Source organism: Dendrobates tinctorius, unplaced genomic scaffold, assembly GCF_039654945.1.
Source record: "Dendrobates tinctorius isolate UK_male_01 unplaced genomic scaffold, ASM3965494v1 ptg000183l, whole genome shotgun sequence".
NCBI classification, from domain to species: domain Eukaryota; kingdom Metazoa; phylum Chordata; class Amphibia; order Anura; family Dendrobatidae; genus Dendrobates; species Dendrobates tinctorius.
This window is the reverse complement of record NW_027361850.1, coordinates 7,864,253-8,152,610: the sequence shown is the minus strand read 5'-3', so window position 1 is coordinate 8,152,610 and position 288,358 is coordinate 7,864,253. Positions and strand designations below refer to the sequence as shown.

At 45.5% G+C, this 288,358-nt stretch overlaps 2 protein-coding genes and 1 long non-coding RNA gene across 3 annotated transcripts; 1 reads left to right on the top strand and 2 right to left on the bottom strand.

The window, feature by feature from the left end:
- Positions 1 to 23,489: 23,489 nt before the first annotated feature.
- On the bottom strand, positions 23,490 to 42,796 carry LOC141055013 (uncharacterized). The gene is made up of 4 exons (XR_012221458.1): positions 42,101 to 42,796; positions 30,626 to 30,772; positions 25,265 to 25,315; positions 23,490 to 24,669 (listed from the first exon to the last, which is right to left on the bottom strand). It is a non-coding gene; the product is annotated as an uncharacterized lncRNA (long non-coding RNA).
- Positions 42,797 to 97,647: 54,851 nt separating this feature from the next.
- On the top strand, positions 97,648 to 184,254 carry SYNC (syncoilin, intermediate filament protein). Its single transcript, XM_073552005.1, has 4 exons — positions 97,648 to 97,897; positions 98,952 to 99,720; positions 126,979 to 127,103; positions 183,352 to 184,254. Exons 1-4 carry the CDS (start codon positions 97,854 to 97,856, stop codon positions 183,401 to 183,403), a joined length of 990 nt encoding a protein of 329 aa, XP_073408106.1. The 5' UTR covers positions 97,648 to 97,853; the 3' UTR covers positions 183,404 to 184,254.
- RBBP4 (RB binding protein 4, chromatin remodeling factor) lies at positions 183,684 to 251,715 on the bottom strand. The gene is made up of 12 exons (XM_073552004.1): positions 251,443 to 251,715; positions 251,201 to 251,348; positions 250,187 to 250,332; positions 244,476 to 244,649; positions 227,218 to 227,333; positions 226,855 to 227,015; positions 223,852 to 223,978; positions 206,838 to 206,915; positions 190,229 to 190,305; positions 189,419 to 189,476; positions 189,216 to 189,326; positions 183,684 to 184,345 (listed from the first exon to the last, which is right to left on the bottom strand). The coding sequence occupies exons 1-12, from the start codon at positions 251,456 to 251,458 to the stop codon at positions 184,280 to 184,282; spliced, it is 1,278 nt and encodes a 425-aa protein (XP_073408105.1). The 5' UTR covers positions 251,459 to 251,715; the 3' UTR covers positions 183,684 to 184,279.
- Positions 251,716 to 288,358: the final 36,643 nt, after the last annotated feature.

Below are 288,358 nucleotides of genomic sequence, written 5' to 3'. Positions count from 1 at the left end.
CAGGGTGACGCCAGCCGGTGTCATATTGCTTCGGTCTGACGTGTGGTGTGTCAGCAAGGTGATTCACGTTGGTTACCTGGCGAGGGGCAAAGTAGACATTAGCAGATTTGTTTTGCTCCACATTTTCCTGGAGCTGAGCCTCATGATGACTCTCACTCGTTTCACTGGATGTGTCATGCTCTTGGTTTTAGTTTGGATCAGGAAGTTTATTAACATACTGAGATGTGAGTTGTGGTGAATCCTGCAGTGGCAACTTCAGACTTGACGCACTGCTACGACTATGCACTTCAGGGTTGTGTGCAGCTTCTAGTACTTCTGCCTCGGCCAGTGCTGCAGCCACCTCTTTTTTCACTGCTAGGCTCTCTAAGGCGGCATCCACACTCGCCTTCTCATTATCTATGCGTGCTTTCTCTAACTTAAGTTGCATCTCTTCTCCAGCATACCTTGCTCGCATTTTGGTGGCTTCAGCATTTGCACGGGCAATGGCGACCGTGCTGCTAATAGATACAGTCTTTGAGGAGACAGATGTAGCAGATTTTGTCCTATGTGATTTGTGGGACATGGTGTCTTAGAGGAATGCTTGGCTATGCAGAGATTGCTGTAGCTGTATTAGTCTCTGTGTAGCCGGTGACTTGAATCTCACTAGATGGATTTCTGCAGATTACTAGTTCCTGCAAGCTGAATGAAGGGCTGTCTTCTCCCTGAATTGCACTAGCTGGATGGCACTGTGTAACTGGCCTCTGCAGGATGGAAGACTCTTCTATCTCTGAGTTCCCACTAGCTGAGGAGCCACTGTTCACTGCGGTCCTGCAAGATGGAAGGCTCTTCTCTCTGTATTCCCACTAGCTGGAGAGCCGCCGTTTCACTGTCCTGTCTTCAGCTAAATGAACGGAATTCATATAGCTTAACAAGCAGCTAAACCGCTATACCGGGGTCCAATAAGGGAGACTGTAGTTGAATCTGTGGTTTATTGAACGTAGGTATATACTGTAAATGGTGAAACTACAGTGTCATCCACTCAATGCCGACTTTTAATCCCCATTGACTTGCATTGGGGTCGGGTTTTGGACGAAACTCTGACTTTTTATGCCCTAGTCGGACCAGTTTCATCTGAAACAAATTTTGTTTCATGAAACCCGATCCGACCAAAGTCGCTCAACTCTAGCGGTAAGGGGTATGCATCTTTGTGAGTAATTTTGTTAAGCTGTCTGTAATCTACACACATGTGCATTGTACCATCTCTCTTTTTGACTAACACCAGGGGAGCTGCCCAAGGACTGTAGCTATCCTGATTACCCCTGCTTGTTTCATTTCTCTTAGCATACCTTTTGCACACTGATAACGAGCTGGAGGTACAGGATGATACCTCTCTTTGATAGGTGGGTGATCTCCTGTGGGGATGTAATGTTGAAACCCTTTTACCTGCCCAAAATCCAAGGGATGCTTACTGAAAACCCTCTCGTATTCTTGTACCACCTGCTGCACTCCATTTTTCTGATGTACAAGACTGGAGTCGGTGCCAACATGTATCTTTTGGAACCATTCCTCCGTCTGAACAGAAGAGCCATTGCCACCTGTCGCTTCTGACGGATCCAAGGGTCCTACAGCCTGAATATCGTTGTTGTTGACTGTGAATAGTTTGGCTACGGTTGCATAACGAGGCAAGCAAGCCTCCTCCTCTCGACAGTTCAGAACATGTACCGGGACCCTGCCCCTTTTAACATCAACATTTCCCCTGGCCGTCAGCACAGTAGGTCTGCTATCTGAGTAGACTGGTTCAAGGAGAGCTTAGTAGTCCCGTCCTCTGATGCCTATGGCTGCTCTGCACAAGATGAGAGTCTCACTCCTAGGGGGAAGCATAATGGAGTAGGGATCACTCACCCTTACGCTACCAATCTCTCCACCAGTTACCACCACCTGCTGTTGCTGCACAAGGGCCTTGATTTCTTTGTTGAGGGCATGCTGTTCTTTGTAAGGGGCCAACTCGGCTATGTCTTTCAAAATGGTGATGACCTAACTTAAACAATTTTCAATCACATTTGTGCCCAATGTTATGATAGGTTGACACTCTGCTCTGTCCACCTCTACCACCACAAGACCTTGAGTTTGAGCTACACTTTCCCCATTTTAATGACAACCTCCTTGTACCCCACCTGTGTCAGAGGTTGACCATTACTTGCTATTAATGACAAGCCACCATCAGGAAGTTGGGTGAAATCAGCATCAGTCCAATATCTCTGGTACAATTTGTGAGGCATTGTAGTTACCTGTGATCCAGTGGCCACGAGGGCGGTGAAGGGGATACCATCCACTACCACTGGTATAAGTGGACGTCCTCCAACATACCTGTTTCTTCAGTTAGCTGGACCAGATTGTCTTACTCCTGGGGGGTGGTCCTTGCCCCCAGAGGTCACCCATTTAAAGGACATTCCCTTTTAATATGATCAACCTTATTGCACCGTCTGCAGATGGGTCTCCCAGAAGAGTCAAATCGCTCTGTTGTTCTCCCGCCGGTGCGAGTCATTCGTCGCTGATATTGTGGCATCCTCCTTGGCCGTTTCCATGGGAGATCATCCGGGCTTGAGGCTAATTGGATCCTCTCTGTGGGGGAACAAGTCTGAAGAGTCTGAACAGTTTTACATAGAGCAGCCATTTTTTTAGTCAGTACCTGTACTTGCAGTCCTAAATCTGCAGTAGAATCATCAGCTGGAATCTGCACATGCTGTACTGCAGGCACCAGGGGTGAGGATACTGCCCCCTGGTGGTATGTAACTGCTGGATGTTTAACTGGCTCAGTGCAAACATAGGTAGATTCTCTTAAGATACGGATGCATCTGTCCTTAAACTGAATAAAGTCCATGTTAGGGTTCTGCAATGACATCATGCACAGTTGTGCCTTACTGGAATCAGACAAAAGACCCTCAATGAACTGCTCTTTCAGCATTTTGTTCTCATCTCTTACACTGTCTGGATCAATTTGTTTAATGGCCCGCAGTGCCTCCGGCAGGTTTAAAGCATAGTCTCTAACAGTGTCCTGTGGTTTCTGTCTGCAGCTGAAAAATTGCATCTTTATTTCTGAAGAAGTACGGGTGTCAAAAGTATCCCTTAATTAGGCAAAAATGTCTTTTACAGTCTTTTTATCAGTCGCTGGCAAGATTTAACTTCTCTCTGAGCAGCGCCACTGAGCTGACTTGTAAGTATACTGACTTTCTGCTCCTCTGACATAGGGCAAATTTCAAACATGCTGCACAGCTTCCCTTTGAAGTCACTTAAGGTGTGCGATTTGCCAGTGTACTGTGGCAGTCATGTCACACCCGGTATATAAGGCATGGTGAGAGGCAATATGGGAGCTGCAGCTGCTGCACCCTGAGTGTCGCTGGGATTAGACATCTCCCCCCCTAGTTGACCCTTGCAGGGGTGCGACTCACCGCTTCACTTGCTGCAGGTCATTGCTCCTGTAGGAATTTAGGCACGCACTGTACTCTGTTCGAATCCTGTTCATGACGCCAAAATGATGCGCCCCAGAGGCCGTGTGATACTCGGTACCGGGCCGGTCATCTTAAAGGGATGTGTCACAGTGGCAGTGACCCAGTCCATGGCCCCAGGCGGTCATGTAAAAGGGGAGTATTGATTAGGGATAAAGTTTATGTAGTGATTCGTGACGCCAGTTTTAGTGTTTCGACAGTAGTATAGCCGGCACTGCAGATGATCCCTGGGGGAGTAGATGGTGATGGCAGTGCAGATGTTTAACACTCTCCAACCAGTGCTGACCCCCAGAGATTGTGATGGAAGTAAAAGGCACGGAGTAATCAGGCAGGAGACAAGGAAAGTCACTTTATCATTTACTGTAGTTCGGGTGCAGTTCAGAGGAGATATTACAACTCTCACCAGGTTACAGTCTGCTCTGCAGAATGGGAGTTATCCTTCACTCTGCTGTGACTCGGTGTAAGCTTCCTGCTATTCTAATCCCTTCTGGGACCAAGGCTTCCCGGAGTCTAGAACTTTCAGTATAGCCCTTACTCACTGTTTATTCCTCCGCTGGCATCTTGCAGCTTGGATCCTGTGTGAAGCTCCAGTTCTTTCTTGCACAATCCCTCACTGATCCTAGTTTGCTGCAGTCTTCCTGGGGAAATTACTCCACTGTTGGTTGTATAAACTCACACAGTCTCTCAGCTTACCACCCTGCTTTGAAAGCATGGATGGCCTAGGGGCTGATTCCCTGATGCTTATTAGCTTTGCTCCTGGAGGGAGCGCTGTTATGAACAGGTCACCGAGGAGGATGGCAGGAATAGGCTAGGCCACCAGGAAAGCAGAAAGGTTGGTAACATAGTGGATTGTGGACCCCTAATCCTAACAACACAACTAGCAGTAGCCGTGGAGCGTACCTACGATGCCCTTGACGCCTCGGCACAGCCGGAGAGCTAACTAAGCCTAAAGCAAGAAAGGTGAAGCCTAAACTGCCCCGGAGTAGACCCCAAAGGAATAGATAGCCCCCAAACATAAATTGTTGGTGAGACAAGATGAGACACAAACGCAGGCAGAAGATAGACTGAGCAAATGATGAGGCCCGAACTGACTAGATAGGATAGGAAAGGAAAGACACTGTCTGCAATCACGAAACAACCCTAAAAAATCCAACACATCTGATGTACAAAAAACCACTGAGGTCTCACGACCTCGCACACACTATATCAGCACTCTGGTATGAACTGGCAGCAAAGCAAAAGAGACTAATATAACAGGGGACTGAACAAACTGACAGAAGCTGTAACATATGGAGCAGGATCCAGCACAGCCCCCAGCAGGGAGCACGCTGAACCCGCAAAGCAGAAAAAGGCAAAACCAGATCAGAAGCAAAGGATTAGCAAATGAACAACTTAGCTGAAAAATGCAGGATCAGGCAGCAGACAGCAGACCTCAAGTTGCACAGGAAGAACAAATCACCAGCAACAATTGAGGGAAGTCTGCTCACTTAAATACTCCCAATCAGTAACCCCAGATCTCCAATCATCATCAGGTGGCAGACCTCTGTCAATCCGGCCAGCTCCACTACCCACAGTAACCACCAGAGGGAGCCCAGACTCAGAAGTAAGAGAATTCACAACAGAGCGCATGTCATGGATTCCAGGAGCGTTCTTCATCTTTCCTCCTTCACTGAAAACAACAACTCTCAACTCCTCCCCCTCCCAGTTAGGGTATGTCTGCAAAGCTCTAATCTTCAGACAAGTAAGGGAGTGAGGTAAATTGTGTGTGTTGTGGTCTCTAGCAGAGAAAGCATAACTCTCATTGCTTGCAAAACACATGCAACACAGTACATATTTAACCCTTTTGTGGCGGTAAAGACGCAGGGCGCCACATATCTGTAGTGTGTGTAATACTTGTGCAGCATGCATGTGCTGGGTATATGATGTGTACCTGCTGAGCATATCTTATACAGCACGTGTGTACTAAGAACATGTATGATGTGTGTGCCTGTGTGACTATATCAGGTGTGTGTAATGAGTATGTGCTGTCCAGCGTGTGTGCTGTGTACTTGTATATAATGTATGTAAGTTTCTATATCTATACATTATGCAGTATTGTAAATTGTATGTAATGTAGTGGTGCAGTATATGGAGATGTTCGGGTATAGAGGCACATAGGCCTCAATTCAAAGTGATTTCAGCCACAAATCTGGCTTAAAAAGCTTTGATAAGTCGAAAAATTTTAAGACGCAGCAGGATTCAATAAAAGGCATAATGAATCCAGCGCCTCTCACTCCAGCACATGTCATCAAGCTCTGAATGAACAGCACCAGTATTGGGTTTTGATGAATCAGGGCCATACTGTAGTAGCTGCTGTCTGGCCTGAATTCCTATGTTTCCCCCAGTACAATAATATCACTTATAGTCACCTCCAGTGCTGGTGCCATTCCACTGGTGTTGGCACCGGATCTCTCAGGTATCATGTGACATTGTTATGCGATCCCTGCAGACAATCAGTGCTGGCTTTGATCTCCTCTACTACGGACACAATTGACATCTAGAGGAAGTGAAAGGGCAGCTACAGCTCTAACTTCATCTGGATGTCTGATTGTGTGCTGGAGAGGAGAGCACAGCCAGCGCTGATTGTCTGCAGGGATTACGTGACAATGTCACATGATGCCTGGGAGATCCAGTGCCGACACCGCTAGGACGACGCAGCATTGGAGGTGACTATAAGTGATATTATATATTATTGTACGGGGGGAAACATAGGGATCCAGAAGGGTTGTCTGAGTAGAGGACATCACCTTTAAAGGGAATGTGCCATGTCAAAAAATGCTATTAATCTGAAAATACAGTATGGGTTTATTCTAAAGGTAAAAAGCATTGTAAGGCTGTGTACCCACGTAGCGATTTTTAAGCGTTTTTGCCGCGATTTTCGGCGCGAAAACGCTGCAAAAACGTTTAAAAATCGTGTACAGAACGGCCCCATGCATTCCTATGGCATTCCGCACATGCTGTGCTAATGCTGCGCTTTTTTCCGAGGCGGAATCGCATCGCGGAAAAAATCGCAGCATGCTCATTCTTTTGTGCGGAATCGCAAAGAATTGCCGCGATTCCGCACCCATAGGAATGCATGAGAATCACTTACTTCCCGCATGTGGCTATGCCCACCATGCGGGAAGTTAAGCGTCTCATGTGCGGTTGGTACCCACGGTGTGGAGGAGAGGAGACTGTCCTCCAGGCCCTGGGTACCATACCCCTGTAAAAAAAAGAATACAAAATAAAAAATCGGGGTATATTTGCCTTCCGGCGTCACGCGCTGCATTCCCGGCCTCAGCGTTCTCAGTAATGCCTTGCGGCAAGGTCCTGTGATGACGTAGTCTCGCGTGACTCTAGCAGTCTCGCGAGATCGCTATAGCAACGCGAGACCAACGTTATCACAGGTCTCGCAAGGCATTACTGGGAACGCTGTGGCCCGGGAATGCAGCGCGTGACGCCAGAAGGTAAATATACACCGATTTTTAATTTTTTTTTAGCATTTTAACATTCTATCTTTTACTATTGATGCTGCATAGGCGGCCTCAATAGTAAAAACCTGGTCACACTTGTCAAACACTATGTTTGACGAGTGTGACCAACCTGTCAATCACTTTCCAAGCGATGCTTCAAATCGCTTGGAAAGTGCTTGAATATCGCACACGAAAATCGCGGCAAAATCGCAGTGAAATCACGTGGAAAAAAACGCGCGATTTCTGGGAAGGAGTCCGGTTTTTAGTGTCCGGAATAAAACGCTACATGGGCACATAGCGTAAAGGTGTCCTGCCACCTGCAGGGTATTAACTAATTAATTATTTCCATTCCCATTAATTTTCAGCCTTAGGCTATGTGCACACGCTGCGGATTGGTCTGCGGATTTGTATCTGCGGAACTGCAGCTAAAATGACCTGCGGTTTTACCTGCAGATTGGCCTGCGGTTTTCCCCTGCGGTTTATCACCTCTACAATGGAGGAGATGGTAAACCGCAGCAGAATCCGCAGAAAAGAAGTGACGTAATTTCTTTCTGCGGATTCAAAACCGCAGCTTTTCCGCAGTTAAAAATCCGCAGCATGTGCGCAGCAGATTGTAAATCACATAGACTTACATGCTACTGGACACTGTGTCTGCAGAACTGCTGCAGATCCGCAGCTGCCAAAACCGCAGTGGATCCGCAGCAAAAACTGCAGCGTGTGAACATAGCCTTAGGCCTCTTTCACACCTCAGGTTTTTTTCACTCTTGTCAAAGGGTGAAAAAAACGGATCCTGCACAGATTGCGAAAAACTGATGCGATGGATCCGTTATTTTGACCGATCCGTCGCAGCAGCTGTAGATGGGGGTAAACTTTGTACCTTGTGTATCTAGAGAGAGAGAGAGATAGAGACCCCAGAAAGGAAAAGGCAGCTGTAGGGGTTAAATTAAAGGAATAGAGATGTTTCCGGGCATGCTCAGTTGTAAAAACTGAATCTGTTGCCGGATTCCGTCTTTTGACGGATAGTGACGGATCCTGTGCCCATAGGCTTCCATTATAGCCAACGACGGATAGCGCTGGATTCGTCGCTGTCCGACTTTTCAGACGTACACAAAAAACGTTCCTATGTCCGTTGTCTCCATCCGACAAAGAATTTCCGATGGATGAAACGTGTGGCCATCCGTCGCAATCCGTCGCTAAAACGACGGATTGTGACTGATGGCAAAAAACTGATGTGTGAAAGAGGCCTTAGAGGCGCGCCTTCAGTCACCGCTCAATACATAGTGAGTGGCAGCTATAACCGTGCATTATCACTGACTGACAGTCCGCTCTGTACTGATGCACTGCTGAGCTGCTTGTCAGTCAGTTCCAGGGGCTATGTATTGATTGGGGTCTATGTATTGAGTGGTGACTGAAGCTGCACCGGCTGCTCCTGTATAACTGAAAACTGGAGTCCTCTGGGACGAATAAAGTTCAAATTAACCCCATATCTGTAGGATTAATAGCATTTTGGGATGTGACTGTTTCACTTTAAAGTGGTTGTGCTCCCAATGTGTCAACTAAAATACAAGCATACTTACTTCAGGACTAGCGCAGATGTCATAACATTGTTTATGTTACAAGAGCAGACCGTTATCATCAAACCATAATACGAAGGCTGCAGATCATCAGTGTCATCTCATAGGCTGCAGCACTTATGTCATACAAACAATATCATGAGATTGCTGGGGGAACACATGGCTCAGAGCGGAGAAGTCATCAGTCCAGCTGGTAAGAATGCATTTTTTATTTTATTGCGCAGACGAGGAGCATTCAAAAGGGGTTGTCTTCTAGTGATCAATCCCTTTAATATGGATACAAAATGTTTTGTCTGATCAGTGCTGTATTTTTAGTATAGTCTGCAGTGTGATAATAGTCTGCTGGCCGTCTGTTTTGAACTGTTGTGTATTCACGCTATGGCCACTGCAGGTTTACATGTTTCACGTTGATTGGTGTAACATGTAAAGAAAAAGTTAGCACAACCTGTCACTGTTCTACAATTTGGGTGAGGACATTCATTGTATGTGGGCTGGGGAATTATTTTTGTGCTAGGGTTGCTTTTTGGTCCCAGTCCGGCCCTGTGCAGTTTTGCTGCTAAGGGTGGCCCAACCAGTTATTAGGTTTAGAGGGCAATCATTTTTTCACACAGGGCTCTGTGGGTGTAGGTTTCTTTTTCAATCTCAAGTTATAATACACAAGGGCCTTATTGTATTATCATGAAAATATACCCTTAAAACAATACTTAATTGATTAAAAAACCAAAAATGGCTATACACCAAAAAACATGACAAAACAAAAAAGTGTTCAACCAAAAACCATAAAGGGAGCAACTAGGAATCCCTGATATATAACCTGAGCTTCCACCTGCCTGGCCGCGGAGGTTGGCACCCTAGGGGGGAACGTTGTGGCGCCCCCGCTCAACGATGGCTATCCCTAGGGGCCCTGATATACCCTACAGCCACTAGGGAGACCCTCTACCCGATAGCTAAAGGGACCCCTAGTATTAAACAAAGATAATCCTGCTCTATAGAGGATCCTATATCCCTTAAAAGTTAAAAACAATAGAGCACAATTGGCATGAGGTGGCACACATGGGTAACAAGATATTGTGATAGACCCCTCAGATAACTTCAGTCACGATATATCGTGCATAGATGCAGAAGGGTTCATAAATTGACTGGACAAATTAATATCACTTGGCGATGCACCAGCCTTTATATACAAACATCACTTGTTTCAGATAGCAGCCCCAGTAACCAAAAGCCCATATCACTGGAAGCATTTCTCACTGGTACCACAATGATAACGTCCTACTGGTACCGAATTGCTATCACACATAGCTTAATTTACAGCCAAATATGCCAACACAGATAATAAATAAGCACAGAATTGCAATAGCGATACTCATCTGTGTCACCCACCACCTGCCATGAGATAGTTAACGCCTCAACGCGTTTCGCCTGCTTAGGCTCATCAGGAGGCCTGATGTCATGATATCATGTGTCCCAAATAAGGTGCAGTAGCCAAATGATGCTCGACTAACCTCCCTTTTTAAAACCACCGCCATCTTCGCTCTGTACCGCCCACTCACAGTGCTGTGACGTAGCGTCCTCCCACAAACTCAGGGCGCATGTCCCAACCGGAACATCACTGATATACAACCAATCAGGGACTCTCAGTTCGAGCGGCTCACTGCACTCACCAATATCCTATTGAGGCCATCTCTGGCTTCCGGGTTCCTCATGCAGTGCGCATTCATGTCCCCTATTGCGCATGCTCCGGGTGCTGATGTCATGTCCGGTGGATAAGCGCATTGGACAGCCACTACCAGCCTCACAGCGCAAGGTCAAGCTTCCCAATTAGTGGGTGTATCGCTTGTCTGTGTCTATACCGCGCATGCTCCGGACTATAATACTATGTCCGATGCATCGCTTGCCTGCGTCTCTATATCCCCCGCATTCCTAACTCCGATATACCGTCTGGTTGAATGTTGCAGTGCGCAACCGCACTAGATTCTCTCACCCAGGTTAACAAGTAGGCAAGCGGCGAGATGCATCGCTCTATGTAAATAGACACATGAGGGGAGGGGAAAGGTATAGTAATTACCATCTGCAGGGATCATATACAATGTAAGAATCCATATCTCCTGACCCCACTATACCTCAAAAATAACCCAACTTCGAAGGGATTATTTTATATCTAATAGGGGGTATACATATGATGGCACATGGTAAAGGGAAAGTGATGTACACAATATTCCATAGTAATCAATGGGAATCCCCAGAAAAAGGGAAACAAAAGCAAAAGCTGAGAAGGCCAATTAACTCAAAGAGGTCATAGAATCATAGAATCATAGAATCGTAGAGTTGGAAGGGACCTCCTGGGCCATCTGGTCCAACCCCCTGCTCAAAGCAGGATTCGCTAAATCATCCCAGTCAGATGTCTGTCCAGCCTCTGTTTGAAGACTTCCATTGAAGGAGAACTCACCACTTCTTGTGGCAGCCTGTTCCACTCATTGATCACTCTAACTGTCAAAAAGTTTTTTCTAATATCTAATCTGTGTCTCCTCCCATTCAGTTTCATCCCATTGCTTCTAGTCTTTCCTTGTGCAAATGAGAATAAAGTTGATCCTTCTACAATGTGACAGCCCTTTAGATATTTGTAGACAGCTATTAAGTCTCCTCTCAGTCTTCTCTTTTGCAAACTAAACATTCCCAAATCCTGCAACCTTTCCTCATAAGACAGGGTTTGCAGACCGGTCACCATTCTGGTCGCTCTTTTCTGAACTTGCTCCAGTTTGTTGATGTCTTTTTTAAAATGTGGTGCCCAAAACTGGACACAATATTCCAGATGAGGTCTGACCAAAGATGAGTAGAGGGAAATAATGACTTCACGTGATCTAGACTGTATGCTTCTGTTAATACATCCTAGAATTGCATTTGCCTTTTTTGCTGCTGCATCACACTGTTGACTCATATTCAGTCTGTGATCTATTAGTATACCCAAGTCTTTTTCACATGTGCTGTCACTTAGCCCTATTCCTCCCATTCTATATATGGTCACTCTATATCATTCAATTGTGGCTTATATGAAACAGGCAAACGAAAGCTGCTCATTTAGACCCTTAGGTTCCAGGGACTCCATCCTAAAGATCCACTCACACTCTCTTTTAAGAATCATCTTATCTACATTCCCTCCCCTTGGGTTCACATTGACCACTTCAATGATAGCAAATTTAATATCTCCAGGGTTTCCATTATGACACGACCACATATGTTTTGCAAGGGGGTCTCCCTTTGATTTCTAATATCGCCCTTGTGTTCCCCCACTCTCCTTCTAAATTCCTTTTTGGTCTATCTCTAGGGCACGAACATGTAGCCATGTATACAACCCCTGTGGTCTTGCAGTTCGAAAAGTCTCGTTGGAAAAAAGACTTCCCCGTTCTTGAACTGCAAAAGTATTTCCAGGGAATCATAAATTTACACAAACTGCAATCCCCACATTTGAAGAAACCACAGGGTCTCCTGTCCAACCATGTACCACTTACCCCCGGTCTCTTATAAAGGCTATGTACCAACATGTCCTTGATGAATTTCCCTTTTCTGAAAGTGATATTGGGACGCTCACCCACCAGATCTTTTAGGTCTGGATCTAATCTAAGAATGTCCCAATGTTTGGACAGGACCTTCCTGACCTCCTGGTGTCTGGCATCAAATGTCCCGATAATCCTTATCTGTTCCATCGGACTCTCGACTACACGTTTTTGCAACAATTGCTGTCTATTTGCTTTACTGGCAAAAGCATATGCTGTGTCAAGAATATGTCTTGGATAGCCCTTTTCCCTGAAGCGGCCATACATGTCCCCAGCTTGTTTCTGGAAAAGATCATTCCTAGAGCAATTCCTCCTCAGTCTGAGGAATTGTCCCTTAGGGATCCCTCTTTTAAGAGGGACTGGGTGGTGGCTCTGCCAGTGCAAAAGACTATTTTTACTGGTCGGCTTACGGTAGATACTCGTGGACACGCTTCCCAACATCTCTTATTTAATCGTGATGTCCAAGAACGGCATTTCTGCTTTATGAATCTCTGAGGTAAACCTGAGACCCACATCATTTTGGTTCAATTTCCTTACAAATTCTGCAAACTGATCCTTCAACCCTGTCCATATCACAAAGACATCATCTATGAATCTATACCACATAGATATCAGATTAAGCCACCATTTTTCTTCACCCCCGAAAACGATGGTCTCCTCCCACCAGCCCAGGAACAAATTTGCATACGACGGGGCACAGGGACTCCCCATCGCAGTGCCCCTGAGCTGATGGTAGAACCTGCCATCGAAGGTGAGTGCATTGTGGGTAAGTGTGAACCGCAGAAGAGATGTCAGGAAGCTGTTGTGCGCTCTACATGCTATAGAACTTTGGCTTAGAAAATGTTCCACACCCCTGATACCTGCCTCATGTGGTATGTTGCTATAGAGAGCTTCTATATCAATAGAAGCCAGCCAGGTATTCTCTTCAAGATGTACACCCTCAAGTCTCAGCAACAGATCTGATGTATCCCTCAGGTACGATGGGATGGAAACAACGAAAGGATGAAGGATCTGATCTATATAAAGACCACAGTTTTGTGTTAGGGAATCAACCCCCGATACAATCGGCCGTCCTTTTAGCGGGTCCAAGCCCTTATGTACCTTTGGTAGTGCATAAAATGTTGCTGCCAATGGAAACTTTGGGAGGAGAATCTCAAATTCAGTCTTCGAGATCAAATTATCTGCCAGAGCCACATCAAGGAGTGATCGGAGTTCCTCCTTATAGGCAGTCATGGGGTTACACGTCAGTACCTCATAGGTGGAATTATCATGTAATATAGCATTACACATGATGCGATACTCGGTATGATTCATAATTACCAAGTTACCTCCTTTATCGGAGGATTTCACCACCAACTGGTCATTTTTCTTAAGGGCCTCCAGGGCTAGTCGCTCACTCGCCATTAAGTTATCACCATTTTCCCACTCAGGTTTTGTTATCTTTTTAAGATCCATCTCCACCAACAAGGCAAAGATATCAATATTTCCCATATCACCCTGTGGTGGCATCCTCTCACTTTTGTTTTTCAAAGTGGTGAAAGGGCCCTTGCCAGTGTTAGGGATTCTATCATTCTCCCTAAGGAGACCAAGGAGCGCTTTATAGCCCTCAATGTCTTCCTCGCTGAGGCCCTGTTGTCGACATGCCTCACCACTATTGTGTCTGAAAAACTTAGGTTTCTTTTTCCTTTAACCCCTTACAGACTGCCGATGCACCTTTCAATGGCAACAGTTAAAGCTATAGCGCCCCCTAGCGTCAGAAAATCTCCAGGGTCTCGGCTACCGGGGGTAGCCAAAACGCTGGAGAACATGATGAGGGACGGTTTTTATGGTCCCATGTGTAGTGCGCCCCCCATGATCTGAAACTTTTCCTATTGGTTCCTTTTGATCACTGTAATAAACCCCATCACATTGATCAAAATAAAAAAATAGTAAATCAAATCTACCTTTGTCACCCCATTAGTTAGATTACAATAATAAAATAACATTTTTTTAAATTTGTTCCATTCTTTGCAGTTAGGGTTAGGGTTGGAGTTGGGGTTAGGGCTGTGGTTAGGGTTGGGGTTGTGTTATGGTTAGGTGTGGAGTTAGGGTTGGGGTTAGGGTTTATGTTTGGGTTAGGGTTGTGTTGGGGTTAGGATTGTGTTGAGGTTAGGGTTGAGCTTAGGGATGTCTTAGGGTTGGGGTGTTGGGGTTGTGTTAGGGTTAGGGGTTAAGGTTGAGGTTAGGGTTGGGTTAAGGATGGGGTTAAGAGTTTGTTGGGGTTAGGCAACCCTAACCTTAGGGCTGTGGTTAGGGCTTTGTTAGGGTTGGAGTTAAAATTGTTTTTTTTTTCAAAAGTAGAAAAAAAATGATGACGATATGATGGCTAATGTGGAGTACAAGTGCTCTCTACTTGAGTTTGCATCAGGTGCTTGGATATGCACAGAGTATCGAATATCACCTTTTTTGGGGTGTCTAACAGCCACAAAACATGCAGGGCAGAGACTTGAGCATGTCACTCGAGAACCCACGATATTTGGTGCATATCGGAGCACCCGATGCAAACTGCAGTAGCGAGCACTTGTGCTCAACACTAATGACGGCATATTCAATATAACGACCCAATGTTATCAAATTCTGTGACGTACCTGTGAGTTCAAAATGCTTACTATACCCCTGTTTTGTGCCAAAAATAACTGAATATGTCTATTTTGTTTTGTACTGGTTTATGAAGCATGCTTTTAATAAACTAGTTGAAGATTTAAACTAAAAGCATTCCTCTGACTACCTCGTTAAGCAGCTGAGTATGCCGATCTACCACAGTTGGTGCTTGGAATGCAGGCAAAAATCCCACAATGACACAGGTGATTGCCCTCATCAAATTGTATGTCCTGGGTCAAGGCAGCGGTAAAGGAGCAAGCAAAGTCTGAAGAAAAAAATGGAGGAACTGATCAAGCACCTGGTCCAAGTCCAGTAATAGCTCCAGCAACAGGAGGTGCTTACTCAGCAGATGGCGCTCCTAGACGAGGCGATCCATGGTAGGGCAACCACCCCAACCCCAAATCCAGGTGAAGACACACACATCCGGGAGGTGGTAAGACATTTCATGCAAAAGATGACAGACTGAATATGAGTCAACAGTGTGATGCAGCAGCAAAAAAGGCAAATGCAATTCTAGGATGTATTAACAGAAGCATACAGTCTAGATCACATAAAGTCATTATTGCCCTCTAGTCCTCTTTGGTCAGACCTCATCTGGAATACTGTGTCCAGTTTTGGGCGCCACATTTTAAAAAAGACATCAACAAACTGGAGCAAGTTCAGAAAAGAGCGACCAGAATGGTGACCGGTCTGCAAACCTTGTTTTATGAGGAAAGGTTGCATGATTTGGGAATGTTTAGCTTGCAAAAGAGAAGACTGAGAGGAGACTTAATAGCTGTCTACAAATATCTCAAGGGCTGTCACATTGTAGAAGGATCATCTTTATTCTCATTTGCACAAGGAAAGACTAGAAGCAATGGGATGAAACTGAATGGGAGCAGACACAGATTAGATATTAGAAAAAACTTTTTGACAGAGTGATCAAAGAGTGGAACAGGCTGCATGAGAAGTGGTGAGTTCTCCTTCAATGGAAGTCTTCAAACAGAGGCTGGACAGACATCTGTCTGGGATGATTTAGCGAATTCTGCTTTGAGCAGGGGGTTGGACCAGATGGCCCAGGAGGTCCCTTCCAACTCTACGATTCTATGATTCTTTGACCTTGGGGGACTATGTAAAGGTATTTTTTTACTGTTTTTTAAAGGGTCGCAGAGCGAGAGAAGCTGCCGCCAGAGCAACTAGCTCTGTGTAAACAGCTGGTCTTAGTTGCTCCGAACTTCACGAAGGAGTTTATGATCCAGACAGATGCTTCAGAAGTCAGGTTGGGAGTCGTTTTGTTACAAGAAATAAATGGAGAGGAATATCTAATCTTATAGCAAAGTTGGAAACTCTCATCCTGAGTAAAAAATTATGTCATTTGTTGATAAAGAATACTTTGCCATCAAATGGACGATTGACACTTTTAAGTACTACATGCTGGGCCAAAAGTTCAGGTTAGTGTCAGACCATGCGCCCCTGAGATGGATGAAGGAAAAGAAAGTGAAGAATGCCCAGGTGACTAGGTGGTTTCTGGCACTCCGCAACTTCAGCTTCCATGTATTGCATAGGCCAGGGAAACAACCAGCTAATGCAGATGCTCTGTCAAGGCTTCCATGTCTAGTGACTGAAGGAGCCAAATCCCCCCTGGCTTTGGGTAGAGGGGGATATGTAATAGGGTCACTGGCAATATACTGGGGGATAGATATGTTTCACTGAGGTTATTAGCTTCAATGATATGAACCTGGAAGTTTGCTCGAGCATGTTATGTTCTGAGAATGGATAATCAACCATGACATTGCCAGATACAGGCATTATTATTTTCCATTGGGCAGGGAGCATTTATGCTGGATGAGTCAATTCAGACTGAGCAGAAATGATGGCCGCTAATGATGTTCGAGACGTCAAGGAAAGCGTTATGCCACTGTTGTCAACATATGAACCTTTTGGTGGTGCTTGTGTTACAGTGGGGGCAGGTATATTTTATTAATACAGAAGTGTCCTACATTTTGTGAATGGTAGAGGGACAAGTCCCTACTACTTGAATATCACCATTAATCCAGTTATTGTTCCTCTGCTGGAACAGACCTAATTTCATTTTCATGGACCACAATGCTCAAGCTCATTGAAGTAACATTTTTAAGGAATGGCTTCTGGAGACTGGGGTACCTCAAAATGAGTGACCTGCACTTTCTCCAGACCTGAACCTCACAGAAAACCTAGGGGATCAGCTGAGTCTCTGTTTAGCGGTTCCTAACTCTATACCCCAGAACCACAATCACCTGAGGGCTCCAGTTCAAGAAGAGCCTATGTCATGCCTCAGCAGACAATAATGCAACTTGTGAATGTGGCACCCCTGAGGGTTCAGTCGCCACAGAGGTACTGCATCTCCTCCTGAGGTGTAGTATCCCACTCCCCAGGTAAGATGGTAACACCTGACCAGACTCCAGCACCTACATCCAGCACAGACACCATAGAACAGCAGAGAACCCTTTATGGCAGCTGCTTTGGTTCATGAAGGGTGCTGTGTGGTGGATGGAGCTTAGAAACACTAGAGGGGAAAGGTGACAAGAAGTTAGGTCAGTTCCCCGCAGGGGGGAAGTGGAGAAGGGCCTCTCTGCAATCAGAATCCCCATATAGGGGGAGGAAGACAGTTCCCCTCTGGGGGAAGGAGGGAAAGGACGTGTTGCAGCAGCCTCCTGTGAGCTGGAGCTGCTGGCAAGGAAAGAGAAAGAAAGAAGGAGCAGTTGTTCAGAAGGAAGATAGATAAGAACGGAACGTGAGGAGGAGAGAGACTGGGGTCTAGAGCTAGTGTAGAGCCCTTTCCTAAGTTTAATGCACCAAGGCCGGGCGCCGGTATCCAAGGCTGTGTGTGATACTAATGATCCTACAGCAGAAACCGGAGGAATAGAAATTGTGACCACTTTATTCCCACCCAAGACTCGAAGACGCAGCAGCAACGTGTGTGAGCCTGGACATGATTGTATGGAGTCCCCGAAGCAGGCTACAGCTGCCTGTCATACTAGTGGAGTTATAAGTAACATCAAGAAGGAGGAACTTGAGTGTAATTCAGAACTACAAGTACTTCAGGTTAGCGCTAGAAAGGAGACGTTCAGAAAAGGCACACGAAGGGAAGTGCTGGAAGGGTGTATTCTATCTGCCTGGGAGTTGGCTGAGCCCCTGATCTGGAGACCGCGGCACTGAAGCGAGCACCTGTCTGTGCCAGAAAAGTGATTAAAGTATCGGAGCTGCATTCAGCTGTGTCATTGCCTTCTTCCTGCGCCAACCTACTCAGCGCTGCTACATCTCTGTGCCTAACACTAGATTATCTACCTCAACATCCACTACTACTGCACTGGGACTACAGCTCTGCCTGTTGAGAGCTACTACATCTTTGCTGCACCATACCATCTGTCCCAGAGGATTTGCACTGCAGCGCTGGTCACCTCTGACCAGATACCACAGGTGGCGTCACGAATTATCTACCTATAAACTTTATTCAGCTTCATTCCACCTATTTTACATGGACACCCAGGGCCACGGACCGGGTCACCGCCACCGCGACCCTTCCCCTTTAAGACACCGGCCCAGTACCGAGTAATCCCTCAGCCCTGGGGGTGATCAATGAACAGCATGAGATGTCGTTGTCAAGCTGTAATTGATTCTCAAGTCCACATGACAAGTTATTTAGACATTGAATTTTTTGAGGGGTATACCCACCACTGTTATTGGCTTTTGTTTCAATAAATTATTTGAGATGAGGAAATCACCATTGCATGCTTCTACTTAAATGCCCTACTTTCATGATGAAATATCACTGTAGAGTGAACTTTTTACATATTCCATAAATTTCACCTGAAAGTCAAATGTCCCTAAACTTTTGTGAGTAGTGTGCATTTGTGTCTGTATATGTCCCCTCTATCTCAACATCTGATCCGACACTGATGGGGAACAGAGAGACACACCCTGGACTACAAATGATGTACATTACACTGATGTATATCCGCTGTGAACTTCCTGGAGGGGCTGCACGAGTAGGGGTCCCCCTTTGTGGATGTGGACTCTGGGCATTTGCCCACTGTTCCCTCCCCATAATGCCAGCCCTGTTGAACAATAAGCTTTGGAATCAGTATGCAAATAAAACAAGTGTTTGGGACGTAACAAATTATTTACAATCCACCGCTTCCTCAGCTCTATTCCCTGACCATCGCTGGCTTATTCTGCTTAACTGACTGCTTCCTTGCTGTATTACATCAAATAAAAGAGATCCAAATTGTGCACATGCTCAGATGGCTATTCTATGCACTACTGCATGCTGCTTTTCCCTACCGTGGCCGTGGGCACTGGCTTCAGCACACTTCTGTGCATACGTACCCTCTCCTTAAGCCAGGTGCCCATGATCTGGAACTATAATAATAATAAATTTTATTTCTATAGCGCCGACATATTCCGCAGCACTTTACATTTCGGAGGGGATTTGTACAGACAATAGACATTACAGCATAACAATAATCACATAGATTATAACAAATACCAAGAGGAATGAGGGCCCTGCTCGCAAGCTTACAATCTATGAGGAAAAAAAAAAGGGAGACACGAAAGGTGGGTGGTAACAGTTGCCCTGATTGTATGGACCAGCCATAATGTTAAGTGTGTGTCCGTACAGACACAGAGGGCTAATGGATGCATAAAGCATGTGGGAACATGATGCAGGGAACCTGGTTATGGTAAAACTTTTGGCTGTGCCACATAGGGATAGATTAGGTTAATATGTTGAGGCGATAGGCCAGTCTGAATAAATGCGTCTTCAGGGCACGCTTAAAATTTTGGGGATTGGGGACTAATCGTATTGACCTGGGAAGTGCATTCCAAAGAATTGGCGCAGCACGTGTAAAGTTCTGATTATTGAGAATGCTAACCTCAGGTCATCAGCAGAACGGAGGGCGCGGGTAGGGTGGTATACTGAAACAAGGGAGGAGATGTAGGGTGGTGCTGAGCCATGGAGGGCTTTGTGGGTGAGGGTAATAAGTTTATACTGAATTCTGGAGTGGATGGGTAGCCAGTGTAATGACTGGCACAAGGTAGAGGCATCGGTGTAATGATTGGTGAGGAATATGATCCTGGCTGCAGCATTCAAGACAGATTGGAGAGGAGAGAGTTTGGTAAGAGGGAGACCGATTAGAAGAGAGTTACAATAGTTAAGACGAGAATGAATAAGAGAAACAGTAAGAGTTTTTGCAGACTCAAAAGTAAGAAAAGGTCGAATTCTAGAAATGTTTTTGAGGTGCAGATGACAAGAGCGAGCCAGTGATCGAATGTGGGGGGCAAAGGAAAGCTCGGAATCAAGTATGACCCCTAGACAGCGGGCATGTTGCTGGGGAGTAATAGCTGAGCCACACACAGAAATGGCAATGTCGGGTATAGGTACATTAGTAGAGGGAGGAAACACAAGGAGTTCAGTCTTTGACAGGTTTAGTTTCAGATATAGTGAGGACATGATGTTAGACACAGCGTTTAGACAATCGCCGGTGTTTTCTAGAAAGGCTGGCGTGATGTCAGGAGAAGAAGCATATAATTGGGTGTCATCAGCATAGAGATGGTACTGGAAACCAAATCTACTGATTGTTTGACCAATAGGGGCAGTGTGCAAGGAGAAGAGGAGGGGGCCTAGGACTGATCCTTGAGGAACCCCAGCAGTAAGGGGAAGGTGAGAGGAGGAGGAACCGGCAAAAGATACAGTAAAGGAGCGGTCAGAGAGATAGGAAGAGAACCAGTAGAGAACGGTGTCCTTGAGGCCAATGGAACGGAGCATAGTGAGGAGGTGCTGATGATCCACAGTGTCAAATGCTGCAGAGAGATCCAAGAGAATTAGCATGGAGTAATGACCATTAAATTTAGCTGTTAGTAGATCATTAGAGACTTTAGTGAGGGCAGTTTCAGTAGAGTGTAAGGAGCGGAAGCCAGATTGGAGAGGGTCGAGAAGAGAGTTATCAGAGAGATAGCGGATAAGACGGGAGTGGACCAGGCGATCCAGGAGTTTAGAGATGAAGGGAAGATTAGAGACAGGTCTATAGTTAGCGGCACAGTTTTGGTCGAGGGATGGTTTTTTAAGTAGTGGATGTATGATGGCATGCTTAAATGAGGAGGGAAAGATACCAGAAGAGAGAGAGAGGTTAAATATTTTAGTTAGGTGAGTGGTGACAGCAGGGGAAAGGAACTGGAGCAGATGTGACGGAAATGGGTCACTGATGCAAGTGGTTGGGCGAGAAGATGCAAGGAGCCTGCTTACTTCTTCTTCTGTGACTGGTTCAAAATCAGAGAGTGAGCTATATGCAGTGGGGGAGGGAGGACAGTGCATGGTATGAGGTGATGGGGAGATAATTTCCTGTTGGATCTGGTCAATTTTTTCTTTGAAGTAATTGGCCAGCTCGTCAGCTCGGAGCTCCGTGGTTGGGGTCTGTACTCTTGGGTTGAGTAGAGAATGAAAAGTGTCAAAGAGACGTTTCGGATTATTGGACAGTGAGGTGATGAGGGTGTTGAAATACGTTTGTTTGGAGAGGTGAAGGGCTGTGTTGTATGTTCGAAGCATAAACTTATAATGGATGAAATCTTCGTGTAGATTGGATTTTCTCCACAGACGTTCAGCGCACCTGGAGCACCGCTGCGGGAAACGTGTTTGCAGGGTGTGCCAGGGTTGTCGCCGTCTGTGTTGTGGTGTTCTATTTATAGGAGGTGCAAATTCATCCAGGGCACTTTGAAGTGTTTCATTGTAATGCGCTAGCAGCGCTTTGGACATAACGTATGTTCGCTGCGTCCAAAGCGCTGCCTTCAATTGAATGCAAGTAAATCTGCTGCAGTTCCTGATCATGGGCACATACCCTTACAGTGCACCCAGAAGAGACACCTGAGAGGATGCACAAACAGCACCGTGTGCGGGACAGAACTAGGCGTCTGCATTCTCCAAGTGTTGATACAGGTATCAGAATATTTATCCTCACCATTTCTCCCCAGAAAAAAAAATAATTAACTGCAGTAGTAGGAGGCAGTATGCCATGCAGTCCTGTGTCATCCACTAACAGCATTGGCCCCACGTTTCTGTCCTTAAATACACTGCTCAAAAAAATAAAGGGAACACTGAAATACCACATCCTAGATATCTCTGAATGAAATATTCCAGTTGCAAATTTTTATTCATTGCATAGTGGAATGTGTTCAGAACAATAAAACATAACTCCTAGACAGTCTGGTGCAATGTGACGTTGGTGGATGGAGCAAGACATGATGTCCCAGATGTGCTCAATCGGATTCAGGTCTGGGGAACGGGTGGGCCAGTCCATAGCTTCAATGCCTTCATCTTGCAGGAACTGCTGACACACTCCAGCCACATGAGGTCTGGCATTGTCCTGCATTAGGAGTAACCCAGGGCCAACCGCACCAGCATATGTTCTCACAAGGGGTCTGAGGATCTCATCTCGGTACCTAATGGCAGTCAGGCTACCTCTGGCGAGCACATGGAGGGCTATGTGGCCCTCCAAAGAAATGCCACCCCACACCATTACTGACCCACTGCCAAACCGGTCATTTTGAAGGATGTTACAGGCAGCAGATCGCTCTCCACGGCGTCTCCAGACACTGTCACGTCTGTCACATGTGCTCAGTGAGAACCTGCTTTCATCTGTGAAGAGCACAGGGCACCAGTGGCGAATTTGCCAATCCTGATGTTCTGTGGCAAATGCCAAGCGTCCTGCACGGTGTTGGGCTGTGAGCACAACCCCCATCTGTGGACGTCGGGCACTCAGACCATCCTCATGGAGTCAGTTTCTAACCATTTGTGCAGACACATTCACATTTGTGGCCTGCTGGAGGTCAATTTGCAGGGCTCTGGCAGTGCTCCTCCTGTTCCTCCTTGCACAAAGGTGGAGGTAGCAGTCCTGCTGCTGGGTTGTTGCCCTCCTATGGCCCCCTCCATGTCTCCTAGTGTACTGGCCTGTCTCTTGGTAGCGCCTCCAGCCTCTGGACTCTACGCTGACAGACACAGCAAACCTTCTTGCCACAGCTTGCATTGATGTGCCATCCTGGATGAGCTGCACTACCTGAGCCACTTGTGTGGGTTGTAGAGTCCATCTCATGCTACCACGAGTGTGAAAGCACAACCAACATTCAAAAGTGAGTAAAACATCAGCCAGAAAGCATTGTTACTAAGATGTGGTCTTTGTTTCCCACCAGCAGAATCACTCCTTTATTGAGTGTGTCTTGATAATTGCCAATAATTTCCATCTGTTGTCTATTCCATTTGCACAACAGCATGTGAAATTGATTGTCAATCAGTGTTGCTTCCTAAGTGGACAGTATGATTTCACAAAAGTTTGATTTACTTGGAGTTATATTCTGTTAAATGTTCCCCTTATCTTTTTGAGCAGTGTATATCTGTATACTGTACATGAGATCAGGATTAAATATTCTGTGGCAATGCCCTGATCATAGTACTGCCGAAAAATATGTGCAAATCCTGACAGATATAAGTATAGTTAGCCCCTTTCTTTTTGTGTTTGTATAGAGACCCAATATATATATATATATATATATATATATATATACCGTATATATATATACAGTATATATACAGTATATATATAACAAAAAGCAGCACAAAGTTTGAAAAGGATGCAAAAGCCTTCCAGGCATGTACCAAATCTTGTCAATAATTCCAAGAAAAATTAAAGGCAGCACACTGAAAATAAGAGAAAAATATGTGCAATTTATTGGCCCATGTGCAACATTTCGGTCCCAAGTGTGGACCTTTCTCAAGCAATTTCAAAAGTACAAGTGCATGGTATTTTATAACAGACAAATCATTTAAACAATTCAGTGCTAATCAGTTGAATTATACATCATAATTTAAAAAAAAAAACATATATGCCAGCATATTGTGATCATATGTTACATATATAAAGTGCATCAATGTGCGAACAATCAAAAGCATATATATATACAACAGTATAGGTATAATAATCATAACTGGTAAACAGTGACACCTGTGTATAATTCATTTAAAAGTTTGACTCTCCCCATTCACATTTTAAAAAATGCGCCGATACATGGCGTCCAAACAAAGTTATTGCGCTTGTCAGGAACTTCTCTATACAGGACATAGACTAATACTTCTGCTCATGCGCGGACACCTATTGATATCTCCGCCGACATCTTTGAGTTTGTTTGTGCATTTGCGCACGCGTCGATTGTAAAACGACTTCCGCTCATGCGCGAATGACAATTAACACCTCCGGCGTCATCCTTAAGGCTATTTGTGCAACTGCGCACGCACCAAATAGTGAAAATATTGTCGTGCTTGCGTGGACAGCTATTGAAACCTCCGGCACCATCTTTAGATTTACATGTGCGATCACGCACGCGCCGGTATACATAACAAACTGAGTTCAAAGCGAATTAATCGCACATATTCATTATAGCTTTGCAGTGCTATATTTGCCATAGCAAAAACGGGCATAACTATCAAAAGCGCCCATAAAAATTCTATACTGATAGCAAAGCTAAGTGCATAATAAATGAACTTATAGTTCATAACTGAGGATATCAGACAAAGGGAAACCCAACAGTGTCGGTGGCACCCCCCCATTAGCTGGGAAAAGTCCCCCATGACACCAAAGGGCAGAGGGAGAGCTGCCACATGAGCTGGCACAACTCTCGACCTCCACCCAATTGGGTAATACACCCAAATATTACCCCATACATTAGAACTATGCACATATATAGTTTAATATATAGAACTCACAAAATATTCAATAGCAAAACAATAAGGAAAAAGAAAATTAAACAAACATAGATAAAAACAGTTCATGCAGACAAAAAATTATTTTATTTATATTACATAACAATATACATGGGAGGAGTCATACATCCAAAATGAAAAAAGGAAGGGCCTTCAGTGGACCTGTAATACAAAAACAAAAATAATTAAAATTATTATAATAATAATTGTCCATAATTTACAACATGAAGTTTTAAAGAGAATCCCTTCAGAACCACAAACGGCAAACCAAAACCTATAATGTAATATTAAGCTTGTGATCCACATTGAGACCAAAAGGTCTCAATGTCTTAAGTCTTCTAATCCACTTTAGCTCCTTAATTTTGAACAATCTCACTCTATCACCACCCCTCCTTAATGCGGGGACAAAATGTTCTATAATTCTAAATTTTAAATCTTTCTCGGTGTGTTTGCACTCAACAAAATGCTTTGACACAGGTAAATCAACCCTACCTTTCCTAATGGTATATCTATGTTGGTTCATTCTTGTTTTAAGATCACAAGTAGTCTCTACTATATAAAGGAGGTTACATGGACATTGCAAAAGATCTATCACAAACTCAGAGGAGCAGGTGAGGTAATAATTAATCTTCAAAGTTTCTTTGGTAGTTGGATGCTGAAAGGAACTACCCTTTAGCATATATGCACAATTTACACAGCTTAAACAAGGAAAGCAACCTGTTCTAGATCTAAAAGTCAGGGAACTCTGTATACTCACTCTCTGAGGGCCTATGGCAGAGTGTACCAACTTGTCCCTTAAGTTTGTCGCCTGTTTATAAGAAATAAGAGGAGATTTCAAATCATCAATCTCAGGTAAACACTTGCCCAGCATCGACCAATGTCTTTTCACTATTGCTACAATTTCCTTACTCTCTTCGTAAAAGGAGGATACAAAGGGTATCCTTCTCAAAATTTTATTAACCGCAGCACCCTTATCTAAAAGAATATTGCTATCAAGCCCTCTTACTTTGTTCTTCCACTTACTCAACAATTTTTTAGGATATTTCCTTTGTTCATAATTTTTAACCATGTCATCCAATGATGCATCAAGTCTGGTATCATTACTTACAATACGTCTAACTCGTAAGAGTTGATTATATGGTAAGGATTCTAACATTCTTCTGGGATGATGGCTATCAAAACAAAGACGACTTTTTATCAGTTGGTTTCGCAAAAAAGCTCGGATATTAAATTATTGTCAACATTCTTGATAAGGACATCAAGGAATTGTATTTCACTATCGGAATACACCAAAGTGAATTTAATTTCCTCACTCAGATTATTAAGAAAGGCATGAAAATCCTCCAACTCACTAATGGAACCTGTCCAGAGGAGGAGGACATCATCTATGTATCTCCACTATCTAACTACATGTACAAAGTGGTTGGACACATAGGTGAAGTCCTCCTCCAATCATAGTCAAATTAGCATAGGCTGGTGCCATATTTGCACCCATTGCAGTACCACTTAACTGTGCATAAAATTCTTCCCAAACAAAAAGTAATTATTCCTTAATACTAAGGCCCCCCATCACACATAGCGACACACCAGCGATCCCGACAATGATATGACCTTGTCAGGATCGCTGGTGTGTTGCTACATGATCGCTGGTGACATAACAAGAGAAACTGGAGTGCACGGTGATAACAAGAAGGATACTTTTTTTATATAAAAATATAAATGTTTATTAATCATACAAAATATATAAATGAATATACCAAGTAGAATAGTGCACCAAGGAGCATATAAGCAAAGCACAAGGGCCACCCCTCTGGCAAAACAACCCTATTATAAGCAAATACTCAGGTCAAGTGACCAAAGAAAACATATATATATAGAGGAGGCAAGTCAGGAGGTTCCTGACATGGACCACAATACCGCCGCAATATATCCCAAATGGCCAGATTGAGTAAATAGTGGTGCCGCTTACCAGGATCTGAGAGGCCAGAAAGGGAGCCCCAGGTGCCTAATGTCCACCCCCGACGCGCGTTTCGCTGGCTCTGAAGCCTGCTTCCTCAAGGGGATAGTAGGTAGTGAGGAATAGGACCTTAAAATAGCTCATGTGATGGGTCACGTGATGCAAAAGAACCAATGACGGTGATTTGTAACGGCGCATGCGCGGTGTGCGCGCGAGGCCCTCCTCACAGCCCGGGCGTCATGCCAACCAATGCACAAACAGGACAAGAACTGTCCCGCTGCGCATGGGGGCATAAAGACGCCCTGCAGCTAGAGGACACAGGCGCCCACCACCGCGGATGCGCGCAATCACCCAGGCTCAGTAGAGTCTGCCGCCAAGATTATAGTAGTACATATGGGTGAACCCAAAAATACATACTGCAAATAAGGGCATGTAGTCCGCCCCGCTAATAATGTTAGAAAAAACACCCAAGAAATACAATGAGGAAATGGGAAAAGCAAAACAGAAAAAACAATAAAGGAGAATTATGAATGAGTGCACCAGCAACAATACCATATAAACAATAAAGAGGTGATGCAAAATGGTATAAAGCTCAACAACAATTTTTTTATATCAAAATCGAAAACAGGGTGCGGAGAAGGTGAGGAAGGAATCATCACAATATATCCATCAATTTGAGTCTTTTTGCCCCTTCTTTCTTCTCTCTTTTCACAAAAATTCCACAGCCGTTTCAGATTTTGAGAATTGTAAATGTATCACGAGTTTAAAGATAAGGAATCCTATAATCACACAAAAAGTTCAAAAAATACATTAAAAACAATAAATAAAAACAAGAATAAAACAAAGGACATAAGGCAATGATAGAACCAACAGACAGCAAAAATAAGCCATTTATACAGGAACTAGGACTTAAAGAAAAGGTGCAAAGCTAAGATGTTCATTTAGGCCCTTGGGGGCCATGGTGTCCAACATAACAATCCAACGAGTCTCCATCTGGGCCAAAATCTTTTTATAATTACCCCCTCTAATCCCCAGATGGAGAATATCAATGCCACGTATTTTAAGAGACCCCGCATCACAATTGTGGTGGGTTTTAAAGTGGCGCGGGATTGTTTTAAGTTCCGAGGGGTCCATAACTGCTTTTGCAGCGCCAATATCACGGACATGTTCACGCACCCGTATACGCAGTTCCCTTGTTGTCAAGCCAATGTATATCCTGGGGCAGCCACAAGTGGCATAATAAACCACATTGGTGCTGCCACAGGAAACACGATGGCGAATATCAAAGGTGCGTAAGCCATCCGAGGCGGTAAAATTTGTACTCCGTTGGACATTGGCGCATGCGAGGCAGTGGCCACACGGAAAAAAGCCCGGAATTGGGCCACGAGAGCTAAAAGCCCTACGAGCTGCCGGAACGTAATGGCTCTTGACCAATAGATCACCCAAATTTTTTGAGCGTCGAGACGTCATAGCGGGAAGGTCACCCAGAATGGACTCAAGGATTGTTTTTAATGTATTTTTTGAACTTTTTGTGTGATTATAGGATTCCTTATCTTTAAACTCGTGATACATTTACAATTCTCAAAATCTGAAACGGCTGTGGAATTTTTGTGAAAAGAGAGAAGAAAGAAGGGGCAAAAAGACTCAAATTGATGGATATATTGTGATGATTCCTTCCTCACCTTCTCCGCACCCTGTTTTCGATTTTGATATAAAAAAATTGTTGTTGAGCTTTATACCATTTTGCATCACCTCTTTATTGTTTATATGGTATTGTTGCTGGTGCACTCATTCATAATTCTCCTTTATTGTTTTTTCTGTTTTGCTTTTCCCATTTCCTCATTGTATTTCTTGGGTGTTTTTTCTAACATTATTAGCGGGGCGGACTACATGCCCTTATTTGCAGTATGTATTTTTGGGTTCACCCATATGTACTACTATAATCTTGGCGGCAGACTCTACTGAGCCTGGGTGATTGCGCGCATCCGCGGTGGTGGGCGCCTGTGTCCTCTAGCTGCAGGGCGTCTTTATGCCCCCATGCGCAGCGGGACAGTTCTTGTCCTGTTTGTGCATTGGTTGGCATGACGCCCGGGCTGTGAGGAGGGCCTCGCGCGCACACCGCGCATGCGCCGTTACAAATCACCGTCATTGGTTCTTTTGCATCACGTGACCCATCACATGAGCTATTTTAAGGTCCTATTCCTCACTACCTACTATCCCCTTGAGGAAGCAGGCTTCAGAGCCAGCGAAACGCGCGTCGGGGGTGGACATTAGGCACCTGGGGCTCCCTTTCTGGCCTCTCAGATCCTGGTAAGCGGCACCACTATTTACTCAATCTGGCCATTTGGGATATATTGCGGCGGTATTGTGGTCCATGTCAGGAACCTCCTGACTTGCCTCCTCTATATATATATGTTTTCTTTGGTCACTTGACCTGAGTATTTGCTTATAATAGGGTTGTTTTGCCAGAGGGGTGGCCCTTGTGCTTTGCTTATATGCTCCTTGGTGCACTATTCTACTTGGTATATTCATTTATATATTTTGTATGATTAATAAACATTTATATTTTTATATAAAAAAAGTATCCTTCTTGTTATCACCGTGCACTCCAGTTTCTCTTGTTATGACATAATTCTTTGGAGTTGGTGTAATTGGTTGCTGGGAGGCTCACCAGGTGGTGATGTCATCCCGTGCATTTCTATGCACACTGATTTTGTTTCTAATGATCGCTGGTGAGCTGCCAAACAGGCAGATCTCACCAGCGATGAGGACCAGCGACGACGTGGGTAACAAGCAAGGGCGTCTCTTAGTTACCCGCTGTGTACCTTAGATATCAGCGCGCTGGTGCAGGGAGCTGGTAACCAAGGTAAACAGCGGGTAACTAAGCACCGCGCGGTGCTTAGAAACCCACTGTTTACCTTGGTTACCAGCTCCCTGCACCAGCACGCTGGTATCTAAGGTACACAGCGGGTTTCTAAGTACCGCGCGGCGCTTAGAAACCCGCAGATTACCTTGGATACCAGCTCCAGCTTGCTGATCGCTGGTCTCCCGCCTGCCACACGCAGCGATGCGTGCTGGGCAGCGGTAGACCAACGATCAAAAAAATATCCAGGGCTTTCCAGAACGATCAGCGATACCCGGCGGGGGAGCCGGTCGCTGATACCTTGTGACTCAGCAGCGATCTCGCTAGCGATCTCGCTGTGTGTGACAGGGACTTAACTCTAAGAGATCAAGGATAAACTTAATAGCCGGCGAATCATAAGTGGTAGTTAGAAGTCTCTTATGTACAGAGGCTAATCCTACCTCATGGTAAATAGAGGCGTAAAGTGATACAACATCAAAGGATGCTAGAATAACCTTACCCACCATTGTAGTATCTCTCAATTTACATAGTAAGTAAGTAGTGTCAAGAATAAAAGATATAGCTTCTTTAGTCAATGGACTTAATACTCTATCTAAAAAAAACCATTATGACTAAAACTAGATCCACTCCCTGACACTATCGGTCGGCCAGGGGATCAACCGATGTTTTGTGTATTTTTAGCAACACATACAGCACAGAAGTGATTGGACTCTCAACCAATAAGTGCTTATATAGACTTTCGTCTTTAATTTTATCGATAATAGCAAATTTGAGGTTTCCTTAAATCCTGTTATACACTTTAACATCAGATAGTTGTCTTCTTATTTCTGGTATATATTTATCTGTGTCCATGACGACAACGTCACCACCCTTGTCAGCCGACTTGATGGTGATGTCGTCGTCGTCACGGGCCAGAGATTGTAACGCAGACCACTCCTCACTTGAAATATTGGAATATTTAAAATGATCTCAGCTAGTAGAACCTTTAATCAACTCAATATCTTTATTCACCGCAGATATATATATGCCTCAATGGCAGGTACATTGTCTGCAGGAACAAAATCACTTTTGTTCCTCAGACCAAAATCATTTAATTTAAAGACATTACCAGGGTTCATAAGTTTAGAGCAATACTTACTTCTCTTTGAATGCCAATACTTCAGTTTAATCTGTCTGAAGAACTTAAAAAGTTCAGTTTCAAGATTGAACCAATCAACATGACAATTTGGACTATACGAGAGACCTTTAGATAATACATTAACTTCATTAATAGAAAGCATTCTAGAGGAAAGGTTTACCAACAATCTACTCCTTCTTCCTGACTGTCGTTAGTCTCGAGGGATTGACCCGTGTTTTCTGTTTCTTTTCTTTTTTATCCGCGCTGATGCTTCCTCCCTCATCTTCTAATCTTTCTGTGGGATCCTCCATCACAGTGGATTGAGGGTCTAGAAAAATGGTTAGATCATGAATAAACAGGAAAAGCATAATCCAGAATTCCTTGATTAATATAGCCACCTATGATTTTAACCATTCTTCTCTCTTTTTTTTATCCTACTGTCTCTTTGCCAATTATAAATATTTCCCAACCGGTAATCCTCTGAATCTCTAATCCACTTACGCCTTTTCATCTCTTCAAGCTCCTCTTTAATTTTGTTCAATCTCATGGTTAGTGTCTCTTTAAATTTACCAAAAGCATCAAGGCCCAATGAATGTTTAAGTTTATTTTCAGAATCCAAAACAGTCACATTAAGTGTTGCAATCTCAGCGTCTAAAAACTCCATATTCAATAGAAGAATGTCCATACCATACTTATTAGATAGCGCAAAAAAAATTTCACAAAAGACATCGTCACTGGCGAAAAGATTTGGACGAATATTGGATCTTAACCCTCTTGGAATCTTCCTATTTTTGTAGTATTCTCTGAGTGTAGTTAAATGTAACTGAAGAGTGACAATACGATTGGTTTCAAAACCATACTTGCATTTAAGGTCCATAGGTGAAGGAACATTCAGGAAATTGGCATCTCCCACTATGGTTCCAAGGATCTTCTCCTCATCCTCCATGGTGTAACTAAAAGCATCGGGCAAACCAGTACTGCCACAAGATTTGGCCATATTGTAGTAAAAAATTGCACGCTTAATCCGGTATTCAATAAAAATAGAAAACAAAAAGCAGCACAAAGTTTGAAAAGGATGCAAAAGCCTTCCAAGCATGTACCAAACCTTGTCAATAATTCCAAGGAAAATTGAAGGCAGCACACCAAAAATAAGAGAAAAATATGTGCAATTTATTGGCCCATGTGCAACGTTTCGGTCCCAAGTGTGGACCTTTCTCAAGCAATTTCAAAAGTGCAAGTGCATGGTATTTTATAACAGACAAATCATTTAAACAATTCAGTGCTAATCAATTGAATTATACATCATAATCATTTTTACAAACATGTATGCCAGCATATTGTGATCATATATTACATATATAAAGTGCATCAATGTGCGAACAATCAAAAGCATATATACTATACTGTATATACAACAGTATAGGTATAATAATCATAATTGGTAATCAGTGACACCTGTGTATAATTCATTTAAATGTATGACTCACCCCATTCACATTTTAAAAAATGCGCCGATACATGGTGTCCAAACAAAGTTAATGCGCATGTCAGGAACTGCTCTATACAGGGCATAGACTAATACTTCCGCTCATGCGGGGACAACTATTGATACCTCCACCGCCATCTTTGAGGTTGCATGTGCATTTGCGCACGCACGATTGTAAAAAGACTTCCGCTCATGCGCGGATTACAATTAATACCTCCGGCGTCATCCTTTAGTGTGTGTATATACTGATATATATATATATATATATATATATATATATATATAAAATTTGGTTTGCTGTTATACAGGAACAGCAAATACAAAACGCCACAACCAAGTAGCGGGAATTGTATACAGGAACATCTGCGCAGCATATGGGCTAAGTCCCCCTAAGTCCAGGTGGGAGAACCCAGAGAAAGTGGTGGAGAATGGAAGGGCAAAACTCCTGTTGTGGCGCCCCCAGGAGTATGGTCGCCACAGTGGCATTACCTTCCTCCTAGGGAGTGTGATGTCATGCTTGGAAGCAATAAAGGGTCTCTCTATCAGTTAAACACAACACACAGCACAGTTCCCACTCCAGGCCAGCAGAGGGAGCTCTGAACCAAAACTGGGGGAGGAGCTGCTCTCTGGGGGCCAGGAAGGGGAAATTAGTTAGTTCGTGTGAGGAGGAAAAACGTGTGTGGACGTGAAGAGACGAGCTGGAGGATTAAGCAGAGTTCAGGCTCACTTCTAGCTGTAGCGCATGGTCTGGAGTCCGGTCTCCAAGGTTATACGGATACTGATGTTCCTGCAGCAGAAACCGGAGGAATAGGAAGCAGTAAATGCTCTGTTCCCACATAAGACTCAGAGGCACAACAGCAACGTGTGAGCCAGAAGAAGGAGGCTACAGCTGTCTGCCATACGAGGGAGTTCTAAAAGAGAACAAGCAAGTGGAACTTCAGTGTAACACAGTACTGCAAGTACCTCAGAAAGCGCTAGAAAGGAGACTACACAACCCATCTGCATAGAGAGATTCCTAAGTTGCTTCCAAGCTGGCCAGCCTCTGTTCCATCTGTAATCTGGACCATGGACTGCACTTACAAAGCAGGTAACGGAAACTGCACCCTATTTTGTCATTGCTTTCTTCCTGCAAACCCTCCAGCACTGCTACATCTCTGTGCCAGACACTACATTCTCTTCCTCAACACCTATTACCACTGCCCTGGGACCACAGCTCCACCTGTGGGGAGCTATTACATCTTGCTGCCTTATACCATCGGTCCCAGAGGATCTGCCTGCAGCGTCGGCTTAACCCCTTCATTGCCGATCACCACAGGTGGCGTCACGTATCATCCACTTATAAACTTTAATCAGCCACGCTCAACCCCTTTTACATGGACGCCCAGGGCCACGGACCGGGTCACCGCTACTGTGACACTTCCCTCTGAGATACCGGCCCATAGGGCCAGACTGGGACTAGAATTCAGCCCTGGCAAGTTGAAGTGGCCTGTTCCCACTAGTCACATGGTGACTATATAATATCTTTGTACACTTGTAGGTTACAAGAAGTGAGAGGAGATTAACACAACTACTGTATATAACATGTAGTCACAGCTGTGCCCAGGATTTCAGCTCAGTCTTATTTATTGCTTTTAGGTACAGTACTCCTCCCAAAGCTCTGTCCCCTTTTGTACGCACGGTGACAGAATTCCTGGCAGAACTGCTATCCATTGGGCAACCAGACCCCCTGGTCATAGCTGCCCCTATCATACCTCCCAACTTTTGAAGAAGGGAAAGAGGGACAAAGACTGTGGTGCGCGCAGCGCACCGCTGCAAATTTTAGGCCACGCCTGGCCACACCCATTTCGCAACTAGTCACACCCATGTCCACGCCTAATCGTACCCATTTAGCATGGATGATCACACTGACTGGCACTAAGGAAGAGAGAAAACAGAGAGAGAAAAAAGAAAAAAGAGAGAGAAAGAAAGGAGAGCGAGAGAGAAAGAAAGAACAGAAAGAGAAAGAAGAAAGAACAGAGAGAGAAAGAAAGAGGGGAAAGAAAAAACAGAGAGAGACAGAGAAAGAACAGAGAGAGAAAGAAAGAAGTAAAGAAAAGAAAGAACAGAGAGAAAGAAAGAGAGGAAAGAAAAAGAAAGAAAGAGGGGAAAGAAAGAACAGAGAGAGAGAGAAAAAAAAGATTAGAGAGAGAAAGAAGGAACAGAGAGAGAGAAAGAAAATGAGGGAAATACAGAACAGAGAATGAGAAAGAAAGAACAGAGAAAGAAAGAAAAAGAGAGAAAGAAATAAAGAAAGATTCTATAAAGATACTATAGCAGCCCGGCTCCCATTGTAGTGCCCACCTGAGCCTCCCGATGTAGGACATATCATGATCCACTCACATGGCCGGCATCCCTGATTCCAAGGCGATCCTGCTGTGTGCGCTGTCGGAGGAGGACACGGTGATGGATCTGAAGCATTCCTGGTTCCATCACAATCTCCTTAAGAAATTCTCATTTCCGGTCAGCTTCCAGCACATCACTTCAGGTGGAACGTCATGTGAGTGTTTTAAAATGCTCCTCGGGGCTCCGCCATGTACTCCTGTGTCCGTGGGAAAAGTCCGCTTTGTTTGCTTCGTACACACTTGGCTCCGCTCCGTACATCTCGTACACACACGGCTCCACTCCGTACACACACGGCTCCGCTCCGTATACCCTATATACACGCGGCTCCGCTCCGTACACCAAGTACACACACGGCTCCGCTCCGTACACCTCGTACATGCGCGGCCTGCTCTGTACACCTTGTACTCATGCGGCTCCGCTCCGTACACCTCGTACTCACGCGGCTCTGCTCCGTACACCTTGTACACGCGCAGCTCCGCTCCGTACACCTCGTTCACACGACTCCGCTCCGTACACCTCGTACACACGACTCCGCTCCGTACACCTCGTACACGCGGCTCTGTTCCGTACATCTCATGCACACACGGCTCCTCTCCATACACCTCGTGCACACACGGCTCCGCTCCGTACACCTCATACATACACGGCTCTGCTCCGTACACCTCGTACACACATGGCTCCGCTCTGTACGCCTCGTACACACACGGCTCCACTCCGTACACCTCATACACACACAGCTCTGCTACATTTACCCTGTAAACCCCTCCTGACCCCACACATGTGGCGCCCCTGAGGCTCAGTCGCCACAGAGGTACTGCACCTTCTCCTAAGGTGTGGTGCCCCACCATCCAGGTAAGTTGGAGGCTCCTGACCACGCTCCAACACTCGCACCCCACACAATAGAGTAGTTCAGCAAAACCACATTGCGGCTCCTTGCTTAGAGAGAGGCAGAGCACCTTTGGTGGTTTCCTGCTTGGAACACTAGATGTGCTGGGAGGTGGGTGGAGTTTAGAATACATATAAAAGAGCGGGACGGTTCCAGGATTGAGGTTCAGTTGAGTTCAGAGGTTGAGTAGGAGAGAGGAAGCCACTCGGGAGGAGTGGGGATCCCTGGAAGAGGGATGGACGAAGGAGTGCTGCAGCTGCCTCAGTGATCTGAACCAGCTGGCACGGGAAAGGAAATAAGGAGAAGGACATTGAACCGAAGCCTGAGCTTCCATAGAAGGGAAAAGACAAGTATGGAACGTAGGAGTAAAAGGGAACACAGAGGACGTGGGTTAGAGGAAGAACCCTGCCTAGAAGTTCTAAGCGCAAGGCCGGGGCCTGGTCCCCGAGGTTGTATGGACACTAATGGTTCTGCAGCAGACACCGGTGGAGTAGTGGGCTGTAAATGCACTACTCCCATCTAAGACTTGAGGGCACAACAGCAACACGGATAGAGAGCCGGGACTTAGGAGTAGAGAGTCCCCGAAGCAGGCTACAGCTATCTGCCATGCAAGTAGAGTTCTTGGGAACATCTGTCAGGAGGAACTCCTGTGTAATATAGTACTAGGAGATCTTCACACTTAAAGGCGCTATAGAGGAGACATTCAGGAAAGGCACATAAGTTGGCGGAGTGTGGAAGGGAGCATTCCATATTGCCTGGAGGTTGACCGAGTCCCTGACCCGGAGGACACGGCACAGAAGCGGGCACTACATACTGTGAGTAAAGCTTTGGAACTACATTCCTTCCTGCGTCCATCCGCCTGGCACTGCTACATCCCCTGCGCCAAACACTACACCATCTACGTGTCTCTGCATCTACACTGCCCTGGGACAACAGCCCTGCCTGTGGAGGGCGATAACATCATTGCTGCACCACACCATCTGTCCCGGAGGAGCTGTCTGCAGCGTCGGCTTAACACCTCCCTTGCCGAACACCACAGGTCGTGTCACGAACTATTCATCTAACTACATTCCACCATTCAACAACTTCCCCTATTACTTGGGGGCCCAGGGCCACGGTCCGGGTCACCGCCGCTGTGACACATCCCACTGATACCAGCCCGGTACCAAGTAACCCACGGCCCTGGGAGGGCGACCCACATACTTACCTCATCCAGCACCATGACAACAGCACAGCAGAGTCTTGCAGACACCAAGAGGCAAGGCTGAGCGCACAGGACCTGTGATGAGGTCACAGGAGGGGCGGATCCAGGGGTGACATGATCAGGGGTCTGGACAAAGGCTCCTGATCATGTGACCCCCTGACTCCTCCCTCCTGTGACCTCATCACAGGTCCTGTGAACAGAGAAGAGAGCAGGCAAGCGACGCTGTGAGTGGCTGCGGGGGGAGGTCTCATGCTACGGCGAGGATGTGGTGTGTGGGAGGGGGCGTGGCAGCTTATCTCCCTGTAGTGCTGGAGTGTTGGAAACTATAACCACCGTGCCCGCAGAGGGCCGGCGGCAGGAACAACAGCCAGGCCAGTGGCCGCATCAGCTGGCAAGCGGCCAGATGATCGGGCGCTGCGCCCGCTGCCCACATGACAGCGGCCCAGTGGGAAAATGCCCTGTTGGTTATATTACCAATCCGGGCCTTCCAGCCCGGTACCGAGTACCCCAGTGCCCTGGCGGGCAATCCACTGTGGGACTACTTCAAGATCCAGACGGATAAGCTGGTGTTGGCTAACCAACCAGACATTGTGATAGTAGACAAGGACCAGAAGACAGCAATGATAAGGTGGACGTGCCAAGTGACAGCAACATCAGAAAGAAGGAATATGAGAAGCTGGAGAAATTCCAGGTCCTCAAAGGAGAACTGGAGAAGATGTGGAAGGTGCAGGCAAAAGTGATTCCAGTGGTGATACTGTAAAATTGCAGGTACGCGGGATGCAGTGACAGACAGGAGGCAGAGCAAGGGTTAACAAATGTAACAGTTTTAATTTAACAGGGGGTTAACGCCTCGCAGGGAGAAAAATGGTAAAATGAGGGTTAAACAGTTCAATGGCAAGCAATAGGCAAAGTTAATGAGCAATAAAGAAGTTCTTTAACCCCTTCCTGACATGAGACGTACTATCCCGTCCATGGGACCCGGGCCCCTATGCCCATGGACGGGATAGTACGTCTACCGCGATCAGCGGCGCCCACGTGGTGAGAGCCGCTGATCGCGGCCGGGTGTCAGCTGATTATCACAGCTGACACCCGGCACAATGTGTCAGGGGCGGTCACGGACCGCCCCCGACACGTTAACCCCTTGCACACCGCGATCAAGCACGATCGCGGTGTACCGGGAGTTAAAGGGAAGCATCGGCAGGGAGGGGGCTCCCTCCATGCTTCCCTGAGCCCCCCACGGCAGCGCAATGTGCAGCGCTGCTGCGGGGGGCTCCTTTCCTCCAGGCCACCGAATCCAAGATGGCGACGGGGGCCTTCGGGGGCCTGCAGGAAGCTGGCTTCCTCAGTGCCTGCAAAGCGCAGGCAAGAGGAAGTCTTCTTCAATGCCTGTGACAGATTGCTGATCTGTCACAGTGATCTGTGATGTGACAGATCAGCGATCTGTCACAGAACAGTGATGTCCCACCTGGGACTATGTAATAAAGTAAAAAAAAAATAAAAAAAAAGTGTAAAAATAATTTTAAAAAAATCGCCAAATAAATTAGTAAAAAAAAATAAAAATATTCCCCAATAAATTCATTTTTTGAAAATAAAAAAACCCAAAACAATAAAAGTACACATATTAGGTATCGCCGCATCCGTAACGACCCGCCCTATAAAACTGTCCCATTAGTTAACCCCTTTAGCGAACCCCTTAAAAAATAAAAATAAAAAACGAAGCAAAACATAATGATTTATTATCACACCGCCAAACAAAAAGTGTAATAACGCGCGATCAAAAAGACGCATATAAATATCCATGGTACCGCTGAAAACGTCATCTTGTCCCGCAAAAAACGAGCCACCACACAGCATCATCAGCGAAAAAATAAAAAAGTTATAGCTCGCAGAATAAAGTGATGCAAAAATAATTATTTTTTATATAAAATAGTTTTCATTGCATAAAACCGACAAAACATAAAAAAACGACCTAAATGAGGTATCGCTGTAACCGTACTGACCCAAAGAATAAAACTGCTTTATCAATTTTACCGCACGCGGAACGGTGTAAACGCACCCCCCCAAAAGAAATTCATGAAACGCTGGTTTTTGTTCATTCTGCGTCCCAAAAATCGGAATAAAAAGCGATCAAAAAATGTCACGTGCCCGAAAATGGTACCAATAAAAATGTCAACTCGTCCCGCAAAAAATAAGACCTCACATGACTCGGTGGGTCAAAATACGGAAAAATTATAGCTCTCAATATGTGGTGATGCAAAAACTATTTTTACAATAAAAAGCGTCTTTCAGCGTGCGACAGCTGCCAAATATAAAAACCGCCATAAATAGTAAATCAAACCCCCCGTTATCACCCCCTTAGTTAGGGAAAAATAATAAAATTAAAAAAATGTATTTATTTCCATTAGGGTTAGGGTTAGGGCTAGGGTTAGGGCTAGGGTTAGGGTTAGGGCTAGGGTTAGGGTTAGGGCTAGGGTTAGGGCTAGGGTTAGGGCTTGGGTTAGGGCTAGGGTTAGGGCTGAGATTAGGGTTAGGGGTGTGTTGGGGTTCGGGTTGGAGTTAGAATTGGGGGGTTTCCACTGTTTGGGCACATCAGGGGCTCTCCAAATGCAACATTGCGTCTGATCTCAATTCCAGCCAATTCTGAGTTGAAAAAGTCATATGGTGCTCCTTCCCTTCCAAGCTCTGCCATGCGCCCAAACAGTGTTTTACCCCCACATGTAGGGTATCAGCCTACTCAGGACAAATTGCAAAACAATTTTTGGGGTCCAATTTCTCCTGTTACCCTCAGTAAAATAAAAAATTGGGGGCAAAAATATCATTTTTGTGGAAAAAAATGATTTTTTTATTTTCACGTCCGAGCGTTATAAACTTCTGTGAAGCACTTGGGGGTTCAAAGTGCTCACCACACATCTAGATAAGTTCCGTGGGGGGTCTAGTGTCCAAAATGGGGTCACTTGTGGGGAGTTTCAATAGTTTAGGTACATCAGGGGCTCTCCAAACGCACATGACACCCGCAGACCATTCCATCAAAGTCTGCATTCCAAAATGGCACTGCTTCCCTTCCGAGCCCCGACGTGTGTCCATACAGTAGTTTTCTCCCACATATGGGGTGTCAGCGTACTCATGACAAATTGGACAACAACTTTTGGGGTCCAATTTCTCCTGTTACCCTTGGGAAAATGAAAAAATTGGGGACTAATTGATCATGTTTGTGGAAAAAATATGATTTTTTTATTTTCATGCCCTGGCATTATGAACTTCTGTGAAGCCCTTGGGGGTTCAAAGTGCTCACCTCACATCTAGATAAGTTCCTTAGGGGGTCTAGTTTTCAAAATGGGGTCATTTGTGGGGGGTTTCCACTGTTTAGGTACATTAGGGGCTCTCCAAAGGCAACATGACACCCGCAGACCATTCCATCAATGTCTGCATTCCAAAACGTCACTACTTCCCTTCCGAGCCCCGACGTGTGCCCATACAGTAGTTTTCTCCCACATATGGGGTATTAGCATACTCAGGACAAATTGGACAACAACTTTTGGGGTCTAATTTCTCCTGTTAGGCTGGTTTCACATTAGCGCATTTTCAGCGCGCGCACGGCCGGGGGTAGCTCCGCCCCCGATCCGGCTCTCTGCCCGGCGTGCCCGCCCCTTCCTTGTAGCGCCACCTCCTAGCGGACAGCGGCGCCTGCGATCGGCGCACCCTATCTTTAGCATAGGGTGCGCCGATCGTGCGCAGGCCGATCGGCGCACCCTATGCTAAAGATAGGGTGCGCCGATCGCAGGCGCCGCTGTCCGCTAGGAGGCGGCGCTACAAGGAAGGGGCGGGCACGCCGGGCAGAGAGCCGGATCGGGGGCGGAGCTACCCCCGGCCGTGCGCGCGCTGAAAATGCGCTAATGTGAAACCAGCCTTACCCTTGGGAAAATAAAAAAAATGGTGACTAAAAGATCATGTTTGTGGAAAAAATACGAATTTTTTATTTTCACGCCCGGGCGTTATAAACTTCTGTGAAGCACTGGGGGGTTCAAAGTGCTCACCACACATCTAGATAAGTTCCTTGGGGGGTCTAGTTTACAAAATGGTGTCATTTGTGGGGGGTTTCCACTGTTTTGGTACATCAGGGGTTTTCCAATCGCGACATGGTGTCCGATCTCAATTCCAGCCAAAAATGTCAAATGGCGCTGCTTCCCTTCCGAGCTCTGCCATGCGCCCAAATAGTGGTTTACCCCCACATGTGGGGTATCAGCGTACTCAGGACAAATTGCACAATAACTTTTAGGGTGCTGTTACCCTTGGAAAAATAAGAATTGAGGGTGAAAAGATCATTTTTGTGGAAAAAATATGATTTTTTAATTGTACGGCTTTATGTTATAAACTTCTGTGAAGCCCTTGGGGGTTCAAAGTTCTCACCACACATCTAGATAAGTTCCTTAGGGGGTCTAGTTTCCAAAATGGTGTCATTTGTGGGGGGTTTCCACTGTTTAGGTACATCAGGGGTTTTCCAATCACGACATGGTGTCCGATTTCAATTCCAGCCAAAAACGTCAAATGGCGCTGCTTCCCTTCCGAGCTCTGCCATGCGCCCAAATAGTGGTTTACCCCTACATGTGGGGTATCAGCGTACTCAGGACAAATTGCACAATAACTTTTAGGGTGCTGTTACCCTTGGAAAAATAAGAATTGAGGGTGAAAAGATCATTTTTGTGGAAAAAATATGATTTTTTAATTGTACCGCTGTACGTTATAAACTTCTGTAAAGCCCTTGTGGGTTCAAAGTTCTCACCACATATCTAGATAAGTTCCTTGGGGGGTCTAGTTTCCAAAATGGGGTCACTTGTAGTGGGTTTCCACTGTTTAGGTACATCAGGGACTCTCCAAACGTGACATGGCGTCCGATCTGAATTCCAGCCAATTTTGCATTGAAAAAGTCAAACGGCGCTCCTTCCATTCTGAGCTCTGCCATGCGCCAAAACAGTCGTTCCCCCCACAAATCAGGTATCAGCGTACTCAGGACAAATTGCACAATAACTTTTGCAGTCCAATTTCTCCTGTTACCCTTGGTAAAATAAAAAAAATTGAACCTGAATTATTTTTTTTGTGAAAAAAAGTTAGATGTTCATTTTTTTTTAAATATTCAAAAAAATTCCTGTGACGCACCTAAAGGGTTAATAAACTTCTTGAATGTGGTTTTGAGCACCTTAAGGGGTGCAGTTTTTAGAATGGTGTCACTTTTGGGTATTTTCTATCCTATAGACCCCTCAAAGTGGCTTCAAATGTGATGTGGTCCTAAAAATAAAATGGTGTTGTAAAAATGAGAAATCGCTGGTCAACTTTTAACCCTTATAACTAAAATTGTGCTGATGTAAAGTAAACATGTGGGAAATGTTAGTTATCAAGTTTTTTGTGTGCCGTATCTCTGTGATTTAAGGGCATAAAAATTCAAAGTTGGAAAATTGCGAAATTTTTAACATTTTTGCCAAATTTCCGTTTTTTTCACAAATAAACGCAAGTTATTTGAATGAAATTTTACCACTAACATGAAGTACAATGTGTCACGAGAAAACAATGTCAGAATCACCGGGATCCATGGAAGCGTTCCAGAGTTATGACCTCATAAAGGTACAGTGGTCAGAATTGTAAAAATTGGCCCGGTCATGAACGTGCAAACCACCCTTGGGGGTGAAGGGGTTAAATCACTTACGTGTCAGAGACTTCCTAGTCCACAAATGAAGCTTTGAAGGCAGTGGCGCCAACCACGGATGGCACAGTGCTGTTCCAGTGGGGTCCTGCAAACAATGGTCTGTCTTCTGGCGGCACCTTCCGCTGAGCCCCTAGTCCATAAGTTGGTGAGGCCAAAGCAAACAGGTCGCAGCACTGACAGAGTTCAATGTGGATTGGCAAGTGTCAAATGGCAAGGTAGGCCGCAAATGTCTGTCCAGTACTCAGCTTTCTCTATGTGGCAAGTGCGCTGTACTCACAGTCATGGAGTGCACGTGTCGCTCTCTGAGCATCTGCCGTCACCTGAATAGCTACTCTGCACAGCTCTGCTCAGTTTGCAATGCTCTGCGTGTCCACCGATATCAGTAAATCACTCACGCAGTAAGTCAACTCACAAAGCTGTCCCAGATCTGTGCTCTGCGGCCGTGAGCTTTTCCCAACCAACTCTCGCTCGGCGTACTCTGACCAACACGGGTGCTGCTGCGCGTCTATCAGTCTTGGAGACCACACCTTAGGATCCTGCACCCGGCCCCCGCTCCTCTGCATGAGCACCGCACTCTGCACAGCCGGGCACACAGTGCTCTGCACACACACTGTCTCACCGGAGCACCCGCTGAAGTTCTGCTGGAGCACAGCATCGCACTGCCTCTCTCGCTGCGGAGCCCGCCACACACCTGCCTCCGCTCTCACTGACGGTGGGGAACTGACTCTTTCTTTGCATGCTTTCTCCTCACTGCCTGGCTTAGCCACACCCCCTGTTCCTGGGTAATGGGGCCTGTCCTGTCCCCTATTCTTTCCCCTGGGCAACATGAGATGCAGCCTCAGCAGTTCCGGACCCAGCATGATGCAGGCGCCTGCAGCCCGGTCTTCCTCCTTACAATAGGAGCACTTGGAGCAGTGACCCCTAAGTTAGAAGAATGGCTACAACAGATCCCAGGAGCAACATGTGAGCTCTCAGTCCAGAAAAGCGCAATGCTCGGAACAACTAAGATCCTGTGCAGAACCCTTAAACTCCCAGGCCTCTGGTAGAGGACCCAAGAATAAGAAAGGACAGCAAAGACCATCCCCAGTGGGGGTATGAGAAGCAAGTTTTTTTATTTTTTAATATTATGTTATTCATGACCTATCCTGGTAGGATAGGCTAACAATGTCAGTTCCAGACACTCCATCTAAGCAGCTGCAAGATGATTAATATGAATAAAAATATAAAACAGGTCCTCTGGCAATGTCAAGAAGGCATGGCTTGGGTGGATTGGATATTAAATGGTCTAGTACTGCGATTTTATCTTATTTCAGCCAGTCTATGCATCTATATAATAAAAAAATGAGTAGGCTGCCTCTATATATAGTACATCAAACACTGCTCATGTTGGGGGCCCTCGTTTGCACACCATGGGATTCACCTTTTCCCCTGTGGGCCAGTCCAAGCCTGTATATTTTGCTATTATTAAGTGATGGTTTCATACAAGCAAATCATTTTTCATATAAGTTATTAAGAGGTCCTTTACTGTTATAATACTCTTAGGGTGAGTCTTCACGGTCCAGATTTTCGGCGCTTTGGACGGAGAGAAAACCCCGCTCCGCCCAAAGCGCCGCACCCTTCTGTACGCACGGTGATTCTGGGTGTGCTCATTGAACACATCCGGAATTGCCGAATTATATACATAGAGTAGGCTATTTACCTTGCGGAGACTGTGCGTCTCCGCAAGGTAAACAGACATGCTGTGGTCTAACAAGCCATCCCGTTCCGCTAACAGCCATCCGAGTCCGAGGACTGTGTGAAGGTCACTGGATCCGACTCCTTGCCAACTACCCGGATCCAGGACCCGTCTCATTACGGACTCTGCTGTAACTACTGTTATCCCTTTTGGTCCCGCTGGGACAACTGCCACGTGTTCGGGGTCTAACTGGAGGTAGCACCTGTGTCCTCCGGGTATTCCATTCTGGCCCTGTCTGAGGGGCTTTATTACGGGTACCTGGGGCTCACTAGTCATGTCCCCTTCGGAGCCCCCCAGACCGTGGTCCCGAGGTTCCACTTTAAAAATAAAAACGAATGTGAACTTCACCATCTCTGCCTCCGCTTCCATTTGTTACAATAATCCTGGTCTATAAAAATGGCATAAACTTTAACACATCTAATATATAAAGCTCAAAGTGTGTATGTATGTGTGTGTGTGTGTATGTGTGTGTGTATGTCCGGGATAGGCATCCGCACTGTCGCAGCTACAGCCACAAAATTTGGCACAGTCACACGTCTGGACTCCGAGAGCATCCTAAGCTATGTTGTGAGGCGAAATTTTAACCCCGCGCGTTCCAATTCACCAAACAATTTTGCCCCTATCTACATACTGGGGGAAAAAGTGTGTGCGTGTCAAGCCCCACCCCTCATTGTGATGTCATAATGCACCTATTTGCATACTGGGGAAGCAGTGTGTGCGCATCAAGCCCCGCCCCTCATTATGATGTCACAACGGTTGCCATGGCGACGCTGATGTCATCATAGGTCGCAAGCCCCGCCACCGCTCATTATGATGTCATAATGGTTGACTATGGGATGGAGGATGTGTGATGGGTATATGGGCACTGGACTATGGGATGGAGGATATGTATGACGGGTATATGGGCACGGGACTATGGGATGGCGGATATGTATATGGCACGGGACTATGGGATGGAGGATGTGTGATGGGTATATGGGCACTTGACTATGGGATGGAGGATATGTTTGACGGGTATATGGGCACGGGACTATGGGATAGCGGATATGTATATGGGCACAGGACTATGGGATGGAGGATGTGTGATGGGTATATGGGCATTGGACTATGGGATGGAGGATATATATGACGGGTATATGGGCACGGGACTGAGATGGCGGATATATATGATGGGTATATGGGCACTCAACTATGGGATGGAGGATATGTATGATGGGTATATGGGCATGGGACTATGAGATGAAGGATGTGTGATGGGTATATGGGCACTCGACTATGGGATGGCGAATATGTATGATGGGTATATGGGCATGGGACTATGGGATGAAGAATATGTATGATGGGTATATGGGCATGGGACTATGGGATGGAGAATATGTATGATGGGTATATGGGCATGGGACTATGGGATGGAGGATGTGTGATGGGTATATGGGCACTGGACTATGGGATGGAGGATATGTATGATGGGTATATGGGCACGGGCCTATGGGATGGCGGATATGTATGATGGGTGTATGGGCATGGGACTATGGGATGGAGGATGTGTGATGGGTATATGGGCATGGGACTATGGGATGGAGGATAATTATAATTTGCTACAACTAACCACAGTTAGTTACTATGCCCGGGCAGCACCGGGCTCTTCAGCTAGTCTAATATATAAAGCTCAAAGTGTGTATGTATATGTGTATGTATGTGTGTGTGTGTGTGTATGTCCGGGATAGGCATCCGCACCGTCGCAGCTACAGCCACAAAATTTGGCACAGTCACACGTCTGGACCCCGAGAGCGTCCTAAGCTATGTTGTGAGGTGAAATTTTAACCCCGCGTGTTCCAATTCACCAAACAATTTTGCCCCTATCTACATACTGGGGGAAAAAGTGTGTGTGTGTCAAGCCCCGCCCCTCATTGTGATGTCATAATGCCCCTATTTGCATACTGGGGAAGCAGTGTGTGCGTATCAAGCCCCGCCCCTCATTATGATGTCACTACGGTTGCCATGGCGACGCTGATGTCATCATAGGTCGCAAGCCCCGCCGCCACTCATTATGATGTCATAATGGTTGACTATGGGATGGAGGATGTGTGATGGGTATATGGGCACTGGACTATGGGATGGAGGATATGTTTGACGGGTATATGGGCACGGGACTATGGGATGGCGGATATGTATATGGGCACAGGACTATGGGATGGAGGATGTGTGATGGGTATATGGGCATTGGACTATGGGATGGAGGATATGTATGACGGGTATATGGGCACGGGACTGAGATGGCGGATATGTATGATCTGTATATGGGCATGGGACTATGGGATGGAGGATATGTATGATGGGTATATGGGCATGGGACTATGGGATGGAGGATGTGTGATGGGTATATGGGCACTGGACTATGGGATGGAGGATATGCATGATGGGTATATGGGCACGGGCCTATGGGATGGCGGATATGTATGATGGGTATATGGGCACTCGACTATGGGATGGCGAATATGTATGATGGGTATATGGGCATGGGACTATGGGATGGAGGATGTATGATGGGTATATGGGCACTGGACTATGGGATGGCGAATATGTATGATGGGTATATGGGCATGAGACTATGGGATGGAGAATATGTATGATGGGTATATGGGCACGGGACTATGGGATGGAGGATGTGTATGATGGGTATATGGGCATGGGACTATGGGATGGAGGATGTGTGATGGGTATATGGGCATGGGACTATGGGATGGAGGATGTATGATGGGTATATGGGCACTGGACTATGGGATGGCGAATATGTATGATGGGTATATGGGCATGGGACTATGGGATGGAGAATATGTATGATGGGTATATGGGCACGGCACTATGGGATGGAGGATGTGTATGATGGGTATATGGGCATGGGACTATGGGATGGAGGATGTGTGATGGGTATATGGGCATGGGAATATGGGATGGAGGATAATTATAATTTGCTACAACTAACCACAGTTAGTTACTATGCCCGGGCAGCGCCGGGCTCTTCAGCTAGTTCTTAATAAAGAGCCACTAGCTTTGGAGACAGTTTACATTTTCTTTCTTAGAATAAGTGATTTAATTATTTATTTATTGTTCAGATTTCATGGGCTGGTAATAAGTAATTCTATTCATAATGTTCTGTGTAAACTGAGGGTCCTGTTCCAATTTTTGTTTTGCCCATTCTACAAATTCAGTGCGACAATCTGGTATCAGTCGAACATTCCTTAGGCGGATATTAGCAACTCAAAAATGGCACCCTTAAAAAATCCAGCTGCTGCAGCATCTCATCGAGGATGACCCAGATCGGCGTGCTGAAATTGCAGAATGGGCAAAACAAAAATTGGAACAGGACCCTCAGTTTACATAGAACATTATGTTTAGTGATGAAGTGTTGAGCATTCCGATACCGCAAGTATCGGGTATCGGCCGATACTTGCTGTATCGGAATTCCGATACCGACTTCCGATATTTTTTCAATATCGGAATTCGGCATCGGAATCGGAAGTTCAGTTGATTGACGGCCTGACGTCATCATGATGCGCGGTGTGTGCGCATCATGATGCGCCGTCATTTTGGGCCTTCCGGGGGTCTCTGCCGGCCTGCCGGGGGGCTGTGCCGGCCTGCCGGGGGGCTGTGTGGACTGCCCGGGGTCTGTACCGGCCTGCCGGGGGGCTGTGCCGGCCTGCCGGTGGTCTGTGCACCCTGTGGGGGTCTGTACCGGCCTGCCGGGGGGCTGTGCCGGCCTGCCGGGGGGCTGTGCTGATGTCCGGGGGTCTGTGCAAGCATCGTCCGATGGGACTACAAGTCCCATCGGGCGATGCCTGCTACCATGACAGTGATTGACACATTAGCCAATGATGGGACAGTAGTAGTCCCATCATCCGGCTAATGTGTTAAATGTTAAAAAAAAAAAAAAAAATACTACATACATACTACATGCATGCTACATACATACTACATGCTACATACATACTACATATATACTACATACATACTACATACATGCTACATACATACTACATATATACTACATACATACTACATACATACTGCATACCACATACATACCACATACATACTACATACATACTACATACATACTACATGCTACATACATACTACATGCTACATACATACTACATATATACTACATGCATGCTACATACATACTACATATATACTACATATATACTACATGCATGCTACATACATACTACATGCTACATACATACTACATACATGCTACATACATACTACATATATACTACATGCATGCTACATACATACTACATACCACATACATACCACATACATACTACATACATACTACATACATACTACATGCTACATACATACTACATGCTACATACATACTACATATATACTACATGCATGCTACATACATACTACATATATACTACATGCATGCTACATACATACTACATGCTACATGCATGCTACATACATACTACATACATACTACATGCTACATACATACCACATATATACTACATACATACAATACATTCATACAATACATACATAGACATACAGTACATATAACATAGAGTAACATACTTACCAATACTTGTCACATTGTTCCCCGAAGCCATTGTCGTCTACGGAATAAATATTAACATAACAAACCACAAAAATACTCACCCACGATCCGAAGCAGTCCACGAGTGTGTCCCACGACGATCTTGGGTAGAGAACTGCAGCATCAGATGATGCTGCCGTTCTCTACGGGCTGCAGGAATCCAATGACGGAAGGTAGGTATCCTTCCGCACTGTATTCCTCCGCCACTTAAAAAAAAAAAAGTCCCTAGTCTCACTTTATGCCATTGCTGCGTGGGAAATTCCCACACAGCAATGGCATAAAGTGAGACTAGGGACTTTTTTTTTTTAAGTGGCGGAGGAATACAGTGCGGAAGGATACCTACCTTCCGTCATTAGATTCCTGCAGCCCGTAGAGAACGGCAGCATCATCTGATGCTGCAGTTCTCTACCCAAGATCGTCGTGGGACACACTCGTGGACTGCTTCGGATCGTGGGTGAGTATTTTTGTGGTTTGTTATGTTAATATTTATTCCGTAGACGACAATGGCTTCGGGGAACAATGTGACAAGTATTGGTAAGTATGTTACTCTATGTTATATGTACTGTATGTCTATGTATGTATTGTATGAATGTATTGTATGTATGTAGTATATATGTGGTATGTATGTAGCATGTAGTATGTATGTAGTATGTATGTAGCATGCATGTAGCATGTAGTATGTATGTAGCATGCATGTAGTATATATGTAGTATGTATGTAGCATGCATGTAGTATATATGTAGTATGTATGTAGCATGTAGTATGTATGTAGCATGTAGTATGTATGTAGTATGTATGTAGTATGTATGTGGTATGTATGTGGTATGTAGTATGTATGTAGCATGCATGTAGTATATATGTAGTATGTATGTAGCATGTAGTATGTATGTAGCATGTAGTATGTATGTAGTATGTATGTGGTATGTATGTGGTATGTAGTATGTATGTAGCATGCATGTAGTATATATGTAGTATGTATGTAGCATGCAGTATATATGTAGTATGTATGTAGTATATATGTGGTATGTATGTAGCATGTAGTATGTATGTAGCATGCATGTAGTATATATGTAGTATGTATGTGGTATGTATGTAGCATGTAGTATGTATGTAGCATGCATGTAGTATATATGTAGTATGTATGTAGCATGTAGTATGTATGTAGCATGCAGTATATATGTAGTATGTATGTAGTATATATGTGGTATGTATGTAGCATGTAGTATGTATGTAGCATGCATGTAGTATATATGTAGTATGTATGTGGTATGTATGTAGCATGTAGTATGTATGTAGCATGCATGTAGTATATATGTAGTATGTATGTAGCATGTAGTATGTATGTAGCATGCAGTATGTATGTAGCATGCATGTAGTATATATGTAGTATGTATGTAGCATGTATGTAGTATGTAGTATGAATGTAGCATGTATGTAGTATGCATGTTGTATGTATGTAGCATGTAATTTTTTTTTTTATTTTTTTTTTTTTACATTTAACACATTAGCCGGATGATGGGACTACTACTGTCCCATCATTGGCTAATGTGTCAATCACTGTCATGGTAGCAGGCATCGCCCGATGGGACTTGTAGTCCCATCGGACGATGCCTGCACAGACCCCCGGAGCCTGCACAGCCCACCGGCAGGCCGGCACAGCCCCCCGGCAGGCCGGCACAGCCCCCCGGAGCCTGCACAGACCACCGGCAGGCCGGCACAGCCCCCCGGCAGGCCGGCACAGCCCCCCGGAGCCTGCACAGACCACCGGCAGGCCGGCACAGCCCCCCGGCAGGCCGGCACAGCCCCCCGGAGCCTGCACAGACCACCGGCAGGCCGGCACAGACCACCGGAGCCTGCACAGACCACCGGCAGGCCGGCACAGCCCCCCGGCAGGCCGGCACAGACCACCGGAGCCTGCACAGACCCCCTGGCAGGCCGGCACAGCCCCCCGAAAGGCCCGTACAGACCCCAGAGAGGCTGTACAAGGGCAGGAAAGGGTTTTTCTTATTCCGATACCGGAAGTCCCATAGACTTGAATGGGACTTCCGGTATCGGAATCGGCGATACCGATACTTTTTTTAAAGATCGGCCGATACCATCCGATACGATACTTTGAAGTATCGGACGGTATCGCTCAACTCTAGTGATGACGCAAACTTTTTTGTGTGGGCCATTTATATACACCTAAATAACATGGGAATGGTGATAGCTTTCTTTTGTAGGGTGTCTTGTATTAAAATCTGCTGCAATGACCCGGGTACTGCGTTCACCAGACATCAACACAATTTCTATCCGCTCCTCGTGTTAACCTCTGCAACATGTCAATGGCTGTAAACAAAGAGAAACTTGTAAATAACTCATGAAAGAACAAAGTTAAACCAATCACACCACTGTTTTTCTTGTGAAATTCTCAATAAGTTTGATGTGTCACATGACCCTCTTCCCATTGGAAAGTGGCAAGAGCGGGCAAGAGATTTTATATGGGAGGTGAAGGAAAGATTGGTGTCAAACATAACACCCAGACAGTGAGCCTGCTGCCGGGTTGTTATTGCCACCCACAGAGAGGGAGATCAGTAGACAGTGGAAGCAGAAGAAGTTCAGTTTTAGAAAGGTTGAGTTTCAGATGGAGAGCAGATATGATGTTGGAGACTGCAGAAAGTCACTGATGTTCTGTAGTACAGTAGGTATGACGGCAGGGGATGACGTGTATATTTCCGTGTCATCCACATAAAGATGGTACAGAAAGCCAAATCTGATCTGCTGATGGTCCGTCTGATTGGGGTCGTGTAGAGATAGAAGGGAGGAGGGCCAAGGAGTGAACCCTGAGGTACTCCAATAGAGAGAGGAAGAGAAGAAAATGTGGAGCCAGTGAACGATACACTGAAGGAGTATACACTGTGGCCCATGGGCATCTGTCTCCCACCTCACTCCTTGCAAATCAGGCAAGTAGTCTGGCCCCATGTAATGCAGCAGTCACTTTTGCACCAGGCTGATAGGGCGCGCTGCACTAGACTGTTATGGTGCGCTGCACCAGGCTGTTTGGGCACTCTACTCTAGGATGTTAGGGCATTCTACACCAGGCTGTTAGGGCACACTTCACCAGGCTGTTATGGCACACTGCTTCAGGCTGTTATGGCATGCTGCAAAAGGCTGCTATGGCACTCTACGCTAGGTTGTAAGGGCACTCTTCACCAGGCTGTTAGGCCACGCTGCACCAGTCTATAATGGCACTCTACACCAGACTGCTAGGCTGGTGCAGCGTGCCCTGTTATGGCACCCTACACCAGGCTGTTAGGGCACTCTACCCCAGGCTGTTATGGCACGCTGCACCAAGCTGACACTATAATGGTGGCGCAACATGTGATCTGGCGTTTATATAGGCCAGGTCACCTGTTGCATCAGCCAATCACATCAATTGCAATACTTAGCATGGCTATGATGGCTCTTGAAGTGCCCACAGCCAAAAAGGTTGCTGATTGTGGCTGCGCTGCAGCCTTTCAACAAACTTTATTTGGAACCCGAACAGTAAAATAGACTTCTGGAAAAAAGTCAGCTTTAAGAGTTCGCTAGTGTCCAGGACGAATCCCGAACTTCTTTACAATTCGGGTTTGCTCATCCCTAGTACTAGTTCAGCTCTGTCCCCAGATGACTTTTCCCAGCACTGCTACAGGTGATTGACAGGTCACTTGCTATGGGTGAGACCTGTAAATCACATGAAGCTGTCTGAGGTTTGGACAGCGTGAAAGGTTCCTTTTAAGAGGATATTTCTCTTTTGACATTGTATATGTTTAATTGTATTAGAAATAGGTGATGCCTAAATCGAATGTTGTCTACAGTGGCAATGTATTATATATTATCAAATGTCTTCATTTTTTGGTTTGACTAAATAGGAAAAGTTCTAAAGTGGAGAGGTTTCTCATAGGTAAAAGTTCAGTTTAGAAAGAGCACTAGTTCACAATATTATTTTACTCTGGCATGAAACTGATATATCCGCATGGCATAAAAAGTAACCCTTTTTTATGCATTTTTATGCCATAAATGGAAGTGAGTGTAACCCTCTGCCAGCTCATCTCTCAATTAAACAAAGCTCTGCCTTTTGTAAGTTAATTGCATTCCTAAGACACTGAGTCAAAAGTGTTAAACACAACTTGGACAGGTTTATGTGTAAATATAGTGGAATTAAAAGAACTAAAAATAAAATTGAACAGTTTCAATCTGCAAAAGTAGAAGAGCAATATCTTTTTTAAACAAGTTTACCCAAACAATGTTTTTAAAATCCAGCGCTTGCCTGCCTGTAGAAATCTTCACTAATTCCTAGGTTCTTTCATCAGCCTTCAGCTGACTGAAGTCATATAAAGTTTCATTCTGGCTCATATTGTGGAGTCGGTATAACTTATCTTTCCCTCCAAATAAACCTGACAGTCAGGGCTGGATTTAAGAGGTGGGTGGCCCGGGGCCCATTTTGGAGGGATGCCCATTTTTTAAAGGTGTTGCAATGTATAATGCAAAAACACAAAATGAAACGAACACAAGTGTATTTACAAAAATCATTTACGCAGAGTAATTCAGGTAAAATCTTTCATTTTTTACAATCCAGTCACTTTCCTACCCTCTCCTAGTGTATCCTCACCCATCCCTGTAGACTGTGAGCCCTCGCGGGCAGGGTACTCTCTCCTTCTGTACTTGTGTGTGCCTTGTCTTACTCATGTTTATTGTACTTGTCTATATTTCTGCTTTTCATATGTAAAGCGTCATGGAATAAATGGCGCTATATAAATGTATAATAATAATAATTTTCGTGCTGCAAAATCACTAATGATGTCACTAAAGTCCAATTCACACAGTATATCTGACTCGATGCTCATGATAGCCAAATTTACAAGTTGTTCCTGCTTCATGGATGTCCTTAATCGGTTTTCAACTAATTTTAGTTTTGAGAAGGAACGCTCACCATTGCGGTTTGTTACCATCAAAATTAGATATATCCTTAGAGCTATCTCAATATTTGGGAAAGTGTCCTGCACACCCTTTTCCATGATAAGCTTGTACATGAAAAGTTCAGTGCTGATATCTTTTGTCTCCTCGTCTGTGAATAAATTGGCAAATGTTACAAACTGACACAGTTCATCGATAAATGTAATGTCCAAGTCTTCTGAATAAGACCTGACGAGTTGCTCTGCTGTGGCCTTAAGCTCGTCTGAAGACAGTTCTTTCAGATGGCTAAACAAGCTAAATTTGCTTGATATATCTTTATATGCTTGAAGACGTTGGTCAAAAGAAGTGATAAACTGATCAATGATAAGCAAGAAAGTTTCTGTTCTGTATTTTTCAGAAGGGCTGAGTTGTACTTCTTCCGTATGGCCATAATCCAATGGATTGAGACACACGTTTCGGCGCCTGTGTCGAGTTATTGTCTGAACATGCACAGATGAACCAGACAGGTCTTCGCCTTGCCTCTCATAAATTTTGAAGTCACACCTTGATGCGACATAGTTTTTCAAGCTGGACAGTGACGCCACAGCAGTGTTTAGATCGAGTTTTGCGTGTTGTAGATTTTTACTAGTAGTATCTGTTCTTTGCAGGATATCATTCCAGAAGGTGGTGTTAATACCAATTTCAAACTGATTCATTTGTCTTAACAGTCCTTCTGCTTCACACCGTACACAGCTTTTGTCTTCAAAGTCATCAGCAATCTGTTTAAGTACATCTTTAATCTGCTGATAGTCATGCTTAAGGGCCTTAGTAGCGTCAGCTCTACAGGAGCAATGCGTTGCTGTGACACGTTTGAGAGTCAATGCTGTTGCTAAGTCAATATTTTTCAAATCCTCAGTCAGGAGCTGATGCATTTTTAGCAACCAGATTTAAAGAGTGTGTCATACAAGGAATCCAGGATTCAAGATTGTTCTTCTATCTCACTTTGGCTTGCAGGTCGTTGTATTTGCCACTCATTGCAGATGCATTGTCATAACTTTGACCGCGGCAATTTTCCAGGTCTAGGTCATGTCTCTTCAAAAATTCCAACAAGGCATTGAACATGTCTTGAGCGCCATGGCCTTTGCTTGCCATGAATGTTACAAATCGTTCCACAGGGCCATCTATCTCCATATACCTCAATAAAAGGGTTAGTTGGTCAACGTGAGCTGCATCGGGTGTGGAGTCCAAAGAGATAGAGTAGTATTTTGGTTTGTTAACTTGAGAAATAATTTCTCTGAGGACTTGTTCGCCCATTACATTGATAATTTCTTCCATAAATGTAGATCACAGGTAGTTTGTATGACCCTTGCCGTGATTGGCTTGAGTTTTGATATACTGTGCAAGAAAGTCGTTTTACTGGGCGATGAGTTCAAGAATGCCCAGAAAGTTTCAATTTCTAGGTGATCCAACCAATTCGTTATCTCCTCTAAATGATAAGCCATGCTCGGCAATAAACTGAATAACATTTACTACTTGTTTCAATACTGACCTCCAATAATGCCCCTGAGCCTCGACCTGTTGTGTTAGCAACGTATCAATTTGCCCAATCGCTTTTAACCTCATATTGAAAGCAATTGTAGAGATCAGATGTTCCGCTGACTACTCATGACTTTTTATACATTCTTGTGAATGTTTCCAATCACAGAATCCATTAGACGAAAGCTGAGAAGATTCAGATGCTGTAATAAAGCACATCAGTCTACACGTGAAGTAGTAAATGCATCCTTTAGAGGGAGAGAAGCATAACCAATTCCTTGTTGTGACTTCTCCATTATGATTTTGACGACGGAAAAGCCCAAGTGTGCTCATTCTTGGAATATTGTGGTCCTTGCTAGGTTGCTGAACCGAGTGTGCAATGAACAAACTTTCATCACAGTGCTGGATTGTTGATAAACCCCTTTTCAGCCAGTAATCTCGCATCTGTTCCGAAATAATGGATGGCCAAAGTCCAATGTCATCACCCCCTGGTGGGCCCTCAACTTCACCTTCTTCATAAGATGTGCCACTATCAGTCTCCTTTTCTTTGTGTTCTTCAGTTGTACACATTACTACTTCAGCCTTTTCTTTGCCAGGATCAGCAACCATTTCCACTGAAGCATTGTCGGGTTGATCAGATTCTACATGGTCATTACTCCTTTCCGACACTTGCCTTGAATGAACATTGAAGAACTTGTCCAATTTTCTTGTCTTCGCTATCTCTTCTGTTGATTTCATTGTTGCTTCTTTTGCCTTACTTCTTGTAGAAGCCCCAGACTCCCAAATTCTTGTGCGATGTCTGTGCCTATCTCCTTCATGATTGTCCATGATGGTACTCTAAAAGTAACAAAATGACCTTGTCAACCTTTGAAGTCCTGAAAGGGAATTAAAGATTAAAATATGTAAATATGTATGTATGTATATTGTAGAAATTTGGGCTGTCTATATCAAAGACTGCTGCTGGGCTCTATATGTCAGAGGCTTCTGCTGGGCTGTATATGTATGAGAGGCTTCTGCTGGGCTGTATATGTATGAGAGGCTTCTGCTGGGCTGTATATGTATGAAAGGCTTTTGCTGGGCTGTATATGTATGAGAGGCTTCTGCTGGGCTGTATATATATGAGGGGCTGCTGCTGGGCTGTATATATATATATATGGGGCTGCTGCTTTCGGCTTAGGAAACTAACGGGATGATCTTCCACGTTAACCTCCTGAGACAGCACGGCCCCGAGCCCTATCTCAGAGGCATCTGTCTGCACAACGAACTCTTTTTTGAAATTTGGAGTGATCAGGACTGGTGTACCACACAGTACCAATTTTAACTTTGTAAAGGCCTCCTCTAACTGATCATTCCAGTGGATAATCACAGATTTCCTTCCTTTTAAGCAGTTTGTTAAAGGTGCGGACAGGGTTGCAAAGTTGGGAATGAACCGCCTGTAATATCCCACCAAACCTAAAAAGGCTTTTACATGTTTGGTTGTGAGGGGACGGGGCCAGTTCTGAATTGCCTCCACTTTGTTTACTTGAGGCTTGAGAACTCCTCTCCCAATGACGTAACCCAAGTACCGAGCTTCCTCCAACCCTATGGAACACTTCTTTGGGTTGGCAGTTAGCCCTGCTTGTCGCAGAGAGTCTATCACTGCCTGTACTTTTGCTAAGTGACTTTCCCAGTCGGTGCTGTACACAATAATATCGTCTAGATAGGCTGAGGCATAGTGGCGATGGGAACGGAGAACAATATCCATTAATCGCTGGAACGTTGCTGGGGCGCCATGCAACCCAATGGGTAACACCTTACACTGGAACAGCCCCTCGGGTGTTACAAAAGCCGTTTTTTCCTTTGCTGCCTCTGTTAGGAGTACCTGCCAATAACCTTTTGTGAGGTCCAGAGTTGTAATATACCGTGCCTGCCCAAATCGCTCTATCAACTCGTTAACCCGAGGTATAGGGTAGGCGTCAAACTTTGAAATATCATTACGTTTTCTAAAATCATTACAGAATCTTAGAGACCCATCAGGCTTGGGTATTAGGACTATTGCGCTGGCCCACTCACTTTGGGACTCTTCTATGACCCCTAACTGTAGCATAGTTTTTACCTCTTCCGAGATGGCTTGTCGCCGGGCCTCAGGCACCCGATATGGCTTTAGTCGGACCGCCATCAGATTATGGGGCTTCTTACTTCCCCAGATAAGTCCTGAGCGGCCTTCCTGGGCTCCGCTCGCCAAACCAGGGGTGGAGACTTAGGGAACCTTCCTGTTACCTTCCGGGGAGTCCCTCCCTGTAGCTCTTTGGTAGCCCCATACCTTTCTATGAGGTCTATCATCTGCATGACATTAGTAGTGGATGCCTGTCCAACCCATGTCTGGAGGGAGGGGGGCAAAACCCCAACAAAACTTATCAGTCACTATGCAGTCCAGCATGGCCATGGTGGACAACACCTCAGGCTGCAACCACTTTCGTAAAAGGTGCATCAGGTTGTAATACTGGGACCAAGCCGGCTTGGAGGGGGTAAACTCCCACTGGTGTACCCGCTGGGCCCAAACTAACACATTTACCCCAAGACGTGCCAGTATCTCACCCTTGACGACCGTGTAGTCCACCCTTTGCTCCGTGGGTAGGTCCTGATACGCTTTCAAAGGTCCTGGGGCCAGAAACGGAGCGATGATTTCTGCCCACTGGTCCTGGGGTAGCTTCTCTCAGCGACTCCTTTGAACATTTCCAGGTACGCCTCTACATCGTCCGACTTCTCCTTTTTGGGAACCGCTGTACAAACCGCTTTCCAGACATCATGGATTCCCCAGTTAGTTCCTTTTGTCTGCGCTGTCGAGATATGCTGTATCAACAGCTGATTGGTTTCCTGCTGCTGCTGCATAGCCTGCTGCTGCGTAGCCTGCTGTCACATGGCCTCCTGCTGCTGCTGCCGCATGACCTCCTGCTGCTGCATAGCCTGCTGCTGCTGTGTAGCCTGCTGCTGCATAGCCTGCTGCTGCTGTCGCATGGCCTCTATGAGCGTTTTTACCGTGGCCTCGATTTCTGGAAATTTCCCCGCCTGGGTCTGTGCCACTCGTTTCACCCAGTAATAGTCTAATTCACCGCACACTCAGAGGGATTTATGCAAATAAGTGCTTATTTTATTATATACAAAACATGTGGGAGCCAAACAAGAATATATAGCACGAAGTAGAAGCGATATAATTAACACGACGTTTCGGCTCAGTCCGAGCCTTTATCACTTTTATCGCTGAATTGAAAGTCGGATCTTTGAATAAAGAGGAATAGAACTCCCAAGAGAATAGCCCAAGAAAGATGGCTGTTGTTAGGGTGCTATACAGCGGCGCTCCCACGCCTAGCTGCAATGGCGTCATGTTTTGTATATAATAAAATAAGCACTTATTTGCATAAATCCCTCTGAGTGTGCGGTGAATTAGACTATTATTGGTAATAGGACCTACTGGTCCGTTACACCTGCACCTCGCCATTGGACTTGAGTGCACGCTAACCTCCTGGTTATACTCGTTTCACCCAGGACATAGGCTGGGGTACAAATCAAAAATAAGAAAAACAGCCTGTCCTCACTGCGTTTGCTCGCATTCTCCACCAATTGTAGGGATTCGCTCTGGTAGGTAATGGCAGGGCTGCAGTAACGAGGCAATACACAGGCTTAAAGTCCAATTTCAGTGGTTTAATGTCACGTTGCAAACAGAAGATTAACAGAAAGTACGGAAAAACATAAATATACCCCAGCTTGGAGAACCACTGGTCCCAGACTTACCCCTTGCACGGGATGGGCTTAACTAAGCGGCTGCCAGGTCCGCGGCATCCGCCAGGTGCCATTCCCAGGGTTGTTGAGAGTCTTGCTGCTATAGTCCTGCAGCTCGGGGATCCTGTATACAAGTTCAGGCTAAGTCCAGCCAAGTTCCTGTATCTTCCAGACACACTCACCATGTGCCAAACACCAACTTCCATTACATAGCCCATAACCCCTCCTACAAGTGAGGTAAACATCACATGGGCTGATCACGTGACCATGAAATCATCGCAGGTCCTGTCTTTAGGGAAAAACCTGGCTGTTATGAGTTCATTTTCTGCTCCACCAGTTGAGAGTTCTCCTTCCGTTCTCCCTCTGGTGGTGACAGGAGGTAGTGAGGTTGCTTTAATTGGTAGTGATCTGCCACCTGGTGAGGATTATAACGATTGGATCTCTGGAGTATCAGACTGGATATAAGACAGCCGACGCCCTATCCTGGTGCTGGTGATTCAGTCTGCTTCTCAGGTCTTGGACTCAGCTCTGTTCCAGTCTTCTCAAGTTAAGTTTGTTTTTGCTAATGTTCACGCTTGCTCTTGTTGGTCAATTCAGTTTTTTGTGTGGTCAGCCAGCCCGGCTGGGCTGTGCTGAACTTCCACTCTTATTTATTTATATTTGCCAATTTGCCTTTTTTTCCCTTATTAGATTGGCCTCTTTTTGTTCTGTCTCAGAATATTTCAGAGTGCTGATATAGTGGGAGAAGTCTAGTGACTTCAGGGTTAATTTTGCTATCAGTTGTGTTGGACATTATTTTTGGTAGGGTTTTTGGCAGATTGCAGACAGTGGCTTTAATTTCCTGTCCTTTCTAGTTAGTTTGGCCTCGTCGTTTGCTCAGCCTATTTTCCTGCCTTTGTTTGTGTTTTTATCTTGTTTCACCGTCAATACATGTGGGGGGCTGTCTTTCCTTTGGGGTCTGCTCTGGGGCAGTTAGTTTTCCTCTTTTCCTGCTTTAGGCTTATTTAGCTCTCCGGTTGTGACGAGGCATCTAGGACCACCGTAGGAACGCCCCACGACTGCTGCTAGCTGCGTGTTAGGATCAGGGGTCTGCAGTCTGCATAGTTACCAACCTCTTTGGTTTTCTGAGACTTAGCTTGTTTTGTTTTTTATTTCCTCCTCGGTGACCCATTCATAACAGAATCACCAGCCATACCGCAGATTGTAGGGTACTCAAAAGCAGGAGGAAGTTGTTTAAAAAAAAAAAAAAAGGGAAAAGAAAGTGTCAGAATTTTTATTTATTTATTTTTTCCTCTTTTTTTTTCTGGGGCTGTAAGAGGATTTTTTTTTTCCTAATGGAGATTAAGCAATTGTCTGATCGTGTGGAGCAACTAGCTGCTGAAGTACAGGGAATTTCTACCTACCTCATTCAGTCACATGCTGCTGAACCTAAGATCCCTACTCCTGATGTGTTTTTGGGGATCGGTCTAAATTTCTGAGTTTTAAGAATAATTGTAAATTATTTCTTGCCTTGAAGCCTAACTCATCGGGGAGATCTGTGCAGCAGGTTAAAATTGTCATCTCCTTGCTGCGCGGCGATCCCCAGGATTGGGCTTTTTCTCTGACACCTGAAAATCCTATTCTGACTAATGTGGATGCATTTTTTCAGGCCTTGGGGTTGTTGTATGATGAACCTAATGCCGTTGATAAACCTGAGAGAACCCTGTTGGCATTAAACCAGGGTCAGGATCCTGCAGAGTTATACTGTCAAAAATTCTGAAAGTGGGCGGTCCTTACTACATGGAATGATAGTGCATTGGCAGCTCTCTTTCGGAAGGGTTTATCAGAGACCGTAAAAGATGTTATGGTGGGATTTCCTGTTCCCTCTGGTCTGGATGATTCCATGTCATTAGCCATTCAAGTTGATCGGTGTTTACGTGAACGTAAAACTACACGGGAGGCGCTGCCACCTTTTGAACAAATGTCAGAACCTATGCAATGTGATGGGGTTTTGTCTAGGGCGCAACGTCGGGAGTTTAGAAGGCGTAATAAGTTGTGTTTTTTCTGTGGAGACGCCTCTCATACTATTTCTGTCTGCCCTAAACGAGAGAAACGTTTTGCACACACATTTGCTGTGGGCAGTGTACAACCTAAGTTCCTTTTGGCAATTACTCTGATCTGCTCCTTGTCCACGTTTTCCACTAAGGCTTTTGTGGATTCAGGAGCAGCTCTGAATGTGATGGATTTGGACTTTGCTAAACATTGTGGTTTGTCCATGACACCTCTGCAGACGCCTATTCATTTGAGGGGTATTGATGCTACTCCTTTGGTGGAGAATAAACCTCAGTTTTGGACCCAGGTGATAATGCGAGTTGCCCCAGACCACCAAGAAAATTGTAAATTTTTGGTGCTGCATAATTTGCATGATACTATTGTTCTGGGTTTCCCCTGGTTGCAAACTCATAACCCAGTTTTGGATTGGAGATCTGTGTCTGTGGTGAGTTGGGGTTGTCAGTGTGTTCTTAGGGACGCTCCTGTTTTCTCCACCTCTCATCAGTCTCATGATATTCCTGATTATATGGCTGATTTCTCTGATGTATTTAGTGAGAGTAAGTCTGCATCTTTGCCCCCTCATAGGAGTTATGACTGTGCAATTGAGTTGATGCCTGGGTGTAAATTTCCCAAGGGTCGGCTTTTCAACTTATCTGTACCTGAACATGATGCTATGCGACCCTATATCAAGGAGTCGTTGGAGAAGAGTCATATTAGACCATCCTCATCACCTTTAGGTGCTGGATTTTTTTTTGTGGCCAAGAAAGATGGTTCATTAAGACCGTGTATTGATTATTGTTCCCTTAACAAGATGACGGTTAAATATCAGTACCCGTTACCTCTGATGTCTGATTTATTCTCCAGAGTTAAGAGTGTCTGCTGGTTTACTAAGCTTGACCTCAGTACCTGGTGATGCCTTTTGGGCTCTCTAATGCCCCTTCTGTCTTCCAGTCCTTTATGAATGATATTTTCCGAGACTTTGTGGATAAGTTTTTGATCATCTATCTGGATGATATTTTGATCTTTTCTAGTGATTGGGATTCCCATGTGGAACATGTCCGGACTGTGTTCCGGATTTTGAGGGAGAATTCCCTGTTTGTTAAGGGATCGAAATGTCTCTTTGGTGTACAGAGGATTTCATTTTTGGGATTTATCTTATCTCCATCGACTATTGAAATGGACCCGGCCAAGGTACAGGCCATTTATGATTGGGTTCAGCCTACTTCTTTGAAGGCTCTTCAGAAGTTTTTGGGTTTTGCTAATTTCTATCGTAAATTTATAGGTAATTTTTGTAGTATTGTCAAACCACTGACTGATCTGACCAAGAAGGGAGCTGATGTGCTGAATTGGTCTCCTGAGGCTGTCTCAGCATTTCAGGAGCTTAAGCGGAGATTTACTTCAGCTCCTGTTTTACGGTAACCTGATGTCTCACTTCCATTTCAAGTGGAGGTAGACGCTTCTGAGATTGGTGCAGGAGCTGTTTTGTCCCAAAAAGACCCTGTGACTTCTAAGATGAATCCCTGTGCCTTCTTTTCTCGAAAGTTCTCCCCATCTGAACGCAACTATGATGTGGGGAATCGGGAATTGTTGGCCATGAAATGGGCATTTGAGGAGTGGAGACATTGGTTGGAGGGAGCTAGACATCAATTTGTAGTCCTCACCGATCACAAGAATCTGACTTATCTGGAGTCGGCCAAATGCTTGAATCCTAGACAGGCTAGATGGGCTTGTTTTTCACGCATTTTAATTTTGTGGTCTCTTTTCTTCCGGGCACTAAGAATGTTAAGGCAGACGCCCTTTCTAGGAGTTTCTTTGCTGATTCTCTTAATGTGACCGAGCCGACTACTATCCTACGTGAGGGGGTAGTTCTTTCTGCCATTTCGCCCGATTTGAGACGCGCCCTGGAGGAATTTCAGGAGGATAAACCTGAACGTTGCCCTATGGGAAGATTGTATGTTCCTGACCAGTGGAGAAAGAGAGTGATGTCTGAAGTCCTTTGCTCCGCATTCAGGGCCGGCCCGAACGTATAGGCGAACAAGGCGGCCGCCTAGGGCGCCAGAGAAAAAATAGAAAAAATTATAAAAAATCTTTTCAAAAGGCAAAAAGTTTTAGGGATGGAAAGAAAAGTGTACATATTTAAGGGCAAATATGATGCAAGAGAGGTTGGTTGGGTTGGCAACAATTTCGTTAGAATCTGAAGTTGCTAAACAAATTAATCTCGGTGACTTAGTGTCATCCTTTTAAAAAAAAAAGGCAAGGAAACAAAAATTTTAATTACCTATGGTCGTTTTTGTTTTGTGTTATTGATTACTTTGTATATATTTGTCCTATACAACTTCTCAGAAGATTAAAGAGTTAGGAGAGAGTTAATTAATCTTTGTTGTTGTGGTTTATTTTGCTCCTAAATTTATATCCCAATTTTTAATCTACTGCCAAGAATAGTAGGGGCGCAACAAAATAGTTTCGCCTAGGGCGCCGTAATCTCTCGGGCCGGCTGTTGTGAGTTCATTTTCCCCTTCGTCACTGAGGTCTGGTGAACTCCCTATTCTGGTAAAGGAAGGTAATGAGCCTGATTATCAGGCACCTGAGTCTAATGATGATGACTGGCTGAGTGGAGTCACGGACTGGATATAAGGCTGCCGACGCCCTTCTGCCCTGCGGGTGATTTCTCTGTGGACTTCTAGGAAACCAGTCTGATTCCTGCTCCTCTAAAGCTAAGTTTTCTGCTTTGCCTTTTAGCATTTGTGTTTTGTTTTTGTTTGCCTTGCTTTTCTGGATTCTGCCATTCCCTGCTGGGGTGAGCTGATTCTTCTTTTGCCTGTTGCTCTGTCTTCAGAATATTCCTGAGTACTGACATAGTCTTTTTGAAGCCTAGTGTCTTCAGGGCCTTTTTCACTGTCAGTCTGTTGGCTCTTATTTTCATAGGGTTTTTCACGGATTGCAGACAGCAGCCTTCCTGTCCTTTCCTATCTAGTTAGCTTGGGCCCCGTCTTTGCTCAGTCTATCTTTCTGTCTGTGTTGTGTTCTTTCTTCTTGCTTCACCGTCATTATATGTGGGGGGCTGCCTTTTGCTTTGGGGTCTGCTCTGGGGCAGTTTAGATTTCCTTTTCTGTCTTTAGGCTATTTAATTCTCCGGCTGTGATCAAGGGGTCTAGGGCATCGTAGGAACCCCCCACGGCTACTGCTAGTTGTGTTGATAGGTTCAGGGGTCTGCAATCCGATAGCTGCCAACCTCTCTGGTTTTCTGGACTTAGCTAGCATTTCTGTTTTTGCCTCCTACGGTGACTCAATCATAACAGCCGGCCCTGTCCGCATTGGCTGGTCATCCAGGTATTTTTGGTACCAGAGATTTGGTGAGTTGGTCGTTTTGGTGGCCTGCCTTATCTCGTGATGTCAGGAATTTTGTACAGTCCTGTGGGACTTGTTCTCGGTCTAAACCCTGTTCTCGTTCTAGTGGGTTGCTGATGCCCCTGCCGGTACCCAAGAGGCCATGGACCCATATCTCAATGGATTTTATTTCTGATCTTCCTGTCTCTAATAGAAAATTGGAGTCGGATCCTCCACAGGACTATTACAAGGAACTAAACAATTTGGTTACTTGTCTGCCTGACCAGTCCATAAGAGCTGGCGATGACCTGATACCAGAGACTCCAAGAATAGGGACATTCTACATGCTTCCCAAAATCCACAAATCTGGAAATCCAGGAAGACCAATTATTTCATGTGTGGGCACCCTCACTGAGCAGGTATCTGGATGGGTAGAGGGAATTCTTAAACCACTGGTGAAGGATACATCCAGCTACATTCAGGACACAACTGACCTATTGAATAAACTAGCAGCAATAGGTCCTCTACCAGAAGGAACCATCCTGGCCACCATGGATGTGGAATCTTTGTACTCTAATATCCCACACCAAGATGGTTTAAATGCCTGCAAATTCTTCATGGAAAACACAGGGACTGATGCTGATGCTGTGGTGAAACTTATAAAATTCATCCTCACCCACAATTACTTTGAATTTGACAACAGGATCTATCTACAGGAGACTGGCACAGCTATGGGAAGTAAAATGGCTCCACAGTATGCAAATCTTTTCATGGCAAAGCTTGAAAGCGACTTTTTGTCCTCATGCCCCATCAGGCTCCTGACCTACTACCGCTTCATTGATGATATTTTAATCATCTGGACGGAGTCTGAGCAACAGCTAAAGACGTTCCATGAACAGTTTAATCAATTTCATCCCACCATCAATTTAACACTCAACTACTCCAGTACTGAGATTAATTTTTTGGACACCATCATTAAGCTAAAAAACAATGAAATAGAGACATCCCTGTATCAGAAGCCAATCGACCGTCCAACATACCTTAAATGGGACAGTTTCCATCCAAAACATATAAAGAACTCTATTATCTATAGCCAAGCCATCAGATACAATCGTATATGTTCCAACCCCATGGATAGAGACAAACACCTTGGTCGCCTCAAAAAGACCTTTTTGAATCAGGGTTACCATCCAAGAACAATTGAAAACCAAATTACAAGAGCCACCAGATTGTCAAGGAATCACCTGCTAAATTACAAAGCTAAAGAAGAAAATAACCGAGTGCCTCTAGTAGTCACCTACAACCCAAATCTGGAGGTGCTAAGGGGAGCTGCACGGAAATTACAACCTTTACTACAAAAAGATGCCCGATTGAAATCCATTTTTCCAGACCCCCCACTGCTGTGTTTTAGGCAGCCCCCAAATTTAAGAAGCATCATTGTCAGAAGCTCCCTGTCCTCTCCAACAGCTGCAGGAACCTTTCTTTGCAACCAGAAAAAATGTAAAACCTGTCCATTTATAATGACCACGGACAAGATAAAGATCCCCAACTCACATCAGGACTACAAGATCGCAGGTACTTTCAGCTGCATTACATCTAATGTGGTGTACTTAATTATTTGTACTAAATGTCCAACTCGGGGTCTGTATGTGGGGGAGACAGGGCAAAAGCTTAGAACAAGGATGAATGCTCATCATCACACAATAAGAGAAAAAAGAATGGATCTACCTGTGGCAAAACATTTCTGTATCCCTGATCACAGCAGCGTGGATATGAAATTACTGGTATTGAAAGGTAACTTCAATTCTCAGAGAGAGAGACGAGTTTGGGAGTACAAATTTATGACGAACTTTGACACTCTCAGTGCTGGAATGAATGTGTCGCATGGATTTATGTCTTTTTACATCAATTAAGGAATTTCCTTTTAAAACCGTGTGGGGGCATCACAACACAGAACTAGACCCCAATCAGAGGACCATAAAATATCCGGACTCCTTATCTATGAACTGGTCCAATGTTTATATTTATGTTTCTCCCTCTCCCATATTGATAGTTCTGCTTCACGTCACTTGTCTTATCTATTGCATTTTTTCTAGGCTGTATTGTGCATAAATATGTGACTTCAGATTTTGTATTAGTCTAGCCTGATGAAGAGACCTGAGTAGTCTCGAAAGCTTGCAATGTGTTACCATCTTTTCAGTTAGCCATTAAAAGGTATCAACTACTGAGGACTCTCAATCCTGAATATTTTTCTATCTACTGGCTAACACGGTAGAAAGATATACATCTTTCCTGTATCAAAATGGAGGATACCAGAATGTACCGCATCTTTATGGAACTAAAACCACTTCTGAAGAAACGTGCACAAATGGACAGCGACATTTTTTTCTTATCTAAATGCAAAAAGGAGAATCTAATTCCCAAAGGACTCTGGATTACAAACCCAATTCTTCATACCTACAATACCCATTATGCACAAAACCTTTGTCACAGGACTTCTGAGAGACTAAGGAACCACCTTTTACATGTCTGCTACAGCATAAGGAGTAAAGTCCAGGGGCAATTTGAAACTCTGAGGAAAACACTTACAGAAAGCACAGAGCAAAAATTACAACAATACTACAACAAACTACGGACCTTTCTGGTTCATAACAAGGAAAAGAAACTGCACAGACTGCGTCTCAATTTAGGACTCTATACAAACAGATACAAAACAAATCCAAAACCTGACAACTTGGACAACCACTCCACTCCAGACACAAAAGCATCTAACTGTGTCATCAATCTCTCAGATTATAAACCCAACAAAGTGGAACTGGCCGTGCTTTCTAGAGGACTCTCATTTTGTCCCACTAAGGCCCTAGATAAAACTGAACTCTGCAGTGATATGGAACAGTATTTCAGGAGACTGCGCCTGAGGGAATATTTCAATGATACAGAAGATTCAGAAAACACTCAGACCGAAGGAAAAGGGATCGTAACAACTAGGAAAAGGTCAGACTGGACACCTCCACCTGGACGCAACCCTCATTTGGATAAATATATAGACTCCTTCAGACATTTGATAAAATCCACAATCATAGACACTAACAGGAGACAAGCATCCAACATCAGTGCCCAGGAGAGAAAGGCCATACAGTCTTTAAAAACCAACAAAGAAATCATCATTAAACCTGCTGACAAGGGAGGTGCAATAGTCATGATGAATACGTCAGACTACATGAAGGAAGCAAACAGGCAACTTATGGACACACGCTACTATAGAAAATTGGAGTCGGATCCTACACAGGACTATTACAAGGAACTAAACAAGTTGGTTTCTTGTCTGCCTGACCAGTCCATAAGAGCTGGCGATGACCTGATACCAGAGACTCCAAGAATAGGGACATTCTACATGCTTCCCAAAATCCACAAATCTGGAAATCCAGGAAGACCAATTATTTCATGTGTGGGCACCCTCACTGAGCAGGTATCTGGATGGGTAGAGGGTATTCTTAAACCACTGGTGAAGGATACATCCAGCTACATTTAGGACACAACTGACCTATTGAATAAACTAGCAGCAATAGGTCCTCTACCAGAAGGAACCATCCTGGCCACCATGGATGTGGAATCTTTGTACTCTAATATCCCACACCAAGATGGTTTAAATGCCTGCAAATTCTTCATGGAAAGCACAGGGACTGATGCTGATGCTGTGGTGAAACTTATAAAATTCATCCTCACCCACAATTACTTTGAATTTGACAACAGGATCTATCTACAGGAGACTGGCACAGCTATGGGAAGTAAAATGGCTCCACAGTATGCAAATCTTTTCATGGCAAAGCTTGAAAGCGACTTTTTGTCCTCATGCCCCATCAGGCTCCTGGACTACTACCGCTTCATTGATGATATTTTAATCATCTGGACGGAGTCTGAGCAACAGCTAAAGACGTTCCATGAACAGTTTAATCAATTTCATCCCACCATCAATTTAACACTCAACTACTCCAGTACTGAGATTAATTTTTTGGACACCATCATTAAGCTAAAAAACAATGAAATAGAGACATCCCTGTATCAGAAGCCAATCGACCGTCCAACATACCTTAAATGGGACAGTTTCCATCCAAAACACATAAAGAACTCTATTATCTATAGCCAAGCCATCAGATACAATCGTATATGTTCCAACCCCATGGATAGAGACAAACACCTTGGTCGCCTCAAAAAGACCTTTTTGAATCAGGGTTACCATCCAAGAACAATTGAAAACCAAATTACAAGAGCCACCAGATTGTCAAGGAATCACCTGCTAAATTACAAAGCTAAAGAAGAAAATAACCGAGTGCCTCTAGTAGTCACCTACAACCCAAATCTGGAGGTGCTAAGGGGAGCTGCACGGAAATTACAACCTTTACTACAAAAAGATGCCCGATTGAAATCCATTTTTCCAGACCCCCCACTGCTGTGTTTTAGGCAGCCCCCAAATTTAAGAAGCATCATTGTCAGAAGCTCCCTGTCCTCTCCAACAGCTGCAGGAACCTTTCCTTGCAACCAGAAAAAAATGTAAAACCTGTCCATTTATAATGACCACGGACAAGATAAAGATCCCCAACTCACATCAGGACTACAAGATCGCAGGTACTTTCAGCTGCATTACATCTAATGTGGTGTACTTAATTATTTGTACTAAATGTCCAACTGGGGGTCTGTATGTTGGGGAGACAGGGCAAAAGCTTAGAACAAGGATGAATGCTCATCGTCACACAATAAGAGAAAAAAGAATGGATCTACCTGTGGCAAAACATTTCTGTATCCCTGATCACAGCAGCGTGGATATGATATTACTGGTATTGAAAGGTAACTTCAATTCTCAGAGAGAGAGACGAGTTTGGGAGTACAAATTTATGACGAACTTTGACACTCTCAGTGCTGGAATGAATGTGTCGCATGGATTTATGTCTTTTTACATCAATTAAGGAATTTCCTTTTAAAACCGTGTGGGGGCATCACAACACAGAACTAGACCCCAATCAGAGGACCATAAAATATCCGGACTCCTTATCTATGAACTGGTCCAATGTTTATATTTATGTTTTTCCCTCTCCCATATTGATAGTTCGGCTTCACATCACTTGTCTTACCTATTGCATTTTTTCTAGGCTGTATTGTGCATAAATATGTGACTTCAGATTTTGTATTAGTCTAGCCTGATGAAGAGACCTGAGTAGTCTCGAAAGCTTGCAATGTGTTACCATCTTTTCAGTTAGCCATTAAAAGGTATCAACTACTGAGGACTCAATCCTGAATATTTTTCTATCTACTGGCTAACACGGTACAAAGATATACATCTTTCCTGTGTCTCTCAGAGAATGACTGTTATCTGGGTAATTTGTGATAGATTTTCGAAGATGGTCCATCTTGTACCACCACCAAAGTTGCCATCTTCCGCTGAGTTGGTACCCTTGTTTTTACTACAGGTGGTTCGGTTACACGGGATTCCTGAGAACATTGTGTCCGATAGAGGGGTCCAGTTTGTTTCCAGATTTTGGAAAGCCTTTTGTTCCAATCTGGAAATTCAGTTATCCTTCTCCTCCGCGTTTCATCCCCAGACCAATGGGCAGACTGAGAGAACAAACCAGACCCTGGAGTCTTATTTAAGATGTTTTATATCTGCTGATCAAAATGATTGGGTCTCATTTTTGCCCTTGGCCGAATTTGCGCTGAACAATAGAGCTAGTTCTGCCACTTTGATGTCACCCTTTTTCTGTAATTTTGGGTTTCATCCTCGATTCTCTTCAGGGCAAGTGGAATCTTCGTCCTGCCCAGGTGTGGACACTGTGGTTGTGAGAATGCAGCAGATATGGGACCAAGTGGTGGATAAATTGTCACTCTCTCAGGAAAAGGCCCAGCGTTTTTCCAACCGGCATAGGACCATTGGTCCCCGGTTTAAAGTAGGTGATATGGTTTGGTTGTCGTCTAGGAATATTCCTATGAAGGTTGCATCTCCAAAATTTAAGCCAAGATTTATTGGACCTTATAGGATTTTGGAGATTCTTAATCCTGTTTCTTTTCGATTGGCTCTTCCAGTTACGTTCAAAATCCATAACGTATTTCACAAATCACTGTTGAAGAGGTTTGTTGAGCCAGTAGTTCCTGTGGTGGCACCTCCTGACCCTGTATTGGTTAAAGGCAATATGGAATATGAGGTAGAGAAAATATTGGATTCTCGTTTGGTTAGACGGAGACTCCAGTATTTGGTCAAATGGAAGGGTTATGGCCAGGAGGATAATTCTTGGGTCTCTGCCTCTGATATTCATGCCAATAAATTGGTTCGTGCTTTTCACCGGGCCCATCCTGATCGGCCTGGTGGCATGGATGAGGGTTTGGTGACCCCTCCTCAAGGGGGGGTACTGTTATGAGCTCATTTTCTGCTCCACCAGTTGAGAGTTCTCCTTCTGTTCTCCCTCTGGTGGTGACAGGAGGTAGTGAGGTTGCTTTAATTGGTAGTGATCTGCCACCTGGTGAGGAAGATAACGATTGGATCTCTGGAGTATCAGACTGAATATAAGACAGCCGACGCCCTATCCTGGTGCTGGTGATTCAGTCTGCTTCTCAGGTCTTGGACTCAGCTCTGTTCCAGTCTTCTCATGTTGTTTGTTTTTGCTAATGTTCACACTTGCTCTTGTTGGTCAATTCAGTTCTTTGTGTGGTCAGCCAGCCCGGCTGGGCTGTGCTGAACTTCCACTCTTATTTATCTGTATTTGCCAATTTGCCTTTTTTTGTCCCTTATTAGATTTGCCTCTTTTTGTTCTGTCTCAGAATATTTCAGAGTGCTGATATAGTGGGAGAAGTCTAGTGACTTCAGGGTTAATTTTGCTATCCATTGTGTTGGACATTATTTTTAGTAGGGTTTTTGGCAGATTGCAGACAGTGGCTTTCCTTTCCTGTCCTTTCTAGTTAGTTTGGCCCCATCGTTTGCTCAGCCTATTTTCCTGCCTTTGTTTGTGTTTTCATCTTGTTTCACCGTCAATACATGTGGGGGGCTGTCTTTCCTTTGGGGTCTGCTCTGGGGCAGTTAGTTTTCCTCTTTTCCTGCTTTAGGCTTATTTAGCTCTCCGGTTGTGATGAGGCGTCTAGGACCACTGTAGGAGCGCTCCACGACTGCTGCTAGTTGTGTGTTAGGATCAGGGGTCTGCATTCTGCATAGTTACCAACCTCTTTGGTTTTCTGAGACTTAGCTTGTTTTGTTTTTTATTTCCTCCTCGGAGACCCATTCATAACACCCGGCCAAACATTAATCTGCTGGGAGAAATGTATCTCCCATCCAGTAAAACACCCTTTACTGTACCACAATACACAGCACTATACTGTAAACAGGTCCACACTATATACATACAGTATACACAGACACACTGTAAAGCAGGGTATAGTGTGGCCCTGTATATACAGTATGTTACTGTGTAGGACAGGAGCTGCAAGAAAGATACACAGACAGACACACACACAGACAGACAGCGATCATACTCACCCACCGCGACACTGTGAAGACTGAACCACTTCACTCTGTATCTTCAGTGACTGAAGATCCAGAGTGAAGTCCTGCCGTGCTCCGCAGTGGAGAATACTCTTCTCGTGCGGACATCGTGGCTCCGCCTCCTTCCTCAAAGGTAGCTGAACTGGACAAACTCTCATCCGATCTAATCAGAGGGAGCGATATAGCGGAATAGTAGCGCGGCCTCCTAGAAGCTTCTGTTGGGATCGGAGAAGGCTGACACATGCCATAAGCTAAGCATTAGGTACAGGTACTAAGGAAGTCTGGCTAGCCAGGTCAGTGGATGCTGACGCAGGAGCCATGACTCTGCCGCTCTGCACCAGCCACTGAGATGTAGGACCGTAGCCAGGTACCTACACTTTCAATAGTTTCTCTTTTGTTAAATGTTCCTTATCATTAGAAACGGTTCACAGCAAAGAGAGACGTGTATTTTACATGTTTTGAGATACTTATCCCTATATTGGTGGGAGGCCCCTTGCTTGGTGGGTGGTCCAGGGTCCAGGTCACTTGGGACCCCCCCTAAATCCAGGCCTGCTGACAGTGTAAAACAAACAAAGCACAGAATGAAAAATGTGCAAAAATACCTTGCAGTAAGACATATAATAGTAGTCAGCAAGTGCTGATAAAAAGATGACAACAAATACATTGCATTTAGTCAATATGTTTTTTTGCAAAAAAATGTATGCTAAGCTGCTCCACCACGTCAAGGTAACCCTATTGAACCAGTCCCTATCTAATATATTTAAAACCTGAACATGTGAACAGTGTCTAAATGAGCAGGATTAAGACAGGCGCTTACCTGTATGGGCTCGTGGCGTGAGACAGCTCCTTTTGTGCATGTCACACAAGAGAGGGGTGGGGTCTCTCAAATCATGCATAAGCACGAAAAAAACTGGATTAAAAACATACTTTTTTTTGCAAAAAAATGTATCTACTAAATACCCTGTATTTGTTGTCATCTTTTTATCAGCACTTGCTGACTACTTTTATATGTCTTACTACAAGGTATTTTTGCACATTTTTCATTCTGTGCTTTGTTTGTGTTTCAATCAGTGGGTGGTGTGAACATTGTCCTACAGACTTGTTCACATTTGTGCATTTCACATGTGTTTTTAATCCAGTTTTTTTCGTGCTTATGCATGATTTGAGAGGTCCCACCCCTCTCTTGTGTGACATGCACAAAAGGAGCTGTCTCACGCCACGAGCCCATACAGGTAAGCGCCTGTCTTAATCCTGCTCATTTAGACACTGTTCACATGTTCAGGTTTTAAATATATTAGATAGGGACTGGTTCAATAGGGTTACCTTGACGTGGTGGAGCAGCTTAGCATACATTTTTTTGCAAAAAACGTATCGACTAAATACCCTGTATTTGTTGTCATCTTTTTATCAGCACTTGCTGACTACTATTATATGTCTTACTGCAAGGTATTTTTGCACAATTTTCATTCTGTGCTTTGTTTGTGTTTCAATCAGTGGGTGGTGTGAACATTGTCCTACAGACTTGTTCACATTTGTGCATTACACATGTGTTTTTAATCCTGCTGACAGTGTAGTAAACATATTTTTATAGGTTGAGATGTCTAACTAATAAAAGCAATACTTTTAATGCTCATTCAGATGAGCATGTTTAGGATAAGTGTGCGCAGTGGATCAAATATGGACAGTACTTTTACCAATGGTACAAATGTGCTGGTCCAAATTGGTGTTTTTTTAATGACCATTCAGACAACAGCCATCTCAGTCAGCTCTCCAATACACAAGAGTGTTTTTTCAGCCGAGTGTAGGCTGCCCATGAACATGTCTGGCTGCAGTTATCTCCAGAAGAAAAATTAAATCAGCAGTCTGAAATCAGACATGCCCAATCGATATCTCCCCCCAACCAGGGCCGGACTGGGACTAAAATTCAGCCCTGGCATTTGAAGTTACACAGGCCCACTAGTCACATGGTGACTATATAATATTTTTTACACTTGTAGGTTACAAGAAGTGAGAGGAGATTAACACGACTATATAACATGTAGTCAGAGCTGTGCCCAGTATTTCAGCTCAGTCCTATTTATTGATTTTAGGTACAGTACTCCTCCCAAAGCTCTGTCCCCTTTTGTATGCACGGTGACAGAATTCCTGGCAGAACTGCTATCCATTGGGCAACCAGACCCCCTGGTCACAGCCACCCCTATCATACCTCCCAACTTTTGAAGAAGGGAAAGAGGGACAAAGACTGCGGCGCGCACAGTGCGCCACTGCAAATTTTAGGCCACGCCCCGGCCACACCCATTTCACAACTAGTCACACCCATGTCCTCGCCCAACCGCACCCATTTAGCACTGCTGATCACACTGACTGGTACTGAGGGCACAGTGGCTGGCATTATGGGCACACTGACTGGCACTAAGGAAGAGAGAAAACAGAGAGAGAGAGAAAAAAGAAAACAGAGAGAGAAAGAAAGGAGAGCGAGAGAGAAAGAAAGAACAGAGAGAGAAAGAAGAAAGAACAAAGAGAGAAAGAAAGAGGGAAAGAAAGAACAGAGAGAGATAGAGAGAGAAAGAAAGAAGTAAAGAAAAGAAAGAAAGAACAGAGAGAAAGAAAGAGAGGAAAGAAAAAGAAAGAGGGGAAAGAAAGAACAGAGAGAGAGAAAGAAAAAAGAAAGATTAGAGAGAGAAAGAAAGAACAGAGAGAGAGAAAGAAAATGAGGGAAAGACAGAACAGAGAATGAGAAAGACCAGAGAAAGAAAGAAACAGAGAAAGAAATAAAGAAATATTCTATAAAGATACTATAGCAGCCCGGCTCCCATTTTAGTGCCCACCTGAGCCTCCCAATGCAGGACATATCATGATCCGCTCACATGGCCGGCATCCCCGATTCCAAGGCGATCCTGCTGTCTGCGCTGTCGGAGGAGGACATGGTGATGGATCTGAAGCATTCCTAGTTCCGTCACAATCTCCTCATGAAATTATCTAATTTCCGGTCAGCATCCAGCACATCACTTCAGGTGGAACGTCATGTGCAAGTTTTAAAATGCTCCTCAGGGCCCCGCCGTGTACTGTGTCCGTGGGAAAAGCCCGCTTTCTATGCTTCGTACACACTTGGCTCCGCTCTATTCATCCCATACACATGTGGCTCCACTCCGTACACACACGGCTCCGGTCCGTACACCTCGTACACGCGCGGCTCCGCTCCGTACACCTCGTACATGCGCGGCTCCGCTCCGTACACCTCGTACATGTGCGGCTCCTCTCCGTACACCTCGTACACACGCGGCTCCGATCCGTACACCTTGTACACGCGGCAATGCTCTGAACAACTCATACACACGGCTCCTCTCCATACACCCCGCATACACACGGCTCCGCACACCTCGTACACACGCGGCTCCGCTCCGTACACCCCGTACACATCTCCGCTATGTACACCTCGTACACACACGGCTCTGCTCCGTACACCTCGTACACACGCGGCTCCACTCCGTACACCTCGTTCACACATGCGGCTCCACTTCGTACACCTCGTACACATCCGGTTCCACTCCGTACACCTCGTACACACACGGCTCCTCTCCATACACCTCGTACACACAGAGCTCTGCTACATCTATCCTGTAAACCCCTCCTGACCCCACACGTACTTGCCTCATCCAGCACCATGACAACCAGCACAGCCAAGTCCTGCAGACACCAAGAGGCAGGGCTGTGCGCACAGGACCTGTGATGAGGTCACAGGAGGGGCGGAGTCAGGGTCACATGATCAGGGATCTGGACAAAGGCTCCTGATCATGTGACCCCTGACTCCTCCCCTCCTGTGACCTCATCAAAGGTCCTGTGTACAGAGAAGAGAGCAGGCAAGCGACGCTGTGAGTGGCTGCGGGGGGGTGGTCTCATGCTAGGGCATGGATGGAGTGCGTGGGGGAGGCATGGATGGAGTGCGTGGGGGGGCGAGGATGGAGTGCGTGGGGGGGGAGGTCTCATGCTAGGGCGAGAATGGAGTGCCAGTGGCCGCATCAGCTGGCCAGCGGCCAGATGATTGGGCGCTGCCGCCCGCGTCCCACATGACAGCGGCCCAGTGGGAAAATGCCCAGTTGGGTATATTACCAATCTGGGCCTGCCCCCAACAATCAGTTGAATTGCGCCCCCACACACAATGAAGTGTTGGCTGATATCAAGACAAAGGAAAAGCAATATGGAAATACTGCAGGTGCACACACCTATAGATAAAAATATATATTTTATTGACATAATAAAGTTCCAAGATTAAAAACAAGTAAAACCATAATCTTCCCATCAGCATAAGTTACTGTAGACCTATAAACAAATATGAAAGTTTAGGCACTTGAATAATGAAAATACAACAACATCAAATATATATATATAAATGATTACAGCCACGTTTGAATTTATATAGATATACAGAATAATACAAAAATGTTAGCGCCCCAAACAAGAGCCGAAGAGAGAAAGATATCAATAAAATAACCATAGTAAATATCATGTAACCAGACAAAAATACAGAGGCCAAGGCAGTGGGCAAGGTGAAACTGTGCTTGCTGTGGGAGCACAGCAAACACAGACATCATGTCAACCTAGCTTTCTGTCCCACTTTGTAGAGGGGCACAGAACACCACTCTTGAAGCTAGACCAGTGTGAAAAGGTTGTTGTATGAATAGTAAATAATGCTTCCAGTCATTTTGCCAGCACCACCCTGTCTTCAAGCACAGTCCTGTCTCATAGCCATGATTCTGGTTGACATAATCCTCACCCTGATTTTCCTTCCTCCCACCATGCCGAGTACTCGGAGACAAATGGTCCCACATTTGGACACTCCGAAGAGCTTTACATTTCTATTTATAAATTCTGCCCTCTCGCTCTACCCGGCGGGACATGAGGAGATCGCGTGTAGCGATGCCCAAATATTTGAGCAGCCATGCTCACAAAAAAGCGATGTTCAGAAAATGCAATTAGTTGAGACTCCACCTTCTAATTAAGGGAACATTTTTGGAAACCAAAGAGCCGGTGGGTTCTATTAGTATATGATCCAGGGCCATGCTGTGGACTGTCAGGTGGTTGTCACATAGGAGTTCTCACACTGCATACAGGATTTCACAGCTGGGACAGGAGATTTTGTAGCGTAAGTAGAAGAAGAAGAAGATCCTGGTCTCCTTCATATCAGGCTGAGCAGATGCGAAACGCTCCACTATATTCGCCAGCATGGTTGATGTAATAACAGTCCTTGATGCTGCTACATTAACCCCTTAGCGACAGAGCCAGTATGCAGCTTAATGACCAGGCCAATTTTTACAATTCTGACCACTGTCCCTTTATGAGGTTATAACTCTGGAACGCTTTAATTGATCCCGCTGATTCTAAGATTGTTTTTTCGTGACATATTGTACTTCATGTTAGTGGTAAAATTTCTTCGATAAGTCTTGTGTTTATTTATGAAAAAAATGGAAATATGGCGAAAATTTTGAAAATTTTGCAATTTTAAAACTTTAAATTTGTATGCCCTCAAATCAGAGAGATGTGTCAGACAAATTTCTTAATAAATAACATTTCCCACATGTCTACTTTACATCAGCACAATTTTGGGAGCAAAATTTTTTTTTGTTAGGAAGTTATAAGGGTTAAAAGTTGACCAGCGATTTCTCATTTTTACAACAAAATTTACAAAACCATTTTTTTTAGGGACCACATCATATTTAAAGTCATTTTGAGGGGTGTACATGACAGAAAATACCCAAAAGTGGCACCATTCTAAACACTAGACCCCTCAAGGTGCTCAAAACCACATTCAAGAAGTTTATTAACCCTTTAAGTGCTTCACAGGAACTAAAGCAATGTGGAAGGAAAAAATTAACATTTAACTTTTTTTTGCAAAAAATTTACTTCAGAACCAATTTTATTTATTTTCACAAGTGTTAAAAGAGAAAATCAACCACAAAATTTGTTGTACAATTTCTCCTGAATATGCTGATACCCTATATGTGGGGGTAAACCACTTTTTCAGCACACGGCAGAGCTCGCAAGGGATGGAGCGCCGTTTGACTTTTTCAACGCAGAATTGGCTGGAATTGAGATCGGATGCCATGTTGCGTTTGGAGAGCCCTTAATGTGCCTAAACAGTTGAAACCTCCAACAAGTGACCCCATTTTGGAAACTAGACCCATTAAGGAACTTATCTAGATGTGTGGTGAGCACTTTGAACCCCCAAGGGCTTCACAGAAGTTTATAACGTAGAGCCGTGAAAATAAGAAATCTATTTTTTTCCACAAAAATGATCTTTTTGCCCCCAAATTTTTATTTTTTACAAGGGTAACAGGAGAAATCATACCCGCAAAGTTGTTATGCGATTTGTCCTGAGTACGCCGATACCCCATATGTGGGGGGGAACCACTGTTTGGGCGCATGGGAGAGCTCGGAAGGGAAGGAGTGCCATTTTGGAATGCAGACTTTGATGGAATGGTCTGCGGGCATCATGTTGTGCTTGCAGAGCCCCTGATGGGCCTAAACAGTGGAAACCCCCCCACAAGTGATCCCATTTTGGAAACTAGACCCATTAAGGAACTTATCTAGATGTGTGGTGAGCACTTTGAACCTTAAAGTGCTTCACAGAAGTTTATAACGTAGAGCCGTGAAAATAAAAAATCCATTTTTTTCCACAAAAATGATCTTTTCGCCCCCAAATTTTTATTTTTACAAGGGTAACAGGAGAAATCATACCCGCACAGTTGTTATGAGATTTGTCCTGAGTACGCCGATACCCCATATGTGGGGAGGAACCACTGTTTGGGCGCATGGGAGAGCTCGGAAGGGAAGGAGTGCCATTTTGGAATGCAGACTTTGATGGAATGGTCTGCGGGCATCATGTTGCGCTTGCAGAGCCCCTGATGGGCCTAAACAGTGGAAACCCCCCACAAGTGATCCAATTTTGGAAACTAGACCCATTAAGGAACTTATCTAGATGTGTGGTGAGCACTTTGAACCTTCAAGTGCTTCACAGAAGTTTATAACGTAGAGCCGTGAAAATAAAAAATCCGTTTTTTTTCCACAAAAATGATCTTTTCGCCCCCAAATTTTTATTTTTACAAGGGTAACAGGAGAAATCATACCCGCACAGTTGTTATGCGATTTGTCCTGAGTACGCTGATACCCCATATGTGGGGGGGAAACACTGTTTGGGCGCATGGGAGAGCTCGGAAGGGAAGGAGTGCCATTTTGGAATGCAGACTTTGATGGAATGGTCTGCGGGCATCATGTTGCGCTTGCAGAGCCCCTGATGGGCCTAAACAGTGGAAACCCCCCACAAGTGACCCCATTTTGGAAATTAGACCCCCTAAGGAACTTATCTAGATATGTGGTGAGCACTTTGAACCCCCAAGCGCTTCACAAAAGTTTATAAACGCAGAGCCGTGAAAATAAAAAGTCTTTTTTTATTTCCACAAAAGTGATTTTTTTAGACCCCAATTTTTAGACCCCCAAAGTTGGCAAATAGTGGAAACCCCTCAATTCTTGCTCCAACCCTAACCCCAACACACCCCTAACCCTAATCCCAACCCTAACCCTAATCCCAACCCTAATCCCTAATCCTAATTCTAACCCTAATTCTAGTTCGCCCTAACCCTAATTCTAACCCTACTCGTGACCCAAGCCCTAACCCTAGCCCAGCCCTAGCCCTAGCACAACCCTAACCCTAGCCTAACCCTAGCCCTAACCCTAGCCCAACCCTAGCCCAACCCTAACCCTAGCCCAACCCTAACCCTAACCCTACCCCTAGCCCAACCCTAACCCTAGCCCTAACCCTAGCCCTAGCCCTAGCCCTAACCCTAGCCCTAACCCTAGCCCTAATCCTAACCCTAACCCTAATGGAAAACTGAAAAAAAAAATATTTTCTTTATTTCATTATATTGGCCTATATAAGGGAGTGATACACGGGGGGGTTATGTACTATTTTTTTTATTTTGATCACTATGATCGTTTATCATAGTGGTCAAAATAATGAATGGAATCTGCCAGCCGGAGCCGGCAGATTCCCGGCGGGCGCACTGCGCATGCGCCCGCCATTTTCAAGATGGCGGCGCCCATCGGAGGACGCCGGCGGGACGTGGGACCACCGGGAGGGGACGGAGGGCCACGGAGAGGTACCGGGGGGGATCGGGGACCCTATTTCTCTCTCCTCTGATGTGCGATCACATCAGAGGAGAGAGAAATTAAATGTAAAATCGCGGCTTTTTTTTTTTTTGCGGTCGCCGTTATAGGGTTAAAAAACGACCGATTCATGTTCTCTGGGGTCTCGGCTACCCCTGGCAGCCGAGACCCCGGAGAAAATCCAGCACTGGGGGGCGCTATTCACTTAAATCACAGCGCCGTGAATTAACGGCGCTGTGGTTTTAGTACCCTTAATTACCGCCGTTAAAAGGCGTATCGGCGGTCGTTAAGGGGTTAAACTAATAAAACTAATAGATTTTTTCAGGGCTAATTCAAATAGATTCTATTCTCTAATAATATGCTCTTAACTGCAATTCATCTTGGATGAGCTGTTGCAGTAGGGATAGCATATTACAGGCATTTAGTCAGGGATTATTGCCTTCTAAATTATAATCCTTGCTGATCCAACCTAAAAAAAATATCAAGGTAACATCTATTCTATTCCTTTTTAATACCTCTGTTAGCTGCCTTTAGTGTATGGATAGGTGCTAGGTATCATCTGCTGAAAATGAGTGTTAGTTCTGGTCACATACATCACTTCCACAATCCATAACTTGATTGCTTTTTTTCCCATACACTCACAGATTTGTGTTTTTTTATGGTGATCTTTACTCAGAATTTCATCAAATAGGCGGTGTTCCATGCCTTCCTCCAGAGTTTGCTGCTGCCACGTATAAGAAAAATGTTTTCAGGGTTGGTTCAAATTCCTTCTATATTCTGTAATAATACCTCTCTTATATGAAATTTGTCTACGGTGAGCTGTTGCAGTAGGGATAGTGTATTACAGGCATTTAGTAAGGAATTATTGCGTTGTTATTATTATTATACATTTATATAGCGCCATTTATTCCATGGCGCTTTACATGTGAAAAGAGGAAATATAGAGAAGTACAATAAGCATGTGCAAGACAAGGGACACACAAGTACAGAAGGAGAGAGGACCCTGCCACCAAGGGCTCACAGTCTATAGGGATAGGTGAGAATACACTAGGAGAGGGTAGAGCTGGTTGTGCGGTGGTTTAGTAGACTGAAGATCATTGCAGGCTGTAGGCTTGTCGGAACAGGTGGGTCTTCAGGTTCGTCTTGAAGGTTTCTTGTTATAAATTATAATCCTTGCTGCTGCAACCTAAAAAAAATTCAAGGTAATATCTATTCTTCTTATTAATACTGCTGTTAGCTGCATTTAGTGTAGGGATAGGTGCTAGGTATCATTTGCTGGAAATGAGTGTTCATTCTGGTCACATACATCTATTACACAGTCTATAACTTGATTGCTTTTTTCCATACACTCACAGATTCATGTTTTTTATGATCTGTACTCAGAAATTCATCAAAGTAGGCAAAATTAATTTATTTAAAGTGTCCATTCACAGTTTCACTGTAGCAGCTGTATGTAAGAGGTAGTAGTGGGAGACTTTACGCAAATGGAGATGGAATTACCACTTCTGAACTCTCAAGTGCTTTGTTTCCATCCATTTGTGGGTGCTTTTTGAAGTATGTTTGAGTTCATTGTCCTGCTGAAAGACCCATGACCTAGGATGCAAACCCAGCTTTCTGAGACTACTGGACACTATATTGTGACCCTAAATCCTTTTGGAAATCTTCACATTTCATGATGCCTTGTACAAAGTCAAGGAAAATGGTGTCAGAGGCTGCAAAGCAACCCCAAAATATCTTTGAACCGCCACCATATTTGACTGTAACTAATGTGTTCTTTTATTTGTAGGCCTATTTTCAGTAAACAGTAGAATGATGTGCTTTACTAAAAAGCTCTAGCTCTAGTTTGATTTCATTTGTCCACAAGACACCTGCTGGCCCGCTAAAAATAGTGGGGGCCGCCTGCTGGCCTTCTATAAATTGTGAGGGCTGATTGTTGGCCCTCTACCAATAGAATAAGGGCTACCTGCTGGCCCTCTAACAATAATGAGGGTCGACTTCTGGCCCTCTACAGATAGGGAGTCCCTCCTTCATAAATTAAACAGGATTTCCTAGTGAATTTTTTTTTATTACATGTGAACATAGCTCAAGGTGTGGATTAGCATTTTTTTCACTTATTTATTTTGCTTTTTATATAATTCATTATCCTGGAAAGAATAACATTTTTTCCATTAAAATCCTTTTTAGCTTCAGTTTTGTATGTTTTATTGTCAGTCCGTAAAAGTGGCGTAATACTCTGACAACATTGTTCAAAGCAGCAACCTGGGATTCAGAGATGCTTTCAGGTGTCTTCCCCTGCTGTTCTCATGCCAAGTCCACACTGTTTCAATTGATTTCAGGAATTTTTAAACCCCTCCAGATCTTCGGGGAGGGGCCGCCAGAAAAATGCCCAAGTTCCCATTGATTTCTATTGTACTCGTCACTTGGGTCGAGCATTACGAGTTGCTTGACTCGAGTAACGAGCATTCGAGCATTTTAGTGCTCACTCATCACTAGTAAGTATCTACTGTATGTATAAAAGTTTTGATCCGATTTTAATGACTAAATTAAAGAGAAAGAACCGACTTGTTGTTGCTGGAACTCTTATTAATGTTTCTGGAATTAATCAAATCATTACGGTTTTTATTGTGCACAAAGTTTCTAGCTCTATCTCTATATCTTTAGCACATGTGAATATATTCTTAAAAGAATTGTCCCACTTAGGGCTCTCTCACACTACCATATAAATCGAACGAGTGCTATCCGATTTTTTTATCTGATAGCACTCGGACATGTTATTCAATGAAGACAGTGCTGATGACCAATTTTTATCCCTTACAGAATCTGCCTGCGAAAAAATCACTGCATGCTTCAATTTCACTCTGAAGTCAGATGAGACTCACCCATTCAAGGCTAATTGTGCTACAAAATAATTTGGATTTTTACGGATATATTGCAGTACTGTAACATAAGAAACTGTAAATGATAAATAGCTGCTGATGTAAAACAACGGACTGATGACAAGTGAGAAAGAAGTCATTCCAATTTCTGGATGAAAATAGGATTGATTTTTTTATACTGACAAACACTTTCTAGAATAAACCCCTTTAACCCTCAGTGATCAGATGTTATTGCTTGGAGAAGTTCCGTACAGCCACTCATTTCCAGTGTTCAGTACAGTATTGAAAGATGCATTACCATTCTAACATATGCTTGCCTGTGTTTTTTCAGTGGGTTAATTCTAAAACAAACATAAGGGCATGAGTTTTCCAAATGGGGTAGAAGTGGTTTTTTTTCTTTTTTTCTTCTTTTTTACTGAGCTCCGAATACTGTGTAGGTATTAAAGTAAAGTATATAATGCTCACTACCTACAGCTACCATAAAAAGTAAGAGTATATGAAAAAAAAAACAACAAATCTAGACATGTATACATATAAAACAAGCTCTCTTCGGTTAAATCTGTGAGATCTTTTGCTTTTGGGTATCTGGTTATCTGCATGCATGACAGACTCTGTTGTAATCAGACCCTAAGTGAGGATTATGGAATATGACCTTTGGAAAGGGATAAAGAAACAGCTGACACAAAAATGCACTCCAAAACCACATAGAAATGATAGCCGCACGATAATCATGTTAAATGCTCTGCACAACACATAAATGCCTACATTCATATGGACAGGGATGGTTATTACATTGAATAAAAATGTGTTGGAAAATTATATCCTGGTCCTCTACTGATAGGCAAAAATAATTACTACATTTTTATATTTTTGCTCCTTTTATTGCCAGCAAATCAGTGGGGTCTAGGTTCTGAGACCCCAACCTGTTACTTAAATATATTCAGTAAAATAATACTGTCAATAAACCATAGCACCTATAACGCCGGGGTCAGACTTGCAAGTGTGATGCGAGAAACTTGCTTGAAACTCTCACATCCATACCCGGCACTGCCGCCAACACTCAGACCGGAGTGTTTAGCTGGTTAAGGGTATTACAAAAATGTTGTTATGGTACTGCTACACTTATAGTGTATTACCACTCATATGGAATGGTATTGCTACACCTACTGGTGTGTTACCTTAGAAGTTAAATCTATAATGTGTATATATGTTCTGCTATTTCTTTATGTATACTGTCTTGTATCTTGTTGCTGGTATGTACATAGGTTGTGCACTGTGGTTTATAGGGAGAGCGTAGTACCTTCATTTGGCCACAAGATGGGGGGCATCTTGTACACACTGTTCCCATTATAGTGTAGAAAGTAAGTAAATGGTTAAGCACATAGGAGGGGCTGCCGGTAGTTAAGGTGAGGTGAGAAGGAAGTTTAATCAGACAGGGCCAGGGTGCCTGAAGTGTCCACATGGGCTATAGGCAGGACGGCTCGGCAGCCACGCAACATTAAGCAGTGACAGCCCACATTATCCTCGGCCAGTGCAGTAGAAGGAAGATGTGGAGACTCATAGCCTGGGTGGACACCTTTAGGGCGGGAGTCAGTTGGAGTGAGGAACAGAAGAAAGTTGAAGCTTCGCAGGGAATGGTACAGACGGGCCAGATGCTTTTGCAGAGGCAACTAAACCGGGTAGCGGATGATTTCAAGTCTGGTGTGAAAAAAGGCAGAAGGAATTGTCATCATGGCAAGGTTAGGCCAGGAAGAATGTGTGAAGTCATAAGTAAAGAAAACGTTCAAGTTACTCTGGACTGCGTCTCCATTACTGGGGTTTGCCTTGGAGAAGGGTCATCGCCGCTTGGGAAGTGCCCAGGGGGACCCGAACCTGAAAACGCAGGTATGCTGAGCAGTGGATTACAGTTTTTTCTGAGGAAAGGTCGGGACACAGATGCTTCAGTGTCTCTGGCCACGACTATAGTCCTGGCCTCCCATTACATTTGGCGTAGTCGGCAGGATGCGACTACATCGCAGTGCGGAGAACCCGCAGAAAGAAGAGTTGATGATGATGATGATGTGTGTGTGACTGCTGTGCCCCTGGAAAGTGACCGGGAAAAGGAGCAAGTGGTCGCTGGATCTGGAGAAGAAATACTGGATTTGCCTACTAAAGATTTTGTGACAACACCGGACTTGACGACTGAGTTGAACTTAGTTTATTTGATGTGAAAGTCTGACACCATTACTGTGACCAAGATGGCTGCTGTAGAATTGGTTGGCCCAGACCAAGCTAAGCCTTTATCTGCCCCCAGGCCACTGCTTCAATGCCGTGGTGGCCAAGGATTCCTGCGGCTGCAGAGTTGTCCTCAGCCCAGAACCGGGCACAGGATTCAGCTACATTTACAGCAGCACAGAATACACACTGCTAAATTGCTCGAACTTGTCTGCCCAGAAAAATGTTGCGCACATTGCACCATGCTGAACTGTTTGTAACGGGACTGTTCCGTGTCCCAGCGGGCAATGAAGTCCTGAAGCACCCCAAGATGGAGGGTGTTACTCAAATTTTCAGTGGTTTACAGCAACACAACAGGGCAACATACATCAATAATAGTTACATATCTTGAAAAGGCTGCCCAAGCCCTATTTCAGGATACTATTAGTGTAGTACATAAAAATGACCTGACAGATTCCCTTTAAGGCCTTTACTGGCTAGCCAACAGTTGAGTACTTCATGCATGCGATGAAGCATTGTCCTACATACAAATTAAGGTTTTCCTGAAAGATGCAGATGTTTTGCTGCACCACTGCATGAAAAAAGCGTCTTCTGAATACTGGTGTTAGGTTTGGGAGTTGATTTTGAGTTAATCGTCAACCCAAAAAGGTCTGCGTACTGCACCTCTATCTTGCTGCGATCTGAGTCGCAGTGGAGGTCTGTGCCCTTTACTTATTCAGCTATGGGCCCATCTATCAGTTTCATATAGTAGTGTAGCTTCCAGGGAGGGCAGAGGGGGCGGTTTCCCCAGGCCCTGCGCTCAGAGGGGCCTACCTGGAGAATACCACTACCTTAATTATATCGGAGTGCGCTCAATGGACCATAGATCACTTTAAGTCTGTGGTCCATAGAGCATCAGGGAGATGCACAGGACATAGGTGTCGGTGTACTCAAAGGATGTCAAAGTCCTGGTGCGGTGATGTCATTGAACTGTTTCAGGATTCTGGCACACTGTGCATGCACCGGTGCAATGACATCAATGCTGATGAACTCTTCACGATCCTGGATTAGGTGTGAATATGATAGTTTTTATAATGATCAAAACTTATTGTGTGACTATAGGGGCATCAGCATCATAAAGTATTGGGGCCTCTCATACAGTGGGGAAGTGAGTCTTCATAAATTGTAGAAGCTACTGTTGACATCATATGGCATGCGGGCCCCTTGTACAGTGGGGTCATCATACATTGTAGGTAGAGATGAGCGACTTTGCCTTTTTTAGGGTCGAGTCAGGTTTCATGAAACCCGACTTTCTCAAAAGTCGAGTCGAACGAAATCGGCCGACTATAGGGAAAAGTCGGGAAAAGTTGTGAAACACGAAACCCAATGCAAGTCAATGGGGAGAAAAGTCGGCAGTGAGTGGAGGACTGTAAAGACACCAGGCATGAATTTTAACCCTAGAGGCGGCGAAATCTCTCTCTCTCTCTTCTCTCTCTCTCTCTCTCTCTTCCTCTCCCTCTTTCTCTCCCACTACCACTCCAGCTACGCTTCTCTCATCGGCTGAAAAAAGTCACGTGCAAGCATTCGCTGAAACCCGACTTTGACGCTTGGGTCGCCGACCGCATGGCCAAATTCACACTGTGGTCGGGTTTCGTTTCATGAAACCCGACTTTGGCAAAAGTCGGCGACTTCTGAATCTGACCGACCTGTTTCGCTCAACTCTAATTGTAGGGGCTACTCTGGGGGCATCTGAAAGTATAAGGGCCCATCATACAGTTTGGAGGGGGGTCCTCATACACGCTCCACGCTCAAGGGCTCCAGTCCTCGGGAAGCTGTTGTTTCTGTCAGCCGCCGACTCTGTGCTGAAGAACTCTACGGATGCTGGTGAGTGGGGTGCTCTGCGATTTCTTCCCACTGTCTGGCGGGCTGGGTTCTTTCGGCTTTTGTCTGTCGCCATCTCTTTTCCATGTGGCCTAGGCCGCCGCAGCTGTACTTGTAGTTTTCTTCTGGGTCCCACCCGTCACCATGTGGGACCTCCTCCAGTTGCTCCTCCCCTCTGTTGTTGGTTAGTGGCAGGGGGCGAGGCCTTCTCCTCTTCATCCGCACCCACCAGGGGCGGACCAGGGCATACTGACAGGCAGGTTTTGGCTCCAAGAGATGACAGCAACGCTCACAAAGGACACAGTTTTCGTTGTTTGCTCCTTCACCATCTCCCGCCATCTTCATAGCTGCCATCTTAGCCAGCACAAAGTTATATTCTTTCAGGTTTTTAGGCAAGTCTAATTTGTTAGTCACGTTGTGTGTGTACGAGGTATACAAAGCAGAACCATGTGTGTATGAGTTGTGCGGAGCCGTGCGTGTACGAGGTGTATGGTGGGAAGCATTCATACCTCCCATCCCGGATTCAGCAGGACAGTCCCAATTTTGAGAGCCTGCCCCGCTGTCCTGGCCGGGAGCTTACTTTTCTTGCGGACACAGGAGTACACGGCGGAGCCCCGAGGAGCACTTTAAAACTCGCACGTGACGTTCTACCGGAAGTGACTGCTGGAAGCTGACCGGAAATGAGGTAGTTTCGGGAGGAGATTGTGACGGAACCATGGAGGCACTTCATGGAATGCTTTAGATCCATCACTGTGTCCTCCTCTGACAGCACGGACAGTGGGATCGCCTTGGAATCTGGGATGCTGTCCATGTGAGGGGATCATGATATGTCCTGCACCGGGAGGCTCAGGTGGGCACTACAATGGGAGCCGGTCTACTATAGAATCTTTATAGAATCTTTCTTTCTTTCTCTCTCTCTGTTCTCTCTTTCTCTCTCTCTGTTCTCTCTTTCTCTCTCTCTCTGTTCTCTCTCTCTCTGTTCTCTCTCTCTCTGTTCTCTCTCTCTCTGTTCTCTCTCTCTCTGTTCTCTCTTTTCCCTCTCTCTGTTCTCTCTTTTCCCTCTCTCTGTTCTCTCTTTTCCCTCTTTTTCTTTTTTCCCCTTTCTCTCTCTGTTCTCTTTCTCTCTCTGTTCTCTTTCTTCTTTCTCTTTCTTTCTTTCTCTCTCTCTCCCTGTTCTTTCTTTCTCTCTATTCTTTATTTCCCCTCTTTCTTTCTCTGTCTGTTCTTTATTTCCTCTCTTTCTATCTCTGTTGTTTCTATCTTCCCCTCTTTCTCTCTCTCTGTTCTTCCTCTCTTTCTCTCTGTTCTTTCTTTCTCCTCTTTCTTTCTCTCTCTGATCTTTATTTATTTCTCTATCTGTTCTTTGTTTTTTCTCTCTCTCTGTTCTTTCTTTTCCTCAGTAGCAGCCACTGTGGCCATAGTACCAGCCACTGTGCCCTCAGTACCAGTCAGTGTGATCAGCAGTGCTAAATGGGCACGGTTGGGGCATGGATATGGGTGTGACTAGTTGTGAAATGGGTGCGATTCAGGGGCGTGGTCTAAGATTTGCCACAGTGCGCTGCGCGTGCCTCACCCTTTGTCCCTCTTTCCCTTCTTCAAAAGTTGGGAGGTATGGTTAAAGCCGCCAGCTAACCGGAGGCTGGCAGCTGACATCAGCGCGCATTTCGCTGGCGGATGACATCACTGTCATTCACCGGCGAGTGCGTGCTTGAAAAGCCTGGTGGCCGAGAGCATCACCGCAGGAGCGTGGCCAGGTAAGGAGAAAGTTTGTTTTTTTTAATTAAAAGCGACAAACCGCAATGTGTTTCACCGGCAGGATGGAGACACATGGACCATGTGTCTCCATCCTGTCCGGGGCAGAATGGAGCACGGGGCAAAATGGAGCCATGCGGAAGAATGGAGCATGGGGCAGAATGGAGACACGGGGCAGGATTGGCGATGCATGAAGCAGGATTCGAGACAGATGGGGCATGATTGGAGACAGATGGGCATGATTTGAGACACATGGGGCATGATTGGAGTCACAGGGGGCATGATTAAAGATGCAGGGGGCAGGATCACGGAGCACGATGGAGACAGATGGGGCAGGATGGAGACAGATGGGACAGGATCATGGGGCAGGATGGAGACAGATGGGCCAGGATCATGGAGCAGGATTTAGACAGATGGGGCAGGATGGAGACAGATGGGGCAGGATCATGGAGCAGGATTGGAGACAGATGGGGCAGGATGGAGACAGATGGGGCAGGATCATGGGACAGGATGGATACGATGGAGACAGATGGGGCAGGATCATGGGACAGATGAGGCAGGATGGGACATCACATGAATCACAGAATGAATAATGATGGGAGAACATATGGCTGGAGCCAGGAATTTGAGACACTGGGGTCAAGATGGGGGATATTATTACCGTAGGGGCTAATTAAGGGATTATCTATGTAGCAAGGTGGATATTAAAACTTAACCTTTATTAGGTAAAATAGTAAAAAGACAAATTAGTCAAACAACAAAAACCAAGGGGCACCACAGTGAAGGAAGTGCCCTATAACCGATGAGCAGAAAAGGTGGGGTTGTTAAAAAGGTACTACTGGCCTCTCAGATCCTCAATATTAATCTGACCTGATGGCAAAATGACTGTAATTGCCCATAGGATGAATAGTATATACATAATCTCATTTATATGGTACAAATAAGTGATGCTTATAAGAAAAGCATGTTATACCATCACCATTTTTGCTCCACTCATCTTCACTCTCCTTCGCTATCCCCAAACCCCTGCACCCTTGAACCAAATAACTAACTATCTCCCCATCTCTCTTATCCCCACCTCGCTTCATCTACAGACATACTCCTTAACCTCAGAGCTCTTCTACTAAAATACAATACAAGACGATCACTCTCCTTCACCCACCTTCTTTCCCTTTCTCTGCTTCTTCTCACAGCTGGTAACATATCCCCCAATCCTGGCCCCCCCCCTCATACATTCCAATAATCCTCACCCCTATCTTTCTCACGTTAAGAGAAACTACCGCAATTCCTCACACTTAATACCTGTGCCACTGACCCCCACCCCCCCGCACCCTCTTTCTGGAGCACTTTGGAATGCTCGCTCCGTCTGCAACAAGCTCCATGTGATCCACGACATCTTTACCTCCCGCAACCTCTCCTTCCTGGCCCTCACTGAGACCTGGATGACACCCCCTGACACGGCCTCCCCGGCCGCACTGAGTTATGGCAGCCTCCACTTTACCCACACTCCTCGCCCTGGCAACAGACATGGTGGAGGAGTGGGTTTCCTCCTTTCTAAAAACTGCTCCTTCAACCCTATCCACCCCCCACCCTCCCTTATCCTCCCTTCTTTTGAGGTTTACTCTGTCCGTATTTACTCTCCCTCTAATCTACAAATGGCTGTCATATACCGACGACTGGGCTCAGCCACTGCCTTCATTGACCAATTCTCCACCTGGCTCCTCCACTTTCTCTCTGCTGACATCCCCACCATCATCATGGGGGGCTTCAACATCCCCATTGACACCCACCAGCCAGCAGCCTCCAAACTCATGTCACTTATCTCATCCATTGGACTTACTCAGTGGTCCTCCACAGCCACCCACACAGATGGACATACATTAGACCTCATCTTCACCCGCCTCTGTTCCCTATATAATCTCACAACCTCTCCCTTCCCCATATCTGACCACGATCTACTCACCTTCTCATCCTTGTCCTTCTCACCTGCCCCCATGTCCAGCCACATCCTCGCAGAAACCTCGCACACCTAGACACTCAGACTCTCAGACTCTCTTTTACCTCTGTCCTCCATATCTTCACTCCACAGCACAGACAGTGCCACCGCTTTCTACAACGCCACCCTCAGCCATAGACTCAGTCGCCCATCTCATGCATGACAAGTCCGACAAATCAATAGGCAACCCTGGTACAACAATCTCACCAAAAAACTTCGACAAGCATCCAGGGTCGCGGAAGAAAACACGCCTGCCCGACGACTTCACTACTTTCAAACAAGCTACACTTGCCTTCAAATCAGCCCTCACCTCTGCTAAACAGACCTGTTTCACAAACCTTGTATCTTCATTATCCCACAACCCAAAACAACTGTTCAGCACATTTAACTCTCTCCTCTGCCCACCACTGCCACCTCCTACTCCCCTCATCTCTGCTGAGGACTTTGCCACCTACTTCTAAAACAAGATCGACCAAACAAGGCAAACCCTTACAGTTCCACCACCCCAACCACTCCACATACCAGACCTCTGCCCTTCCCTAATAACCTCCCTCTCCAACACCACTGAAGGAGAGCTTACTCATCTCCTTTCCAAATCACACCTCACCACCTGTGCACTTGACCCCATCCCTTCCCACCTGCTCCCCAACCTCACTAACATGATCATTCCAGCCCTAACCCATCTCTTCAACCTATCCTTATCTTCTGGTACCTTCCCCTCTGCTTTCAAACATGCCACCATAACACCCATCCTCCAAAAAATCAAACCTTGACCCAAATGCTATGCCCAGCTACTGCCCCATATCACTGCTCCCGTTTGCTTCCAAACTCCTTGAACAGCATGTCCATGCTCAACTTTCCTCCCACCTCTCATCTAACTCCCTCCTTGACATCCTCCAATCTGGCTTCCGCCCCCACCACTCCACTGAAACTGCCCTGACCAAAATTACTAATGACTTACTCACAGCCAAAGCTAACAGACAGTTCTCCATCCTCCTCCTTTTCGACCTGTCCTCTGCCTTTGACACAGTTGACCACTGCCTACTGCTACAGATTCTTTCTTGCCTTGGCATCAAAGACCTTGCCCTGTCCTGGATTTCCTCATACCTTTATGACCGCACATTCAGCGTTTCCCACTCCCACACTACCTCCTCATCCCGCCCTCTCTCTGTTTGAGTCCCCCAAGGCTCTGTCTTGGGGTCCCTACTTTTATCCATCTATACTCTTGGCCTGGGACAACTCAAAGTCCCATGGCTTCCAGTACCACCTGTATGCGGACGACACTCGGATCTACCTCTCTGCTGTCCAGAATCCCGGAATGTCTATCAGCCATATCCTCCTTTTTCACCTCCCGCTTCCTAAAACTCAATGTAGACAAAACTGAACTCATTATCTTTCCTCCATCTCATGTATCTACCTATCCGATCCTTCTATTATGGTAAATGGCATCACGCTTTCTCCCGCATCTGAAATCCACTGCCTCGGAGTAACTCTCGACTCGTCCCTGTCCTTCAAACCACACGTCCAACCTCTTGCCACCTCCTGTCGCCTTCAACTCAAAAATATTTCCAGAATCCATTCCTTCCTCATCCCTCAATCTACTAAAACTCTTGTACATGCCCTCATCATCTCCCGCCTTGACTACTGCAACACTCTCCTCTGTGGCCTCCCTGCTAACTCTCTTGCACCACTCCAGTCTGTCCTCAACTCTGCTGCCCGACTAATCCACCACTCTCCTCGCTTCTCCCCGGTCTCTCCCCTCTGCAAATCCCTCCACTGGCTCCCAATTCACCAACAAATCCAGTTCAAACTACTAACACTGACCTACAAAGTCATCCACAACCTTTCCCCTCTCTATATCTCTGAACTAATCTCCCAATATCTTCCCTCACATAATCTTCGATCCTCCCAAGACCTCCTACTCTCCTCCACACTAATTCGTTCCTCACACAACCGCCTCCAAGATTTCTCCCGAATATCCCCTATCCTCTGGAATTTCATGCCTCAACACGTCCGATTATCCACCACCCTCGGATCCTTCAAACGGAACCTGAAAACCCATCTTTTCAGGAAAGCTTACAGCCTGCAATAACCATTCTGCCGCCTCATCACTACCTGAGCTACCGCCTCATCACCACCAGAGCTGCTGCACCCCCAACCTTCTGTCTCTTCCCCACTATCCCGCAGAATGTAAGTCCGCAAGGACAGGGTCCTCTCCCCTCTGTACCAATCTGTCATTGTAAATTTGTTTACTGTTAACTAGAGTTGAGCGAAACAGGTCGGTCAGATTCAAAAATCGCCGACTTTCGCCAAAGTCGGGTTTCATGAAACGAAACACAACCACAGTGTGAATTTGGCCATGCGGTCGGCGACCCAAGCGTCAAAGTTGGGTTTCGCCGAATGCTTGCATGTGACTTTTTTCAGCCAATGAGAGAAGCGGAGCGGGAGCGTAGCTTGAGTGGGAGTGGGAGTGGGAGAGAGGAGAGGGAGAGGGAGAAGAGAGAGAAGAGAGAGAGAGATTTCGCCGCCTCTAGGGTTAAAATTCATGCCAGGTGTGTTTACAATCCTCCACTCACTGCCGACTTTTCTCCCCATTGACTTGCATTCGGTTTCGTGTTCCACGACTTTTCCCTATAGTCGGCCGATTTCGTTCGACTCAACTTTTGAGAAAGTCGGGTTTCATGAAACCTGACTCGACCCTAAAAGAGGCAAAGTCGCTCATCTCTACTGCTAACGATGTCTATAACTTTGTATGTAACCCCTTCTCATGTACAGCACCATGGAATTAATGGAGCTATATAAATTAATAATAATTAAAATAATAATTATACCCATACATGTTATTATGACTTACTTGGGCAAGTGGATGACATATCTTATGGGCAACTATAGTCATTTTGCTATTAGGTAAGATTAATGTAAAATACTTACCAAATACTGAACGTGTGAATGTGGCTTTAGGCTCGTTTCACACATCCTGATATCTACGGAAAAACCGGTACTGGAGATATCCTTGTGTGTAATACGTGTGGCAACTGTGTGCTGCCCGTGTGCCGCATCAGTTCCACACGGACATCCCCTGGGGAAGAAGCGCTACAGCAAGCACTGTTCCCCGCCCAGGGGCGAACCTATAATAAAAATAAAGCAAGTTGATCACTTCGTCTCAGGCGGCATTGAGTCCCTTAAGACAAGTGTAAAGATCGATGTTTCAAATATATTCCTATTTAAAAGTGTATGTATTTTACATGTGCTTCAGGTTAGGCTAGTAAAGAGTAAACCAGATTTATTTGTACTGATTTTACTATGGGTGGGCACCATTTTGCAGTTCGCCTCAGGCAGCAGAGAGACTAGGTTCACCCCTGCCCACATGTGGTCAAAAACTGCTTTTTAGACACAGTGGAAAGCTCAGAAGGGAAGGAGCGCAATATTAGAGTGCATATTTTCTTGGAATGATTTGTGAGTGTCTTTTCACATTGGCAGAGCCTCTGATGTGTAAGGACAGTAGCATAACATAAATTAAATCCTTTCTATAAACTACACCTTTTAATTAAATCATCTAGGTGTGCAGTGATTATATCAACACCACCTGTGTTTGGCAAAATGTTATACCATTGAGAGCTGAAGAAAAAATAAATAAATTTTTACCACTATAATGTTTTAGCCTCAGATTTTAAATTTTCACATGTATAAATAGGTAAAAATGAATACAGAAATTGTTACACAATTTCTCGTGAATGAAGCAATATCCCGTACGTGGATTTGGGAGCTCAGATTTTGCTGGATTTCTATTGGTGGGAGCCACGTCACTTTTCCAGAGCCTTTGTGCTACCAGTAATGTGGACACTTCCTATATTTCTGTTAACAGATGATGAACATCAGTGGGGACTTGTTTTGTGGGACGAGTAGGCGTGTTTATTGGTGGCCTTTTGGGGTACAGAACATTTTGGATCACATTTATCCTGTTTTCTACGCTGAACAACTTACATTGGGATTTTCATCTAATTGAGTAAAATACATGATTCAGTTTAATCCTCCGAGGGATCCATTCACTAATTCGGCAGCAGAGTTACTGGCTTTTCAGATTTGCACAAAACTGTGGCGAACTATGCTTTTATGCACGCATAAAAAGACGGACACCACTGGATCATAGGTCAGGCGGCGTTCAAAGTGCCTCCATCTGCCTCATTATATGGCATCTCCAATAGGGGGGTTCGGTCTGAATCATGTATTTCAGAGATTTACACTGAAACCCTGATGTAAGCGCTCATTGCAGAGCGCATGATAAATCTGTGCCGAGCCTTACTGTGATCGACAAACAAATCAACAGCAGGTCAAGAATTGTTATTTATTTTTTACGCCGTTCCTCGTGCAGTATGAGTGATTAGATATTCTGCAGGCCAGTGTGATTGCAGCAATACCAGATTTCTACACTGTAGTTGTTTTATGTTTGGCTGCTGTCACACACTAAAAGACTTTTTTTTAATTCAAAATAAAGTTTTTGCATAGCCATACGGTATTTTGAGAACTATAATTTTTCCATATTTCTGCCGACAGAGTGATGTGAGGGCTTGATTTTTTGAGGATGAGTTGACGTTTTTATTGATACCATTTTACCATTTTTATTGATTTAATAATAATAAATAATAATAATCTTTATTTTTATATAGCGATAACAAATTCCGCAGCGCTTTACAGTTTTGCACACATTAGCATCGCTGTCCCTGAAGGCTCACAATCTAAATTTCCTATCAGTATGTCTTTGGAATGTGGGAGGAAACCGGAGGGCCCGGAGGAAACCCACGCAAACACGGGGAGAACATACAAACTCCTTGCAGATGTTGTCTGTAATTTGGATTTGTTTTTTGAGGATTTTTTTATACCATTCACCAGTTGGTAAAAGTGATGACAACTTTATACTTCGGGTCAGTATGATTACAGTTATACCACATTAACATTTTTTATGTTCTTTTCAATTCTACCCAAAAAAAAACAATTTTATAGAAAAAAAATATTATCTTTGCATTGCTGTGTTCTGTGAGATGTAGCTTTTTTATTTTTCCACTGTTGGAGCTGTATGGCAGCTTGTTTTTTTGCGGGACTACATGATGTTTTGAGCTATACCATTTTTATTTACACTGGTCTACAGCATGATGAAAAAACACATTTTTTGCCAGATTTTTCGCATGGGCTTCCTCAGGGGGAAGTAGGGTGTCATACGAAGGTCGATATGGGTAATTATCAATCCTGAGCCAGCCATGATACTTATGGCCTCTTAAAAGCATAGTAACCTATTATACTGTGGTCTATCTCTCATGAACTTGATTCTTCCGGTCGTACACTCCTCAGTACAGTGATGATTTCCAGACTTACTTTACCTGAGTCCTCTCAAAATCCACCTGTCTCTTATGGAATACTATTCTATCTATTGGGAGTAAGACAATTTTATTGAATGTTTATATATATTTAATGTAAAAATAAAATATTTTCATGTATGGAGCACTATGTGGGGCGATTATACTGTGTTTAGCGCTTTGTTCGACCTTTACACTATGTGGGGCCATTATACTATCTGGGCACAATATACTGTATGAAACATTATGTGGGGCCATTATACTGTATGGAGCACTATTTGGGGACATTTTATTGTATGGAGGACTATATGGGGTCATTATACTGTATGGAGCACTATGTGGGGCTATTATATTGTATTTAGCACTTTGTGGGACCTTTATACTATGTGGGGCCATTATACTATCTGGGCACAATATACTGTATGAAGCATTATGTGGGGCCATTACAATGTATGGATCATTATGTGGGGTCAGTATACTGTGTGGAGCACTATGTGGGGCCATTATACTCTATGGAGCACTTTTTGTGGCCATTATACTGTATGGAGCAATATGTGGGGCCATTATACTGTTTGGAGCAATACGTGGGGCCATTATACTATCTGGGTTCATTATACTGTATGAAGCATTATGTGGGGCCATTGTACTGTTTGGAGCACTATTTGGGGACATTTTATTGTATGGAGGACTATATGGGGTCATTATACTGTTTTGAGTAGTAAGTGGGGCCATTATACTATATGGCGGGCTCTGTGGGGATTACAGTTGGAGACTCATACTGTGATTGGGTCACCATTCTTTGTTGATGGGATTAAGGGAGGGGGTACAGTAAGATCATCAATCCCAGCATACGGAGGAATTCATTGTGGGGGTATCATACTATGCTTGGGGGCACTTTTGTTTGCATCATACTTTACTCTCTGTATTATTCAATATTTTTTATCCTTTGTTATTACATATTTAAATAAGGCCATTGAACCATATGCTCTTCACTGCTCTTGCATAGCATATTATATAATTCCAATATTTTATTCTAAGATCTATTAATTAAAGTGTACTTTGTTCATGAGACAGCCCCTTTAAGTTTGTTTCTATATGAAAAGGTTCATCGCTATATTTAATGATAAGGAAAGACTTCCTCATTTGTAGCCATTTTTTCTAATAAATATCACGTTCAAGATTTTCATTATGGCTCTCTGTGTATTTAAGTTTGGCATCACTGATTATAGAGTGAAGGAGGATCTGGAGGCAGGGCCCCTCACTCCCCTCTCCTGTCTACATAACACCTTATTAATAACAACTTCCATCTCCAATCTCAGTAACGTAACACTGAATACAGATTTTACCTGTGAAATGAAAATATTGAGAATGAATGAACAGTCCGAGCAGAGAAAAGAACAGATCTCTGATAAGATATGTTACAAAGTTTCTTATTTTCATGTATACTATTGATTTATGAAATAAAAATTAAAACGACGGTTATTCTTTCATCCTAGGAGTCACAAATTTAGGTTTTTTTTGGTCTCGCAGGTTATGTCACTTGAGTGCTGAAGAATATCAGACTCTCTGAATGATCAGGCGGCAGATGAAAAGATTTTATTGTTTGGATGACATACTACTTATGCGTCCTACTATGAGATTTAATACCAAGGATTAGCATAAATGATTGTACGGCCCCAACTGACATTTAACTAATCCTTAAAATAGCTTGAAATTTTCTTCCAATTCCATCCTTTTCTTAGCAAAAAAAAAATGTAAAAGGGTGCTGCGTCTGGTAGTTCCCCAGGCATCTCACTGGGCCTGACCGCGCAGACAGGGTGAGCTCACAGATATATATTGGATTAGCCAATCCTTGCATCTTGCATTTCTGGAACTCTGCAAATTAACCCCTGGCAAACGAAAAGATAGCTCTGCCAGGAAAAGAGCTGCAGTGTCATCTCAGGCGTGCCCAGCTAGACTCTAAGGCCCAAGTTGTGTGTGAAGCATGTGGAAGATAAAGTGACAGCTTACAAGTCTCACCCTGCCTATGAAGGGGGAAACATTACCCGCAGGCTGTGGAGCACCGTTTATTAATAACAGACAAGTCAGTTTGTGCAGATGAGATGTCCAGTCCAGAGGAGGAAGGAGAAAGCTCCCAAGAAGGGAGGTAAGATTCTACATAGAATGCCTCTACAGCAACAATGACCATACTCTTCCTACATCCAGAAGAGTAACAGGCGGAACAATACTTTTTACATTTGGGTGAAAGTAGAAATACTAAGAAATGAGAGATTCATAAGCTAACACTGTAGGGTGAGGAGGGATTGCTTCCTAGGAATAGATAATGATATATAATGCATAAGACGACATCATTGTGGCTGAGGAGGGTGGCGGTCTTCGATTGAGTAGCTGCATTAATAGCTCACGTTATGGCCCATAGATGAAGCAGCACATGTAAGTCATCACGGAAGGCAATTCAATTTATGGTGTGACAATTTAACTGTTTATGATTATCATGAATATATATAGAAAAAAATATTTTCTATAAAGAAATTAAAATGAGTAATTGCAACTAACCCCTGTACCATTTACTCCTCGTCATTCTCAAAATGATCTTGAAAGGTGAGATGCTTTAAAAGGTCCTTTCACAAGAGAACCGGTGGCCACTGGTGATTTTCTTCCATCTGTGGGATTAAGAAGTCATAAATAGATTTATGGATCAAAGAGGGTGTTGGGGTTGCCTTAAAGAGAACATGTCATGGTGAAAATAGTATCTGATCTGTAGGCAGGATTAGCTGATTAGACTGATATACATTTTTGGAGGAAAAATTTCAGGAAAACTTGCATTCTTTTTCATTGAATCGCTGTTGTTTGTATGCATGAGAGTCCACGGGGTGGTCTGTGCTAGAAGCCTCAACAATTTATTTTGTCATGCACTACCTTTGTTTCCCTCTATCTTTTTTTACCCTACTCTCCATATAGACTTATTGGCACAGATTGTCATTTGATTCATCACTGAAGACAGATTCGTAGACAAATGTAAACAGTTTTTGAGAGTAAAGGATTAATGCACGGATAGAAGTGACTGATAAGTGGAGAAAGAAGCAGATTTCTCTAATCAGATACTGTACACATTTTTTGATCTTCTATTGTACTGTTGATTTGTGGGGGGAAAAAATGTAACATGTAGTTACTATTTTAGTTATTTCCTATCTCTCCAGGATATGTGCAGAGTCCAGTCCCTCTTTACCAGGCACTCCAGAACTTTTAACCCTAGAGGACATAGGTGTAAGGTTCCAGTGCTGTATTGCAGCTGTGGAAGACTTGGAAAGGGAGCGAGATGAGCTCATATGCGAGCTGGCCTTACTACAGGAACCCTCTTTGGAAGCAGTACAACAGGCACATGAAGAAGTAGTGCAGGCATATGGACAAAAGGCACAAGCAGAACTGGAGAGGGACTCTTTGAGGGAAGAGATACATGGAATACGCCGCAGATTGTTCAGAGTGACTAAAGAATGTGTAGCGTACCAATACGAACTTCAAAATCAGCGTGAGGAATTAGCTCAGAAAACAGCAGAGCGAGAGGAACTAGAGACTGTTGCATCCCGGTTAACAGAAGAGCTTTGCCAACTGAGGAATACCTTTACTGAACAGAGACAGGGTGAAGAACAACGACTTAGAGCTCCACGTAAACGAATATCACGCGAACTGCAGGAAAGACGACGGCTCTCTGCAGAGCTTAAAAGCCTAACTGAGGAACAGCACAGTACCCTGCAAGACCATTATGAATCCAAACTCCTTCAACTTTTAGAGCGTGCTGAAAAAGGGGCGCACGCCTTAAGACAGACTCAGGAAGTGTTGCTAAGGCTCAGAGAAAAGATTAGGCCCCTCCAAGGAGAAGCCTGCAAACTACAGGTTCAGAAGAGCAGCCTACAAGAGCAAATTCATCTCATGAAGAAGAAGAGGGGAGAGGAAGTCCTGCTGTACAGGGTATGGATTGAATTATGCTAAAGCTTATAAAAATTTTGTTTCTAAAAACAGATGCTAATATGACTGATAAATACACAGTATGTATATATGTATGTGACATACATATATATTAGAATTGCTGATATGTGAGAAAGAAAATTGATTACTTGGGTGGATGTTTTTCAAAAATACAGTAATTTAATTAAGAACAGTACAACTTCTCCCTGGCCTTTATTGGTCATAACAGATTGTATTCATTTACACTGTACTATACAAAATGCAAACTGATGGAAATGTGTATCTAATCTCTGCTAATATATACACTGTGTTCCAAATTATTATGCAAAAAATATTTCCTCATATTTTCTCTAAATTACCTATATGAATTGCAGTCATTGTTATTTTCCAGTCATCTAATATTCTAGTATAATTGCAATGTTTTTGAACGAACTGCCTATGAAAACAGTATATTTTTAAAAATAAGAAACACTCAAAATGCATGTTCCAAATTATTATGCACAGCAGAGTTTAACCTTTTTATTTTGAACCAAAAAATGGTCAATTGTGAAATTATAAGCATTATCAGCTTATTACAAAATGAAATCAAACAGTTTTCAAGTCAAAACTTTATTCTAGGTGATGTTACATTTGCACATAGGACGCCTTGTTCGAAAGAAGCTTCTGAACTCTCTCGTCCATTGAATTTGTCAGTTTTTGGGTGGTTTGTGCTTCAATTGTTTTGCATGTGGACAGAATACCCTCCCAGAGCTGTTGCTTAGATGTGAACTGCCTCCCGCCTTCATAGACACTCCTTTTGATGATGCTCCAGAGGTTCTCAATGGGGTTGAGGTCAGGGGAAGATGGTGGCCACACCATAAGTTTGTCCTCTTTTATGCCCATAGCAGCCAGAGATGCAGATGTGTTATTTGCAGCATGAGACGGTGCATTATCATGCATGAAAATGATCTTGCTGCGGAAAGCACGGTTCTTCCTCTTGAACCATGGCAGGAAGTGCTGTTTTAGAAACTCCACATAGATTATGGAGTTCATCTTTACCCCTTCAGGGATCCTAAAGGGGTCGACAATCTCTCTCCCCATGATTCCAGCCCAAAACATTATTCCACCTCCTCCTTGTTGGTGCCTTAGCCGTGTTTTCATGGGGTGTCCATCAACCAGATATCCTCCACTCCATCCATCTGGACCATCGAGCGTTGCATGGCACTCATCGGTGAACAACACAGTTTGGAAGTCAGTCTTCATGTATCGTTTGGCTCACTGGAGCCGTTTCTGCTTGTGTGCAGTGGACAGAGGTGGTCGACAGGATGGCTTACGCACTGCTGCATACCTCTGAAGGACCCTGCATCTTATTGTTCGGGGGACGTTGGAGGCACCAGCAGCTTCAAAAACTTGTCTGCTGCTATGACAAGGCATTTTTGCAGCTGCTCTTTTAACCTGACGCAATTGCCTGTTGGAAAGAGTCCTCAACTTTTTCTTATCAGCACGCACACATGTGTGCTGGGAATCAGCTACATACTTCTTGATTGTGCGATGATCACGATGAAGTGTCTTGGCAATGTTTATTGTAGTCATGCCTTGACCTAAATACTACACAATTTGTTGCTTTTCAGCAGCCGACACATCCTTTTTCTTTCCCATTTTGGCAAAAAATGTAGGCTGCTTAATAATGTGGAACAGCCTTCTTAAGTAGTCGTGCCTTTATTTTGACACACCTGCCAAACTAATTTGCACAGGTATCTGCAATTGCTTTCAGTGATATAAAGAGCCCTGACACACATCACCATCAATGAGTTTAAATGACAAACAAAAAAATTATAACCTTATCACTCCTAAACTCTTTTTGCATAATAATTTGGAACACAATTTATATATAAAAAAAACTATTAAACAAGCAGTTTTATATGTATTTAAAGGGAATCCGTCATCAGGATTTCACTCCCAAACTACTTATATGTGCATGTAGCATTTTCAAAAACAAGTCGAGCACTACCTTTAGGCTGGAGTCACACTAGCGTGAAAAACGGACGAGTGCAATGCGATAAAGAATTAACTAGTTTACAACGGGAACTGGTGCTAATGTGACCGGCCCCGCTGTAAACCACTGCCGAATGAATTAATTCATCTCTGCGCAGCCTCCCCGGCTGACCGGAGATGTACTAATAAGCGTGGGAAGGAAAGTTTCTGAACTTTTTCCCCACGCTCATCAGTTCACCTCAGGTTAGCCAGTGACTCCGTACAGCCTCACTGACTACCACTGATGTCCATTTTGCAAGCCAGCGAGAAAATCTCGTCATACGGATGCTTAGATGCGAGAAAATCGCATCCTCGCATTCCAATCGGATGATATACGGATCACTGTTCATGAAACATTTCTGCGATTCTGGTCCGTTAAAAACTGACTGATTGTTTATAGCTTGTGTGTGACTCCAGCCTTATGTGGACAGTTTGGTCCTCCATTCCTTATAAATCAGTGTTTGAACTGGTATTCAAATGAGTGTGCCACATCATCCAGCTTCTATGGTGTGTGACTTCAGGCAAAGCAGCCATCTGATAAGCAGGAGAAGATAGTGCTGAATGGGGAATAGAGCTGGAGTGACAGAGGCTTCAGATCTACAGCCTCAATTGTATATCAATGCAAACGCTGATTTCTCAGTAATGCACGAAGGAATGGCCATGTCAAGTTATTACTGGATTTGGCTTTAAAAGATTTATTTTTGGTCAGTTTATCAACAGTTTTTACAGTTATTTAAACATCATAAACTACTACTAGAAAACCAGTACCCAAATGGGTGAAATTAAGGGAACATCAACTAATTGTTTCTGCTCTCGATTGATGGCTCACTTGAATGATAGACAGAATAGAGGGAAACTGTTGCGGATGATTTATTGCAGAACGCCAACAGCACTTTAGCTTAGGGGACTGCATTCAGAGCACTTGCAGGAATGGTGTGCTAGAATTGAACTAAATTTTCTCATTAATGCTGCTGCTAAAACAATGCAGTAAGGTATATTTCAAATGAACCTGGAAGAATATTCAGAATTGAGAGTCCTCAGTGGTTGATACCTTTTAATGGCTAACTGAAAAGAACGTAACAAATTGCAAGCTTTCGAGACTACTCTGTTCTCTTGATCAAGCATATAGACTGATACAAACTCTGAAGAACCACATACCGTATTTATACACAACACAGCACAGCACATAAAGAAATAATGCAATACATAAGACAAGTGACATGACATGAAGGAGAAATATCATTATGGGAGAGTGATAAGAAGTTGTGGCCATAAATATTAGAGCAGTTCATAGATAAGGAGTGTGATACAATAAGGCTACTTTCACACATCAGGTTTTCGCCGTCAGGCGCGTTCCGGCGTCGTGCCGGAGCGCTGGATCCGGCAAATGTTTTGTAAAACCGGATGTGACGGATCCGTCTTGCGCATGACAGCCAAAACCGGATCCGTCTCATCCGGTTTTCGATCCGTTTTTCGACGGATGACGCCGGATCCGGTTTTTAAAACCGCCCCTTGTGGCCTTCCGAACGGGATTGGCTACTGAAAAACTATATATACCGTGTTCCTATGGCCCTTCTTTGACAGGTTGTAGAGGAGAAAGTGCAGGTTGGAGAGAAGAGCAAGTGACTGGCGAAGATGGATGTTGTGATTGGAAATATTTTGAAGAATTTGGCGGATTTTACAGCGGAGGCGAATCGTTTGAGGGTGATTGTTCTGGAGAAGGAGAGAGCGAGACAGCAGCGCATCAGGCATCAGCGACGCCGTTTGTGGATCCACCCCATCACAGCCAAGAGAATGATGCGTGGGGTCTATTCTACACTCTGCATGGACCTTAGACGAAACCCGGAGACATTTTTTGGATATGTACGGATGAAAATGGAGAATTTTGATTACTTGGTGGAGCGCATTGCACACCTCATAAGAAAATCGGACACCTATTGCCACTTCTCTGTTTCACCCGCAGAGCGTCTGATGGGGACTTTAAGGTAAGCCACATTTATTGGATATGCTCGCAACAGAGCACACTTTCACTGGAATCTTGTTGGTGGTAGTTTGTATCTCCAAGTGTTATAGCTGAGTTTTGGTATGTAATGCTGTTATTTTAAACTAATTGATTGTTTTTTAATTCCCCACAGATTTCTTGCAACTGGAGAATCCCTTTCGTCACTGCATTTCCAGTACAGACTCGGGATTTCCACCATATCTGGAATAGTGAAGCACACATGCCGTGCACTGTGGGACTCCTTAGCTGAAGAGTTTTTACCAGAGCCCACAACAGAGAGGTGGATTGAAATTTCTGAAAAGTTTCAACAGATATGTCAGTTTCCCAACTGCTTGGGCGCTGTGGACGGGAAACATCCGCATTGTAAAGCCAGCCGGATCGGGATCGGAATATTTCAATTACAAGAAATATTTTACAATTGCCCTCATGGCCATCGCTGACGCGGAATACAAATTTATTGCTGTTGATATTGGGGCCTATGGTCGCTCAAATGACTCTCAAGTTTTCAAACTGTCTGCCATGGGGCGTAAACTGTATGGAAACACCTTCCAGTTCCCATCCCCTAGACCGCTGCCGCAAACATCTGGTCCACCTATGCCATTTGTCTGTGTAGGGGATGAAGCCTTCCAGCTGTCAGAACACCTTTTGAAACCGTACGGTAGCAGAGGATTGTCAAGAACAAAACGCATTTTTAATTACCGCCTCACAAGAGCAAGAAGAATGGTTGAATGTACCTTTGGTATTCTGACAGCCAAATGGCGGGTCCTATTGACTGCGATCAACCTCAAGACAGAAACTTTGGACGAGGTGATCAAAGCTTGCGTGGTACTCCACAATTTTGTTATCTGCAAGGAACCCATTTCCATTGAGGACACCTCTGAAGAAACCACCTTGGAAGATTACCAGGACATTACCACTAGAAGTTCTGTGACGGTTTCAGTAATGAGGGACAATTTTGCACTATACTTTATGTCACCTCAAGGCAGAGTACACTGGCAGGATGACAGAGTGTGAAAGATTTGTGCCCTTAATCAAACTTGTGTACCTTCTGTACCAACAGTATATACCTTTGCCAACCAAAGTTGGCTATATTGTCATGGTCTTACTATTTTTACCTTTAGGCCACAGGTGTGTACCTGGTTGTGTTTTATGCAAAGTATTTCACCTTTTAACAAAAGTTGTGTACATTGTTAGGAAATCACCAACAATAAACACAACTTTTTAGGTGAAATACTTTGCTTCAAACACAACCAGGAATACAACTGTGGCAAAAAGCTAAAATTTACCCACAGTTATATACCTGGTTTTGAATACCTTTTTACCTTTTAAATACCCTGTATTTAACCTTTTTTTTAACATATTTCGCCGCAGAAAGAAATGACAGACAACCAGTGTAGACAATAATTTAACTTTTATTTAAAATTTTTTTTTTTAGTAAACTGTTTTTAAAAGTTAAAAAAAACTTTTTTAATAAAGGTTTGAAACCATAAAACTGGTCATTTTTATTAAAATACACACATTATAAATTTGTGTAGTGTGGGGTGAAAATACTGCTGGAGGGGCTGCGGGACACTTCGACACTGGGAGTGTGGAGAGAGGACTGGGATCGTGGTGGGGAAGGAACAGTTAGAGGTGAAGGTGTGGAAAAAGCTAGAGAATGGGTGGACATGTGGGAGGCAGAAGAGGTGGTGGGTGGTGGAGTGGAGGGTTGGGCAGGGACTGTAGGAGCAGATGATGTGGATGGAAAGTTGTATGGGGAAGGAGTTTGGTACGTCGAAGGAGTTTGGTACGGGGCAGGTTGCTGGAAGTGGGGAGATGTCTGGTACTGGGGAGGTTGCTGGTATGTAATAGGAGGGGGAGGATGGAAAGTGGCCGGAGGGGGTGCAGGTGGAGGAACTACTGGGGTGGGAGGAGGAGGTTGGGAGGTAACGTGCTGGAGAGCACCGTGGCACGAATGCATTACATGCATCTGCTGGCTAGGAGAGAGCGTTTCCATGCGCTCCACAACAGACCTGAAAAAGGTGTGGTTTGGCGAAGATCTTGCTTCTGAATGCATGGTTTGCAGAAGTGTCTTCACCTCCAGAATGCTGGAGTTGATCTGCTGAAAGCCTGCAGAGATTTGCTCTGACAAGACTTTGAGACAGTTCTGGAAAGATGCATTCAGATGCAAGAACTCTTGTGCATAAGTCTTTTCCTGACCCCTCTGCCGCTGCCGCCCAGTACCCGCAGGTGTACTAGAGGTGGCAGGGGCAGAAGGGTGGGGTAAAGGGAAAGCGATCTCCTCACCAGCAGCTTCATGTAATGTAGGCGGCCACGATGCTCCTGTGCTGGTGGATGGGACAGATAGGTCGAATGTGTGGGAAGGCTGGGAAGGTGCAGATGTACCGGGGCAGTCGAAGTGTCCCTCGGTGCCGGTCTCCTCAGGGATCGCCTCAGAAGGGTCCAATCGTGCAGGCTCCCGAGTGCTGCTCACCGTGCTGTGGAATAAAGAGAAAAAAAAACAATTGAAATAGTGACATGGCATGGCCCTGGCTGAAAAAAATTTTTTACATCTAAACATTTTTTTTTTTACATGTGGTGTGTAATATTTACCTTCTAGTGACCATTGTATCCCGGAGGAACGACAGGGCTCGTGCGTACTTGTACTTGCTCCTGCGTCCTCCAGATCCACTCGGGGCCCGCATTTCTTTATTGAACTCCTTCTTGAAACGATCCCTCACAGACCGCCACCGCTTCACAATACTGACTCCTGAAACAAGAAAGGACAAAGTGGTTAGTATACAACATCAGTGTTTCCCAAACTCCAGTCCTCATGGTCCCCAGGGGTCATGTTTTCAGGATTTCCATAGTAAATAGAAATCCTGAACACATGATCCGTGGGGACCACGAGGACTGGAGTTCGGGAAACACTGGTTTACATCAAGCAACCGGTACTGTATATACTTACGCTCTTTAATCTGGGCCCGAGCATTGAGGTCCTCCCAGCGGTCCACAAGGAGCGAACAGATTTCCTCCCAGAGCCGTCGGGTAACAATCAGGTCAGCATGGCGGCGGTCAGCCATATTCCATAGCAGCTCCCATTCTCTGACGAGATCGATGAGGTGGTCCACATCTATTCCTCCATCCTCACCGTCAGAGTCGGGAGCACGCTGTGAAGGCTGTTAAAGTAAAAGAGAAAAATAGCAAAATTAGTCACCACACTTTAAGACATGAAATAAAAAGTGTACCAAAATTTAACTTAAATATTATACTTACACGCTGGTGACCGCCGCGTTGCTGTCGCCGACGACCCTGGGAGGCACTGCGAGGACCTCTTGGCCGAGCACCAGATTGGGAAGACTAGAGAAGAAAAGAAAAAAATTTATGTGTTCGGATGTTGGCATATTTGTTTGCTGTGTGATGTCTGCGGTACATTGTTTTCTATGTGTTGTGTGTAGTGTGATGTTGTGTTTCTGCGTTTGATGAAAAAATCTTACCAATTGTGAGCCCACTCCTGGTGTCTGTCCACCCCTTCCTTCTTCTTCTGGGAGCTCCTCTTCAGCTTGTGATTCCGGTTTTGAAATAAAAGGCAATGTCAAGGTTAGATTTCAGAAAGGCAGATTTTAAGGGATTCAGAAAGAGAATTGGAGGGATCCAATGGCTGGATATCCTTAAAGACAAAAATGTCCAGGAAGGATGGGAAATCTTGAAAAATGAAATTCTCAAAGCACAGTTGTTAACAATTCCGAAAAGAGGGAAGAATAGGAAGCATTTAAGGAAACCAGGATGGATGAACACAGAACTTAAGCACATGCTAAAAAGGAAGAAAAAAATGTTTATAAAATGGAAAGAGGGAGGCATATCTAAAGAAGAATATAATGCTGTCTGCAGAACCTGCAGGGCACAAATCAGATTATCTAAAGCTGAAAATGAATTGAGGCTTGCAAGAGATGTCAAAAGCAATAAGAAAGGATTTGGGGGCTATGTCAAAAGTAAAAGAAAAGTCAAAGATGCTATAGGATTTTTACAGGATGAAAATGATGAAATGGTAAGACAGGATGTTGAGAAGGCTGAACTTTTAAATTCCTATTTTGCATCTGTTTTCTCTCAGAAAGGAAATGTAACATCAACTGTTATTCACTGTCCTATTAAGGGAATAGAAGAATCCAGGATATCTATAAACAGAAAGATAGTGAGGAAACACTTAGCTAACCTAAATGAATTCAAGTCTCCAGGTCCAGATGAATTACACCCCAGAGTACTGAAGGAGATAGCAGAAGAAATTTTTGAACCCCTCTCCATAATCTTTGAAAATTCTGGGAGAACAGGAGAAGTGCCAGAAGACTGGAGAAGAGCAAATGTTGTTCCTATCTTCAAAAAGGGGAAGAAGGTGGACCCAGGCAACTATAGGCCGGTGAGTCTGACTTCTATACCAGGAAAGATCTTTGAACAAATTATTAAACAACATGTATGTCAATACCTGGATAAGAATGAAGTGATTAAACAGAGTCAGCATGGGTTTGTAACTAATAAGTCATGTCAGACTAACTTAATTTCCTTCTATGACTGTATCACTGATTGGGTGGATCAAGGAAATTCTGTAGATATAGTATATCTTGACTTCAGCAAAGCATTTGACAAAGTCTCTCATACAATCCTTATTGAAAAAATGACTAAGTATGGAATGGACAAGGCAACTGTTAGGTGGATTCATAACTGGCTTAGTGATCGGACCCAAAGAGTGGTCGTAAATGGCTGCATATCCAGTTGGAAGAATGTCTCAAGTGGGGTACCACAGGGCTCTGTCCTGGGCCCTGTATTGTTCAACATCTTTATCAACGATTTAGATGAAGGAATTGAGGGTAAACTGATTAAATTTGCTGATGACACAAAGCTAGGAGGGTTAGCTAATACTAGAGAAGAGAGAGAGAGGATTCAAAAAGATTTAAATAAACTGGAGAAGTGGGCAGCAACTAACAGAATGGTTTTTAACAGGGAGAAATGCAAAGTACTACATCTGGGCAATAAAAATGAAAAAAGCATATATAGAATGGGAGGAATAGGGCTAAGTGACAGCACATGTGAAAAAGACTTGGGTATACTAATAGATCACAGACTGAATATGAGTCAACAGTGTGATGCAGCAGCAAAAAAGGCAAATGCAATTCTAGGATGTATTAACAGAAGCATACAGTCTAGATCACGTGAAGTCATTATTTCACTCTACTCCTCTTTGGTCAGACCTCATCTGGAATATTGTGTCCAGTTTTGGGCACCACATTTTAAAAAAGACATCAACAAACTGGAGCAAGTTCAGAAAAGAGCGATCAGAATGGTGACCGGTCTGCAAACCCTGTCTTATGAGGAAAGGTTGCAGGATTTGGGAATGTTTAGTTTGCAAAAGAGAAGACTGAGAGGAGACTTAATAGCTGTCTTCAAATATCTAAAGGGCTGTCACATTGTAGAAGGATCAACTTTATTCTCATTTGCACAAGGAAAGACTAGAAGCAATGGGATGAAACTGAATGGGAGGAGACACAGATTAGATATTAGAAAAAACTTTTTGACAGTTAGAGTGATCAATGAGTGGAACAGGCTGCCACGAGAAGTGGTGAGTTCTCCTTCAATGGAAGTCTTCAATCAGAGGCTGGACAGACATCTGACTGGGATGATTTAGCGAATCCTGCTTTGAGCAGGGGGTTGGACCAGATGGCCCAGGAGGTCCCTTCCAACTCTACGATTCTATAATTCTATGATTCTATGAATAGACATATATTACAGAGATGATGGATTTTGGAAATAAAAACTTACCATCAAACGCTGACGATGCGAGGGAGGGCTCCCAGAAGAAGATGTGGTGTCCTCTTGCTGGCCAGACTCCATGGCTGTGGGTATTGCTGCTGCTGTTGCTGCTGCCAGTGATGCCATTTCTGCTGCTGCTGCTGCTGCATCTCTTGGGCGGCTGTTGAATAAAGAGAAACAAAGGGTCAATGAATATCTTGATATTCCATGGCCCTAGTTTTAAGGAATGGGGGATTTGATAATTACCGTCTCTCATCTGCTGGTGGACTCCCCTCCCGTTGTTCAGCATGTTCCCTTTGCTGCTCTATTTGGGGTGGTGGTGGTGCTGATGGTGCTGCAGTGGTCTCCTGCCTTCTCCTGCGCCTGGTTCCTGTCTTGGGTGGCATGTTGGGTGTGGCTGAGGGTCCCACTGTCATGCTTTTATATATGTGTGCTGTGGGCAGAGCTACTGAGCATGCTCAGACCCAAAAAACCGGATCCGGCGCATTGCGGCGCTCATAGACTTTCATTGTGTGAAAAAGCCGGAAGCGCCGGATCCGGTGGGTCCGGCTTTTTCGCCGGAGACAAAAAACGTTAAAGTTGCCATTTTTTCCAGACGCCGGATTGCGACACATTGCCAGATCCGGCGAAAACCGGACGAAACGCATGGCCATCCGGCGCAAATGCAAGTCAATGGGGGGGGGAAACCGGATCCGGCATTGCATTTCACCGGATCCGGTTTTTGTCAAAAGAGCCGGATCGCGCCTGACGGCGAAAACCTGATGTGTGAAAGAGGCCTAAGAGAAAAACAATAAGAGAAACACACACAATAAAAAAAGAATGGAACTACCTGTGGCCAAACCCTTTTGTATGCCGGATCACAGCATCATAGATATGAAATTACTTGCTTTGAAAGGTAATTTCAAATCTCAGAGAGACTATATCAATTACAGGCCTCTCTTATCTTTTTAAGTGTGAGAACTTCCACAATTGGTGGCTGACTAAATACTTTTTTTCCTCACTGTATACTCTTTGCCACTCATGTTTTTAATCTGAACAATAGACTTGTACTGCCTGTAATAATTTTCAGGATCCCTATGATAAGAATACTAAAGCGGCACTGATCTAGTGGTCTCTAATGTGGTTCTAAAAGGATGGTGTCACGCCCATCAGTTTCATGACTGCTGCAATCAATGAATGGCTTCAGTGGCCTCATGCTATATGTAAGGTGCCAGAGGGCGGTAGCCGTGGTCGAGCTGCTGCTCCATAACGTTCTGGCAATGTACAGGAAAATCGTGTCCCAGTGTGCTGTCTCATGTAATGTGCATTACACTAACTTGTAGGCCACAGGTTTCCGCTGTCTTCCATTCTCCATATTCAGGAACAGCTGCACACAACGCAGATTAGTTGCAACACATAAAAGTTTACTGGACAGTTCAAATACATCAGATTGAATCACGCAGTATTGGGCACAGCACCCTCTGTTTCTTATTTCAGTAATACAGTATATTTCCTGCTTTACTTTTCGTTCTTCCTGAACTATCCCTACATCTACTGATCCTGTCAGCCCCAGGCATTTCCCATTCAGTTCCACAATATATCCGAGATCTGTTACCTTTCCCTCATGCGGTTCCATATCCATCTACTCTGTATTGAAGGGGCTAAGGTACTCTCCATAGCACTTGTTCCAAGCCGTAGGCTCGAGTTGTTGCAGGAATGTCCGCAGGGAGACTTGTTAGGCTTTATACCGCCCAGAACACTTTGTACTCACTTCTGCTATCAGTCCATTGCACCTTGAATTTCACCTTGTCACTTAGCAAACTAACTCTCCTCTAGACACAAGAAGCACTCTCCTTTTTAATGCACCTATCCCCTCCCACTTTGGTCTAGACCAAACAGTTAACTATATCTGTCCCTGCATCCTGTTGCTGGGCAGATCTCCCTTACAATCACCATGCATCTTTTAACAGTATGCACTAAGGATAATACAGGTACAATGCTTATCACACTATCTTATGTCCTAAATATTAATCTATATCTTACCCTATGCAGTCCTATACTGTACACTCCCAACACTTTCTATCTTTATTCTAAGCACTAAACTATGTGTAATACTATGCTTACCTTATACTGGTGCTGTAGTGCACCTTATTTACACTAGGCATTACCTTTACAGTACCTATAAAGCAGCACCATTACATAAAACACCATGCATTATTATACATTACTAAAATCGCATTACATAGTTCCCTCTTCACATATCACAATACATGTGCAAAACACATGACACTAATCACTTTGTTTTCTTCGGGGGGCAGGAACATGACAGTCACTGTCCACACCCTTACATATACATGCTAGCTTAACCGCCCAGGTCACCGATTGGCTGCAGGAGTCACTTGAATGATGAATGTGACATAGTGGAACAGCAGCACTGGAACAGTGGTATTTTGAATAGATGTTTTTTAATTATTATTGTAATATACCATCCTGACTTTGCACCAATTTTGAAATATCCCAGACAGCCCCTTAAAGGTGTGTGCCCCCAACTGTACATCATTTTATTAATTACTATTTATGTAGTGCTTCTGCTATTTGATGTTCACAGCTAATCTATATATATATAATCGTCTTATTCTGTCTGTCTGTCTGTAACCGAAATCCTGCGTCGCTGACTGGTCGCGGCCCCCAGGCCGCGACCAATCAGCGACAGGTGCAGCTGTTTGTAAGGGTAAGCTGCGCCTGCAGCCGATTGGTCGCGGCCTGGCGGCTGCGACCAATCAGTGGCAGGTGCAGTCGGGCGCAGCGCTCAATCGGGCGCAGCGCTTAATCTGTAAAAAATAGAATTAAAATAAAAGTTATTCTCACCTTCTGACGGCCTCCAATCTCCTTTCCACGCTCCCGGCATCGCGGTCCCAGGAATGCTTAGCGCAAAGGACCGGAGATGACGTCACTCTCGCGAGAGCGCAACATCATCAGCGGTCTAAGGCGCAAAGCATTACTGGGACCGCGAGGCCGGGTGCGTGGAAATATGTAAAAAATAGGATTAAAATAAAAAATAGTTATATACTCACCTTCTGACGGCCCCCGATCTCCACTCCATGCGCCCGGCGCCTTCCGGTACCAGTAATGCTTTGTGCGAAGGGCCGGAGATGACGTCACTCTTGCGAGAGCGCGACGTCGTCAGCGGTGTTTCGCGCAAAGCATTACTGGGACCGGAAGATGCCGGGAGCGTGGAGCGGAGATTGGGGGCCGTTGGAAGGGGAGCATATAACTATTTTTTATTTTAACAGAGACTCTAGAATACCCGATGCATACCAGGAAAGGGGGGTGACGGGGCCATGCATAACAGGAAAGGGGGGTGAGGGTAACCATGCATACCAGGAAAGGGGGGTGAGGGGGACCATGCATACCCTCACATGTAAAATGCCATGGATTAAATGGCGCTATAATAATAAATAATAATAATACCAGGAAAGGGGGGTGAGGGGGACCATGCATACCAGGAAAGGGGGGTGAGGGGGACCACGCATACCAGGAAAGGGGGGTGAGGGGGACCACGCATACCAGGAAAGGGGGGTGAGGGGGACCACGCATACCAGGAAAGGGGGGTGAGGGGGACCACGCATACCAGGAAAGGGGGGTGAGGGGGACCACGCATACCAGGAAAGGGGGGTGAGGGGGACCACGCATACCAGGAAAGGGGGGTGAGGGGACCATGCATATCAGGATTGGGGGGTGAGGGGACCATGCATACCAGGATAGGGGGGTGAGGGGACCATGCATGCCAGGAAAGGGGGTGAGATGGACCATGCATACCAGGAAAGGGGGGTGAGGGTGACCATGGATACCAGGAAAGGGGGGTGAGGGTAACCATACATATCAGGATTGGGGGGTGAGGGGACCCTGCATACCAGGATTGGGGGGTGAGGGAACCCTGCATACCAGGATAGGGGGTGAGGGAACCACGCATACCAGGAAAGGGGGGAGAGGGGGACCACGCATACCAGGAAAGGGAGGTGAGGGTGACCATACATACCAGCAAAGGGGGGGAGGGGGACCATGCATACCAGGAAAGGGGGGTGAGGGTGGCTATGCATACCAGCAAAGGGGGGTGAGGGGACCATGCATACCAGGAAAGGGGGGTGAGGGGTACCATACATACCAGCAAAGGGGGGTGACGGGACCATGCATACCAGGAAAGGGGGGTGACGGGACCATGCATACCAGGAAAGTGGGGTGAGGGTGAACATACATACCAGCAAAGGGGGAGGGGGACCATGCATACCAGGAAAGGGGGGTGAGGGGACCATGCATACCAGGAAAGGGGGGGTGACGGGACCATGCATACCAGGAAAGGGAGGTGAGGGTGACCATGCATACCAGCAAAAGGGGGAGGGGGACCGTGCATACCAGGAAAGGGGGGTGAGGGGACCATGCATGCCAGGAAAGGGGGGTGAGGGTAACCATGCATACCAGAAAAGGGGGTGAGGGGGACCATGCATACCCTCACATGTAAAACGCCATGGATTAAATGGCGCTATAATAATAAATAATAATAATAATAATACCAGGAAAGGGGGGTGAGGGGGACCATGCATACCAGGAAAGGGGGGTGAGGGGGACCACGCATACCAGGAAAGGGGGGTGAGGGGACCATGCATATCAGGATTGGGGGGTGAGGGGACCATGCATACCGGGAAAGGGGGTGAGATGGACCATGCATACCAGGAAAGGGGAGTGAGGGTGACCATGGATACCAGGAAAAGGGGGTGAGGGTAACCCTACATATCAGGATTGGGGGGTGAGGGGACCCTGCATACCAGGATTGGGGGGTGAGGGGACCCTGCATACCAGGATAGGGGGTGAGGGGACCACGCATACCAGGAAAGGGGGGTGAGGGGGACCACGCATACCAGGAAAGGGAGGTGAGGGTGACCATACATACCAGCAAAGGGGGGAAGGGGGACCATGCATACCAGGAAAGGGGGGTGAGGGGACCATGTATACCAGGAAAGGGGGGTGAGGGGGACCATGCATACCAGGAAAGGGGGGTGAGGGTGGCTATGCATACCAGCAAAGGGGGGTGAGGGGACCATGCATACCAGGAAAGGGGGGTGAGGGGTACCATACATACCAGCAAAGGGGGGTGACGGGACCATGCATACCAGGAAAGGGGGGTGACGGGACCATGCATACCAGGAAAGGGGGGTGAGGGGACCATGCTTACCAGGAAAGGGGGGTGAGGGGACCATGCATACCAGGATTGGGGGGTGAGAGGACCATGCCTACCAGGATTGGGGGGTGAGAGGACCATGCAATCCAGGATTGGAGGGTGAGGGGGACCATACATATCAGGATTGGGGGTGACGGGACCATGCATACCAGGAAAGTGGGGTGAGGATGAACATACATACCAGCAAAGGGGGGGGCGACCATACATACCAGCAAAGGGGGGTGACGGGACCATGCATACCAGGAAAGGGAGGTGAGGGTGACCATGCATACCAGCAAAAGGGGGAGGGGGACCATGCATACCAGGAAAGGGGGGTGAGGGGACCATGCATGCCAGGAAAGGGGGGTGAGGGGGACCATGCATACCAGGAAAGGGGGGTGAGGCGACCATGCATACCAGCAAAGGGGGTGACGGGACCATGCATAACATGAAAGGGGGGTGAGGGTAACCATACATATCAGGATTGGGGGGTGAGGGTACCATGCATACCAGGAAAGGGGGTGAGATGGACCATGCATATCAGGAAAGGGGGGTGAGGGTGACCATGGATACCAGGAAAGGGGGGTGAGGGTAACCATGCATACCAGGAAAGGGAAATGAGGGTGACCATACATACCAGCAAAGGGGGGTGACGGGACCATGCATACCAGGAAAGGGGGGTGACGGGACCATGCATACCAGGAAAGGGTGGTGAGGTGGACCATGCATACCAGGAAAGGGGGTGAGGGGACCATGCTTACCAGGAAAGAGGGGTGAGGGACCCTGCATACCAGGATAGGTGGTGATGGGACCATGCATACCAGGAAAGGGGGTGAGAGGGACCATGCGTACCAGCAAAGGGGGGTTAGGGGACCATGCATACCAGGAAAGGGGGGTGAGGGGTACCATACATACCAGCAAAGGGGAGGGTGAGGGGGACCATGCATACCAGGAAAGGGGGGTGAAGGTGACCATGCATACCAGGAAAGGGAAATGAGGGTGACCATACATACCAGCAAAGGGGGGTGACGGGACCATGCATACCAGGAAAGGGGGGTGACGGGACCATGCATACCAGGAAAGGGTGGTGAGGTGGACCATGCATACCAGGAAAGGGGGTGAGGGGACCATGCTTACCAGGAAAGAGGGGTGAGAGGACCATGCATACTAGGATTGGGGGGTGACAGGACCATTCAATCCAGGACTGGAGGGTGAGGGGTACCATGCATATCAGGATTGGGGGGTGCATTATTGCATTATTATTAAATCTTCATAAATAAACTACATACATATTCTAGAATACCCGATGCGTTAGAATCGGACCACCATATAGTATTATACAAAGGTACATGCATGCCAAATTATAGAGGTATTTTTCACTAGACAAATTGTTCCCAGTAGAGTTATATGGAATGCAATTGGGTATGGAACCACAAGTAGTTCTGTGACCAAGTGCTAGAGAGTGGTAGACACTATTGCCTGTAGACACTATTGCCTGACACTATTGCCTGTACGCTCTCCTAGCAATATTCATTTACACATGGGTATCTTATTACTTCTCTATACAACTCGGAAGATGCCTAGAGAATGGCTCAACAGCGCAATAAATATGAATATAATCATAATCCCCCATAAGAATATATTATAATATTGCAGTACCCATATATACCCAATGCAAAGGTGCCAAGTCCACCATATATTAAAGTGGTCTGTTAGCATAGATATACTGTAGATACAGTTGCTTCTCACAAAATTAGAATATCATCAACAAGTTAATTTATTTCAGTTCTTCAATACGGAAAGTGAAACTCATATATTATATAGAGTCATTACAAACAGAGTGATCTATTTCAAGTGTTTATTTCTGTTAATGTTGATGATTATGGCTTCCAGCCAATGAAAACTCAAAAGTCATTATCTCAGTAAATTAGAATACTTTATAACGCCAGCTTGAAATATGATTTTAAAATCTGAAATGTTGGCCTACTGAAATTTATGTTCAGTAATTGCACTCAATACTTGGTCGGGACTCCTTTTGCATCAATAAGGCTAAGTGCAGACGTACTTTTTTGCCCTGCGGATTTTTCTGCACAGAATTGAAGAAATCCGCAGGTCAAATGACCTGCATTTTTCCTGCGGATTTCTTCCTTTTTTTCTTGCAGTTTTTGTGCGGTTTTCCCCTGCGGATTTCCCCCTGCGGATTTGGAGAATGGAGCATGGAAAACCGCACAAAAGAAGTGAAATGCTGCATATTTTGAACCACAAGAAAAACGCGCGGAAAAATCCGCAGCGTCTGCACAGCGGGTTTTTATTCCTATTGACTAAGGCCTCTTTCACACATCAGGTTTTCGCCGTCAGGCGCGATCCGGCGCTTTTGACAAAAACCGGATCCGGCGAAATGCAATGCCGGTTCCGGTTTCCCCCCCATTGACTTGCATTAGAGCCGGATCGAGCCGGATGGCCATGCGTTTCATCCGGTTTTCGCCGGATCCGGCAATGTGTCGCGATCCGGCGTCTGGAAAAAATGGCTACTGTAACGTTTTTTGTCTCCGGCGAAAAAGCCGGACACGCCGGATCCGGCGTGTCCGGCTTTTTCACACAATGAAAGCCTATGAGCGCCGCAATGCGCCTGATCTGGCGACAGCCGGATACGGTGGCCGGATCCGGTTTTTTTGGTCTGAGCATGCTCAGTAGCTCTGCCCACAAGACATATATAAAAGCAAGACAGTGGGACCCTCAGCCACACCCAACATGCCACCCAAGCCAAGAACCAGGAGCAGGAGAAGGCAGGAGACATCTGCAGCAGCACCATCAGCACCACCACCACGCCAAATGGAGCAGCAAATGGAACATGCTGAGGAGGGGAGTCCAGCAGCAGATGAGAGACGGTAATTATCAAATCCCCCATTCCTCCAAACTAGGGCCATGGAATATCAAGATATTCATTGGCCCTTTGTTTCTCTTTATTCAACAGCCGCCCAAGAGATGCAGCAGCAGCAGCAGCAGAAATGGCATCACTGGCAGCAGCAACAGCAGCAGCAATACCCACAGCCATGGAGTCTGGCCATCAACAGGACAGCACATCTTCTTCTGGGAGCCCTCCCTCGCATCGTCAGCGTTTGACGGTAAGTTTTTATTTCCAAAATCCATCATCTCTGTAATATATGTCTATTCATTGCCTTTTATTTCAAAACAGGAATCACAAGATGAAGAGGAGCTCCCAGAAGAAGAAGGAAGGGGTGGACAGACACCTGGAGTGGGCTCACAATTGGTAAGATTTTGGCATCAAACGCAGAAACACAACATCACACTACACACAACACATAGAAAACAATGTTCTGCAGACCACACACAGCAAACAAATGCCTACATCCAAAGACATAACATTTTTTGTTTTCTTCTCTAGTCTTCCCAATCTGGTGCTCGGCCAAGAGGTCCTCGCAGTGCCTCCCAGGGTCGTCGGCGACAGCAACGCGGCGGTCACCAGCGTGTAAGTATAAATATTTTTGCTTTGTTTTTTTGCACTTTTTATTTCATTTCTTTTGTGGAGGCTAATTATGTTATTTTTGTCTTTTTCTTTAACAGCCTTCACAGCGTGCTCCCGACTCTGACGGTGAGGATGGAGGAATCGATGTGGACCACCTCATCGATCTCGTCAGAGAAAGGGAGCCGCTCTGGAATATGGCTGACCGCCGCCACGCTGACCTTATCGTTACCCGACGACTCTGGGAGGAAATCTGTTCGCTCCTTGTGGACCGCTGGGAGGATCTCGATGCTCGGGCCCAGATTAAAGAGCGTAAGTATATACAGTACCGGTTGCTTGATTTAAACCAGTGTTTCCCGAACTCCAGTCCTCGTGGTCCCCACGGATCATGTGTTCAGGATTTCTATTTACTTTGGAAATCCTGAAAACATGACCCCTGGGGACCATGAGGACTGGAGTTTGGGAAACACTGATGTTGTATACTAACCATTTTGTCCTTTCTCGTTTCAGGGGAGAGAATTGTGAAGCGGTGGCGGTCTGTGAGGGATCGTTTCAAGAAGGAGTTCAATAAAGAGATGCGGGCCCCGAGTGGATCTGGAGGACGCAGGAGCAAGTACAAGTACGCACGAGCCCTGTTGTTCCTCCGGGATACAATGGTCACCAGAAGGTAAATATTACACACCACATGTGACAAAAAAATGTTTAGATGTAACTTTTTTTTTTTCAGCCAGGGCCATACCATGTCACTATTTTAATTGTTTTTTTTTCTCTTTATTCCACAGCACGGTGAGCAGCACTCGGGAGCCTGCACGATTGGACCCTTCTGAGGCGATCCCTGAGGAGACCGGCACCGAGGGACACTTCGACCGCCCCGATACATCTGCACCTTCCCAGCCTTCCCACACATTCGACCCATCTGTCCCATCCACCAGCACAGGAGCATCGTGGCCGCCTACATTACATGAAGCTGCTGGTGAGATCGCTTTCCCTTTAACCCACCCTTCTGCCCCTGCCACCTCTAGTACACCTGAGGGTACTGGGCGGCAGCGGCAGAGGGGTCAGGAAAAGACTTATGCGCCAGAGTTCTTGCATCTGAATGCATCTTTCCAGAACTGTCTAAAAGTCTTGTCAGAGCAAATCTCCGCAGGCTTTCAGCAGATCAACTCCAGCATTCTGGAGGTGAAGACACTTCTGCAAACCATGCATTCAGAAGCAAGATCTTCGCCAAACCACACCTTTTTCAGGTCTGTTGTGGAGCGCATGGAAACGCTATCTCCTACCCAGCAGATGCATGTAATGCATTCATGCCACGGTGCTCTCCAGCACGTTACCTCCCAACCTCCTCCTCCCACCACAGTAGTTCCTCCACCTGCACCCCCTCCAGCCACTTTCCATCCTCCCCCTCCTATTACATCTGCACCCCCTCCAGCCACTTTCCATCCTCCCCCTCCTATTACATACCATCCACCTCCCCAGTACCAGCAACCTCCCCAGTACCAGCAACCTCCCCAGTACCAGACATCTCCCCACTTCCAGCAACCTGCCCCGTACCAAACTCCTTCCCCGTACCAAACTCCTTCCCCATACAACTTGCCATCAACATCATCTGCTCCTACAGTCCCTGCCCAACCCTCCACTCCACCGCCCACCACCTCTTCTGCCTCCCACATGTCCACCCATTCTGTAGCTTTTTCCACACCATCACCTCTAACTGTTCCTTCCCCACCACGATCCCAATCCTCTCTCCACACTCCCAGTGTCGAAGTGTCCCGCAGCCCCTCCAGCAGTATTTCCACCCCACACTACACAGATTTATGATGTGTTTTGTAATAAAAATGCCCAGTTGGTTTCAACCCTTTATTAAAAAAGTTTTTTTAACTTTAAAAACAGTTTACAAAAAAAAAATATTTTAAATAAAAGTTAAATTATTGTTTACACTGGTTGTCTGTCATTTCTTTCTGCGGCAAAATATGTTTAAAAAAAAAGGTTAAATACAGGGTATTTAAAAGGTAAAAAGGTATTCAAAACCAGGTATATAACTGTGGGTAAATTTTAGCTTTTTGCCACAGTTGTGTTCCTGGTTGTGTTTGAAGCAAAGTATTTCACCTAAAAAGTTGTGTTTATTGTTGGTGATTTCCTAACAATGTACACAACTTTTGTTAAAAGGTGAAATACTTTGCATAAAACACAACCAGGTACACACCTGTGGCCTAAAGCTAAAAATAGAGACCATGACAAGATAGCCAACTTTGGTTGGCAAAGGTATATACTGTTGGTACAGAAGGTACACAAGTTTGGTTAAGGGCACAAATCTTTCACACTCTGTCATCCTGCCAGTGTACTCTGCCTTGAGGTGACATAAAGTATAGTGCAAAATTGTCCCTCATTACTGAAACCGTCACAGAACTTCTAGTGGTAATGTCCTGGTAATCTTCCAAGGTGGTTTCTTCAGAGGTGTCCTCAATGGAAATGGGTTCCTTGCAGATAACAAAATTGTGGAGTACCACGCAAGCTTTGATCACCTCGTCCACAGTTTCTGTCTTGAGGTTGATCGCAGTCAATAGGACCCGCCATTTGGCTGTCAGAATACCAAAGATACATTCAACCATTCTTCTTGCTCTTGTGAGGCGGTAATTAAAAATGCGTTTTGTTCTTGTCAATCCTCTGCTAGAGTACGGTTTCAAAAGGTGTTCTGACAGCTGGAAGGCTTCATCCCCTACACAGACAAATTGCATAGGTGGACCAGATGTTTGCGGCAGCGGTCTAGGTGGTGGGAACTGGAAGGTGTTTCCATACAGTTTACGCCCCATGGCAGACAGTTTGAAAACTTGAGAGTCATTGGAGCGGCCATAGGCCCCAATATCAACAGCAATAAATTTGTATTCCGCGTCAGCGATGGCCATGAGGACAATTGAAAAATATTTCTTGTAATTGAAATATTCCGATCCCGATCCGGCTGGCTTTACAATGCGGATATGTTTCCCATCCACAGCGCCCAAGCAGTTGGGAAACTGACATATCTGTTGAAACTTTTCTGAAATTTCAATCCACCTCTCTGTTGTGGGCTCTGGTAAAAACTCTTCAGCTAAGGAGTCCCACAGTGCACGGCATGTGTGCTTCACTATTCCAGATATGGTGGAAATCCCGAGTCTGTACTGGAAATGCAGTGACGAAAGGGATTCTCCAGTTGCAAGAAATCTGTGGGGAATTAAAAAACAATCAATTAGTTTTAAATCACAGCATTACATACCAAAACTCAGCTATAACACTTGGAGATACAAACTACCACCAACAAGATTGGAGTGAAAGTGTGCTCTGATGCGAGCACATCCAATAAATGTGGCTTACCTTAAAGTCACCATCAGACGCTCTGCGGGTGAAACAGAGAAGCGGCAATAGGTGTCCGCTTTTCTTATGAGGTGTGCAATGCGCTCCACCAAGTAATCAAAATTCTCCATTTTCATCCGAACATATCCAAAAAATTTATCCGGGTTTCGTCGAAGGTCCATGCAGAGTGTAGAATAGACCCCACGCGTCATTCTCTTGGCTGTGATGGGGTGGATCCACAAACGTCGTCTACGATGCCTGATGCGCTGCTGTCTCGCTCTCTCCTTCTCCAGAACAATCACCCTCAAACGATTCGCCTCCGCTGTAAAATCCGCCAAATTCTTCAAAATATTTCCAATCACAACATCCATCTTCACCAGTAACTTGCTCTTCTCTCCAACCTGCACTTTCTCCTCTACAATCTGTCAAAGAAGGGCTGTAGGAACACGCTATATATAGTTTTCCAGTAGCCAATCCCGTTCGGAAGGCCACAAGGGGTGTTTTTAAAAACCGGATCCGGCGTAATCCGTCGAAAAACGGATAGAAAAACGGATGAACCGGATGAGACGGATCCGGTTTTGTCTGTCAAGAACAAGATGGATCCGGCAGAAAACCGGATCCGTCACATCCGGTTTTACAAAACATTTGCCGGATCCGGCGTTCCGGCACGACGCCGGATCGCGCCTGACGCCGAAAACCTGATGTGTGAAAGTAGCCTTACATGCTACTGTACATCACAATGCGGATATGCAGCATTTCTGCGCGGTAAAATCCGCTGCAGATCCGCTGGATATCTGCATCGTGTGCACATGGCCTGACTGCAGCAATGTGGAGTGGCATGGAGGCGATCAGCCTGTGGCACTGCTGAGGTGTTCTGGAAGCCCAGGTTGCTTTGATAGCAGTGTTCAGCTCATCTGCTTTGTTGGGTCTGGTGTCTTTCATCTTCCTCTTGACAATACCCCATAGATTCTCTATGGAGTTAAGGTCAGGTGAGTTTGCTGGCCAATCAAGCACAGTGATACTGTTGTTTTATACCAGGTATTGGTACTGTTGGCAGTGTGGTGCCAAGTCCTGCTGGTGAATGAAATTTCCATCTCCAAAAAACTAGCCGGCTGCGCTGACTTTGGTCTTGATAAAACACAGTGGACTTACAACAGCAGATGACATGGCTCCCCAAACCATCACTGATTGTGGAAACTTCACACTAGACCTCAAGCAGCTTGGATTGTGTGCCTCTCCACTCTTCCTCCAGACTGTGGGACCTTGATTTCCAAATGAAATTCAATATTTATTTTCATCTGAAAACAACACCTTGGACCACTGAGCAACAGTCCAGTTCTTTTTCTCCTTGGCCCAGGTAAGATACTTCTGGCGTCGTCTATTGGTCATGATTGGCTTAACACAAGGAATGCGACACTTGTAGCCCATGACCTGGATACATCTGTGTGTTGTGACTCTTGAAGCAATGACTCCAGCAGCAGTCCACTCCTTGTGAATCTCCCCCAAATTTTTGAATGGCCTTTTCTTAACAATCCTTTCAAGGCTGCGGTTATCCCGGTTGCTTGTGCACCTTTTTCCACCACGCTTTTTCCGTCCACTCAACTTTCCATTAATATGCTTGGATAAAGCACTCTGTGAACAGCCAGCTTCTTTAGCAATGACCTTTTGTGGCTTACCCTCTTCGTGGAGTGTGTCAATGGCTTCTGGATATCTGTCAAGTCTGGAGTCTTCCACATGATTGTGGAGCCTACTGAAACAGACTTAAGGTACTGTCACACTTAGCGATGTACCTGCGATATGACGCGGTCAGGATCGCTGGTACATCGCTAAGTGGTTGCTAGTGAGCTGCCACACAGGCAGATCTCACCAGCGACATCGCAGGGGTCGGGGGTCGCTACTTACCTGTCACACTAGGCGATCCTGACGTCCTCCCGCCCACATCCATGCGTCGCTCGTCTCCACAGCAGGAAGCCCAGCAGGAAGCTGACGACGAAAAACAGTCCAGTACGTTCTCACACGATCAGCGATAAGCAGCGGGGGAGCGGTCGGAGGTAAGTATCCAGGGGTGGATTAAGTGTAGCCAGGGCCCGGGGCAGTTCAGACTCTGTGGGCCCCCCTCGTCACGTGACGGGGGTCACGAATCGTAGAGCCACACTCTACATAGAGAATAATGGGGCCTCCAGCACCGACCTCCACCCGCAGAGCCACACTCTACATAGAGAATAATGGGGCCTCCAGCACCGACCTCCACCCGCAGAGCCGCACTCCACATAGAGAATAATGGGTCCTCCGGCACCTACCTCCACCTGCAGAGCCCCACTCCACATAGAGAATAATGGAGCCTCCAGCACCGACCTCCACCCGCAGAGCCCCACTCCACATAGAGAATAATGGAGCCTCCAGCACCGACCTCCACCCGCAGAGCCGCACTCCACATAGAGAATAATGGAGCCTCCGGCACCGACCTCCACCCACAGAGCCGCACTCCACATAGAGAATAATGGAGCCTCCAGCACCGACCTCCACCCGCAGAGCCACACTCCACATAGAGAATAATGGAGCCTCCGGCACCGACCTCCACCCGCAGAGCCGCACTCCACATAGAGAATAATGGAGCCTCCGGCACCGACCTCCACCCGCAGAGCCGCACCCCACATAGAGAATAATGGAGCCTCCAGCACCGACCTCCACCCGCAGAGCCCCACTCCACATAGAGAATAATGGAGCCTCCAGCACCGACCTCCACCCGCAGAGCCGCACCCCACATAGAGAATAATGGAGCCTCCAGCACCGACCTCCACCCGCAGAGCCGCACTCCACATAGAGAATAATGGAGCCTCCAGCACCGACCTCAACCCGCAGAGCCGCACTCCACACAGAGAATAATGGAGCCTCCAGCACCAACCTCCACCTGCAGAGCCGCACTCCACATAGAGAATAATGGAGCCTCCAGCACCGACCTCCACCCGCAGAGCCGCACTCCACATAGAGAATAATGGAGCCTCCAGCACTGACCTCCACCCGCAGAGCCGCACTCCACATAGAGAATAATGGAGCCTCCAGCACCGACCTCCACCCGCAGAGCCGCACTCCACATAGAGAATAATGGAGCCTCCAGCACCGACCTCCACCCGCAGAGCCCCACTCCACATAGAGAATAATGGAGCCTCCAGCACCGACCTCCACCCGCAGAGCCGCACTCCACATAGAGAATAATGGAGCCTCCAGCACCGACCTCCACCCGCAGAGCCGCACTCCACATACATGGCTGCTCTCAGTGCTCAGTGCTGTGTGCACAGGATCTGTGATGAGGTCACAGGAGGGGAGGAGACAGGGGTCACATGATCGGGGGCCCTGACACCTTACCTCCTGTGATCTCATCACAAGCCTTTGCACGCTACCAGCAGCATCAGCGTTCAGGCTATTTGTAGATGCTGCTGGTAGCAGAGCACATAATGCCGCCCCCACGGTCACTCACTTTTAGGTGGGGAGAAGATGGAGTGCCATTGCAGCAGCCAGCAGGAATGTGGTGGGGGCCCCCTTAGAAGCTCTTGTGGTGGGGGCCCCGGGGCTGAAGCCCCGCCTGCCCTGCCTATAATCCGGCCCTGCGCAGTGGCGGATTATAATGGGGCAATTTACTGGCCTGGGCTGTGGGCCCCTTAACCCCACTGGGCCCGGGGCAACTGCCCAAATTGACCTCATTATAATCCGCCACTGTAAGTATCAGACATAGCGATATCGCTAGCAATATCGCTATAACGTCACAAAAAACAGTGACGTTATAGCGATATTGCTAGTGATATCGCTTAGTGTGACAGGCCCTTAAGGGAACTTTTTGAATGCTTAGAAAACCTTTGCAGGTTACTGAGATAATGGCTTTTGGGTTTTCTTTAGCTGTAAGCCATAATCATCAACATTAACATAAATAAACACTTGATATAGATCACTCTGTTTGTAATGACTCTTTATATATGAGTTTTACTTTTTGTATTAAAGAACTGAAATAAATTAACTTTTTGATGATATTCTAATTTTGTGAGAAGCACCTGTATGTATTGTAGTGGCAGACACCACTTGATAAATACCATGGTAAAAAAAAGTTGTATATTGTTTCTAATACTAATAGTACTGAGTGCAGTAAAGAAAAGTGTTATCATTGTCTTTTCTTTCACTTAAAAAAAAAAAAGCAGTCAGAGGAATGTAAATGTATGCCACATGTTTAAATATTTGTTATGTTAATCAGTCAGGTAAAAAAGGAAAAACACATTCCTGATTTCAGCATTTTACGCTTGTAATTGGCAAATATTACATGATCATATAAAAAAGCATTGGAAAAGGTATTAAACTGTCTGCTGGCAACAAATTAAATTTTCGGACTGGAAGTGTAAAATAGGAAGTGTGGTTTTCCTGTACCCTATGTATCCATATGATTCCACAAATCACTTCTACTTAAAGGAATTGTCCGCTTGAGGCTCAAGTCTGCAGTCTCTCTACGCGATTGCAGACTTGTGAACACACAGTCAGGATTCTCCTCTGCTGGTGTCGGGAGTGGGCGGGCGTGTGATCTCAACTATGCAACTTGCATACATGCAGTCACGTACCAAATAGATGTGCATGGTCTCGCTCAATACAAGTGAATGAGCGAGGCTGAACATATGACTGCCTGCTTGCAGTGTCAACACCGGAGAATCCTGATAGCGTGCACTGTGCGCACTGTGAGGATTCACAAGTGTGCAGTATCAGAGTGACTGCAGACTTGAAACCCAAGTCTGGACAACCCCTTTATTTCCGATACCTTATAGATATATCATATGTTTATCTGGAATACAGACGTACTGTACATACTTCCTACAATAAGGCAGAAATTAGGAATGTAGCATCGAAGATATTATCATTCGAGCTAAACTAAGGTAATTTATGCCTTTCCTTTTATTAAACTCACGTGAGCATTTCGTAAACTGGATAACGTCAAACATGACCTATGATAGGTTTAAATTTCTCTCCAACATAATAACTATTTCTATCTTGGATAAGAGGAATAACCTATTTATAGGAGAGTGTTACTCATGGGCAGAGATCTGAAACACTTCCTTTCACACGCTTTCACTCTGCCGTCTCACATTTGCTTTTGGCAGGCAAACCTGGGGTTCAGCTTAAATGACAGAGGAAAACCCAATAATTGACTCCTTGCACTGCTTATTTAATTAGGTGCCACCACATACCTGAAAATGGACTTCATGCCAAGTATATTTATAGGAGAGTGGGGAAAATAGACTAGACTAGTAAAACTATCTTAAACAGCCACCCAGATCTGTATTTTCATATATTAAATGCCATGTTGCCACTCATTAGGAGACTTAACAATGGATTTATGCGATTGCTACAAACTCACGATGTGGGTGATTTGGAAAAAGCAATGGCTAGATCTAATGTCTAAAAATTCTCTCATTCTACATCCAGGAACGGCTGCAAGAACAAGAAGACAGGAGGAGGGAGATTACGATTTCAGTCCAGCTGCAGCAGCATCAGAATAAAGAGATGGATGAATTACGGAAAAGTTTAGCCCAGGAGCTTGCAGTCTACAAGTATGTTACATCAAGAAATAGTTTTCCAGGGTGGTACTGACATTAGTTGTATTTTTTTAGGGAAAACTTGTATGGTTAAAATATTTCATGCACATGGTGTTTGTACAATTTGAAGAAGAGGAGCTCCCAACCTGTGGCTAGGGAGCCACAGGTGCCTAGAATGTGTTGCTTGCGGCTATCTGCCAGCTTAGCGAATTAGCATTAGGTCTAGCGAAAAGCTATGAAGAGCAGGTTTCCGGATAACTTTTACAAGTAGCCCCACACAGAGGAGCAACTTTGGTTTCTCATATACTGGCCTAGGGGAGGTAGATAAATTAGGTACAAAAATCTGGAAACAGGATGATACTGCCAGTTGGAGATGGTGCTTGAAGCTGGATGTGATAATGTGGTGGGAGCACTTGAAGCGTGAATACTGAATCGAGGCAAGGTGGGAACTACCCAAGTATCCAAGTGTGATTACTGTGGGAGAGCTTTGGCTGTCATTATACCGGTAATGGGGGCTTTAGGTGTCACTACTTTGAGGTGGTGTGTGAGAAAGGTCTGGATGTGGCTCGCGATCCTGTTTCAGAGCTAAATGTATCTCTCCAAGGAAGGAAAGGATTGGGATCAGTGCTTTAAAGAATAAAGGAAAGGAAAATGGCCAGCACATGAGCAAATAATTGTACATGTGGAGACACTAATTTACAAAAAATCCATCAACCATGAAGTACCTTTGGGTCGCCCTCCCTGGGCTGTGGGGTACTCGGTACCGGGCCCGATGAGCCTCAATGGGAGATGTCACGGCAGCTGGGACCCGGCCCGTGGCCCTGGATGCCCATTGTAAAAGGGGAAATGTTCAGTGTGCTTATGATGATTAGAATGAATGAGTCGTGACGCTACCTGTGGTGTTCGGCAATGAAGATGTTAAGCCGACACTGCAGACAGATCCTCTGGGACAGATGGTGTGGTGCAGCAATGATGTTATAGCCCTCCACAGGCAGGGCTGCAGTCCCAGGGCAGAGTAGGTGAAGTGACACTTAGCTGGTGTAGTGTCGGGCGCAGGGGATGTAGCAGTGCCGGGTAAGTTGACGCAGGAATAAGTGGAGGACACCAGGGCATGTAGTTCCAAAGCTTTACTCACAGTCTGTTGTGGCACAAGAGCCCGCATCTGTGCCATGTCCTCCGGGTCAGGAGCTCAGCCAACTTCCAGGCAAGATGAAGTACTCCTTTCCAACACTCCGCCAACATACAGTGGGGCAAAAAAGTATTTAGTCAGTCAGCAATAGTGCAAGTTCCACCACTTAAAAAGATGAGAGGCTTCTGTAATTTACATCATAGGTAGACCTCAACTATGGGAGACAAACTGAGAAAAAAAAATCCAGAAAATCACATTGTCTGTTTTTTTTTCATTTTATTTGCATATTATGGTGGAAAATAAGTATTTGGTCAGAAACAAGCAATCAAGATTTCTGGCTCTCACAGACCTGTAACTTCTTCTTTAAGAGTCTCCTCTTTCCTCCACTCATTACCTGTAGTAATGGCACCTGTTTAAACTTGTTATCAGTATAAAAAGACACCTGTGCACACCCTCAAACAGTCTGACTCCAAATTCCACTATGGTGAAGACCAAAGAGCTGTCAAAGGACACCAGAAACAAAATTGTAGCCCTGCACCAGGCTGGGAAGACTGAATCTGCAATAGCCAACCAGCTTGGAGTGAAGAAATCAACTGTGGGAGCAATAATTAGAAAATGGAAGACATACAAGACCACTGATAATCTCCCTCGATCTGGTGCTCCACGCAAAATCCCACCCCGTAGGGTCAGAATGATCACAAGAACGGTGAGCAAAAATCCCAGAACCACGCGGGGGGACCTAGTGAATGAACTGCAGAGAGCTGGGACCAATGTAACAAGGCCTACCATAAGTAACACACTATGCCTCCATGGACTCAGATCCTGCAGTGCCAGACGTGTCCCACTGCTTAAGCCTGTACATGTCCGGGCCCGTCTGAAGTTTGCTAGAGAGCATTTGGATGATCCAGAGGAGTTTTGGGAGAATGTCCTATGGTCTGATGAAACCAAACTGGAACTGTTTGGTAGAAACACAACTTGTCCTGTTTGGAGGAAAAAGAATACTGAGTTGCATCCATCAAACACCATACCTACTGTAAAGCATGGTGGTGGAAACATCATGCTTTGGGGCTGTTTCTCTGCAAAGGGGCCAGGACGACTGATCCGGGTACATGAAAGAATGAATGGGGCCATGTATCGTGAGATTTTGAGTGCAAACCTCCTTCCATCAGCAAGGGCATTGAATATGAAACGTGGCTGGGTCTTTCAACATGACAATGATCCAAAGCACACCGCCAGGGCAACGAAGGAGTGGCTTCGTAAGAAGCATTTCAAGGTCCTGGAGTGGCCTAGCCAGTCTCCAGATCTCAACCCTATAGAAAACCTTTGGAGGGAGTTGAAAGTCCGTGTTGCCAAGCGAAAAGCCAAAAACATCACTGCTCTAGAGGAGATCTGCATGGAGGAATGGGCCAACATACCAACAACAGTGTGTGGCAACCTTGTGAAGACTTACAGAAAACGTTTGACCTCTGTCATTGCCAACAAAGGATATATCACAAAGTATTGAGATGAAATTTTGTTTCTGACCAAATACTTATTTTCCACCATAATATGCAAATAAAATGAAAAAAAAAGCAGTAGTTGAGGTCTACCTATGATGTAAATTACAGACGCCTCTCATCTTTTTAAGTGGTGGAACTTGCACTATTGCTGACTGACTAAATACTTTTTTGCCCCACTGTATGTGCCTTTTCTGAACGTCTCCCTCTTAGCACCTTTAGTGAAGTACTCACAGTACTGAGTTACACTGGAGTTCCTCCTGTCAGATGTTCCTATGAACTCTACTTGTACGACAGACAGCTGTAGCCTACTTCGGGGACTCCTTGCTACCAAGTCCCGGCTCACTATCGTGGCTGTTGTGCCCCCAAGTCTTGTGTGGGAATAAAGTGGTGACAACTTCTATTCCTCCGGTGTCTGTCACAGGACCATTAGTATCCAAACAGCCTCGGGGACCGGACCCCGGCCTTGCGCTTAGAACTTGGGAAGAGTTCTCCTCTAACCCTAATCCTTAGTTCTCTTCTCACGTCCCGTTCTAATCCTTTCCTTCTTATGGAGAGTCAGGCTTTCTATCCAAGTTCCTTTCCTGTGCCAGCGGACCCAGATCACTGAGGTCGGCTGCAGCACTCCCTTCATCCATCCCTGTTATGATTGAGTCACCGTAGGAGGCAAAAACAGAAACGCAAGCTAAGTCCAGAAAACCAGAGAGGTTGGCAGCTATCGGATTGCAGACCCCTGAACCTATCAACACAACTAGCAGTAGCCGTGGGGGGTTCCTACAATGCCCTAGACCCCTCGATCACAGCCCGAGGACTAGATAGCCTAAAGACAGAAAGGGAAATCTAAACTGCCCCAGAGCAGACCCCAAAGCAAAAGGCAGCCCCCACATATAATGACGGTGAAGCAAGAAGAAAGAACACAACACAGAAAGAAAGATAGACTGAGCAAAGACGGGGCCCAAGATAACTAGATAGGAAAGGACAGGAAGGCTGCTGTCTGCAATCCCTGGAAAAGCCTATGAAAATAAGAGCCAACAGACTGACAGTGAAAAAGGCCCTGAAGACACTAGCCTTCAAAAAGACTATGTCAGTACTCTGGAATATTCTGAAGATAGAGCAACAGGCAAAAGGAGATTCAGCTCACCCCAGCAGGGAATGGCAGAATCCAAAAAAGCAAGGCAAACAAAAAACAAAACACAAATGCAAAAAGGCAAAGCAGAAAACTTAGCTTTAGAGGAGCAGGAATCAGACTGGTGTCCTAGAAGTCCACAGAGAAAAAACCCGCAGGGCAGAAGGGCGTCGGCAGCCTTATATCCAGTCAGCGACTCCACTCAGCCAGTCATCATCATTAGGCTCAGGTGCCTGATAATCAGGCTCATTACCTTCCTTTACCAGAAAAGGGAGTTCACCAGACCTCAGTGACGAAGGGGAAAATGAACTCACAACAGTACCTCCCCCTTGAGGAGGGGTCACCGAACCCTCAACCACGCCACCAGGGCGATCAGGGTGAGCCCAATGAAAGGCATGCACCAATCTTTTGGCATGAATATCAGAGGCAGAGACCCAGGAATTATCCTCCTGACAATAACCCTTCCACTTAACCAAATACTGGAGTCTCCGTCTAGCCAGACGGGAATCCAGTATTTTCCCTACCTCATATTCCATGTTGCCTTCAACCAATACAGGGTCCGGAGGTGCCACCCCAGGAACAACTGGTTCAACAAACCTCTTCAACAAGGACTTATGGAACACATTATGGATTTTAAATGTGACAGGAAGAGCCAAACGAAAAGAGACCGGATTAATAATCTCCAAAATCTTCTAAGGTCCAATAAATCTAGGCTTAAACTTAGGAGAAGCCACCTTCATAGCAATATTTTTTGATGATAACCACACCATATCACCAATCTTAAACTGGGGACCAATGGTCCTATGTCGATTGGAAAACCGCTGGGCCTTTTCCTGGGAGAGAGATAACTTATCCACCACTTGGTCCCAGATCTGGTGCATTCTCTCCACCACAGTGTCAACACCTGGACAGGCAGAAGGCTCCACCTGTCCTGAAGAAAATAGAGGATGAAACCCCAAGTTACAAAAAAAAGGTGACATCAAAGTGGCAGAACTAGCTCTATTATTTAAAGCAAATTCGGCCAAGGGCAAAAATGAAACCCAATCATCCTGATCAGCGGAAATAAAACATCTCAAATACGACTCCAAGGTCTGGTTTGTTCTCTCTGTCTGCCCATTGTCCTGAGGGTGAAAAGCAGAGGAGAAGGACAACTGAATTCCCAGCTTGGAACAGAAAGTCCTCCAAAATCTAGACACAAACTGAACTCCTCTGTCAGATACAATGTTCTCAGGAATCCTGTGCAAGCGAACCACCTGTTGCAAAAACAGGGGCACCAACTCAGAGGAAGACGGCAACTTAGGGAGTGGTACAAGATGAACCATCTTAGAGAACCTATCACAAATCACCCAAATAACAGTCATTCTTTGAGAGACCAGCATATCAGAGATGAAATCCATTGAAATATGGGTCCATGGCCTCCTGGGGACCGGCAAAGGCATCAACAACCCACTAGAGTGAGAACAAGATTTAGACCGGGAGCAAGTCCCACAGGACTGCACAAAATTCCTGACATCATGAGACAAGGTGGGCCACCAAAAAGAGCGACTCACCAGATCTCTAGTACCAAAAATACCTGGATGACCAGCCAATGCAGAGCAATGAACTTCAGACATCACTCTCTTCTTCCACTGGTCAGGAATATACAACTTCCCACTGGGACAACGCTCAGGTTTGTCCTCCTGGAACTCTTGCAGAGCAAGTCTCAAATCGGGCGAGATGGCAGAAAGAACTACCCCTTCGCCTAAGATGGTAGCAGGCTTGGTCACCACAGGAGAATCAGCAAAGAAGCTACTAGAGAGAGCGTCTGCCTTGACATTCTTAGTTCCAGGAAGAAAAGAGACCACAAAATCAAAACGTGTAAAAAACAAGGCCCACCTAGCCTGTCTAGGGTTCAAGCATTTAGCCGACTCTAGATAAATCAAATTCTTGTGGTCAGTGAGGACCACAACTTGATGTTTAGCTCCCTCCAACCAATGTCTCCACTCCTCAAATACCCATTTCATGGCCAACAGTTCCCGATTCCCCACATCATAGTTACGTTTAGATGGAGAGAACTTTCGGGAAAAGAAAGCACAGGGATTCATTTTAGATGTTACAGGATCCTTTTGGGACAAAACAGCTCCTGCACCAATCTCAGAAGCATCCACCTCTACCTGGAACGGGAGTGAGACATCAGGTTGTCTCAAAACCGGGGCGAGGTAAATCTTCGCTTCAGCTCCTGAAAGAAAGCAACAGCCTCCGGAGACCAATTCAACACATCAGCACCCTTCTTAGTCAGATCAGTCAATGGCTTGGCAATACTAGAAAATTTTGCTATAAATTTCCGATAAAAATTAGCAAAACCCAAGAACTTCTGGAGGGCCTTCAAAGAAGTGGGCTGAACCCAATCATAAATGGCCTGTACCTTGGCCGGATCCATTTCAATAGTTGACGGAGACAAAATAAATCCCAAAAATGAAATTCTCTGTACTCCAAAAAGGCATTTCGATCCTTTGACATACAGGGAATTCTCCCTCAAGATCCGGAACACAGTCCGAATATGTTCCACATGAGAATCCCAATCCTTGGAGAAGATCAAAATATCATCCAGATAGATAATCAAAAATTTATCCACAAAGTCTCGGAAAATATCGTTCATGAAGCACTGGAAGACAGAAGGGGCATTAGTGAGCCCAAAAGGCATCACCAGGTACTCAAAATGTCCCTCCGGAGTATTAAACGCCGTCTTCCATTCATCCCCCTGCTTAATGCGGATAAGATTATATGCCCCCCTGAGGCCAAGCTTGGTAAACCAGCAAGCACCTCTAACTCTAGAGAATAGATCCGAAATCAGGGGTAACGGATACTGATATTTAACAGTAATTTTGTTGAGGGCACGATAATCAATACAAGGCCTTAAAGAACCATCCTTTTTGGCCACAAAAAAAAAACCGGCCCCTAAGGGTGAAGCGGATGGTCTAATATGAACCTTCTCCAACGCCTCCTTAATATAGGACCGCATAGCCTCGTGCTCAGGTACAGATAAATTGAAGAGGCGACCCTTGGGAAATTTACACCCCGGGCTCAGTTCAATTGCACAGTCATAACTCCTATGAGGAGGCAAGGACGCAGACTCATTCTCACTAAATACATCTTAAAAGTCCGCCAAATAGTCAGGAACATCATGCGACTGAGGAGAGGTGGAAAAAACTGGAGCCTCACTAAAGGCACACCGACAACCCCAACTCACCGCAGACACAGATTTCCAATCCAAAACTGGATTATGAATTTGCAACCAGGGAAACCCCAGAACAACGGCATCATGCAGACCATGCAACACCAAAAATCTGCAATTTTCTTGATGGTCTGGGGCAACCCGCATGACCACCTGGGTCCAAAACTGAGGTTTATTTTTCGCCAAAGGAGTAGCATCAATCCCCCTCAAAGGGATAGGCGTCTGCAGAGGTGTCATCAGAAATCCACAACGTTTAGCAAAATCCAAGTCCATTAGGTTTAGCGCTGCTCCCGTATCCACAAAAGCCTTGGCGGAAAATGTGGACAGGGAGCAGATCAGAGTAATTGCCAGAAGAAACTTAGGTTGAACACCACCAACAGAAAACGTGTGTGCAAAGCGTTTCTCTCATTTAGGACAAACAGAAATAATATGCGAGGCATCTCCACAGAAAAAGCACAGCTTATTACGCCTTCTGAACTCCTGACGTTGCGCCTTAGACAAAACTCTATCACATTGCATAGGTTCAGACGTCTGTTCAACCGGCGGCAACACCTCTCGTGCAATCCTGCGTTCACGTAAACACCGATCAACCTGAATGGCTAATGACATAGAATCGTCCAGACCAGAGGGAACAGGAAATCCCACCATAGTATCTTTTACCGCTTCTGACAAACCCTTCTGAAAGAGAGCAGCCAAGGCATTATCATTCCAGGTAGTAAGGACCGCCCAACTCTGCAGAATCTCGACCCTGGTTCAATGCCAACAGGGTCTTTTCAGCCTGATCAACAGCATTAGGTTCGTCATACAACAACCCCAAGGCTTGAAAGAATGCGTTCACATTAGTAAGAATAGGATCATCTGGTTTCAAAGAAAACGCCCAATCCTGGGGATCGCCACGCAGCAAAGAGATGACAATTTTAACCTGCTGCGCGGAGTTCCCTGACGAGTTAGGCTTCAAGGCAAAAAATAATTTACAATTATTTTTGAAACTCAAAAATTTAGATCGATCTCCAAAAAATACATCAGGCATAGGGATCTTTGGTTCAACAGCATGTGAACGAGCAAGGTAGGCGGAAATTCCCCGCACTTCCGCAGTGAGCTGCTCCACACGATCAGACAATTGTTTTATCTCCATTGAGAGAAAAAAAAAAAAAATTCCCCCTACGGCCTCAGAGATATAGAGGAAAGAATATACACACTTTTTTTTTTTTTTTTTTTAAACACAATTCTTTCCTGCTATTGAGTACCCTAGGATCTGCGGTATGGCGGGTGATTCTGTTATGATTGAGTCACCGTAGGAGGCAAAAACAGAAATGCAAGCTAAGTCCAGAAAACCAGAGAGGTTGGCAGCTATCGGATTACAGACCCCTGAACCTATCAACCCAACTAGCAGTAGCCGTGGGAGGTTCCTACGATGCCCTAGACCCCTCGATCACAGCCGGAGGACTAGATAGCCTAAAGACAGAAAGGGAAATCTAAACTGCCCCAGAGCAGACCCCAAAGCAAAAGGCAGCCCCCCACATATGACGGTGAAGCAAGAAGAAAGAACACAACACAGACAGAAAGATAGACTGAGCAAAGACGAGGCCCAAGATAACTAGATAGGAAAGGACAGGAAGGCTGCTGTCTGCAATCCCTGGAAAACCCTATGAAAATAAGAGCCAACAGACTGACAGTGAAAAAGGCCCTGAAGACGCTAGCCTTCAAAAAGACTACGTCAGTACTCTGGAATATTCTGAAGACAGAGCAACAGGCAAAAGGAGATTCAGCTCACCCCAGCAGGGAATGGCAGAATCCAAAAAAGCAAGGCAAACAAAAAACAAAACACAAATGCAAAAAGGCAAAGCAGAAAATTTAGCTTTAGAGGAGCAGGAATCAGACTAGTGTCCTAGAAGTCCACAGAGAAAAAACCTGCAGGGCAGAAGGGCGTCGGCAGCCTTATATCCAGTCAGTGACTCCACTTAGCCAGTCATCATCATTAGGCTCAGGTGCCTGATAATCAGGCTCATTACCTTCCTTTACCAGAATAGGGAGTTCACCAGACCTCAGTGACGAAGGGGAAAATGAACTCACAACACATCCCACTCCGGGGATCTCCTCTCACAGACTGACCTTGTCAGACTCCTGTGACAAACTGACTGAATCCTAAACTCTTCCCGCTCTTTTGATGCAAAACTAAACTCCACCCGCCTCCCAGCATGCTTCGTGTTCCAAGCAGGGAGCCACCAAAGGGTGCTTTGCTACACTACTATGTTGTGTGGGATGCAGGTGTTGGAGCGTGGTCGGGCGTCTCCACCTTACCTGGATGGTGGGGCACCACACTTCAGGAGGAGGTGCAGTACCTCTGTGGCGACTGAACCCTCAGGGGCGCCACACCTTCACTGAACCAGTAGCACATATGGGTGCAGGAGAGATACAGTTAATGGTCAATATTCACAAATAAAATATAAATCCATTTAGCAAAAGAAGCTACTGTACATTGATAGTACATAGGGTGCAGTCAGGTAGCCAATGTGCTACTGGTTCTGTCAAGGCATTTCATGGTAAGTCGCTGTGTGCCCGGGCCGGAACCAAGGGGACTGTCACCAAGGTTCCTAGGGTTACGGTTTCCACGGGACATAATTAAGGGATGGAACACAGAGTTCGAGAAAGGTTGGGGGTGAAGCCAGTATAAAAGGGGCTGAGGACGCCAGCAGAGGTCATTCGACGGAGCAGGAGAGAAGGAGCAAGGAAGCTAGAGGGCGCCATAGAGCCAGAGCGAGAGCCAGAGCCATAGCAAGAAGAGGAGAGCAGCTGGAGAGACTGAAAGGAGACTCACGGCAGACAGAAGGGAGACGGCACCGAGCCGTCCAGCAGAGAGACACCGACCGTTCGACCACGCTCCTAGCGGCCGCCACCGCTCCACTCAAGCCCACAGTTGCGGCCTGTCTGCTGCCACTCCATTCCAGCCTGCGGTTGCAGCCGCCGCTGCCCGACTCCAGCCCGCGGCTGCGGCTGCCACCGCTCCACTCTAGCCCACGGCTGCGGCCTGTCCGCCGCCACCGCTCCACTCCAGCCCACGGCTGTGGCCTGTCCGCCGCCACCGCTCCACTCCAGCCCACGGCTGCAGCCTGTCTGCTGCCGCCACTGCCCGACTCCAGCCTGTCCGCTGCCGCCACTCCACTCCAGCCCGCAGCTGCTGCCTGTCCGCTGCCGCCCACGGCTGCCACCACCTGACTCCAGCCTGTGGCTGCGGCCTGTCTGCTGCCGGCCGCGGCCACCACCGCCCGACTCCAGCCCGTGGCTAGGGCCTGTCCACTGCCGCCTGCGGCCTGTTCGCCACCACCCGTCCCCAGCTTGTGGCTGCGGCCTACACCTTCCGGACCCCGGGCAATGCCGTCCCACCTCCGCCTGGAGGTGCAATGCAGAGGAACTCTTCAGGGACCTGCTGTGCCCCCACTTCGCCTGGGCGTAGGAACGCCCGAAGTCTCCGCCAGATCCTCGTCGGCTGGGCCTAGCGGCTGAAATGCCGGAGCATCACCGACCACCACTCTGCCGAACGCCAGAGAGGATAAGTGACACGTTGTAGTTAATACCCAGGACCCGTAGTCAGCCATATTGCGGCCCTATAGTGACCCGTTTTTACACATAGCAATATCGCTAAGGCGTCACCGATTTTGTGACACAGCAGCGATATTGCTAGCGATATCGCTACATGTGATACTTACCTCTGACCAGCTCCATCGCTGGCTATCGATGATTGCACAAGATCGTCCACGTCCATTTCTCGTCGGCCGCTTCCTGCTGGGCTTCCTGCTGGGGCCGACGAACGACGTGTGGACACGGGCGGGAGGACGTCATCATCGGCGCGTCTGAAAGGTAAGTAACGACCGCTGCTGCGTCACTGCTTTGCTGTGAGATCTGCCTGTTTGGCAGCTCACTAGCGACCATTTATCGATGCACCAGCGATCCTGACCAGGTCGTATCGTGGTCGGGATCGCTGGTGCATCGCTAAATGTAAAGGGGGCTTAAGTCGTGTTCGTGTTAACAGTGTACTCTTGTTTTGATCCCTGCGAGGATAACTATTGTTAGCTTGTTTGGCTGCTCGGGATAGCCCCTATATGCATATACTTTTATATAGCCGTATGCAATTCCTGGAGGACATTCATATACTCTGTGATCGTCTCCCCCTCTACCTGCATACGACTAAACAAACGGGTTCTTAACTCTCCCACATTAGTGGGGTCCCCATGGGTCTGTTCTACTATCTGCAACACTTTTTCAAAAGAGTTGCGGTGCCCCGGCGGTTTCAACATCACTGACCTCCGCACCTCCCCGTCCAGTGCCATAAGTGCCACCTCGGCTTCCAGTTCAGGGGTCATTGGGTGCCCCCGCATCCGCTCTGTCCAGCTCCATAACATAGTATTGGAGCCGGAAAATCTAGACAGGTTGTTCAGCATGGCTCCCAATGAAATGCTGGTGCGGGGCCCCTCATTATTTATAGAATTGACAGCTCCGCCCTGATCTCGGGCACCACTGTCTGCGATCGGAGACTGCATCCTGCTGACTACGCCAAATGTAGTGACCAGCAGATTCTCAGGATGCAGTGACGAGACACGAGAGAGGGTATTAGGCTGGAGTCACACTAACCTGCGCAAAATACGGTCCGTAGTTTACATGCATAATACGGATGAATGACCCCTAAATAGTGCTCCGTAGGCCATCCGTAAGCAAGGCGAGGTCACGTATTTTGCGCATGTCTGCATCCGTATGTAATCCGTGTGGCATCCATATGCAATCCGTATGGTGAGATTTTCTCGCAGCCTTGCAAAATGGACATTTAACGGTTTTGAGGCCTGCAAACAATTTAAATCATTAGCCTGCACCCTATTTAGACACTCAGAAACAGGTGGCTGCCTCCATTCTGTCCATTTGTCACCTTGCTTTCACGAGGTGTGTTGGTGTTCTTTGTGCAGCATGGCAGAGGGTCTGAGATTCAATACAACTGAGCAGGTTCTCTTTACCTGGCTTTTGTCACGGCGCTTTGGGCAACCATACCCAGTGATAGTGGATCCGCGGAGGAGGAGACGCATGTGGGTCCATCCACTTTTGAGGCAACGACTCACAAGAGGTCATTTTCACCGCCTCTATTCTTCTCTGCGGGAGCATCCGGAGAAATTTTACCAGTACTGTCGCATGAGCATTTCCACATTTGATCGACTCTTGGAGACAGTGCGCCCTGGGATAACCTTTCAGGACACAAGGATGCGCAAAGCGATATCTGCAGAGGAGCGACTTCTACTCACAATACAGGATGTACTACACAACCACATTCTCTATGTTCCTAATGTGTGTGCTAAATTATGTTTTTTGGCCTTCTTGGACAAAGTTTAATGGCCTCATCTTACTCCAAATATGTTTCAACTGACACACCAGAATGTTACATCTAATATGTCCTGCATATCACTTAGTCATTGTGCCACCAAATATGTGTGTGTGTTATTCTCTCTCAATTCCTACCAAGTTTGGTCGGCATGTAACTGATTTTTTTTTACTTTAGCCATTCTAAACTTAACTATTTCTGTTGTTCTACAGTTTCCTGTCCACTGGCCTGTCTTATGCCGCCCTCCACCATGAGTTTCTCATTGAAAACTCAACCATTTCAGGCATAGTGAGGTCTACATGTACAGAAATCTGGACAAGACTCCATCAAGTGGTCATGCCCGAGCCCAGGATGGAAGACTGGTTAAGGATATCAAGGGACTTTGAGGAGGACTGCCAGTTTCCAAATTGTATTGGGGCCCTGGATGGCAAACATATCAGGGTGCGTAAGCCGCCGAACTCTGGCTCCCAATTCTTCAATTATAAACAATACTTTTCTGTTGTATTGTTGGCTCTGGTAGACCCTCAATACAAGTTTATAATTGTTGACATTGGGGCCTATGGAAGGACGGGAGACTCTAGAGTCTTCAATACTTCCATAATGGCTCGGCGGCTACGCACCAACCAGTTGGATCTACCACCACCACGCCAGCTACCAGGCTCCCCCGAAGAATCAGTCCCTTATGTCCTTGTGGCAGATGAGGCCTTTCAGTTATCGCGCAATGTCATGAGGCCATATCCCCAGCGCAACCATGACCACAGGCGCAGAATTTTTAACTTGCGCCTATCACTTGCTAGGCGACTGGTGGAGTGTTCCTTTGGGATTCTTTCTGCCAAATGGCGGGTACTCCAGTCTGCCATTCAGTTGAGTGAGCAAAATGTGAAAGCCTGTGTTGTTCTGCATAACTTCACCAGGATACATGATTGTTCCTCCTCTGATGGTGTTGTGCGTAGGCCGGACAATATGCGCAGGGTGAGACCACCTATGAACCCTCAACGTAGACCGCTCTCTGGCCTAAAAGTGCGTGATATTTTCACTAATTACTTTATCTCACCTGAGGGGGCAACTTCTTGGCAAGAGCATGCTGTGTTTGTTATAATTTGTTTCTTTGTGTCTAAATATATATTACTCAAGCCCTTATGATTCTATGAGTGTTTCATTGCATTGGTTTGTGTCTGTGAGTATGTTGTGAGGGATTGTGAAAAATCACACAGAGACGTTAACTAGAGTAAACAAATTTTTAGTTTTGCCTTTTTTTTTTTTTTTTGTTTGCTTAAAGGCAAACATAATATTGCCATAAGAAAATTTTGGCAATGGGCAAAATGACCCTTTGTGCCTTCTTTAACTTTTTTTTAAAATTAAGATTACATAACAAAACACCAACAAAGATTAGGCAATAACAACATTGCTGCATGACTAGATTAAACTAGATTTGCCAACAAAAGGTGAGCTCCACCACCAAAATAAAGGCTACAAGATAACACTCACATTTCCTCATAATGTTTTCCAATCATAGAAAGATTCCACCATGACAGGCAAGGCTACCTCACAGCTTTCACACAGATATTACCTGTCTGTAGAACAGAGAATATTTAACCATGCTATACTGGAAAGGATGAAAATACAAAACTCACTTGTTAAGACATAGAGAGAGCGTGATTTTCTGAATGCTGGTCGCCTTGAATTTTTAGAATAGAGATTGCTAGCAAAAAAGGTGACTACTTCACTAAGGCCAGCACGCCTTTCCTAGGCCTTAGCAAGTGAGTAGTGTATTTTCATCCTTTCATTTTACAGTATAGCGCGTTTAAATATTCTCTTTTGTCCACACATGTAATATCTGTCTGAAAGGCGTGAGGTAGCGTTGCCTGTCATGATGGATTGTTTCATATGTTTGGAAAACATTGTTTAAAAATGTGAATGTTAAATTATGTTCTAAATGTTGGTGATAGAGAACACCTGTTTTTTCCTATTAGGAGCACCAGTTAAAACTCACTGGACATCTCCCCCCATCAGAATCATAAATCCTCATAGGTTGGGGAAGGGGAACGTGGAAGAACAGCCTGTGGGTGCTGCTGGACACTGTGGCCAACATCGCCCTGTGTGGGGCCATACTGTTGCCCATGATGCTGGAATTGTCCTGCCTCCTGGGACTGTTGGGGATACTGGCCAGAGTAATGATGATGGTGAGGGGCTTCTTGTTGGCTGTGGTAGGCACGTGGCTCATACCCACCAAGATAGCCAGATCGTCCCCAACCAGGTTGGGACCAGCCTCCAACACTGGGTGGGTACAAGTGGCCATATTGGTGGGGTTGGCTTAAGGATGACATTTGGGGCTGTGGATTAGAAGGTTGGGTAGGGGGAGGAAGGGGTTGAGGTGTTGGCCCACGTATTAGGGGCTGTTCGGACCCTGCTTGAGCAAGCATCTGTGTGGATGGTCTCATGCGCATTAGATTTCGTGGTGAGAGCTGCCACCTTTCCAGAAATTCAAAAACCTCATGTGGGTTATTGGGGCACGGAGATAAAGGGTGAGGCTACGTGCATAGGCCTCCTCCCCATCATCTGTAGTTACTCTAGACAAATAATTGAGCACCCCTGTGTCCACATTGGTCCTGCTCTCTTGAATAGTGACCTGGCGCCTTCTTCTTGTTCGCCGTGATGTAAGAGCAGCCTGTGGGGAGGACCTGATCTGGGCAGTTGGGCTGCTGCTCAAGTTGCCCGGCTCTTCCAGGATGGGTGATGTGGCAGCAGCAGACCGTCCTGGTGGTTTTGTGTAGGCCAGCCATTGTGTTGTCCTGTGATGCCTCATCTTCAGCCATCCTTCTTGTAGGGGGAGAAGATGGGCCAGCCACCTCATCCCCTACATGATCTATAATGGGCTCTGCCTCTGAGGCCGTTCCTCGATCCGTAAGGTTGGATTGAGTTCTGTTATGAAATAAAACAGAGGCAAAAATACATCAATATTTTTGGCCCTGTAAAGTATTTGTGTAATGTATTTGTGTAATGTGGTGTGAGGTATCTACTTATGGTCTCAGATCCAGAATTGGGGCGAGGAAGGACAGCCGGTCATAGTATATGTACTTCCTTTTTACATATCCAGCATCCCCACTCCTGGACCGCTGCTGGCGTTCCCGGCGGAACTGGTCCCGGATGCTTCGCCAGCGTTTCATCACATCTTCCACTGCAATGTGACAGGAAAAATTTTCAAATTCACATATTTGAGAGGTCACATTTTCAAAAACAGTAGTCTAGGCATGGGGCCTTCTGGGGTGTGCGTTCTACCCATGGTGGCATTTGTAATTGGGCAGATACACAGGGTCTCATTAGCTACACTTAAAATAATTTGTTTGTCTAGGAGGATGAGGAGCTTGTGGCCTAACCCCAAATTATGGCTGTGTGAAGCCACGTGTCACATCCAAATGTATTGGCCTCATGAGGCTAAAAGTACATGCACAGGAAGGGGGGTGCTGATTCTAGATTCTTTTTTTTTTGCGCGCTAAGGTTAATGATGTTTTTAGGGTTGCACTTACGAATTTTATGCTGCTCATCACGTGGTCTGTCACCAAAGTCATGGTACATCTGGCGACAGATGCGCCTCCATGACGCCTCCTTTCTTGTCCGGTTAGCATAATTTGCATCGCGTGGGTCCCATATTTCGGGACGCTCCTGCACCAGGACAATGAGCATCTCCACATTTATGTACGTGGACGCCATGCTGCTGCTGTATTCCATGGATGTCTGGTGCGCTTTTTGAGCTCATTTGCATGTCTAGGCTTCCTGATGATAGATTGGCCCATTTCCTGTCACCAGCCAAAAGACCTGCGTATCGCTCGCAGGTCACATGTGTGTTCCGTGTGTAATCCGTATTTTTTGCGCACCCATAGACTTGCATTGGCGTAGTACGCTGACAATCGCAGCATGCTGCGATTGGCACGGAGTGTAGGATACGGACGAGAAATATACGCCTGGTGCGAGTGACCCCATAGAGAATCATTTGTCCGTGTCTAATGCGTGCTTTTAGCGCCTCTCACTCGCCCGTATTACTCCGGCCTAACTTGTATAATCAACTTTTATAAATTGGAGCCACTAGGGCTATGCTGAACAGGCAGACGGGGGGGGACACAAATCTGTCCTCGCAGGGACTCAAAATAAGCAATACTTTCTTGAGGAAACTGGGAGTACCCCGGCTAGTCCGGGTGTAGAAAGCCGGAACGTGGCCAAACTATGGTAATTATGGATATAGTCCACTTATCCTTTGTTGCGTCACTCGGGATCGCAGATGCGGCCGCTTAGAGATCGTTGATGCGGCTGTCTTGACGCCTCGATATCCCGGGGAGATTTGGGCTCGACGGGCCCTTGAAGAAACCATGATGGTGGGGCGCAACAGGCCCTTGAAGAAACGATGCCGGGGGCGCAACAGGCCCTGAAGAAACAATGACGGTGGGGCGCAACAGGCCCTGAAGAAACAACGACGGTGGGGGGCAACAGGCCCTTGAAGAAACAATGACGGTGGGGCGCAACAGGCCCTTGAAGAAACGAGGACGGTGGGGCGCAACAGGCCCTGAAAAAACAATGACGGTGGGGCGCGGTAATGACGCAGTTCCCAACTGACCAGTAGCTGTCTTCTGATTAGGGTCCCTCCACAGCCGGGAAATGGGCCTCTAATGTCGCCTAGGACAGGGTGGTGTCCCCTGAGGCCGGTGATGACAGGGTCACCGCGGTGGGAGAAGGCCGGGGGGCAGTGTCCAGGCCTCTGTGGCCGCTTTAAGTGTCATCACAGCTGTGACCTGAGGTAAGGGATCTGTCTCACCAAGGCAGGGGGTGGCGGGCGTGGCTTTCTGCGAACGGGGCGGGAAGCGGCCTCCGGTAAAAGTCTCTCACGTCTCCCTTGTCGGTGAGTGCGCAGTATCCTCCTCACAGGCTCCTGTCAGTGTCCCTCCAAGTCGCCCGGCTTCCTGCCTCCTGTCACACACTCTCCCAACTGCCACTCCAGCGCTCCCCCTGCTCCTTTTATCCTTGCCCCGCCCCGTTTCCCTGACATCTTCAGTCAAGTCTCTCCCTTTTCTGTCCTCCCAGTATTGTTCCCTCAGGAACCCTGATGGCAGTCCCCTGGGTACCTGCCCGGTCACTGTCTAGGAGTCCACCTCCCCACACATGCACAGTAGCAGCTATCGGATCACAGCTATATACACAGATAGCTGTTATTGTGTGGGCATCGCCATCTTGGAGGAAGAATTTTTTTTCTTTTCCAGTAAGATAGCGGCTCCAGTGCTTGCGCAGTAGCAGCTAGCGGTTCACAGCTATATACACGGATAGCTGCTACTATGTGGGCATCACCATCTTGGAAGAGGAATTTCTCTTCTCCAGTAAGATGGCGCCGCCAGCGCATGCACAGTAGCAGCTATCAGATCACAGCTAGACATCGATAGCGGCTACTGCGCAGATGCCATTATCAAATTGGTTTTTTTTTTCTTCCCTAGCTGGATAACATCAAGAAAATGTATTATTGGCACACTAAACATGTGATTATGCTGTAGAGCAGATGCCATGGCTGGCACCTGCCTGCAGAGGAGTTTATCTAGCATGCCGAAGAAAGAGACAGACATTCATTATGCAAACTAGGGGGAAGGTCAGTAAGGGATCAGGGACCTGTCAGCAGTCTGCATTATGAATATCTAATCAGAGCACACATACCCCAAACCCACCTTAGGGCATGAGAATCTCACTAACTACAAACTGAAAATGTAGATTAAAGAACAACTATAAGATGGATTTCATCAACCAAGGTATCATTTTAATCAGTATATTGGCAGCGACCTGACACTGTGTAGGTTACTGTGCACAATCCTGCTGGTAGGTTCACTTTAAATGATTCTTCTTGGTATGAGTTTTTTTCCACAACAAAAACCAGGCATTTTAAAGTGAGTGTGTTCACACAAAACAATGCACCACCCTGAATGATGATCTTTTATGGTGCACAAAAGATAATTTTACCCATGAAAAGCTGTTTGCTCATTCATCAGCCGGTTTACTCTGCGTTTTTACTGCCTTCATGACTTTTGACATATTTACATTACAGATTGTGTCCCTGCCATTGATGCAGGTTGCGACTGAGCCCACATCTTCCCCCAACTCCTCCCCTTGCACTTGATGGCTGATTTAATCAGCCATCATGTGTAGAGATGAGCAAACCCAAACAGTAAAGTTCAGCCTCCTTACCGAACACCTACTGTTCTGGCACAGACACCGAACACGGACTTCACCAAGAAGTCCATGTTACTGTTCGGCTGCCTGAACAACGGTTGTTTGTCATGCACATGACGGCACGTCAAAACACATCTTCTGAACTCATCACAGCCGGTCAGATAGACACGGTTCCCATGCTGTCAAATGACACTGTGTGCACGCAGCTGTGACCGGAGGTATAGTTTACCATTGGTCACTGGTGTCAGCTGATGGGACTACTGCTCACATCAGCCGACGCCTGCTGCCGCTAATAGCAGTGAGAGCAGGAGCGGCTGATGAGTATTCATCTGGCTCCTGTGCTGTAAATAATTAAAAAAAAAAAAAAAACTGCGTGGGTTCCCCTGTATTTTTGATAACCGGCCAGGCAAAACTCACAGCTGGGGGCTCCAACCCTCAGCTTCAGCAAGGCTGGTTATCAAGAATAGTGGGGTACCCACGCCATATTTTTTAATTATTTAAATAATCCCTTTTTTTTTTTTTTTTTACAACCAGCCTTGCTAAAGCAGACAGCTGGGGACTGGTATTCTCAGTGATATCATGATTAAGGGTGCGTAGCCACCTGAAACACGTCAATGTCATATCATGTAACTGTCGACGCTGATGTTTTATCCTTTACTGAGCACTTTTTGGTGAATAAAGAAGTTTGTCTTATTAGTTCGTTGAGCTGGATTTCTCATGTTTTGATTGCGCCACGCCTTGACACAGCGTTCCCTGCGCTCCGAAAACCTAAGGATGTCTCCCACAGTGAGCTGGACTTTTGTCTACTTCGTAAACTTTATACCTCTGATTACAGCTGCACGCTCACGCTGTCTTTTTACAGCATGGGAATCACGGCTATCTGACTGACAGTGACGATTTTACCCCGATCAGAAGCGGTGTTTGCTGCGCTGTCATGAACATATCAGCGTGGCAAACACTGCATGATGGGGCCACCCATTCAAGTGAATGGGGTCCGGGTACTGGTACTCAAACTTTTTGTAATTGTTAAATCCCCCTGTCAAATCACTGACAGTGGGATTTAACACACATCATAAATCCTGCACGCCAATTGGTTGTCAGGACAGCCGGGGGGAGGGGGGGTCTGCAGAAAACCCTCGTGCCTGCAATTGTGAATCTCCAGCTTGAGGGCAGCATTCACAGGAAATTGTGATTTTTGCAATAAATAGCAGTGCTTAAGTAGGCAATCGGACATTCACAGCTTCAAGTCTATTATGGAGACGAAGTCAGTAAATAGAAAAAAAAAAAATCCTTTTCAAGGCCGTGGTTATCTCGATTGCTTGTGCACCTTTTTCTACCACACTTTTTCCTTCCACTCAACTCCTCCATTAATATGACTGGACACAGCACTCTGAACAGCCAGCTTCTTTAGCAATGACCTTTTGTGGCTTACCCTCCTTGTGTTGTGTGTCAATGTCTGCCTTCTGGACATGTCAAGTCAGCAGTCTTCCCCATGATTGTGGAGCCTACTGAAACAGACTAAAGAATTATAAAAAAAAGGTCCCTTAAAGACTCACAACTAAATCCAGGTTAACATAATAATTGAAACCAGACAAGTAGATGAATACAAGCAATACAACTTAACTCCCGACCAAGACAATCGTTCACGAGTCCTTAACATCCGGGGAGTCGGTAGTAGAGGTCAATTCAGAGGGTCTTTCATTTTTAAACTTTTAACAAACAGTATAGGAAAGAAAAGACAGAGCAGAGGAAGAAGGAGAGCAGTTGAAGAGAGAAAAAAAAAAAAAAAAAAAAGTGAGGGGAAGTAATGGAGCCAAGAGAGGCAAAAAAAAAAAAAAAAAAAAAAAGAAGAAGAGGGAGGGAAGGAAAAAACGAGGGGGTAAGGGAAGGAATACCCAACCGACCAAGTCCACCACGCAACCTGATGCTTTCAGCTAATCTCAGGAGGGGGGGTTTGCCTCCAGCATTAGATCACAATACTCACTAGAGCTTAGAAAATCCATCCATCCAAGTAGCCCAAAACGTTGGGTATGATTCATGTATGGATGAGGTGAGGTCCTCCATATACATAATTTCATTGACTCTTGCAATCCACTGAGTTATGGTTGGAGGAGCGGGACTCTTCCATCTCTCTGGGATGCAAGCCCTCGCAGCCATGATCAAAAATTTCAACAGAGAGGATTTATAGATCCGGAGAGGGATTTCATTATGTTGGAGTAGTATCAGAGCCAGAGTCAACTTTTCGGAACAGCCCATAACCCGACAAATAATTTCCCACACCTCTGTCCAAAATGATTGCAAAACATCACATTGCCAGAAAATATGAAAAATCGTGCCCTCTGCCCTTCCACACCTCCAGCAGTTGGGGTCAATTTCCAGAAATATGGTGTGCAACCTCAACGGCACTCTGTATCATCTGGACAAAATGTTATAGCCAGCCTCCTGGGACCTAGAGCTAATCGAGGCACAGTGTACAAGGGTAAAAATTTGAGTTCTCTGATCTTCCATAAAAGAAATATTTAAAGCTCTCTCCCACTGCGCAAGGAAAGAATGGGGCGACCGGCTCCAGGGGTCCATCAGCATAGAGTAGGTTTTAGCTAAGGTGTGTCTGATTGGGCCCAGGCTATTACATAAAAGCTCAAATTGGGTTTTGGGTCATCTAAATGAACTTTTAGGGGGAAGGCTGATGAAAAAGTGGGTAAGTTGCAAACACCTCCAACTGCCCAGGGGTATTGGATCTGTTTTGGTGGTAAGGTCACTCAGAGAAGGCCAGGAGGCTCCCTCTCCCCAGTTTTCTACTCTATCCATCCCCAAATCTATCCACAGACGAAAAATGGAGTCCGAGCGGCTAGGGACAAATATAGGATGACTCAACACCGGAGTGAGAGAAGCCTCTGGGAGTAAATGTAAATGAATTAGTGCTGTATTGCAGTATTTTAAAGTGGATCCAATAGTCGGATGGGATTGATTTGCTCTGAAAGTAAAACTCATGGGAGGGTCTTCAGTGGGGTCAGGCAAAAACTTTGTTCTATTTGAACCCATGCCTTATGGTGACCATTTCTGCACCAGTCTATCATTCTAGGTAGGTGACCTGCCAAGTGATACATTTTTAGGTCTGGAAGCCCCACTCCCCCCAACCTCTTGGGTCTGCAGAGAACCTCCCTCTTTAGTCTAGCAGATTTTTTTCCCCATATAAATGAGACTTGAATGGACCCTAATTTTCTAAAAAAGTTAGCAGGGATATTGATGGGGAGAGCCTGTAGTATATACAGGACCCTCGGTAATATGTTCATCTTAAAAATTTGGCATCTGCCAAAACAGGTGAAGGATATCTTGGACCACCTATCACAGTCTGCTTGAATAGATGTTAAAAGGCTAGGGAAGTTCCATCGATATAGAGAATTGATGTCTGCAGATAGTCTTACTCCTAAATATTTCTGGTGTTGAGTAGCCCATTTGAAACTGAAGGACTTCTGTAAAGATCTTACAAGTTCCGGGAAAGAATTAATATTAAGCGCCTCGGATTTTGAAAAAATAATCTTGAAATTAGACAATTGGGCATATGTTCTGAATTCATTCATTAGGTTAGGCAGGGAGATCATAGGTGAGGTGACGAAGAAAAGGTCATCAGCGTATGCTGCTACTTTATAAGTGGATCGCCCCGTCGCCGTGGCAGGGCCGTGGGGTACTCGGTACCGGGCCCGTGGAGTTCAATGGGAGATGTCACGGTAGCTGTGACCCAGTCCGTGGCCCTGGGAGTCCATTGTAAAAGGGGAATGTTGAGTGTGTGGATGATGATTAAAGTTTATTAGTGAATGATTCGGGATGCCACCTGTGGTGTTCGGCAATGAAGATGTTAAGCCAACGCTGCAGACAGATCCTCTGGGACAGATGGTGTGGTGCAGCAATGATGTTGTGGCCCTCCACAGGTAGGGCAATAGTCCCAGGGCAGTGTAAGTAAAGACATAGGGAGGAGACGTAGATGGTGCGGTGTCAGGCACAGCAATGTAACAGTGCCGAGTATGTTGGAGCAGGAATAAGTGGAGGACACCAGGGCATGTAGTTCCAAAGCTTTACTCACAGTCTGTTGCCATGTCCTCCAGGTCAGGGGCTCAGCCAACCTCCAGGCAAGATGAAGTACTCCGCCAACATATGTGCCTTTTCTGAACGTCTCCCTCCTTAGCGCTCGTAGTGAAGTACTCACAGTACTGAGTTACACTGGAGTTCCTCCTTTCAGATGTTCTTAGAACTCTACTTGTATGGCAGACAGCTGTAGCCTGCTTCAGGGAGTCCTTGCTACTAAGTCCCGGCTCACTCTCATTGCTGTTGTGCCCCCAAGTCTTGTGTGGGAATAAAGTGGTGACAACTTCTATTCCTCCGGTGTCTGTCGCAGGACCATTAGTATCCATACAACCTCGGGGACCGGATCCCGGCCATGCGCTTAGAACTTGAAGGGCTCTGCTCTAACCCTAATCCTTAGTTCTCTTCTTCTCCTTATGTTCCATACAAATCATTCTTTCTTATAGAGAATTAGGCTTTCTGAATATCTCTTTCCTGTGCCAGCAGACCCAGGTCACTGAGGTCTGCTGCAGCACTTCCTTCAATCCATCCCTCTCAGGGGAGCTTCTCTCAAAGACTGACCTAGTCCTAATAATCTCCCGCTCTCTTGTGCAGACTAAGCTCCACCCACCTCCCAGCACTCTTCGTGTTCCAAGCAGGGAGCCACAAAAGGGTGCTTTGCTACACTACTATGTTGTGTGGGATGCAGGTGTTGGAGTGTGGTCAGATGTCTCCACCTTAAATGGATGGTGGGGCTCCACACCTCAGGAGGAGGTGCAGTACCTCTGTGGCTACTGAACCCTCAGGGGCGCCACAAGTGTTTTGAAGTACATGAATACCCGAGATATTGGGGTTGGCTCTAACATGTCTAAGAAAGGGTTCAAGGGCGAAGATGAAAACGAGAGGGGACAGAGGGCATCCCTGTTGCGTGCCATTATAAATATAAAACGGATCTGAACGTGCATTGTTCACCCGGACCCTGGCGGAAGTGACAGAATATAGAGACAGGATCCACTGGAGCATCCTTGTTCCTAGACCCAGGTGAATGAGGGTCTCTTCCATGAAAACCCAATTGACCCTATCAAATGCCTTCTCGGCATTAGTGGATAAGAGGATTGATGGGACATTCCGGGATTTAGCATGATGAATTAAGTTAATAGACTTAATAGTATTATCTCTAGCCTCTCGGCCTGGCATAAATCCAGCTTGGACTGGGTGAACGATTCCTGAGAGAAGGGGAGCAAATCTAGATGCAAGGATCTTGGCAAAGAGTTTTACATCAACATTTAACAGGGAAATGGGACGGAAGCTAGCACATTGGGTTGGGTCTTTCCCTTCTTTATGTATCACCGCAATATGGGCTCTCAGAGAATCTGGATGTGGGGGGTTATTTTTAGACACTGAATTAAAAGAGGCTAACATTCTCGAGATTAGTAAATCTCTGAATTTTTTGTAGTAAAGGGCAGGGAAGCCATCGGGACCTGGTGCCTTACCCGTTTTAGAGGCAGAAATAGACGGGCGCACTTCTTGTTCTGTTATGGGTTCCTCCAGCATCAAAATGTCACTGGAGATCAGCCTTGGTAAACCTGCCCTAAGGGACCTTTTTAAACACTTAGGAAGCCTTTGAAAGTGTTTTTGTTAATTATGCTACTTTAATGAGATAATGACTTTTGGGTTTTCATTGGTTGTAAGCCATAATCATCAACATTAACAGAAATAAACACTTGAAATAGATCACTCTGTTTGTAATGACTCTATATGAGATTCACTTTTTGTATTGACTAACTGAAATAAATTAACTTTTTGATATTCTAATTTTGGGAAAAGCACTTTTATGTCAAAAATTAGTTGAGACACTGCATGCATGCTGGATGCATTATAACGCAGTTCTATGCTGTCAAACCAATAGACAGTGGAAGTGGTTAAACCATTTATTGAATCCCCTACTGAAATCTGTACAACTATATCCCAATAGGACATTTAAACAGAACTGACCAACCAGTTCAGGAATAGTATACATATTCTAGTGCAAATAATACATATGTTTTATATTACTTTGTTTAAACAACCGAGTGGTGTTTATTTATTTGCAGCTGGTACCCTTTCCACGCAAGCACCCCTGAATTTTACATTTTTGCATTATAATTTGGGGCTGCTTTTTTCAGCCGTAAATCTGGCTTTAGTCAAGGTAGAGGGATTTATAAACCATTCCGAATATATTAGTGAAACTTTCCAGCCTCTGCTAAAGACGAATTTCACCTTTCAGCACAACAACATTCATAAACATATCACAAAAGCAACAAAAAAAAAAAAAAAAAAAAAAAAAATGGCTTTGCCAGATCAGTTTTGGAATTGCCCATCCAGAGGTCAGACCTAAATGAAATTGAAAAATCTGTGGGTGACCTGCACAGAGCTGTATGCAGGAGATTCCCTTGCAATTTAACTGACTTGGAGAGCTATTGCAAGGAAGAGTGGGCAAAGATTGCCAATTCTAGATGTGCCATGCAGATACCAACCTGAGACTGAAAGCTATCATATATTCAAAGGGTACTTCAAAGTATTAGTGCAAGAGTGCACATATTCCAGCAACCACATTTTAGTTACTTTTCCACCCAAATAGTTTGTTTCTCAAAAGGATTTGTATATATTATAGGCGACATTAAAAAGGTGGGAAAAGTTTTGTAATGATCCTTTGTGGTATGATAATCTATCCACATGTACAACAAAAGCCTTACATTTTAACAGGGGTGTGTAGACTTTATAGCCACTATATGTTTTGTGCTAATATTAAAGTGAATCTGTCACCAGAAGATGGCAGCCTATGTAAATGGCCTGTGTCCGGTCCGATGGGTGGTGTTTCTTTTTCTTTCTCCACCCCATCCGTGGCCCCCGTCCGTGATCTTTGCAGGTATTAGAGTTCAACTCCATAGTTTGCGCATGCGCAAAGCAATCTTGCTTCGCGCACGCACAGTATGCTTTGCCCAGCTGCAGGCAAAGCCGAAAATCAATTCTGCGCATGCGCCGGTACACTATGTCCCGGAAGTATTTCACTGTTTCGGGACATCATGTACCGGCGCATGCGCAGTAATGATTTTCAGCTTTGCCCGCAGTTGGGCAAAGCATACTGCGCGTGCGTGAATCAAGATTGTTTTGCGCACGCGCAAAATATGGAGTTGAACTTCTCTAACACCGGCAAAGATTGCAGACAGGGGCCACAGATGGAGTGAAGAAACACCGCCCATCGGACCGAACACAGGCCATTTACATAGGTCGCCAACTTCCGGTGACAAATTCCCTTTAACTATATAGTGTATTGGTTGTCTACATTTCTTGGGTGCCTTTGGAAAAGAGGTGTTATTAGATGAGCTTAGCAGAGCCTACAATATTAACACCAGGACTAAAAATGAAGGTTAATGTTCCAAATGAGGCTTGTTTCTTTGCAATGATGAATTAATTTTATTTGGAATTGAATACTGAGAAGGCAACAGATCGCAGCTTTGAAGTCTGTTGACGGTTCCTAGGTCAATCAGCACACCATGATCACGTCACTAATTTTGCACAGCAAATACATGCGGAACTGGGATGGCAGACCTGCTGTCAGTAATTTAAAGTATCACCTGAAGTGTAAGGGTGTGCACAGGTTGCGGATTCTGCTGCGGATCCACAGCAGTTTCTGCTGCGGTGTACAGTACCATTATAACCTATGTAAATCAAAAACCGCAGTGCACACGTTGCAAAATTTTCCACGCGGTTTTAAATCTGCAGCATGTCACTTCTTTGTGCGGATTCCACAGCTGTTTGGCACCTGCTCCATGACAGGTGTCAAACCGTAGGGGAAAAACGCAGGCAAATCCACGTGGAAAATTCCGCAGCAGAATCCGCAACGTGTGCACACACCCTTAAACGGAATCAGTCAGCACAGAATCACTGTTCAAAGTGAACTTTTCCTACTACTTTTTTCCCTCCATTCCCCCTCTTTTTTGATTGATAGGTCTAGCTTTAGAGGTGTACTTAAATGTTTGGTCACAGCAAGGATGCATCGGGTGCCTGTACTTTGTCAGCACAGAATGACTGTTCAAACCAAGTCCCTTTAAAAGAGCCGCAATTGGAGCTCGTTTCAACCACTACCGTCACAGGCACATAATGGTGGGGTAACCCAGCCACTTCCTGTCCTTTATGTAACAGGCTTAGCTAAAAAAAAACAAAAACCCTCTACCATCAATGATATGCAACAGATGGAGCATGAAAATGTTAAAGAAGTTCCAGTGCATCGTAAACGAAAGATAACGAGCTAGTATTTTATTCTGATTCTGGAATTACCATCAGTCCCAAGAATAGGGCATGCAAACTAAATTCAACTCTAGGAGCTGTGGACATAAAATTAGCAACGCCCTAATTAAAACAGGATTTTTGGGTTGCTTACCGTAAAATCTGTTTCTCGGAGCCTTCATTGGGGGACACAGAGACCATGGGTGTATGCTGCTGCCACTAGGAGGCTGACACTATGCACAAAAAAAGGTTAGCTCCTCCTCCGCAGTATACACCCCACCAACCGGCAGGAATTTCCTCAGTTAGTGAGAAAGCAGTAGGAGAAGTAACAGAATAGATTGAAACAGAACAGACAACTCAACTGTACATAACCAACATAAGAACAGGAGTTGTAGAACATGGGAGGGTGCTGTGTCCCCCAATGAAGGCTCCGAGAAACAGATTTTACGGTAAGCAACCCAAAAATCCTGTTTTCTCGTTCGCCTTATTGGGGGACACAGAGACCATGGGACGTCCCAAAGCAGTCTCTGGGGTGGGAAACAAACTTCCATCAGGCCAGTGGACTCACCACCGCTGCCTGCAGGATCCTTCTACCTAGGCTGGCCTCCGCCGAAGCGTAGGTGTGGACCTTCTAGAATGTCACAAACGTGTGAACAGATGACCAGGTTGCAGCTTTGCAAAGTTGCAGCGCGGAAGCTCTGTGGCGCACCGCCCAGGAGGCACCCACTGCCCAGGTAGAGTGAGCTCTAATTCCCTGAGGGGCCACTCGATGCTTGATCCGGTAGGCATCCAAAATTGCCGACCTGATCCAGCGAGCAATAGTAGCTTTGGAGGCTGGCTGACCTTTCCGCGCCCCATCTGGAATGATGAAAAGAGAGTCTGACTCCCTCAAACGAGTCATTCTAGCTAGGTAGACCTTCTTTGCCCTGACCAAGTCCAGCTTGTTCAAGGAGCGCTCCCGAGGGTGAGTTGGACCCGGACAAAGGACGGGAGAACAATATCCTCATCCAGGTGGAAAGTGGACACCACCTTAGGAAGGAAAGAAGGCGGAGTCCGTAGAACTACCTTGTCCTGGTGGAGCACCAAGAAAAGGGAACGACAAGAAATGGCTGCCAAATCCGACACGCGCCGGATGGAGGTGACGGCTACTAGGAAGGCTACTTTCCATGAAAGGATAGGGAAACTTCCCTGAGAGGTTCAAAGGGAGGACCTTGCAGAACCTCGAGAACCAGATTAAGATCCAATGGATGTACGGGCGCACGGTAGGAGGAGCCGCATGAGCCACTCCCTGAAGGAAGGTCTTGACCCGAGGACGGGAGGCCAGTGTGTTCTGGAACAAAATGGATAGCGCCGAGACTTGACCTTTTAAAGAGCTGAGGGCAAGGCCCGCATCAAGGCCTGCCTGAAGAAACGCCAGAACAGAAAGGGGAGAAAATGACATGGGCGGAATGTTATTGGCCTCACACCAAGTGAAATAGGCTTTCTGGCCCAGCTCATGGTATGAATAACCTGATCGCTTCAAAACCTTGGACTCAATAGCCACGCCGTCAAATTGGGCGGCCGAGAATTGAGGTGGCAAATCGGGCCCTGAGACCGCAGATCTGCCCTGTCTGGAACCTTCCAGGAGGAGTCCGCGAGAAGGTTGACGATGTCCGCGAACCAAGACCTTCAGGGCCATTTCGGGGCGATGAGGATGACTGGACTTCCTTCTGCTTTGATTTTCTTCAACAGCTTGGGAAGAAGGGGAAGGGGAGGGAACAGGTAGGGGAGCTCGAACTAAGACCAAGGAATGGTCAGAGCATCGGCGCCCCTGGCGAGAGGATCTCGAGCCCTGGATACAAACTGTGGGACTTTCCTGTTGAGGCGAGACGCCAGCAGGTCAACGTCCGGAGTTCCCGAACGACGGCAAAGCTGATGAAATACATCCGGATGTAAGGACCACTCTCCCGCCGCGGGACTCCCGCGGCTGAGAAAATCGGCAGCCCAGTTGTCCATGCCGGGAATGTGCACCGCGGATATTGGTGGAACTGAAACCTCTGCCGAGTGAAGAATTTTGGACACTTCCGCTAGGGCTGAGGCACTCCGTGTCCCCCACTGGTGGTTGATATCTGCCACCGCTGTGGCAGTCTGTCTGAATATGGATTGGCAGGCCCCTGAGAAGTCTCTCCCAGTGAACGAGAGACAGATAGATCGCCCGTATCTCGATGACGTTGATCGGCAGAGCTGTCTCTATTCGACCACCGACCCTGCACAGTGTGATTGCGAAATATTGCCCCCCCCAGCCGAGGAGGCTGGCATCCGTTGTCACAATCTGCCAGTGAATGAGAAGGAATGACCGTCCTAGGGCAATGAGAGGTGACGTCCGCCACCAAATGAGGGACTGCCTGACCTGGTATGAAAGGCGAAGTGGACGATCCAGGGAAAGAACAGACCTGTTCCACCGAGACAGGATGGCCTGTTGGAGGGGTCTGGAGTGAAATTGAGCAAAGGGAATCGCTTCTGTCAACGCCACCATCCTTCCTAGAACTTTCATGGTTCTTAGGAGAGATGGAAGTCGTGTGATCTGCAGCGACCGTACATCTCTCTGCAGAGAAACTATCTTCTCCTCTGGGAGAAAAACCGTCGATCGACGAGTGTCGAACAATAGGCCCAGAAACACCAGACGTTGTGTCGGAACAAGGCAGGACTTCTTTTTGTTGACGAGCCACCCAAAATTGGACAGGGTGTAGAGGACGATGGTAAGATTTTGGCGAGCCTGGTGAAAAGACGGAGCTTTGATCAGAATGTCGTCGAGGTACAGAAAAAGAACGAGACCTCTCATCCTCAACAAGGCCATAAACGCCGCCATGATCTTTGTAAAAACTCTGGGTGCGGTGGCGAGACCGAAACTGCAGTGCAACGAACTGGTAGTGGTCCTGGTGAATCGCAAAACGCAGGAATCTCTGATGCCCGGGAAAGATGGGAACATGTAGATAGGCATCTTGAATGTCTATTGAACACATGAACTCCTGCGCCTCCATGGAAGCGATTACCGACCGAAGAGACTCCATCCTGAAATGACGCAATCGGACCCTGTTGTTCAGTAACTTGAGATCCAGGATGGGACGAACTGCACCATCTTTTTTCCACACTACAAACAGGTTTGAATAAAACCCTGTGAAACGTTCTGATTCGGGAGCGGACAAAATCACCCCGGAACTGAGGAGAGAGGTGATGGATGCGAAGAAACCCGGACTAAGGCAGGGTCTTTTGGATGGACTCGAAGAAACGATCCCGGGGACGAGAAACAAACTATCTTGTATCCTGGGGATACAACTTCCCTGACCCTTGCGTCCTCTACTGAGGCAAGCCAGACGTCTCTGTAGAAAAGGAGTTGACCGCCCAGTTGGGAAGGACCCTCAGGACTTCCTTGATAGTCATGCTGCTGTGGACCAACCAGATCTGGACCTGGAGGATCTGCCCTGGGATGAGTGAGATCGCCATGAGGGAGTGGGTCTGAAGGAGACCTTCTTTCTATCCTGGCGTGCCTGCGGCCACTGTTGGTAGACCGAAAGGGCCGAAACTGACGCCTTAGCGGACCTACAAGGCTTGGACTGAGGAAGGAGGGAACTTGTGCCTCCAGTGGTGTCCCTAATAATCTGGTCCAGCTGGGATCCAAAGAGACGCGCTCCCTGAAAAGGCAGATTGGTAAGGGACTCTTTGAAGACAAATCCGCCTGCCAAGCCTTGAGCCAAATTGTACGCCGGATTGTCATCACGTTGCTGGACGTCTGAGCCGCCCAAGACGCGGCATCCAAGGAGGCAGAGAGCAGATAATCCCCTGCATGGGAGATCTGGTTAGCCAGTTTGGCCGATTGCTCCGGTTGGGCTTTATCTAGGATGCCCTTGCGGAGATCCTCCGCCCAAGTAGCTATGGCCTTTGCTACCCAAGATGAAGCAAAGGCTGGGCTTAGCGCCGCCGCTTCGAATACTGACTTTGCTAGGGATTCTATAATTCTGCCATTAGAATCCTTTAGCGACGTCACACCTGAAATCGGAAGGACCGTGTTGAAAAGATAGTCTGGACACGGGAGCGTCTACAGAGGAGGAAGCCGACCAGTTGTCGGTGAGCTCTTTTGAAAATGGATAGAGCACGCCGAGACGCTTCCCTCTTTGAAAGCGTCTGGTCAGATTTTCTCTCTCTCCCTGGTAAGCATCTTGCCAAACTCAGAGTGGGAGGTGAAGACTCTGGAAGGTGTTACTGCCCGTCTGAACGAAACCTCCTGATCCGAGCGTTTCGCAGGGGAGTCTATTTCGAAGGTGTGGTTAATCGCAGCAATGAGGTTCTGTACCGAAACCTTCATGTCCGCGTCCTGATCCGAATCCAGCTCTAAAATCTCTTCGGATGACGCATTCGAGAACGCTTCACCTGACTCGGGTGAGGAGGCACGGGAAGGCGACTGCTGGGAAGGACAATGTGGAGAGACCAGGCCAGGAGAGGATTCCGGCCGGAGATCCTGCCTGGGTCTTTTGCGGCTTCTGCTGGCTGGCTCAGATGGAACCCCTTGCGACCTGCTGGACCTTGCAGAAGTGTCCAGGGGCAACTTATCAAGAACGGCCACTAGGGACAGACACCCTGGTGAGGTCCGCCACTGATTGTGATAAAGAGGCCTAGCCAGGAATAGGGGGGTCCACACTCATGTGGCGCAATAGATGGTTCCTGGACGGCATCGGGCTGAATTGCAGTCTAAACCGAGGGGAGTGGGAAAGTTCTCTGTGCTGGCGGACGGGCACGTTCCGGGAGAAAGAACCCCGAGGAGATGCCGGAAGGTTGAGGGAAAGAAGGCAGAGGGTGTCAGTCTGCAGTTGCAGAGCTACTCACAGTCCGGTGGCCCGAAAGGCGATGTGCCCAGCTCGTCTGAGATGCATGGCCGCAGTAGAGGATAACGAGGAACCCCTTTCCGCTGCCCGGTGTCTTCCAAGGCGTCCGGCTGACAGGCTGCAAAGATGGCAGCAGCCTGAGGTAAAAGGAAAGCGCGGTTAAGGAGAGAAGAAGGGCGGAGCTAGCCACCTGACCCAGAGAGACCGCCCGCTGCCCAGCTACAGACTAGGAGGGTGGGTGGTCCTAGAACGGGCGGGAGAGCAGCCCGCCTATAACAGAGGGCGGGGGGCGTGGCCGCGACGGCCGAGTAGGCCCGAAATGAAGCCAGGGACTAAATTAGTATCGGCGGCCGCCTGTCAGCGCGGGGCGGCGCAGAAGTCCTGCAGCGCTGCCACGGCCACCCAAGAAGAAACCGCCGCCCGAAAAAAGCCCTCAGGATAGAAAGAGGAGGGCGGCGGCGGCAGCGGGTGGGGGGGACAAGGCCCGCGCCGCAGCCGGGGCCTGGCATGTGGCGCAACAGAAAGTGCGGCGGCTGCCGGGAGGCGCAGGCAGCTGAGGACCCTGCGGCACTGCCCTGTGCTGCTCCGAAGAATCCTCCAGTGGTGTCTTCAATAAAGGTACCTTGTAAATCCAACGCTGTCTGAGTCTATTTTCCCAGTGTCCGCGCCTCGTCCGACCGACAGGCTCTGGTAGGCGAGTGGGTGGGAGGCGGGGGAGCAAGGACCATCCATATAGCTGGCACGCATCTGTGCAAAGCTCCTGGTCCTGCTGCGGAGAGCTATGAGGATACGGGGTGGCAGTACACGCCGTACTCAGTCTCTTGTGGGACTACAGATGTGACTATTCACTCTGTATCCCTCCGGGACCCTGAAAAGGAGCGACGCACGACGAGGTAGATATGGGTCTAATGAAAGACCCGTGTCCACCTCCTACTGACACTAAGCTAAACTGAGGAAATTCCTGCCGGTTGGTGGGGTGTATACTGCGGAGGAGGAGCTAACCTTTTTTTGTGCATAGTGTCAGCCTCCTAGTGGCAGCAGCATACACCCATGGTCTCTGTGTCCCCCAATAAGGCGAACGAGAAAAAGGATTTACAAAGTTGTTTTTCTTCTAATTTTAGATGCATTGGTTAACTCCCAAGTCAAAGTAGCAGAACCCACAACCCCAGTTGTGACCTCAAAAGCTAAACCACCTCCCTTTAGTAGTGGTTAAAGCAGTCCAACCACACAATTCTTTTGTAGTCCTAACAGGCCTACACCCTTCCAAATCCATTTTCATCCACAGATGACAATCACCTGCTGCAGCCAACAGATGATTTGGAGCACACCGCTCTATCCTAACAGGTATTGGGTGGTTAATCTGCACTGCAGGAATGATCTACTGCGGACTATAATAGAAAGCCATCAAAACCCAGGTCTGTGCAGCTGCAGATCAATTCATGCCTGTGCGGACACCTGTCCAAAAGCATGTACAATATGCATGTGAGCATCAGAATTACATAATGGAAGGTGACCTAGTCTGAGGATTCACTTTTCTATAATGTGAATGAGACAAGTGTGATTGAATAACTTCCCTAGAGAAGATCCAGCACCTGGAATCACTACGAGAAAAGGACAAGCCAGCAGAGGCTGGGTAATCTTAAAAGGGGTTTTCTACTATTAGGACCACCCATTCTTAAACTAAACGTTTTGCCTCGAAGTAATAAAGCCTATACTCGGCTCCCGTGCTGGCGCCGTTCCCGTGGGGTCAGCAGTCGCTCTCCCTGGTGCTTTGATGCGGTGTTGTGACACGCGACACCCAATCAGACCTGGCATCAGTCTCCACCGTCGTACAAACTGAACATGAAGAGGAAGTCAGGGCTGCAGCTCATCCTGGAACTCCTCTTCATGCTCAGTTTGTCTGAAAGTGGAGACTGACGCCAGTGCTGATTGGGCGATTGGTGACGGGAATTACATGTCATTCCACCGCATGGCAGCCCCGGGACTGCAAGTGCTGACACCACTGGAACGGAGCCGGCTTGGGAGAAGAGTATAGGCTCTATTATTTTGATGGGGCCAAAAATTTAATTTAAGAAGGGGTCGTCCTAGTAGTGGAATCTAGAGCGCAGCATAATGCACAGACAAAAACTGACTACAATGTGCATAAGCAGAAAGCTGCCAATCAGTGGTGGGGTTATACAGCGCTCAAATATGGTGGGGGGGGATGGGACTACACAGCAGCAGGTTTACTAGTCCACTAGTGATTATCCCCTGCTGATAAAACATATCAAAACTACAGCAAGCGGGCAAGTAAGCGATACATAAAACATTGTTGCAGACCCTGTAGTACACCTTCATTGCCAAGTTATTCTCAAATGGCAGTTCCCTCATTAGGGTATTTTTCTGTCAGGGAGCAACAGATCGCATAAGTAAAGGTGTGGATGACAATATCTTTCAGAGAGCAACATAAACATATAAAGGGTTTGGGGGGGGCAGAGAGGAGGGAACCATTTGAGCAGATTTCCTTTAAAAGTGGATGTCCAGTGAAAAAAAACAAGTTACCACCTATCCATAGAATAGGTGACAGCCTGCTAATCTGTTTTTCCCACATGTGCATGATTCCCTTCAAGACATGCACTGTACATGTAGCGGTTTGTGGGAACCCTCTTCCTGCAGTGCCATACGAGTACAGTGCAAGGAGCGCACTGGCTCACTAGTATTTAAGCTTTCTGATGCCGCTGTCAATAGCGACAGTCATCAATCTGCTTAATCTTCTTTCCTCCGATCAGCAAAACCGGATTGCGTTATGCTCATGGCTGCAGTTTCACGCAGGTAGAGAGGACTGTAAGGTCCTCCCGAGAGCAAGATCTAACACGCCTTCTTGCCTGTGTCTGATTGACAGCTTTAATGCCCTGCAATGCAAAAGCAATAAAAGTGAAAGCATGAAAAAAATGGGAAAAAAAAATTGTTTTGCAAGTAATGCAGATTTTCTCACAAAACAAAAAGGGGGGAAAAAGTACACTTTTATAATCCCCGCATCTTCAACAAAATAGTCTATAAAACGGTCATATTTAACTCGTTTCACAATACTGAAACAAAATTAAAAAAAACGGTATCAATAAAAACTTTTGTCCTGCAAAACAAAGGTCCAGCAACAGCAAAAATTAAACCGTTACAACTATCAGAGTACGCCAATTGAAAAACAAATGGTTTGTTTGTAAAAAAATAAATTTTTGGTGCACAAAAGAAAAAAAAACAAAAAAAACAAAATCTATATAAATATGGTATCACTGCAGTTGTACTGCTTGAGAAAAAAGTTGACTGATCACTTTGGCAGCATGGTGAATAAAAAAAACATTTATGAATTTCTGTTTTTGTTCACTCTACCACACACAAAAAAAAGCAACAAAAAAAATTGTATGTAGTCCAAAATGGTACGAATAAAAACATCAACACAAACTGCAAAAAACAAGCCCCCACACAGCTTATTCAATGAATAAAGCAACAACTACCAGAATATGGCAATGCAATAACATACTTTTTTGTAAATCAGTGTTTTAGCGTAAAAAAAAAAAAAAACCTACACCCTGGTGTCACTGTAATTGTAGTGATCCGAAGAATAAAGTCACCACATCAAGTTTACTGTACGGTGAACAGAGGAAAACGAACAATTCCAGAATTACTTTATTTGTTCCGTTTCTCAAAATTTAAAAAAAAAAAAAAAAAAGATAGGCACAGAGGAACCCTGCAAAGAGATATACACATCTCTTTAGTGGATCTCTATGGTGGACGGAGGCGTTGGGATGCATGCGACAGGGCAGAGATAGGCGCATACCTCCAGAGCGTATGCACCCTACAGTGTCCACAAGCAGTGTGGATCTATTCTTGGTTCGGGATGCTAACGGAGCATTTTCAGCTGATCGTGAGCGTGTCAGACCCCCACCAATCAATTAGGCAGCTTTGGACAACCCTTGTACATCTACAGAAGCACAAGCCAAGCACTATGTATTGGGCACTAAAATGGCATATTTGATATTTGCACTCTAACATCAGTTGTGCATTAATTTTGTGATAGTGCCAGTGGGGTAAAAATAGTAACTACACTACTAAATGATTTTCTCAGAGTGCAATTTGCAAAATCAGGTCATTTTGGGAAAGTAGGGCGATTTCTGTTTTGGAAGCTTAGGGGCTCTGCAAAATGGTGCCCACAAACTACTCCAGGGAAGACAGCTCCCTGAAAGAAACGGCACGCTCTCTTCTAAGCCCTGCATTATTCCCAAACAAAAGTGTATGACCAAATACAGGGTATAGCTGCATTCAGAAGACATTGCTTTATAAAATGTTTGGATCCATTTCCAACTAATCTTTGCAAAAATTAAAAAATTTGGAACCAAAACATTTTTATGGAAAATTATTTTTTAACACCTCAATGTTACAAAAAATTCTGTGAAGCAACAGTGGGTTCAATATACTCACCACAACCTAGATGAATTTTTTGAAGGGTGTCGTTTCCAAAATTGGGTCATTTCTGTGGCTTTACTACTCTGCAGCAGTACAAGGGCTCCACAAATGCAGCATGGTGTCGGCAAACCATGTGAGCCGAGTCTGCTTCCCAACACATGCATTTCTTTTGAAGCTCCGATGTGCCCAGTCATTTTCCTCCCCCCCCCCCCCCCCCCCAACAAACATATGGGTACATTTTTGTACCAAGAAGAAATTGCACAGCAAATCATTTTATCTTACCATTCTGAAATTGAAAAATTCAGGCTAAAGCAACATATTTGGGTAAAATAAATTTTTTTTATTTTCATGGTCCAAAGTTTTAAAATTCTGTTAAGCACCTGTGGGTTCAAAAATTGTGTCACTTGTTGGGGGTTACAATCATTCATACATCAGAGGTTCTCCAAACACTTGACAATAGCTCTCTATTCCAGCCAATTTTGTTCTCCAAAAGTCAAATGGCCCTCCTTCCCTTCCGAGCCCTGCCATGCACCCAAACAGTAGTTAACCAGAGTTTCCGTTTACACAGGAAAAATTGCACAACAAATTTAATAGTCTCTTCTCGTGTTACCGTTGTGTAAATTGAAAATCTAGGGGCTAAAGCAACATTTTTGTGGGAAAAATTAAAATTTTCTTTTTTCCCCCTTCCACATTGCTTTAGTTCCTGTGAAGTACCTAAAAGGTTTATAAACTTCTTGTGTAGTTTTGAGCACTTTGAGGGGTGCAGTTACAAAATGGTCACTTTTGGGTATTTTCTGTCACATAGGCCCCCCAGAATAATTTCAAATGTGATATGGCCCATAAAAAAATTGGTTTTGTAAAGTTTGTTGGAAAAATAAACTGGTGATCATCTTTTTATTTTTTTAGGAAGTTAGAAGGGATAAAAGTTTAAAAAATAATGCTGATGCAAAGTAGACATGTGGTAAAATGTTTAACAACTATTTTGTATGGTACACCTATTTGATTTATGAGCATTAAAAAAAAAAAAATATATCGCAAAATGTTTCAATTTTTGATATTTTCATAAAGGCTAAATTATAGTGACCAAAATTTACCACTAATGTGAAGCACCATGTGTCACAACAGTGTCAGAATTCCTGGAATCAGTTGAAGCGTTCCAGAGTTATTACCTCAAAGTGACACAGGTCAGGATTGAAAAGTTTGGCCTGGTCAGGAAAGTGAAAACAGGCTGGGGGTGAATATTTCCCTTCTATTGATCAGTACGAGTCCAAGCATTCAGTCTCCCACTAAACAAGTTATCACCCATTAACATTCGGATTAATCATTGTATTTGCACTTGCTGATGTATTGATGTATAACTTATTTAGTGACATCTAGTGGCCAATGTGAGGACTGCACAATATACATTTCTAGTCACTATAACTTAAGAACCTATGATGGCGAACCTTTTGGAGACAGAGTGCACAAACGGCAACCCAAAACCCACTTATCACAAAGTGGCAACACTGCAATTTACCAGTAACCTGAATACTGAGGTTTTAGTTTAGAAAAAAAAACTTCTACATTAGCGTGCTATAGTCTACAGCAAAGAGCTTGTAAGCTCTGCACTCCAAGCCTAAGATACTAGCCACCAATAGCAGTGGATATCTGTTTTTGAGAATGGAGAGGATTTTTAATCAAAAGTAAAACTGCAAAGTTCTTTGTTTTTACAATCTCTTTGCAGTTGTAACCCTTTATCATGGAGAATAATCCTTTAACCCCTTTCTGACATGAGACGTACTATCCCGTCCATGGGACCCGGGCCCCTATGCCCATGGACGGGATAGTACGTCTACCGCGATCAGCGGCGCCCAATGTGCAGCACTGCTGCGGGGGAATCCTTTCCTCCAGGCCCCCGAATCCAAGATGGTGACGGGGGCCTTCGGGGGCCTGCAGGTAGCTGGCTTCCTCAGTGCCTGCAAAGCGCAGGCAAGAGGAAGTCTTCTTCAATGCCTGTGACAGATTGCTGATCTGTCACAGTGATCTGTGATGTGACAGATCAGCAATCTGTCACAGGACAGTGATGTCCCACCTGGGACTATGTAATAAAGTAAAAAAAAAAAAAAAAAAAAAAAAAAAAAAAAATCGCCAAATAAATTAGTAAAAAAAAAAAAAAAAAAATATTCCAATTCATTTTTTGAAAATAAAAACAAAACAAAATAATAAAAGTACACATATTAGGCATCGCCGCGTCCGTAATGACCCGCCCTATAAAACTGTCCCATTAGTTAACCCCTTTAGCGAACCTCTTAAAAAATAAAAAAAAAACGAAGCAAAAAATAATGATTTATCATACCGCCAAACAAAAAGTGTAATAACGCGCGATCAAAAAGACGAATATAAATATCCATGGTACCGCTGAAAACGTCATCTTGTCCCGCAAAAAATGAGCCGCCACACAGCATCAGCGAAAAAATAAAGTTATAGCTCGCAGAATAAAGCGATGCAAAAATAATTATTTTTTATATAAAATAGTTTTCATTGCATAAAACCGACAAAACATAAAAAAACGACCTAAATGAGGTATCGCTGTAACCGTACTGACCCGAAGAATAAAACCGCTTTATCAATTTTACCGCACGCGGAACGGTGTAAACGCACCCCCCCAAAAGAAATTCATGAAACGCTGGTTTTTGTTCATTCTGCGTCCCAAAAATCGGAATAAAAAGCGATCAAAAAATGTCACGTGCCCGAAAATGGTACCAATAAAAACGTCAACTCGTCCCGCAAAAAATAAGACCTCACATGACTCGGTGGGTCAAAATACGGAAAAATTATAGCTCTCAATATGTGGTGATGCAAAAACTATTTTTACAATAAAAAGCGTCTTTCAGCGTGCGACAGCTGCCAAATATAAAAACCGCCATAAATAGTAAATCAAACCCCCCGTTATCACCCCCTTAGTTAGGGAAAAATAATAAAATTAAAAAAATGTATTTCTTTCCATTTGGGTTAGGGTTAGGGCTAGGGTTAGGGCTGAGATTAGGGTTAGGGGTGTGTTGGGGTTCGGGTTGGAGTTAGAATTGGGGGTTTCCACTGTTTGGGCACATCAGGGGCTCTCCAAATGCAACATTGCGTCTGATCTCAATTCCAGCCAATTCTGAGTTGAAAAAGTCATATGGTGCTCCTTCCCATCCAAGCTCTGCCATGTGCCCAAACAGTGTTTTACCCCCACATGTAGGGTATCAGCCTACTCAGGACAAATTGCAAAACAATTTTTGGGGTCCAATTTCTCCTGTTACCCTTGGGAAAATAAAAAATTGGGGGCAAAAATATTGTGTGGAAAAAAAATGATTTTTTATTTTCACGTCCGAGCGTTATAAACTTCTGTGAAGCACTTGGGGGCTCAAAGTGCTCACCACACTTCTAGATAAGTTCCGTGGGGGGGGTCTAGTGTCCAAAATGGGGTCACTTGTGGGGAGTTTCAATAGTTTAGGTACATCAGGGGCTCTCCAAACGCACATGACACCCGCAGACCATTCCATCAAAGTCTGCATTCCAAAATGGCACTGCTTCACTTCCGAGCCCCGACGTGTCCATACAGTAGTTTTCTCCCACATATGGGGTGTCAGCGTACTCATGACAAATTGGACAACTTTTGGGGTCCAATTTCTCCTGTTACCCTTGGGAAAATGAAAAAATTGGGGACTAATTGATCATGTTTGTGGAAAAAATACGATTTTTTTATTTTCATGCCCGGGCATTATAAACTTCTGTGAAGCCCTTGGGGGTTCAAAGTGCTCACCACACATCTAGATAAGTTCCTTAGGGGTTCTCGTTTCCAAAATGGGGTCATTTGTGGGAGTTTCCACTGTTTAGGTACATTAGGGGCTCTCCAAAGGCAACATGACACCCGCAGAGCATTCCATCAATGTCTGCATTCCAAAACGTCACTACTTCCCTTCCGAGCCGACGTGTGTCCATACAGTAGTTTTCTCCCACATATGGGGTGTCAGCGTACTCAGGACAAATTGGACAACAACTTTTGGGGTCTAATTTCTCCTGTTACCCTTGGGAAAATAAAAAAAATGGTGACTAAAAGATCATGTTTGTGGAAAAAACACGAATTTATTTTCACGCCCGGGTGTTATAAACTTCTGTGAAGCACTGGGGGGTTCAAAGTTCTCACCACACATCTAGATAAGTTCCTTAGGGGGTGTAGTTTCCAAAATGGTGTCATTTGTGGGGGGTTTCCACTGTTTTAGTACATCAGGGGTTTTCCAATCGCGACATGTCCGATCTCAATTCCAGCCAAAAACGTCAAATGGCGCTGCTTCCCTTCCGAGCTCTGCCATGCGCCCAAATAGTGGTTTACCCCCACATGTGGGGTATCGGCATACTCAGGACAAATTGCACAATAACTTTTAGGGTCCTGTTACCCATGGGAAAATAAAAATTGGGGTGAAAAGATCATTTTTGTGGAAAAAATATTTTTTAATTGTACCGCTGTACGTTATAAGCTTCTGTAAAGCCCTTGTGGGTTCAAAGTTCTCACCACATATCTAGATAAGTTCCTTGGGGGGGGTCTAGTTTCCAAAATGGGGTCACTTGTAGGGGGTTTCCACTGTTTAGGTACATCAGGGACTCTCCAAACGTGACATGGCGTCCGATCTGAATTCGAGCCAATTTTGCATTGAAAAAGTCAAACGGCGCTCCTTCCATTCTGAGCTCTGCCATGCGCCTAAACAGTCGTTCCCCCCCACAAATCAGGTATCAGCGTACTCAGGACAAATTGCACAATAACTTTTGCAGTCCAATTTCTCCTGTTACCCTTGGTAAAATAAAAAAAATTGAACCTGAAGTATTTTTTTGTGAAAAAAAGTTAGATGTTCATTTTTTTTTAAATATTCAAAAAAATTCCTGTGACGCACCTAAAGGGTTAATAAACTTCTTGAATGTGGTTTTGAGCACCTTAAGGGGTGCAGTTTTTAGAATGGTGTCACTTTTGGGTATTTTCTATCATATAGACCCCTCAAAGTGGCTTCAAATGTGATGTGGTCCTAAAAATAAAATGGTGTTGTAAAAATGAGAAATCGCTGGTCAACTTTTAACCCTTATAACTTCCTAACAAAAAAAAATTTTGGTTCCAAAATTGTGCTGATGTAAAGTAAACATGTGGGAAATGTTAGTTATCTATTTTTTTGTGTGCCGTATCTCTGTGATTTAAGGGCATAAAAATTCAAAGTTGGAAAATTGCAAAATTTTTGCCAAATTTCCGTTTTTTTCACAAATAAACGCAAGTTATTTGAATGAAATTTTACCAGTAACATGAAGTACAATATGTCACGAGAAAACAAGGTCAGAATCACCGGGATCCATGGAAGCGTTCCAAAGTTATGACCTCAAAGGGACAGTGGTCAGAATTGTAAAAATTGGCCCGGTCATGAACGTGCAAACCACCCTTGGGGGTGAAGGGGTTAAACCAGGGATGTCAAACTCAAACGCAGAGGGGCAAAGTGAAAGCTTGGACAAAGTGTGGGCCAACCTTGATAGGTTTAAAAAAAAAAAAAAAATAAAAAAAAATAGTATGTGTACAACTGAGGAAGTTTTCCTTATCAAATAAAATGATTATCTTTTTGTATATGGAAACAAACTTAAAGGGGTTGTGCCACGAACAAAGTATATTTTAATTATTAGATCTTAGAATAAAATTTTGGAATAATATAGTGCTTTGTAAGGATAAAAAACCTTGAATATAGAAAAAAAAAAAAGTGTGACGCAAACAAAACAAAGGCGCCCCCAAAAGGGCCCCACATACAGTGCGCCACACAGTATAGCAGGCCCCACATTATATTATATATATATATATATATATATATATATATATATATATATATATATATATATATATATATATATAGTAAAAAAAAAAAAAAAAATTAAAAAAAAAAACTTGCCTCTGCCCTTTCTCCTGTTGGTCCAGTCTCTTCATGCCTTCTTCAGATCCTCTGCACATCTCAGTACAGCATTGTAATGACATCATTGTGCCAAAAGGGGGAATAATGGGAGAGGGAGAAAGAGGACGCTCCTTCCTCCATTATTGTATTCAACTGAATCGTCCTCTAGGATGTTGATATAGTTGAAAGCGCGATGCCGGATTTCATATACCAAATATACTCGTGTGACCCACTCGGTGTCACGGGCCAAATATACTTACCCTGAGTGCCAGATTTGGCCCCAGGGCCAGAGTTTAACAGGTGTGTTTTAAGCTAAACACTGCATCAAAACAGCACTTCATAAGCCTGTCCAGAACATTCACCTAAAAAGACAGTTTAATCAGGAAACCTATGTAGATGAAGTTAGATATTGCCCGCTGGAGCCAAAAACATCGGCTTCTGGGTAAAAGTAGAGCTTACTACAATGAGAACTGCTCTTGCACAGCAGGCATGTAGTCAAGGTTCACAGATAGGAGAGATGTTACTTGCAAGCCCACATAATGTCTCAAGAAGGAGTTTTTAACCTGATGTTTGTTCTGTCTATATAGCTTTACAGAAAAAGAAAAAAACAAAAAAAAAAAAAAAAACATCTCACCTGTGGCAGTCCGAGGCGTGTGGAAGCAAGGAGACCGTGTAGTCCGCACGTATCACAAATGGAAAAGATTCTCCAGCTTCTATTTGATCCAAAATTTATTTGTTAAAACCCCTTCACGACCAATGACGCCACATAGGCGTCATGAAACCGGGTTCAAATCTGACCAGTGACGCCTATGTGGCGTCATGACTTCAAAGCCCCCCTGCGGGTCGGGTGACCGGGGTCACTGAAAGGTCACCCGACCCGCAGATACAGGGGGCTTTGTAATTCACCACAGGGGGCGTGGCTTCGCCCCACGTGGCTACGATCGCTCTGATTGGCTGTTAAAAGTGAAACAGCCAATCAGAGCGATAGTAATCAATGAAAATTGATGAAATATTACAATCCAGCCATGTCCGACGCTGCTGTAGCATCGGACATGGCTGGAGACACCGATTCCACCCCCCCCCACCGGCGATCGCCCCCCCGCAACTGAATGACAGCGGCGATCCGTCGCCGCTGTCATCATCTGCCCCCTCCCATTCCCTCTGCTCCCCGCCAGCCTCCGATCCCCCCCTAACCCCCCCCGGTACCACCTGAGTCCCCCCGTCCCTCCCGGTGTCCCTCGGGTCCGGATGATGGGCGCCACCATCTTTGAAAATGGCGGGCGCATGCGCAGTGCGCCCGCCCGAATCTGCCGGCTGCAGATTCCATTCTTTCATTTTGATCACTCTCACAGTGATCAAAATGAAAGAAAAAGTAAATAAACCCCCCGATTATCACCCCCATAGGTAGGCAGAACTAATAAAATAAAGAAAATATTTTTATTTTGGAATTAGGGTTAGGGTTGGAATTAGGGTTAGGGTTGGAATTAGGGTTGGAATTAGGGTTCGGGGTCTGTTGGGGTTAGGGTTATGGTTGGAATTAGGGTTAGGGATGTGTTGGGGTTAGGGCTGTGGTTAGGGGTGTGTTGGGGTTAGGGCTGGAGTTAGAATTGAGGGGTTTCCACTGTTTAGGCACATCAGGGGGTCACCAAACGCGACATGGTGCAACCATTGATTCCAGCCAATTCTGCGTTCAAAAAGTTAAATGGTGCTTCCTCCCTTCCAAGCCCCGACGTGTGCCCAAACAGTGGTTTACCCCAACATATGGGGTATCAGCGTACTCAGGAAAAATTGCACAACAACTTTGGGGTTCTAATTTCTCCTGGTACCCTTGGGAAAATAAAAAATTGGGGGCTAAAAAAATATTTTTGTGGAAAATTTTTTTTTTTAATTTTCACGTCTGCGTTATAAAGTTCTGTGAAGCACTTGGGGGTCTAAAGTGCTCACCAGGCATCTAGATAAGTTACTTGGGAGGTCTAGTTTCCAAAATGGGGTCACTTGTGGGGGGTTTCTATTGTTTAGGCACATCAGGGGCTCTGCAAACGTAATGACGACCGCAGACCATTCCATCAAAGTCTGCATTTCAAAACGCCACTACTTCCATTCCGAGCCCTTACGTGTGCCCAAACAATAGTTCCCCCCCATATATGGGGCACCAGCGTACTCAGGACAAACTGTACAACAACGTTTGGGGTCCAATTTATCCTGCTACCCTTGTGAAAAAAAAAAAAATTGCTGGGTAAAAATCATTTCTTTATCGCCTTATTGGGGGACACAGAATACCATGGGTGTATGCTGCTGCTGCTAGGAGGCTGACACTATGCAAAAACCAATGAAATTAGCTCCTCCCCGGCAGTATACACCCACCGACAGGCACCAAGCACCTCAGTTTGTGCTTAGTGTCTGTAGGAGGTGGACCGGGATCTCCCCAGATCCGCATTTTTCTTTTCAGGTTTAGTCTGAACTTTTTAATTTTTCTCTCTTTTGTCTTTTAGGTTATTTTCCATCGGGAAACAGGGTGTAGTTGTCACCCTGATTTCCCATATCATGCGGCTGAGCGAGCAGTGTGGTGTCATCCACATCGCAACTCTCAGTACCGCAGGCAGGACTTTTCCCTTTCGCCTTCCGGTGATAAGGGTTGTGGACAGGTGGCTGGTCCTTGCCGAATCCCCCTCCTCACCCCTCTCTCGGGACAGGGCTGAGAGGAAGACGGCGATCGCAGGTATTTCAAGCCGTCTTCTGCAGGATGCGGGTACAGAGGACTCCCTTCCCCCCAGCGGCCTGCCGTTTCCCCGTGGGCCCCTGTGGTCATCCTCTTCAAGGACGTCAGGTAAGTGCCTGTACGTTCCCTCCGGCCCCGCATAAGCTCCGTGAATGGCAGAAGTTGTACCTTTGTGATTTCAGGTCCACAACTTTTGAATTTCCCGCCCTCTCTGCCTGCCGCACACTCAAGCCGCTTGTTTCTCACTCCCAGGGAGACACTGGGGATTCCTCCAACAGCGTCACAAGCAGGGGAGGCAGACTTCCCAGGGCCACTGTCAGATCAGCTCCGTTATGTCGGCGCTGGCATGGAGCTGCGGCGTCTTCACTTTCACTTTCCCTCACAGTCTCCTCATCGCTGTGCTCCCTCCTCCCTTCCTGAGCGCGCTCTTTTCAGCGCGCCTTTACTAGCCCATCACAGGGCTCCTTTTCGTTTCATATGCCAGCCTCCTCCTTCGGCCATGCCCTCTCCTTCGCTGTTAACCAGTCATGGAGCGGCCGCTAAGCTCCGCCCCCAGCCTCCAGCACAAGGATTTCCTGGTTGTCTCACTCCTTCCTGCGCTGTTTGGGGGACACTTCAGCGTTTTCTGCTGCTCACAGAATCTCGGTAGGCTCTGCTCTGAGGCAAAGATTAGCTCTCCTCGGCAGTTATTCCTTAAATCCTGCGGCCATTCAGTGCAGTCTACTTATGCCCAACCCTTCAGGGGATCTCTGCTTCAGGCCCACCGCTATCTATTACGCCTGTGCGCGCTGTAAAAAGAAGTGGGCATCAGGTCAGTCGTCTCCATTCTGCCCCCCCTGCAGTCCTTCCAATATGTCAGCATCTCAGGAGCGCACAGAGTCCCGGGCGGAGGGCGCTCTTCCCTCCTCTCTCCCCCCGTAGTGGGCCGTTACAATGTCATAGTCTGTGTCTGACTTGACAAAAGTATCACAGTCGCTGGTCCAGGTTTTAGAACGATTACCTCAGCTATCCTCAGCCACCTCTGCCCCGACCACCTCTCGGGGTGAGTCGTCCGCACCTGACCGCGACCTTCAGAGAGACAGACGGGGAAGGTCTTCTAGGAAGCGGGCTCGGTCCACTTCGTCCTCGAGCTCGCAGGGCCCTTCTGCTCCCAGGCCTCCTTCTCCTTCCTCAGATGACAGCCTTCAGTCAGGCGATGATTCTCATTCGGAAGCTAGCTCTGAGGGGAACAGCGTTTCTAAAACGCGGGACATGGTTGATAGTCTGCTTGCAGCTATCTTCCAAACACTAAAACTTAAACAGGATGAGGCTCCAGCTCAGGAAAGCTCGGTTGTCCTTAGACGAGCCAGACCTCCGTCCCGAACCTTTCCCAATCACAACGATTTCAATACTACCTTAGCCAAACACTGGGAGCGCCCTGAACAACGTTTCTCAGGCCGCAAGTATTTGGACGTTCTGTACCCCTTTGACGCAGAACTGCTCTCAAAGTGGTCCAAGGCTCCAGAGGTAGATCCTCCAGTATCCCGGATAGCCTCTAAAACGGTGCTCTCTCTTCCAGACGGGGCGTCGCTCAAAGATCCTACTGACAGGCAGATTGAATCTCTGGCTAAGTCTATCTTTGAGGCATCTGGCGCCTCTCTCTGCCCTATTTTCGCATCCGCCTGGGTGGCGAAGGTCATTTCCGCTTGGGCAAAAATCCTTCGCAGAGGCATCTTAGCGTCAGCTCCTCAAGACGAATTGGCAGATCTTGCAGATCAGATTAACCAGGCGGGAAAATACCTTTTGGCCGCCTCCTTGGACGCGGCCGGCTGCGTAGCAAGGGCTAACAGCAACATAGTAGCTGTACGCCGAGTCCTTTGGCTAAAGTCATGGAATGCGGACACTACTTCGAAAAAGTCGCTTACCAATCTGCCATTCCATGGCTCTAGGCTCTTTGGAGCAAAGCTGGATCAGATAATTTCCGATGCCACTGGAGGCAAAAGTACTTCGCTTCCCCAGTCTCAACCAAAACTTCCCCTCAACAGAAGGGGGTTTCGACCATTCAGGCCTTTTCGTCTCTTCTCTGCCACGGAGAGGGCCACTCAACAGGATCGGCCGCCTGCCACCAGGGAGCGGGATCAGAGGAAACCTTCCTACAAACCCGCTCCTCGCTGGAGATCTAGAGGACAATATTCCAGATCTGCAGGAGCCAATTCCGGCAGATTTTCGTCTAAGTGACGGGTCACCCCCACCTGGAATTTCTTCCAGGGTGGGCGGCAGACTTTCCTTTTTCGCGGATGCTTGGCTGTCCGTTGTAGACGACGCTTGGGTCAGAGAACTCGTCGCATCCGGTTACAAAATCGAATTTGCTTCACTCCCGAACAGACGGTTTTTCCGGTCTCGGCCTCCGCGACAGCGGGCCCAGATTCCGGGTTTTCTGCAGGCCATTTCCTCCCTTCTTTCCGCCGGAGTCATTGTTCCCGTTCCCTCAGACGAACGGTTTTCCGGGTTCTACTCCAATCTCTTTGTAGTCCCGAAGAAAGACGGCTCTCTTCGTCCTATTCTGGACCTCAAATTGCTCAATCGCCACGTGAAGATTCTCCATTTCAGGATGAAGTCTCTTCGGTCGGTGATTGCTTCCATGGAGCCCGGGGAATTTCTCTGCTCGGTGGACATTCGGGATGCCTATCTCCACATTCCAATATGTGTGCAACATCAGAAGTATCTTCGATTTGCGTTTCAGGGAGACCACTTTCAGTTCACAGCTCTTCCTTTCGGCCTGGCTTCAGCGCCCCGGGTTTTCACGAAGGTGATGGCGACTGTGATGGCCACCCTTCGCTCCAGAGGGATCCTCATCATCCCTTATCTGGACGATCTTTTGATCAAGGGTTCGTCTCGCCAGGACTGTCTCCGGAGCCTTCAGATAACCCTGGACACTCTCAGCCGCCTAGGTTGGCAAGTCAACAAGGAGAAGTCCATTCTGGTCCCCACCCAGCGTCTGACCTTTCTGGGTATGGAATTCGACACGGAGCTAGCCCGTGTTTTTCTTCCAAAGGAAAAATTTACAACTCTGTCCAAGTGCATCAAATCTCTCAAGAGGCCTGCTCCCATTCCCATTCGGTTCGGCATGAAGGTCCTGGGGAAGATGGTGGCCTCCATGGAGGCAGTGCCCTTTGCGCAGTACCACCTTCGCCCTCTCCAGCTGTCTCTGCTTTCAGCCTGGGACAAGACCACGATGTCCTTGGACCGTCCTATTCGGCTTCCTCTCAGAGTGAGGCAGTCTCTCACTTGGTGGCTACGGCCAGCGTCAGTTCTCCAAGGGAGGTCCTTCCTTCCTCCTCAGTGGCAAATCATCACCACCGATGCGAGCCTTCTAGGATGGGGAGCCGTGTTCCATCAGAAAGCGGCCCAAGGACGCTGGAAGCCACAGGAGTCTCTCCTTCCAATCAATCTTTTGGAGATCAGGGCGATTTTCCTGGCCCTTCTTCACTGGCAGCCTCTCCTTTCCGGCAAGCCGGTCCGCATTCAGTCGGACAACGCCACGGCCGTGGCGTACATAAACCATCAGGGGGGTACGCGCAGCAAACAGGTAATGTCAGAAGTGGCCAAGATATTCCGCTGGGCAGAACGTTACGTTCCGACAATCTCTGCCGTCCATATTCCAGGGGTGGAAAATTGGGCAGCCGACTTTCTGAGTCGCCAGGGCCTAGCGTCCGGCGAATGGTCCCTGCACCCCGCGGTTTTCTCTCAGATATGCGACCGTTGGGGCACCCCGGATGTCGATCTCATGGCATCTCGGATGAACCACAAGGTACCGCAGTTCGTAGCCAGGTCCAGGGACCCTCTAGCCGTCGCATGCGACGCACTGGTGACTCCGTGGTCCCAGTTTCAACTTCCGTATTTGTTCCCGCCTCTGGCATTGATCCCTCGGGTGGTAAAAAAGATAAAATCGGAAGGCGTACAAGTGATTCTAGTTGCTCCAGATTGGCCAAGACGGCCTTGGTACGCGGAGCTGGTCAACATGCTCGCGGACGTTAACTGGAGGCTTCCGGACCGTCCAGACCTTCTCTCGCAAGGCCCCCTTTACCACGAGAATTCTCAGTCTCTGAGTTTGACGGCATGGCCATTGAGACCGCAATTCTAAAGGAATCAGGTCTGTCCAGTCAGGTTATTCAAACTATGATCAGAGACAGGAAACCAGCCTCTTCCCGCATTTACTATAGGTACTGGAAGGCTTTTTTCCGTTGGTGCGATGATAGAAAAGTCTTCCCAATGTCGTTTTCTATCCCGTCTATCCTAGGGTTTCTTCAAGCTGGGTTAGACGCGGGTCTGTCCCTCAGTACGCTCAAGGGCCAGGTTTCCGCTCTCTCTATCCTCTTCCAAAGAGAGCTAGCTTCTCTACCACAGGTCAAGACCTTTCTACAAGGGGTTTCCCACGTGGCTCCCCCTCATCATTCGCCAATAGACCCGTGGGATCTCAACCTCGTTCTTAACGCGCTCCAGAAGGCGCCGTTCGAGCCTCTCCAGGACATTCCTTTGTCCCTTCTCTCTTGGAAGGTCACCTTTTTGATCGCCATTTCCTCCATCAGAAGAGTTTCTGAATTGGCGGCCTTGTCATGTCGTTCCCCTTACCTCATTCTCCATCAGGACAAAGCCGTCCTCAGGCCCGTTCCTTCTTTTCTTCCAAAGGTGGTTTCCGCTTTCCATATCAATGAGGATATCGTCCTTCCTTCTTTTTGTCCGGCTCCATCTCATCCTCTTGAGAAGTCTCTCCACAAACTGGACGTAGTTAGAGCCCTGCGTGTCTATCTTGCCAGGACCTCTTCCTTCCGTCTGTCCGATTCCTTGCTAATCATCTCTGAAGGTCGCCAGAAGGGCCTTCCGGCTTCCAAATCCACGATCGCTCGCTGGATTCGTTCTACCATTCTGGAAGCGTATCGTCTTCAGGAAAAGCGGCCCCCTCCGGGAGTAAGAGCTCATTCCACCCGGGCTGTGGCAGCTTCGTGGGCTGCTCGTCACCAGGCTTCGGCCATGCAAATTTGCAAGGCTGCAACCTGGTCATCTTTGCACACCTTCACGAGGTTCTACAGGGTTCATACCCAGGCCTCGTCTGATGCTGTGGTTGGTAGGAAGGTTCTGCAGGCGGCGGTGGCTCACCGGCCGACCTGAGCCTTTCGGTTACTTTCGTTCCTTTTTGCTGTTCCCACCCTTGGGACTGCTTTGGGACGTCCCATGGTATTCTGTGTCCCCCAATAAGGCGATAAAGAAAGATGGATTTTTGGTTCTTACCGTAAAATCTTTCTTGGAGCCTTCATTGGGGGACACAGCACCCTCCCTTTTTCAGTTGTACCGTGTTGGGTCTTAGAGTCCCCTGTTGGGTTGGTACATATGGTTCGAGTTTTTTCTCGTTGCTTCTCCTACTGCTTTTTCACCAACTGAGGTGCTTGGTGCCTGTCGGTGGGTGTATACTGCCGGGGAGGAGCTAATTTCATTGGTTTTTGCATAGTGTCAGCCTCCTAGCAGCAGCAGCATACACCCATGGTATTCTGTGTCCCCCAATGAAGGCTCCAAGAAAGAGATTTTACGGTAAGAACCAAAAATCCATCTTTTTTTGAGGAAAAAATTTTTTTTTTATTTTCACGTCTCTGCGTTATAAACTTCTGTGAAGCACTTGGGGGTTCAAGGTGCTCACCACACATCTAGATAAGTTCCTTAGGGGGTCTAGTTTCCAAAATGGGGTCACTTGTGGGGGGGTTCCACAGTTTAGGTACATCAGGGGTTCTGCAAATGTAACATGATGCCCGCAGACCATTCCATCAAAGTCAGCATTTCATAATGTCACTACTTCCCTTCCAAGCCCCGACGTGTACCCAAACAGTGGTCCCCACCCACATGAGGTATCAGCGTACACAGGACAAACTGGAAAACAACTTTTGGGGCCAATTTATCCTGCTACCCCTGTGAAAAAAAATTTGCTGGCTAAAAAATCATTTTTGTGTAAAAAAATTTTTTTTTAATTTTCACGGCTCTGCGTTATAAACGTCTGTGAAGCGCTTGGGGGTTCAAGGTGCTCACCACACGTCTAGATAAGTTCCTTGGGGGGTCTAGTCTCCAAAATGGGGTCACTTGTGGGGGGGGTTCCACAGTTTAGGTACATCAGGGGCTCTGCAAATGTAACATGACACCCGCAGACCATTTCATCAAAGTCAGCATTTCAAAATGTCACTACTTCCCTTCCGAGCCCCGATGTGTGCCCAAACAGTGGTTCCCCCCCACATGTGGGGTACCAGCGTACTCAGGACAAACTGGACAACAAATTTTGGGGCTAATTTATCCTGGTGCCCTTGTGAAAATAAAAAATTGAGCACTAAAAAATAATTTTTTGAGGGAAAAAAATTTATTTTCACGGCTCTGCGTCAAACTTTTGTGAAGCACTTGAGGGTTCAAGGTGCTCACTACACATCTAGATAAGTTCCTTAGGGGGTCTAGTTTCCAAAATGGGGTCATTTGTGGGGGAGCTCCAATGTTTAGGCACACAGGGGCTCTCCAAACACAACATGGTGTCCGCTAACGATTGGAAGTAATTTGCATTTCAAAAAGTCAAATGGCGCTCCTTCCCTTCTGAGCCCTGCCGTGTGCCCAAACAGTGGTTCCCCCCACATATGGGGTACCAGCGTACTCAGGACAAACTGGACAACAAGATTTGTGGTCCAATTTCTCCTGTTAGCCTTGTGAAAATTAAAAATAGTGTGCTAAAAATCATTTTTGAGGAAAAAAAAATATTTTTTATTTTCACTGCTCTGTTATAAACTTTTGTGAAGCACTTGTGGGTTCAAAGTGCTCCCTACACGTCTAGATAAGTTCCTTAGGGGGTCTAGTTTCCAAAATGGGGTCACTTGTGGGGGAGCTCCAATGTTTAGGTGCACAGGGGCTCTCCAAATGCGACATGGTGTCCGATAACGAGTGGAGCTAATTTTCCATTCAAAAAGTCAAATGGTGCTCCTTGCCTTCCGGGCCATGCCGTGCACCCAAACAGTGGTTTATGACCACATATGAGGTATCTGTGCACTCAGGAGAAATTGCTCAACAAATTTTAGGATCCATTTTATCCTGTTGCCCATGTGAAAATGAAAAAACTGAGGCTAAAAGAAAATGTGAAAAAAAAAGTATTTTTTTTTTTTTACAGATCAATTTGTGAAGTACCTGGGGGTTCAAAGTGATCACTATGCATCTAGATAAGTTCCTTGGGGGGTCTAGTTTCCAAAATGGGGTTACTTGTGGAGGAGCTCCAATGTTTATGCACACAGGGGCTCTCCAAACACGACATGGCAACCGCTAAATATTCCAGCATATTTTCCATTCAAAAAGTCAAATGGCGCTCCTTCCCTTCTGAGCCGTGCCGTGCGCCCAAACAGTGGTTTATGACCACATATGAGGTATCGTTGTACTCAGGAGAAATTGCCCAACAAATTTTATGATCCATTTTATCCTTTTTCCCATGTGAAAATGAAAAAATGTATGCTAAAAGAAAATTTTTGTTGGAAAAATTAAAATGTCCATTTTTTCTTTCCACATTGCTTTAGTTCCTGTGAAACACCTGAAGGGTTAATAATCTTCTTGAATGTAGTTTTGAGTAGCTTGAGGGGTGCAGTTTTTAGAATGGTGTAACTTTTGGGTATTTTCTGCCATATAGACCCCTCAAAGTGACTTCAAATGTGAGGTGGTCCCTAAAAAAAATGGTTTTGTAAATATTATTGTAAAAATGAGAAATCGCTGGTCAACTTTTAACCCTTATAACTTCCTAACAAAAAAATATTTTGTTTCCAAAATTGTGCTGATGTAAAAGTAGACATATGGGAAATGTTATTTATTAACTATTTTGTGTCACAACTCTCTGGTTTAACAGAATAAAAATTCAAAATTTGAAAATTGCAAAATTTTCTAAATTTTCACCAAATTTCTGATTTTTTGACAAATAAACGCAAAAATTATCAACCTAAATTTACCACTAACATGAAGCCCAATATGTCACGAAAAAACAATCTCAGAATCGCTAGGATCCGTTGAAGCGTTCCTGAGTTATTACCTCATAAAGGGACACTGGTCAGAATTGCAAAAAATGGCCTGGTCATTAAGGTCAAAATAGGCTTGGTCATGAAGGGGTTAAAAGGAATCATGTAAAAACAGTTCACATGGATAAGGTAGCAGAGCTACACATTTCAAACACAGCAACGTGTTCTTTCTCAAAGCTACATATGTAATGCATAAACTTTTTATATACAACGCCAGCCAATGAGATTCATTAGCACAAATCATGTGACAAGATAATTAAAATCATATGTGACAAAATACAACTTCTGAATACAGACAAAAACAAATGGGATAAAAAAAAATAAAAAAATAAAAAAAATAAAAAACTGTACTGGTTGTACATTAACTCTCTGGGCACATTAGGACCTGAGAAAACGAAAAGCAAAAAACACAAATATCCTGAACTAAAAAGTAAAAAATATACTGCAAATAATGCATAAAGGTAATAATAATAATAAGGGTATTTAGTAAACAATTTTGATCAAAATAATGTACAAGCCATCCCGCCACGTCACGGCAACCCTTGTGGGACAGTCCCTACTCTAGTATTTAAAACCTTTTCACTTGCCAAGTGGCGTGAATGTGAATAAGGGTCGAGCGGCTGAACCACTAGTAACAGCTTAGGCCAGACTGGATGGCTTTCCCAGCTCAGAAAGAGGGCGGTCACACCCATATATGCACTGAATGCACATATATTTTTTTTTGCACATTAGGACCTGCAGGAGAGCAGGTTCTAAGATAGAACATCCAATAAGCTTCTCGTGTTCGTAATGATTTTTGAAGATCACCCCTTGGTGATGACATCAATCTTTCAATGCCGATGACATTCAAAGATGCAGTGCTCCTATGGTGGTGGGAAATAAAATGTTTGGAAGCATAGGATAAACTGCGGTTTGTATCATTAGTAGAGATTAGGTCAGTAATATGCTCCGAAATTCTCACTTTTAGGTTACGTGTAGTGCACCCCACATGTCAGTTTACAAATTGTACATCTAAATCAGATATCACATTCTTGGAATTGCAATTAATAAATTGTCTAATTTCGTAACATTTAGAATCATCATGATTAGAAAACGTCTGCGTGACAGCAGAATGTGCAAATGTTCTGCATCTAACACTGCCACAATGGTAAAAACCTGTATGCCGCAACCAAGTATGATTAGGTTTGGTGGGACTAAAAAAAGCTGGGGTACATTAAGTTACTGTTTTACCACGTCAAAGTGACAGGGCGGGTACGCCCTTATTTACGTAACGCTCACTAAAATACAAATTAGGCACACTGAATAAAGTTTTATGGTAAAACAATAATGTAACAATTTATTAAGATTACATCAGGATAATGCTGAATTATGGAATGGCAGATATATTACCCTGTTTTGTGTTAATTTATTTCATGTGAATCATACAATTAATATGAATTATAGTACATAGAGAAATAAGCATCAATACATTACCAAGTATTGTAACATCATTTCTCCACTGGAGGGACCAGAGTGTCAGTGAGAAGGAAATACTCTGGTCTTGTCATCACAGAAACCGTGCATCCACGATACCTTCTGGAAATGTCCCTAGCTTGCTGAACCGGGTCCCATTTTTTATACACAACTCCCACATCCTCCCCTATTACATCTGTGCAGTGGGTTTAGGCTGAATCATCAGTATCTTGCAATTGCACAGTAGGTTGTTGTCTTGCTAACAGCATAAAACTTCAAGGTCTGTTTGTTATAGACTACTACAATCTTAAAGTTTGTTTGCACCAACCCAAGATTTATTTGCCACTGGCATGTCTCTTAATAGCACAATGCTTCAAGGTTGTCTGTCACTGTTCAAAGTTCCCCCCATATGTTGCTTGTTACAAAGTTAACTTCATGATCATAGCATAACGCTCTAAGATGGTAGAATATGGGCAGCATGACTTCCATAATCACCTATTCTGAAAACTGGATACCTATCGTAACCCAGTCACACACTCATACTTGTCTCATTTGTATCACAATCGGTCCTTGATTATTGATGTCATGCATGACCATTGCTACATGAAACCATCTAAACATTTTGGTCTCCCTTGTCTCTGAGCACCACACTATCATTGAACACAAGACTTCCTTGTTCAAGCAGCATCTGTACAGTTATTTTTCCTATTGTCTTTGTAATTTTTCCCAGCACATGTGTAAGAATACACCATACAACTCTTACCCCTATATATATATTAGAATACCACACAATTAGTTGGAAAGCTCCTTGTAGAAATCCCATCAACCAACCCCCAATTCCTTTAACCCAAATGGCAGGGTATAGCAAAGTATTCAGTATCACTGTCAAAGCAAATATCACAGTGGTCACTTGTGTGCAAATCAGGATAATGAATCTTTGAAACACACAGTTTCAAAGACCATAGACCAATCAACCTTGTCTTACGGTATTAACACAGAGCAAACGCTTTGTGGCTTAGTATCAAAGATCAGCATCAATGATATTACACTGTAGTATATTGCAATATATAGTGTTTGGATTCAAACAACCATATTTCATATTTGCAATAGATTCCTCCTTGGTCTAGTGACCACACTATATCAACGCATATAAACAATATATAACAATATGTAGGCTATAAGATATCCATATTTTTATTAGCACCACAGTTACTCATAGTCATGGCTTTTTTAGCAACAATGTAACATCCTGAAGATAATATGGAAATATGGAGGAGAGCGTCTCATCTTCACACAATATCAGTAGATATTTCTGTATAATAGATTTGATCCTACCAAATTGAGGGCTATACTGGATAGATACCGGTTTAAGATTAAGATTGGAAGGACATTTGCTGTGTTCGAAACGCATAGCGCTGCTACCTTATCCAGTTGAACTGTTTTTACATGATTCCTTTTAAAGAAATACATTTTGGATCTAAGAGAAGCAGGAGAAACTTTTCCTTTTTCATCATATACAGCTTTACAAACCTTTTTCATAGATCATGGAATTAAAGCAATAAAAATTCCAAAATAATAAGTACAACTACTTAGTAGCCTCCTACTTGGCTTATGTGCACTAGTGGTTAGACACTGACTTTAGCAATGCAGCATCAATTGTTTATAGGGTCCTGCGTGCCATAGGTTCACCACCACAGACATGTCATATGGCAAGGCTGATTGGAGAGTTGATATATACTTTTAGGATTGCTACATCCAATAGGTGGTGCCCTCCTGCTCTTCCTCTCCGAAGAGGCCATTTAAAATCCCAGAAGGAGCATTGCATTGCCCACAAGTCTCCTTACTCCAGCTTGGCCCCTTCTAACAAGGAAAAACATTCCCTCTTAGGTCCTCTATATAGCTTTATGCATTCATTTAATATTGAGACAATAATCAATATTTCTTTTGCAGAGGTTGTCTTGAACTATATGGACAGCTATTCAAGACTGTTGCCAAAAAATGATGTTTTGAAAACAAGGATGAGTTTATATCTGCAAGACAATGAACAGCGAAGCAGCAGCTGTGCTAGAAAGTCAAAGATGAACACTTTTATAAGTGCTGGTAGAAGTGACAAGCTTTAAAGTAATAGCAAGATAACAAGGTAACTATGGCCTTCAACAACTTGTGTTGAATAAAAGATTTTTGCAAAAATTGATTTTTTTATTTTTTTGTAGAGACATTTGTGTGAAATTATACGCATACCCACTGATACGCACTTAAAACATAAGAAAAATAAAACCGTGTACAAAAACAATTTATGTCTATTTATTTCACATGAGGTGCTCATCCACTGAAAAAAGGAGATGTGCAACACAGACAGCAAAATTCACACAAATACAAAGTACATTACGGTGCCCCCTGTCAAAAGTCAGCACAACTAATAAATGACAAGGCTAAAGTACTTCAAGAAAAAAAACAAAAAAAAAAAAATGTACAGGGGGAAAAGGGCTTAAGGAGCAAAGTTGACTTTTCCAGTGGAAAAATATAAGGAATGTTTGCATGAAGCCGCCTGATCCAAGACTCTTCAATTTAAACAGGTGCACATGAAGGCACAGCGTCTGACACGCCATCTCATTTACTCCTCTTGCCTTGCTTTGTTAAAATTAAGAAATAAAACCGAAATTTGCACGCATCAGTTAAAAACGTCCTTCTTGTATAAAATATTTATATATAAAAACAGAAGGATTTTTGTTACTAAGATGAATAAAACTAAGTTGTTGTAAATGAGGAGTGATGGCTTGCCACACAGGAAGGCCAGTGTCCAAGTGCTGGATAAGAGACACCACTAGATTGCACTGGAGAAGGGGGGGGGGGGGGAAAGTATATATTATAATTACAACTAGGAGCCCTGCCCCTCTGGATCTACACCACCCTCTGTCTCTTCATCATTGTAGATATTCTCTGCCTGAAAGAAAAAAAACAAAAAAAAGGGGCATGCTAGCTGTTACATTTCATTTTACATAGTTTACGTAAAACACAAAGAATATGTGAGGCCATGATAGATTACATTAGTACAACATAGAAAATACTAGTACAAAATGACTAAAAGCAAGTACTGTGTAGCCAAAACCAGCTCTCAGCAGTAAAAAAAAAAAAACATGTTTGCAGCATTGGATGTTTTTCCAGTGTTTTTTGGGTGCAGATTATGTGTGTGCTTTGTCTACAGTACATTAATAAAGCTAATTTTATTCACAAAAAACAGTTGCTTTTTTACTTTCTCATTGTTTTGTATGAGTGAATAAAAGATGCAAAAACAAAAAAAATTTGACAATCAGATTTAAAAAAAAAATCTGTTCTTAAATTCAGTCAGAAAAAAAAGCATGTACATTACATTTTTTTCTGGTACTGTAAAAAGGAGCTTTTAATCTGCATACAAAGCTGCAGAAGAACATAGCCTTTGGCTCTAAAGTGGTCCATTGACAGTTGTCTGAGGATGGGACCATTTTCGAGGTGATGAGCCAATAAGTCATCACTTTATTATTCACCAATAACAGAAATTTACAATTGCCCAATACAAATATAATAATGATCTTTATTTATATAGCGCCAACATATTCCGCAGCGCTTTACAGTTTAACAGTATCAAAACACAAGTCATAAGTAACAATGTTAACAATACAATAATTGAAGCAAAATAAGACGACCCTGCTCGTGAGAGCTTACAATCTACAATGAGATGGGGGAGATACAAAGCACAGGTGTGTATTTACAATGATGTATATACAATGATGGTCCAGCCATCTTGAGGGAGGGATGGATGGAGATAGTGAATGGGCTACACACACTTACACATAGAATGACTGATTAGTGAACGTGATAGGCCGCTCTGAACAAAATGTGTTTTGAGGGAGCACCTGAAACTATGCAAATTGTGGATAGTCCTAATTTTTTGGGGTAGAGCATTCCAGAGAATTGGCGCAGCATGGAAGTAGTCTTGGAGTCGGGAGTGGGAGGTACGGATTAGAGCAAAGGTTAGTCGAAAGTCGTTTGCAGAGCGCAGCGGTCGGTTTGGTCGATAGACAGAAATGAGGGAGGAGATGTAGGGGGGTGCTGCACTGTGGAGAGCTTTGTGGGTGATAACAAGTACTTTGAATTGGATCCTACAATGAATGGGCAGCCAATGTAAGGACTGGCGAAGAGCGGACGTGTCCGAGTACAGATTAGTCAGATAGATGACCCTGGACTGGAGAAGGGATAGTCGAGTAACGGGGAGGCCAATTAATAGAGCGTTGCAGTAATCCAGGCAGGAGTGAATCAATGCTACAGTGAGGGTTTTTGATGGTTCCATGGTGAGAAAAGGGCGGATTCTAGATATGTTCTTTAGGTGTAAGTGGCAAGAGCAGGCAAGAGATTGTATATGGGATGTGAAGGAGAGATTGCTGTCAAACAACACCCAGACAGCGCGCCTGCTGCCAGGGTGTTATTGTGGTGCCACCCACAGAGAGGGAAATGTCAGATTTAGGGAGGTTAGTAGATGGCGGTTGCAGAAGTAGTTCAGTTTTGGAAAGGTTGAGTTTCATATAGAGAGCGGACATGATGTTGGAGACTGCGGACAGACAGTCACTGGCGTTCTGTAGTACAGCGGGGGTAAGGTCGGGGAATGACGTATATAGTTGTGTGTCATCAGCATAAAGAGGATACTGAAAGCCAAATCTGCTGATGGTCTGTCCAATTGGGGCTGTGTAGAGAGAGAAGGGAAGGGGGCCAAGGACTGAGCCCTGAGGTACCCCGAAAGCGAGAGGAAGAGGAGATGACGTGGAGCCAGAGAACAAAACACTGAAGGAGCGGTCAGAAAGATAGGACGAGAACCAGGAGAAAACAGTGTCCTTAATACCTAGTGACTGGAGCCTAGAGAGTAGGAGATGGTGGTCAACCGTGTCAAAAGCTGCAGGTAGGTCGAGAAGAATGAGCAGAGAGTGTTCACCGTTACGTTTTGCTGTCAGAAGGTCATTGGTCATTATGAGTGCAGTTTCAGTCGAATGTAGGGGCAGAAGCCAGACTGTGAAGGGTCTAGAAGGGAGTGAGTGGAGAGATAACAGGTAAGGCGGGAGTAAACTAGGCGCTCCAAAAGTTTAGAGATGAAGGGGAGATTGGAGACTGGTCTGTAGTTTGTGCAAGGTGGGTCAAGAGCGGGTTTCTTTAGTAATGGAGTAACGATGGCGTGTTTGAAGGAGGATGGGAAAATGCCCGAGGAGAGGGAGAGATTAAAGATTGCAGTTGGGCGAGTTGTGACGACTGGAGAAGATGTGAGGGAATGGGGGTCGGTAGTGAATGTGGTCGGACGAGAGGAAGGGGAGTCTGGAGACTACTTCTGTGATGGGATCAAATGTGGAGAGTGAGCCAGGTGAAATGCAGGGAGGGATGGGAGTCACAATACTTGGTGGTTGGGAGCAGATTTCCTGACGGATACTATCTATTTTTTCTGTACAGTGGGAGGCCAGGTCATCAGCACAAATGTCTGATAGGGGCTTGTGCTTTCGGCCTGAGGGAGTGAAAGGTGTCAAAAAGTTTCTAGGGGTTGTTGGCTAGTGAGGAGATCAGGGGGGTGAAGTAGGTCTGTTTGGCGAGGTGAAGGGCAGCGTTATAGGTTCTTAACATAAATTTGAAGTGGATGAAGTCTTCTGGTGTGCAGGTCTTTCTCCATAGGCGTTCAGCACTCCTAGCGCATCTCTGGAGAAGTTGAGTTTGCGATGTGAGCCAGGGCTGTTTTACTCTGTACTTGGAGGTTCTGAGGGTGAGGGGAGCTACTTGGTCAAGGCTGCTTCTAAGAGTGTTGTTGTAGTGATGAACAGCCAGATCAGGACAGGAAAAAGAGGAGATTGGGGACAGTGATGAGTGTAGGGAGTCTGAAAGTGTCTGAGGGGTAATGGCTTGTAGATCTCTGACTGTGTGGTAGGTAGGAGTGAGTTGGGGTGGGAGAGGATTTGTGAGCATGAAGGAGAGAATATTGTGATCAGAGAGTGGAAGCGGTGAGTTATTTAGGTGGGAGATTGAACAGAGCCAGACAAAGACCAGATCAAGGGTGTTACCTTCCTTGTGTGTCTCAGAGTTTGAAAGCTGCAAGAGGCCTAGAGAGGTGGTTAGTGATGGAAGCTGGGATGCAGATGTGGAAGTAGGGCTGTTAATGGGGATGTTGAAGTCTCCCAGGATAAGAGTTGGTAGTTCTGAGGACATGAAGTGCAGCAGCCAGGCTGAAAAGTGGTCAAGGAAGTAGGTGGGTGAGCCTGGGGGCCGGTATATGACCGCTACTCTGAGGGAGAGGGGACCGAATAGCCTGATGGTGTGGCCCTCAAAAGAAGGGAATATGAGTGATGGAACTGGGGGAATGACCTGGAAAGTGCATTGTGGGGACAGGAGTATGCTGACTCCACCAAATATGCATGTTAATGAGGGATTCAGGATTGACTACTATTAGTCAACAGCTATCCATCTAAAGATGTAAGCGAGCCCCAATACTATTCTTTAACCCCCAATACTATTCTTTAACCCCCGGAGCTTTTTCCGGTTTTGCATTTTCATTTTTCGCTCCCCTTCTTTCCAGATCCATAACTTTTTTTTTTTATTTTTCTGGCAAAATGGCCATGTGAGGGCTTGTTGTTTGCGGGACGAGTTGTACTTTTGAACACCACCATTGGTTTTACCATGTCGTGTACTAGAAAACCGGAAAAAAAAAAATTCCAAGTGCGGTGAAATTGCAAAAAAATAAAAACGTGCAATCCCACAGTTGTTTTTGTTTGGCTTTTTTGCTTGGTTCACTAGAAGCTAAAACTGGCCTGCCATTCTGATTCTCTAGGTCATTACAAGTTCATAGACACCAAACATGTCTATGTTCTTTTTGATATAGGTGGTGAAAAAAAATTCCAAACTTAGCTTAAAAAAAAAAAAAATTGTGCCATTCTCAGTTACCCGTATCGTCTCCATTTTTCGTGATCTCGGATCGAGTGAGGGCTGATTTTTTGCCTGCTGGGCTGATGTTTTTAACAATACCATTTTGGTACAGATACGATCTTTTGACTGCCTGTTATTGCATTTTAATGCAATGTTACAGCGACCAAAAAAACCCGTAATTCTGGTGTTGACTTTTTTCCCGCTACACCGTTTAACGATTGAGTTAATCCTTTTTTTTATATCGATCGGGCGATTCTGAACGCGGCGATACCAAATATGAGTAGGTTTGATTTTATTTTTCTGGTTTTATTTTGAATGGGGCGAAGAGGGGTGAATTGAACTTTTATATTTTTTTGTATTTTTAAAAACATTTTTCTTTACCTTTTGGCATACTTCACTAGTCTCCATGGGAAACTAGAAGCTGCCATAGCCCGATCGGCTCTGCTACATAGAGACGATGCTCAGATCGCCTCTATGAAGTAGAATTGCCAACTTGCTATGAGTGCCGACCACTGGGTGGCCCTCACAGCAAGCCGGCACTGACAACCATAGAGGTCTTCAGGAGACCTCCGGCTGTCATACAGACACACCAATGACCCGTGACCAGGGTCACCTGTGTGCGTATTTCCAGCGCGATTGCCGGAAGCACTTGTTAAATGCCACTGTCAGTCTGACAGCGGCATTTAAATGGTTAATAGCCGCAGGCGGATTGCGATTCCACCCACAGCTATTGCGGGCACATGCCAGCTATTTAAAACAGCTTACATGTCCCAGGAAAGATGTGGGCTCCGGCAGTGAGTCGGACATCGGTGTAGATATAAGCCCGATGTCGGAAAGGGGTTAAAACAAGTTTAGCAGCTTATGAAAATTAAAATGCTAGAACTTACCATTTGCCAAACTTGCATAATATTATCTTCAGATACTGAACATATAACCCAAGGCTCATTAGGATTCCATGAAAAATCAGAAATCTTTGCAGTGTGGCCTCCATGAATAAACTGAGGAATTCAAGAAAACAAGCGTAAAAAAACAAAACAAAACACATGACCAAGTCATTGAAATTCTGGCATACATATAGGCCGCTCCATACCAACAACTCAGGGGGTCCATCTTCCGCATCCTCTGGAGACTGTTCTTCTCCAATTTTACTTGAAAAGTGAAGGGGAAAAAGAAAAAAAAAAAAAAAAAAGTACAAAATGAACCACGTCCAAAGTCACACAGTGTCACAGAAAACAGTGGTTTAAATGTCATTCTGAATATTTATTAAAACACCTTGGTAAAGAAATCAGATACTGCAATATCAATTATAATGGCAATTGCCAATAGTAACGCTTCAGAACACAAATCCCCCGAGGCTTCCCTGTCATGCGCTTACAAGTGTGTAGTTTATCCATTTAAAGAAGGGGTGGGGAATCTTTCTGCCAAGGGTCATTTGAATATTTATATAATCCTTCGGGGGGCTGTATAAACCGCGTGCCAACTCTGTCCTCAAAGTACGTTGTGACGCTGGCACTGGAGTCAGGAAGTAATCCATTATTGCACGCACATCAGCATTCAGTAGTGAGCTCTGAGAGTACATGCTCACAAAGAGAAGAAATTAATGGGTCGACAAAATACAACTGCCGGTCCAAGTATTGCAGTCCCCGGAAATCGAGGGGTGAAAACGGCACCTGGGCCTGAGGCTCCCCACCCTTGGTTTAGAATAACTTAGTAAGTCTGCACACACAAAATAATTCCACGCAACATAATTAAATGCTTCTACGTGTGTACAGAGTGATACTTGTTCCCTTTTGGGTAAGTTCATAATCTATTATCTTAATCTTATAACAAAACCTACACCAACATTACCTGAATATAACACAACAGCATAAAAGCACACTCAAATTGATCTGCAAAATACCTTAAATCCCAGACATTCAGCCTCCGGTCAGTACCACTAGATGCCAGGATAGTTTCATTGTGTGGGGACCACTGTACCTGCAAGTAAATTACAATGACATCATTACATACCCTGAAAACACAAACCAAAAACAGGATTAAAAACAGTCTGTCAGCAGGTTTTTGCTACTTAGTATGAGAGCAGCACATTGTGAGCGCAGAGCTCGACTCCAGGGATGTGTCACTTATTAGGCTGTGTGCATAAGTTTCAATAAAATACTGATAGTATCTGCAAAATTTCACTGCCGACTAGGTCCAGTCCAGTTAATCTGTGTAACCCTGAGCCCACCACTGCTTGGTCAACTTTTTATCATTCATTATGTACACATCAAGCTGCCAATCAGGGTGTGAATGGGGATATACATAGTTGAGCATTGTTACCAATGTAACATCTACAGCAGAAGAAAAAGGGATTCTATCAAAACTGCACCAAGCAGTCCAGTTAGTGACATCACTGGAATCAGTTGCTCTGCCACTACATTATGCTGCTGTCAGATTACATAGCAAAACCTGCTGCCATATTCCATTTCAGAAACTCAGGCCTTGGTTTATTAAGACTGGCATTGTGCGCAGCAGTCTTAAGCAAGGCAGCTGGAGTAAGATGCACTTAATACATTAAGAGGTGCATGCCACTTAAAGAATTAGGGACATCTTAAAGCATGTGCCTCCAGAAAAATGTACTTCAGTAAGGTACTGGGTAATATTTCAGGTGTACGTTATGCTGGTTACGTGGAATAACTTCAGAAACTTGTCACGCCCTGTCCATATTGGCATAGCTGGCCAGGAGTTACATGAAAATGACAATCGCTTATTCCAACACCTTAAAGTACACCCATCAGCAGGATTATGCTCAGTAAACTACAGACACTGTCAGGTCGGCACCGTTATACTGATTAAAATGATACTTTGGTTGAGGAAACCCATCTTGTAACATAGTAAGGCCGATTTCACACGTCAGTGTCTGCGGAACGTGTGGTGAGAGTTTTCTCACGTACTGGAGACACGTACACATGTAGACCCATTTAAATGAATTGGTCTGTGCACATGTCCGCGTGTTTTTATGGACCGTGTGTCCGTGTGCAAAACACGCTGACATGTCAGTTTTCTCCCGAACACACATCCTACAAAACGTCCCGCACACGTGCATACGGAGAACACACATTGATGTCTCCCGTGTGCACGGATGGCCGCTGGGGAAGAAGCGCTGTTCCCCAGCGGCTGGTGCTGAACGAGGCTTTCATTCTTCCCTGCTCTGCTGCGATCAGGACAAGCAGAGGAGAATGAATGAAAGCTGCGTTCAGCACCTGCCGCCAGGGAACAGCACTTACAGTAGCGCTTTTTCCCCGGCGGCCGTCCGTGTAGTACTGATGCAGCACACTGCTGCCACACGTGTGCCGCACGTAGTACACACACGGACATCTCTGGTACCGGAAATATCAGGACGTGTGAAGCCAGCCTAACATAGTATTTAACCCCTTTACCCCCCAAGGGTGGTTTGCATGTTCATGACCGGGCCAATTTTTACAATTCTGACCTCTGTCCCTTTGAGGTAATAACTCAAACGCTTCCATGGATTCCGGTGATTCTGACATTGCTTTTGTGACATATTATACTTCATGTTAGTGGTAAAATTTCATTCATATAACTTGCGTTTGTGAAAAAAAAAAGGAAATTTGGCGATTAATTTTTATGCCCTTAAATCACAGAGCTATGGCACACAAAAAACAAATAACATTTCACATGTTTCCTTTACATCAGCACAATTGTGGAACCAAAAATTTTTTTTGCTAGGAAGTTATAAGGGTTAAAAGTTGACCAGCAATTTCTCATTTTTACACCACCATTTTATTTTTACGGACCACATCACATTTGAAGTCACTTTGAGGGGTCTATATGATAGAAAATATCCAAAAGTGACACCATTCTAAAAACTGCACCCCTCAAGGTACTCAAAACCACATTCAAGAAGTTTATTAACCCATCAGGTGCTTTACAGGAATTTTTTGAATGTTTAAAAAAAAAAAAAAAATGAACATTTAACTTTTTCACAAAAAAATTACTTCAGGTCCAAATTTTTTTATTTTACCAAGGGTAACAGGAGAAATTGGACTGGAAAAGTTAGTGTAATTTGTCCCGAGTACGGCGATATCTGATATGTGGGGGGGGACCACTGATTCGGCGCATGGCAGAGCTCAGAAGGGAAGGAGCACCGTTTGACTTTTTCAATGCAAAATTGGCTGGAATTCAGATCGGACGTCACGTTTGGAGAGTCCCTGATGTGCCTAAACAGTGGAAACCCCCCACAAGTGACCCTATTTTGGAAACTAGACCCCCCAAGGAACTTATCTAGATATGTGGTGAGAACTTTGAACCCCCAAGGGCTTCACATAAGTTTATAACGTACAGCCGTACAATTAAAAAAATCATTTTTTTCCACAAAAATGATCTTTTCACCCTTAATTTTTATTTTTCCAAGGGTAACATGACCCCAAAAGTTATTGTGCAAATTGTCCCAAGTACGCTGACATATGTGGGGGTAAACCACTATTTGGGCGCATGGCAGAGCTCAGAAGGGAAGCAGCGCTATTTGACTTTTTTTGGCTGGAATCGGGATCGGATGCCATGCCGCGTTTGGAAAGCCTCTGATGTGCCTAAACAGTGTAAACCCCCCACAAGTGACCCCATTTTGGAAAATAAACCCCCCAAGGAACTTATCTAGACGTGTGGTGAGCACTTTGAACCCCCCTGTGCATCACAGAAGTTTATAACGCCCGAGCGTGAAAAGAACAAAACCATATTTTTTCCACAAACATGATCTTTTAGTCCCCAATTTTTTTTTTATTTTCGCAAGGGTAACAGGAGAAATTGGACCTCAAAAGTTGTTGTCCAATTTGTCGAGTACGCTGATACCCCATATTTGGGAGAAAACTACTGTATGGGCACACGTCAGGGATTGGAAGGGAAGTAGTGACGTTTTGGAATGCAGACTTTGATGGAATGGTCTGCGGGTGTCATGTTGCGTTTGGAGAGCCTCTGATGTGCCTAAACTGTTGAAACTCCCCACAAGTGACCCCATTTTGAAAACTAGACCCCCACGGAATTTAACTAGATGTGTGGTGAGCACTTTGAACCCCCAAGTGCTTCACAGAAGTTTATAACACCCGGGCGTGAAAATAAAAAAAAAAATCTTTTCCCACAAAAAATATTTCTGCCCCCAATTTTTATTTTCCTAAGGGTAACAGGAGAAATTGGACCCCAAAAGTTGTTTTGCAATTTGTCCTGAGTAGGCTGATACCCCATATGTGGGGGTAAAACACTGTTTGGGCGCATGGCAGAGCTTGGAAGGGAAAAAGCACCATTTGATTTTTTCAACGCAGAATTGGCTGGAATTGAGATCAGACGCCATGTTGCGTTTGGAGTGCACCTTATGTGCCTAAAAGTGGAAACCCCCCAATTCTAACTCCAACCTTAACCCCAACACACCCCTAACCCTAATCTCAGCCCCAACGGGAAAATGGAAACAGGATTTTTGGTTGCTTACCGTAAAATCTGTTTCTCGGAGCCTTCATTGGGGGGGGGACACAAACCATGGGTGTATGCTGCTGCCACTTGGAGGCTGACACTATGCACAGAAAAAGGTTAGCTCCTCCTCCGCAGTATACACCCCACCGAGCAGTAGAAGTAACAAAACAGAATGAAAACAGGACAACTCAGCTGTAATCAAACAACCTAAGAACAGGAGTTGCAGAATATGGGAGGGTGCTGTGTCCCCCAATGAATGCTCCGAGAAACAGATTTTACGGTAAGCAACCAAAAATCCTGTTTTCTCCATCGCTTAATTGGGGGACACAAACCATGGGACGTCCCAAAGCAGTCCCTGGGGTGGGAAACAAACTTCCATCAGGTCAGCGGACTCACCACCGCCACCTGCAAGATCCTTCTGCCTAGGCTGGCGTCCGCCAAAGCGTAGGTGTGGACCTTGTAAAATTTGGCAAATGTGTGGATCGAAGACCAGGTTGCCGCTTTGCAGAGCTGCTACGCAGAAGCTCTGTGGTGCACCGCCCAGGAGGCACCCACTGCCCGAGTAGAGTGAGCTCTAATTCCCGCAGGGGGCACTTGATGCTTGACCCGGTAGGCTTTCAAAATTGCCGATCTGATCCAGCGAGCAATGGTAGCCTTGGAGGCCGGCTGACCTTTCCGCGCACCATCTGGAATGATGAAAAGAGTGTCTTCCGCAAGGGAGACGTCCTAGCCAGGTAAACCTTCATCGCCCTGACCAGGTCTAGCTTGTTCAAGGAGCGTTCCAGAGGGTGGATTGGACCCAGACAAAAGGACGGGAGAACAATGTCCTCATTTAGGTGAAAATTGGACACCACCTTAGGAAGGAAGGCGGGGGCCGCAGGACCACCTTGTCCTGATGGAGCACCAGGAAAGGGGGGGCACAAGAAAGGGCCGCCATTTCCGACACGCGCCGGATGGAGGTGATGGCCACCAGAAAGGCCACTTTCCAGGAGAGAAGGGACAGGGAGACTTCCCTGAGAGGTTCAAAGGGAGACCGTTGAAGAGCCTCCAGAACCAGATTGAGATCCCATGGATCCACGGGAGCGCGGTACGGAGGTGCCGTATGAGCCACTCCCTGAAGAAAGGTTTTGACCTGCGGACGGGAGGCCAACGTCTTCTGAAACAGAATGTAGAGCACCGAAACCTGACCCTTCAAAGAACTGAGGGCAAGGCCCGCATCTAGGCCTGCCTAGAGGAACGCCAGGATAGAAGGGAGAGAAAAGGACATGGGCGGTACGTCATTGGCCTCGCACCAAGTGAATTAGGCCTTCCATGTACGATAAATTCTCGAAGACGATGGTTTTCTAGCCCGGATCATGGTGTGAATAACCCGATTTGAAAAACCTGACCGCTTTAGAACCGCGGTTTCAGCCACGCCGTTAAATTGAGCGGCAGAGAACTGGGATGGCAGATTGGACCTTGAGACAGCAGATCCGCACGAAGATTGACGATGTCCGCGAACCCAAGCCCTTCTGGGCCAATCCGGAGCGATGAGGATGACTGGTACCCCTTCCGCCGTGATTTTCTTCAACAGCTTGGGAAGAAGAGGAAGGGGAGGGAACAGATAAGGGAGCCTGAACTGCGACCAAGGAATGGTCAGAGCATCGGCGCCCACTGCGAGAGGATCTCGGGCCCTGGATACGAACTGTGGGACCTTCCTGTTAAGTCGAGATGCCAGCAGGTCCACGTCTGGAGTCCCCCAACGACGGCAAAGCTGATGAAAGACGTCCGGATGTAAGGACCACTCTCCCGCCGCGAGACCCTCGTGGCTGAGAAAATCGGCAGCCCAGTTGTCCACGCCGGGAATGTGCACTGCGGATATCGCTGGGACCGATACCTCTGCCCAGTGGAGAATCCTGGACACTTCTGCTAGAGCCGAGGAGCTCCGTGTCCTCCCTTGGTGGTTGACATATGCCACCACTGTGGCATTGTCTGTCTGAATCTGGACCGGCAGACCCCTGAGAAGCCTTTCCCAGTGAGAGACAGATAAATCGCCCGTATTTCGAGGATGCTGATCGGCAGAGTTGACTCTTGGGTTGACCACCGACCCCGAACTGTGATTGCGAAACACAGCTCCCCAGCCGAGAAGGCTGGCATCCGTTGTCACAATCTGCCAGTAAATCGGAAGGAATGACCGGCCCAGGGAAATGAGGGGTGGCGTCTGCCACCAATTGAGTGACTGTTTGACCCAGAACGAGAGGCGAATTGGACGATCCAGGGAGAGAACGGACCTGTTCCATCGAGACAGAATGGCCTGTCGAAGCGGTCTCGTGTGAAATTGAGCAAAGGGGATCGCTTCGGTCGTCGCCACCATCTTTCCCAAGACTTTCATGGCTGACCGGAAAGATGGAAGCTTTAGGCTCTGCAGCGATCAAACATCTTGCCGCAGAGAGATCAACTTCTCTTCCGGGAGAAAGACCCTCGATCGACGGGTGTCGAACAATAAGCCTAGAAACACAAGACGTTGAGTCGGAACGAGGCAGGACTTCCTCTTGTTTACAAGCCACCCGAAACTGGAGAGGGAGTCGAGAACGATGGTAAGGTTTTGGAGAGTCTGGTGAAAAGACGGAGCTTTGATTAGAATGTCGTCGAGGTACGGGAAGAGTACGAGATCTCTGATCCTCAACAGGGCCATCAACGCCGCCATGATCTTTGTAAACACTCTGGGCGCGGTGGCGAGACCGAACGGCAGGTTGACAAACTGGTAGTGGTCCTGATGAAACCGCAAAACGCAGAAATTTCTGATGCCCGTAAAAGATGGGGACATGCAGATAAGCATCTTGAATGTCTATTGAACACATGAATTCCTGCGCCTCCATGGAAGAGATTACTGAACGAAGGGACTCCACCCTGAAATGACGCAGGCGGACCCTCTTGTTCAGCAGTTTGAGGTCCAGAATGGGCCGAACCGCGCCGCCTTTTTTCGGCACTACAAACAGGTTTGAGTAAAACCCTGTGAATCGCTCTGTTTCGGGGACGGGCACAATGACCCCGGAACTAAGAAGCGAGTCGATGGATGCAAAGAAGCCCAGAACGAAGGCAGGGTCTTTTGGAGGACGGGACTCGAAGAAGCGATCTCTATCTTGTATCCTGAGGATGCAACTTCCCGGACCCAAGCGTCTTCCACCGAGGCAAGCCAGACGTCCCAGAAGAAAAGGAGTCAGTCGCCCAGTTGGAAAGGCGCCTCAGGGCTTTGTAGATAGTCATGCCGAAGTGGACCTTCCAGTTCTGGACCTGGAGGATCTGCCCTTGGAGGAGTGAGATCGCCAGGATGGAGTGGGCCTAAAGGAGACCTTCTTCCTATCCTGGCGTGCTTGCGGCCTTTGTTGGTTGGGAAAAGATTCTGCCGTCGCGACACGGCAAGACCGAAAGGGCCGAAACTGACGCCTTGGAGGGGGTCTACGAGGCTTGGACTGAGGGAGAAGAGAGCTTGTGCCCCCAGTGGCGTCTTTGATAATCTGGTCCAGCTGGGATCCGAAGAGAAGCACACCCTGAAAGGGCAGATTAGTAAGGGACATTTTTGAAGACAAATCCGCCTGCCAAGTCTTGAGCCAAATTGTACGCCGGATTGCAACTAAGTTGCTGGACGCTTGAGCTGCGCAAGAGGCGGCATCCAAGGAGGCAGAGACCAAATAATCCCCTGCATGGGAGATCTGGTTGGCCATCTCGGCCAAACGCTCTGGTTTGGCTCCATCAAGAGTGCCTTGGCAGAGATCTTCCGTTCAAGTAGCTATGGCCTTTGTTACCCAAGTGAAGGCAAAGGCTGGGCTTAGCACCGTCGCAGCCGCTTCGAATGCTGACTTTGCTATGGATTCTATGATCCTGTCGTTAGAATCCTTCAAAGCCACCACACCTGAAATCGGAAGGACTGTGCTGTTAGATAGTCTGGACACAGGAGCGTCTACAGAGGGAGAAGCCGACCAGTTGTCGGTAAGCTCTTGAGAGAATGGATACAGCACGCCGAGGCGCTTCCCTCTTTGAAAGCGCCTGGTCGGATTTTCCCTTTCCCTGGTGAGGAGCTTGGCAAACTCAGAATGAGGAGCGAAGACTCTGGAAGGTGTTTCTGCCCGTCTGAATGAAACCTCCTGATCTGAGGGTTTCGTAGGGGAGTCTGAGATCTCGAAAGTATGGTTAATCGCTGCAATGAGGTTCTGTACCGTAACCTTCATGTCCACGGTATGGTCCGAATCCAGCTCTAAAATCTCCTCGGATGGCGCATCCGAGAACGCGTCGCCTGACTCAGGTGAGGATGCACGGGAAGTAGACTGCTGGGAAGGACTATGTGGTGGATGGAGCGACGGGAGGATTCCGGCCGGAGATCCTGCCTGGGTCTTTTGCGGCTCATGCTGGATGTTTCAGATGGAACCTCTTGTGACCTACTGGGTCCTGCAGGAGTCCAGGGGCAACTTATCAAGAACGGCCACTAGGGACTGAGACACCCTGGTGAGATCCGCCACTGACTGAGATAGGGAAGAAGCCCAGTCAGGAATGGGAGATTCGCTCTCACGTGGAGCAATAGGGGGGCTCCTGGGCAGCAGGCTGGATTGGGTTGCTGCAGTCGGTGCAGAGGGGAGTGGACTGACCTGAGGGAAGTTTGCGCTTGCAAGAAGAGCATGCAAAGAACTTGACTAAGGTGCAGGTGGAAGCCAGAGGGCAAGCACGATCAGGCTTAGGAAAGATGCACACTGAGGTAGATATGGGTCTAATGAAAGACCCGTGTCCACCTCCTACTGACACTAAGCTAAACTGAGCAAATTAGTGCCGGTCGGTGGGGTGTATACTGCGGAGGAGGAGCTAACCTTTTTCTGTGCATAGTGTCAGCCTCCTAGTGGCAGCAGCATACACCCATGGTTTCTGTGTCCCCCAATGAAGCAATGGAGAAAAACACATTTTTTTTTTAATTTTATTATTTTTCCCTAAGGGGTTGATAAAGGGGGGTTTGATTTACTATTTATGGCAGGTTTTTATGTTTGGCAGCTGTCACACGCTAAAAGACGCTTTTTATTGTAAAAATCTTTTTTGCATCACCACATTTTGAGAGCTATAATTTTTCCATATTTTGACCCACCGAGTCATGTGAGGTCTTATTTTTTCCGAGACAAGCTGACGTTTTTATTGGTACCATTTTCGGGTACGTGACTTTTTTGGATGGCTTTTTATTCCTATTTTTGGGACGCAGAATGAACAAAAACCAGCATTTCATGAATTTCTTTTTGGGGGTGCGTTTAAATCATTCCATGTGTGGTAAAATTGATAAGGTGGTTTTATTCTTCGGGTCAGTACGATTACAGCGATACCTCATTTATGTCTTTATGTTTTGGCGCTTTTATGCAATTTTATATAAAAAATAATTTTGCATCGCTTTATTCTGTGAGCTATAACTTTTATTTTTTCACTGATGACGCTGTATGGCGGCTTGTTTTTTGCGGGACAAGATGATGTTTTCAGCGGTACCATGGTTATTTATATCCGTCTTTTTGATCGAGCGTTATTGCACTTTTTGTTCGGCGGTATGATAAAAGCATTGTTTTTTGCTTTGTTTTTTATTTAAGGGGTCCGCTAAAGGGGTTAACTAAGACTAGTTTCACATTTGCGCTTTTGAGCGCAGTGACGGCCTGCGCACGGCCACCGCTAAGCCCCGCCTCCGCCGGTAGCTCCGCCTACCGGCGCATGACGCTGCATGCGTCCCCTATCTTTATCACTTGGGGCGCAGGCCGTGCGCAGTATGCTGCAGTTTTGTTGCGCTCGGCGCACCGTGAAAAGGACGCATGCGCCGCCAAACACATACTGCGCACGGCCTGCGCCCCCAGTGATAACGATAGGGGACGCATGCAGCGTCATGCGCCGTAGACTGAGCTACCGGCGGAGGCACGGCAGGGGGTGGAGCTTAGCGGCGGCCGTGCGCAGGCCGTCACTGCGCTCAAAAGTGAACCTAGCCTAATGGGGTCGTTACGGACACGGCGATACTAAGTGTGTTTTTTTTTTTTTATTATTTCCAAAAAATGAATTAGGGAATTTTTTTTTTTTTTTAATTTATTTAGCGATTTTATAAATTATTTTTAAACTTTTTTTTTTTAACTTTATTACATTGTCCCGGGGGGGGGGAGAGACACACATCACTGTCATGTGTCAGATCGCTGATCTGACACGTCACACAGCACTGTCAGATCAGCGACAGGCGCTGCACAAGGCTTCCTCAGGACACTGAGAAAGCCGCCTCCCTGCAGGCCCCCGCGGCCATATTGGATCTGGGGACCTGCAGAGAAGGAGGCCCCCAGAGCAGCGCAGTACATGCCGATGCTTCTCTAAACCCCCGGTACACTGCGATCATGTTTGATCGCAGTGTGCCAGGGGTTAACGTGCCGAGGGTGGTCCGTGACCACCCCTGACACTTAGTGCGCACTCTGTCCATTCGCACACCTGTGTTCCCATAGACTGTAATGTGTTATTTTGTCGCATTCCGTGCGCATGCGTTTTGACGCCGTTGGACGGACCCAAAAATGCAACAGGTTGCGTCTGGCGCGCCTAGGCGCACACCTTAAAAAAAACGCATACGAACGCGTGCACGCTAGACCATGTTAAACATAGGTGCGCATGATGCATGCGCATGGAAGAGCACGATGCGCTGCGCAAAAAAACGCTAATGTGAAACCAGCCCAACTGAAAATTGCAAATGCATATTAACCCCTTAACCCCCGGAGCTTTTTTCAGTTTCGCGTTTTCGTTTTTCACTCCCCTCCTTCCCAGAGCCATAACTTTTATTTTTCCCGTCAATATGGCCATGTGAGGGCTTGTTTTTTACGGGACGAGTTGTACTTTTGAACACCACCATTGGTTTTACCATGTCTTGTACTAGAAAACGGGGAAAAAAAATTCCAAGTGTGGTGAAAGTGGTAAAAAAAAAAAATAAAAAAAAATGATTTTTGGTACTCACCGTAAAAATCTTTCTTGGAGCCTTCACTGGGGGACACAGGCAACCTTGGGGTGTATGCTGCTGTCGCTAGGAGGCTGACACTGCAAATAAAGCAAAAAACTGGCTCCTCCGTAGCATACACTCACTGACAGGCAGGAAGTACCTCAGTTAAGTGTTAAAGCAGTAGGAGAAGCAACCAACAATCTCCACATATGTGGAGGCACGTAGACCCAAAACCAGAACAAACAAATAGGGAGGGTGCTGTGTCCCCGAATGAAGGCTCCAAGAAAGAGATTTTATGGTGAGTACCAAAAATCCTTCTCTATCGCTTCATTGAGGGACACAGGTAACCATGGGACGTCCTAAAGCAGTCCCCAATGGTGGGAACAGAAAGAATGCAGAGGAAAAAAAAAAAAAAAAAAGGACTGAGGCCGGCCGGTGCGTAACCGCCATCTGCTGCACCTTTCCTTCCTAGGCCTGCGTCGGACAAGACATAAGTATGAACTTTGTAAAACTTTGTAAGAATGTGCGAAGATGACTAGTTTGCAGCCCTGCGACCCCGAGGCATAGGGAGAAACTGCCCCAGGAGTTATCCAGAGTACAGACCGGAGAGGGGCAAGCGGGACCTAGAGAAGAAAGGACAATGTCTGCACCACTAATGTGGAATGAAAGGGAACGGAGGACGGCAGGATAATGCTGCCAACTAAGAACTCCACTGATTTCTCTTCTTGGTAGCCAATAAGGCAAACGGAACCAAATAGTTGTACTTACGCCAGCTGAATCAGATCTTCAGTAACTGCAGTAGAAACTTAAGGATGCAGGTTTTCTCACCCAAAGCATGGCCAGAATGACCTGATGGGAAAAAAAACCCAGTCCCTGTAAGAAGTAGGCCTTAAACGCCATGGCGTTAAAATGAAACTACTGTGAACTGTGGCGGAAGAGGGGCCTTGTGGAAGAATATCCAGATGGTCTGGAAAGCCCTAGGAGATGTACACCAGCTACAGGTACCAGGTCTGACTTAGCTTGTAGTTGTCTAAACTACTGGAACCCCTTCTGACTGTAGTTTTTGTTTTTTTTTGACACTTGCGATAAGGGAAGAGGCGGGGGGACAGAAAAGGCATCTGAAACTGGGACCACGGAATCATAAGTTCGTCGCAACCGACTGTCCTCGGATCCTGGGACCTGGTAACATACTGGGGAACCATTTTGTTCGTTTGAGAAGTCATTAGGTGGGCATCAAGAATGCCCCACCTCCAACAAATGTAGCCGAAGACTGCGGTGTGGAGAGACTACTCGCCTGACGCGAACCCCCAATGATACCAAAAAAAAAAAAAAAAAAAAAAGGAAGAACTTTCCAGTAGTCTACCCCTGGAATGTGGAAGGCTGATATGGCAGGGACATGGCCTTCCGCCCAACGCAGGATCATTGCTACCTCTACCCTTATCTTTGTGTTGGGAGTCCCACCTTGGTGGTTTATGTAAGCCACGGCTATGACATAATCCGACTGACTGCGGACTGGCTTGCCTGCGAGGAGAGACTGCCAGCGGATGAGGGCAAGAAGAATTGCCCTGATCTCCAAGAGGTTGATGGGGAGGAGAGTCTCCTGAACGTTCCAGCGACTCTGCGCTGTGAGACTGAAGAAGACCGCTCCCCAACCCTGAAGACTGGCATCGATGTTGATGATCTGCCAACGGAGCTGGAGAAATTACCTCCTGCGCAGGGCAGACACGGATTGTGTCCACCAAGAGAGGGACTGCTTCACATTGAGAGGTAAAAGCACTGGCCGATTCAGGGAAACAGTCCAGGGAAGCAATTCTCTTATCCCAGGTAGACCGGAGGGCCAACTGAAGAGGGCGGGTGTGAAACTCGGCATAAGGCACAGTTTCCATGACCACCGTCATGACCTTCATGAAGACCCTGGTAGCGGACGCCAAGCTGAACTGGAGTGCCGTGAACTGGTAATGGTGCCCCTGTATCGCAAACCAAAGGAACCTCCGATGCTGTACACAAACAGAAATGTGCAGGTAAGCATCATGAATTCATGAATGTCCACAGAGCAAAGTAAACCCAATGCTCCATGGAGGGGATCACAGAGCGCAAGGACTCCGTTCTGAAGAGGCAAATCCGAAGGTGGCAATTGAACTGCTGGAGGTCTAAGATCGGGCTTTTTTTTTTTTTTTCTTTTTTATAGGAGTACGAAGAGGTTCGAACAGAACCCAGAAAACCGTTCGTGCCAAGGAACGGGTGCAATGACACCTGAGCTTAGGCAGGGACGAGACTGCTTAGAGAACCCATGAGAGGGTTGAATTGGCGGGAGGGAGAAATGTCTTCCTGGGGGCAAAGAAAATCCCATCTTGTAGCTGGGTGTAACGATCACCCTGACCGAGGCGTTGTTGACCGCCGACAACCAAGTTTCCGTGAAAAGAAGAAACCTGCCTTCCACCCTGGAAAGATTCCCAGGTAGGGATGACCCATCATTAGAGGAGAATCTGTGATGGGGGGGTCCGGAGGACTTAGAGACGGGTCCTAGGCCTCCAGTCAGGAATAGCTTGAAGGAAGGTGTCCTCTTTCCCCTTGTGTAGGGGAACGGTCCTGCTGGAAGGAACCGCTAGAGGAAATAATAATAATAATAATAATAATAATAATAATAATAATAATAATAAATTTTATTTTTATAGCGCCGAAATATTCCGCAGCACTTTACATTTCAGAGGGGATTTGTACAGACAATAGACATTACAGCATAACAATAATCACATACAGTAGATTATAACAAAATACCAAGAGGAATGAGGGCCCTGCTCGCAAGCTTACAGTCTATGAGGGAAAAAGGGAGACACGAAAGGTGGGTGGTAACATTATGGCTGGTCCGTACAATCAGGGCAACTGTTAAGTGTGTAACAGTACAGACACAGAGGGCTGATGGATGCATAAAGCATGTGGGAACATGATGCGGGGAACCTGGCTATGGTAAAACTTTTGGCTGTGCCACACAGGGATGGATTAGGTTAATGTGTTGAGGCGATAGGCCTGTCTGAATAAATGCGTTTTCAGGGCACGCTTAAAATTGTGGGGATTGGGGACTAATCGTATTGACCTGGGAAGTGCATTCCAAAGAATGTGGCAGAGAGGTGCTTTCACCTCTGGTGGCATCATAAGTGATCTGGACCAGCTTGGGCCCAAAGAGCTAGATCTGCTAGCTCCTCTGTAGGAACCGCCGCCATAATGCCCCAGCGAAGCATCTTGGCCCAGGGCGATATGGCTTTCAGCACTCAAGTAAAGGCGAAATTAGGTCAGAGAGAAGTGCACGAATGGGGATGCACAAATCTTCATCCGCTGTTATAGACAGACACCCCGCCTGCTGTGCCCTCTGGGTACTGTGGCAGATGGTGACAGAGAGTGCATGATCCCAAACTTGCAGGCATTGAGACGCTATACTGGAGTCGTGTCTCGGGTGACAGGGAGAGAGGGCTAGAGAGGCACACTCACTGATTAATCAAAACAAACGCGGCCATAGGGAGGGGGCATGGCTAAGCCTGAGGCACACGCCGATTGGCCTGGTAATGCTCAGGTCGTGCACTGATTGGCCGAGGGACACTGACTGGCCTGAGGCCGGTAAGAGGGCGTGGCTACATGGAGACCGGGAGAGAAGGCCCAAAGCCGGGGGCTCAATTAGCAGAAGGAACCAGATAAGCCGCGCCATCTCAGGCTAATGTGCCGGCTGGCAAAAAACAAAGAAAAATGCCCCTCCTAATGGCTGACACGGCAGGGGCGACAGTAGTGACTGGACCTGGGGAACCAGGGAGAGATAGGTACAACGCCATGCTGCGGAGCGGTGGGCTTGATCCGGCGGGAGCTGTGCTGGGAGGCGTGTCCTGGACCTAGACAGGATTTTCTGACCCAGCGTCGCCTCCCCTCGTGGCAGGAAAGAGCGCGAAAGACGTAGCCGCGGCCTGATAAGCCGACAAGCGGAGGAGGCGTGTGCGACCTGCAATCAGCCCAATCGCCGGGGGTGACGCGCAGATAGGGGGGCATGCCCGGCGGTGGATAAAGGCAAGATAACTAGGTGGCACGGAGAGGGGCGTGTCCGGCATAGAGGATGGCTAGGGCAAACTAAACAAGCCAAGCAGGGCGCGTCTGGTCGATAAAGGCGGCTGATAGGAGACATGCCGGGGAGGGGCCGTGCTCCTGACGTAAAATGGCCGAAGGGAAGAAGAAAGCCTGCAAAATGCTGGGGCTGCGTGCTATGAGAAAAAAGGCGCGAAAATTGAACCTTCTGGACCCGGGAGGAAAGAGACCTATCTACAGCATTGGGGGAGAGAAGGGGCCCGCTGGCTTACCACCTGCTTGAATCTGGCTCCTCTTGATGGAAGGGAGAGGGTTCTGGAAATGAAGATCCTCCTTCCCGAACCGTCTCCGCGTCAACCCCTTACCAGAAGGGGGAAGGCCACCATCTGTGACCGTCTTCCTTTTAGCCCTCTCCGAGGAGAGGGGTGAGGAGGGGATAAGGCAAGGACTGGCCACCGAGTGTCACCCTGAAACACCCCAAAAGGGGGACAGGGGACTAAGTCCTGCCAGCGGCTCCGAGAGTGGGTGATACCACACTGCTCTCTCGGTCGCTTAAATGTGAGAAAACAGGGTGAGAAATTTGCACCGTTACCCGACGAGCTGTACAAGAAAAAAATAAATAAATAAATAAAAAAAAGGGAAAAAGATTAATAAATTCACACAGAAACCTGTGAAAGAAAAAACACTGCGGATCTAAGGTTAGATCCAGGTCCGCATCCTACAGACACTAAGCTTTACTTCCTGCCTGTCAGTGAGTGTATACTACGAAGGAGGAGCCAGTTTTTTGCTTTATTTGCATAGTGTCAGCCTCCTAGCGACAGCAGCATACACCCCATGGTTACCTGTGTCCCCCAATGAAGCGATAGAAAAAAGTGCAATCCCACACTTGTTTATCGTTTGGCTTTTTCGCTAGGTTCACTAAATGCTAAAACTGACCTGCCGTTATGATTCTCCAGGTCATTACGAGTTCATAGACACCAAACATGTCTAGGTTCTTTGCGTCATTTTCCGATACCCGTAGCGTCTATTTTTTGGGGTCTCGGGTTGGGTGAGGGCTTATTTTTTGCATGCCAAGATGACGTTTTTAATGATACGACCGTTACAGCATTTTAATACAATATAGTTTTTACTTTTTTTTTCTCACTACGCCCCATTCAGCGATCAGTTTAATCTTTTTTTTTATTGATAGATCGGGCGATTCTGAACGTGGCGATACCAAATATTTGTATGTTTGATTTTATTTTTAATGTTTTATTTTGGGGCAAAAGGGGGTGATTTGAACTTTTTTTTTTTACTTTTGGCATGCTTTAATCGTCTCCACAGGAGACTAGAAGCTGCCATATCCCGATCGGCTCCGCTTCATAGAGGCGTTGTCAGATCGCCTCTATGTAGTAGAACTGATGATTTGCTATGAGCGCTGACCACTGGGTGGCGCTCACAGCAACCCGGCACTGACAACCATAGAGGTCTCCAGGAGACCTCGGGTTGTCATGTCGACACACCGGTGACACGGAATCACGTGACACGGGTCACCGGTGTGCATATTTCCGACACGATTGCCGGAAGCAACATTTAAATGCTGCTGTCAGCTTTTCACAGCAGCATTTAACTAGTTAATAGTCGCAGGTGGATCGCGATTACACTCGCAGCTATTGGGGGCACATGTCAGCTGTTCAGGGAGGGAGTCCGACAGACGTACTATTACGCCCGATGTCGGAAAGGGGTTAAAACAACCACAAGATGGATTTCATCAACCCAGGTATCATTTTAATCAGTGTAACAGCTCCAATCTGACACTGTCTGTAATTTACCTAGCAAAATCACGATGACAGTTTTGCTTTAAGAACTCAGCCCTTTGTTTTTCATTGCATGGCATCAGCCCACATACAACAAAAATTCTGTTGTATTTGACATCAAGAAATTCTGATGAACACCAACTAGTTATTGTCCCAGTTACCTGGCTGACCTAGGGAAGGAATACTATTTTACAAGTACAAACTGTCCATAATCTACTAAAAAATTACTTTACCTGGAAAATTTCATCTTTATGGGACTCAAAGGAATGTAATTTTAGTTTCAGATTACGCAGATCCCACAATGCCACAGTCTATTGATAGAGAGAAAAAAAAAATGAGCATTAATTGGAAGAAAGCAAAATCAAAAACGAACAACTGATATTGTGGATTACATTTTTGATACTACAAAAAACTCCCACAAGTGTGGGCCATGGATTACAAAACAAGGTTAGTTTGTTTTTTTTATATACTCAAAAGTTTTTTGTTTTTTTTTGTTTTTTTTTAATTCATTTATTAACCAAGAAAAGAAACAGCATTTACACATATGCATACACCAAAATAATAGAAATGCATTTTGTCAGAATAATTATGGGAAAACAACAATTTGCACATTAAATTGTTTATACAATTTAGTTTCATAGGTCTATGAGCTGCTGCTTAGATAGTGGATTACTAAACAGGTAAACAGAAGCATTGTTAAGCTCTACATCTTTTAAAGTACATATCACAAAGGCAATACACATCTAATTAAACTAGAAATATACCCAACATGCTGCCTAGTACATTACACAATATTAAAAAATTATGTGAAGCCATAAATATATCTCAATGTATTTCAACTATAGCAGTCACGGTGGTACCGAACCTCCACTCCTCGATAGTGTGAGAAGAGAGGAATTCCATCTGTCCCAGATTGTCGAGTTTCCCTAAACAGCCCCTGTTTTGATAGGAGTGTTCGCTCATATGGAATGAACGAGTTTACCAGGTCAATCCAGGCTCAGAGAGGGGTATAATCCTCCCATACAACGCAACGCCAACACCTTCCTACCCAAAGAAAGTGACTCACGTAGAAAAATCCTAATATAGTGTCCCCATGTTTCTTTGTCTAACACCCCGAATAAACAAACTAATTGACTGAGAGGAACAGGAATTTGCACTAAGGATCATAACGAAGTTACTTCAGACCAGTATGAAAGGACAAAGGGGTATCCCCACACCATATGTACAAAGTTTGCTTCCATTATATGACACCTCAAAATATTCCGAGGACTGGAAACGACCCATTTTGAAAAGTCGTAATGGGTTTAGATATGACTGGTGTAAGATATATAATTGAGTCATTCTATTATTAATAGATGGCGATAATTTAGTTGGTGATTCAAGAATCTCCTCCCAATCCTCAGCCTGAGCATCAGGAATGAGATCCTCCCACTCCCCCCTAATTGTCGTTATAGCCAAGTCAGTTCCTGCAGATAACACGTATGTCTAAAGAGTAGAGATAAGGCCCTGAGGGCCTTGGAATTTAAGAATTCCTATCAAAGGGAGAGATGAGCTTGGGTCGTACATTTGTGACGTAAATGCGAATGGACAGCTGAACGGAGTTGAAGATAACGAAAGAATTGGGATCTGATGATATTATATTTAAATTGGATTTGTTCAAAAGACATAAGGATATTACCTTCATATAAGTCTTTAATCGAAGAAACATTATGTGAGATCCAAAAGCCAGTGGACGGGTGGTTCACCAGCAGCGGGAAATAGTTATTGATCCAAAGCTGCATTTCAGCTATAGTACCCTCAAAGTTGATCACTTTTTTGACCTGTCTCCATACCGACCTCGCCAAACGAAGTAAAGGCAACAGTCGAGGGGCATTAAGTTTGTCTGTTTCTAGAAAACCCAACGGGCAGCCAATCTCTGCAGGATGAATAAGATGATGTTCCTAGTTAGGTAAATAATTATCTGGCATCCATTTACTTAAAGCTTTAATCTGTCTGCCAGATGGTATAAATAAAAATTAGTCAATGCCACTCCCACATCCGCCTGGACCTCTGTAAGGCTACTTTCACATTAGCGTTTTTTAGCGCTGCGCTTCGTGCGCAATAGAAGCGCATGCAAAAAACGCATCATGCGTTTGCTTTTTTTTTTTTAGGCGCATGTGTTTCCATGTTAACTCTTAAAACGCATGCGATTTTAAACACAGGCGTGCGTATGTCCATGTGCACACGCCTGCATTCCCATAGACTGTAATGTGTTATTTTGGCGCATTCCGTGGGTATGCGTTTTTTTTTGACACAGGTTGGACAGACCAAAAATGCAACAGGTTGCGTCCGGCACGCCTAGGCGCACACTGCAAAAAAAACAACGCATGCGCATGAAAACGCGTGCAAACGCTAGACCACACGCCCCCATGTTAAACATAGGGGCGCATGCACTGCGCTAAAAAGCGCTAATGTGAAACCAGCCTCAAGTGGATAATTCAAGCTTAGGTCTAGATTTTCCCCATATAAAGGATGTGACCAGGGAGTTCAGATTGGTGAAGACGGATTTAGGAACCAGCACCGCACTATGCTGCATGGAGTAAACAAGTTTGGGAAGTAGAATCATTTCAATTAGATTAACATGGCCGGCAACAGATAGCGGAAGTTTACTCAAAGAGGAAAATTTGAGTTTGAATAGTTCCAGTAATGGGAGGATATTAAGTTGTAAGTCAAGTACACTGCTTTTAGATATGTTAACTCCTAAATATTTAAAATGAGACACTATAGGCAATAAGGACAAAGAATTAAGATGGGTCACAGGGCCATGAGAGAGGTGAGAGCGCAGATTTATTCCAATTGATATATAGGCCGGATTATTTACTAAATTTATCTATGGTAGCAATCACATGTGGCAACATCTCGTCTGTTATATCCATAAACACCAACATGTTGTCAGCATATAAACCAATAGTGTCTAGACGATCTGCTATATTTATACCTCTAATTCTTGGAGAGGACCTCATACGTATTGCTAACGCTTCTATAGCGAGGGCAAAGAGGGCGCGTTCCCCTAGATAGAGAAAAGGATTCTGATATGGAGTTATTTTTGATTATACGAGCTTTATGTTTTGCGTATATTACACCAATCCACTTTTGGAATTTAGCACCAAAGCCATATCTCTGTAAACATGCAGACAAGAATGGCTATTCAAGGGAATCAAAGGCTTTGGCTGCATCTAGCGACGCCAGGGCTTAGTTATTATCCGGTACCAGAGAGCTATATTGAACCACCGACTGGACCCGTCTGATATTGATAGAGGTACTTTTACCTGGCATGAAACCTGTTTGGTCGGGGTGTATAACATCCAATATAACCGAGTTTAACATAGTGGCCAGAATATTGGTGAAAATGTTATAGTTTACATTTACCAGTGATATTGGGCGATAAGATCCACAATCAAGGGGGTCCTTCCTTAAGTATAATAAATGTTTGCTTCATAAAAGGAATCAGGTAAGTATTTCCCCCTCCAAATCCCCTGAAATACCTTTAGAAGAAGTGGTGCCAGAATATCTTGATATTTTCTACACATTTCAACAGGGAACCCAACTAGTCCAGGAGCCTTTCCAGGAGTCAGCCATCATAGCATTTTTAATTTCCTCTAAAGTCAGCGTCCAAAAAGGCCAGCTGGATAATAACCAGTGTGGGGAATTCCATGTCTGATAGATAATTCAGGCATTGTGAAGTATCACAACCACTCGAACTATATAATGTTCTATAATAATCATAAAAACAAATGAAGTTATCTTCAGCTGAGGTCACTATTGAACGGTCCGATGTCTGGATTTGGAGTATAGTATTAGATGTGTTATGTGGACGCACTAGAAAAGCCAGAAGTTTACTCGCCTGATTTCCTAGTTCAAAATACGATTGCTGAGTAAAAAATAATTTGCGCTTAGATTTAGTGTCAATGTATTGAGTATATGGGCTATGGGAAGTCAGCCATACAACTCTATTCTCAGTTTGGCAAGATACATATGTTGCTTCGGAGTCTAAGTCGCTGTTCCATCTCATCATCTTCCCTCGAGGTTACCTTTTTAATATAAGAAATCGTGGAGGACAAACATCCTCTCAAATACGCCTTAAGGGCATCCCAAAACAGGTTAATATCTTGGGGTTCAGGGTAAGACGAGATGAAGCAATCTAATTGATCTATAGCTCTATTAGGGCCTATCAATTTCAGCCAGAATGGATTTAGTTTCCAGAAAATATGTTTTGATTGGCAAAAATTAAGGGTATGTGCACACAGTGAGGATTCTGCTGCAGATCCGCAGCGGATTTGGCCTGCGGATCTGCAGCAGAACTGCAAGTGATGTACAGTACCATTTAAGGCTATGTAAAGCAAAAAACACAGTTCACATGCTGCGGATTTAAAACTGCAGCATGTTACTTCTTTTCTGCAGATCCGCAACAGTTTTACACCTGCTCCATTAGAGAAATCTGCAGGTGTAAAACTGCAGGAGAAATCCGCACAAAAACTGCAGAGAATCCGCAGTAAATCTGCACTAAATCCGCAGGTAAAACGCAGGTCATTTTACATGCAGATTTAACAAAATCTGCGCAGAAAATTCCACAGCAGAATCCGCACCGTGTGCACATAGCCTAAGTATAATCGGACTATGATCTGAAATCCCTTTATTACCATGTTCTATGTCAGCTACCCACATCGCTAAGTTACTGGAACCAAATATCAATCAATCAAATTTATTATCGCCAAGTACATATTACATATATACAAGGAATTCTTTGTGGCAAAGAGGCAACATAATATATAACAGATACAACAAGTAACATTAACAAGACAGGTACAGTATATAGTCTACACATGACGATTTAATTGTTGAACAGAGAGTGGATAGAAGCTGTTCATATGGCGGTTGGTGCTGCATTTGGGGACTCTGAAGCGACGTCCTGAAGGGAGTAGTTGGAATGAGGAGTGTCCCAGGTGAGAGGGATCGGATGAAATTTTCAATGCGTGGGATCGAATACTCTTATCAAAGATCCTGGATTTTAGGCAGGGGGGAACCTATAATTCTCTCTGCTGTTCTGAAAGTCCTTTGTAAGCGGAGTTTGTCATGCGCAGTGGCTCCCCCATACCAGACTATCAGAGAGGAACAAATCACAGATCTGATGACAGCATTAAAGAATAAGATCAGCAGATTCTTAGACAAACCATATCTTTTCAGCTGACGCAGGAAGAACATCCTCTGTTGTGCTTTCCTTATAACAGCATCCACGTTTTTCCCCCATTTAAGATCATGAGAGATGATAACACCAAGGAATTTGGTCTCTGTGACCCTAAGAACCACTTCGTCATGGATGTAGATTGGAAGTATCTCATGTTGATCTTTCCTAAAATCCACAACCATCTCAGCAGTTTTTTTAGTGTTGAGTACAAGATTATTGGCTTTACACCAGTCACATTCTTTCCACCTCACTCCGATACAAGTCTTCAGCATTTCCCCTGATGAGACCAATCAGTGTCATATCATCGGCAAATTTCAAGATTTTTACTGAGTCTGCTGAAGAGATGCAATCATTCGTATAGAGAGAAAACAGTAACGGGGACAATACACACCCCTGAGGTGCCCCGATGTTTGTGACCAAGGTGTCCGAAGTGAATGGTCCAACTTTTACACTCTGTATACTGGCTGTCAGGAAGTTATAAATCCACAAGCATAAGTTGAGAGGGACTCCAAGAGTTACCATTTTCTTATGAAGTAAATTCGGATCAATGGTATTGAACGCTGAGCTAAAGTCCATGAAAAGAATCCGGACATATGAGTGCAGTTCATCTGTATGATTCAAAATGTACTTCAGTGCCAGATTGACAGCGTCGTTTGCCGAACGATTCTCCTTATAGGCAAACTGAAGTGGGTCCCATAGCTTCTGCGTGAATTTTATCAGGTGGGACATCATAATTCTTTCGAAGACTTTCATAGCTACAGATGTGAGTGCTACTGGTCTATAGTCGTTCAACTCAGAGGATCCCACTTTCTTGGGGACAGGGATAATTGTGTAATTTTTCCAACACTGAGGTACAACGCACTCTTTCAGTGACACATTGTATATATTTGTCAGTATAGGGGCAAGCTGGGTAGCACATACTTTCAGACACATTGGAGATACACCATCAGGGCCAGGTGCCTTTTTGACCTTAAGTCCCTTCAGGATGCGTATCACCTCTGCCTCGGAGATCACTACTTGGGTGCTGCACAATGAATGATCTTTATATGAACAGACTGAGGAGCTTAGAGATGAATAGCCACTGTGTGTAGAGCTTGCCTCAAATCTGCAGTAGAATTCATTTAACTCTGCTGCCAGACTTCTGCTGGGGTTCACTATAGTGGGGTGGCTTTTATAATTGGTGACCTCTCTTAATCCTCTCCATGCAGATCTAGTATCTTTTGATGAGAACCTTTCCTCCAGAATCTTTGCATACTCGTGTTTGGCTAACTTAATCTCTTTAGATAGCGAGTTCCTAAGTTTCTTGAATTCAGTAATATCGCCTGCTTTATAAGCCTCCTCTTTTCTCTTACGGATCAACCTGACTATTTGTAAACCACGGCTTGTTGTTTCCCCGAAAGTGGACAGATTTGGATGGAATAAACGTGTCTTCACAAAAACGGATATATGAGGACACTGCATCAACCCATTCATCCAGACCCGAGCATGTTTCCTGGAATACCTCCCAGTCCGTGCATTCAAAGCATGCTTGCAGTTGCAATTTTGCCTCCTCAGACCATGTCTTCTTTGTATAAACTGTAGGTTTGGATGTTTTCAACCTTTGCCTGTAGGCTGGAATTAAATGAATTAGACAATGATCTGAAAAGCCCACTGCTGCTCTCCTCACTGCCCTGTAGGCCCCTTTTATGACTGTATAGCAGTGATCAAGCGTATTGTTCTCTCTCGTGAAGCAGTTTATATGTTGAGTAAATTTGGGGAGATCCAGGTTGAGTTTTCCTTTGTTAAAGTCCCCCATTACGATCACAAATGCTTCTGGAGATCCTTTCTCCCATTCTGATATTTTGCAAGCTAATTCACCAATAGCAGCTTTAACAGATGCTTGAGGGGGAATATATACTGCAACCAGAACCATAGATGAAAACTCTTGGAGAGTAAAATGGTCTACAATTGAGTGGAAGGTACTCTAGATCTGGAGAGCAGCCTTTTCCCAGTATGTTAACATCACAGCACCAGCTAGTGTTGATGTAGAGACATACCCCACCCCCCCTTTGTTTACCTGAAGCTACACAATCACAGTCAGCTCTGTAGATAACAAAACCAGGTAGATCCAGACTATCATCAGGGATGGTCTCATTCAACCAGGCCTCAGTAAAACAAAGAGCAGCTGAATTGGCCATATCAGATCTCATGTTACAAAGTAAGCTCAGATCCTCCATTTTGTTAGATAAGGAACGGACATTAGCCAAAGTGGAGTGAAGGAAGAGCTGTTCTGGACCCTCTCCTCCGAAGGCGTGCCAGGATGCCTCCTCTCCTACCTCTCTTGCAGTACACCTCCACAGGTTTCACAGAAGTAATGGATTTTATGTACTCAATTGTTGAATTAGCAATCCTGCTCCAAGAAGGGGAGTCCATGAGAAATTGCAGATGATTCCAGAATAATAAATCGTCCCTTGAAATCATAAGAGTAGGTTTACAGAGTGCAGTGGCCATGATTACACTCAGCTTGTAGCTATAAAGACTGAACAGTCACAGCTTAGCAGAGTTAAATGTACAACTTTCCATAAAGGGTGCTCCCAGCACTGCTGGGGGGGGGGAGGGCATGGGTGCAACAAGACAGGGACATCAGGGGACACACCAACAGTCAGTCCAAACCTGCCCAGCTCACCCTTTCAGCTCCACCTGGATCACAAGATCTCCAGAACATCTCCAGCACCGCACACTCCACCAGCTTTCCTATCCCGGGATTATCTGCATGCTGGAAATGGGTACAAGGCAGGCAGCCAGCAGCTTCACTCTCTCCCAGCTGAAACCAGGCACGGAGCTCCAAGGGGACAGAAAGACACCGGTCCCAGCTGGTCGCAGTCTACACACTACTCCCAGCTCTGCCGAATCCTGTAGCCCTACAGCTCCACGTGGACCACAAGATCTCCAGAACAACTCCAGCACCGCACACTCCACCAGGTTTCCTATCCTGAGATCATCTGCTTGCTGGAAATGGGTACAAGTTGTAGGAAAGTTGGCAGGCAGCCAGCAGCTTCACTCTCTCCCAGCTGAATCCAGGCACGGAGCTCCACGAGGACAGAAAGACACCTGTCCCAGCTGATCGCAGTCTCCACACTACTCCCAGCTCTGCCGAATCCTGTAGCTACGCAATGGTGAGTGAACCAAAGGGAGAATTAACAATTAAACGGCGTAAAAAACTCAGGAGCCTCATGCCAGAGCAGCCATCTCTCGGCGCTCTATATATATATATATTTTCCAGGAAGATGGTAGACGAAGGCCAGGAGAGGTACGTAAGTGACTGGAAGAACGACATCATCAGCTCACAGAAACTGACCATGTACCAGAGTCTACAGAGAGACTACAGACTGGCTCCATACCTGGAGAAACTCCCGGACCCCAAAGACCGCAAGATCCTGAGCCGGTATAGACTCAGTGCCCACAGTCTGGCCATCGAATCCAGCCGACACAGGCAGAGCTACAAGCCCAGGGAGGAAAGAGTATGCCAACACTGTGACCAGGAGGCCCTGGAGGATGAGACCCACTTCCTGCTACACTGCTCCAAGTACTCAGCAGTGAGGGACACTCACTTCAGGAGACTCTCACATCTCTTCCCGGATTTCACCACCATGAAGGAGGAAGAGAAAACATACATCCTGCTGGGGGAAGAAGAGAGAGCAGTGGAGATAGCAGCGCAATATGTGAACGAATGCCATAGACTGCAAGAAAGAGAACTCTGATATGCCATGGACTTCTATGGCACCCACCCTGGATATGCCCCAATCCCCCATCCACCTTCCCTATGCCATGGACTTCTATAGCCTCATCCTGGATCTGCCCCCATGCCGCCGTCCACCTTCCCTATGCCATGGACTTCTATAGCCCCATCCTGGATCTGCCCCATCCACCTTTCCTACAGCCCCTTCCCAACATCCCTACAGTCCCTATCCCTATTTCCTTCTGTACACTTGCTTTGGCAAAACTAATGTGTATTTAGTCCTGCCAATAAAGCTTCTTTGAATATATATATATATATATATATATATATATATATATATATATATATATATATATATATATATATATATATATTCTATACGGGATAAGGTACGTTTAGTAGACGAGAGACAAGTCTACTCCTTTACCCTGGGGTGGAACATCCTCCACAGATTCAGCCAACCATTACCCTCCATAAACAAAAGCCAATGAAGAGGGAAGATGAGGGTAAAGAGGAGGTCCCTCCAGAAATCTCACTATCCAGCCTAATTCTATCAATGCAGATATCCATAACTAGATTAAAATCTGTATCTTTATCTATCTATATATGTGCATCAGGATAATTTAAAGCAAAGCTCATTGCAGTCTGAAGAATCGACATATTGGCAGGGGGAGGATTAGAGATACATAGTATAACGTAAGCGAGTTGATCATTGAATGTACAAGAACAAAGCGGCCTTCCGAGTCTCTTCGAGGATCCCTAACATCTCTGTATATCAACAATGAAACCCCCCTTGAGTAGCTGGTATGAAATGCGTGAATAAACCACTGTACCCATGGGCTTCTGTACATATCGGTCAGAATCCCTGGTGAGGTGCATCTCGACCAGAGCCATGATGTGAGGGCAATAACGCTTAATCTGGGAAAAAAACCTTAAAGGGAATCTGTCACCCTTTTTTTCTGCCCTCAACAGGGCAGAGCAGTGCGCCTGCGCCGGAGCCACTACAGGACGGGAAGAAGAGGACGGCATCGTATGAAGATGGGAGGCCCGGACCGCAACACCCATCAAACCGGACCGCCCCCTCCGGTGAGTATAATCTAATGTGTTTTTCTTATCTTTCAGGTTACATCGGGGGCTTATCTACAGCATTACAGTGGTCAAAAAAAAAAAAAAAAAAAAAAGGGTGACAGATTCCCTTTAATTCTCTTGCGAGGAGTCCTGAGACTCCTCACATATATACCCAAAATTTTTTTTAACTCCTTCAAGACTATGTTGTAAAAATGAGTACAACACAATGAATGACTTTGCAGCAAAACTAAAGTTTAGAGTACAAAATTCTAATTAACAAGCATTCAACCACTGGTAAATAGATTAAACAGATGTCCAGCAGACAGCTGACTTTAAAAGGGCATTACTTAAAGAAAACCTTTTCATTTCATGCGGTCAGCAATGGCACCACATGGAAGAGAAATGTTACAAGAACTGAAAGAAAATTTCTTTACCCAATAAAAATGAAAGTTACAAGATCAGCAAAGCTTTATCAGTCAGAATACTATAGCAAAAGTGAAAGATTTAAAGATAGAACTAAACCAGCTCACATATCCAGGCCAATCACAGAAGTTGACTCCTAACCATAGTCTTCTGATGAGAAGGGTTGAAGAAAAATCGACTTGCAAGATCAATGCAGTTCGTTAAAGTAACAAAACCAAATTGGGGCAAGTGTTTCCCATGGCAATACGGCAAATACTGCCGAGGAACGACATGCATGAGTGTTGTCCATGAAATCCTCTCCTAAAGTCCTTGCACAAAAAAAGCACACTTACAATTTTCCAGGGCCCATGCAAAAAAATATGAAGACTACTAGAACTCAATACCCTTGAGCAGAGCTGAGCAAAGTGCGGTCCGCTTTCCACATCCCGCCTGCCTGTTTCAGTCCAGCCTGTAGACAAAGACAGACGAAGGGCTGAAACAGTGGCTCACAAACCGCACTATACCCTAGCCTTCAGTCTGTCCGTATCATCATGTAGATGGCAATGAATACCTTGGTGGAAGACAGAGCCACCAGATCCTTCTTCCACCAGATCTCCTTTATGTGGAGAGTCTAGCTGCTACCTGCCACTGTGCAATTACTGCAGCTGACCTACCTACATCAGACTTCAGCAGTTGACAGGTCATAATATGCGTTTATGTACTTGGTATATTAGCCTCATTAAGTATTATTTTCTATGAAAGCCTCATTACCCATATACCAACCATCTCATTGTGCTGCCAGCCAGTGTTTTTTGTTTCTGGGTGTATTGGAACTATATTATCCTCATCTTCAGTTCTATTGTACTATTGAGTCCTGTTCCCCCATGTGTCTTTTTTGCACCTTAATAAAGTTTGATATATATTTCATGTAGCTTTGGACTCTTGTTTTTCTCTTTAATTTATATCTCAACTGGAATTTGGACCACTCTTTTGCAAACTGCTCCAGGTCTCTAATTTGAAGGGTGCCTTCTCCAAATAGCAATTTTAAAACTCTTCCTGGGTCTCCATAACGTTTAATTTCATTCAAATACAGTCACATGCTGCATCAGTGTTGACGCAAACTGAGCCTGCAGGACAGATTGAATTTCTTTGGAACTTGATTGGGCCAGCGTAGCCACCATCTGGACTATCCGGTGTTGCAAGCTTTCATTAATTTTTTTCTGCCGTTCACATCAATTAGCTACAGTGCCATGGATTGTAAGCTTCTTGATTATGTTGCGCACCATGGTCAAAGCAACATCAAGATCTTTGGAGATGGACTTGCAACTTTGAGATTGTTGATATTTTTTAACAATTCTGTTCTCAAGTCCTCAGACAGTTCTCCATGCTTAGTGTGGTGCACACAGGTACAAAATGCAAAGAATGAGTTAACTTCTCCCTTTTAACTTGTTTCAGTTGTGGTTTTTATATTGCCCATACATGCAAGGGTTTGTGCACACGTTCAGTATTAGGCAGCGCTTTGGACACCGCACATGTCCGCTGCGTCCAAAGCACTGCCGGTTTCTGACCGCAGGTGATTCCATATGTGTTCATTGAACTGAGCGTAACCACAGTGTTCTATACATTGGATGGGTGAAGTTTATCTTGCAGAGACTCTCGACTCCGCAAGATAAATTGACATGCTGTGGTCTAGAAAGACGAGCCGCATGTCCATCTCAGCAGGAAAGCCGTAGGTGTCAGAGAATGCATAGTGGACATCGGGTTTCTTGAAATCCCATCCACTATGCTGTAACATCTGAATGCTGCAAACGTACGCAGCGTCCAACTCGCAACGTTTACTGACCGTGATAACGTACACTAAGGGCCCCCGTTACACACAGCGACGCTCTAGTGATCCCGACAACAATATGACCCGGTAAGGATCGCTGGTACGTCGCTACATGGTCGCTAGTAAGCTGTCAAACAGGCAGATCTACTCAACGACGCAGCAACGATACAGCGATCCGTATAACGACCTCAGCGGTCATTGGGACCTTGTCACAGCAGCTATTCTGACGACTCCGACCTCGATAGGCGTGCTTCAGCGTTGCCTTTTCCACGCCCCTCTGCTCCGATTGGTGGCCACTACTGCGCTATCACTACGTGGTTTGCTTCAGCGTCCCTGTCTGAATCGCTAGTGCACTATTTATTCGTGGATCCACGAGAGGGCGTTGAAAAGATAAAGCAAAATCACGCCTGTGTCCCTGAGTCGCCAACGAGGTCGCTCGTCGTTATTATGGCGTCAAACACAGCAATGCATGCTGGCCAGTGGGATACCAACGATCAAAAAATGGCCTAGGACATACGAGCACGATCAGCGATATGGCACGGGGGGCCGGTCGCAGCTATGTGTCACACGTAGCGAGAACGCTGGCGAGGTCGCTGTTGCGTCACAAAACCTGTGATGTTTCAGCGATCTCGCTATATGTGAAGTACCCCTTAGTTGCTACAGGCAAGTTTGAACAAGCAACACATGATTGAAAAAGTTGTTTACCCACTTTTGGAAAGGTGTCAACAATTTTTTCCTGCCCATTATTGGGGTTTAGTGTGAAATGATGTCCTTTTTGCCTTTTTTGGTGTTCCAATGCACACTAAGGAAATAAAAACCATGTGTATAACATCTGTAATTGCATTAATTTTCTGGAAGAAAGGTTTCCTTTTTCTAGAACAATTTCAATGGTGCCAACACTGTCAGCCATGACTGTATGCCTCCTGATCTGAATCCAATCAAATAAGTGGGACAGAACTCTTGCTTGGCTTGTTCTGATGAGGCTCTGCAAAATTAAGTTCTACATTACAATACTGCAAAAGCGCCATGCGATTTCTGAAGCTATACACTCAGCTTGGGAAATTTAAAAAGACCCACCAAAGGCCATTCAGTGGTCTGTATTTACACAGACTGGAATTAGTGATAAAACAGCAGCAGCAGCACTGGGACCTGTGATCCGCGGTCAGGTGTCTTCCACAGCACGCAATCAGTGACGTCATTATTGATGCATTGCGGAAGTTATCTGACCAGCCAGTCACAGGTCCCAGCGGTCCTGCTGCTGCTACCTTGATCTGAATGACTTTAGCAGCGTAAATACAGACCATGGATCAACCAGAGATGGAACCTGTTGAAGTGCCGAAAGATAATAGCTACTGGTGTTGATTTTTGAGCAAACTAAGCCAGCGAGCAAATCTTCATTTTACCTAGACAACCTCAAGATTTACTTATTTATTTTTTTTAAAGTAAAGGGCCCTTTACACATAGCGATATCGCTAAAAAGTCACCGAATTTGTGACGCAGCAGCGATATCACTAGCAATCTCGCTACATGTGATACTCATCGCTGATCGCGCGAGATGGGCCTGGTCCATTTCTCGTCGTCGGCTTCCTGCTGGCGCCGACGAGCGACTCCATGGACACAGGTGGAAGACTGTCACCCTCGCCGCGTCTGACAGGCAAGTACAACCGCTGACCGTTGCTGCATCGCTGGTGAGATCTTCCTGTGTGGCAGCTCACTAGCGACCATTTAGCAATGCACCAACGATCCTGACCGGGTCGTATCATGGTCGGGATCACTGGCGCATCACTAAATGTAACGGGGCCTTTAGTTTTTTACATCTGAATTACAATAGATATTTTATTCCACAGGACATTCCTTTAAATTTGCATATCCATTGACAAGGCATTGCCATTTCATTAAAGCACCACAACAGTGGTTTTCAAGGTTTTTTTCAGCGCTGGAGTGGTGCTTCTAATTTAACATCCTGTCCCCGTTCTTATTCTAATCCTTCGGCATCTTCACCTTTTTTTTTCCAGTGCCTCTCTACTTTAGTCCCACGGCACCATCTTGTGATCTCAACTTCTGACGGGCCACAAGTCAGAAGTTTCATCACAAGGCCTCAACGCTAGTCTATGAGAGCCAGAATAAAGGCCCTCATATTAAAAAACAACAAACAAAACCACAAACTGATTTTTCATCATGCCCCCAAAACATGGGATGCAGAAAGATAGAAAAAAAAAAGTCAAATGAAGATTCCCTATAAAAAGAGGCAGATGGAGGTACTGTGGACGCTATGGGCCTATAATCAGTCTTAAGGCCCCTTTACATTTAGCGATGCACCAGCGATCCCGACCACGATATGACCCGGTCAGGATCGCTGGTGCATCGCTAAATGGTCGCTAGTGAGCTGCCAAACAGGCAGATCTCACCAGTGACGCAGCAATGCTCGGCGGTCGTACTTACCTTTCAGACGCAGCGATGATGTCTTCTTCCGCCCGCGTCCATGTCTCACTCGTCCGTGCCAGCAGAAAGCAGACGAGAAATGGACCAGGCCGATCTCGCGCGATCAGCAATAGCCAGCGGGGAAGCCGGTCGGAGGTGCGCATCATATGTAGCGATATCGCTGCTGTGTCACAAAATCGGTGACGCTTTAGCGATGTCGCTATGTGTAAAGGGCCCTTTAGTCTGATCAAGGGTGCATAAAAGCACAGCTAACCACAGTTTGTGTACCTATGAAAAAAGGACTCCGCTGAACAGAGGCAAGACGGAGTAGAGAAACTCTGCTGCCTCATCATAGTGAATGGCTCCCTCGGGGGTTTCATCTGAATCACATCATGCAAAGAGTTCAATGGCAACCCTGAAGTACTAAACGTAGAGCACAGGATTAATGTGATGCCAAATGTTCTGTAAAGTTCCCAATAAAAGCTTGAATTCAAATCACAAAAAAAGAAAGTCCCCACTCAGGTCAGACATCTATTAATAGAAATATAGGGGGCTTTCACATTACTGGTAGCACTAAGCGCTTCATCCCAATCCTAACCCATCTCTTCAACCTGTCACTAACAACTGGTGTCTTCCCCTCATGCTTCAAACATACCTCAATCACACCCATCCTCAGAAAGCCCTCCCTTGACCCATCCACTGTCCAGCTATAGCCCCATATCACTTCTCCCCTATACCTCAAAGCTACTAGAACACCACCTCTCCTCGTGCTCCTCTTTGACCGCTTGCAATCTGGCTTCAGACTTGCACCTGTTGTGAATTCACTTTCTGGTCTACCTCTGGTTGCTGGTGAGGGTGGTGGAGCTGGTTGTATTGACAGAGGAGTCGTGAGTTCTCTTTCCGGGCTCCCTCTGGTGGTTGCAGGAGGTAATGAAGCTGATCTAATTAACAGAGACCTGCCACCTGATAACGAGGATGACGATTGGACAACTGGAGTCTCTGACTGGAAGACAGCCGACTCCCTCTATCCCTGCTGGTGATTTTCCTGCCTCCTGAGGTTTTAGTTTCCAGTTCAGTCCCTGCATTCTCAAGCTAAGTGTTCTTCTCTATTGTTCACATTGGATTTGGTTTTTCAAATCAGTTTTGTGTGGTCAGCCAGCCCCGCCTGGGGCTGTGCTGAATTTCCATCCTTATGTTACTGTTTGTGCCAGTTTGCTTTTTATGTCCCTTATTAGATTGGCCTCTTTTTGCGGTTTTCAGAATATGCCAGAGTGCTGATATAGTGGGTGAAGTCTAGTGACTTCAGGTTTTTTTTTTTTGCTATCAGAAGTGTTGGACAATTTTGCAAGGTTTTTTGGCGTGATTGCAGACAGTATCTTTGCTTTCCTGTCCTTTCTAATTAGTGTGGGCCCCATCGTTTGCTCAGCCTATTTTCCTACCTGTGTTTGTGTTTTCATCTTGTCTCACCGACAATATATGTTTGGGGGCTATCTATTCCTTTGGGGTCTGCTCTGGGGCAGTTTAGATTTCCCCTTTTCTTGCTTTAGGCTTATTTAGTCCTCCGGCTGTATCGAGGAGTCTAGAATCATCGTAGGTACGCTCCACGGCTACTGCTAGTTGTGTGGATAGGATCAGGGGTCTGCAATCCGCTTAGTTACCAACCTCTCTGGTTTTCTGTGACTTAGCTTGGTCTTGTTTTCCTCCTCGGTGACCCAATCATAACATGCACCATTCCATTGCAACTGCCCTGACTAGTCACCAATGACCTACTAACTGCCAAATTCAAGAGACACTACTTTGTCCTCCTCCTGGACCTGTCATCAGCCTTCGACACAGCAGACCATTCTCTTGCAACAGATTCTCTCATCTCTTGGCATCACAGACTTGGCCCTATTAGATTCCTTCTAAAAAGGCAGTGTTAACTTGGGTATGTAAACTTCTGATCCCTGGAATGTTGAGATATAAATGAAATCTGTAAACATTTGTGGGTAAAACTGATTGTGACTGTACAAAGTAAACAGCCAAGACAACTTGCTTAAATTGGTTTTCAAGTTATAGCCTTGTTCTCCATACATTCTATTGAATTTACTGCGCCTAAAACATCAAGACCTGCATTATTCCTTGATGAGGAGCTGGAGTAAGAAGCCTCTTCATCAATCAGTAGCGTTGGATGAGTGGCATACACCTCTGTGTGCATCTTGCCATAAATTCTATTCCAGCCCCTGCTGGATCAAGCTTGGTGGTGTAGGGAACACTGCCGCTTGTCATGAATTTCATGAGTGGCATTACCATGCCCCCGTCCCAATTCCACCCATCTTGCAGGAGCTGGGAGAAACTAGTGTGAGAATGCAAAAAGTTGCAGAAAATTTGCAAACAATTCTTATGATCAGAATGGATACTGCCCATATGGATTAATTTAAGTTCATTGTAATCAGTAGAAAAGTATAACGTGTGGAACTGTTATCCTAAAGCTGTGGTCACACTATGTTAAGCTATGTTTATTTTACGCTGCAGTAGTCAAACCAATGCAAGCTGTACCAAGTATTACTCTAGGAAAGAAGGTTTGTGTGCGCAAGAAAATATTACCTTGTCTGCAGACCCAGTAGCTAAGATGAACTCGCTGTAGGGATTGAACGAGAGGCAGTTGACCTCCGCTGTGTGAGCATCCACAGAATGGCTAGGTTTGGATGTGTTGTTCGATCGTGTGTCCCATCTAAAATAGAGGAAAAAAAATAAAAAAGTGGGTAATGGATAAACAACTACAAAATGTATTAAAACAGTTTCAAATTCCATGATAGAACCTACCAGGAAAAAGCAAGGCTACTTTTATATGGCAGTATTTTGCATCAGTATTTGTAAGCCAAAATCAGAAGTAGGTCCAAAACACAGAAGACGTGTAGGTTCCACTCCTACACAGACAGATTAAGGTGGAAAGAGGAGGTTGAGAGATCACACACAGGCAGAATCAGTGTCAGGAGAGATGATCACACAGGGACTACAGCAGCAAGGACAAGTAGTAAAGGCATATAGCTAGGTTAGTAATAGAGAGGTAAAAGGTAGCAGCATCCCGGATCCACAGAAACCTAAAGCAACCATGTATATGGCAAGCTTGAGACAAGCCATTTTACAGACTACAAATTAGAGAGCAAATACTACAGCCTGAAACTTAGTGCAACTTTCACTCACAGCAAGTGAAATATGTTGAAATCCCATAGCATTAAAGTTTTTCATATTCCGATATAGCGATGCATATACTTTTAAAATATTTGCTCAGTCATGAAGGGGTTATTTGCCATTTTGGTTTTTCTACTATTGTTCCAGGAGCCATTACTTATTTTAGCATCCACTTAGCCTTATGAAGGCTTGCTTTTTACGGGACAAGTTGGGAGTTTAAAATGACACTATTCACTTTACCTTATAATGTACTGATAGACCAAAAGAAAAGAAAAAAAAAAAAAATCAAAAGTGAAACGGTGAAGAAAAAATACCGCCGTTTTTATGAGGTTTGTTTCGAGTGTTTACAGTGCCATAGAAATAATCTAAAACGTTTCTTCAGGTCAGTAAGATTATCGCAATACCAAACTTGTATGGTTTTGATTATATTTTAGCAGTAATAAAGTAATTTGAGACCCATAAATATTTATCTGTCGGTAGAGCTGAGCGAGGGCTTGTTTTTCGGGGTTCCCAACACTTTACCGAGGATACAATAGTCATCATACATTGTGTGTGGAGGAATTCACTGTTGGGGGGGTGGGGGTCTCTTTTGTTGGAATCATACTTTATGGGAAAAATTTAAGCACAATCTAGAGGCTTCAGTAGGAGGAAAATTACTTTGTTAGTGTTGCAAATTTGTGCCATTTGCTCTTCTACGATGCCACCGAATATTAAGGCTTTTAGGGAGGTGGGGGGCCCAGACAGAAATTCTGCTATGGGGGCCTTATGATTTCTATGTATGTGGGACGACCCCTTTAAAGTTTGTTTCCATATGAAAAGGTTCATCGTTATATTGGATAAGAAAAAAAAATCTTCCTCAATTTAGACAATTTTTGTTTATAAATATTAAGGATGGCCATGGGCTGCGACTTTGTCCAAGTTTGTAATTTTGGCCCTCTGTGTACGAGTTGGAAATTGCTGCCTTAGGGGAATGAACCTGCAATCACCTGATCGCTTAATACTATACTGCAAAATATAGCTAAACTGAGTCTCATAGGGTAATCAACATTGCCACCATGGAGATTTCAGCAGGCTCCAGGTACAATGTTACCCCATTAGCAGCCAGCAGTTGTGTAGGCATGATGTGTGGCAGTGCATCTGACAGCAGCATTTAAATAGTTAATAAAGCCACTGCTGTTACAGGAATATGCCAGCTATTTAACAGTCAGCATCTGCCAGGTACCAGGTGGACTCAATTCCAGAGCACAATCCATGGTTCCCCTGAGACTAAGGAGGAATCTTTACTTTATATGGTTCTAAAGCGGTTAAGAGAAGAGACATCTTCCTCACAAAGGGGTTGTCCAAGTACTGGACAACCCCTTTAAGTGAAGGAGATGTGTTCCTTCTTGATCTAAATGTTTGGCCTCAATAAAATAAAAAAAATAAAAAAAAAAAAAAAAAAAAAAAAAACACCCTGTACCTGGATCCCATGCTGTCACCGTTACAGCAGTGTTGGCACTCACAGTTGGCACTCACAGTTGGCACAATGGAGCATGTCAATTCTTTCAGCGTTTTTCACCCATTGAAATGATTAGGTGGTGAAAAAAAAACACCAAAAATGCAGGTGTCAGGTTTTGCTGTGCTTTTTATGCCAAAACTTGATTCTATAGAATAGGACTTTTTTTTTCCAACACTAAACTTTATCATAATGCTCAAGAGACAAATCTAGCATGCCAAATTCGCAGCAAAAGAATCAAGAAAAACCTAGGAAAACTCGCTTTTTTTTCTACAGCTTCTTTCCTGCCAAGAGATCAGGTTTTGCTGAGGGGAAAAAAAAAAAAAAAAAACGCTGAAAAATTGCATAGTGTGAAGTTACCCTAACATTTTGTGAAGCACCTGTGGCGTTAACATGCTTCAGTGCCCGTGTCATTACCCCCACCTTCAGACAAAAATCGAACATGAAGAGGAAGTCCGGGCTGCAGCTCCTCTCACGTCCTCTTAATGTTCAAGTCGAAAGGAAGCAAGGACAGCGATGCCAGCGCCGATTGGATGCCGGGGTCACGTGTCATAACAAAACAGGAGCTCGGGGAAGAGCGAGTGACGACACAGCGGGAACAGCGTCAGCGCAAGAGTTGAGTATAACTTTATTTTATTGGGGATAACATCTTTAAGACATGATTTTTTTACCTGTCTAAAATAATCAAAAATATCCAAGTCGGAAAAAAAACGTACACATAAAACAAAGAGAAATGCAGCTGCCAGTTTTGTTTTCAAGGGGAACAGACACTGGGAAACATCTGATTAGTTGATAGTGGAGAACAGAGAACAGGGAAGAAAATTACCAAATTAGACAGCATGAAAAGCATAAATTTTCTTCCAAACTGGCAATTCACTTCACATAGCACGGTTTACCAGAGGAGTACAACACATACGTACATCATGAGTTTCTGGTCATCAGCTACAGATCCAAATAGGGATTCATGTAGTAAGTGCCACGAAACATCTTCCACAACTGCAGTGTGTCCTGTAAAAATGGTCTTGGCATCAACCACCTTGCCCTCTTTGGGTACTGCACTGATATCCCACAAACAAATTGTCTGTAAGTCAATCATAAAAAAAATAAATTAATTGCTTCAAATTCTGAGGTGTCTCATTCAACGTAGCTATAAAGTTAAACCCATTAAAGGCAGAGCTTGGGAAATGGGAGACATATCCTGCACTGCTTACAATAATTAGTGGGCTCTGTATACAACATTAGGATTCTATCAACTCAAAAGCCATATTAGATCTAGAACTCACATGGTCATCAGATGCACTGAGAAGATTTCCACTAAGGTTAGGATTCCAGGACAATCCATATCCTTCCTTCTGGTGACCACGAAGCCGGAGATCAGGGTTACATTCACCTGAAGGATCTATACAATAAAATATAAAAAGGACTAAACATGCTTGACTATTGATAATACAACAGAAAAAGGTAAACGAGGAAGAAGGATATTAACCCCTTAGCGACAGAGCCAGTTTGCAGCTTAATGACCAGGCCAATTTTTACAATTCTGACCACTGTCCCTTTATGAGATTATAACTCTGGAACGCTTTAATGGATCCCGCTGATTCTAAGACTGTTTTTTCTTGACATATTGTACTTCATGTTAGTGGTAAAATTTCTTCGATAAGTCTTGTGTTTATGAAAAAAACGGAAATATGGCGAAAATTTAGAAAATTTTGCAATTTTAAAAATTTAAATTTTTATGCCCTTAAATCAGAGAGATGTGTCACACAAATTTCTTAATAAACAACATTTCCCACATGTCTACTTTACATCAGCACAATTTTGGAAGCAAAATTTTTTTTTTGTTATGAAGTTATAAGGGTTAGAAGTGACCAGCGATTTCTCATTTTTACAACAAAATTTACAAAACCATTTTTTTTTTTTTTTTTTTTTTTAGGGACCACATCATATTTAAAGTCATTTTGAGGGGTGTACATGACAGAAAATACCCAAAAGTGGCACTATTCTAAACACTAGACCCCTCAAGGTGCTCAAAACCACATTCAAGAAGTTTATTAACCCTTTGCTTTAGTTCCTGTGAAGCACTTAATGTGGAAGGAAAAAATTAACAGTTAACTTTTTTTTTGCAAAAAATTTACTTCAGAACCAATTTTTTTTTATTTTCACAAGTGTTAAAAGAGAAAATCAACCACAAAATTTGTTGTACAATTTCTCTTGAATACGCCGATACCCCATATGTGGGGGTAAACCACTTTTTCAGCACACGGCAGAGCTCACAAGGGATGGAGCGCCGTTTGACTTTTTCAACGCAGAATTGGCTAGAATTGAGATCGGATGCCATGTTGCGTTCGGAGAGCCCTTAATGTGCCTAAACAGTGGAAAACTCCAACAAGTGACCCCATTTTGGAAACTAGACCCAATAAGGAACTTATCTAGATGTGTGGTGAGCACTTTGAACCTTCAAGTGCTTCACAGAAGTTTATAACGTAGAGCCGTGAAAATAAAAAAATCCATTTTTTTTCCAACAAAAATGATCTTTTTGCCCCCAAATCTTTATTTTTACAAGGGTAACAGGAGAAATCATACCCGCACAGTTGTTGTGCGATTTGTCCGGAGTACGCCAATACCCCATATGTGGGGGGAACCACTGTCTGGGCGCATGGGAGAGAAGGGAAGGAGTGCCATTTTGGAATGCAGACTTTGATGGAATGGTCTGTGGGCATCATGTTGCGTTTGCAGAGCCCCTAATGTGCCTAAACAGTGGAAACCCCCCACAAGTGACCCCATTTTGGAAATTAGACCCCCTAAGGAACTTATCTAGATGTGGGGTGAGCACTTTGAACCCCCAAGCGCTTCACAAAAGTTTATAAACGCAGAGCCGTGAAAATAAAGTCTTTATTTCCACAAAAGTGATTTTTTAGACCCCCAAAGTTGGTAAATAGTGGAAACCCCTATATTCTTGCTCCAACCCTAATCCCAACCCTAATCCTAATCCCAACCCTAATCCCAACCCTAATCCCTAATCCTAATCCCAACCCTAATCCCAATTCGCCCTAACCCTAATTCTAACCCTAGCCGTGACCCGAGCCCTAACCCTAATGGAAAGCTGAAAAAAAAAAAATATTTTCTTTATTTCATTATATTTGCCTATATAAGGGGGTGTTAAACAGGGGGGGGGGGGTTATGTACTTTTTTTATTTTGATCACTATGATAGTTTATCATAGTGATCAAAATAATGAATGGAATCTGCCAGCTGGAGCCAGCAGATTGCCGGCGGGCGCACTGCGCATGCGCCCGCCATTTTCAATATAGCGGCGCCCATCGGAGGACGCCGGCGGGACGTGGGACCACCGGGAGGGGACGGAGGGCCACGGAGAGGTACCGGGGGGGGGGACCCTATTTCTCTCTCCTCTGATGTGCAATCACATCAGAGGAGAAATTAAATGTAAAATCGCGGCTTTTTTTTTTTTGCGGTCGCCGTTATAGGGTTAATAACGGCGATCGCAAAAGCGGGGTCGGTAAAAACCGACCGATTCATGTTCTCTGGGGTCTTGGCTACCCACGGCAGCCGAGACCCCAGAGAAAATCCGACACTGGGGGGCGCTATTCACTTAAATCACAGCGCCGTGAATTAACGGCGCTGTGGTTTTAGTACCCTTAACTACCGCCGTTAAAAGGCGTATCGGCGGTCGTTAAGGGGTTAAAGCACAAAATAGTTACTGGTTAATTATATAGCAATAAGTGTAACCCCTTCAAGGCTTCATTTTAGCATTTGTGACCATAGGAACCTCTGCAAAAACTCTGTACGAAGAAATTTTTTTTTTTACATTGCAAGGTTAGATATTGAAATGCAGTATACTACCCTTGCATTTACTAGAGTGGGGGAAAATCATTGCCTTCAACAGTTAACCCCATAAGGTTGCAGACAATTTTCATTTTTGCTTTTAGAAGTACACCACTCGATCATATTGTAAAAAAGAAAAAAAAATCCTATGTGGGAAAAAAAAAGGAATGCCGCCATGTTTTTTACATTCCATTTTTACGGCATTCGTTGTGAGGTAAAAACAACCTGGTAATATGATTCCTCAGGTCAGGGCACCTGTGGTGATGCTTTGCACAAAAAATGAAAGTGGCTTAAGTTGCCATTTTTCAAAGACCTATAACTTTATTTTCCCCATCGATTAAAGGGTACCCGTCACCAGGTTTGGCTGATATAAGTTACGGCCATCACCTTTCAGGGCTCATATACAGCATTCTATAATGCTGTACAGTTGAGGCCAAAAGTATTGACACCCCTGCAATTCTGTCAGATAATACTCAGTTTCTTCCTGAAAATGACTGCAAACACAAATCCTTTGGTATTATCTTCATTTAATTTGTCTTAAATGAAAAAACACAAAAGAGAATGAAGCAAAACATTGATCATTTCCCACAAAACTCCAAAAATGGGCCAGGCAAAAGTATTGGCACCCTCAGCCTAATACTTGGTTGCACAACCTTTAGCCAAAATAACTGCGACCAACCGCTTCCGGTAACCATCAGCGAGTTTCTTACAATGCTCTGCTGGAATTTTAGACCATTCTTCTTTGGCAAACTGCTCCAGGTCCCTGATATTTGAAATGTGCCTTCTCCAAACTGCCATTTTTAGATCTCTCCACAGGTATTCTATGGGATTCAGGTCTGGACTCATTGCTGGCCACCTTAGAAGTCTCCAGTGCTTTCTCAAACCATTTTCTAGTGCTTTTTAAAGTGAGTTTTGGGTCATTGTCCTGCTGGAAGACCCATGACCTCTGAGGGAGACTCCGCTTTCTCACACTGGGCCCTACATTATGCTGCAAAATTTGTTGGTAGTCTTCAGACTGTGTTAACACTGCCACATGCGGAATATTTTTCTGCACTGGTGTACCACACGGCCAATCCCTGATTGTAGGCTGGCTATTTCATTTGGTATTATTGCACCTGAGCAGTTACCATTTTACTTGGGTCCACTGCACCCTGGTGAGTGCAGATGTATTTAGGCGTGTGTGGTTTTATCTTGATTTTTTTGGAGGATTTTTTCCTCTCTCTGAGGTTTTCATAGTCTTCAGACTTCATAATGCCATGCACACGGTCAAGCAGTCCAGTGCCAGAGGCAGCAAAGCAACCCCAAAACATCAGGGAACCTCCGCCATGTTTGACTGTAGGGACCGTGTTCTTTTCTTTGAATGCCTCTTTTTTTCTCCTGTAAACTCTATGTTGATGCCTTTGCCCAAAAAGCTCTACTTTTGTCTCATCTGACCAGAGAACATTCTTCCAAAACGTTTTAGGCTTTTTCAGGTAAGTTTTGGCAAACTCCAGCCTGGCTTTTTTATGTCTCGGGGTAAGAAGTGGGGTCTTCCTGGGTCTCCTACCATACAGTCCCTTTTCATTCAGACGCCGACGGATAGTACGGGTTGACACTGTTGTACCCTCGGACTGCAGGGCAGCTTGAACTTGTTTGGATGTTAGTCAAGGTTCTTTATCCAACATCCGCACAATCTTGCGTTGAAATCTCTTGTCTATTTTTCTTTTCACATGATTTTTCAAACAGTGCCAATACTTTTGTCCACCCTCTTTTTTATGTTTGGTGTGGAATTATATCCAATTTGGCTTTAGGACAATTATTTGTGTTTTTTCATTTAAGACAAATTAAATGAAGATAATACCAAAGAATTTGTGTTTGCAATCATTTTCAGCAAGAAAATGAGTATTATCTGACAGAATTGCAGGGGTGTCAATACTTTTGGCCACAACTGTATGTAAGCCCCCAAACCGACCTGTAAGAGGAGAGAAAAAAAAAAAAAAAAAAAAACAACAAACATACTCACCTGCAGGGTGGTCCGGTCCAAGGGGTGTCGCTCTTCTTGGTCCGGCGTCTCTGATCTTTACTTTGTGTGGACCGCACGTCACTGCATCATCCACACAGGCTCCTCGGCACAGCGCTCCTGCGCAGGTATACTTCTCTGTCCTGTTAAGAGCACAGCAAAAAAGTACTCCTGCGCAGAAGCTCGGTGCCAAGAATACTGTGCGGATGATGCAGGTACGCGTCGTCCACACAAAGCAAGCAGGACAGCATCTCAAGATGGGAGGCGCCGGACCAAGACCAGCGACACCACTCGACTGGACCACCTCGCAGGTGAGTATAATACAAGTTATTTTTCTTCTCTTACAGGTCGGAATGGGGGCAGATATACAGCATTACAAAATGCTGTATATCAGCCCTGAGAGGTGATGGCCGTAACTTATATCGGCCAAACCTGGTGACAGGTTCTCTTTAACCAGTGTTAAGTCTATTGTCGTTTTTAAATACATTTCTCATTCGACTGTATAGGGTGACAACGCAGACTTAAGGCCCCGTTACACATAACGATGTCCCAGCGATCCCACCAACGATCCGACATGGATGGGATCGCTGGGACATCGTTAGACAACCCCTCCAGCGATCAGGACCAGCGAGCAAGCTGGTTTCTAATGTAAACATCGGGTATCCAGGAGCAGCGGCTCTTGGATACGCGCTGTTTACCTTGGAAACCGGCGTACACGCTGGTTTCCAAGGTAAACATCGGGTATCTAAGAGCCGCGCGGCTCCTGGATACCCGTCTACATTAGAAACCAGCGTCCAGCATAGCTGATCGCTGGTCTCTCGCTGCCACACGCAGCGATGCGTGCTGGCCAGCAGGAGACCAGTGATCAAAAAATGGCCCAGGACGATCAGTGATACTCGGCAGGGGGCCGGTTGCTGATCCCCGTCACACAGCGATCTCGCTGGCGAGATCGCTGTGGCGTCACAAAATCAGCGATCTCGCTAGCGAAATCATTGTGTGTGACGGGGCCTTTAGGCCAGGGCTCCCCCAACTTCAGTCCTCAAGGCCCACCAACAGGTCATGTTTTCAGGATTTCCCTTGTATTGTACAGGTGATGCAATTATCACCTGGGCAATACTAAGAAAACCCTGAAAACATGACCTGTTGGTGGGCCTTGAGGACTGGAGTTAGGGAACCCTGCTTTAGGCTACTTTCAGACTTGCATTATGAGGCACAGCGCAGGGCCGCCGCTAACCTCCGCCGCTGGCTGTGCCTCCTCCTATCAGCTCCTCCTATGGGCACATGACGCTGCACGCGACCAGCGTACCCTATATTTAGCATTGGGTACGCTGGCCGTGCACTGGTATGATTTTGCCGGCGCATGCGCCCTTGTCGCTGCGCCGAGCACACAAAAATGCAACACGGTGCGTTTGGCACACCGCTAAATATAGGGTACGCTGGTCGCATGCAGCGTCATGCGCCCATAGGAGCTGATCAGAGGAGGCGCGGCAAGGGGCGAAGCCTAGTGGTGGCCCTGCGCCTCATAACGCAAGTCTGAAAGTAGCCAAAAAAAAAAAAAAAAACACGATACACATCCTGGCTACTAGTTCCCATATATGAACCCCACAATGTATGTCCACCATTTCATCATTTTTCTCTGCTCGATATCGAAAACATGGACAAAACAGAATGTGACATTTACCCATCCATCAAATTCAATGGCTGCTCCCTCTCCCAAGGCCGGCAAGCTCGCTGCGTCGGGGAGCAACCCTTGACTGATCTCTCCAGACCACATCAGAGCCATTTCCACTTCCTGATGACAACTGAAAAATACCTCCTGGATAGGCACATTCCTCAATCAAGAAACTGCAAAAACCTTAGTGCATGCCCCCATCTCCAACCTCAACTATTGCAACCTCCTGCTTTGTGGACTCCCCTCTAAGTCTTGCACCCCTCTAATTTATCCTAAATTACGCTGCCAGACTAATCCACCCATCCCCCCACTATTCCCGAGCCTCTCCTCCCCGTCAGTCCCTTCAGTGGCTCCCCAATGTCCAGAGACTCCCGTTCAAAACCTTTAAATGTAAAAAAAAAAATAAATAAATAAAATAAAATTATATATTACACATTGATATTGCCGCATCCAGAATGACTCGACCTATGAAACCGTACCACTAGTTAACCCCTTTAGTGATCACCATGAAAAAATAAAAAAGACCAGAAAAAAAACAAAAAACAAAACGGTACCGCTGAAAACGTCTTGTCCCGCAAGAAAAAAAAAGCTGCCATATGGCTCCTTCAGCAGAAAAATAAAATGGTTATAAATCTCAGAATAAAGCAATGCAAAATTAAATATTTCTATAACATTTTTTATGGCGTAAAAGCACCAAAGCATAAAAAAAACTATATGGGGTATCGCTGTAATAGCACTGACCTGAAGAATAAAACTGCCTTCTCAATTTTACGACACGCGGAATGACAAACTACCCTCACTCCTCCCCAAAAAATTCCTGAATTGCTGGTTTTTGTTCATTCTCCCTCCCAAAAATCAGAATAAAAAGTAATCAAGAAATGCCATGTGTCTGAAAATGGTACCAATAAAAAATGTCAACTCGTCTTGCAAGAACAAGCCATCACATGACTCTGGGTCAAAATATGGAAAAATTTATAGCTCTCACAATGTGGTATGCAAAAACACTTTGTTTTGCAATAAAAAGCGTATTTTCGTGTGTGACAGCAGCCAAACATAAAAACCAAATATAAATCTGCACAGACCCGAAGAATAATACCGCTTATACCGCACGAGGAATGGCATAAAATAAATAAAACCAATTCACCTGCTGTTTTGTTCATTCTGCCTCCCAAAGACTGCAGAAAGGCTCGGCGCACATTTATCCTGTGCTCTGCTCTGAGCACTTGCACAGGGGTTTCCGTGTAAATCTCTGAAATACGTGATTCAGATGGAATCCTTGATGGAAGATTCCCTATAATGAGGCAGATTGAGGCACTGTGAATGCCACCTGACCTGTGATCGAGCGGTGTCTGTCATTTTAGGATTGCATAAAAGTGCCATCCGAGTTTTGTGAACGTCTGAAAAGGACAAAGCTGAAGAGAGGCCAGATGAAGTTCAGAGTAAATCTGCTGCCTCATTATAGTGAATGGATCCCTCGTGGGTTTCATCTGAATAGTCACTCGGAGATTCAGATGGAAACCCCAATATAAGTGCTCAGCGTAGAGCACCGGATAAATGTGATCCAAACGTTATGTAAAATGTTACCAATAAAAACCTCAACTCAATCCACAAAAAATGCCCCCCCCCCCCCCCCCACTCAGGTCTGTCATCTGTTAAAGGAAATATAGGGGGGCATCCATGTTACTGCTAGTACAAAGGCTCTGGAAAAGAGAAATGGCTCCTCACCCTCCAAAAGAAATTCAGCAAATTCTCCACTCCCAATTCCAAATGCCCCCTCCCTTCTAAGCCCCACAATGTACCTAAACCACACATAGCGTCCACATGTCTGGCATTTCTGAGGTGATGAGAGCCTGCCTAATTTACAGATGCGTGTCTCCGGAAGCATGAGCTGGGCATAACATACTGGTGACTAAAACGTACTGGTCACTACAACGGCAGTTTGCAATTCTCAATCGGGAACATTAATTGTTGCCTGTCTCTGGAAAATACCCATAAAGTCAAAATAGTCACTACACCTATAGAGAAAATTCCCAAAGGTCACTTGAGGGGAATAACACTCCATCAATTAGGGGCTTTGTATATGGAGTCCACAAACTTCTAGGAAAATCTGCGCTCCAGGAGGCAAATAGCGCTCCGCTCCTCCCGAGTCTCTCCGTATGGCCAAGTTGTACTGTACAGCCACATATGGGGTATTGCCACATTCAGAAGAAATTGAGGGACAAGTTATGGTGTAATTTTTACCCACTTGTGTGAAAATCTAAAATACTGAAAAATTTGGTGGTAAAAAAGTAGTTACTTTTTCTTCACTGCCCAATGGTATAAAATTCTGTGGCACACCCATGGTGTCAATATGATCACTGCACCCCTAGATGAGTTCATTGAGAGGTGTCGTTTGTAAAGTGGGGTCACTTATGGGGGGGGGGGGTGCTGCTGTTCTGGCACCTCATGGGCTCTCCGAGTGGGTCATGGCACCTGCAAACCATAACCGTAAAGTCTGGCGCTCCTTGCCTTCTGAGTTTTGCACTGCGCCTGAGAAATAGTTCTCGATTACATGTGGGGTATTGGTGCACTCAGGTAAAAACGGACCTCAGTTTGCTGTTAGAAGTTTTCCTATTAGCCTTTATAAAAATTTAAAACTAGTTTAGTGGTAAAACAGGATTTTTAAGTTGCTTACCGTAAAATCTGTTTCTCGGAGCCTTCATTGGGGGACACAGAGACCATGGGTGTATGCTGCTGCCACTAGGAGGCTGACACTATGCACAAAAAAGGTTAGCTCCTCCTCCGCAGTGTACACCCCACCGACCGGCAGGGAATTCCTTAGTTAGTGAGAAAGCAGTAGGAGAAGCAACAGAATAGATTGAAAAACAGAACAGACAACTCAACTGTAAATAACCAACAAACATAAGGACAGGAGTTGTAGAACTTGGGAGGGTGCTGTGTCCCCCAATGAAGGCTCCGAGAAACAGATTTAACGGTAAGCAACTTAAAAATCCTGTTTTCTCGTTCGCCTTATTGGGGGACACAGAGACCATGGAACGTCCCAAAGCAGTCCCTGGGGTGTGAAACAAACTTCCATCAGGCCAGCGGACTCACCACCGCCGCCTGCAGAATCCTACCTAGGCTGGCGTCCGCCGAAGCGTAGGTGTGGACTCTGCAGCATTTCACAAACGTGTGAACCGATGAGCAGGATGCAGCTTTGCAAAGCTGCAGCACAGAAGCTCTGTGGCGTACCGCCCAGGAGGCACCCACTGCCCGAGTAGAGTGGGCCCTGATCCCGGAGGGGCTCCGCGACGCTTAACTCGGTAGGCTTCCAAAATTGCCGATTTGATCCAGCGAGCAACAGTGGCCTTTGACGCCGGGAGACCTTTCAGCGCCCCGTCTGGAATAATGAAAAGCGACTGTCTTTAGGAAGGGAGTCGTCCTAGACAGATAGACCCTTATCGCCCTAACCAGATCCAGCTTGTTGAAGGACCGCTCTCGGGAATGAGCGGGACTCGGACAGAAGGACGGCAGAACGATCTCCTCCTTGAGGTGAAACGAAGACACCACCTTCGGATGGAAAGAGGGCGGAGGCTGTAGAACCACCTTATCATGGTGAAGTACCAGGAAGGGAGATTGGCAAGAAAGAGCTGCCAATTCCGACACGCGCCGGACGGAAGTGATGGCCACCAGAAAGGCTACCTTCCAAGAAAGGAGAGAAAGGGAAATATCTCTGATAGGTTCAAAGGGAGGACCTTGCAGAACCCCTAGAACCAGATTAAGGTCCCATGGATGCACGGGCGCCCGGTACGGCGGAACCGTGTGAGCCACGCCCTGAAGAAAGGTCTTGACCTGAGGACAGGAAGCCAACGTCTTTTGAAACAAAATGGACAGTGCCAAAACCTGACCTTTCAAGGAACTGAGGGCAAGCCCCGCATCCAGTCCTGCCTGAAGAAACGCTAGGATTGAAGGGAGCGAAAAAGACATGGGCGCGAAGCCATAGGACTCACACCAAGTGAAATAGGCCTTCCAAGTACGGTAGTAGATCTTGGAAGAAGATGGCTTTCTGGCCTGAATTACTTGGTTGGAAAATCCTGCTTGTTTCAAAACCTCGGTCTCAACAGCAACGCCGTTAAAATGAGCGGCCGAGAATTGGGGTGGCAAATCGGACCTTGAGACAGATCTCTTCTGTCTGGAAGCTTCCAGGGGGCGTCCGCGAGAAGGTTGACAATGTCCGCGAACCAAGACCTTCTGGGCCAATTCGGGGCAAGGAGAATGACTGGAATTCCTTCTGCCTTGATCTTCTTCAACAGCTTGGGCAGAAGAGGCAGGGGAGGGAACAGGTAGGGGAGTTCGAACTGCGACCAAGGAACGGCCAGAGTGTCGGCGCCCACTGCCAGAGTGTCTCGAGACCTGGAAACAAACTGTGGGACTTTCCTGTTGAGGCGAGACGCCAGGAGGTCTACGTCCGGGGTGCCCCACCGACGGAAGAGCAGAAGAAACCTCCGGATGTAGGGACCACTCCCCCGCCGCGAGGCCCTCCCGGCTGAGAAAATCGGCGGCCCAGTTGTCTACGCCGGGAATGTGTACCGCGGAGATTGTCGGAACGGAGATCTCCGCCCAAAGAAGAATCTTGGACACCTCCGCCAGAGCTGAGACACTCCGTGTCCCCCCTTGGCGGTTGACATACGCCACCGCTGTGGCATTGTCTGTCTGAATCCGGACAGGCAGTCCCTTGAGGAGTTTCTCCCAGTGAACGAGAGCCAGATGGATCGCTCGAATCTCTAGGACGTTGATCGGCAGAGCTAAATCCCGATCCGACCATCGGCCCTGAACCGTGTGGTTGCGGAACACTGCCCCCCAGCCGAGGAGACTGGCATCTGCTGTTACTATCTGCCAGTGAATGGGAAGAAAGGAACGACCCGATAGAATGAGAGGCGACGTCAACCACCAGTTGAGGGACCGCTTGATCCGGTATGAAAGATGAACAGGGCAATCCAGGGACAGAGGCGATCTGTTCCACCTCGACAGAATGGCCTGCAGGAGAGGTCTGGCGTGAAATTGGACAAAGGGAACTGCCTCTATCGCCGCCACCATCTTTCCCAGGACCCTCATGGCTTTACGGAGGGACGGGAGTCGTGTGATCTGCAGCGATCGTACTTCCTGCTGCAGGGAGAGAATCTTCTCTTGTGGGAGAAAGACCCTTGACCGACGAGTGTCGAACCGTAGGCCGCCTAGAAAGACCAGAGGTTGGGTAGGAATCAGAGAGGACTTTTTCCTGTTGATGATCCACCCGAAATTGGAAAGAGTGTCCAGGACGATTGACAAACTTTGGTGAGCCTGTTGAAATGAGGGAGCTTTGATCAGAATATCGTCGAGGTACGGGAAAAGAACGAGACGTCTGACCTTCAATGAAGTCAACAACGCAGCCATGATCTTAGTGAAGACTCTGGGAGCGGTGGCAAGACCGAAGGGCAGTGCGACGAACTGGTAGTGGTGCTGCCGAATCGCGAGACGCAGTAACTTCTGATGTCCGGAGAAAATTGGAACATGTAAATAGGCATCTTGGATGTCTATTGAGCACATGAATTCCTGCTCCTCCATGGAAGCGATGACCGAGCGAAGCGACTCCATTCGGAAGTGGCGAAGACGGACCCTCTTGTTGAGCGGCTTGAGAACCAAGATGGGTCGAGCTGCGCCGGTTTTTTTTTTTTTTTTTTCGGCACTACAAACAGGTTCGAATAGAACCTTGTGAAGCGCTCCGATTCGGGAAAGGGCACAATCACCCCAGAACTGAGGAGAGAGGCGATAGCCGTAGAGAACCCCGAGATCAAGGCTGGATCTTTTGGAGGCTGGGATTCGAAGAAACGATCCCGTGGAAGAGAGACTAACTCTATCTTGTATCCTGAGGATACGACCTCCCTGACCCAAGTTTCCTCTACGGAGGCCAGCCAAACGTCCCTGAAGGAAGCCGATCTCCCAATTGGAAGGACCCCTCGAGTGCCCGACGATAGTCATGCTGAAGTAGACCGTCCAGATCTAGATCTGGACGGTCTGCCCTGGGAAGAGTGGGATCACCAGGAAGGAGTGGGTCTGAAGGAAACTTTCTATCCTGGCGAGCCTGCGGTCTCTGTTGGCTGGAGTTGTCTGCCGTATTGAAACGGCGGAAAGCCCAAAAGGGTCGAAACTGACGCCTTAGTGGAGGACTGCGAGGCTTGGACTGAGGGAGGAGTGAACTCGTGCCTCCAGAGGCGTCCTTAATAATCTGGTCCGATTGGGACCCAAAGAGGCGCACCCCCTGAAAAGGCAGGTTAGTGAGGGACTTTTTAGAAGACAAGTCCGCTTGCCAGGCCTTTAGCCAAATTGTACGTCGAATTGCAACTACGTTGCTTGACGCCTGAACTGCGCAGGATGCGGCATCCAAGGAAGCGGAAAGAAGATAGACCCACGCATGGAAGATCTGATTGGCGAGATCGGCCAAACGCTCCGGTTGCGCTTTATCCAAGATGCCCTGACGAAGGTAGTCTGCCCACGTGGCTATGGCCTTTGCTGCCCAGGAAGAAGCCAAGCTTGGACATACCGCCGCTGAAGCCGCTTCGAAGGCAGACTTCGCCAGGGATTCTATAATCCTGTCATTAGAATCCTTTAGGGACGCCACACCTGAAAGCGGGAGAACCGTATTATTGGAAAGCCTGGACACGGGCGGATCCACCGAGGGAGAAGCAGACCAGTTGTCCGTGAGCTCCTTAGCGAATGGATAGAGTACGCCGAGACGCTTTCCTCTTTGAAAGCGTCTGGTCGGATCCTCTCTTTCCCTGGTAAAAATCTTTCCAAACTCGGAATGGAAAGGAAATACCCTGGAGGGAGTTTCTGCCCGTCTGAACGAAACCTCCTGATCTGAGGATTTCGCAGGGGAGTCAGCAATATCGAAGGTATGATGGATCGCTGCAATGAGGTTCTGCACTGTGAACTTCATGTTTGCATCCTGGTCTGAATCCAGCTCTAAAATCCCCTCAGATGACCTGTCCGAAAGCGCTTCACCTGACTCGGGAGAGGAGGCCCGAGTGGGAGGCTGCTGAGAAGGGCTATGCGGTGAGATGGGGCGAGGAGAGGATTCCGGCTGGGTCTTTTGTGACTAACGCTGGCTGACTCAGATGGAATAACTTGGGACCTGCTTGGCCCTGCCGAAGAGTCCAGGGGCAACGTATCCAGAACGGTCACCAGGGACTGAGACACCTTGGTGAGGTCTGCCACTGATTGAGATAGAGAGGAGGCCCAGCCAGGCGTGGGGGGGGGGGTTCACCCTCACCTGGGGCAGTAGATGGCCCCTGGACGGCGTCAGGCTGAAGTTAGACATAGTGAAAAGCTGAGGTAGTGCCGGAAGGTTGGGGGACAGAGGGCGGAGAAGGGTCAGTCTGCAGTGCAGAGCTACTCACGGTCCGGTGTCCCCAGAAGCGATGCTCTGCGACCTGTCAGTGGATGCGGGTCAGAGCGAAATCCGGCCGACAGACCACCTGAGCGAAAAACCAGCTGGCAGATGGTGATATCCGGTGACGAGCTGGTGTCCGGCTGACAGGCTGGGAAAATGGCGCCTGCCTGAGAAAGAGGGCGCGTCCAGGAGAGGAGGGAGGGCGAAGCACACCACAGGGTTAAAACTCTCTGCCCTCTGGCCAATAGCAGGCTGGGCAGGTGAAGGACAGGCGGTGGGAGGGCCTGGGAAGAGCGGGAGAGAAGCCCGCTTAGAAGAAAGGGGCGGGGGGCGTGGCCACGACGCTGCGGTAGGCCCGAACTAAAGCCGGGGCCTAAATTAGTTGCGGCGGCCGCCTGTCAGCAGGGGGTCGGCGCGGAGGTCGGAAAAAGGACGCCGCCGCCGCCGGAAGCCGCGTCCAAGGGAAGAAGGAGAGGAAGAAGCCCTGTACTCCCTGTCCCCAGAAAGGGGGAGGGAAGGGGGGAACGCGGGGGCCAGCAATATGGAGCATGGTGTGCCTATGGGCGTAGGGCGACTGCGAGCGACCGCAGCGCCCGCTCCCTGTGCCATTGAAGAGGCGCACCCCCTGTCCGTCGGGAATGGGCAGCCAGGTAAATAAAAAATCCATACTCACCCATCCCCGATCCGTTACCTGGGACTGAAGAACTCCTGCGTCTCATGCAACCGACAGGCTCTGGTAGGCGAGTGGGAGAGAGACTGGCGACAAGGACCCCTGGAGTCGCTGGCACGTCTTGGTGTCGGCGTCCGTCTGGCTGGTCCTGCCGCGGAGAACTGCAAGGATACGGGGTGGCAGTACACGCCGTACTCGCAGACTCCATGTGGGAGTACAGATGTGACTTTTCACTCTGTATCCCTCCGTAGAACCTGTAAAGGAACGACGCACGACGAGGTAGATATGGGTCTAATGAAAGACCCGTGTCCACCTCCTACTGACACTAAGCTAAACTGAGGAATTCCCTGCCGGTCGGTGGGGTGTACACTGCGGAGGAGCTAACCTTTTTTGTGCATAGTGTCAGCCTCCTAGTGGCAGCAGCATACACCCATGGTCTCTGTGTCCCCCAATAAGGCGAACGAGAAAAATGTAATTTATTCTTTCTTCACCGCTCAATGGTAGAAAATTCTGTGAGGCACATGTGATGTCAATATGATCACTTCATCCCTATATGAATTCACTGTGGAGTGTAGTTTGTAAAACGAGGTTACATGGGGGGGGGGGGGGGGCGCGTTTCTTTTGTTGTGACACCTCAGGGCTCTGCCAATGTGACATGGCACCATCAAACCATTCCAGCACAATCTGAACTCCAATATGGCACCTCTTCCCTTCTGAGCTTTGCACTGTGCCTCAAAAGTAGTATTCCGCCACATATGGGGTATTGATGTACTCTGGAGAAATTGCACAACAAATTGTATGTTGCAGTATCTCCTGTTACCATTGTGAAGATACAAAATTTGGGGCCAAAATAACATTTGTGTGGAAAATGGTGATTTTTTTTATTTTCACGGCTCAACTTTATAAACTTTTGTGAAGCACGTGGGGGTTCAAGGTGCTCACCGCACATCTGAAATATCTTGAGGGGTCTAGCTTCCAAAATGGGGGGGGTGTTCCGCTGTTTAGGCACATCAGTGGTGCTCCAAATGGGACATGACGTCCGCTAATGATTCGAAGAAATTTAACATTCAAAAAGTCAAATTATGCTCCTTTCCTTGTGAGCCCTCATATGGGGTATCAGCATATTCAGGAGAAGTTGCATGGTGCAATTTCTCCTGTTACCCTTATGAAAATGCATCATTTGGGGTTAAATCATTTGTGGGAAAAATGTGATTTTTATTTTCACGGCTCAACGTTATTAACTTCTGTGAAGCATCTGAGGGCTCAAAGTGCACGCCACACATCTAGATCAATTCCCTGTGGGATCTAGTTTCCAAAATGGTGTCACTTGTGGGGGATTTTCACTGGTTAGGCACATCAGAAACTCCAAACACAACATGGCATCCGCCAATTGTTCCAGCAAATTTTGCATTCCAAAAGTCTTCCAAATTCTGCCGTGCGCTCAAACAGAGGTTTTCTTCCCTCATATGGGGTACCGGCATGCTCAGGAGAAATTACACAAGTTTTGGGATCCATTTTTTCCTGATACCCTTCTCAAAATAATAATGTTTGGATGTGAAATGAATTTGTGATTAAATGTTCATTTTTTTCCCCACATTCCAAAAATTCCTGTGAAGCACCTGAAGGGTAAAGGCTATGTGCACACGTAGATTTTGGTCCTACGGATTTTTGCTTGATCTATGTACTAAATTATATAGTCCTAATCAACTCTGATAAACACCAGCCTGTGGAAACATGGTATAGCAGTGGTGGGCAAACAGGTGCCAGATGTAGATTCTCAGATGCTTTTGAGACTCGTCAACATAACCTGACCGGTTCCATGATGGATATATCCATCATGGAGGGTGAAAAGGGTTGTGTACTATTGGAATATCCAGGGCACGATAGATACCATATATACTTAAGTATAAGCCAAGGCACCTAAATTTACCACAAAAAAGAGAAAGAGGAAAAACTTATTGACTCGAGTATAAGCCAGGTGTGCATAGCCCTCACATCCCGGTCTGCATGGCCCCCCCCAAAAAAAAAAAAAAAAAAAAAAAAAAAGATAAATAAAAAAATAACCCATTATACTTGCCGTCCCTGCGCTCCCTCTTGTTCTGATGCAAGCAGCTGCGTTGTGCTTGTAAGCAGCACATGGCAGGAACGTCATGCGCTGCTTACAAGCCAGAATACTCACTACTCTCCACGCTGGGACTATGTACGTGGAGGGCAGTGAGTATTCATTGCCATTTAGTAGCACGCACAGTGTCAGCCGCCGGCTTACTGCAGCTGCCGGGTGGTCACATGTGCCACTCATGGGAGTGTACAAGTGAATAATCATTACTCTTAAGTAGCGGGGACACAAGTGACCACCCAGCAGCTGCGACTACTGTGCCCACAATTAAAAAGATAAATTAATATTCACAGCCAACATGTATACACATACACACATGAAGTTGGGGGTGTATAGATTGGTGTTTTGTTTTTTTTTTTGTTTGTTTTAAACATATCTATAGCCCCCTCACCTCTTGCAGCATCAACGCTACAGCGATGTCAGTGCTGCTGTTCCTGATGGGCGATGTGACACTGGTGTCAGAAATCCGCTGTAGCCTTTCAGTTTCCAATTAACTGCAGCCTTTACAATTTCCTCAGAGCAGACCTCCACTGACAGAATATTGATGAGCTGCAACAATGTCATGTCACCCACCTGAAACACCAGCACCGATAGCTCTGAAACAGTGTCAATGCGGCAGAAGAGTACACATTGCACTTAAGTAGTTCAGGGCTCCGTAGAAATTAAGTAGGTTCTACACTGTGGTGGACATCCCGTTTGAGTGATCTAACAAACCTGTAAATTTCTATGACTGCAGCAAATCCATAACAAAACTGAACGTTATTAGGGTTTTGGTGCCACTGTAATAGACAACATTGTGCAAATCTGACTGCAAGAACAGAAGTGTAGGCTTACCTGGTTTGGATGGGTGTTTTGTGTAGTCAAACACAAGGACATCACTGGTTGGTGTTTTGGTTGCAATTATGCACGGGTTCTGGGGCATATAGCGTGCTCGGTTTACTTCTCCTTCATGGTTTATTTTGATCTCAATCTCTATTTTCCCACTTACTGAACCAAAGCCTCCAAACTCTATAAAACAGTTTAAAAATTTTTTTTAGAATTGAATTCAAACTCAAACGAATTGACAAATTTTAAATACTGCCCCTTTTTGAAAGTATAATGGCTCTTAAGCCATCTCCACCTTCCCTTTCCTCTGCTGACGATGTTTGCAAATATATAACCAAAAGTACTGTATGTAAAACCACACAATACAGGAACAAAAAAAAAAAAACAAAAAAAAAAAAAAAAAAAACACACCACACAGTACGAGCATGCATACTGAAAACTATTGTATGCAATTTGTTTATTGATAAATGCAGCATAAAAGGGGACAAGGAGAGAAATAAAAGGTTTTAAAGAGGGAAAGTTACTACACCATGTACACGTTTCATTCTGTAAAATAAAATTAGTTACTCGTTAAATGTTTGAACAAAAGTTAAAAGTCACTTATCAGTCAAAGCTTTCACACCAGAATTCTGACGTAAAAGCACTGAAAGAAAATAAAATCACTATATATAGCCACAACCACATTTACTACATTCTAGACATATTGTCAACATAAATCAACAAAAGGGCATGACCGATCAGAAAGTGGGCAGATAAGGGTATAACCTAAAGATACCAATCCTGTGTTAAGCCATCGTCTCACATAGCGAGATCGCTGAGGAGTCACCAATTTTGTGACGCAACAGCGACCTCGCTACATGTTACACGCAGCGGCGATAGCCCCCCCGCTGGATATCGCTGATCGTGCTCGAATGTCTTGGGCCATTTTTTCATAGTCGGCATCCCACGCATCGCTGTGTTTGACGCCGATGAGCGAACTCGTTGGCGACCCAGGTCGTATCACTGTCGGAATCGCTGGAGCATCGCTATGTGAAACGGGACCCTAAGTTGTCTTGCTTTGCATCACAAAGTTTTGAACAATAGTATAAACTCAGGCTAGACAGTAGAGGTGCACTGGATTTATCAACTAGCACGAGAATGTTGGGAACCTGCATGAAAATGCAGTGCAACCTGCAGGTGCTTCTCACAAAATTAGATCAAAAAGGTATAATTTATTTCAGTTCTTCAATACAAAAAGTGAAACTCATTATATGGAGTCATTACAAACAGAGTGATCTATTTCATGTGTTTATTTCTGTTAATGTTGATGACGGTTACAGCCAACGAAAACCCGAAAGTCATTATCGCAGTAAATTAGAATACTTTATAACATCAGCTTGAAAAAGGATTTTAAAAATCCAAAATGTTGGCCTACTGAAATGTATGTTCAGTAAATGCACTCAATACTTGGTCGGGGCTCCTTTTGCATCAATTACTGCATCAATGCGATGTGGCATGGAGGCGATCAGCCTGTGGCACTGCTGAGGTGTTATGGAAGTCCAGGTTGCTTTGATAGCAGCCTTCAGCTTGTCTGCATTATTGGGTCTGATGTTTCCTCTTCCTCTTGACAGTACCCCATTCATTCTCTATGGGGTTGAGGTCAGGAGAGTTTCCTGGCCAATCGAGCACAGTGATACTGTTGTTTTTAAACCAGGTATTGGTACTTTTGGCAGTGTGGACAGGTGCCAAGTCCTGCTGGAGAATTAAATTTCCATTTCCAAAAAGCTTGTCGGCAGAGGGAAGCATGAAGTGCTCTAATATTTCCTGGTACATGGCTGCGCTGACTTTGGTCTTGATAAAACACAGTGTACCTACACCAGCAGATGACAAGGCTCACCAAACCATCAATAATTGTGGAAAATTCACACTAGACCTCAACTTGGATGGTCTGCCTCTTCACTCTTCCTCCAGACTCTGGGACCTTGATTTCCAAGGTCTAATGTGAAGTATCCACAATCAATGATGTTTTGGGGAGCCATGTCATCTGCTGGTGTAGGTCCACTGTGTTTTATCAAATCCAAAGTCAGCACAATATGTAGTAGGTGTAATCTATTCTATCATTTCTTAACACTGTTTTTCGGTGACTTCTTTATATCCCCGTTCATACTACACACACACACACACACACGTGATACACCATTTGAAAGGTAAACTTGCCCCTTCAGCAAGAAAACAGCCAAACAAACCACACATTCACGATTTTATCACTAAATACAGTTTAAACATTCATTTTCATAAACCTGCAGTAAGGAAAAATGACCTGCAGGTGGCACCACAGTACCCCAAAGCACACTACCAACACATTTGTAAACAACTATATAATAGGTCATAACTATGGATACCCAAGGTCCTGCAATGCCTGCACATGAGGAGAGAGAGAGATAATCAGAACTATACTACATTTGTAGTTGGAGGTAGTTGCTAATACTACTACACCTACTACATATAGGAATATGATCTTGGAGATGGGAGTACCTCTTAAGCCATCTCAAAAAACAGAAGAAATCCAACATTACAATTTAGATTTTCCTGCCTTAACACCCAGTGGCAATTAAATGCGTCTCTTCACACATGACACTTCTAATCTGTTAATATGATTATAACAAACCTGGAAATCAAAGCGGCACAGGTGTCAAGAAGCAGTAGGCCGCATTATGCCTTACTGCCTAGCGGAATATTAAAGGGGGGGGATCTGTCACCCTATTTTTCACCCACCAACTGCCGCCACTGACATCAGGGCTTATCTACAGCAATCTGTAATGCTGTAGATAAGCCCCTGATGTAACCTGAAAGAAAAAAAAAAAAAGAGACTTAGATTATACTCACCCTGGTGTTCGGTCCGATGGGTGTCCCCGTCCCATCCGGCGCCTACCATCTTCATACGATGCCGTCCTCCTCCTTACTTCTCTCTCGGCTCCTGTGCAGGCGTACTTTCTCTGCCCTATTGAGGGGAGAGCAGAGTACTGCAGTGCGCAGGCGCCTGACCTCTCTGACCTTTCCCAGCGCACTGCAGTATTTTACTCTGCCCTCAACAGGGCAGAGAAAGTACGCCTGCGCAGGAGTTGAGGGAGAAGCAAGGAGGAGGACAGCATCGTATGAAGATGGGAGGCGCCGGACCGTGACACCCACCGCACCCGCCCCCGGTGAGTATAATCTAATGTGTTTTTCTTATCTTTCAGGTTTCATCAGGGGCTTATCTACAGCATTACAGAATGCTGTAGATAATCCCCTGATGGCGGTGCCAGAACCTGATAGGCGAAAAATGGGGTGACAGATTCCCTTTAAAGGGATTGAACTTGTGTGTTAAAAATGGAGATTGACAGTTGTCAATCATCGACAGACACGACAGAATGATGGAGATCCACTGCTTGAAAAAGGTGAAAGAGCAGAGCCTATACAAATAGTTCTGGCATCAGACATGACAAATCATACCCCTGCTTTTGCAGACTGTAGTATAATCAATTTTGAACTTACTATGAAGTCTGTGCTGCAGGCTGCTCTAAACTAAGAAGCATCCTGCTTACCAAATTCAGTGTAGAAGCGAACCCTGTAAAATCCTATCACGTGCGTAACCGACCAGAAGACTCTAGCCTACCTGAAGCAAAGGACACCGTTTAGTGAGTTGATTAGAAAAATTATTATACTGCAGAGCCCTGAATTATCATTTTCTTGTGAAACTGAAGGTACAGACCGGCATTTCAAACAGTAGTCCGAGACTAGACTAGTCTCTGCCTCTGGAAGGCTTCTCCCAGTGATTCTCCAAGCAATTGGCAATTGCAAGAAATCTGTCAATCACCTACAACAAAGTTGGGAAAAGCCATCTGGGGGCAGAACCAGTCTAAGCAAATCTCTCCCTAGTGTCATTGGCCAGATCTTTAAATTGAATCTGTCAGGTTTTGCTGCCCCATCTGAGAGCAGCTCGATGTAAAAGGCAGAGATCCTGATTCCAGCTATGTCAATTATGAAATTTTGATAAAAGCCCTGTTTTGTCTGCAGCAGATCTCTGAATGCTGATCTCTGTAAAACCCCACCCACACCACCGATTGGCAGCTTTCTGTCTATGCACATTGTACACAGGAATCTGCCAATCAGTGGTGGGGGCAGGGATATACACAGCTCAAATATGGAGGACTACCAAGGCAGCAGGTTTACTACTACTCTAGTGATAATCTGCTGATAAATCAGTGATTTTCCGAAAAGTACAGCAAGCAGCCCAGTAAGTGACATCACTGGAATTCGGTTTACTGTCTCCACATCATGCTGCTATCAGATTACCTGGAAAACCTAGCAAGAGACTTCTTTTAAGGCCGGGATCACACAAGCGAGAAACTTGGACGAGTCTCGCATGTTAATACCTGGCACTGCCGCCGGCACTCGGATTGGAGCGTGCGCTGCATAGCAATACAAGGAGCCGCACGCTCCGCTCCTGAGTGTCGGGTATTAACATACGAGACTCGGCCGTGTTTCTCGCATGTGTGATCCCCACCTAACCCTTTCAGTCGTAGGCCATTTTTGAGGGGTTTTATTCCCCCACCTTCTTCCAAGAGCTATAACATTTTTATTTTTCTGTCCCCAAAGCCGTAAGAGGACTTGTTTTTTTTGCGGGAAGAGTTTTACTTTTGAATGGCACCATCGCTTTTACCATATAATCACTGGAAAACAGGGAAAAATTCCAAGTGTTTTGTATTTTTTTTTTTTTTTTTACCATATTCACTATACAGTAAAACTGACTTGGCAATAAGATTCTCTAGGTCTGTAAGAATACGCACATACCAAACACGTATAGTTTTTTTTTTTATTTAAGTGGTAAAAAAAAGTTTTTTTGCTTGTCACCATTTTTCTAAGACCCGTAGCGTCTCCATTTTTGGGATCTCGGGCTCATTTTTAGCGCCCTGATCTAACATTTTTAATCACTACCATTTTGGGGTTTATTGCATAGCTGCAGTGGCCAAAGAACCGTAATTTTGGAGTATCATTTTCATGTTACGATGTTTATCAATCTGATTAATTTTATATTTTGATATATCGAACATTTCTAAAAGCAGCGATACCAAATGTGTATTTTTTTTTTTCAATGGGGCAAAAGGCGGCGATTTGAACTTGTTTTTTATTTGTAAAAACCTTTTCTCTTTTACTTTACTAGTCCCCTTAAGAGACTCGAAGCAGCAATCGTCTGATTGCCTGTGCTACACACCACAGGGCTTCGATACTGCCATGTACAATAGAAATCACGATCTCCTGTGAACACCGACAAAACGTCTGTGTCCACGGGAGTATTGTAATGACAGGCACATTCCTCAGCTGTCATGACAACCCATCAGCGCTCGTGTCCACACAACAGGGGTGCTGATGGACGTGCATCCACCTTGCATGTGTTAAATCCCGCTGTCAGTGGGATTTAACTGGTTAACAGCCAGCAGTCAAAGGCACATGACGACTAATAGAATCAATCATGTTGTGGGGAGAGATGCAGGTACAGCGTGTGAGCCCGCATCAAAGTTACATGTCGTGAAAAGGTCAAAGTCTATTTCCTATAAAGTGATCCAGCATTTCAGAGAACAATATACCTGGCTGCAGTTGGGCAGCAAGGCTCCGATTCGTGCTGTCTGTGGTTGGGGCAGCAGGAATCAGATGGCGGGGCCCTTTAATAAGGTAAGTAGTCACCGGAACCCAATGCCTACCTCCTTTCTCACTGTCATAATGAGAGGCATCAAACTGGGCATCATCATTGGGAAGCTGCACGCTGGCGATGACGAGGTGGTTCTGCTCATCAGAGGTGTGCGTCCCCAGCACCAGGCGGTGAATGCTGAAGTCCTTCCCTTCTGGCCTGCCAATGCAAGGAGACAGAGGTGACACAGCCCGCACTCACCTGGTGACACCGAGCCCGGCGGCGGAGGCGAACGGAGAGCCCGCACTCACCTGGTGTCGGTGATATCGGGCACAGCGGCGGGGGCGGAGGGAGAGCCCGCACTCACCTGGTGTCGGTGATATCGGGCACAGCGGCGGGGGCGGAGGGAGAGCCCGCACTCACCTGGTGTCGGTGATATCGGGCACAGCGGCGGGGGCGGAGGGAGAGCCCGCACTCACCTGGTGTCGGTGATATCGGGCACAGCGGCGGGGGCGGAGGGAGAGCCCGCACTCACCTGGTGTCGGTGATATCGGGCACAGTGGCGGGGGCGGAGGGAGAGCAGCACTCACCTGGTGTCGGTGATATCGGGCACAGTGGTGGGGGCGGAGGGAGAGCAGCACTCACCTGGTGTCGGTGATATCGGGCACAGTGGCGGGGGCGGAGGGAGAGCAGCACTCACCTGGTGTCGGTGATATCGGGCACAGTGGCGGGGGCGGAGGGAGAGCAGCACTCACCTGGTGTCGGTGATATCGGGCACAGTGGCGGGGGCAGAGGGAGAGCAGCACTCACCTGGTGTCGGTGATATCGGGCACAGTGGCGGGGGCAGAGGGAGAGCAGCACTCACCTGGTGTCGGTGATATCGGGCACAGTGGCGGGGGCAGAGGGAGAGCAGCACTCACCTGGTGTCGGTGATATCGGGCACAGTGGCGGGGGCGGAGGGAGAGCCCGCACTCACCTGGTGTCGGTGATATCGGGCACAGTGGCGGGGGCAGAGGGAGAGCAGCACTCACCTGGTGTCGGTGATATTGGGCACAGTGGCGGGGGCGGAGGGAGAGCCCGCACTCACCTGGTGACATCGGGCAGCCACTGTGCTGTCAGGCTGGGCCACTCCAGGGCGTGAGTCATCACCAGGTCGTACAGGAACGGGGTGTTCTTCTTCCAGATCTTGTACTCCTCGTTTATGACCCGCTCCTCCACTGCATCATCAAACGCAGCTGTGCCGGGACACGAGGAAGAGGCTGCAGCACCAGTGAGGAACTACACGGCACCGCACACACTACGGCACACCACAACTTTCTCCACACTTACCCTCCTTATCCGCCATGGTGCTTGTACGGCCTGCTAGGAAGCGTCTGGACCTCGCAACTGGCTCCGCCGTTCACTGTCCCCGTTCTAGGGCCAACTCCTCCCTTGTGTCTCCGGTGTCCGGCCTGCTCCTCCCGCTATTGTTTCCCGCCTCCCCCGTGTCTCAGAGCCGCGCACATTCGCGCCAACCTAGCCCAATCGGAATTGTACAGAAGCTCTGCCTGCAGCCAATCGGAGGCCTTTGCGTCACGAAGGGCGGAGCAGCGGTAAATTACGCGCGTTCGACTTCCAAATTGGGGGCACGGCCCAGTAGGCGTGGTTTCGTTTCGCCATGACAACACAGGAATATGGGGGGTGATGTAGAGGCAGCATGGGATGTCGAGGTCCCAGAGATTAGCTACGGCTGCCAGGAGGCAGAAGCGAGGGGTCGCTCCCGGCAATGACCGGCACATACTACTGCATGGGAGGAAAGTCTCCACCTACACTCCTACAATGGTTCTTCACCGGGTGTATGTAGTCATTAAAGGGGCTGTTCCGTTAAATCAAGTGTTTACTAAGCAGGATAGGTGATGACATACTGATCGGTGGGCGTCCGACCTGTGGGACCTGCGCTGATTGTAGGAGTATTTCTTCTTGTAAAGGCTGGTTTCACATTAGCGTTTTTTGGCGCAGCGCATCGGGCGCATAAAAAACGCAAAACAAACGCGTGTTTTTTTAACGTCATGCGCACGCTGATGCGTAAAAAAAAACGCAGCATTGCTTACGTTTTACATGCGTTTTTGCATGCTTTGCGTTTTTTATGCACATGTTTTAGGTGTGACATTTTTTCCATTGTCTAGAGAACATTCTAGACTTGTTTACCTCAAAAACGCATGCACAAAAAAACACAAGCGTGCGCAAGACCATGCGCACGCATGCGTTCCCGTAGAATTCAATGTGTTGTTTTTGCGCATTCCGTGCGCAAGCGTGCGCATGCGTTTTTTTGACGAGACAAGGCGCACGAAAAAATGCAACATGTTGCGTCTGGCGCGAAAGGCAAAAAACGCATGCGCACGAAAACGCACGTGTGCGCAAGACCATGCGCACGTTAAACATAGGTGCGCCGTGCGCATGCGCACGGGTGCGCACAATGCGCTGCGCACAAAAGCGCTAATGTGAAACCAGCCTTACACAGTGGAGCAGCCGGTAGGTAGCCATCTACCTATATATATAAAGCTGAGTGTATGTGTGTGTGTGTCAAGCCACGCCCACTCCACATAGCCCGGCCCACTGGCAGATGGAGAGGCTGGGTTGCAGAGGGAAAGTGCAGGACGAGAGTGGAGCTGCAAGGGGGAGAGCGGGATGGCGCATGGAGAGCGGGCTGCGGAGGGATAGAACAGGACGGCGCATGGATGGCGGGTGCAGTGCGGGGCTGCGGAAGGAGAGAGCGTCATGGTGGGTGGAGAGCGGGGCTGCGGAGGGAGAGAGCATGGCCAGTGGAGAGCGGGGCTGTGGAGGGAGAATGCAGCACGGCGATTGGAGAGTTGGGCTGCGGAGGGAGAGAGCGGAACGGAGGATGGAGAGTGGGGCTACTGAGGGAGAGAGAGGAACGGAGGATGGAGAGTGGGGCTACTGAGGGAGAGAGAGGGACGGAGTACGGAGAGTGGGGCTGCTAAGGAAGAGAGCAGGACGGAGGATGGAGAGTGGGGCTACTGAGGGAGAGAGAGGAATGGAGAGTGGGGCTACTGAGGGAGAGAGAGGGACGGAGTACGGAGAGTGGGGCTGCTAAGGGAGAGAGCAGGACGGAGGATGGAGAGTGGGGCTACTGAGGGAGAGAGAGGAACGGAGGATGGAGAGGGGCTACTGAGGGAGAGAGAGGGACGGAGTATGGAGAGTGGGGGTGCTAAGGGAGAGAGCAGGGCGGTGGATGGAGAGCGCGGCTGCTGAGGGGGATGGCGGGTGGAGAGCTGGACTTCGGAGGTAGAGAGCGGGACGGCCAGTGGAGACGGGCTGCGGAGGGAGAGAGCGGGACGGTGGATGGAGAGTGCGGCTGCTTAGGGAGAATGCGGGACGGCGGGTGGAGAGCTGGACTTTGGCGGGAGAGAGTGGGACGGTGGATGAAGAGCGGGGCTGCTGAGGGAGAATGCAGGACGGCGGGTGGAGAGATGGAGTTCGGAGGGAGAGAGCGGGTTGGTGAATAGAGAACGTGGCTGCTGAGGGAGAGAGCGGGACGGCCAGTGGAGACGGGCTAAGGAGGGGGAGAGCGGGACTGCTGAGGGAGAATGCGGGACGGCGGGTAGAGAACTGCACTTCGGAGGGAGAGAGCGGGACGGTGAGTGGAAAGTGGGGCTGCGGGGGGAGAGAGCGGGGCAGCAGTTAGTTACTATGCCCGGGCAACGCCGGGCTCTTCAGCTAGTTCTCTATAAAGCCAAGCACAGCGCTCATCAGTCCTGAAGGGAATGACTGCAGCAGTGGTTGGGTGTGTGCACTGTCACTCCATAATAATGGGATTAAAGTTCCCCATTCAGCAGGACCCCGCAACCAGCCCGGACAATCCCTTTAAAGGGAAGGTGCCATCCAAAAAAAAAAATTTTCAGCAATTGAAAAAATGTAAATAATTAATGTTTACATTTTCTTACAAAATATTATCATTTGTTTTTAATTTTGTAAAATATGAAAAATAATTTTAAAAAGTTTGGCATTTCCACTTGTTAACACTAGGGGGAGCAGCTACTGAAATTTGGCACAAAGACCTAGTGTACAACAAGCTCACATTACTGCCCTGCAGTAATTATGGGCGGAATCTGCTAACATGGGTGTGGTGTCACTCCTCTCCTCCCCTTCAGGGTGTTTGCTAAGGGAAAAGAGAGGATCACATCTAGGAACACAGTGAGCAGCCATTTTGATGGGGCCTGCAAAGTTACTGACTGTCTTTGCATGCAAAGTCTGGATCAGGACAGGTCATCAATCAGCGGAAATGTTTCCTGGATTTCTGTGGAGCAGACAAGCAGATGGTCCATCCATGTAGATAAAACACAGTGCTCTATGTACAATCCCTGGCACCGAACAGGGCGCCCCCCATAGACCAGCACACTGCTCTCCTGAAATACTCTGTGCTGCTGTCGCCCTGCTCCTTCCACCATATATCAGGCCCCTGTTGCCTCGCTTTCACACATCGCCAGGACGGGATCTGAGGAGAGGAATGGGGTCTTCGGTCACCGAGGATGGCAGGCAGCAAGGATTCTGGGAGTAGGGTGACAGCAGCACAGAGTATTTCAGGAGAGCAGTGTGCTGGTCTATGGTGGAGGTCACAGAGGGAGATATATGGTGGAGGAGCAGGGTGACAGCAGCACAGAGTATTTCAGAAGAGCAGTATCACACGGGATAGGATTAGATACACGGCTCTGCAGGCAGTATCACACAGGATAGGATTAGATACACGGCTCAGCACACAGTATCACACAGGAGAGGATTAGATACACGGCTCAGCACACAGTATCACACTGGAGAGGATTAGATACACGGCTCAGCACACAGTATCACACAGGAGAGGATTAGATACACGGCTCAGCAGTCAGTATCACACAGGAGAGGATTAGATACAGGGCTCAGCAGTCAGTATCACACAGGAGAGGATTAGATACACGGCTCAGCAGTCAGTATCACACAGGAGATGATTAGATACACGGCTCAGCAGATTGCCAAGTGTTTTGAAACAGCAGGGAGCAGCTCCTCCTATGTTTTGCAAGAGCAGGGGCTGCAGCTGGTCGGGTGTTTTGGAAAGAGCAGTTTGGTGTCCAGGAGCTCGTCCTGGTTCCTCTCCTGCAGCTGGTATGTGCAGAGTGAACATCCAAGCCGCTATGCTGGAACAGTACAGCATCCAGAGCTTGAAATAGAGTGTAAATGAAGCTAAAAGAAAAGCACTGGGCTCTAATAAGATGGCGCCTGGCCACACCTACAGCTGTGAATTGAGCTGCCCACAGAGGCGTGGCCAGTTCACTCCTGATGCAGCTGCAATGAAAGAGATAGGGTCGGCAGCCGACTATGTTTCTTATGCCCAGGGACTGCCGTAAATGAGCATGGAAAGTGTCGTTCAGCAGCCAGAGAGGTAAGATGGCAGCCCCCAGTGGCTGCATTACTACAGAAAAAAAAAAATCCATACACACCACTGAGTCAAGCTTAGGGGACAATATCTTTTTATACTATTTTCTTTTTTACATTAAATTATGAAAAAACACGGCACCTTCCCTTTAAGGCTAAGTTCACACAAGGTGTTTCTTTTATGCTAATTTTCAGTACCAACTCCTGTATGTGTCTCTGAGATTTCAGAAATCTCATGCACACACTCTTTTTTTGTCATCAGGATTTTGTGCTTCGCATGGTTTTTTGGACACAGAGCATGTCACTTCTTTCAGCGTTTTTAAGCGTTTTTCAACAATTTGCTTGAATGTGTTGTGAAGAAACGCGCCAAAAACGCAGGTATCAGGTTTTGCTGCGTTTTTTGTGCCAAAACCTAATTCTATAGAATAGAACTTGTTTATTCCACGCTTTATCAGCATGCCCAAGAAACAAATCTAGCATGCCAAAACTGCTGCAAAAATCGCATACAAAATGCAGCAGAAATGTGATAAAAAGCAAGGAAAACATGCTTTTGTGTGCAGCTTCTTTCCTGCCAAGAGATCAGGTTTTGCTGCTGAAAAGAAAAAACCACCTAGTGTGAACTTACCCTAAAGCGCCACTCCAGCTTTTTTATTTTTTAATTTCAGCTCTGGCGTTGTGCCCCTAATCTAAGTTCCCATATGTGACAACTCCTGGAGTGGACCCTCTTAGTCGTGGCACCAACCCTCCCAGGGCGAGCTGACCTAGTGAAGACCACCCCCTATACAGGGAGTGTAAGGGGCAAGCCCCAGGGGATACGATACCACGACTGCTGGCACCAGGCGGCCGGCTCACAGGAGACACGAGTGAGTGTGTCTGCAGGACGTATAAAGCGTGGGCACGAGAACACGTGGTATACAGCGACTTCGTACGTCCGGATGTGAGTAAAGCAGGATGCGTGCAAAGGAGCACGTCATAGCACTGAGTCAATCAATAGTATAACGTGGCACAGCTGTGTCGGTGCACAAAAGAAGGTTCCCACACCAGTATAGAATAATCAAAAAATTTTTGGCACTCAACTCGCTGCAAAGATGAAGAATTTTTATTTGCAGTCACAAATATAGACGTTTCGGCTGTATCAAATAGCCTTCATCAGTAAACAAGACTGCTCCTATCTCTATAATTTTCTGGACATTATATTGTACGACCAATAGTAAATTAGGTGCTATTGGAGGTGATACCATCCACCATGTAAGAACTGGTATATAAATCTGTAGATTTCAATGACTGGCTGTAGTTTCAAATGTGGCAGGACCTGCCACACCAGCGGTGGATGCCGTGTTCACACAGGTCCTGCTGCCACCCACCAACAAGACATTTGAAACTACAGCCAGCTGCTGTTCTTACAGCGTGAAATTGGGGTTTTCTATGAGTCACAGGATTTAACAATCCCACAAGTAATCCCCTTTGGGACAATTCCCTTCAGGCATAGCCATAGGATGTTTATGCCAACTTCTGGTTGGTGCAACCTTTGGAGCTTTTCAAAGTCACAGATCTAATAATCCTGCATATGATCTCGTTTGGAATATTTCTCTACTACCCCTTCTCATTGAAATCTACAGGTTTATATACCAGTTCTTACATGGTGGATGGTATCACCTCCAATAGCACCTAATTTACTATTGGTCATACAATATAATGTCCAGAAAATTATAGAGATAGGAGCAATCTTGTTTACTGATGATGGCTATTTGATACAGCCGAAACGTCTATATTTGTGACTGCAAATAAAAATTCTTCATCTTTCCAACGAGTTGAGTGCCAAAAATTTTTTGATTATAGCACTGAGTCAGGCAGCAGGTGTGCCAGGAGGTGAAACAGAGTACAGGAGCAGGGTGTGTGCCAGAGGGCACAACTGAGCATAAGACAGAGTACAGGATTGGAACGTGTGCCAGGAGGCATAACTGAGTATAAGACAAGGCACAGGATCAGAGTGTGTGCCAGGAGCCACAACTGAGCATAGGACAGAGCACAGGATTAGAGTGTGTGCCAGGAGGCACATCTGAATATAAGACAGAGCACAGGATCAGAGTATGTGCCAGGGGGCACAACTGAGTATGAAACAGAGTACAGGATCAGAGTGTGTGCCAGGGGGCACAACAGTATGAGACAGAGTACAGGGTCAGAGTGTGTGCCAGGAGGCACAACCGAGTACAAGGCATAGTGCAGGTTCAGAGTGTGTACCAAGAGGCACAATAGAGTCTAGGTACTAGAGGTGCGCGTGCGCACCCAGCGGGACCCCGGGAGCGACCGCGGCTCAGAAAGAGATGACGTCGGGACCAAGGTCCCGCCCCCAGGTGAGCGCGGCGTGACACCATAGCCTAGTCATACCAGCTTTTTTCAGCTGTTCCCTGTGCTGCTCTGGTTTCTGGCCACCATACTGTGACCACATCTTCTGACTGACCAGAAATCAAAGGTAATGGCCATAAGCTCTCAGTGTAAGGGCCCTGTCTCACATATCGACTCACCAGCGATCCCGACAATGATATCAACTTGTCAGGATCGCTGGCAAGCTGTCAAACAGACAGCTTCATCAGCGATCAGCACCAGCGAAGCCGAGCGCGCGCATTGCTGTGTACGTTAGTTACCAGCGCGCCGATGCAGGGAGCTGGTAACTAAGGTACACATTGGGTTTCTAAGGGGTGTGCGTCACTTAGAAACGCGATGTGTACCTTGGTTGCCAGCTCCCTGCATCAGAGCGCTGGTAACTAAGGTACATATTGGGTTTCTAAGCACCGCCTGGTGCTTAGAAACCCTGCGTTTACCTTAGTTAGGTAATGGCAGGGCTGCAGTAATGAGGCAACACACAGGCTTAAAGTCCAATTTCAGTGGTTTAATGTCACGTTGCAAACAGCAGGTTAACAGAAAGTAAGGAAAAACATAAATATACTCCAGCTTGGAGAACCACTGATCCCCGACTCACCCCTTGCATGGGATGGGCTAAACTAAGCGGCTGCCAGGTCCGCGGCATCTGCCAGGTGCCGTTCCCAGAGTTATTGAGAGTCTTGCTGCTATAATCCTGCAGTACGGGGATCCTGTACACAAGTTCAGGCTAAGTCCAGCCAAGTTCCTGTAACTTCCAGACACGCTCACCATGTGCTGATCACATGACCATGACATCATCGCAGGTCCTGTCTTTAGGGAAAAACCCGGCCAAACATTAACCTGCTGGGAGAAATGTATCTCCTATCCAGTAAAACACCCTTTACTGTACCACAATATATAGTTTTAATTCACTTTCAGACGTCTTGATTTACAGCCTATGTCATGCTCCTGAGCTGCATTCATAGTTCTGCACATGTCACTGGAAACTGTCAACTACTTTGTTTTCAGATAAATATTTACCAACTTGCTAAGCTTTTGGAATGTAGTCATCTTTTTCTACATAGATATCATATGCACCCAGTAAGGTTGGGGCTTACTAACTTGGGAGGTTGTTCCACCTTGATTCACCATAGAAATCCGGTTGTGAAAAGTGGAAATTGGACTTTGTTAAATTATACTTAGTCATATAATAATTAACCATAATTATGTCAATAAATAATATTTGACTCTGAAATCTATCCCTGTGCACTGTGAATTATGTATTCAATGGCCTATAATATTTTCATACAGTTGATTTGACAAACACAAATGCGAACACAGCTCCCGAAGTAACATCTCAATCTTTTTAACCACTAGAAGGGAATCTTTCAGCAGGATTTCACCCCCAGAACTATTTATATGCACATGTAGTCCTATCCTCCATTACTGAAAAATCACTGTTTGAATTCATAAGTAAATGAGGCTGTAGAACGGAAGCTTCTATCACTCCAGCTCTATTTTCTGCCCACCACCACCTCCTCCTCCTCCTGCTGGAGTGAGAGCCTTTAAGTTGTGTGACTTTCCACAAAGGAGCAGTCAGTAAAGTAGGAGGTTGCACTGGGAAGGATTAGAGCTGGAGTGACAGAGGCATAAGATCTACAGTTTTATTTGCATATCAATTCAAACACTGATTTCTCAGTAATGGCGGAACATCAGTACATGAATACAGCACCAACATTAGTGCATGAATAATTCTCCAGAAACAGAAATACATGAATACATCACCAGAATCATAAAACATAAGTTATACATCACTAAAACCAGCATCACTACATTAATAACACAGCGTAACAACCACCAGAACAACACCAGAGCCATCATCAATATATGAATAACGTAGCAGAACCACCATCAGCACAACATGAATGCAACACCAGAACCATCAACAGTACATTAATACAGCATCAGAACCATCATCAGTACATGAATAATGCAGCAGAACCACCATCAGTACATTCATACAAAACCATCATCGGTAAATGAATACAACATCAGAACCATCATCAAAATGCGAATACAGAGCCCTCACCAGAACCATAATCACTACATGAATACCAAATCATCGTGACTTCATGAAAACAGCACTAGAACCACCTTCACTACATGAATACAGCACCAGAACCACCAATAGTACATGGTTACAGAACAAGTTTTAGTTCAATGATCAATTGCAATGTCAGGTGAGCCCCGCCATCAAAATAGTGTGATGAAAGGGAAAAAAAGAAAAACCATCAGCTCACCAGTGAAGGAGAAATTCCAGATATGGTGCGGTGCACGAATAGCTCCAAGCAAGTTCCAGGGTTGAATATGCAGGAGAAAAGAGTTTTCATCCAGCAGTCACTATATCAAAGCAAAAAAAAAAAAAATTACAAAACTACACATTTATTTAGATTAACATTAAAAATTGGGAAAAAGCAAAATCATGGCAGCAAGGGTCAAGATGTCTGGTCTACAAGTGTATATGGTGGGGCTGAGAAAAGGATTTTCATCCTGTAGCCGCTATATCAAAACAAAAAAAATGAATCTCATGATTAAGAGCTTTTTGCGTTCAGGGGGAAGGCAGTGGGTCGGGGGGCTCCCTCTGCCTCAGATCGGCATCGCGGGGCCCGATCTCGGCCATGATGACTCAGGGTTGTCATGACAACCCCCGAATCATCCAGCTACGGAAAGCCTCTGAGACTATGCTCACAGCATGGTCTCAGATGCTTTCTGCATCGGGTATGATACAGGGTATGTTGGAGCATTGCAATGTATTATACCTGCAAATCAAAGTGAAAGTTAAAAAAAAACATTTTAAAAAAAATGTGCAAAAAATTAATAAAAATGGTTAAAAAAATTCCCCCCCAAACTACACATTTTTATGTAAAAAAAATAAAATAAACAAAAAATACACGTTTGGTATTGCAGCGTCCGTAAAAATCCCATCTATAAAAGTGTCACCCTAGTTAACCCCTTCAGTGAACGCCGTAAAAAAAAACAAAAAAGTAGCAAATTATACTTTAACCAAGCGGTATCAAACCGCTTGGAAAAAGTGGAATAAAACGCGATAAAAAAGAATGGTAATAAATATAGTATCGCTAAATGCGCCATCTTGTCCTGCAAAAAAACAAGCCGCCATACAGCTCCATCAGCAGAAAAATAAGAGTAATAGCTCTCAGAATAAAGTGATGCAAAAATATTTTTTTTTCTATAAAAGTTTTTATTGTGTACAAAATGCCAAAATATTAACCCCTTCCTGACATCAGACGTACTATCCCGTCCATGGGGCCCGGGCCCCTATGCCCATGGACGGGATAGTACGTCTACCGCGATCAGCGGCGCCCACGTGGTGAGCGCCGCTGATCGTGGCCGGGTGTCAGCTGATTATCACAGCTGACACCCGGCACTATGTGTCAGGGGCGGTCACGGACCGCCCCTGACACGTTAACCCCTTGCACACCGCGATCAAACATGATCGCGGTGTACCGGGAGTTAAAGGGAAGCATCGGCAGGGAGGGGGCTCCCTCCGTGCTTCCATGAGCCCCCCACGGCAGCGCAATGTGCAGCGCTGCTGCGGGGGGCTCCTATCCTCCAGGCCCCCGAATCCAAGATGGCGACGGGGGCCTTCGGGGACCTGAGGAAGCTGGCTTCCTCAGTGCCTGCAAAGCGCAGGCAAGAGGAAGACTTCTTCAATGCCTGTGACAGATTGCTGATCTGTCACAGTGATCTGTGATGTGACAGATCAGCGATCTGTCACAGGACAGTGATGTCCCACCTGGGACTATGTAATAAAGTAAAAAAAAATAAAAAAAAATGTAAAAATAAATTAAAAAAAATCGCCAAATAAATTAGTAAAAAAAAAAAAAAAATATTCCCCAATAAATTCATTTTTTGAAAATAATAAAAAAAAAACAATAAAAGTACACATATTAGGTATCGCCGCGTCCGTAATGACCCGCCCTATAAAACTGTCCCATTAGTTAACCCTTTTAGCGAACCCCTTAAAAAATAAAAATATAAAACGAAGCAAAAAATAATGATTTATTATCATACCGCCAAACAAAAAGTGTAATAACGCGCGATCAAAAAGACGCATATAAATATCCATGGTACCGCTGAAAACGTCATCTTGTCCCGCAAAAAACGAGCCACCACACAGCATCATCAGCGAAAAAATAAAAAAGTTATAGCTCGCATAATAAAGCGATGCAAAAATAATTATTTTTTATATAAAATAGTTTTCATTGCATAAAACCGACAAAAACATAAAAAAAGACCTAAATGAGGTATCGCTGTAACCGTACTGACCCGAAGAATAAAACCGCTTTATCGATTTTACCGCACGCGGAACGGTGTAAACGCACCCCCCCAAAAGAAATTCATGAAACCCTGGTTTTTGTTCATACTGCGTCCCAAAAATAGGAATAAAAAGCGATCAAAAAATGTCACGTGCCCGAAAATGGTACCAATAAAAACGTCAACTCGTCCCGCAAAAAATAAGACCTCACATGACTCAGTGGGTCAAAATACGGAAAAATTATAGCTCTCAAAATGTGGTGATGCAAAAACTATTTTACAATAAAAAGCGTCTTTTAGCGTGTGACAGCCGCCAAACATAAAAACCGCCATAAATAGTAAGTCAAACCCCCCGTTATCACCCCCTTAGTTAGGGAAAAATAATAAAACTAAAAAAAAAGTATTTATCTCCATTTTCCCGTTAGGGTAAGGCTGTGTGCACACGCTGCCGATTAGGTGCGGATTCATCCGCGCGGATTTTGTAAAATCCGCAGGTGAAACCGCAGGTCAAAAGACCTGCGGTTTTACCTGCAGATTGCTCTGCGGTTTTGTCCTGCGGTTTTTCATCTCCTCATTAGAGGAGATGGCAAACCGCAGGAGAATCCGCAGAAAGAATTGACATGTCAATTCTTTCTGCGGATTGAAAACCGCAAATAATCTGCGCGGAAAATTCCGCACCGTCTGCACTGCGGTTTTTGATTCCCATAGGGAATCATGGTACTGGGGTCCACAGCAGCCAAAACCGCTGCGGAACCGCAGCAAAATCCGCAGCGTGTGCACACAGCCTTAGGGTTAGGGCTAGGGTTAGGGCTAGGGTTAGGGCTCAGATTAGGGTTAGGGGTGTGTTGGGGTTAGAGTTGGAGTTATAATTGGGGGTTTCCACTGTTTGGGCACATCAGGGGCTCTCCAAATGCAACATGGCGTCTGATCTCAATTCCAGCCAATTCTGAGTTGAAAAAGTCAAATGGTGCTCCTTCCCTTCCAAGCTCTGCCATGCGCCCAAACAGTGTTTTACCCCCACATGTAGGGTATCAGCCTACTCAGGACAAATTGCAAAACAATTTTTGGGGTCCAATTTCTCCTGTTACCCTTAGGAAAATAAAAAATTGGGGGCAAAAATATCATTTTTGTGGAAAAAAATGATTTTTTTATTTTCACGTCCGAGTGTTATAAACTTCTGTGAAGCACTTGGGGGTTCAAAGTGCTCACCACACATCTAGATAAGTTCCGTGGGGGGTCTAGTGTCCAAAATGGGGTCACTTGTGGGGAGTTTCAATAGTTTAGGTACATCAGGGGCTCTCCAAACGCACATGACACCCGCAGACCATTCCATCAAAGTCTGCATTCCAAAACGTCACTGCTTCCCTTCCGAGCCCCGACGTGTGTCCATACAGTAGTTTTCTCCCACATATGGGGTGTCAGCGTACTCAGGCCAAATTGGACAACAACTTTTGGGGTCCAATTTCTCCTGTTACCCTTGGGAAAATGAAAAAATTGGGGACTAATTGATCATGTTTCTGGAAAAAATACGATTTTTTTATTTTCATGCCCTGGCATTATAAACTTCTGTGAAGCCCTTGGGGGTTCAAAGTGCTCACCTCACATCTAGATAAGTTCCTTAGTGGGTCTAGTTTTCAAAATGGGATCATTTGTGGGGGGTTTCCACTGTTTAGGTACATTAGGGGCTCTCCAAAGGCAACATGACACTCGCAGACCATTCCATCAAAGTCTGCATTCCAAAACGTCGCTACTTCCCTTCCGAGCCCCGACGTGTGCCCATACAGTAGTTTTCACCAACATATGGGGTATCAGCATACTCAGGACAAATTGGACAACAACTTTTGGGGTCCAATTTCTCCTGGTACCCTTGGGAAAATAAAAAAATGGTGACTAAAAGATCATGTTTGTGGAAAAAATATGAATTTTTTATTTTCACGCCCGGGCGTTATAAACTTCTGTGAAGCACTGGGGGGTTCAAAGTGCTCACCACACATCTAGATAAGTTCCTTAGGGGGTCTAGTTTCCAAAATGGTGTCATTTGTGGGGGGTTTCCACTGTTTTGGTACATCAGGAGTTTTCCAAACGCGACATGGTGTCCGATCTCAATTCCAGCCAAAAACGTCAAATGGCGCTGCTTCCCTTCTGAGCTCTGCCATGCGCCCAAATAGTGGTTTACCCCCACATGTGGGGTATCAGCGTAGTCAGAACAAATTGCACAATATCTTTTACGGTCCTGTTACCCTTGGAAAAATAAGAATTAGAATTGAGGGTGAAAAGATCATTTTTGTGGAAAAAATATGATTTTTTAATTGTATGGCTTTATGTTATAAACTTCTGTGAAGCCCACGGGGGTTGAAAGTTCTCACCACACATCTAGATAAGTTCCTTAGGGGGTCTAGTTTCCAAAATGGTGTCATTTGTGGGGGATTTCCACTGTTTTGGTACATCAGGGGTTTTCCAAACGCGACATGGTGTCCGATCTCAATTCCAGCCAAAAACGTCAAATGGCGCTGCTTCCCTTCCGAGCTCTGCCATGCGCCCAAATAGTGGTTTACCCCCACATGTGGGGTATCAGCGTACTCAGGACAAATTGCACAATAACTTTTAGGGTCCTGTTACCCTTGGAAAAATAAGAATTGAGGGTGAAAAGATCATTTTTGTGGAAAAAATATGATTTTTTAATTGTATGGCTGTATGTTATAAACTTCTGTGAAGCCCATGGGGGTTCAAAGTTCTCACCACACATCTAGATAAGTTCCTTAGGGGGTCTAGTTTCCAAAATGGTGTCATTTGTGGGGGGTTTCCACTGTTTTGGTACATCAGGGGTTTTCCAAACGCGACATGGTGTCCGATCTCAATTCCAGCCAAAAACGTCAAATGGCATTGCTTCCCTTCCGAGCTCTGCCATGCGCCCAAATAGTGGTTTACCCCCACATGTGGGGTATCAGCGTACTCAGGACAAATTGCACAATAACTTTTAGGGTCCTGTTACCCTTGGAAAAATAAGAATTGAGGGTGAAAAGATCATTTTTGTGGAAAAAATATGATTTTTTAATTGTATGGCTGTATGTTATAAACTTCTGTGAAGCCCATGGGGGTTCAAAGTTCTCACCACACATCTAGATAAGTTCCTTAGGGGGTCTAGTTTCCAAAATGGTGTCATTTGTGGGGGGTTTCCACTGTTTTGGTACATCAGGGGTTTTCCAAACGCGACATGGTGTCCGATCTCAATTCCAGCCAAAAACGTCAAATGGCATTGCTTCCCTTCCGAGCTCTGCCATGCGCCCAAATAGTGGTTTACCCCCACATGTGGGGTATCAGCGTACTCAGGACAAATTGCACAATAACTTTTAGGGTCCTGTTACCCTTGGGAAAATAAAAATTGGGGTGAAAAGATCATTTTTGTGGAAAAAATATGATTTTTTTAATTGTACCGCTGTACGTTATAAACTTCTGTAAAGCCCTTGTGGGTTCAAAGTTCTCACCACATATCTAGATAAGTTCCTTGGGGGGTCTAGTTTCCAAAATGGGGTCACTTGTAGGGGGTTTCCACTGTTTAGGTACATCAGGGACTCTCCAAACGTGACATGGCGTCCGATCTGAATTCCAGCCAATTTTGCATTGAAAAAGTCAAACGGCGCTCCTTCCATTCTGAGCTCTGCCATGCGCCGAAACAGTCGTTACCCCCCACAAATCAGGTATCAGCGTACTCAGGACAAATTGCACAATAACTTTTGCAGTCCAATTTCTCCTGTTACCCTTGGTAAAATAAAAAAAATTGAACCTGAATTATTTTTTTTGTGAAAAAAAGTTAGATGTTCATTTCTTTTTAAATATTCAAAAAAATTCCTGTGACGCACCTAATGGGTTAATAAACTTCTTGAATGTGGTTTTGAGCACCTTAAGGGGTTCAGTTTTTAGAATGGTGTCACTTTTGGGTATTTTCTATCATATAGACCCCTCAAAGTGGCTTCAAATGTGATGTGGTCCTAAAAATAAAATGGTGTTGTAAAAATGAGAAATCGCTGGTCAACTTTTAACCCTTATAACTTCCTAACAAAAAAAAATTTTGGTTCCAAAATTGTGCTGATGTAAAGTAAACATGTGGGAAATGTTACTTATCAAGTTTTTTGTGTGCCGTATCTCTGTGATTTAAGGGCATAAAAATTCAAAGTTGGAAAATTGCGAAATTTTCAAAATTTTTGCCAAATTTCCATTTTTTTCACAAATAAACGCAAGTTATTTGAATGAAATTTTACCACTAACATGAAGTACAATATGTCACGAGAAAACATTGTCAGAATCACCGGGATCCATGGAAGCGTTCCAGAGTTATGACCTCATAAAGGTACAGTGGGTCAGAATTGTAAAAATTGGCCCGGTCATGAATGTGCAAACCACCCTTGGGGGTGAAGGGGTTAAAAACTATATAAATGAGGTGTCACTGTAATCATAGTGATCCGAAGAATAAAGCTGCCTTACCAATTTTACCACAATGGAGGGAAAAAAAAAAAACAATTCTTGAATTGCTGGTCTTTGTTCATTCTGCCTCCACAAAAAGCGGAATAGAAAGCGATCAAAAAACGTCATGTGCCCGAAAATGGTACCAATAAAAACGTCAGCTTGTCCCGCAAAAAGCAAACCCGCACATGACTCTGTCGGATGAAATATGGAAAAATTATAGCTCTCAATATACGGCGATGCAAGAATTTCTTAAAAAAATTCTTCCACAAAAAGCGTCTTTTAGTGTGTGACAGAAGCTAAACATGAAAAAAGAATGTAAATCTGGTATCAATGTAATCGCACCAACCCGAGGAATAAAGTCGCTAAATCACAAATACCGCATGAGAAACGACGTAAAAAATAAAACCAATTCTTCATCTTTTGTGGATTGGTTCATTCTGCCTCCCAACTTTGGGGGAGTCTAATTTCTCCTGTTACCCTTGTTAAAATAAAAATTTCGGGGGAAAAAGATCATTTTTGTGGTAAAAAATATGATTTTGTTTATTTTCACGACTCTACGTTATAAACTTCTGTGAAGCACTTGGGGGTTCAAAGTGCTCAACACACATCTAGGTAAGCTCCTTGGGGGGTATAGTTTCCAAAATAGGGTCACTTGTGGAGGGTTTCCAGTGTTTAGGCACATCAGGGACTCTGCAAATGTAACATGACGCCCGCAGACCATTCCAACAAAGTCTGCATTCCAAAATGGCGCTCCTTTCCTTCCAGCTCTGCCATGCGCCCAAACAGTGGTTCCACCCCACATATGGAGTATCAGCATATTCAGGGCAAATTGCACAACAACTTTTGGGGTCCTATTTCTTTTGTTACCCTTGTGAAAATAAAAATTTGGGGGCAAAAAGATCATTTTTGTGGAAAAAAATATGATTTTTTTATTTTCACAGCTCTACGTTATAAACTTCTGTGAAGCACTTGGGGGTTCAAAGTGCACACTACACATCTACTTTAGATAAGCTCCTTGGGGGGTCTAGTTTCCAAAATGGGGTCACTTGTGGGGGTTTCCACTGTTTAGGCACATCAGGGGCTCTGCAAATGCAACATGACACCCGCAGAATATTCCATCAAAGTCTGCATTCCAAAACTACGCTTCTTCCCTTCCGAGCTCTGCCATGCACCCACACAGTGGTTTATCCTCACATATGGGGTATCAGCGCACTCAGGACAAATTGCACAATAACTATTGTGGTCCTGTTACCCTTGGTAAAATAAAAATTGGGGATGAAAAGATCATTTTTGTGGAAAAAATATGATTTTTTAATTTTACGGCTCTATGTTATAAACTTCTGTGAAGCCCTTGAGGGTTCAGAGCTCTCACCACACATCTAGATAAGTTCTTTGGGGAGGGTCTAGTTTCCAAAATGGGGTCACTTGTGGGGGGTTCCACTGTTTAGGCACATAAGGGGCTCTCCAAATGTGACATGGCGTCCGATCTCAATTTCAGCCAAAAAAGTCAAATGGCGCTCCTTCCCTTCTGAGCTCTGCCATGTGCCCAGACAGTGGTTTACCCCCACATATGAGGTATCAGCGTACTCAGAACAAATTGCACAATAACCTTTGGGGTCCTGTTACCCTTGGGAAAATAGAAATTGGGGGTGAAAATATCATTTTTGTGGAAAAAATATGACTTTTTAATTATACGCCTCTACGTTATAATCTTCTGTGAAGTCCTTGGGGGTTCAAAGTGCTCACCACACATTTAGATAAGGTCCTTGGGGGGTCTAGTTTCCAAAATGGGGTCACTTATGGGGAGTTTCCACTGTTTAGGTACATCAGGGGCTCTCCAAATGCGACATGGCGTCCGCTCTCAATTCCAGCCAATTTGACATTCAAAATCTCAAATGATGCTCCTTCCCATCTGAGCACTGCCGTGCGCCTAAAGATTGGTCTTCCCCCACATATGGGGTATCAGTGTACTCAGAAGAAAATGCAAAACAAATATTATGGTTCATTTTCTCCTGATACCCTTGACAAAATAAAAAAAAATTGTGTCCGAAGAACAAATTTTGGGAAAAAAAGTTAAATGTTCATTTTTTCATTCCACATTGCTTCAATTCTTGTGAAGTACCTAAAGGTTTAATAAACTTCTTGAATGTGGTTTTGAACACCTTGAGGGGTGCAGTTTTTAGAATGGTGTCACTTTTGGGTATTTTCTGTTATATTGACCCCCCAAACTCACTTCAAATGTGAGGTGGTCCCTAAAAAAATGGTTTTGTAAATTCTGTTGGAAAAATGAGAAATCGCTGGTCAAATTTTAACCCTCATAACTTCCTAGCAAAAAAAATTATGTTTCCAAAATTGTGCTGATGTAAATAAAGTAGACATGTGGGAAATGTTATTTATTAACTATTTTGTGTGACATCACTCTCTGATTTAAGGGTACAAACATTAAAAGTTTGGAAATTGCAAAATTTTCTAAATTTTCGCCAAATTTCCTTTTTTTCACAAATAAATGCAAGTTATATTGAATACGTTTTACCACTAACATGAAGTGCAATATGTCACGAAAAATCATCCTCAGAATCGGTGGGATCCGTTGAAGCGTTCCAGAGTTATAACCACATAAATTGACAGTGGTCCAATTTCAAAATTAAGGCCTGGTAATTAACCTACAAAGTGGCTTGGTCCTTAAGGGGTTAAAGTGAATCTGTCAGCAGAATTGTGCACAGTAACCTGCAGACAATGTCAGGTCGGCACCATCATACTGATTACAATGATATCTTGGTTGATGAAATCCGACTTATGGTTGTTCTTTAATCTTCATCATGTGCAGGCATTGCAGGACCTTAGGTATCCATGTTTACGACCATTCATGTAGTGACAGTTATCACTAGTGGTGATAACCATGGATACCTAAGGTCCTACAATGCATGCACATGAGGAAAGAGACATAAATAAGAACTATGCTACATGTCTAACTGGAGGTATGTTGTGAACACCTTTGACCTGACTTCTGAGTTTGGGCTCCCTCTGGTGGTTGCTGTGGGTAATGGAGATGATCTATTTGACAGAAGTCAATCACCTGAAGGGGAGGAGTGGAGGTCAGGTGTTACCGATTGGGAAGATTTAAGTGAGCAGGCTTCCTTCAGTTGTTGCTGGTGATTTGGTTTTCTTCCTGTGTATTCTGAAGTCCGCTTACCCCTGCTTGCTCCTGCATCATTCAGATAAGTTATTTGTTTTCTGGAATCTTTTTGCATTTGATCCAGTTTTGCCTTTCTCTGCTTTCTGCTTTGCTGTGTGGGTTCAGCATTGTTCCTTGCTGGGACCTTTGCTGGACCCCGTTCCATATGCCACAGCTTATGTCAGTCTGTTCAGTATTGCTAGTCCCCTGTTATATCAGTATCTTTTGTTTTGCTTCCAGTTCACACCAGAATGCTGAACTAGTGGGGGAGAGGTTGTGTGGCCTTAGTATTTTTGCATATCAGACATGTTTGATTTTTCTTAGGGTTTTGTGCGTGATTGCAGACAGTATCTTTTCTGTCCTGTCCTATCTAGACAGTTTGGGCCCCACCATTTGCTTGCTCTATTTTCTGCTTGTGTTTGTGCCTCATCTTGTCTCACCAGCAATATATGTTTGGAGGCTATCTATTCCTTTGGGGTTCCACTCCGGGGCAGTTTAGCTTTCTCCTTTCTTGCTTTAGGCTTAGTTAATTCTTTGGCTGTGTTGAGGCGTCTAGGGCATCGTAGGTACGTCCCATGGCTAATTGTAGTTGTGTTGTTAGTTTTAGGGGTCTGCAATCCGCTAAGCTACCAACCTTTCTGGTCATCTGGTTGCCTAGCATATTCCCCGGTTATCCTCCTCGGTGACCTAATCATAACAGAATCACCAGCCAAAACTTCAGATTCTAGGGTACTCTAAAGAAGGGAAAAATTGCAACAACAAAAAAAGTGTCAGAATTTTTTATGTATTTTTTCCTCTTTTTCTCTGGGGGCCATAGGAGGATTTTTTCTTTAATGGAGACTAAGCAATTGTCCGATCGTGTTGAGCAGCTCGCTGCTGAAGTTCGGGGAATTTCTGCCTATCTTGCTCAATCGTCTGCTGTAGAACCAAAAGTCCCTATTCCTGATTTATTTTCTGGGGATCGGTCAAAATTTTTGAACTTTAAGAATAATTGTAAACTGTTTTTTGCCTTGAAACCTAAATCCTGGGGGAACTTAGTGCAGCAGGTTAAAATTGTCATCTCCCTGTTGCGCGGTGACCCTCAGGACTGGGCTTTTTCTCTGACACCTGGGGATCCTATTCTGGCTAATGTGGATGCGTTTTTTCAAGTTCTGGGGGTTGTTGTATGATGAACCTAATGTTGTTGATCAAGCGGAGAAAACTTTATTGGCATTGAACCAGGGTCAGGAAGCGGTAGAGTTATATTGTCAAAAATTCTGAAAGTGGGCGGACCTTACTAAATGGAACGATGACGCCCTAGCAGCTCTTTTTCGGAAAGGTCTGGCAGAAACCATAAAAGATGTTATGGTGGGATTTCCTGTCCCCTCTGGTCTGAACGACTCTATGTCACTAGCCATTCAAATTGATCGACGTTTACGTGAACGTAAAACTATGCGAGAGGCGGTGCTGCCTTTCGAACAAACTTCTGAGCCCATGCAATGTGATAGGGTTTTGTCTAGGGTGCAACATCAAGAGTTTAGAAGGCGTAATAAGTTATGCTTCTTTTGTGGGGACGCCTCTCATACTATTTCTGTCTGTCCAAAGCGGGAAAAACGTTTTGCTCACTCATTTGCTGTGGGCAGTGTACAGCCTAAATTCCTTTTTGCGGTTTCCTTGATATGCTCCTTATCTTCATTTTCTGCTAAAGGCCCCATTACACGCATCAATGTCCCAGCGATCCCACCAACGATCCGACGTGGATGGGATCGCTGGGACATAGCTGATCGCTGGTGAGCTATCACATAGCACACTGGTTTCAAAGGTAAACAGCGGATAACTAAGAGTCACGTGGCTCTTAGTTACCCAGTGTTTACATTGGATACCAGCTCCCAGCGTCGCTGATCGTTGCTCTCCCGCTGCCACATGCAATGCGTGCTGGCCAACGGGAGACCAACGATCAAAAAATGGCCCAGGACGATTCTGCACGATCAGCGATACCCAGCGGGGGGGGCGGTCGCTGATGCGTGCCACACACAATGATCTCGCTGGCGAGATTGCTGTGTCGTCACAAAATCAGCGATCTCGCTGTGTGTGACGGGGCCTTAAGGCTTTTGTTGATTCAGGAGCAGCCTTGAACCTGATGGGTTTTGACTTTGCCAAATGTTGTGGTTTTCCTATGGTACCCCTGTGGACTCCTATTCCTTTAAGGGGTATTGATGCTACCCCTTTGGCAGAGAATAAACCCCAGTTTTGGACCCAGGTGATAATGCGGGTAGCCCCGGACCACCAAGAGAATTGTAAATTTTTGGTGTTGCATAATTTACATGACATTATTGTGCTGGGTTTTCCTTGGTTGCAGACTCATAATCCTGTTTTGGATTGGAAATCTGTGTCTGTGGTTAGTTGGGGTTGTCAATGTGTTCTTAGTGAAACTCCTGTTTTCTCCACCTCTCCCCAGTCTCATTATGTTCCTGACTATTTGTCCGATTTTTCTGATGTATTTAGTGAGAGTAAGACCGCGTCTTTGCCTCCTCATAGGAGTTAGGATTGCACGATCAAGTGAGTGCCCGGTTGAAAATTTCCCAAGGGTCGGCTTTTCAACTTATCTGTACCTGAACGTGATGCTATGCGATCTTATATCAAGGAGTCATTGGAGAAGGGTCATATCAGGCCGTCCTCTTCACCTTTAGGTGCTGTTTTTTTTTTTTGTGACCAAGAAAAATGGCTCATTAAGGCCATGTATTGACTATCGTCTCCTTAACCCCTTTACCCCCAAGGGTGGTTTGCACGTTCATGACCTGGCCAATTATTACAATTCTGACCACTGTCCCTTTATGAAGTAATAACTCTGAAACGCTTCCTTAGATCCCGGTGATTCTGACATTGTTTTCTCGTGATATATTGTACTTCATGTTAGTGGTAAAATTTCATTGATATAACTTGCGTTTATTTGTGAAAAAAACGGAAATTTGGCGAAAATTTTGAAAATTTCGCAATTTTCCAACTTTGAATTTGTATGCCCTTAAATCACAGACATATGGCACACAAAAAACTTAATAAATAACATTTCCCATATGTTTACTTTACATCAGCACAATTTTGGAACCAAAATTTTTTTGTTAGGAAGTTGTAAGGGTTAAAAGTTGTCCAGCAATTTCTCATTTTTGCAACACCATTTTATTTTTACGGACCACTGTTGTGAACTATCTCGATTTGACTTCAGAGTCAGGGCTCCCTCTGGTGGTTACTGTGGGTAGTGGAGCTGGTCGAAGTCAGCCACCTGACGACGATGATTGGAAATCAGGGGTTACTGACTGGAGCATTTAAGTGAGCAGACTTCCTTCAGTGGCTGCTGGTGATTAGTTTTCTTCCTGTGCATTCTGAGGTCTGCTGTTTCCTGCCCGATCCTGCATTTTTCAGTTAAGTTGTTCATTTGCTAATCCTTTGCATCTGATCTGGTTTTGCCTCTTTCTGCTTTGCTGTGAGGGTTCAGCGTGCTCCCTGCTTGTTCAGTCCGCTGTTAAATTAGTCTCTTTTGCTTTGATGCCAGTTCATACCAGAATGCTGATATAGTGGGGGAGCGGCCGTGAGACCTCAGTGTTTTTTTGTTCATCTGTTGTTGTTCATTTGTTCAGATTTTTAGGGTTTTTGCGTGATTGCAGACAGTGTCTTTCCTTTCCTATCCTATCTAGTCAATTTGGGCCCCATCAATTGCTCAGTCTATTTTCTGCCTGCGTTTGTGTCTCATCTTGTCTCACGACAATATTTGTTTGGGGCTATCTATTCCTTTGAGGTTCTACTCCGGGGCAGTTTAGATTTCACCTTTCTTGCTTTAGGCTTAGTTAACTCTCCGGCTGTGCCGAGGCGTCTAGGGCAACGTAGGTACGCCCCACAGCTCCTGCTAGTTGTGTTGTTAGGATTAGGGGTCTGCAATCTGCTAAGTTACCAACCTTTCTGGTTTCCTGGTGGCCTAGCCTATTCCTGCCATCCTCCTCGGTGACCAGTTCATAACAGAAACACCAGCCTAAACTGTAGACTCTAGGGTACTCTAAAGAAGGAAATAATTGTAAAAAAAAAAATTCAGAATTTTTTTCATATTTTTTCCTCTTTTTCTCTGGGGCCGTAGGAGGAGTTTTTCTTTAATGGAGATTAAGCAATTGGAGGATTGTTTGAGCAGCTCGCTGCTGAAGTGCGGGGAATTTCTGCCTATTTCGCTCAATCATCTGCTGTAGAACCAAGGATCCCTACTCCTAATGTGTTTTCTAGGGATCGGTCAAAATGTTTGAATTTTAAGAATAATTGTAAATTATTTCTTGCTTTCAATCCTAACTCATCGGGGAGCTCGGAGCAGCAGGTTAAAATTGTCATCTCCCTGCTGCGCGGCGATCCCCAGGACTGGGCTTTTTCTCTGACACCTGGAGATCCTATTCTGGCTAATGTGGATGCGTTTTTTCAAGCCTTGGGCTTGTATGATGAACCTAATGCTATTGATCAAGCTGAGAAAACCTTATTGGCATTGAACCAGGATCAGGATGCTGCAGAGTTATATTGTCAAAAATTCCAAAAGTGGGCGGTCCTTACTAAATGGAATGATGATGCCCTAGCAGCTCTCTTTTGGAAATGCCTGGCAGAAACCTTAAAAGATGTTATGGTGGGATTTCCTGTCCCCTCTAGTCTTAACAACTCTATGTCATTAGCCATTCAAATTGATCAATGTTTGCATGAACGTAAAACTACGCGAGAGGCGGTGCTGCCTTTCGAACAAACTTCTGAACCCATACTGTCATGATCCCAGTGCAGGTTTTTTGAGCTGCACACCACGGGTTAATGTCTGGAGCTCTGTGCAGGTTTTGACCTGCACACTTGGGGTTAATGATTGTGGCCTCTTTCTGGTTCTGGGAGAGCTTCATAAACCCCTGGGTAGCTTCAATCCCTGCCAGTTATACTTTTGCCTTTGGCCGAGTGTGCTGACCCCCGTGTGCCTGTGTGTTGCTATAGCTTGTTTATATGGTTCTGACCCGATTCTGTTTCCCGTTGTGAGTTTGCCTGTTGATTTTGTACTGCGTTATTATCTGTGTATGACTCATTGCCTGTGACCTGACTACTCTCTGCTCGCCCCTCTTGTACCTTGCAGCTATCTGTGTATGACTCATTGGCTACGTCCTGACTATTCTCACTGTCTATGCCCCTTGGTAACTTTGTCTCGCAGTTACTCTGCTAGGAATTGTCTTGCAGCTCCTAGCTCTGTGGAGTTTAGGCCACGCCTCTAGCAGTCACGTGTTTCAGGCCCTGCAGCTCTGAAGTACGCATCTATTCGGTTGCTGCCCGCTCCACAGGTAGCTTTGAGCACAGTTCGCTTTACTCAGGACACGCGCACTGGCTCAGTGAGCAAGTTCAGTGCGGTGTCTCTGACATTATAACTGGCCTACAATTTATTTTTTCTCTCCTCACTTCTGCAGCATGGACTCAATGTGTGCTTTATCTGAGCAGGTGAAATGCTTGACTCAGTCACTGCAGAAGCTTAGTTGGGAACACCAAGCTCTGGCCCAGTCCCAACGGCGGGTTGAGGACTCAGTTCAGGGGGTACTTTCCGCAGGCTTTCAGCAGGTGGGGAATAGAGATGTCATTTTAGTCCCACCTGAATCCCCGGTTAAATTGCCAGATATATTTTCTGGTAACAAGGATGATTTCAGGGCATTTAAGGAGGGCTGTAAGCTTTTTTTTTCTTTGAGACCCCGCTCCTCTGGGGATGAGAAACAGAGGGTGGGGGTGGTGATGTCCCTGCTTAGGGGGTCCCCACAAGCCTGGGCATTCTCGCTTTCCTCTTCTGCCCCTGAGAGAATGTCTGTGGATGCATTTTTTGAAGCCTTAGGGCTTATTTATGATGAGCCTGATAGAGTGCGGTTGGCTGAGGACAAAGTCATGAGTGTCTGTCAGGGGGAGCACTCGGCCAAATGGTTCTGTACTGAATTCAGACGTTGGGCAGCCGAGATTTCCTGGAGTGACGCCGCCCTGCGGGGGCTGTTCCACAGAGGCCTGTGTGAACGTCTGAAGGATGCTTTGGCACTCCATCCTCCGCCTGACTCCCTGGAGGATTCCATGGTCCAAGCGGTTCGCATGGATCGCAGGCTGCGGGCTAAAGGCATTATGCAATGGGAAACGCCCTTATTTTTCAGTGGAGATGAGACCTAGACTCTTCCTATGGCTGTGGAGGTGAGCGCTGTCACCTGTGAGGGAAAGGAAAGAAGACGCCGTCGGGAAAAGCAGTTGTGCTTCTATTGTGGGAAATCTGGACATTGGAAGAAGGACTGCCCCTCCTGTCCGTCATCCTCCAAGATAGCGGGAAACGACTAGGTCTGGGTAGTAATCGAGGAGGCTACCCAGACCTTCAGGTACAATTTTCCTCATGTGCAAAAATGGTGCTGCAGGTGGAAATGGAACTTGGTAATGGTCCTGTTCAGACTACTGCTTTTATTGACTGCGGTTCGGCTGTGAACCTGATTGATACCAAGGTTATGACTCTTAATAAAATAGGGACAGTCAGGCTTCACGATCCTGTTAAACTTGTGGCAATTGACTCATCTCCTCTTACCCAAGATGGTACAGTCATATGTAAAAGTTTGGGCACCCCTATTAATGTTAACCTTTTTTCTTTATAACAATTTTGGTTTTTGCAACATGTATTTCAGTTTCATATATCTAATAACTGATGGACTCAGTTATATTTCTGGATTCAAATGAGGTTTATTGTACTAACAGAAAATGTGCAATCTGCATTTAAACAAAATTTGACCGGTGCAAAAGTATGGGCACCCTTATCATTTTCTTGATTTGAACACTCCTAACTACTTTTTACTGACTTCCTGAAGCACTAAATTGGTTTTGTAACCTCATTGAGCTTTGAACTTCATAGCCAGGTGTATCAAATCATGAGAAAAGGTATTTAAAGTGGCCACTTGCAAGTAGTTCTCCTATTTGATTCTCCTATGAAGAGTGGCATCATAGGCTCCTCAAAACAACTCTCAAATGATCTGAAAAATAAAGATTATTCAACATAGCTTTTCAGGGGAAGGATACAAAAAGTTGTCTCAGAGATTTAACCTGTCAGTTTCCACTGTGAGGAACATAGTAAGGAAATGGAAGAACACAGGTACAGTTCTTGTTAAGCCCAGAAGTGGCAGGCCAAGAAAAATATCAGAAAGGCAGAGAAGAAGAATGGTGAGAACAGTCAAGGACAATCCACAGACCACCTCCAAAGACCTGCAGCATCATCTTGCTGCAGATGGTGTCACTGTGCATCGGTCAACAATACAGCGCACTTTGCACAAGGAGAAGCTGTATGGGAGAGTGATGTGAAAGAAGCCGTTTCTGCAAGCACGCCACAAACAGAGTCGCCTGAGGTATGCAAAAGCACATTAGGACAAGCCAGTTACATTTTGGAAGAAGGTCCTGTGGACTGATGAAACAAAGATTGAGTTGTTTGGTCATACAAAAAGGCGTTATGCATGCGCTGTATTGTTGACCGATTCACAGTGACACCATCTGCAGCAAGATGATGCTGTAGGTCTTTGGAGGTGGTCTGTGGATTGTCCTTGACTGTTCTCACCATTCTTCTTCTCTGCCTTTCTGATATTTTTCTTGGCCTGCCACTTCTGGGCTTAACAAGAACTGTACCTGTGTTCTTCCATTTCCTTACTATGTTCCTCACAGTGGAAACTGACAGGTTAAATCTCTGAGACAACTTTTTGTATCCTTCCCCTGAAAAGCTATGTTGAATAATCTTTGTTTTCAGATCATTTGAGAGTTGTTTTGAGGAGCCCATGATGCCACTCTTCATAGGAGAATCAAATAGGAGAACTACTTGCAAGTGGCCACTTTAAATACCTTTTCTCATGATTTGATACACCTGGCTATGAAGTTCAAAGCTCAATGAGGTTACAAAACCAATTTAGTGCTTCATGAAGTCAGTAAAAAGTAGTTAGGAGTGTTCAAATCAAGAAAATGATAAGGGTGCCCATACTTTTGCACCGGTCAAATTTTGTTTAAATGCAGATTGCACATTTTCTGTTAGTACAATAAACCTCATTTGAATCCAGAAATATAACTGAGTCCATCAGTTATTAGATATATGAAACTGAAATAGCTGTTGCAAAAACCAAAATTGTTATAAAGAAAAAAGGTTAACATTAATAGGGGTGCCCAAACTTTTACATATGACTGTATCTGTTGCAGGTCTGAACTTTTTTCTCTAAAAGTGGGTTCCACTCATGTGGAGAAACTAAGTTGTCTGGTGGTAGATAACTTGCCTGCAGGACTGGTACTGGGGATGCCTTGGCTTCAACGTCATAATCCTACCATTGATTGGGTTACAGGGGAAATCACTCAATGGGGATGCAATAATAAATGTGGTAACCGGGGACATCTTGTTAACGCTGTTAAATCTGTGTCTGTGTCGTCTGTCTATCTGGAAGGTATTCCGGAGTACCTGAAAGATTTCGAAGACGTTTTTTCCGAAAGTGAGGCTGAGGCGCTGCCACCACATAGACCCTATGATTGTGCCATTGATTTAGTACCTGGAGCCAAGTTACCTAAGGCTCGATTGTTCAATTTGTCTGGGCCTGAGCGCCAAGCCATGAAGGAGTACATAGCTGAGAGTCTCCGCAAAGGGCATATCAGGCCTTCTGTGTCACCTGTGGCAGCAGGGTTCTTCTTTTTGAAGAAAAAAGATGGTGGTTTGCGGCCGTGCCTCGACTTTCGGGAACTGAACAAGATGACGGTTAGGAACTCTTACCCGCTTCCCCTCATCCCAGACTTATGTAACCAGTTAGCTGGGGCCCAATGGTTCTCCAAGTTAGATCTGCGGGGGGCCTACAATCTGATAAGGGTTCGGGAAGGGGACGAGTGGAAAACGGCATTCCTCACATCAGAAGGACTCTTTGAGAACCTGGTAATGCCATTTGGGTTAACTAATGCACCTGCTATTTTCCAAAATTTCATCAATGTTGTGTTTTCTGATCTGATAGGCCGTTTTGTTATTATTTATTTGGATGATATTTTGGTGTATTCCCCGGACAGTCAATCTCACTTGCAACATCTAAAGACAGTTCTCCAGAGACTCAGGGAGAACCAATTGTTCGCCAAATTGGAAAAGTGTTCGTTTTTTGTACAGGAGCTGTCTTTTTTGGGGTTGATTGTGTCCTGTGAGGGGTTTCGTATGGATCCTAAGAAGGTGCTGGCGATCGCTGACTGGGTTCAGCCTCGAGATCTTAAGGGGCTCCAGCGCTTCTTAGGATTTGCGAACTATTACCGGAGATTCATTAAAGGTTTCTCACAAGTGGTTAAACCACTCACGGATCTTACCCAGAAGGGAGCTGATGTAAAAAATTGGTCTGTCCTCGCTAAGGAATCCTTCTCAGCGATTAAGGAATGTTTTATGTCTACCCCGGTGTTGGTGCAACCTGACCCGTCCAAACCATTCATTGTGGAGGTGGATGCTTCTGAAGTGGGGGTGGGGGCTGTTCTGTCCCAGGGTCCGGCCACCCTTACCAATCTCAAACCCTGTGCCTTCTTCTCCAAGAAGTTCTCTTCAGCTGAGAAAAACTATGATGTAGGCAATAGAGAACTTCTTGCGGTCAAGCTGGCGTTTGAGGAATGGAGGCACTTTTTGGAAGGGGCGGCTCACCCTATCACGGTTGTCACGGATCACAAAAATTTGGCATACCTTGAATCTGCTAAGAGGCTTACTCTTAGACAAGCCCGTTGGTCACTTTTTTTTCACAATTTCAGTTCTCAATTACTTTTCGACCGGGGTCCAAAAATGTTAAAGCGGATGCCCTGTCCAGAAGTTTTGATCCAGTGTCTCCCCCTGAGCCGCCGTCCTCCATTCTTCCCCCAGGGGTGGTAGTGGCGGGGGTCTCAACTGAGTTGGAACAAGAAATCCTAAGGGCTCAGGCCCTAGCTCCGGCAACCAGGCCAAGCGATAAACTGTTTGTTCCAGATGCATTGCGGCCTAGACTTCTGCAGGAGTTTCATGATTCTAGGCTGAGTGCTCATCCAGGTATCACGGCCACTAGAGAGGCAGTAGCCAGGGGTTTTTGGTGGCCTTCATTAAGGTCCGATGTCAAGGAATTTGTGTCTGCTTGTGGCATGTGTGCCCGTTCCAAAAGCTCGCATAACCGACCGGCTGGGGAACTCATACCTTTACCGGTTCCTGATAGGCCATGGACTCATCTTTCCATGGATTTTATTACCGGCCTTCCACCTTCCAGGGGCAATACCGTGATCTGGGTGGTGGTGGATAGGTTTTCTAAACAGGCCCATTTCATTCCCTTGGCAGCATTACCTTCAGCAGAAACATTGTCAAGGTTGTTTGTGCAACATGTGGTCCGATTGCATGGGGTACCCCTGAATGTTGTGTCTGACAGAGGTGTGCAGTTTGTGGCCAAATTTTGGAGGGCGTTCTGTATGAAATTGGGCATCTCACTCTCCTTCTCATCGGCATATCACCCGGAGAGCAATGGTCAGACAGAACGCACCAATCAATCCCTGGAACAAATTCTCAGGTGTCTGACCTCCGCCAGACAGGAGGATTGGTGTGATGCGTTACCGTTGGCTGAATTCGCTTTTAACAACCGGGTGAGTCAGTCCACCAACATGTCCCCATTCCTGATTAACTATGGCTTTAATCCGCATTTTGGGGAGTTTTCTCGGGTGGATTCCGGTTGTCCAGGAGCAGAGGGGTCCGTTCAACGGTTAAAAAACTTCTGGGCTGAAGTCCGGCGTAATATCTCTCGGGCCCAGGGGAGATACAAATATTTTGCGGACAAAAAGAGAGCCTCGGGAGACATGTTTCATGTGGGAGAGAAGGTTTGGCTTTCCACGCGTAACATCAACTTAAAGGTACCATCAGTTAAGTTGGGACCAAAGTTCATTGGTCCGTACGAGATTATGGAGATAGTCAACCCAGTGGCATATAGGTTGCGTCTCCCCGCCTCCTTAAAAATATCTAATGTGTTCCATAAGTCTCTGTTGAAACCAGCAGGATCTGTCAAAGAGAACTCTGAGACTGTTGTTCCTCCAGTGCTGGTGGAGGGTCAATTGGAGTATGAGGTCGGACATATTGTGGACTCTCGGCGGGTGCGCCGCTCTTTGCAGTACCTGGTCCATTGGAAGGGATATGGACCAGAAGAGCGCTCATGGGTCCCTGCTCGCTCGGTACATGCAGATCGCCTGGTTCAGGCGTTTCATGCCAAGTACCCGGGGAAGCCTGGGGGTCCAGAGGCCCCCCGTTGAGAGGGGGGTACTGTCATGATCCCAGTGCAGGTTTTTTGAGCTGCACACCGGGGGTTAATGTCTGGAGCTCTGTGCAGGTTTTGACCTGCACACTTGGGGTTAATGATTGTGGCCTCTTTCTGGTTCTGGGAGAGCTTCATAAACCCCTGGGTAGCTTCAATCCCTGCCAGTTATACTTTTGCCTTTGGTCTAGTGTGCTGACCCCCGTGTGCCTGTGTGTTGCTATAGCTTGTTTATATGGTTCTGACCCGATTCTGTTTCCCGTTGTGAGTTTGCCTGTTGATTTTGTACTGCGTTATTATCTGTGTATGACTCATCGCCTGTGACCCGACTACTCTCTGCTCGCCCCTCTTGTACCTTGCAGCTATCTGTGTATGACTCATTGGCTACGTCCTGACTATTCTCACTGTCTATGCCCCTGGGTAACTTTGTCTCGCAGTTACTCTGCTAGGAATTGTCTTGCAGCTCCTAGCTCTGTGGAGTTTAGGCCACGCCTCTAGCAGTCACGTGCTTCAGCTCCTGCGGCTCTGAAGTACGCATCTATTCGGTTGCTGCCCGCTCCACAGTTAGCTTTGAGCACAGTTCGCTTTACTCAGGACACACGCACTGGCTCAGTGAGCAAGTTCAGTGCGGTGTTCCTGACACATACAATGTGATAGGGTTTTGTCTAGGGCGCAACGTCAAGAGTTCAGAAGGCGTAATAAGTTCTGCTTCTTTTGTAGGGACGCCTCTCATACTATTTCTGTCTGCCCTAAATGAGAAAAATGTTTTGCTCACTCATTTGCGGTGGGCAGTGTACAGCCTAAATTCCTTTTGACGGTTACCTTGATCTGCTCCTTGTCTACGTTTTCGCTAAGGCTTTTGTTGATTCAGGAGCAGATTTGAATGTGATGGATTTTGACTTTGCCAAACGTTGTGGTTTTCCCATGGTGCCCCTGCGGACCCCTTTTCCTTTGAGGGGTATTGATGCTACCCCTTTGGCAGAGAATAAACCCCAGTTTTGGACCCTGGTGATAATGCAGGTAGCCCCGGACCATTAAGAGAATTGTAAATTTTTGTTGTTGCACAATTTACATGATATTATACTACTGGGTTTTCCTTGGTTGCAAACCCATAATCCTGTTTTGGATTGGAAATCTGTGTCTGTGGTGAGTTGGGGTTGTCAATGTGTTCTTAGTGACACTCCTGTTTTCTCCACCTCTCCCCAGTCTCATGATGTTCCTGACTATTTGGCTGATTTTTCTGATGTATTTAGTGAGAATAAGTCCGCGTCTTTGCCTCCTCATAGGAGTTATGACTGCGCAATTGAGTTAATGCCCGGTTGTAAATTTCCCAAGGGTCGACTTTTCAACTTATTGGTATCTGAACATGATGCTATGCGATCTTATATCAAGGAGTCCTTGGAGAAGGGTCATATCAGACCATCCTCTTCACCTTTAGGTGCTGGGTTTTTTTTTGTGGCTAAGAAAGATGGCTCATTAAGGCCATGTATTGACTATTGTTCCCTTAACAAAATCACTGTTAAATATTAGTACCCAATACCCCTGATTTCTGATTTATTTTCCAGTGTTAAAAGTGCTTGTTGGTTTACCAAACTTGACCTCAGGGGGCGTATAATTTCATTCGCATCAAGCACGGGGATGAATTGAATACGACGTTTAATACTCTGGAGGGACATTTTGAGTACCTGGTGATGCCTTTTGGGCTCACTAATGCCCCTTCCGTCTTCCAATCTTTCATGAACTATATTTTCCGGGACTTTGTGGATAAGTTTTTGATCGTTTATTTGGACGATATTTTGATTTTTTCCAGTGATTGGGATTCTCATGTGGATCATGTTCGGACTGTGTTCCGGATTTTGAGAGAAAATACTCTATGTTAAGGGATCGAAATGTCTCTTTGGTGTACAGAGGATTTCGTTTTTGGGATTCATTTTGTCCCCATCTGCTAATGGAATGTACCCGGCCAAGGTCCAAGCCATTTATGATTGGGTTCAGCCCACTTCCTTGAAGGCTCTCCAGAAGTTTTTGGGTTTTGCTAAATTTATAAGTAATTTTTCTGGTATTGTTAAACCACTGACGGATATGACTAAAAAGGGCGCTGATGTGGTGAATTGTGTGACATCGGCGGCCGTGCCCGCCGATGCCCCTTCAGCGGCGGTGCACGCCGCGGCGTCCTCTCACCTGCGTGGCCCCGTCCACGCGCGCGCCCGCCTTGTGTTCCGCCCTGCTGCGGCTCCAGGCATCAACCTTCGGTCACGCGTGCGCACCCTCCCGCTCTCTCCCTCCAGCGGTGGGCGTCGCTGAGGGGCAGGGCCAGGGGACGCACTTCCGGGTGCCAGGATATTGCAGGCGTCCTCTCTATGAGGAGGGCGCCTGATGATCGTGTAGTCTTCCTGCACCCTCTGGCCGCTACAGTTCTCCTGTAGTTCCCTGCTGTCCTCTGTATAGTGCTTTCCCTTGTCTCCATCTTGTCCTGCCTCAGTTCCTTGCCGTCCTCTGTGTTGTGCTTCTCCTGACCTCCCTTTTAGCCCTATCCACTATCCGTCAGTTGCTATCCTGTTCTTGGGGATCCCTCATCTGTTTTCCCACTCTTCTTGTACCTTTCCCTGCTACCTCTGACTTCCGCCCCTTCCTGCCCAGTAACCCTGCTCAGCCACTCCTGGTTCCGTCCATCTCCCTAGTCCTCATTTTGTCTGTTGAGCCGTCCCTCTTGGTTCCGGCTGTCGCGCTTCCATCCTCTGTGGTCCTGCCCCAAACGATCCCTGTATAGGGGTCGGTCTTCACCTGGTGTGCTCGGCCCAGGGGCTCCGGATCCGCGATCCAGAGGGTCCACTCTCTGACGTAGCTTGTACCTAAAACGTCACAAATTGGTCTCCAGAGGCAATCTCGGCGTTTCAGGAGCTTAAGCGAAGATTCGCTGCTGCTCCTGTTTTACAGCAACCTGATGTTTCACTTCCATTTCAGGTGGAGATAGATGCTCCTGAGATTGGTGCAGGAGCCGTTTTGTCTCAAAGAGATCTGGTAACCTCTAAGATGAATCCCTGTGCCTTCTTTTTGCGAAAATTTTCCCCATCTGAACGTAACTATGATGTGGGGAATCGGGAGTTGTTGGCCATGAAGTGGGCATTTGAAGAGTGGAGACATTGGTTGGAGGGAGCCAGACATCAAGTTGTGGTCCTCACCGACCACAAGAACTTGATTTACCTCGAATCAGCCCAGCGATTGAATCCTAGACAGGCTAGGTGGGCCTTGTTTTTCACGCGTTTTAATTTTGTGGTGTCCTTTCTTCCGGACACTAAGAATATTAAGACGGATGCCCTCTCTTGGAGTTTCTTTGCGGATTCTCTTGATGTGACCAAGCCTACTACCATTCTAGATGAGGGTGTGGTTCTTTCTGCCATTTCACCTGATTTGAGACTTGCCCTGGAGGAATTTCAGGAGGACAAACCTGAACGATGCCCTATGGGGAAATTGTATGTCCCTGATCAGTGGAGGAGAAGAGTAATGTCTGAAATTCATTGCTCCGCGTTAGCTGGTCATCCTGGTATTTTTGGTACCAGAGATTTGGTGAGTCGGTCTTTTTGGTGGCCTGCTTTATCTCGTGATGTCAGTAATTTTGTGCAGTCCTGTGGGACTTGTTCTCGGTCCAAACCCTGTTCTCGTTCTAGTGGTTTGTTAGTGCCCCTGCCGGTGCCCAGGAGGCCATGGATCCATATCTCAATGGATTTTATTTCTGATCTCCCTGTCTCTCAAGGAATGGCAGTTATCTGGGTGATCTGTGATAGATTTTCTAAGATGGTCCATCTTGTACCACTCCCGAAGTTGCCATCTTCCTCTGAGTTGGTGTCCTTGTTTTTGCAACAGGTGGTTCGTTTGCACAGTATTCCTGAGAACATTGTGTTTGACAGAGGAGTCCAGTTTGTTTCCAGATTTTGGAAAGCTTTTTGTTCTAAACTGGATATTCAGTTATCTTTCTCCTCTGTGTTTCACCCTCAGACCAATGGGCAGACTGAGAGAACAAACCAGACTTTGGAAACCTATTTGAGATGTTTTATATCTGCTGATCAAGATGACTGTGTCTCATTTTTGCCCTTGGCTGAAATTGCTCTAAATAATAGGGCTAGTTCTGACACTTTGATGTATCCTTTTTTTCTGCAACTTTGGGTTTCATCCTCGATTTTCTTCAGGGCAGGTGGAGGCTTCAGCCTGTCCAGGTGTAGATTCTGTGGTAGAGAGAATGCAGCAGATTTGGGATCAAGTAGTGAATAAGTTGTCTCTCTCTCAGGAGAAGACCCAATGGTTTGCCAACCGGCATAGGACCATTGGTCCCCGGATTAAAGTGGGTGACATGGTTTGGTTGTCCTCAAAAAATATTCCCATGAAAGTTGCATCTCCAAAATTCAAGCCAAGGTTCATTGGACCTTAAAAGATTTTGGAAATCCTTAATCCCGTTTCTTTCCATTTGTGTTAAGATTTATGAAAAACATTGGGAATCTTAAATGTTCCAGGACTGGCTGAATACAAACACTAAGGAAACCAGACAAAATCTCATGGAATAATTGCATGGCAAAAACTTAGCTTTTAGTAGACAGGAACTAAGCTGGATGCAAAAGCTCAGAGCAGAAAGGATCACCAGCAGCCCTGCAGCGCGTCGGCTGCCTTATATCCACTCAGAAATTCCAGATGTCCAATCACACTCCGCCTATTCAGATGACAGGTTCTTCCCATCCCAACCAATTTCACTACCTCTCTTCACCAGCAGAGGGAGTTCATCAGACATCAAAGGTGTAGGGGAGAATGAACTCACAACATTAATCTCTAATTTAAATAAAGAATCTTCGCCTAAGTAATATGAGAGAACAAATGACCGCCATACACAACACAAACCCCTATAACAAGACCAATAATACCACATACAGGGAACAAATATAACCATACCATAACCAGACCACAGTGACCGTATAACATTGCATACAAGGAACAAATCCTGCCAGACCATGAACAGACCACGTAGTGACCAACTAATACCACAATCAAGGGACAAATACAGCCACACATGACCATACCACATATTACCACCACATAGTGACTGAATAACATGACATATTACCAGCATATAGGGACAAAATAATACCAGATACAAGGAGAAATACTGCCACACCGTGACCAGACCACAAATTACCACTACATAGTGACTGAAGAAGCGAAACGCGCGTTGGGGCGACGGGGAAGCCAGCGTGATTATATCACATGTAAGTGCCCTTATCCCTATGAGTTTTTTTCTGATATTTCAGATATGCTTATTCCTTAAACTACGACATCAGGGGATTACCTGCTATGTGCTGAGTATATAACTTGTAATGGAGTATTTGAAAACGGCATTTATATATGCATTTGCATACGGGTTGTGCCTGGTTGAAAGCTAATAGCCGATTTCATGTGAACATGTTTACATATTGATTCTTTTGTACAAGCATATGTATGGTATTTTTATTACTGAGCAATAAGCTATTTAACTGTGTAATTACAGGTTATGCCTGTGTAGTTGGATAATTTTGATCTAGTCTAGTTTATTGAATTTTTGAGCACGTTTGCAATATGGCTCCTTGTTTAGATTGCAGTATTCTGACATGTTATTTATAATGTGTAAAATGATGGATATTTATCTTCAGCGAATTGTGCATAATAAAAAATTTTAATTTGGCACTTTATACTATGTCTTGTTGTGGTTTATATGTGCATTAAGAGTTTTTGCCTTTCGATTGTACTGGGTTTTCTGTGTGTTATTAACAGTATACAGTATATAGTGTAAATGTACAAGTAACACACTGACTCACCTGTGATGTCTGTAGTTGAAGTCTTTCATCTTCATCCAGTGCAGACCACCATCACTTGTTCCAGCAAGGACTCATCTCTGCAGAAAATAACACAGTTATCTATAGTGATCACTTCCAGAGCATATTTCCCACTGTTTTCCTCGACTTCTACACTATGTCAGATGAAGAAAAAAAAGACAGTGCCGCCCAGCACAGTAGCAGGACCCCCTTTTGTTCTCCCCCATGGAAGACCGTAACATCAAAAGTAAATTAAATTACAGCAGTAACAATGTCCCCTGATTGGCCCCTACAATAATTATGCCCCCACTTGCCACAATAAACCAATAATGTACAGCATGTTCCTCATCCTGACCTCCATACAGTAATTGTCACCCCTTTATTTAATAAGGTGCCAGATCCTGGGCCCCTTTATTTAATGTCCCCATCCAGGACCCCAGTGTCCAGCTATAATGTCTTCATCCTGGGCCCCCATGTCCACTTTAATAACGTCACCTCCCTTGGCCCCTATGTCCGACCCTATGGCTACAACCTTGCCCAATCACAGAGGGGGGATTCTTCTCACCTTCTTGCGTTCCCCGGCGTCCTCTTGTGGCTTCATATTTGGAGTGGTCGTTAAAATGGCTGCCGACTGCCGCTGCAACAGGGCGCTCTGCTCTGTGACAGGCCGCGTGCTGACATCACATAGCAGTAACATTGAAAGGCCGCCGGCGGTTGCAGGAGTAGTTTAACAAAACTACTATGTGACATCAACGCACGGCCTGTCACAGAGCAGAGCGCCCTGTCACAGCTGCAGCCGGCATTCATCTTGATGTGTGTTGCTGTCAGGGTCTGCTCCAGGTTTTCATGGACCTCGGGCGAAAGAGTATCAGTGGGTCCGTTTAACACATGCCAGGATTCCTGATGCATAGATAAAAAATACAGGTATAGTACAATATATGGGCACCACATAGTCCTCCACACAGTATTATGGGCACCTCATAGTCCTCCATACAGTATTATAGGCACCACATAGTCTGCCATACAGTATTATGGGCACCACATAGTCCGCCATACAGTATTATGGGCACCACATAGTCAACCATACAGTATTATAGGCACCACATAGTCCGCCATACAGTATTATAGGCACCACATAGTCCGCCATACAGTATTATAGGCACCACATAGTCCTCCATACAGTATTATAGGCATCACATAGTCCGCCAAACAGTGTTATGGGCACCACATAGTCCGCCATACAGTATTATGGGCACCACATAGTCCGCCATACAGTATTATGGGCACCAAATAGTCCGCCAAACAGTATTATAGGCACCACATATAATGCTAATTCATACAGTATATCACGGGCCCCATGCAATGCTCCTCTACAGTATTATGGGCCCTCTACTCCT

Coding starts and splice junctions, on each gene's coding strand:
- RBBP4 (XM_073552004.1), bottom strand. Junction 223,979..226,854: donor GATGACCAGAAACTCATGAT/GTACGTATGTGT, acceptor CCTCTATTTTAG/ATGGGACACACGATCGAACA. Junction 184,346..189,215: donor TTATGCAAGTTTGGCAAATG/GTAAGTTCTAGC, acceptor TTTTTCTTTCAG/GCAGAGAATATCTACAATGA.
- SYNC (XM_073552005.1), top strand. CDS start 97,854: ATGTCCAGTCCAGAGGAGGAAGGAGAAAGCTCCCAAGAAGGGAG. Junction 97,898..98,951: donor GAAAGCTCCCAAGAAGGGAG/GTAAGATTCTAC, acceptor CTATCTCTCCAG/GATATGTGCAGAGTCCAGTC. Junction 127,104..183,351: donor CAGGAGCTTGCAGTCTACAA/GTATGTTACATC, acceptor TTTCTTTTGCAG/AGGTTGTCTTGAACTATATG.